This window comes from Urocampus carinirostris, chromosome 3 (assembly GCF_059441175.1).
Source record: "Urocampus carinirostris isolate Australia breed hairy pipefish chromosome 3, RoL_Ucar_1.0, whole genome shotgun sequence".
Taxonomy (NCBI): domain Eukaryota; kingdom Metazoa; phylum Chordata; class Actinopteri; order Syngnathiformes; family Syngnathidae; genus Urocampus; species Urocampus carinirostris.
Genome location: NC_142351.1, coordinates 60,511,604 through 60,768,264, shown reverse-complemented (window position 1 = coordinate 60,768,264; position 256,661 = coordinate 60,511,604). Strand labels below are relative to the sequence as shown.

General features: G+C 40.7%; 9 protein-coding genes, 1 long non-coding RNA gene and 2 pseudogenes across 19 annotated transcripts; 7 read left to right on the top strand and 5 right to left on the bottom strand.

Annotated features, from left to right (window-relative positions):
• The first annotated feature begins 13,952 nt into the window (after nucleotides 1-13,952).
• Nucleotides 13,953-21,715, top strand: LOC148370307 (uncharacterized). The gene is made up of 2 exons (XR_015850106.1): nucleotides 13,953-14,204; nucleotides 15,310-21,715. It is a non-coding gene; the product is annotated as an uncharacterized LOC148370307 (long non-coding RNA).
• Nucleotides 21,716-23,882: 2,167 nt separating this feature from the next.
• tspy (testis specific protein Y-linked) lies at nucleotides 23,883-35,247 on the bottom strand. Of its 2 annotated transcripts, XM_088332795.1 has the most exons (9): nucleotides 34,940-35,247; nucleotides 33,841-34,798; nucleotides 33,658-33,735; nucleotides 31,401-31,512; nucleotides 30,907-31,061; nucleotides 29,139-29,215; nucleotides 27,383-27,582; nucleotides 25,957-26,001; nucleotides 23,883-25,881 (listed from the first exon to the last, which is right to left on the bottom strand). In XM_088332795.1, exons 2-9 carry the CDS (start codon nucleotides 34,777-34,779, stop codon nucleotides 25,841-25,843), a joined length of 1,647 nt encoding a protein of 548 aa, XP_088188921.1. In that variant the 5' UTR covers nucleotides 34,780-34,798; nucleotides 34,940-35,247; the 3' UTR covers nucleotides 23,883-25,840. The 2 variants fall into 2 exon arrangements, with proteins under 2 accessions (XP_088188921.1, XP_088188920.1); XM_088332794.1 differs by having other exon boundaries at nucleotides 33,841-35,246.
• Nucleotides 35,248-38,126: 2,879 nt separating this feature from the next.
• On the top strand, nucleotides 38,127-45,492 carry LOC148370305 (protein phosphatase 1 regulatory subunit 3A). Of its 2 annotated transcripts, none has more exons than XM_088332791.1 (3): nucleotides 38,127-39,184; nucleotides 42,981-43,015; nucleotides 43,117-45,492. In XM_088332791.1, exons 1-3 carry the CDS (start codon nucleotides 38,349-38,351, stop codon nucleotides 43,236-43,238), a joined length of 993 nt encoding a protein of 330 aa, XP_088188917.1. In that variant the 5' UTR covers nucleotides 38,127-38,348; the 3' UTR covers nucleotides 43,239-45,492. The 2 variants fall into 2 exon arrangements, with proteins under 2 accessions (XP_088188917.1, XP_088188916.1); XM_088332790.1 differs by having other exon boundaries at nucleotides 43,114-45,492.
• LOC148370304 (gametocyte-specific factor 1-like) lies at nucleotides 43,796-49,309 on the bottom strand. Of its 2 annotated transcripts, none has more exons than XM_088332793.1 (7): nucleotides 49,165-49,309; nucleotides 47,839-47,927; nucleotides 47,665-47,771; nucleotides 47,455-47,581; nucleotides 45,306-45,416; nucleotides 44,084-44,144; nucleotides 43,796-43,988 (listed from the first exon to the last, which is right to left on the bottom strand). In XM_088332793.1, the coding sequence occupies exons 2-7, from the start codon at nucleotides 47,912-47,914 to the stop codon at nucleotides 43,925-43,927; spliced, it is 546 nt and encodes a 181-aa protein (XP_088188919.1). In that variant the 5' UTR covers nucleotides 47,915-47,927; nucleotides 49,165-49,309; the 3' UTR covers nucleotides 43,796-43,924. The 2 variants fall into 2 exon arrangements, with proteins under 2 accessions (XP_088188919.1, XP_088188918.1); XM_088332792.1 differs by lacking the exon at nucleotides 49,165-49,309 and adding an exon at nucleotides 48,621-49,082.
• A 4,723-nt stretch (nucleotides 49,310-54,032) lies between these two features.
• On the bottom strand, nucleotides 54,033-74,963 carry LOC148370303 (uncharacterized). 2 transcript variants are annotated; one of them, XM_088332787.1, is made up of 9 exons: nucleotides 74,303-74,963; nucleotides 71,394-71,618; nucleotides 70,431-70,589; nucleotides 67,806-67,877; nucleotides 64,769-65,857; nucleotides 63,435-63,548; nucleotides 56,960-57,015; nucleotides 55,698-56,820; nucleotides 54,033-54,420 (listed from the first exon to the last, which is right to left on the bottom strand). In XM_088332787.1, the coding sequence occupies exons 1-9, from the start codon at nucleotides 74,879-74,881 to the stop codon at nucleotides 54,307-54,309; spliced, it is 3,531 nt and encodes a 1,176-aa protein (XP_088188913.1). In that variant the 5' UTR covers nucleotides 74,882-74,963; the 3' UTR covers nucleotides 54,033-54,306. The 2 variants fall into 2 exon arrangements, with proteins under 2 accessions (XP_088188913.1, XP_088188915.1); XM_088332789.1 differs by lacking the exon at nucleotides 63,435-63,548.
• Nucleotides 74,964-79,067: 4,104 nt separating this feature from the next.
• LOC148370302 (uncharacterized) lies at nucleotides 79,068-91,115 on the top strand. The gene is made up of 3 exons (XM_088329842.1): nucleotides 79,068-82,622; nucleotides 86,059-86,286; nucleotides 86,388-91,115. The coding sequence occupies exons 1-3, from the start codon at nucleotides 79,068-79,070 to the stop codon at nucleotides 89,799-89,801; spliced, it is 7,197 nt and encodes a 2,398-aa protein (XP_088185968.1). The 3' UTR covers nucleotides 89,802-91,115.
• A 2,637-nt stretch (nucleotides 91,116-93,752) lies between these two features.
• Nucleotides 93,753-104,843, top strand: LOC148370301 (oxysterol-binding protein-related protein 2-like). 3 transcript variants are annotated; one of them, XM_088332786.1, is made up of 15 exons: nucleotides 93,753-93,883; nucleotides 94,093-94,244; nucleotides 95,652-95,766; nucleotides 97,259-97,334; nucleotides 97,837-97,971; nucleotides 98,662-98,759; nucleotides 98,829-98,862; nucleotides 98,953-99,011; nucleotides 100,113-100,220; nucleotides 100,302-100,391; nucleotides 100,475-100,601; nucleotides 101,683-101,787; nucleotides 101,859-101,982; nucleotides 102,905-102,995; nucleotides 103,568-104,843. In XM_088332786.1, the coding sequence occupies exons 2-15, from the start codon at nucleotides 94,208-94,210 to the stop codon at nucleotides 103,668-103,670; spliced, it is 1,302 nt and encodes a 433-aa protein (XP_088188912.1). In that variant the 5' UTR covers nucleotides 93,753-93,883; nucleotides 94,093-94,207; the 3' UTR covers nucleotides 103,671-104,843. The 3 variants fall into 3 exon arrangements, with proteins under 3 accessions (XP_088188912.1, XP_088188911.1, XP_088188910.1); XM_088332785.1 differs by having other exon boundaries at nucleotides 95,652-95,736; nucleotides 98,829-99,011; XM_088332784.1 differs by having other exon boundaries at nucleotides 93,754-93,883; nucleotides 98,829-99,011.
• Nucleotides 104,844-105,253: 410 nt separating this feature from the next.
• On the top strand, nucleotides 105,254-113,750 carry adrm1 (ADRM1 26S proteasome ubiquitin receptor). Of its 2 annotated transcripts, XM_088332782.1 has the most exons (11): nucleotides 105,297-105,414; nucleotides 105,746-105,860; nucleotides 106,175-106,421; nucleotides 106,947-107,063; nucleotides 107,147-107,270; nucleotides 109,564-109,650; nucleotides 109,736-109,844; nucleotides 111,239-111,480; nucleotides 112,858-113,015; nucleotides 113,379-113,481; nucleotides 113,576-113,750. In XM_088332782.1, exons 3-11 carry the CDS (start codon nucleotides 106,212-106,214, stop codon nucleotides 113,668-113,670), a joined length of 1,245 nt encoding a protein of 414 aa, XP_088188908.1. In that variant the 5' UTR covers nucleotides 105,297-105,414; nucleotides 105,746-105,860; nucleotides 106,175-106,211; the 3' UTR covers nucleotides 113,671-113,750. The 2 variants fall into 2 exon arrangements, with proteins under 2 accessions (XP_088188909.1, XP_088188908.1); XM_088332783.1 differs by lacking the exon at nucleotides 105,746-105,860 and having other exon boundaries at nucleotides 105,254-105,414.
• Nucleotides 113,751-118,032: 4,282 nt separating this feature from the next.
• LOC148370296 (dedicator of cytokinesis protein 3-like) lies at nucleotides 118,033-254,231 on the top strand. Of its 3 annotated transcripts, none has more exons than XM_088332781.1 (54): nucleotides 118,033-118,570; nucleotides 131,520-131,603; nucleotides 140,879-140,919; nucleotides 144,629-144,684; nucleotides 148,164-148,260; nucleotides 160,736-160,884; nucleotides 173,520-173,604; nucleotides 179,139-179,180; nucleotides 180,557-180,711; nucleotides 180,792-180,873; nucleotides 180,970-181,030; nucleotides 185,495-185,642; nucleotides 188,679-188,767; nucleotides 190,933-191,058; nucleotides 195,572-195,696; nucleotides 195,980-196,142; nucleotides 196,236-196,342; nucleotides 200,163-200,334; nucleotides 200,404-200,501; nucleotides 201,564-201,647; nucleotides 201,735-201,835; nucleotides 201,922-202,003; nucleotides 204,799-204,969; nucleotides 205,452-205,644; nucleotides 205,719-205,846; nucleotides 207,086-207,232; nucleotides 207,336-207,434; nucleotides 207,514-207,608; nucleotides 207,792-207,867; nucleotides 208,157-208,257; nucleotides 208,961-209,019; nucleotides 209,109-209,257; nucleotides 209,335-209,420; nucleotides 211,110-211,136; nucleotides 211,224-211,319; nucleotides 212,681-212,738; nucleotides 212,809-212,902; nucleotides 216,875-217,023; nucleotides 232,080-232,166; nucleotides 232,249-232,353; nucleotides 233,510-233,651; nucleotides 234,899-235,065; nucleotides 237,348-237,434; nucleotides 238,441-238,620; nucleotides 238,690-238,773; nucleotides 241,243-241,359; nucleotides 243,185-243,306; nucleotides 243,382-243,523; nucleotides 243,598-243,679; nucleotides 246,794-246,909; nucleotides 246,983-247,067; nucleotides 248,337-248,444; nucleotides 248,624-248,706; nucleotides 251,255-254,231. In XM_088332781.1, the coding sequence occupies exons 1-54, from the start codon at nucleotides 118,534-118,536 to the stop codon at nucleotides 251,852-251,854; spliced, it is 6,219 nt and encodes a 2,072-aa protein (XP_088188907.1). In that variant the 5' UTR covers nucleotides 118,033-118,533; the 3' UTR covers nucleotides 251,855-254,231. The 3 variants fall into 3 exon arrangements, with proteins under 3 accessions (XP_088188907.1, XP_088188906.1, XP_088188905.1); XM_088332780.1 differs by having other exon boundaries at nucleotides 243,182-243,306; XM_088332779.1 differs by having other exon boundaries at nucleotides 243,164-243,306.
• On the bottom strand, nucleotides 167,406-167,535 carry LOC148370299 (U2 spliceosomal RNA; annotated as a pseudogene).
• LOC148370298 (uncharacterized) lies at nucleotides 221,996-222,949 on the top strand. Its single transcript, XM_088329666.1, has one exon. The coding sequence runs from the start codon at nucleotides 222,005-222,007 to the stop codon at nucleotides 222,947-222,949; it is 945 nt and encodes a 314-aa protein (XP_088185792.1). The 5' UTR covers nucleotides 221,996-222,004.
• LOC148370297 (zinc finger SWIM domain-containing protein 6 pseudogene) lies at nucleotides 226,885-231,733 on the bottom strand (annotated as a pseudogene).
• Nucleotides 254,232-256,661: the final 2,430 nt, after the last annotated feature.

Sequence of the window (256,661 nt, the reverse complement as noted above, 5' to 3'; positions counted from 1 at the left end):
CATTACTGCATCTTCAATCAGCTCATTCATGATGCATGTGCGAGTACATGCGTTTCTTGGACGCACTAAAATAAACTCTTATTTTGCGTTTTGGGGGGGTTTGGGTTGGTGTATGAAGTCTACTTGAAGCAGGCCTTTTTCTTACATTCGCCATTTTCATCCTACACAAATAAAAACAAACACAAACATCTGTCAGGACGAGCGTGACGTTGCACTTGTGTCATTGCAATTATTTTCATTGCACTATTGTTACAATGTAATATTCTTTATTACATTATCATTTATATAACTATATAACAGTTTTTCTAAGCACTTTGTTGTAATTATGATTTTTCTTGCAGCCTATTCGTCCTGATAGTCTTTTATCTTGTTTCTCATGATAGTCTCTATATTATGTTTTACCCTGGAGTGCCATGACTATTGTAGTTTCATACAATGTTTTACAGCGTTGATATCAACGACAATAAAGACAATTCTAATTCTAACGTGTTCTGCCCCGAACAGCTTTGCTAAAAGAAAGATAAAACCAAATAGGTGTGGTTAAAACAAACGTTAAAAACTCTCTTTGAACTCGGTGGGGCATTTTTAACACAATCTTATTCGAGAAAATATTTAACTTTCCACTTTTTAGAGCCACCATAAACGATGCACGCCACCTATAAACTAAAAATACATATATTTAAAGACAAAACATCGCTGTTGGAAAATGTGTGTTAATAACACAGATTTTGTTTTCAAGGAGAGAGAAAAAAATCGCTGTGGGGGCCCCGGTATGGTGTACAGGCGTTTTTCTGTGGTTTTGACAGCTGGGTGTTAACTACAGGATAAATCAGGGGCCACATCTCGTAATAACAAACTAAGTGAGGTTTGGAGTCGCATCAAAAGATTTGAGGACAAGTTATGACCGCACACTTGGTGCAAAAATTATCATGATACACAAATAGGAAACTGATCTCAGTAAAAATGAGTTAGTGCGTGCACATAAAACCTAAAAGTCTTACCTTACAGGTCCGTAAAATGCCACATCCAAGCTCACCTTCACTTTTATGTTCCAGATAGGAAAATAATCCGTTAAAAAAGAGAAGATGATTTTTGAAGTAGGTTTAAAATGAGTCAAAAAATCAATCAGCCGCATTGGCTCATTTGTGTTCCATATTAGAGGAATAAAATCCTTTTGGAAAAGTTTCGGAAAGCATCCATTGAGGTGGGGACAGCGAGTGCAAACGGAGCGAGCGGGTGCAGGTGTTAGGATCCAAACTAAGTGCGAGTGAGTTGAGCTTGCGTGTGTCCTCTGATTTCTGCCGTGCCCCCCTCCCAGCCCGTGCAAGCCTCGCTTCCCTTTTGGTGGTGGACCCAACCTCCCGGTGCAGCATATGGGGCGGATTAAAGTGCGTCCCTGCGGCTGCAGCTGCACATGAACGCACCACCAGTCATGCCTCCTTCCTCCGCCTTCTACTCCTCCTCCCGCAAAAGCAAAATCTTAGCTCAACACTTGTCCCTTGGAAAAGTTAATCATTTAAGAGAGGCTGCTGTTGTCGATTTATGCATGGTTGTTCTTTTCTTGGACACTTTTGAGCCCCGACTCAGGCTGGAAAAAAAGGAAGAAGAAAAAAAGAATTCCCAGGATTCCATAGTGGCTGGTTCCCCGGTGCATGACGACGCGGACAAAAGAAGAAAGCAACTGGGTGGGCTGAAGGCCGAATGTCCATCTTTGTTAAAAGAAGATGATTGAAAAGCATGCACTTTCTAAAGCGTTTTGAACAAATGTCAGAACAGTTTGCATCGTGTACCAGTGACGTGAGGTGCGAGTTTGGGGAGGCACAGTCAGATTTACAAAAAAACGAATTTACATTTTATTCATCAATTGATTGGGAGAGCCAAGAAACCAAGATATAAACCGTTATCCTGAAGAGGACTGGGCACCACCAGGCTGTACTTGCCCACCACACACCACAAGAAATGGGCACTACAACCCTTAGTGGTTAAGGGATCAAACCGAACCCACCCACCATCCAAGCAACCAATCGTCCCAGCATTGCATTGTCAAAAGTTGCAACAGCTTCTGTTATTCCTGCCTTCACCTCATCCACTTCGACACACTGGAGTCTCCGGAATAGACAGTTTCGAAACACAACAGTTTCAGATAGCTTATTTTATTTTTTTGTTTCTGTTTTTTGTTCTCAAAAATTCAACTAGGAAATCTTTAGTAAATTACAGTATGTTAAAATGAAATCACACACATTCAAAACTGGACAATCAAATGTTATTTGAAAAAAAAAAAGAAAACAATATTAGAATATATATAAGTATGACATCAGAGTTCATGTTAGCTTGTATGATTGGATTGTGAGGTGAGTTTTAAAAATGGATGGTGAGGTTGCTTGACTGATGTTCACCGGGAAGTCCTTGTGCAGTTTGGGACCAGCAACTTTAAAAGGCCCCATTGAGCCCCTCTAAGCCTCTGCTTAGACTTTGGTACTTCCACCGACAGCTGGTCAGCTGATCGGAGTCACCAGGCAAAGGTGTGACCATGTCCAAGTTTGAAGAAAAATCTTTGAATGCCCAAATAAGCTCGGGGGTGCAGGGAGAGACAGCTGGGGCAGGTAACAACATTTTCTCATCTCATCTCATGTCACCAGCTGCACCGCTTATCCTCAGTAGGGTCGCGGGGATGCTGGAGCCCATCCCAGCAATCATCGGGCAATGGGCAGGGGACACCCTGAACTGGTTGCCAGCCAATCGCAGGGCACACAGGGACAGACAACTCACTCGCTCAGTCACACCTAGGGACAATTTGGACCGGCCAATTCACCTGAAATGCATGTCTTTGGAATGTGGGAGGAAACCCGGAGGAAACCCACGCAAGCACGGGGAGAACATACAAACTCCGCACAGTAAGGCCGGGAGCTGGATTGAACCCATTCAGGAGGTTCCCACGACCTCAGAACTGTGCCGCACACGCGCTAACCACTGCGCCGTCGTGCTGCCCGGTAACAACATTTTAAGATCCAAATTTGATGTGAATAGTCTTTATTCAGCAGCACGGCGGCGCAGTGGTTAGCGCTTGTGCGGCACAGTTCATGTCATGGGAACCTGTCGTGGGTTCAAATCCAGCTCCAGACTTCCTGTGCGGAGTTTGTATGTTCTCCCCGTGCTTGCGTGGGTTTCCTCCGGGCACTCCGGTTTCCTCCCACGTTCCAAAAACATGCATTTCAGGTGAATTGGCCGGTCCAAATTGTCCCTAGGTGTGAATGAGCGAACGAGTTGTCTGTCCCTGTGTGCCCTGCGATTGGCTGGCAACCAGTTCAGGGTGTCCCCTGCCCACTGCCCGGAGATGGCTGGGATGGGCTCCAGCACACCCCCCCCCCGCGACCCTAATGAGGATAAGCGGTACGGCTAATGAGATGAGATGAGATAAGTCTTTATTCACCGGCACAGTTCTACTTAAGGCCCAGAATGGCAGCCCAAGAATTGAATTGAATTGTCTTTATTGTCATTGATAACAACATAGTGAACATTGTTTGCATCAAGATTAGACATGGCACTCCAGAATAAAAACGTATATTTTCTAAAAGGGATGAAAAAAATGGCAAATGTATTGTAGTGGAGGTTAAACTTGTGATAGCATTTAGAGTTGTGATTTGAATACCTACCGTAGGGCATGAGTAATCAACCCAAAATTTGGAAAGAGCCTTAACTGACCCCCCCCAAAAAAAAAAAAACCCAAAAAAAAACATATATGTTTGGAGCCTTGAAAAATGGAAAGCCTTATATAAACCAATTTTTAATTGTAGAGAAAAAGGGGATTCATAGATTAAAATTAGTAATTTTATATTTATCATAACTATTTTCAAAATTGTTAGAATCCAGCACACCACTGTCAATTACAAACATGTGAACTGGAAGACCTGTTCTTCATCACCTGCACCTAACTCTAATCGGGAAACCATTCTTAAAAGCCTGAGAAGACAGCAAAAGGTGTCAGATTGTTGTCTGCCCTTGATGTTCTGCGCTTGGGACCCTCTCTCCAAAATATAACAAAAAGTGTTTGAAAAAACAATTAATCAAAATTCAATCAATTAACATTTATTTTTTAATACATTTTCACTCAATTAATTGCCACTCAAATTGCTATATAAAAGCATGCAGTGTACAATAATAAGAATGAAAAGGGGGGCCTTTAACCCCACCCAACAACCTGAAACACCTACACACACATGAGGAAACACCGAAATATAAAAAAAAGAAGAAAAAACTAATGCGTAACAAACACTGAAAATATGGAATAGAAGGCAAACAAAATGTGACAGTAAAATTTTAAAATTCAAATAAATTAAACTAAATGAAATGAAATAAAAATCATAAATTATGAGCCTTATAAAACGGATCTATCTATCTATCTATCTATCTATCTATCTATCTAACTATCTAGCTCCAGAGCCGCAGATTGCTGTCCCTTGCCCTAGGGGAAGTCTCCGAGACCACAGAAACAAAAGCGTTTTTTTTCTGCATGTCCTACTTCACATGCCATAAAAGTAGTCAGAAACTGAGATTCAAACTCAGACCCTCATTACTGTGGTGCAAAAGTGCCAACTGCTACGCTACCTCCTTTAGGGATTAGGCCACCTTTGTGTTGCAGGAAGAAAAATAGAACTTATGAGGCAATGATGTGTGTCAGGGTGGAAAAGGCCAACAAGGCAACGGGCACTTCCTGCAGGCGAAGCATAAAAAAGTCAAACTTTTTAAAGACACGCCCCTTGATGTTGAATGACGTGCATGCTCGTCTCCCGTTGGCTTGCGGTCACACCTGACGTGACAGGGGCAGGACCTCTGCGTCACCCCTGCAGAAGGCATGTCTGCTTTCGAAGTTGAGGAAATGAGTCAGGGAAGTGTGCTGAGTTCGGGTTTCCTCTCAACTTTGGCTCCTGATGCTTCTCATCATGTGATTGTGCCAACCTCTGCCTTGTTAAGACCCCGTGAAGGTCGAGTCAGAGGTTTATTCCGGAATTCATGAGACTTGCTTAAGGAGCTGCTTATATTCTCAAATGTGTAAGACTAAACTCAAAGCGCTTAAACAGCTTCATTGTATTAATTCATAAATAATTAATCAGATTTTTGAAACAGATGTGACGTGCTCTCTGTAACAATTTTCTACACATTGTCTGTATGACCAAGACTCACGAGAGGAGAGTATCTTTTCATCCTGCTTTAATCATAAATCCAAGCTCATTGGCATCTCACAACATATTGTCTCTGGGAATGGGCTTTACCTTTTATGTCCCAGGTCAAGTCAAACAAGTCAGTCATGTTTATTTTTATAGCCCTTAATCACAAGAAGTCTCAAAGGGCTGCACAGACCACATACTGTTACAGACTATTACACCATCCCTGATCAAAAACCTACACAAGGGCAAGGAATAACTAAAAATTTCAGCATTAGAAAAATGAAGAAACCTTGAGAAGGGACAGCACATGAGGTAATCCCTCCTCCAGGATGACCAGACTGCAATTGACGTTGCAAGTTCATCAACAAACAATACACAGACATCATCAACATGAAGCAGGAAGCTTTGGAATACAAGTATGTTTTAAGCCTAAAAGGTAAATGGTCTTCATTCAAGTCACTGAAGATCTCCCAAAGTGCTTTACAATGTGCTTCACACTTACCCATTCACACACACACACACACACAGTCACTCACCGATAGCGGCGTCAGCTATGCAAGGAGATTAGCTGCATACCGGAGGCATTAGGGGTTCAGTGGCTTGCCGAAGGACATTTCGACATTTAACTCGGAGGATCCAGGAATCGAACCTGCGACCTCTTGTCCCAAGACAAGCACTCTTACCTCCTAAGCTACAGAGGTTGCAATCTCAGAGGGCAGAGCATTCCAGGGAGAACGCTCTCGAACCAGCAGATCTCTTCTCGCCTCTCGTTTTCTGAGCGAAGGCTCCGAGCAAGAAAATAGGGGGAAAATACATCTAAAACATATGTGGGAGAAGGCCATGCATAACGTGTTTAATACCAACAGCATCAGATTGCGACAGCATAGAGCACATTTTTGCAATGGTGTTCTAGTAATATTCTTTACATGTAACTGGAAGGATATATTAGGGTCAAATGTGACCCCTAGATGTTTGACTGAGTCACTCTGGGTGATAATACATGTGTCAATGTTCAGAGCACGTCACGGCATTTAGATGGACCAATACGTAACATTGCAGTCCTTTCAGGGTTGAGGCGCAAGAAGTTGAGTGATATCAATCTTTTTATCTCAGTGATTTTAAGTAGGTCAGATTCCTCCATTGCAAGATATAGTCAAGGGTCATCTACATAGCAAAGAGAACTGATATTATACTTGCGGATAATATCACCTAACGAAAGCATATAAATGGTGAAAACAAGAGGACCAAGTACTCTGCCCAGCGGAACGCATACATTCAAAAAGATTATTCTCAAGCTTTTTTTTTTGTAATTTTGTTTTCGCATGTTCTAGATGAAGTCTAATTAATTAATTAATTAATTAATTAATTTATCCTACTCTTGAAGCGCAGCAAAAATAAACAGTGAAAAATATAATAAAATAACAATGAGCACTGGTCAAGTAGAAATAGGCAACTGCACTTCAAATATTGTATTCACAACAGAGGTCCACAGTAAAACAATATAAAGTGGCTATCCAATCCCTCTCCCAATGTGATGTTGTGTGCCTAGTAACATAAAAGCACAAGGCAGAGGTCGGCACAATCCCATAATGCCGCATTGTTCCTGAGCATGTGTGACGTGTCCCCTAATGTTTACAGTTGAATGTTATGGTTTACTTACGAATGACACAATGATAAGCAACTGCCTACGTCAACACGCCATGTCTCAATTTATTCAAAGTGACGCACCACTCAGATAATTAGCATATTTCATCTGACCAATACAAAAAAGTGTATTTAATTTAAAAAAAGGCAATATTAATAATTACATTCAGTTATTCACCTAATACTTGGTCGGGAATCCTTTTGCAGTAATGACTGCTTCAATGCGGCGTGGCATGAAGGCAATCGACCTGTGGTGCTGCTGAGGAGTTATGGAGGCCCAGGATGCTTTGATAGCGGCCTTGAGCGCATCCACAGTGTTGGGTCTGGTGTTTCTCAACTTCTTCTTCACATTATCCCGCCGATTCTCTATGGGGTTCAAGTCAGAAGAGTTGGCAGGCCAATTGAGCACAGTAACACCATGGTCAGTAAATCCTTTACCAGTGGTTTTGGCACTGTAAGCAGGTGCCAGCTTGTGCTGAAAAGTAAAATATTCATTTCAACAAAACTTTTCAGCAGATGGAAGCACAAAGTGCTCCAAAATCTCCTGATAGAGAGCTGCATTGACCCTGCTCTTGATTAAAACCCTGTGCACCAACACCAGCAGCTGACATGTCGCCCCCGACCATCACTTTGACATTTCCTTCTCGCCAGTCTTCCTCCAGACTCCGGCACCTTGATTTCCGAATGACATGCAAAATCTGCTCTCATCTGAAAAAAGTACTTTGCCCCAATGACCAACAGTTCAGCGTTGCTTCTCTGTTGCCCAGGTCAGGCATTTCTGTCGCTTTTTCTGGTTCAAAAGTGGCATGATCTGGGGAATGCAATACCTGTTGCACATTTCCTGCACACTCCTGTGCACTGTGGCTCTGGATGCTTGTACTCAAGACAGAGTCCACTGCTTCCTCGGATCCGCCAAGGTCTGGAATTGGCCATCTTCACAATATGTATATTTTTTTTTTGCGAAGGAGAGAACCAGTAAAACTGAACTGTGAAGCGCCAAGGGCTCTTTGTATATACAGGTATTTTACCCAAATGTTCAGAGTGCCTTATTCTACCACACAAGATTTCTGGCTTATCTGACAACTTCGAGCACCTCACTGTTGGCCGCTATTCCTTACACGATACTAAGAAAAAAGAAAGAAGCATGAAGAAGGGGTAATAGATAAAAACAGAAAGTGTAACTGCACATGCAGCTTGTGAACTGGAGCTTTAGTCAGGCTTTCTTGCTTTGGAGTGCACCGTTGTCAGTTGTGTACAAAAGGACAGCCATAGTTTGCATATAAGACTTTGGGCTCGCCTGGCTGTGTTTGAGTGCCTTGTTGTAAACTGGGAGAGAGTGCATGTCTAACAGAGAGACCGGGAACGTCGAAAAAGAAAAGGCCGTATTACCAGCCAGTGTTTTGAGCGAGGCTTTATGCTGGCGTTGCTGCTTTAGAGTGCCTCATTGTCGGCTGTTGGTGGTTATGTGTCACCAGAAATAAGGCAGATTTTGGGCATCTCATATTCACAAGATATTTTTTCTTGATACAAATCCTCAGGTGAAGAGCCAGAACTGGCCCGAGATGTCCAGGATGATGAATGGCCGTTGCTTTCATCTTATTTATCCCTGAAGGCCAATTGCAAGCTGCAGCTGGATTCGCCGCCACCAGATCCATCAATCAAACCAAGAACACCAGAGTCCCCTTAAGGGATAGCGGAAAAAAAAGAAGAAAAAATTGACTCAGTGACAGTCAATTTTGTGTTGACAAATGGCCAAATGTCTGCACATGCCCATTGCAGCAGAGATGCAACAAGTGATGGGATTGGAAAGCATGGTGACCTCAATAGAAAATAACAGGGCTGAAAAAATATACACTGGGTTGTTTTAATCACAGCATAAATGAAGCAGCCCATCACCACCCCTTTAATTATTATCTGACAAGACCAGAAAACATCAACTTGAAAAACACCAGAATGGCTGTGCGCAACCAGATCAGAGTACCCCCTGGCCACTGCCCGAAGTTAGCTGGGATATACATATATATTTATGTGCATTGATACATACTTAGATCCCAAATGAAAACATTATCACTGACCTCCCTTCGCAATTGCCCTTTGTTCGCAATTACAAAAGGCTGCTAACGTCTTGAACACAACACGCAATCTCGGCCGCTAAGGTCCCATACAGATTGCGCCTCCCCTGAGATGAAGCAGCATTTCAGACTCGGCATGTCCGCCGGGCCTGCCGCCATCTGCCTCCGACACCGGACTGGCATGTAACCCCCCCCCCCCTTCTTTCAGGAGATGCAACAGCTGTCGACAAGGAGCGCCCGACAAATAATGACCGGTTGAGGGGAAGCTGCTTATTGAACATGAAAAGTAAGATAGGGAGGATGTGAGCTGGCCTAAGTAAAAGCAAATCTGTCAGCCAAAGCGGCCAACTTCATTACCCTGTTTTTGAACATAGTACAACGCAGTGTTCCATCGCAGTGTTCCTTTGCCTGGCATTTTTTGTGGCATACCATGAAAGCAGCTGCTTCATTGGCAATGAGCCAACATAGAGGCGAGGTTCACTCTGCAGGGAAATCTAAATTTTTTTGCATGGACGCGACCTGTATCTGTTCTGTTATAGTCCGTGTGAACGGCACAAATCAGCTTTTTTCACACCAGACCCAGGCCAGACCCCAGACTACGTTCGTATGTAGTCCTAAATAAGATACATATCGGGCAGGATTAGCTCAGGAGGACAAGCGCTTGTTTTGGGATCAAAAGGTTGCAGGTTCAATTCCCGGCTCCTCTGAGTTATATGTCGAAGTGTCCTTGCGCAAGACACTCAATCTAATGCCCCCGATAGCAGGGAGTTGCCTTGCATGGCTGACACTGCTATCGGTAAGTTAGTGTGTAAAAGGCAAAAGTGTGAAGCACATTGTAAAGCGCTTTCTTCATTGACTTGAAAAGCGCTAAATAAATGCAGAGCGTTTACATCCGAACTTTTGGCATGCAACTTCTGCCTGAACGGTCATGCGACTTGCACGTCATCAATGGGCGGCAGACGTCACTATTCTTCCTTCAACCAGGCAGGAGGAAGGGGAAAAATTAAACAACCATGGCAGGAGAAATCACGGAGTGTCAGTAAATCACCCATTCATGGAAGTAAACACTTGATTGTTTTGTAACTCACAGAACAGCCGACATCGCATTGCGGATTCACACGTTGCTCGAGTTCATTCTTAAAGCAATAATATCCTCTAGTGGAGGTTAAAAATATTTACATCCACATCCCACCACACAAACAGCATTTAATGGTAGAAAGTGAGGTTTTGGATTTAATTAATATTTGCGGGGACAACGCTTTGTTATTAACATCCAGGAGTACTTACGCAAACATGAGTATATTGAATTTGATGTCACGTTTCCTTTTGTGCACATGCGGCCCAATTGTGGCGCTCACACAGGAAGACCAGGTAGCATACAAGTCGCATTTAGTCGGATTTTGTAAAAAAATCGGGATCATAAGCATTAAGCTCTCCAGTGTGAACCTATCCTTTGAGTATCAAAGCAGGTTGTACGCTAAAAATACAGTAAACCCACGCTGTATCACCGTTTACTTTTTTTATTTGTGTGTTGTTTTTTGCAATCTGTTTGGCTAAACAGTTGCCCTGTCCCTTTCCTGCCTGTGTCTCTCTATTTGTCAGTAACCTTGAAGTCTAAGCTATACATGAAGTTAAAAGTTCAAACAAAGCATTCCATAAGGACAACAAAAGTTTCTTGGATTTTTTTATAGATTTATCAAGAAAACAAAACCACCCATAAACAAAAAAATTCTGTAGTAATATTGCACAATACAAAGTCTAAAGACCTCATTTTTTTATTCTTTATTTTTGTAATACTGAGGAAAATCTTCTTAAAGGTTTCTCACATTGATGGGAGCACTAAGCCAGAGCACTGACTACAGTACTTGTAGTCAGGAGAGGCAGTGGCCCACATGTTATTATGGACATATACAATTAATAATATATGAAATTGTTATATTCATTCAAGTTTTAAAGTTCTTTCTTATTCAACTTCACAATTTATGGATTTTAATTTTCAAAATGGCTGACTTCTCACATTATATAATGAACATTATTATTACAATTAGTATGTAACATATTACTGTGCTGCAGAATGAATTCATTGTGTCAAAGCAATGTTTCTTCAGTGATGTTCTATTAAACATTATACAGTAATCCCTCGGTTATCGCGGTTAATGTGGACCAAAACCACACGCGAAAAGTGAAAATCCGCTAAGTAGCAACGCCCCTTCAAAAAGGCTTAAAAAAAATGTGTTATTATTATTATCTTATTTAATTATTCTTTTTTTAGACCTGTGAAGCTCTGAACCCGCGAAGTGGAACCACGAAGTAGCGACGCCCTTTCAAAAATGCTTTAAATAAATAAAAAATATATATATATTTTAAAAATTATTTTATTTTTTTTTTTTTAGACCCGCAAAGCTCTGAACCCGCGAACGTGGTACCGCAAAGTAGCGAGGTCCCACTGTAATAGAATCCTTGCAGAAATGTGAGGGGTTTACTCAATTTAGTAACATACTGTACCTATTTATGCTTTTATTCAAAAGGAGCAGAGCAAAACTTTATAAGTTATGACAATAAAAAGTATGTTTATTTTTCTATGCTAAAGTTTATATGTTGCCTTTTTGCTCCGCCAATCAAATGATACATGAAAAGTATTTTCTTTTATTTGCAAATGTGACTGTGCCTCACCCGACACAAGCTTAACCGCTTGAGCCATAAGACTGAAAGAGGGATATATGTTGCAAAGTAACATAATGCAATTGCATACTTTTCAACCCTGAGAGACAAAATACAGTGCATCCGGAAAGTATTCACAGCGCTTCACTTTTTCCACATTGTTATGTTACAGCCTCATTCCAAATCTCTTATCTCAAAATTCTACACAAAATACTCCATTATGACAACGTGAAAAAGTTTTTTGTTTTTTTTACTTTTTTTGAATTTATTAAAAACAGACAACTAAGAAATCACATTTACATAAGTATTCACAGCTTTTGCCATGAAGCTCAAAATTGAGCTCAGGTGCATCTTTTTTCCACTGATCATCCTTGAGATCTTTCTACAGCTTAATTGGAGTCCACCTGCAGTAAATTCAGTTGATTGGACATGATTTGGAAAGGCACACACCTGTCTATATAAGGTCCCACAGTTGAGTGTGCATGTCAGAGCACAAACACCAAGCATGAAGTCAAAAGAACTGTCTGTAGACCTGTGAGACAGGATTGTCTTGAGGTACAAATCTGGGGAAGGATACAGAAAAAAATCTGCTGCTTTGAAGGTCCCAATGAGCACAGTGGCCTCCATTATTCGTAAATGGAAGACATTTGGAACCACCAAGACTCTTCCCAGAGCTGGCCGGCCTGGCTGTGCACAAACGTCTCCCATCCAACCTGATTGAGCTTGAGACTTATTGCAAAGAAGAATGGGCAAAACTGCCTAAAGATAGGTGTGCTAAACTTGTGGGATCATATTCAAAAAGACTTGAGGCTGTATTTGCTGCCAAATGTGGATCAACAAAGTATTAAGCAAAGGCTGTGAATACTTATGTAAATGTGATTTCTTAGTTTTCTATTTTTAATAAATTAAAAAAAATTAAAAAAAAACCTTTTTCACATCTTCATAATGGAGTATTTTGTGTAGAATTTTGAGATAAGAGATTAAATTAATACAATTTGGAATGAGGCTGTAACATAACAAAATGTGGAAAAAGTGAAGCGCTGTGAATACTTTCTGGATGCACTGTATGTACAAATTGAGCAGAGTGGCTCCTTGGTGCTTTAAAAAATTGAAAAGGATTGTGTAGGGATATATATTTTTGTTTTAATATGGTTTCTATTAAGAGAAGTTACCTAGTGTTTACTATGTTTGTGTACTGTAATGCTAAATGAATAAACAAATCCTTGCGATACCAACTGTATGTAACATCCTACATGTCGTCATTTCTTTGTGTAAATATTTTGTAAATTATAACTATAACCTTATCCTCCTTGTTTTATAACCTTCTCTGTTCCTACCTTTTTTGGTTTCTTTACCTCACTGAGAATGTGTGAACCTGGAGTGTCATGCCCAATTTCGTTGTCACAATATGTTAACCCATTTTGTAACAATGACAATAAAGGTATATTCTATTATGTTCTATTCTATTCTAAATGTAATTCACCCTGGTCATCCTGAAAGGGGGATACCACTTGTGAGGTCCCTTCTCAGGGTTTCTCTTTTTGCTCACGCTGAGGTTTTGAGTTGTTCCTTGCCCGCATGTTGGTTTAAGATCAGATAATTGTGTCATTGTAATCCTGTGCAGTCCTTTGAGACATTTTTGTGATTAAGGGCTATATTAATAAATTTGACTTGACTTGAGGACAAACGTGACACATTTAACATTTTCCAATGCTATATTAATGTTTAGAATATTACATTTCAACTAGTGGTATAACTATGTAACTATGAGACGAGAGAGAAGATCAGCTGGTAGGAGTGTACGGGTGGAGAGTGACCAGTTTTACTGCCGCTCTCTCATTGGTATTGGGTTCTAAAAACACAGGATACAAGTCTTCGCCTTGAACAGAGCAAAGTCAAATATTGTGAAGTTAAGTACTGGCTCTCAGGCTTGAACTCCTGCCTGGAGAACTTACCTGCAATGCAAAACTTCGACGCAACTCTCCTCCCCTCGTTTTCCACTTTCTCCAGGGTCTGTTATAAACAAACCATGGGTGAGCAAAAAGAAAAAAATAACTGCAGAGAAATCAAAGTAAACTGTATTTATGTGATTTTATTCACTTATTTGTTGTTTAGAAATGCATGCTGCTTTTCATTGCACACTTTTTATTGCCCACATAAAAGGAAAATTAAGTTCCATTTTGTCGTTGTCTTTTAGACATCAGAAATTGGATTTGCTTATTGCATTTCTTCAATTTAATCAAATGAATTAAACATACCGTAATTCATTAATGTTGTAATGAAGTTAACCCTGAGGCGATATCCTACAACAGATTAGTTTATGTGGTGCATCATTCTCCACAGGATGTGCCGCATCCAACTTAAGCTAATATTTACGCCTTGCACGTGACGTCACGTTGCTCTCCCCGGAAGTAGGAGCGCAATGACGGACGGCAATAACACCTGAGCACACCACAGTCGAAAAAGCAGTTGAGTTGAAACTGATTTAATAGAAAAAAAATAACCCTGACTTTTTAATATGTTGATTTCTCGCTGTGCGGTGGGCTGTTCCAACCGGTAAGGTCCTGATGCCCAATTTAGCAAATCATCGTATGACTCGTGATGAGGACAGAGGAAAGCGATGGATATTTCAAATCAATCTGAGGGACTGGCAGGCCTCAAGGTACCCCATGATTTACAATAAGCCATTTTTGCAAAGTACATTTGATGTATTTCTGAGCAATTTTTTGTAAAATCGGGACGAGTAACATCAAAGACACTCAATGTAGCTGGTGCTACTCTAGGGGTACTGTGTCTGACGTCTGCTCTGGATAAACGCATTGGACTATTCAAAATGATCATAAATGATTAAATCTTTAAGAAGCTTTCAGTTACAGTCGATTTTAGAGTTGTTGGCACCCTGGATAAAGCATATTAGATACACAGCTAATGTTAGTGTCTTATCTTTACCATTAGGAGGTGCTGGCGTTGTGCCGAAAAATACACCCTTCGCGTGAAATATCCTCCCATTACAAATGTTACAAAAACGACATTGTATCTAATTTTTGGGGCAATGTAATAGGAGAGTAAATCACAGATACAGTAAGACCTCGGTTATCGCGGTTAATGGGGACCAAAACCACCCGCAAAAAGTGAAAATCTGCGAAGTAGCGACAAACCTTCAAAAAAAAAAAAAGATTTTTTTATTTTATTTTTTATTTTTTTAACCATTACAGACCGCGAAGCTCTGAAGCCGCGAACGTCGAACTGCGAAGTAACGAGGTCCCACTGTATATTATAAATTATTTTTGCGTAAGTTAAAAATATTAAATAAATGAGGCCTTAGCCTAGAACATTAATCTTTTGATTACATATGGGTTTAAATCTTTATGATACAGCTGGAGAGTCTAATCACTTCCTGTGAGTTGATTGTGAGTCTTTTGAAGTGTTGGCAGTCAATAGTTGGAAAAAGGTTAGGGAAAATGGATTCTCAGCATACAGGTAAAACGAGAAAAATAACTGCAGAGAAATTATAATTCATGCATTTGTTACCTCCCGTCTCGATTACTGTAATGCACTACTCTCTGGTCTCCCGAAGTCTAGAATCAAGTCTCTTTAGCTGGTACAAAATGCCGCAGCGAGGCTTTTAACTAGGACAAAAAAGTACGATCACATAACACCAATTTTGGCTAACCTGCATTGGCTCCCAGTTAGCCTTAGATGTGATTTCAAGGTTCTCTCAGTATTGTACAAAATCATACATGGACTTGCTCCCTCTTATCTTTCAGATCTGATTTGCCCCTATGTCCCGGTCCGAAGCCTACGATCTGAGAGTGCCGGTCTTCTGGTGATCCCAAGAGCAAAGAAGTGTTCTGCTGGTTCGAGAGCGTTCTCCATCCAGGCACCGGTGCTGTGGAATGCTCTTCCCCCTGAGATCCGATCTGCAAACTCAGTGGAAATGTTTAAATCTAAACTTAAAACTCACTTCTACTCCATAGCATATGAATAACCTACTCTTCTCGTCAGCTGAAAAATAGTCTGTGTAATATAGTGTAATAATCTGTGAAGCCCTTTGAGACTCTTCGTGATTTAGGGCTATACAAATAAAAATGACTTGACTTGACTTGAAATCAAACTTAAACTGTATTAATGTGAATTTATTTACTCTACCCTTTCAAAATGTTGCTATTTCATTTTTATAAAAACATACTGCGTCTTATTGCACTTTTTTGATGACCAAAAAAGGCGCGCATTATGCACCTTTGTTGTTGTCATTTTATTTTCAGGATTAGATTAAAAAAAAAAATGAATTTTTTAATTGCATTTCTTTGATTTTATCGAAACAAATATTTCGTAATTGATTAATGTAGTAACAAAGTTCAACTTAAACGGTATCATACAATAGAGTAGTCATGTCATTCTCCACAGGATGTGTTGCACCCAAGTTAGTCATTTTATTAGGATGCTAATTTAGATACATACAGCATAAGTTGCGTTCATTATAGGGCTTATATAAAGCTTTTAATTTTGTGTGGCTCCTGACAAATTCGTTTTGGGGTTTTTCAGTGCAATTTGGCTCTTTCAACATTTTGGGTTGCTAACCCTTGGGCTATTTTGTTGTTGTTTGTTTGACTTGAGTAAAACAGATCGTGTGGACAGATGTTAGACAGACCGGAATATTTGGTTAGATTTTTAAATATATCAGTCTGAAGACGGTATGGATGTAGGTAGCTCTGCTAATGCCATCCTCAATTTTTCTAAATACCGCTCGCTGTGTTTTCTGACAACTGACTTGCAGCAGCCGACAGCTGCAAACATCCGTTTGACAAGTTATTGGTAATAGTATTTTTTTTGCTGTTGTTGTCTACCGTTTCCACGGGGAGTACCATTTACTATGGCTAACTGCCGTCTGTCATGGTATCGTCACGTGCCTAGGTCACGTGTGCGCAAAGGGTCAAGAGTTAATGTAGATACATAAGCATTTGTTGCATTTATTATAAGGCTTCCAGTATATAAGACTTTCAATTGTTTTGCGACTATAGACAAATTAGTTGTTTTGTTTTTTAGTCCAATATGAATCTTTCAACATTTTGGGTTGCTGATCCCAGGCGTAGTCCAACCAAGACATATTGTGCACAAAATTCAGCGAGACATGCTCCATATGAAATGTCTTGATACAATCTCTGGTGAATTGGTGAGATTAGTAGGATAGAGCAAAGAGAAAGGCTCACGGGAGAGCTCGACTATGTCAAGAAAAAGACATGAAATATTCAAACGCACCTGCGTATGTGAGGGCACTATTAAGGTGAAATTCACTGTCAAATGCTTGGTGGGGAGGGGAATGGTAACATAGATGCTGCAATCTGTTCTTTTTTGCCTGGATTTGTATGTGACTGGTGGGGCAGCACTTGCAGGGGGTGGAGGGTGTTCGTTCATCTGTCTGGTGTGATCATCTGTAAAAGGGCCCGGGCACGAGCATGCACTCTGCCATCTCCTAGATAAGATTCATCCATCTGCTGTGTACGCGACGGCGACGAGGCCCAGACGGCTCCTCTTATCAATGCACTCCTCCGTTTGCCTTAAGCTTAACCAACCCCCCTCGCCCCCTTAATATCCCAACACCTTTCAACAGCCTCCGTCTACAAGCCTGCAACGCAGCTTTTTATCTTGATGAGACAATAATCAGGAAAATTTACTACACGTGACAGAAATGTATAAATATGTCTAGAAAAAATGCTAGGAATTACCTGGAGCCCCAAACAAAAGTTAGCCCCACCCCCTGATGAACGGCTGACACTGGGCCTGAAGTGACAAAACAATAACACCACTGCAACACCATGGAATCTAAAATGTGTATATCACTGCTACATTTAAGCTATGGGGGTCTTTAAAAAAAAACACTTCCTACTCAACATTGTAGTACCCAGAGTAGGGCACATTGCTGGAAACAGTCATTTGTTACTTACTGACACCAAAGTAGCACATTTTTTTTAATAGTAACTATGTAGTTACAAAAACAATGGTAAATAATCTGCATTCATATCGCGCTTTTAAAGTCACTGAAGACCTGCCAATGTGGTTTACAATGTACTTCACGCTTACCCAATCTCACACACACACTTAACGGCGATAGCCATGCAAGACTCCTACCTGCTTCTCGTTGGCATTAGGGGTTCAGTGTTTTACATAAGGGCACTTCTACTTTTAACTCAGAGAGCTGGGAATCTAACCTGTGACCTCTTGGTCCCAAGACAAGCGCTCTACGTCCTGAGCTTCTGCTTACCCAATTTTTTGTATACTCGCATAAAAGCCGAGCCCCTAAAACTGTGCAAAAATTGTCACCAAAAAAAAAACTACCTGTGGAGGCAGTGAAGCTTTCATATTTCTTCAATTTAGAGAGTTTGCAAATGAACGCTTAGGAGAGACGGCCTTCACCCTAACTGGGAAGGTGCTCTCACTCTTTCTAAAAATATAGATTACTGTTTAAGCCTTCCATGACAGGATACACTAGTGCAGGCCAGGTCACAGGTGATTAGTGAACCTGTTACCATGGGTGTGGAGTCTGTAACGCTAGAGCTAACTAGCGCTATGCTAGATTCATGCAATTCACATAGTTTTTGTAGTTTAGAGTGTTCTACTGACTGCACCATACACCCTGATTTATACTATTCTATAGCATCTTCTTCTGTGCCTCTTACCTCTGTTTCTCCCTTGTTAGGTGAGGAGGGAGAAGAAATAACATTATTTTCTACCAATAGTCATCCTGCTACTCCACCTGTCAACAATATTCCTGTGGTATGGAATTCGGGCCGCATCTGCCGTCATGCAAGGCACAAGACCCGGGACCGGCAGTCGAATCCTGTGGTGGTTACCACTAAGGTGCAAAACTCGCGAAAGGTTTCAGCTCAGTCCACAGTGCTGAAGCTTGGCCTTCTTAATATTAGATCACTAGCCTCCAAAGCTTTACGTGTTAATGACCTTATTAATGAACACAATCTTAACCTTATTGGCCTTTGTGAGACCTGGTTGAAACCAAATGAGTTTGTAGTGTTAAATGAGGCTTCTCCCCCTAACTTTGTGAGTGCGCACTTGGCACGACCATGCAAAAAAGGTGGAGGTGTTGCTCTTATATCGGAAAATAGGTTGAAATTTACTTCCAATACCCCTACTAGTTTTAAAACGTTTGAAGCACTTGTTATGAGGTCCTTAATGTCAACACCAATTTATGTAGTTGTTGTGTATCGCCCACCTGGACCATACTCAAATTTTTTGGAAGAATTTTCTGATTTGTTAACAGACTTAGTTACGTATGTGGACAATGTTGTAATTATTGGTGATTTTAATGTTCACATAAACTCCCCATCAAATTCACTTGCAATTGCATTTAAGTCACTGATGGATACATTTGGTTTCAATCAAATAGTTGATGTGCCAACTCATAAAGATGGGAACACTCTAGATCTTGTCCTGACCCGTGGCGTAGTAGCCTCAAATGTTACAGTGTTACCGTATCCTAATGCCATCTCTGATCACTATTTTGTTAAATGTGAGGTGTTGTTTAATGTTTACTGTGATAAGGAAAATATAGGCTTTAGCAATCGCAATATCCGCCCTAAAACGGTGTTAGCCTTAAAAGAATTATTACCTACGGTAACTGCAGCCTTCCCTTCGTACACTGGGTCTGTTGACTCACTTACAAACAACTTCAATACTGCTTTGGTAAATGTTCTTGATTCTGTGGCGCCCCCTAAAGTATAAATTCCGACCCAAGAAGAATACACCTTGGTTTACTGAAGAAACTAGGTTACTCAAACAAAGTGGCAGAAAAATTGAACGAAAATGGCGCACTACTAAGCTGGAGGTTTTTCGACTGGCCTGGTGTGACAGTTTGCTGAAATATAAAGTAGCTCTTGCCTCAGCTAAAGCTTCGTATTTCTCTAAGATTATTGTTGAACATAAGAATAATCCAAATTTTTTATTTGACACAGTGGCGAAACTTACCAGACAACAACTTAACCCAAATGGTTGCACTCATTCTGCTAATGACATTATGGAATTTTTTAATAAAAAGATTCAACTAATCAGGAATGAAATTTTAAAAGAACGCTCTGTTTCCTCCTCCTATATCAAAGATGTGGAGGTGCTAGGTATGGACTGTGTCAGCGGTTGTTTAGAAACATTCTCCAGTTTCAATGAATTGTCCCTTGATAATCTAACACAGATGGTCAGTAGGGCCAAGCAAACTACGTGCCTGCTTGATCCGTTTCCAGCTTCACTGGTGAAGGATCTGTTTGAGATCTTAGGACCATCAGTTTTAAATATTATTAATATATCGCTATCCTCGGGTATTGTTCCTATAGCCTTCAAGTCTGCCGTCATTAAACCCACGCTTAAGCGACCTAACCTTGACCCAGAAAGCCTAGGTAATTATAGGCCAGTGTCAAATCTGCCATTTCTTGCGAAATTACTTGAAAAGGTCGTTGCACAGCAGCTAAATGACTTCATGTCAGAAAATAACCTTTTTGATACTGTCCAGTCAGCATTTAGAGCAAATCATTCTACAGAGACAGCCCTTGCAAAAGTAACCAATGATCTCCTTTTAACAATAGATTCTGGTGCCTCATCAATGTTACTGCTGCTGGATCTCAGCGCTGCTTTTGATACGGTCGACCACAACATATTATTGATTCGTCTAGAACGCATTGGTATCTCAGGAACTGTACTCTCGTGGTTTAGGTCCTACCTGTCAGACAGGATGCAATGTCTTAACTATGGCAATATGACTTCTAAACAATCTAATGTCCCTTGTGGTGTTCCTCAAGGCTCTGTACTTGGCCCCCTTCTTTTTAGTATTTATATGATCCCGCTTGGTGACATTATCCGCAAGTATAATATTAGTTTCCATTGCTATGCAGATGACACTCAACTGTATGTGCCACTGGAAAAAACTGGACATTTAAGTTTTAGAAATCTGGAGGATTGCCTTACTGAGATTCAAAGATGGATGTCAAATAATTTTTTACGCTTTAACCCAGAAAAAACTGAAATGTTGATTATTGGTCCAGCTCACTGTCGTCATTTGTTTTCAAACATTACCCTGAACCTAGACAAATGTAATAGCACCCATAGTGACTCGGTCAAAAATCTAGGTGTTATATTTGATCCTAATCTGTCGTTTCAGTTACACGTGAAAAATATTACTAGAATAGCTTTCTACCACCTCCGTAATATTGCGAAGATTCGTTCAATGCTGTCCCAATCAGATGCAGAGATTTTAATTCATGCGTTTATTACTTCTCGGCTTGATTACTGTAATGTATTGCTTTCTGGTCTCCCGATGTCTAGCATTAAAAGTTTGCAGCTGGTTCAGAATGCGGCAGCTAGACTTTTGACTAAGACTAAAAAGTTTGAGCATATTACACCTGTATTGGCCAACTTGCACTGGCTCCCAGTCCACTTAAGATGTGACTTTAAGGTTCTCTTATTAACATATAAATGTTTGCATGGGCTTGCACCCTCTTATCTCTCCGATTTGATTTCCCCCTATGTTCCTTCACGGAGTCTGCGCTCGGAAACTGCTGGTCTACTTGTGACTCCGAGAGCCAAGAAGTCTGCGGGCTCGAGAGCGTTCTCCATCCGGGCCCCGGTGTTGTGGAACGCCCTGCCTCTGGAGATAAGATCTGCAACCTCAACGGAAGTTTTTAAATTGAGGCTTAAGACACACTTCTATTCCAAAGCATATGATTGATGCCCACCTCGTATTCTGTTTTGTCCTGTCTTTTTCTGAGGCCTGCCTGGCTGATACGAAGGAGAAGGATGATTTGGGATGGGTCAGCGGACCGGCGTCTGACCTGCAGCATGTCAACCCCTGCATTTACCAGCTGGCGTCGTCGTTGATGTCATGCTCTTTCCGGACATTTTCAACATCTTACCTAGTGTTTACTATTCTGTGTACAGTAATGCTAATTGTAATTCACCCTGTTCAATCCTGGAAGGGGGATTACCACATGTGAGGTCCTTTCTCAAGGTTTCTCTTTTCTCCTCACACTGAGGTTTTTGAGTTTTTCCTTGCCCGCATGCTGGTTTGCTAGTTTAAGATCAGGTAATTGTGTAATTTTGTAACTGTAATCCTGTGCAGTCCTTTGAGACATTTTTGTGATTAAGGGATATATAAATAAATTTGACTTGACTTGACTGAGACAATCCATATCTATTTCGTACCTGGGCTATAAACCACACGAAGATCTGTTTTCATTTCTGGGTACTGCCATGGTTTATTGCAATATTAATTTTACAATACAAAAGAACAAAATTCAGCGCACAAAATGTGTGCTCGTTTTTGTTCTGTTGATTTGATGTTCTTTTTTTCTGTGTAAGCCAAGTCCCCACTCATCACGTGCTGCCTACCATTTGCTACTGCCGCTACAACCAAATATGCGCATGTAAGCTGACTCTCTGATTTTAGTATTTTATAGTTGTAAATTCAGCTTAGATGCAAGTATATACGATAGGGAGAATATCTCCTTGAGGAGAAATTCAGCAAAATTGTACTTTGTGCTTGAGATGGCGATGTCGTAACTAGAATCAGTTGCACTTTGTAGGTTAATATAAACATGCCCACTGTTTAAATTATGTTGCTGAAGGTTCTTATTTGACATCACGACTGATGAGGGAGTAGTCTGAGAACACCATCATTCGCAAAGTGCTTTTAGTAAGTACTGCAATAACGCACTAACTCACTATGTAACAACGACAGTGGAATCACAAAACTTTATAAATAGCACGTTACAGTATTCGTTACCGAGAAGAGTATTATGTTTCAGGAACACCGTCATTTGTGACCAGTTAGTCTCAACACTGGTTGTAACAAGTGTTGGCAAACTTACCAACAAAGTTCCAAAAGATGGAAAAATGTCAGGCATCTTGAGTGCACTTTGTCCTTATCCGCTGCCATGAAAATCAGTAATGTCATGTCACTCTCGTGAGCAAAGGGGAAAGAGCGTTTGCCCCAAAACAAACATGCATTATAAATGCAACCCAAAATAGTCATTATTTATCCTATTTATGTAAAAACAGTGCACAAAAGGCACTCTTTTTACAACAAAGATATACACTGTATTTAAAACATTGGCAAACACAGTTACAAATTTATAAACCGCTATCTTTACACTGTGGCCTATATCTAGTTTCAATACTGTAAAGCAATTAAGAAAACTGTACTTTATATCATTTGGCCAACTCTGGCCAAATTGTGTGGTTTGTTTTCGTGAGATATCCAACACCCTCTGGTGACTTTATTGGGTACCAAAGCTCTAACTCAAAGAAGGCGAATCCAATCTTCAATCTGCCTGACAATGCCAGGTCATTTTGCTAGTGGGGGTATAAATGGCACACTCACTTACCATTTTTAGAGAATAGTCAAGTCACATTTATTTGTATAGCCATTAATCGCAATGAAATTCGAAGCTACCCCATATAGTGCACACATACAATTTAAACTAGAATAGAATTCAAAAAAGTAACACCGACTTGAAAAGTAGTGCAATTACCAATACGATTTAAAAAGAAAACACAAAATACACAAACATATTCTAAAAAAGATAGCAGAGGGCTCCCAAACCTTCACACAGATCAAGCCTAAGCAAATTTTGCACCGATCAACAACGGCAAAGTAACCAAGCCGGTTATGACTTCATGATGATAAAAGCGCGCTTCTGTGTTGACCAAGGTGGAAGCGCATAGTGATACACTGGATGTGGTATCACTTCACATGGTGTAATGCGTTTCAAGCATTAGTATTAATAGTATGTAGTCAGCCTGGGGTGTATGCCCTGAACAGAGTGCTGCCTGGCCCCCAGCTGGGCAGCTCTTTGCCAGAGGAACATTTATAGCTGTGCATCAAAAGTGGAATCAAAGGTTTAAGTGTACTGTTGCAACACTGCTGCCGTTCCTTTGTCTGGGCCTGTCCAAAAATGCCTGGCCGGGAGCTATTTACAGTGCTACCTCGAAAATGGGAGTGATATCACATGCATGCCACTGCGGCGGCAGTAAAATCCATTAAAGTGTCACTCGGTGCTTTGGTTTGATCTCCCTTCAAGTGCGGGGAAGGTGACACAAATGTCAAAAAGTCCTGAGGGAGGCATTTATCAAAGCGTGATGCAAAACTAAAATTCCTTTATTTTAAATTTGCTGGATTATCCTGAAATTTATAGGAAAACATGTGAAACACGTTCATTTAAGTCTTACGTGATCTGAAATGCTTTTATTTATATCAGTGTAAGAGACAATTTGCTACTCCACACTGCCATCTTGAGGCGACGATGTTTTGTAACATGAGACTCACACAGACGCCACAGCCAAAGACACTCAAATTTCTATTTTATTAAGTCCGAGTTGCCGACATCTCACCCCTCACATACATGAAATAATTCCAAAAAAAAGGTAACAATGTTCCACAAAAATCACACAATATCACGAGGGGGACTAGGGGAGTTTCAAACTGCAAATGGGTCCCGGGGCTCGCCAAAATATTAACAAAATACAAATGGATTAAATTTTACTAAGTTCACAGCCTTGAGTGCAACGTTCAAGATACAAGACTTCTGTGACAGCTCATTTGGGTGTCCCGCAATCTTGACACAGATCTACTATTCTGGTGATTCCTTAAAACCAATTGAGACATAATTATTTCAGTGGTTGCAAAATATGCAAGAGACTCTTTTTACAAAATAAGAGCGACTGTAAAGCTATTTTTAAACTATGGCTGAAATTTGAAAATATTTACAGCTTAAAATAGAAAAGAACTCAACTCTGTCGATTTTACAAGCAGCAGAGGCGTACAGTCTTTATCCTCTTCAAAGAACATTACTAAGTGACATAAGTAAATTACTGTGTTTCATCTTTTTGTGAGATTATACTACCATCTATTGGCCAAGCTTTGCGCAGCAGAATAAATACAAACAAAACAGTCTGGTCACTAGAGTGCAGTGTTTAGTTTGTATAGCGTGGTGAGTTGGTTTAAGTGTTTAAATGCATTCACTCAACTGTTAAAACAAAACAGTTAACATATTCAATGCCAAACACGTCTGTTCAGAGATGAATGAGTTTGACATCACTGCCCCAGTTTTTAAAAAGATATTCATATAGGATTGCTTTTACCTATCAATAGGAAAAATAATAGTTCAGTGTTGAAAATGTTACTCAATAAACCGATATTAAACTTTTATTTGAAAGCACAACAATGACTTTCACTCTGTTCTTCTATTTCAGGCCTCCACACTTTGAGTGCCTTATCATGGTCCTATTTTAAATCTTTTTTTAATATGTAAAAATTTTCTATGACATAAGTGCTCTTCCATACTTGGATACACAGAATTTGTGAAATGGGAGTAAAAAGCTTGGATAATTAGTTTTTCCCAGGCAAGAAAGTGGAAAAAAGGTGATTTGTGAGGTGAGGTTTCAAAATACTACTCAAGAATGTACCAGGTAGTATGCTGGCATCTACAATTACAAACAAGAGGAATTTGTCTTTCTATCTATTTTCTTTAGTCACTTAAACAGTGCAAGAGAAGAGCATAGAAGCACAACTATAAGGGAACACCAAAGGGGGTACGCCATCATATTCCCCGAGTGTGCCAAAATATGTACAATTGGTAAAGCACTTTACAATGTAATTTACACTTACCCAAAAGGATCACATTCTACAAACAAAATATTGACGCAATATGTGAGAGCTGCAGTGAACATACCAAAATATTGCATCTACCGTGAGAAAGTTGGGAAAGCTTACAGTAAATAGACAATAAGTAGCAAGTTCATGTCCTGATTATAAGACGAGTTTGCTACACCACTATATACACGCGGAAAAAACAAAAAGGGTAAAAAAAAAAAAAAAAAAAAAACAAGCAATCATAAACATTTTCTTTTGACAGCCCTCAAGTCTAATCGAGAGCGGGCCTGTCCCTGAGAACACGTTTGAGTTTCATTATAAGTGCTATTGAAATGCGGTCGACATGATTGAATTTCTGACATCAGGAAAAAGACTCCGCCCCCGATGCACGGGTTTTTGGCTAGCCTGTGAAATTCTGGCTAAAATCCCACTGCCGAAAAACGATCCGCTTGTGCAGTTCACCGCATCAGAAAAAGAAAAGAAAAATCATCTGTCACCTTGCCTTGGCTTTATTAAATTTACCCCGATTTAAAAGTATTTCTAAATCATAATTGGGTACATTACAAAAATAGGACATTTTATGCATAAGGTATTAAACATAGGGAAGACGCTGATTTGGGCATACCCGTAATTTTTCTCAACTTCCCGTTTCAGGTTTCATCATCATCTTCATGCTCGCTGTCGTCTGAGCCTGGCACAAAAATTCACCCTGGGTCAGTTGCTTGGAAAATTCACAAAAATTCCCACCATGGAACAGTTGACTTACCGTCGATCACGATTTCTCTGCTGTTCCCTTCTTCCTGGCTCTCGTCTGCGAAAAAGACAGTCAAGTCTTGAAGAGAAAACCTCAGATCATTTATTACCGAATTTGTAGAGCTTGAATTTAATACACCTAGAAGTTAGCAGACTTAAAAAAATTGCACCAATATTTATTTCCCGCATTGTGAATTTTAAACAAATCCTCTTTCGAATGAAATTACGATTGATTTTTTTTATCAAACTGAAAAAATAATTCAAATTCTGTAGTCCCTCGCTGCTTAATGCCCTGTACTTGGTGGCCTCATCGAGTTTTTTCTTTGTCAGGCCAGGCGTCTGTTTTTTGCCGTTCTGTCCATCAAAAAGTGAACTGCACGAGTGCGGCCACAATCCATTCTTCCCAATCCCATATTGATGCGAGTGTAGACCGGCAGAAGGCACTTTGGTCACGATACGTGCCGTTCCTGCCCGCCTACATGTATGGCTGTAGCTGTGATCCATAATCACCTGTCCACTATCGCTGAGAGCAGGGGCAGAGGGTTTTTATTTTTGTCCACTGCAGCTGAAGTATGCAATTGTGGCCCGTCTGAAATGAATTGCACGGTTTTGGCTGCAATCAATTATGCCTGGTTAACTATCGCTGAGAGTGTAAGCTGAGAGAGTAAAGTTGTGTAATGCGTGGGAGCTTTCTTTTTTCCAGTTCTATCGAGAAAAAAAAAGAGAACAACAACCGCGCGGCTGCGATCCATTATTAGTTTGACTATTGCCGCAAGCAAGGACTAGCAGAATGTGTGTTAAAAATAGAGGAAGGGGCGTGGCACTACTTTGCGGATTTTCACATGTCACGGGGGTTCTGGTCCCCATTAACAGCTATAAACAAATGATTACAGTAGAGTAGCAGTTTGGCTCTGTAAGAAAGAATGTAATAAACTTTAAGTGTAAATGTTGCCAGATAGAAGAGAAACAACCTGCTGCATCGGTCCAGATTTTACAACTGGAAGCTGTCAACCATGTTGATGAAGTCGGTGTATTGTCTGTTGATCCCATTTCAACATCTACTACAGCCTGGTCATACTGGAAGGATTACCTCATGTGCAGTCCCTTCTCGTTCTTCACTTTCCTCATGTTGAGGTTTTTGAGTTTTTCCCTTGCCCATATGCAAGTTTTTGGATCAGGGTATGGTGCAATGGCAGTTTGTACAGCCCTTTGAGACTTCTTGTGGGCTAAAAAAACAAACATGACTTGACAGCTAGTGCCATGTGTGAGTACTAAGTCACCGGTTTTAAAGCAGAGATTTGCCCACAATCACCACATGGAATAGGGAAACCTATAATCAGTAACATATTGGAAATAAAAAAAGTTCTATAGGCATCCCACTATTAAAAAGCCAAATGTCGCCAGTGCATGTGTACAGCCTGAATGAAACAGTAACCCACCTGCACTTGGCACTCCCTCTGCATCTTCTTCCTCCTCCTCCCCCCCCTCTTCTTCTTCAGCTGCTCCTTTATTATACTCCCTTTCTTCCTCTCCTCCACTTTGGCTTGGTTCCGCCTGCGCGGTTTCCTCGTCAGAGTCAGAAATGACCACACAGTCATCGCCATTGCCGCTGCCGCGCTCTTCCGCTGTGGTACCGTCACTGCATGACAGGCAAAGCGGTCAGATTGTTGTCTTTTTTTTTTTTACACACATCAAACTGCACAAGACCAGCAGGGAGCAGAACCACTATAACTCGAATGCCAAACCTCAGTGACACACCGGAAGCACTTAAAGTGTTATAAACACTCCCTAAGTGTATATTTCACCTTCTACGGAAAACAATATTTATTTATTCATCAATAAAAGTGTTGTTAAGAACACTTTGAATGGATTCTCTACAATTGCCTCAGTTAGAACTCAAAAATTGTAGATCAACCATGGTTTACAGAATGACCTTAATTATCATTGTGTTGCTAACAACAAAATTCGAGTTGCACTTCAGTTGGCAAAATATACATACATAAAAGAAAATAAATAGAAAAACATAAAGTATACCCTTCTAATATAAATCATTCACCTCTAAAACAACTAGGATAGTGCACTAAAAACAGTGTTCTACGGTTCTACGTGTGCTTGTTGTTTCCTGTTTTGATAGCTCAGGGGAAGAAGCTATCTCTCAGTCTGTTCGCTGTGGGATCTGAACCGTTTGCTTGATGTGAACAGTTCAGTAAAGCGGTTGCTGGGCTGTAAGGAAGGAGTCTTTCAGGATATGTTTAGCTGAGGTAGCGAGAGCTGGTAGCATCCCTTATTATATTTTCAGGTTACAATGTCGAACAGGATGTTTTATCCAACCCTTGTTAATACTTTTTCCTACCATACAACGGTATGCCCAAAAACGGACATAATTCAAACTTTGTGTTTGCGTATGACTGAGTAAGTGTTGTGTCTCGTACGTCTCCAAGATGCCTGTATGCAATTGGTTGATGTCAGATATAGGTCGGCAAATGGTTTGAGTCATGGCTTTTTGAAGATCTCAAATGCTAGTGGCTGAACTCTCTCCCTTTATGCCCCATTTTTCTTTCTTTGTTCGGGATCTCATTTAACAAATGTTATTCTTTGAAAAGCTATGGGTCATAAAACATGCATTACAGACTGATGTAAAAGCAAGGACATGATAATAATGGAAATGAAGCTTCAGATAATAAAGAAATACAAATAAGATATAAACATCACTAACCCCATATGGTCGTAACCGATTGGGATCATTTTTAAGAATAAGGTATTTGAAAGTTTTTGAGAGCATGATAATCCTTGCAAGGGAAGTTTTAAATTCGAAGTCATCCACTGTGGCCTCGTCACCTCTCCATCCACTCCACTGTACCAGCTCATGTCACGTCTCACCAACGGAAGATTATTATTATCATTTTATACAATTAATTACTTATATTGTCATTTTAAGATATACATGTGTCTTTTCTATGCTTTTTGTATATCATAGTTCTTACTTTATACACATTTTTTGCTAATGTTTAATACATATATACAATTTTAATGTTTTTAACCCAGGGATCTGGCGGTCTGGAAGGTATCAGATAATTACAATAGGTTGCTTATCCCCCGCCAAATGACAATTTCATCTTACAATCCACACCTCAGAACTGATTAATGCTACTAGGGTCTACTGTAGATATTTAGGCAATCTGGAGCGCAACCTACCTGCCATTCTCTCTGGGTTGCCAGAGTGGCGTGAGGTAATATCTCAAAGGGTCCCTGTATAGGTCATCCTTCAGGATCTGCACCGTGGAAAACAAGAGAAGTGGAAAAAAAAATAAAATACATGCTTATAAAATTCCTATCATCTAGATCAAGAGTGGGCGAACTTTCTGAGTCGCAGGCTGCAATTCTTAAAACATATGATAGACGGGCCGGGCCAGGAAGAACAAAATGATTTAGTTATTCGTTTTACACTGAGGCAGCACGGCAGCGCAGTGGTTAGCGCGTCCGCGGCACGGCTCTGAGGTCATGAGATCGAACCTTCCTGTGTGGAGTTTGCATGTTCTCCCCGTGCTTGCGTGGGTTTCCTCCAACATTCCAAAAATATGCATGTCAGGTTAATTGGCCGGTCCAAATTGTACTTTGGTGTGAATCTGCGAGGATTGTGTCTGTCTCTGTATGTCCTGCGATTGGCTGGCCACCAGTTCAGAGTGTACTCCGCCCACATTCCCCATTTTGGTGTGGCGGGCCAAAAAATAAGCCTGATAGGCAGCATGTTTCCTGCAGAGGCTGTGGGCTGTAGTTTTCTGCCCCCTGATCTATTAAGGTAAAACAAGGACTAACATGCTGAGAGTTTTTTTTTTCACAGGGCCATCATCCCGTAATCAAGCGCACAAGACTGAAAAATATATATGCTTATGCATAGAAAAATGAGTATTCATGTATTACTTCTAGACCCATTTTGAATTTTGTAGCTGCTAAATATTTTTGCACTACGGTTCAGATGTACTTACAACTTAACTTGTAAATATATTTATACATTTTTAAAAAAATATATATTTCGACTATTGAACCAGACGTTCTTATCTTATTTTTTATCCTGATATTCTCATCTTATTTTTCTCTTTTAAGTCTTTATCCTGGAGTGCAATGTCTTATCTTGTTGTAAACAACGGTCATGATAATAAAGAAGACAATGCTAATTCTACGATGATTTTGGAATTACATATACTTAGAAAATACGGTCAACCCAAATGAAATGTAATCAATGTTCACTATGTTGTTATCAATGACAATAAATACAATAATAATTCTAATCAAGGTTAGGCAATACAGGACAAAAAAATTATTTCCCTAAGCCTTTTGGAAGAATTCATATTGTAAAATATATCTTACAATTAATGATAATTTGGAGTGCACGGAACAGAAGAACAAGTTTCTAAAAGATTCTGCACTTTTATATGCATCTTAATTTCGAATTGCTCAAAAATTACTGTCTAGCCTGGGGGTCTGCAACCAGCGGCTCTTTGGCATTCATAGAACAAATAAAATGATTTCCAATGAATACAGATTAGATGTAAGATCACAGGCCGGAGCTTGGCCCACCTAAAACGTAAATAATTATGTTAAGATTCAGGCCTGGCTTTTCCCTCGTTGACATTGTTTTATGTTTCTTTTTCTTTGCGAGGATCTCGTCTGCACTGGACACAGAAGCAGGCGCGCAACGGTCTCCTCATAAATAAAATATAAAAATTCAGGTTTGCTACGGGCTTGGTCCCTCAAATAAAGGTAATTGCTCAGGTTTGGGCTTTTATATCCGTCAGGCTGGACTTTTTTGGGGCCCGATCTGACCCTTAATACAGATAGGAAACACATACTGCATCCTCCTTATAAGTTTTTTTGGGTTGTTTTTTTTGGTGCAATATGGCACTTTCAACCTTTGGGTTGCTCACCCTTGGTCTAGCTTAACAACTAAATATGTAAAAAGTACCTGTGCAACATCGTCTTGTTTGGGGTCACTGTGGTCGCCAAACCAGCTGAAAAAAGTCTGGTAAACTCCCCGCGACATCTTCCTGGGCTCACTGTGGGCTGTCAAATTGTGACCACGATGCCATAGGATGGTGTTGGACAAGGACATAGGACTGACTGCCAAAAGGACACATGTCATTTAGGGGAGATCTCCTCTTATAGTTCAAAATCAACCCACAAAACATTAATAATGTTCAAATATATTATTAATATACAACAGTGCCTTGTTGGAAACTTTATACACATGCTAATTTAGGATTCAAGCCCTCCAGACGCACCCCACCAGGCAAAAAACATTTTAGGATTGTTTTTAATTAATATCTCTTTAATGTTTTCAAAACAACTTCCCATTTGATCTTTGTCAATTACATCGATTCTAAGATATTTTGTGGCTCATCCTTTAGGTTTACAGTCAAACAAAAGCCTGCCCGAGTTATCTTTTTCTTTTTTGTGTACCTCCAGATCCGATGTGCAGCTCCTTCATGATGATGTTGTTCTGGAAGTACGGGTTGCGTCTGAAGTGAAAGCGGATCTGAAAACCGACTTTGTGGTTCTTGAAAGTTTCAATCTGTTGAAGAAATGGTTTGAAAAATTGCTGTTCATTATACATATAAAGGAAATTTGTTAATTTACAGGATTAAATTACAAATTTACCAATTAAGATACTGGGTTTAGCTTTTTTTTAACACTCTAGAAGGGATTTATTTTTGAACAAATCAAAACAGTTTCTGACTACTGAATTTCATACCCGTCAACCTTAACCAATTGCTTCCCTTATTATTGATTGTATTTCCCCTTATCGAGTGATAATAAACTTTACAAACAAAATGCAGCATCCATTCACTGACAACAAGGCAGACAATGTAGAATAAAAAAAGATAATGTTTAAAATAGGCTTAAGTTACAAATAAACAACACAGACAATCATTGCATCATCTTTCTCCACTTGCAGTAAATTTAGTGTTGCTTAATCAATGTAGCAGTGCTAGATTTCTTGGACTTAATTTATTTTTCAGCTGGTTTTATTCTGTAACAGAAACTGTCACACTATAGTTTGATTTGCAACAAAGATGTCAGAGTATCAGTTCCCATTTTCTTTCTATACTCTTTATGAGCTTTCCTCTCATGGCTGAAAACTTTAGCTGTCAGCATTAGAGTGAGGAAGGCAGATAAGAACTTTGGAAATCTCAATAAGCGCAATACGCAGGAAAAAAATACTTGTTCGAGGATAACATTTGCTGTGCATCGCAACAATATTAGTAATCTACGATGACGTTGTCGTCTGCTACCAGTGACTGAGACGATACGGATTAGAGCCCAAATTATTATTTATTTGATTCCTCCCCTACAACATTTTTTTACACAACGCGTACAATTAAAAAAAACAAAACTATCAAATACAGGAAACGTATATGTTGACAGGCGTGGTATTTTCCAGACTACAAGATGAATTCCACGCACTAGACTATAAGGGCCATTGAATTAAAACAGCAAGATCAAGGGTTGCATTGCAAATAAAATAAAAAATTAAAGCTATTGCAAAACAAACATTAGGAAAACTTGTTTTGAATAATAAAATAACCTGAGCCAAATGTATATTCATTTCCAGCTCAAGCCTAGATGGTAGGGCGCCCGCTTTGAGACTGGGAGGTCGCTGGTTCGCGCCTCGGCCGAGTCATACCTAAGACTTATAACATTGGTAAAATGGCGGCGCCCTCTGCTGGCTGCGGCTGCATCGGCTCGCTACAACGGGTCAGGTGTATCGACATTTCGTTCTGTGTACATTGTTACAAAGAATGACAATACAAAGGAAATTATTATTATTATTTAGAAAGAAATTGATTGCTCCAAAGCAGAGTGCAGAAGCCGAATCATTCCCTTAAAGAACTTTTTAAATGCCAATCTTCAGTAGACACTGCTGATATTTTGGTTTTTTGTTTTTTTTTCCAGGGATCCTTTGACTTTAAATTTGTTATCTGTAAAAAAAAAAAAAAAGCTGAAATCTCTTATTGTTCAAAAGTAAACGCATCAGTCTGAAGTTACCAAGTGCATTGTGGGTAAACCCAAGAGATGTGTCTGCTCTGAAAGACCCGACTGAAACCACATCACCGTTTTGATAATTCCGTTATTGAGGTCACACGATGTTACAACGAACTTAATTGGTGAATTATTAAAAAAAAGACACTTTATTAATGCTACTAAATAAAAAAAGTATAGAAATTATATTAATGTGTTCACATTTTTAAAGCTTCCTAAATTTAGATTTTAAGACATTTTAATGCCAATCGAGGGCTTATTCTTAGATTAATAAATTCAATGTCTTTTAAGACTTTTCAAGGATCCGCGGCAAGCCTGTAAAGATAACTTGAAACATAAAATTTGGAAAAAGTTCACTTTAGATTGACAGTGAACAGTCTGATGGGTGTTGTGACTGTGGGCGAAGGGAATTGTTTTCTTTCCGTTTTACGCACGCTCAGCATACACTACAGGCGCACACATCCCCAGATCAAATAAGACACATACAATCAAACACAGACAGGAAAAAATTAAGATGTGAAAGTTAAATTTTGTTTACAAGTCCTAAATGTAAGACCTTTAAAAGGCTTGAATTTGCTGTATCAAATTCAGGACTCTTTCCAAGTTTTAAAACCATGCGGGAACCCTGTGAACGCAACTCCAAAAATGAGCAGGATGCTGAGCATGCCTCACTTACATCAAGGTCAGTCATGTAGCTGAGAGCATCCTCATCCGTCTCGTCAATGTGAGCCGAGAGGTGAGGGTGGTTCAGGAGCTGAAAAGTCAGAGTCAAGGCAAACACAAACAATGATTTTTATTGGGCACCTGTCTCGAATATGAACAAGCAAGGAGAAGTTAGAGGTCCTCCGCAGAAGGATACAGCGGTCACCCAGAAGCCAGGGATGCTTTTTGTAATGGAGCTACGTTGCTCGAGATGCGGCCGCCTCATGTGGCCGATCTTCAGCTCCAGGCGCTGGTGGAGCCAGGCGCTTTTCTTCTCGAGAGCTTCCAGTCTCATCTGTACCTGCGCCAGGAGAGCCACTGACTGTCTCATCTCGGGAGCCATCTTAACAGACACAATGGCGCACTCACCGTCCTCATTCTCCTCGTTCTCGGACGGGAAAGAGGAGCTCTGTGCGGAAGAAAATCCCGACATTGATTCCTCGTCCTCGCCTGTGTTTTGCGCACTATGTGCGTCTTCCTTGCCTGCGCTGCGCTCGCATGTGGAGCTGTCAGCGGAAGCAGCCTCTGTTCTATCAGAACGAGCTTTAAGGTCCACGCGACGAGAACTTTTGCTCCCCAGCCTGGCTCGCTTGGTTTTCTTGGACATGCGCGGAGTCTCTCGGTTGTTCTCGCCGTCCCTCCCAGTGAGGCTGGCGAGAGTTTCGGCGGCTGCTATTGCCGCCGGGTCTGAATCAGGCTGGTCCAGCAGGCTGCGAGGTGAGGCGCCCATTCTCGCATCTGCTGCAAAAGAACCTCCACTGTTGCTTGCATCTCCTGCAGAAGAACATCCACGGTCCCCGAACGAGTGTTCTCCCTTGGTTTTGCCTTCATCAGTAGACAAGTCGGCGACAGGTGCAGAAGCACTTGGCAAACTTCTGGATTCCTCCTCGTGCGTGAAACGTTCCTCCTGCCCCGCTGCTATAGTGCTTTCCCCGTTCTTGCATCGCTCCGAAGATTTTTCCTGTACTCCAGTGCAAGCTATATCCAATTTTGAGGACTTGCTCGGGGCTGAGCCATCCTCTTCTTGTTTTGTTGCCGGACATCTTTTTCTTGTTTTGAATTCGGCGCTGTGCCCGCGGTCCGTCGATTCACTCATGCTGGCGAGCTAGCCCAAACTGCTAACGAAATCGGTAACCCGCAAACGCAAATGCAGGAAAAAAATAAAAGTGTTGGTGATCAAATACACTAGTCAAAAACAGAAAAAAAAAGGCGCGAAGCTCGCCTCATCGAACAATCGGTCTATTGACAAGACTTACATCGTCATGACGACTGGAAAGGATGCGGTTGACTTGCGGCCTGCGAAGAGCGATAGCAAGGAGCGGCTAAGTGCTAAAGCTAGTTAGCTCGCTGCTAACCATGCCGTGTCCCCTACTGTGTCGAAGCAGCACATTTCCATCATCCCAAATAAACTGCAGAAAGTTTCTATCGTTTATATCTTGCTATTCGTGCCCTTCTCAGCGTTTGTTTGGGCTTAATCCTAGCTTACTCTCCTGGTTATCGCTGGTGAGGAAAACAACGCTATGATTGGCTGTAGCTCGTCGCGCTTAAAGCTCTCGACCAAACGGCTTGAAGGGTGTGTTTAATAGCAAATAATTCACCCCCCCCCCCCCCCCCGCTAGCTAGCTGAGCGGGAGAGGAGCAGGTATGAATCAAACAGACTGAACAATTTCAAGGCAGTGAAGAATATTCCACGCTGCGCTCTTCACATTTTTGTTTGCTTTTTCTTTTTTTCTTTTTTTTAGCCTTTTACGTCATACTCAAGCCTATTCTGTCCCTTATTAAGGACAACATATTTTTTTAAATGTTATGAATGTTGAGGGGGTGTTTGGGTTGAATTTGGGGTGCTTGAGCCTCCCCCAAAACGGTCTGGTTACACTCATGGGCCCGTGTGTGCTGTCAGTCAAACAGCAGGCTGGCGCACAAGTGGCTGCATCGCAAAAACTGCTGTGCATAGCGCCAGATAGTTTTGAAATAAATTAATCAATTTAATTGAACTCTGAGAAGAGTGAGAAGACTTCAAAGAAATGGTAATCACCAGCGGGTGCTCCGTGGATTGTTATCACATTCAGGAAGGGACTGAGGGGGCATCAAGATAGCAGGCAATAGAGGTGATGTAGGTCTGGCCTACTGCTAGGTTAACAACCTTTGTAAGCCCCGCCTTTCGGGCCTGTATCTCACCAACGCCAGATCCGTTCAGAATAAAACGGAGGTGCTGGAGATACAATTCGAGGGAAACTGCTACATTCGGGACTGTTTTTTTAATCATCATGGACAGTCGGCTTAATTTGAGGACACCCGATTCTAGCGCTCTGGCAGCCAGCTGCTCTCTAAATTGCTTTTTTACACTGTAATAAGAAGCGATCCGTCTTCAATTTAATGTTATATAAAGACAATAGAACCATTCATTCAACTGCAATTATGTGTTGTGTGTTATCATTTGTAGATCTGTGGTTGCTATTGGGGGGCTTTTATTAAGGTGTGACACTACTTAGCGGATTTTCACTTTTTGCGAGTGGTTCTGGTCCCTATTACCTGCAATAAACGAGGGATCTCCGCACGACAATGTACAGGTAGCGTATGGGATGACGAAAATCGATATGTTGTCACATCTCATTTCATCAGCTGCACCGCTTATCCTCAGTATGGTCGCGGGGGTGCTGGAGCCCATCCCAGCAATCATCAGGCATCGGGAACACCCTGAACTGGTTGCCAGCCAATGGCAGGGTACACAGGGACAGAAACCTCGCTCGCTCATTCACACCTAGGGACAATTTGGACCGGCCAATCCACCTAAAATGCATGTCTTTGGAAGGAAACGGCAGTGCCCGGAGGAAACCCACGCAAGCACGGGGAGAACATACAAACTCCGCACAGGAAGTCCGGTAGCTGGATTTGAACCCACTCAGGAAGTTCCCGAGACCTTAGAACTGTGCCGCACACGCGCTAACCACTGCGCCGCCGTGCTGCCGATATGTTGTTATAAGTATACAAAATGCTAAATAAATAGCAGCAAGATGGCAGACAATTATGTAATCTCCCTACAGGTCAACCTCACGTTATGTAAAATAAATACAAATTTCTTGACCTACAACTTTTCAAAGAAATGCACTTGTATTTTTGCTTATTGTAAAAATCAAAATTTTATTATTATTGAGTGAAGTTTTTCCCACTTGAACACACTGAATAGAGGATTTCTTTATAATGTCAGCGACTTTGCCGCAGAACACAATCCGATAATGCCCTCCAGACTGGACAGAAAGCAGTCAATGGTTTTCTGGGCTGTGTTGATTTTTCTTTCTGCTGCCATGTTCCCAGCACAGGAGTGTCTAGACATGTATTGTGTCACACATTTTTGTCTAAGTTATTTTAATAAACAACATGTAATAGTATTTTCATCACTTTTTAGAAAACAATAGGGTAGTCAAAGATCATGTAGCCCACTAGAAAACATTCACCCCCTGCATGCACTGAACAACATCACAATCTCACTTCAATTCTCTTCGGAAAGAACCAAAACAATTATCTTTATAAGCATCTTTTGGTGAATCATTTATACGATATGGGTAAAACTTAATCTTGTCAGAGTGCATAAGGTAGGACTTGTAAAATGAAGAGAAATATAATTTCGAATAGTTAGTTTTCTTTACGCATTTCATACCTTTCAACCTCAGCCCATTGCTCCCATTAACAATGATTTTAATCGCCCTCATTAAGCAATAACCAGCCCTAAAAACACAATGCAATATCTATTTACTCACAGCAAGACAAACTATGTAGAATAAAAACAAAAACAATTTGTGCAAACAAGTCCCTGCGCAGCAGCATGGCGGCAGTGGTTAGCGCGTGTGCGGCACAGTTCTGAGGTCATGAGATCGAACCTTCCTGTGCATGTTCTCCCCGTGCTTACGTGGGTTTCCTCCGGACACTCTGGTTTCCTTCCACATTTCAAAAACATGCATGTCAGGTTAATTGCTGACTCTAAATTGTGCCTAGGTGTGAATGAATGAGCGAGTGAGTTGTCTGTCGTCCGTGTACCCTGCGACTGGCTAGCAACCAGTTCAGGGTGTCCCCTGCCCACTGCCCGGGGATGGCTGGGATGGGCTCCAGCACCCCCACGACCCTACTGAGGATAAGTAGTGCAGATAATGATGGATGGATAATGCAATGAATGAAGTGTTGAAAAGTGCAATCTCATCTAGCAGCAGCAATTCAAACAGCAACAACAATATAATTCACAAGAAATATATATAGATACAGTATAGATTTTTTCACTGTCAGTGCAATTGTTTTTCTTTTTCTCACAGTTTTATTTGGCCCGTTCTATCCGCCGACAGTGAATTTATCGTGGTCCTGCCAGCCCAAACCAAAAGCAAGGGGGGCAAGAGTGAGGGGAGAGGGTGTGCGGAGTCAGGTTCGTTGTCGAGATCATACCAATTCGAAGACACATCGGGAGCATGCATGGAGATCCCGGCAGGTCAAGGGTAAAATTAGACTGCGCCAGCATCCAATGCGTGATGTTTAGCAGGCGATACGCGATCGCATGGCAGGCACAACAAGTTTCCCATGCGTGACATTTAACGGCGCGCGTTCACCGACCACTCCGCGCTTCATGCACCGCGACTAGTCGTCCGATTAGTCTCCAGTGGGGTCCTCGCTTCTATAAAAATGTCCTTTCTGACCATCCCAAGTCAAGAGAGCCTTTTTGCTCCCATCACCAGATCACCTTGCGATGCGGAGGGACGCTCGGTGGATGACGATGACGACGACGAGGAACGCCAGAACGTGCGTTTGATCCCAAGATGCTCGCCGGTGCCCCGGAGGCGTGGTGCGTCCATCTATGACGAGACCGCTGAGTACTTGCGCATCCAGGCGGCGCGCTCCCCTGGCAAGCATGTGTCGTTTGCCGACGCGGCGGGCGGAGACCTGGCAGACATACGCGAGTTTGTCGCTTTTGACTCGGACGAAGAGGAGGACTCGGGCCGGTGGGACGAAGAACGGGACGGTTTCGGAACATCCGAGCGGGAGGTGGTTTTCAACGTGCGGCCGGACTTTGAGCCCCTCGACGGTGAAGCGCTGCTGAAGGCCGTGCATGCGCGCCGCGTATGCGTGGAGCGCATATACCCAGAGGAGGACGAGCCCCTCGCCTGTAGAGGGTTCGTGCGCGTACTCAATGTGTCCTTCACCAAAGCGGTTTACGTCAGGTCCACCTTGGACAACTGGGAGACGTACTTCGATCACCCGGCAGATTACGTCCAAGGGTCCCACGACGGGGAAACGGATCAGTTCTCCTTTAAATTGTCTTTTGCGCCCCCCTATGTCAGCCACGGTTCGCGCATAGAGTTCGTCGTCCGTTATGAGACCACCGAGGGGGATCACTGGGATAATAACTTCCATATGAACTACGCGGTGTCCCTGATCCTGTCTTTCAAAACGGAATCCAAGGAAACTAGTGAGATGCAGCAAAAGGTCAAAGGGATCATGAGGCCTCCTAAGGACTACAGGTAAACAAGACCCCTTTGCACCAGGGCAGGACTCTCATTTTATAATACACGCAGTACAGTTCATTTGATCAAAACACTCATATCATCGCCATGCATGAAATGAAGCACAAACATGGGCTTGGTTAACATTTCCAGAATAAAAGCACATACACTACACCGTTCAAAAGTTTAAAAATGTTCATTCTTTGATGAAAGTACAATTTAAATAATAATTTTCTTTTTTGAATGAAAACCATTATGTCTAAGTTGTAACGTTCTCTTTATCTCGGCTATACTTTGTATTTATTTTGCAACTCATTTTATAAGTGAAAAAAGTGTGACTTTTGATGGAAAATACACTCTTGTCTTGGTGACTTCAAACTTTTGAACAGTAGTGTGTTCACCTTTTGACATTTAAAAGCGGAAGATTTTATCGCGCACTATTTTGAGCATAAAATACAATACGCCACCAGAATATAGATATAAAAATAAAAATCATCGTGGCAAATCTTTACCAAAACAGAAATTGAATGCGATCGCTGGAGCAGTTTACTCACATACAAAGACTTAATCTCACTTCAAAATAAAGCAGCCATACACTAAAACACAAATTTTGAGTCAGGATTATTGTTTGAATTTGAAAAGGGGGTACATTTATTCAAAATGTGGTACTGTATGTGGTTTTAACGGCTGAAAAACAGCAGTCTGACGCTTAAAGTGGTAGTCTTGAGAGGTAAGCAGGCAGGTGCAAGAGTCTTGAATCGAATAGGACATAACAGTTCAAATTTAAGTCCTAAGTGGATCCACAACCTGCACCAATTTTGTTTATTTAGGAGTTATTTCATTTTCAAAACACATGGTTCAAAAGATGTAAAGTTGTTATTGAGCTCCCAAGAGTTTACTGCTCAGTCCATCATTAGAAATTTCCATTTTGTAGAAAGGAACCCTTCAAAACAATCAAGGCGGGACCTTGACAAACTTTATTGACCTTGCAAAAGGCGTCATATATCAAACCCACTTGAATCAAAACAACTCTAAAAAGGAACATGTTTTACTTGCGACTGTCATCTCCTAGCTTGTGTCCTCATTGCAGGCTTTGTCAGCTTGTTCATGATACTTGTGCAAGTACTGTACGTGCATTTATTAGACACAGTCCTTTTTCTCTCTTTCTGGGAGTTGGGTTGTCATTTGGACTGTCCCTAGGAGTCAAGTCATGTTTATTTGTATAGCCCTTAAACACAAGGAGTCTCAAAGGGCTGCACAGACCACAGATTATTGCAAACCACAGACTATTATGACACCATCCCCTGATCTAAATCCTACATGAGGGCAAGGAAAAACTCAAAATCCTCAGCATGAGAGAAATGAAGAAACCCTGAGAAAGTACCACACATGAGGTAAGCCCCCTTCCAGGATTTGTCAAAACCACAAGGATGGAAAAAAAACAGGCCTCTTCTTACTTTCACCATTTTGATACTAAATAAACAAGTAGATACCCTAAAAAAAACTGCAGGGGGGCAAGCATGACATCACTATCCAACATCCATCACTCCTCATACCTAATGTGTTCCGCTCCAAACGGCTTTGCATTTTTAGGGATGGCTTAGAAATGTTTTTTTTTGTTTTTTTTTTTAATTGGGGTTGTCAGGGTTGCATTATTACATCTTTATTTTTTTAAAAACAAACAAAAATAAAATATATATTGTTTTATTTTGCTTGATATTACAGTACTCTTTAAAAATAAAGTTTAAAAATAAATCATGCAATTTTGGAGGTGGCTTGTTCTAAAGAATCCAGGTTTGGTCAGTTTAACCCAGATAGTGTAGTGGCTTAATCAACCAGGTTTGACATTTTCTCTTTATTACGTCCAGACCCGGTTACCAAGGACAATAAACAAATTATGCACTCATCACCTCTTAGCCTATTGGCGTACACTCAAAAGCTCCATTGACACTTAGAGGCCTGAACAAAATAGAAAAACATTCATCAATGAAGACATGATATTGTCATATTTGGAACTGTGAACAATAGCATATACCCTAATTTATCAACACAAAATCCAAACAAGTGCAATGTAATACAATAGTCAAGCAGGAGAAATTGAAATTTGTAGATGCTTAATTGTAACCCGTGCACACCAAGTTTTATTAGCAGTTGCTGTGTTATTGACCTACAGCTCAAGGAGCTATTTAATGCTAGTTTCTGAACAAAATATTGCATTGTAAGAGTGAATATAGGAAGGATGAAGACATGCCCCTCCCAGGAAACACCAGCCCTGGATGGTGTGATTGGACAATCCCAACAAGAAAAGGGCAGGTGTCGTTTTCAGCCTCTGCATTCCCTTACGCAGAGATTTACCTCTGAACTTCTCCATCTGCCAACTGTCACTCAAGGATATCAACGGTGGCAGATGACGACTCGCGAGTGCTCTAAGGCTACAGAAATCAACTATCTGAGATTTGCACTCAATTTCAGGATACGTTATCAGATACCTTTATAAATCAATTTAATTTGAGCCCCCAAATTTTTGAAGCCCAACTGTATATTATGTCAATTTTAACTGTTAGGCCTGCAACTAACGACAAGTCCAAGAAAATTACTGATTCAGGTTCACCTTATCAGAAAAGGTTTAACCTGGCCTATTTCTTTTTACTTAGCTTTGTGATCAAATCAAATAATTCATATATTGCTCACGTTAGAGTCATTAGCCTGAAGAGGGATGGGTGCCACCAGGCTGTACTTGCCCAAGACACACAGGGAATGGTGCCCCTACGACAATAGGTGCATTACCAGCTAGTGGGCCTGTCCACTGTGCTAGTATTTGTTACAACCCATGAAACTGGTCTCAGCTGCTTAACTATTATTATAATACATTAACTAATGAAGCGATGCTTACGGCTCAAGTAACGCTAGCCAGTATCAGTATATTGTTTTGTTTGTATCCCTTAACCACTAGGGTTGTAGGTCAATACTTACAGTGGTGTGCTTTGGGTAGGTAAAGCCTGGTGTTTTAAACACAAATTTTGATATTTAGTCTTGTATTTCCATAGTATTAATTTAGTGGTATTTGTAAAGCTGTATTTTTGTCTTACTAGTATTTCTGCATTATAGGCTTATTGTAATATTTCTGTACTAAGGTATTGCGGTAATCTTTTTTTATTAGACACAAAAGGACAATGACGACACAGCTGGTACCATTTTTTTTTTATAAGTTGTACTTTTTTTCACTATATCCTGAGCCTATGTGCCCACCCCTGGTTTAAATTACGCCCCAGAGATGTCATAACTATCTTTCATTTTTTTCAGAGCTCACAATTTGGGGTCCCTGACAATCTACACTATTTGAAAAAGCAAAAAAGGAGTCATGGGCAAAAACCCTTCCAACGTTGAAACAGAAAAGAATGTGCCAGCCAGACATAAATTTTCTTTTGCCCAATTTAAAACAACTAAGTTCACTGAACTTAATCTTGACTGTTACAACATGTCATGTTCATTTATCTTTTATTTAAAGTGCATGTAAAATATTAACTATTTTTGCTTCAGTCACATGCCTCGATTAGCATGGTCCGTTAATTTGGGAATATTGGGGTACCTGCCTGGCAATATTGTACTGCCCCTGGTGGCAGATTTCATGCTTCCTTCCATTCCAATGGTTGAGATGGTGACAAATAGCACCCACAAAAAAACAACCTCTAGATTGGTATAACGAAGCTGATCTGCTTTTAATGTTTGAACGAACCATAAGCCGACCTACAGTGTCGTATAAAGTTGTAAACATGTTTCGCTTCATCATATTCATTTATTTTCTTTATTTTAGCACATGCATCGATTTCGCCTCCATCACTGATGAAGGTAAGTTTTTTTTTTTTCAGAAAAAAAATATACTGTAATAGAACTTAAGAAGACGGATGAGTCAGTTGAAAATCTATTGGATTTTGTCATTTTTCAAGCAGCTGAACGAGAGACCTCCATGTCACCGAGTGAACGTTATCAATTCTTGTGCCCAGTCATCGTTCAAACCGAAAGCGACGAGGAAAGACTGATCTTGGAGGAACTGGACAGATTATGCAGTTAACAACAATAATTAGTAGAGAATTTAAAAAATTGTTAATCTCCACCGCACCCGGTCTTAACTATCACACGTTTAAGTGAGCAATGAAGTGTGCATTTGCAGCGGTTTATGTGCTTCGGAGTGAAAATCAACTTTAAGGACTTCTCAACCTTATATTGTGTGGGTCTCTTTAAGCCAAATGTTGACGTTTTGTGTTTGTAGAATTCAAGATAATCCTCCTTACCTTTGTTTAGACTAATTTGTTAATTCTTAAACACAACATCCCGTTTCTCACAATTGCAGACAGCAATGACAGCTGTAATCAGATGAGTCTTTTTTGCTCCTCACCTACATATACTTTACATGTGGGATTGGTGCAGGACATCAGGACCCTAGTTGATGGCATACCAGTTCAAAGTCGGCAAAACAATAAGAATGCTTTGATCGGCTATATTTAAAAGTCAAATTGCTCACTTTGTGTGGTGCTAAACTTTTTTTTCTTGGTATTGGCAAAGATAAAGTACATCTGCACATGAATCCATCTCACAATTACAGGCTGTGAATGATTTCACCTTCACTCATGCCGTGGAAGTTGTTTAATGATAAAACGAAATGTCTGAATGCAACACCAGGCAGAAAATAACAAAACTAACAACAAAACTGGAAAAAAACGCAATAAGAAATCAGCAAATTTAAAATTTGAGAACCATCTACCATGGGAGGGAATTGGGTGGACGGAATTTGGCTCCAACAGTGTAGGCCTGCACTTCTGATCTGTTTGACAACAAAAACATATAAAAAACAGGATACTGTATGTATGTATATATATATATTATATTTATATGTAAGCGGCTGGGCCAACAGCATACCTCTGAAGAGCCTGCTCTGTTGTCTTGCCCCAAATAAACGGAGTAACTGCTTCATCCTCCTCTGTGAATCCAGAAATATAAGTAGTTACAAGACCAGTGTCATGGAACAGTGAGACAATGGGGATTTCATAAACTTTAAGTGAAAGTTTAAAAAAGATAGTTTGGGGGGGAATTGTGTGGGCTCTCAGTGCAAAACTTTGAACCGTTCAGAAATATACCTTTTATACAATTAGCAATTTAAAATTAGCCGCAATTGACCTTAAATTTCTTGCCTATTCGCAGTGTCTGAAACTCATGACAAAAAGTTACCGGACACCAGGGCAGACAACTCTGAAAAGTGGCCTGCCCCGTTTTTCATAACTTGAAACACAATAAGACGACTAATCACAAAAAAAAAAAAAACATTGTTGCAAAGTATTAAGGATTGATAATCAGAATATATAACAGAACAACACTTTAAAATTAAGTTTATTATAAATCTACTTATAACATTCATTGCATGTATATGACATCACTGTTTTCCATCTCCCATCAGTATGTACCAGTATTTACTCATCTTCATTCATGCAATGTTTGTGTTGCGTCGTCTGCTACAAGCCACGTGACCTCCTCTTTCGACGATGCTTTTAATGTGCGTTTACGTTTTGTAGCGTCATCAATTTAGTTAGCTTCTTTAGAATATTTCTTCTGGAGCTGAGGTTTTGGCTTGATTCCTGACCACATATCTGTTTTTCTTGTGTTTTCTGTGCGTCTACTTTGCCAAATGCACGGCCTCATAACGCTCGGGAAAGTCCGGAAGCACAGTTATTCTGATCGGCTGCCGAGTATGCAAATTGCCAAATGAACCGAAATTCCAAAATTTCTAAACCGAACAAAGATTTGGAAATCGGAAGAAAGCAAATGTTTGATTTGAAAAAAATAAAAAAAATAAATAAAAATTCCTTTTTTGTTTTTTTTTCTTGAAAAATTTGTCAGTTGTGTGATATAAGTTGTACGCCCGACGTAAAAGATGCAGGCCCCGGGCAGACGTTATTTAAGACACTGCTATTAGTCTCATATGCCACCCCTCTTGTAATGTACATACGCCATGCTTTGGAACAACATCTTCAAAGTGAAAACAACTTTCAACTGACGCATGATAACTGCTATTCAGATTATTTTTTTTGAAGCACATTCGACTTCAATCCATGGTGTGCCTGCATGCAAAGGTAGACAATCTCACCCTCGTCCCAGTCTTCAGTTGCATTGGTGGTTAACTGGGACATGACTGGAATTTTCCATTTGCTCAATTCTTCAACTGGAATTTTCCATTTGCTCAATTCTTCAACTGTACCTGGTGACAGGAAAAACATCAACTTTAAAGGGCTACCCGGATTCTAAATTATGAAAAAATGAGAACAAAAAAATACAGTGGGACCTCGGTACTTTGCGGTTCTAAAAATAATATTAAAAAAAAATAATAAAAAATTATATATATATATATATATATATATATATATTAAGCATTTTTGAAGGGGCGTCGCTACTTGGCGGATTTTCACTTTCCGCGGGTGGTTTTGGTCCCCATTATACAAAATCATATCGACCATGGAAAAATAACACTACTCAAAAATAATTTAAAAATAAATAAATAAATTAAAAAAAAAATATATATATATATATATATACAATTCTTTTTAAAAGCATTTTTGAATGGGTGCCGCTACTTCGTGGATTTTTACTTTTCGCGGGTGGTTTTGGTCTCCATTAACCGTGATAACCGAGGGATTACTGTAGTACATGGTTTTTTAATGATATATTTCATTAATATATGTGCGGATTTTTTTTCTGAGATAATGCATTTAAGACGGCCTATCTCGTCTTTGACTTCCAGAGCTGTGACGTCCTCGGAGTAACACCAGCACCCTGGCAAGCCAGTCACCGTATTGGTGAACGTTTAATTTATTCAAATAAGATGCGAGTATGAGCCAGACAGGACAAGGCAGGCTAGCTAGCTGCTAAAGAGGGCTAACCTTGGACCGGTCAGCTGAAAAATGGGACGCTGGCCAACTGAAAACATCATTAAGTGGCCAGTCTACCTGCGTGCCAACAACAAAAAACTGATGCAGGAGCAAGCATGGCGGGGGAAATAAAATAATGGACACGGCAGGATACCCAGGTGCAAACGTTAGTTAGCGCCTTCTGTGTCAGGCAGGGGAGTGACGTACAGAAGGCCGCTTTGTCCGGCGTCTTTGAGGCCTGAATACTTATGATAGAGGCTCGAATCGTGAACAGTGTGAGGCTGGTATTAGCCACTGACAGGGCCAGGGCTCTCAGATTCGGGTTGTTTGTGAGTGCAGTCCACAGAGGGTGCTAAACTCAATTTAAAGAGAGAGTTCAACAGCGTGTAAAACGATTAAGAGGTAGACTGGTGGGGCCGGCGCAAGCTGCTCGGGTTAGTCAACCCGGCAGTGCCATGGGCGGCCGGCTTGGGGTACGGATGACGTGGGCTGTTAGTGGAGACCAGCAAACACGCCAGTCTCTCTCACTGATTTGTTCATGTGATTTCAAAATGCACGCCAACTTGAGCAGGTGACAATATGTGGAGACTGACACAGGAAAGTCCACGCTACTGTCCGCTGACAACAATATTATGAATGGGTTAGCTGGCATATGAACTGTCCAGACTGCCCTCATTAATACCTCCAATTTTTTTGGGGGGTGGGCATAGTGTCTGTGGATGGGCACTGTTGCCCTTACAATAACACGTCTGTCACACAGTGAAATAAAATGTGCTGAATTATTAGCTTTTTTTTTATGGAGAGCAAGTTAAGTGATTTTTTAAATTATGTCTTAAAATATATTTTGTCTCTCAGAAAAATATGAATATATATTTATATAGGTACATATATATATTTTTTTTTACATTTAAGACTTCTTGGGTCAAAAGGTTCCCGACTTCTGGCCTACCTAAACGATGGCGAAGGGAAAAAAGGAACTCACACTGCAACGGCAGCAGGAACACTTACCTGACGCAGCATTACTAAAATCGAAGCATGCAACTCGGACATAACAGTCCCCCAGCAACACAGTGAGCAAAGTTGGTCTGTCTTGGACATGTGTCACATGTTATTTTTAATGGAAGCAATCATTGTTAAGAGTCTTGTGTTTATCTGGTGACATCACAGTTCTAGAAGAAATGAGTCAGATCGATCAACTTAGAAACTAAATTTCTCAAGTCCCCCAGAATGTGGAATAGTTTGCCACATATCTGTATGATTGTGGGGATGAACACTATACATTCTGTGCCTAATTAGGAAAAAAAGGTCTTTAATAGTCTCAAAAATTCTGCACTCCAAGATGACAAAACACAACACAAGATATGAACCTACCCTTCTTTATGGCCAAGGAAATTCTGTTCGGACAGCTTTCAATGTGGCTGGCTAGCTCATTCTTGGCAATGAGGTGGCAAGCATTGAAGGGGCAGGTTTTCAATTCCTTAGCCATTTGTGGATGGTTCTAAACCAGATATTCACAATCAACCCAGACCTACCTAAGTTGTTAAAAGTATTATCTCCGAATAAAATAAAAAGATAACTTACCTTTCCGCATTTTAAAAGGTGATACGCAAGACGACAAGTTCGGATCTGGTGACTTTTGTCAAAAGGACACTGGCAAAGCTTATCCGGATCAAAGTCACCTGGTTGCACTTAGATGAGACAAGATAACAGAATGTTATTGGCTGTGGATAAATGGCGCTGGGATGTTCAATTTACCGTCTCGGGCGGGCATGCCCAAAGAGCCGTCTTGTAAGATCGAGCCAGTGAAGCTCCCTAACCGGATGGTTGTCATTTTCTCAGATTGCCTTGGAATTACAAAATAGAACATTTGATTAGTCAAGTCAAGTTTATTTGTACAGCCCTTAATCACAAAGAGTCTCAAAGGGCTGCACAGACCACAGATTATTGCAAACCACAGACTATTATTACACCATCCCCTGATCTAAAACCTACATGAGGGAAAATACACAGATATTGTCAACATAAATTTAGGTTATTCATATGCTATATAATAGAAGTGTGTTTTAAGCTTAGATTTAAACATTTCCACTGAGGTTGCAGATCGAATCTCAGGGTGAAGAGCATTCCACAGCACCGGGCCCAAATGGAGAACGCTCTTGAAGCTGCGGATCTCTTCTTAGCTCTTGGGATCACTAGTAGACCAGCATTTTCAGAGCAAGTCAGTCTGGACGCTTATGATTTTTAATCAATGGACACTACAAAACGTTGAAATCGTATAAAAAAGCAGATTATTTCCACTGAAAAAGACACATTAATATTGTTGAAAATGCTTTTACCTAAATCAGATATTTTAAACCTTCCCATGTAGAGCCATTTATTCTAAAAAGTGTTTTTTTCCCCCGAGCAAAAGTGTTAATACTACTTCCTGTTGCAGTAGTTTTGAAATATTTCTGGGTGTGCGTCGTACACGTCTTAAAATGCATTATACCGTACTTTGTACGGAAAAAACGTACAGGTTGACAGGTATGCATACGTACATTTGAAGACCCGGAGAAATGTAGCTAGTTTGGGCAAGATAGGCAACGTGCAGATTGTAATCGAGGAGCGCACAAAAAATTCAGCGTCAACAGAAGCAGGTGACCTTAACCGCGCACGATTCAAATCCTCTTTAGGCAGTAGAATGGTACAATACCGCCACCAGGTGGACTGGAGACATCACAAAATCTTCGCTGACACCATTAGGTTTATTTCCCAAAGTCTGTAGGAATGAGGAACAATATTGTGTGACCTGTGATTGGAATCTGTGTGTCGTACAATGGGCCGCGGATCTGGATATTACACGTAAATTGAAAATAAAATAAAAAAAATAAAACCACATAACCAAGCCTTAGGCGTAACCAGCCCGTTTTTGCGAGTGCTCATGTACCAAAGTCAACCCAGGCGCCCCCCAAACTAGCATTTTTAAAACTCCTTAAAAAGAAAGAATGAACTTGAATAGGATGAAAAACACCATATACAAAATAAATAAGTAAAAAACAAAACAAAAATGTGAAAAACACAGTTTCTGAAATTTGCACCTGCCTTAAAATGGTTCCGTTGATTTGATTCTGAGCACTGCAATCCCCCAATCCCCCACAATGCTCCTCTTTCGTTCGGCTATTGCATACCTGTCAACCTCCAGGGCTCCATGCCCTTACAAACTGTCGTATTTTCCCTTACAAAATAACCTTACACCATGTTTTTTATTCAAAAGTCTTCTTGTACACATGTTTTCTGTTATTAGTGTCAATAAATTTGTTCAAACCAAAAAAAAAAAAAAAAAACACATTGGTAGTTTTTATTTTCCAGCGGGTCCCATTTCCGGATCAAGTTTTTCTCTGCCTGTGATTTTGTCTCCCCCCTCTTACTTGTCCATTTGTCATGGTAACCTTGTTATCCTGCCACAATTAATTCTTTTATTAAAACATTAGTAATGATGTTTGAATAAGCAATGTTTGTAATCTCTAAATTGGGCCGCGTTGTTGGAGTGTGATGTAGTGTGTTTGTGTCAATAGTTTGTTAAAACCCGTTAATTTATGTAGTTCAATATGTTATATTGTACATGTGTTTCATTATATCATTCTGTACATATGTAACCGCGGTGTACGTGTCCCACCAAAGATCCACATTCACGCTGGACTGGATGATGAGGTTTTTATTATTACAGTTTCTGCAAATGGATGAGTCACAACATTAGCTTTTTCTTCTGGGTCTGATCTCTTTGTAGTTCTCTCTGGTAAGACTAACAACAAAGCATATCAAAGAGCTTTCTTTTCACTTTACAGAAAATACATTTTAGAATATCACAATACATTTTTACATCTTTACATTTTAACAAGATACTTTTAACAAGAGATCGTATAGTGGATTTTTAATGTTTACAATGAATTCAACATGTTTTTCTTTAGTCTGAATTTTAACCAACATCATCCTTTTTTAATGTATATAAGAAAATAGTAATAAAAACAATAATGAGTATAAAAATGGGTACAATTTACCTGCAAATGGATGAGTCACAACATTAGCTTTTTCTGCTGGGTCTGATCTCTTTGATCTCTACAAGGGGAATTAATATTTAGTAAAACAGAAACAAAACGAAAATAAACGTAAACAGCTTGACAATATCAATCACATTACTATGCATGGCGAGAGATTTGTCAGCTGGGGTTATAATGTTTAAAATTAACTTCTTTTGTGGAGCACCAAAAGATAGGTCTTACCTTTGTAGTTCTCTCTGGTAAGACTAACAACAAACCCCGCCTCCTGGTCACATGTTAGAAGCCAAAACCAAACCCCACCACATACTAGCAGATGGCACTGTTGGACTCAGCATTGCAGGACATTTACCAAAAACTATACACATATTTCAGCAGGAATTTCAATAAAACAAGTTATTATTACACCCGTTACACATATTCTTAACAATAATAAAAAAAACAGGAACAATTGATATCAGTGTAACTAAAATATTCATTAATAACACTTTAAATTTAAATTTGTAAATAAAGATATTTTTGGAAGAAAAAATTAGTTGGCATTTCTATTTTGTAAACCAAACCACAATATCAACTTGCTTGTATTTTAAATTTCAAATACCAATAACAAAACAATAGCTTTATTGTTTTAATAAGTTGATTATATAGAATACGATCGCTATTGTCGGAAGCGCAGCAGAATGCGCGTTCACGCAAGGGGGGGGGGATTTTGCAGGGGAGTCGAAATTAGGCACTACAGCGGCAGAAGCATAAGCACAGTAGCATCAAACGCTCACTTCGTTTGCAACCAAAGAAAAAACATACCGAGATAGAGGCCACCGCGGCGACTTGATTTACCGGTATTTGCCGTTTCGTGATAGTCGGTGTATACTGGTTGGTACCCATCATTGACAAATGTGCGTTTTTCCGTACAGATTTTCTTGTACGTCGTACACGTCTTGAAATGCATAAAAAACGTACTTTGTACGGCAAAAACGTACAGATTGACAGGTATGCTATTGTCATTTGCAGCATAGTGGCTGAGGCTCCAGTCTATTATGGAGGGATTATGTTAGCCAGCAGTTATGTTGAATTACTGTTTTACCGCCCAATACCATGGCTCTGTTATCATCAACAGATATTTGTCCACATTTTAGCTGCATTGAATCCAATGCCACATGGATCAGCTTCGCTTAATTGTTGCGTGTGTAATTAATGCGTGTGGTCATCCTCCCAGCACCAGCACATTCGCAGTTTTCTTTTCTGTAAAAAAAGCACCATATTCAGGTGAGAGTCCGTTACCCACAGTAACTATAAAGAAATACACCAAACCGGCTCACCGAAATTTTATTGACATGTTTGCAACTTTCAAGGTCAGGTGAGGTATGTTAATCCGTAAAGTGTGGGGTGGAATAATAAAGTATTGAATAAAATGCATCATCGTCTAATAAATTCTATTCTTCTTCTACTCTATGTGTATGTGTGTACTTCATTAGAAAAAAATGAGTAACCAGAAAGTGTAATGGGGAGGAGGGTCTATACACACACACATATATATATATATATATATATATATATATATATATATATATATATATATATATATATATATATATATATATATATATCTCATCTCATCAGCTGGAGCCCATTCCAGCCATCTCCGGGTTAGTGGACACCCTGAACTGGTTGCCAGCCAATCGCAGGGCACACAGGGACAGACAGCTCATTCACACCTAGGGACAATTTGGACCGGCCAATTCACCTGAAATGCATGTTTTTGGGACGCAAGCACGGGGAGAAGATACAAACTACGCACAGGAAGTCTGTTCCCATGACATGAACTGTGCCGCACAAGCGCTAACCACTGCGCGGACGTGCTGATATATATATATATATATATATATATATATATATATATATATATATATATATATGTATGTATATATATATATATATATATATATATATATATATATATATATATCTGAGGTCACAGGATTAAACCTTCCTGTGTAGCAATTGCATGTTCTCCCTGTGCTTGTGTTGATTTCCTCCGGTATTCTGGTTTCCTCCCACATTCCAAGGATGTCAGGTTAATTGGCCGGTCCGAATTGTCCGTAGGTGTGAATGAGCTAGTAAAGTTGTCTGTGTGCCCTGTGACTGGCTGGCAACCAGTTCAGGGGGTCCCTTGCCCCCTGCCCGAAGCTAGCTGGGATGGGCTCCTGCAAAACATATACCATATATTCCGGACTATAGGCCGCATTTATTTCCCCAAGCTTTCAACCTTGCACCTTATACAATGATGCGGCTAATTTATGCATTATTCCAATGGCTGCCAGGGGAGCCTAAGTAGTAGAGTTAAGAGTGAGACACATGAAATAAATGAAGACGCAAGTTTGATGTAACTTTGCGCTTTGTGCATAAAAAAAGAACTAGCACGAACACACCCTTATAATGGAAAAGGTCTCATTAAAAGGGGAGGGCTAACTACCATATTGGGAATAATAATGTGGCGAAATGAACGATTAACAAGAAGCAAGGTCCAACGGAGCAGAATTGTTTCAGGCGGATTTCGATTTATCTTGTGTTTTGTAGTTGTTTTGGATGAGACAGAGATCATATTGCATCTTCTTAAATATTTTCATTTTGCTTTACTTTCTTGATTTTTTTATTTCTTTCAAATTGACAATAAATGAGCAAATTATTGAGACACAGACACGTTTGTTCAGTTTAGTGGATACACAAATGTGTGTTTTTCCAAAAAACAAACACAAAAACACACACATATAGTGAGTGTAAAAGCAAATATACTGTACTGTATGTCCAGCATTGTAAACAATTTTACAGGAGGAAACGACTCTTCAAAGGATTTTGGACCATTTGATAATTGCAGTCAGGTAAGTACTGAAGAGTTATTGCAACAGGATAAGAAAACTAATTCTTGCACATATATTAGGCAATAATATGGGATTCTGGTCTACACTCGAAGACTTTTTCTTTGTAACATTCTTGAGTGTTAATAGAATTTTTTTCATGTGATCTTGTCACATGCAGTAAACTAACATGAAAGCCGCGAGACAGTAACTTTTACAGATTTTTGCATTTGTAGACATAACGGAAACAAAGAAAATACATGAATCTAAAAAAAAAACATTTGACTATAAATTGAGAGTACACATTGTTCTCTTTGACTATTGTCAGAGGATATATTAATGGTTTGTCATTCACATTCTAAACAGTAGGTGTTGGCAACAGAGACAAATGAACAAGGTTCGGTACAGTTCAAATTATGAGTATAGCAGGGAACAAAACACTGATTCTCTACAAGATATAAAATTTATCAAATGCAGTTTGATCAAATACTGTACATAATTTCACATTAAGAATAATTGAAAATTGTCAATTTCATATACATTGCGTTTACAGAATTTCCTTTAGGAGGAGCCAAAACAGTTTCCTTGTCTTCTTTCATCTTATTTCTCTGCATCAATGTTTTCTTCTTTGCGTCATCTTCATGCCAACCCCATTTCTTTCTTTACCTAACTCAAGTTGGCGACCTCTGTTGATGCTGTCCTGACAGCCTGTGATCGGGTCCAGTCAATGATTTTTTTGGACATTAAAAAAATCATCCATCCATTATCTGCACTGCTTATCCTCAGTAGGGTCGCGAGCCCATCCCAGCTATCTTAGGGCAGTGGGCAAGGGACACCCTGAATTGGTTCACACGACAGACAACTCACTCGCTCATTTATTCACACCTAGGGACAATTTAGAGTCAGCAATTAACCTGACATGCATGTTTTTGGAATGTGGGAGGAAACCGGAGTGCCAGGAGGAAACCCAAACAAGCACAGGGAGATCATCCACACAGGAAGGTTTGATTAGAAATCATCATTAGCCTTATTTCTGCCTTTGACAGAAGAACATCAGTCTCCTCACTGTCCTTGTAGTAATGCCTCACTTGAATGTCCCTTTTAAAGACACCTTTCATAAACCAAATTATGTTTTTTTTTGTATACTGTAAATTGAAATTTTGCATTATTTGTCTGCTTGAGAACAAATGAAGCTCTTGTGAATGAAATACTACAGACCAGATAAAGATTATAAAGCACCATCACACATATCAAACACAATGATGTAAAATTCACTTCCTCTTCAGGAATATTTGCCCTTTAGGTTAAGGTCTGTGATCAGGATGTTATTGTCCTCACTCTGACTTGTGCTCAGCAGTACGGCATCTTGCGACACTGCTGGTAGATCGAAATGGACGAGCGAAGCAGAAGGTCAAGGTGCTGCTGGCACTGCAGTCATACTTTCCATCCTGGTTGGGATACAGAAAGAAATCATTAAAGCGATCCAATAAAAATCAAATAAGAAGATAAAAATAAATCTGTATGGTATTGTTGTGACATGAGCATGCTACACTGAAAAAAATATTACAATACTACATTAATAGAAATTTTCGTTTATCCATAGATCCATTATCTGCAGCGCTTATTCTCAGTAGGGTCGCAGGTAATTTCCGATTATACTAAGTGTATTTTTTTAATTTTAAGATATTTAACCTGTTTTTATAGTCAAACAAAAACATTTATACTTTGAGTAAACATTTCTACTTAGCGTAAAAAAAGGTGTCTCATTTAGCAGATAATAGATTATTCAGTTCTTATTTCCTACGTTGGTCAAAAATGTCTTCAAATCAACACTATTACCTACCATCCGCTAGATCAGATAATTCTGCTTTTTTTAGGTATCAATTGTCAAATTTCATGAGGCAAATGACACACAATATGTTGAAATAAGAAATATTATACTTAAATGAGCAACATTTTCTGCCAAAGGAGGAAAAATTACATTTTTACAGTGACCTTTCATTTTAGAGGATGTTGCAATTGTGGCATGTGCAGTCTTTTGAGACTTGTTTGTCATTAAAGGTTATACAAATATGTTTGACTTGACTCTTACAAATGTGCGAAATGGGCTTGTGAGGTAAATGTGATGATTTAAAAGATCAATGTACTAATGTGTGTTGGACAGTCGTTTGTGAATTACCAATCCATATTACATATAACACTGCAAAACAATAATTGTTACCTCATAACCATACAATTTGTCTCATTTTATACAGGATTTCCTCATTTTAATTAAAATAAATAGTTCAAAATATAGGCAGCATGGCGGAGCAGTGGTTAGCGCATGTGCAGCACAGTTCAAGTCATGGGAACCTCCTGCGTGGGTTCAAATCCAGCTCCAGACTTCCTGTGTGGAGTTTGTATGTTCTCCCCGGGCTTGCGTGGGTTCCCTCTGGGCACTCCGGTTACCTCCCACATTCCAAAAACATGCATTTCAGGTAAATTGGCCGGTCCAAATTGTCCCTAGGTGTGAATGAGTTGTCTGTCCCTGTGTGCCCTGCGATTGGCTGGCAACCAGTTTAGGGTGTCCCCTGCCCACTGCCCAATGATTGCTGGGATGGGCTCCAGCACCCCCGCGACCCTACTGAGGATAAGCGGTGCAGCTAATGAGATGAGATCAAAATATAATAAAGTAAGATATCTTGGGGCTTTAAAATTCAGTTCCGATACAAATTATTGCACTCACTTCTGCCATTGGGGATCTCAGGCTGTATGTAGGGGCATCAATCCCGCTTCGGCGCTTCTCTTCTGTTTGGCCACGACTGATCTCCTCCCTCTGCTTCATAAACCTCTGGTTGACAATCCTGGTCACACCGTCATTTTTTGGCAACGAGGATGTAGTAGACCTAGTGGGGATGCGCTCCAGGCCGTTTTTCATTTTGGGGGCCGACGGTCGTTCGGCTCGACCGCTCACTCTGCGCAGGAAATCGGTGACCAAACCCCCTGCAGACTTGTTGGGTGGCTTGAGATTATGACCTGGAGTCTCACTTAGACGAGGGCCAAGGGTCTGCCTAGCCGTGGATCCTTCCTTCATTTGGCCGCATCGGCTTTGGTGATTTAACAACATACGATCTCGAGGGTCAGCCGTTGCAGAGGAGCTCAAATTAGAAGGCGCAGCAGATGTAGACTGACTTCGAAAAAGTTTTGGGGAGGAGGCGACATGTTTATACCGCTCGTTTCTAGTTGTCAATCTGTCCAGCGAGGTGGAGATGTTGCGAAAGCGCGGAGAGTCCAGTGAGGAGCTGAGCAACCGAGACGGGCTTTTCCTTCCTTGGGGTCCCTCCGTCTGCAGGCCAACACTCACCATCAGCGGCCTCATATGAGTCTGCGTACCAGTGCAAACCAAATCCACACCCTTGTCTGCTGATCTGCTCGTGAGCACTTGCGAGCCACCGTTGCCTGCCTGCCTCCAGCCAGCCGCCATCTCTTTCATATCGTCGCTCATGTTGGCCGAAGAGCCGCCACACGATGTGGAGAAAGAGGTTGGGGGTGTCCACCAGGTAGACTCTGTCTCCACAGATAGGGCGTCACATTCAGGGCTTTGCTTTAAATGGGCCAGCTGAACTCGGCGCTTGGAGGGGGGGCTGTAGTAAATACGCAGGACTGACTTCTCAGGGGCAGTGTGGCTCCTCGACACAAATATCTGCTCAAAGTCAACATTAGGGAAGCTAAGTGGCATGACGAGATGGTCCCAGGTATTAACAGGCAGATCCTGGTCCAGTAAGACGGCCTGCGGGCTCAGGTAAAGCCAGTTTCTCCTCTTGTAGGCATGTGGATAAAGCTGTCGATTAAGTTTCTGCCTTATGGAGCTGCAAATTCAGCAAAAACATCATAGGGTGGTCAATGTCAACACAAATGGCTTCAGGGTAGGGGTGGGGGTTGTAAAGGGTTTCTGAATGAAAGAGTAAACCAACAACATTTTGACACCCCTTAAGAAATATCACGAACCTGTCAGCATCACAGCGTCCTTTGTCATCGCCAATACCATTGGTAAAACACTGAACCTGAAGAGATAAGAAAAATGAACATTATGTTTGCATTTATAAAATAATTTGACTTTCAAAAATTGGTTCTGATGGCCTCCTTCAGCAGTACACCGAGTAGCGCTTTGCTGTAAAAGTGTCATGATTGCCAAAATGAAGACACCTGGGGCAATCTCTAAACAGTCAGTATCAAGGAGCGGCTGTCTCAGGTCCTCAAGCTCAGGTTATTTGTGCTCAACCTAACCGTTATGGTCTTAGGGTCCGCCAGTACATCAGGCCTCCCAGTCGTCTTATTTGTCAGATGAATGAGCAGTTGGTAGGTGACAATTCTGTGTCCGCAATATCTGCTAGTTCCTTGTTTAAGTTCTTTAGAGATGCACTTTCAGTTTGAGTAACAAAGCTTGAGCAAGAAACAAGAATTGTGCCTATGTGAGTGCTTGAAACTACAGGAACAATGTTTTATATTTCAGAGATGTAACAGGCATCTTTGAGTCTGTGCTTAGTTAGGAGTTTGATCGCCTCCTTTCTTTTCTCATTCCTTTTTGGGAGAGTTTTAGAACTGACAGCGCGCTTGTTGGGGAAATTCTAGATGGTGAATGTGTCGACCGCCATCTCGCACAGACTTCAGCACCCAGAGGGGAGTGTCAGACCGTACTTGTGTCTCTCCGTGTGTTTCACCAGATTACCAGTACCAAAGACTTCTGCTTGATTCCTGCCTGCCTTCTGTTTCGAATTCTATTTGTTGACCCATTGTATTCAAATGTCATTTTGTGTCAGCATGAGGTTAGTAAAAATTGCTCTACTTGCCTTTACTCTTCCTTTTCTATTAATTTTCACAGAAAACTTTAACATTGCAAAACATTATTGAGCATTGATTTTAGTTTTGGCATTTAAATATTGTTTTTATTGCATGCTTTGCTTCTTGAACATTTGGTGTAATGGTTATTTTAACTCCACAGGTTACTGAGACAGCCCTGATTAAGGTAACCAATGATCTCCTACTGGCAATGGGTTCTGGCGCTTCATTACCTTTGCTGCTGCTGGACCTTAGTGCTGCTTTTGACACAGTGGACCATAATATCCTACTAGAACGGCTGGAAAAATGGATTGGTCTCTCAGGAACCATCCTCTCATGGTCCAGATCCTACCTCTCAGATAGGACGCAGTTAAATATGGCGAAATTACATCTGAGCGTGTTAGTGTTACCTGTGGTGTTCCGCAGGGTTCAGTGCTTGGCCCCCTTCTTTTCAGCATCTACATGCTTCCATTAGGTGATATTATTCGCAAGTATAATATCAATTTCCACTGCTACGCAGATGACACTCAACTATATCTTCCGTTGGAGGAATCTGCCACACTAAATTGTGGAAATTTGGAAGCCTGCCTCACTGAGATAAAAGAGTGGATGTCACTCAATTTCTTGCCTCTTAACTATGAAAAGACTGAAATGTTAGTTATTGGTCCATCTAAATGCCGTTACTTATTCTCAAAAACTGCTGTGAACATTGACAAATGTCACATCACACAGAGTGACTCAGTTAAAAATTTAGGTGTCATATTTGACCCTGATCTGTCCTTTCAAACACATGTGAAGAAAACTACTAGAACCGCTTTCTTCCATCTTCGCAACATTGCTAAAATTCGTCCTATACTGTCTCATTCGGATGCGGAGATTATAATTCACGCGTTTGTTACCTCCCGTCTCGATTACTGTAATGCACTACTCTCCGGTCTCCCGAAGTCCAGAATCAAGAGTCTTTAGCTGGTACAAAATGCTGCAGTGAGGCTATTAACTAGGACAAAAAAGTCCGATCACATCACGCCGAGTTTGGCTAACCTGCATTGGCTCCCTGTTAGCCTAAGATATGATTTCAAGGTTCTCTTAGTATTATACAAAATCATACATGGACTTGCCCCCTCATATCTTTCAGATCTGATTTCCCCCTATGTTCCGGTCCGAAGCCTTCTTTCTGAGAGCGCCGGTCTTCTGGTGATCCCAAGAGCCAAGAAGTGTTCCGTTGGTTTGAGAGCGTTCTCCATCCGGGCACCGGTGCTGTGGAATGCTCTTCCCCCTGAGATCCGTTCTGCAACCTCAGTGGAAATGTTTAAATCTAAGCTTAAAACACACTTCTACTCTATAGCATATGAATATCCTATACTTTTCTTGGACAACATCTCTGTATTATTTGTGATTGCAACATCCTTTGCTTTCTGGTAATCCTGAAAGGGAGATGCCACATGTGCAGTCCCTCCTCAAGGTTTCTTCATTTTCCTAATGTTGAGGTTTTTGAGTTTTTCCTTGCCCTCATGTTGGTTCCAGATCAGGGGATGGTGTAATAATAGTCTGAAAAAATAGTCTGTGTAATAACCTGTGAAGTCCTTTGAGACTCTTTTTGATTAAGGGCTATACAAATAAAAATGACTTGACTTGACTATGGATACTGTAGGTAAAGAGAAAATAATAATGAAAGGCTGGACACTATGATAACAATATCAAAACTGAAAGGATTAATGTTTTTGGCAAGCAGTTTTTTGTCTTTGGCTAAAAGTCAAGGCTTTGATTCTTTTTGTGTACATTACCACATTGAAAGGATGTCTTTACATCAGGGGTCTCAAACTCAACTGAGTTGGGGGCCGTTAAAGCTAGGATCTGGGTGAGGTTGGGCCGAATGTAGTTTTCCCCCAAAACAGCGCTGATAAAAACATTACACTGTTCTTAAAGGGGCAGTGTTTAATATTGGGCCACTAGATGTCGCTGTAATGTGTAGTGCAACCAAAACCGAGTCCATGGAAGACTATAAATTACACTGAAAGAGACTGAAAGTGAACAATAAGGAGCCTTTTTCTCTAAAAAGGGAAGAGGGAACAATAAATAGAGGCAAAAAAGGAATACGGGAATAAAGAAAATAGGGGAACAGATAGTTAAAAAAGGTAAATGGAGAAAAAGAAAAAAGGAAAGAAAGAAGACAAGTGGATTAAAGATTTTTTTAAAAGTGTCATGATTACCTAAGTGGAGCCACCTGGGGTAATCATCTGGCGCGCTGGAATGCGCCTTCTGATTGGGTTATGTTCGCTATTTAAGCATTCTACACCGAGACATGGGTGTCTGAGGATTACTCCTGTATTCGTAAGACACTCCCGATTACCTGCCTTGCTGTTTACTTGATTCTGCCCGTCTGCCTTCGATCCGACCTGCTTCCGTCCACGCTACGATCTTCTCTTCAGTCCTGGTAAACCCGACCTGCCTTCGTCCCACGCTACGATTGATCACGTCTCCCGCTAACCCTTACGCTTCCCCAAATAAAGAATTGTACGAACGCTCTGGGGTCTCCTGCTCTGTTCTGGTAATCCTCGTGACAGAATCCTCCGACCAGAATGGACCCCGCGTTCGTACATGTGCCCCCTGACGACCATGAAAGTCAGAACCAGCAGCCCAATCCCCCTTTAGAAGGTGCAGTTCGGCAAGTAATTTCCGACGTGGCGGAATTGGCTAAGCAAGTGAGTCAGTTACGGCTCGAGTGGGATCTGTTAGGTCAGGACTGGTCCTATCTCTCCAAAGTAATAACCCATCAAGCCACTTCATCGGCGCCCAACACTGACCGGCCACCTTCGGCCTTTCCCAGTTCATTCAGCGCGGGATTCGCTGAGCCGCGAGTGGGCTCGCCAGAAAAGTTTGGGGGAGATCCCGCTCAGATCCGCCCATTCATAGTAAATTGTAGATTAATATTTGATCTCCAGCCCCGCAATTTTGCTACGGAAGCAGCTAAGGTAGCGTTAGCCATTAATCACCTCACGGGAAGAGCGCGTCTTTGGGGAACGGCCGCCTACGAGAGAGGTGCTACGGCGTGCAAGTCATTCAACCTCTTGGCTCAAGAGCTGATTAAGGTCTTTGACTCTGGTTCCTCATCGGTCGACGCGGCCCGCTCGATCATGAACATCCGCCAGGGGAGACGTTCCATATCCGACTATGCTGTCGACTTTCGTACGCTAGCAGCACAAAGTGAGTGGAATGAAGAGGCGCTGGTCGACGCCTACCTCCACAGTCTGTCCGGTTATCTCAAGGATGAATTAGTCTCCCACGCTCCTCCGGCAACACTTGACGAAGCTATTGACTTGACCGCCCGGATCGACCGTAGGGTTCAGGCGAGACGCCGAGAGAGGGAGGGTCCCAGCCAATCCGTCACCAGGCAAGTTCAAGAAGCTAATAATGTACCAAACCCCCGGGTTCTGTTCAGCCCCATCGTAGAAAGGATGGAGGTGGACCAGGTCCCGGTCATCCCCAACGAAGAAAGGATGGAGGTGGACCGGGTCTCTCTTTCCCCCGAGGAACGCTGGCGAAGATTTGTCAATCAATTATGTTTTTACTGCGGTGGTAAGGGACATCGCGTGGCCACCTGTCCGGTAAAAGGCCAACGCTCGTCGGACGTAAGGGGCGTCCGATTGAACTCAGTCCTTGTATCTGCTCCCAAAGACGCTAGACCCGTTATCCAGGCTTCTCTCTTCCTCCCCGATTCTACGCAGACATTCCCAGCCCTGATTGACTCTGGCGCTGAGGTAAATATCCTTGATCTGTCCCTCGCACGCAAAATGGGGATACCTGTTAAACCCCTTCCTAATCCGATATCTGCTCGGGCTTTAGATGGTCACCTGTTAGGCACCGTGTCTCAAATAACTGAACCCATAGAATTACAGCTGTCTGGAAATCACCAAGAGAAGATCCGATTCCATTTACTCCACTCCCCGAGCCAACCCCTCATTTTGGGTCATCCATGGTTGGTCCAACACAACCCCCATTTCGACTGGCGCACTGGGTCAATACTGGAATGGGGCAGGGACTGTCACCAAACCTGTCTGCGAGCCGCTCCTTACCCAGGTCACTCCACTTCCATAAGAGCTTCACCCAATCTGTCCAAGGTCCCAGTTCGTTACAACCACCTACGGGAAGTCTTCAGTAAAGCTAAGGCCCCTTCCCTGTCACCCAATCGGCCTTATGACTGCGCAATGAGTCTCAGGCCTGCCTGTTCGACTCCCATGCCTGCCTGTTCGACTCCCATGCCTGCCCGTCTGACTCCCATGCCTGCCCGTCTGACTCCGACTCTCCGGCCTGCCACTCCGACTCCGCTGCCGGCCCTGATTCTGCCTGTTCTGATTCTGTCTTTTCTGCCTGTTCTGTTTGCCGGTTCGTATTCTGCTTGCCCTGTTTTTGCTGGTTCTGATTCTGCCTGTTCTGTCTCCGCCTCTCCTGTCTTGCCTGATCTGATTCTGCCTGTCCTGTCTGAATTGCCGGTCCTGATTCTTCCTGTTTGCCCTCCGGACCCACCCTCTGCCGCCCCTTCGGATGCTGAGGAGGGGGCTTCCCTCCATTCGGAAGGATTCTGAGAGGTACTGTGCTGTTACATAGTTCCCCGATTACCTGTGTTTCCCTGTGACGTGTCTTGGGTTAAATTTATTATTATTTTTTTTTCTGGGGGACTTCTGGAGCCGTCCCTTGAGGGGGGGGTTCTGTCATGATTACCTAAGTGGAGCCACCTGGGGTAATCATCTGGCGCGCTGGAATGCGCCTTCTGATTGGGTTATGTTCGCTATTTAAGCATTCTACACCGAGACATGGGTGTCTGAGGATTACTCCTGTATTCGTAAGACACTCCCGATTACCTGCCTTGTTGTTTACTTGATTCTGCCCGTCTGCCTTCGATCCGACCTGCTTCCGTCCACGCTACGATCTTCTCTTCAGTCCTGGTAAACCCGACCTGCCTTCGTCCCACGCTACGATTGATCACGTCTCCCGCTAACCCTTACGCTTCCCCAAATAAAGAATTGTACGAACGCTCTGGGGTCTCCTGCTCTGTTCTGGTAATCCTCGTGACAAAAAGTATACAATTTTCTCTTTTTCCTTTTAATTTTTCCGTCTTTTTTTCCATTTTTTAAAATTTCTTTGTCTCATTCCTTTTTTCTCTTTCCTCTTCTTTTTCTGTTCCTTTTTTCTTTCCTATTTTTATTTCTTTTTTGTCTTCTTTTCAAAAGTAACAAGGTGCGTTTAGGTCACTTTGAGTCTCCGTATTTTGTCTTCTTCGGTTGCCCTTTAAGCACTTGTTGTCTGTGGCATGACAGAATACATACAGCGACATCTAGTGGGAGAATAAGACACACTTTCATATGAAGGAGAGGGCTTCAAACTATCATCCTGGGGGCCGCAATTTCACCCCAGGCCGCGAGTTTGCGATCCCCGCTCTAGATAAAGATTTCAACTTCCAATTTCAAACAGCAAATTGTTTTGGAACTCTGTTCAGCCGCTGCCTCGACAGGAGATTAGCCCCAATACTCTGGCACAAGTGCACTCGTGCTGCCTGTCAACGAGGCGCAGAGCCAGCGAGACAGATCATCAGGAGGACTAATGTTCCCGCTGCTTTTTACAACGGGAGGACATAACACGTCCTCACCTCGCTCATCTTGTTGCAGACATCCAAGGCTGGGCTCACAAGTGTTTCACCCCGGAGCTCACCATCGATGCTCTGCAACAATCCTTGCAACACGGTCAAGCGTTTGTCCTTGGCCTGAATCAAATATAGAATGGCTTTAGCTTACTGTACATGTTTTCAGATTCAGATTCAGATCTACTTTATTTTCATTCTAGTACACGTGTATACAGAACGAAATGTCGATACATCTGACCCGCACAGTTTCCTTCAATGTACAGATATAAGTAAAAGTTGTATTGTATTATGGCTACGTATAGTATTTACCATAGTGCCGATAGTGCAAGAGGAGTAGCTAACCGGATGTGCAAAATGGGCAGTCAGGTTAACAAGTCAGGTAAACAGTAACATTAACACTGTAACAATAACGCTGTAAGTACAATAGTGCAGAGAGCAAATGTGCAAGGAGTGGCAAGCTATAAAGAACTGCCAGTAGTGCAAAAAGTCAGATTAGCAGCCTTTTAGATTTAGGTTAACTATATGTTAGGGATTTAAAAGGGATTAAAAGCAAACATCTAAAATTAGAATGTACAGTGAATTTGAGGAATAAGCAGAAAACTAACATGTTTGTAGAAATGCCATACCCTATGTATTAAGGTTGAGTATTAAATTCCAGAAATCAACTTGATTTCAATTCATTTTATTATGCATCAGTGCCAATTGAAATCAATATTGAATAATGTGCACAATTGAAAATAATATGGAAATTTCAACATGATTAGGTAGATGGAGTAACTGCGCACGTGATATAGTTTATTCTGATCATTTTATTCCAATAATAAAAATAGTTATAGGTTAAAAAGTGTGAATTCTCTTGGAGTTCAATACTTCAATGTCCGCGTGAAGAGTGAATTACACAGTCAAAATGACACATTCTTATAATTGGATGATAATCTATTCACAAATCATGGTTTTAATGAATCAAAACCAGGTTCTGCAAAAGAATAAATCCATGTTTTGACTCAACATTGTAAAAAAATGAAATTCATCTTTTGATGCAATATTTATATAAATAATAGATGGATTGATGTAAACAGAAAGTTATCATTTTGACAACTTGGGATTAAGTCCCCGTTCTGAATTGATAAAGGAGGCTGCACGAAATTTGCGTTGATTTTGTATCTACGAGGTAAAGGGTGGGATTAATTACATGTTCTTCGTCCCGCCCCCTTTCAGGCATTTTGTTATGATTGAATTTATATTTACATGTGTTCACAAATAATGTAACTTCCTGAAATGAAGAAATACATGAATGAATGAAACTTAATAAAGAAAGCACACAAAGAACCACAAAGTACCTCTTTAGTCCCATGTAGAGATTCTTGACCCCACTGATTGAGAATCCACAGAATGTGCATGGACAGCTGCAATCTCAGGTCAGATGTAGCTGACAGCCCTTGTGTCTTTTTTTGTCCACCTTCACCCACATCTTTTATGGGAACTTCAACACATTCTTGCCATTTTGCTGCTTCACCAAAACCTTGATTGATAATGTGCCCATTGACAGATCCCCCACCCAGGGTGGAAATCACGTTGGAGCCCCAAACGTGAGCTTCCCGATGATGAGGATTTTGGCCATTGAGAAGCACGTCCATCTTCATGCAAAATCCCTGCAGCATGGCCTGGAAGAGCTTAAGGGCCTCTCTAAAAGGCCCTGGTAAGACGACTGACTGTGTTCTACCATCTGTGAGCAGAGCAAGTGCCCCAGGGGGTGGTTGGCAATGGCCGTTTTTGGGCGGAGTTTTCAAGAGTTGGATGGCAGAAGTCAAAATGCAAGAATGATCTCGGAGAGTGCGAAGAGTCTCATAATCCAACAATGCGACTTCTCGAGGGCCGCCGTCAGGTGGTGCTTCACCAACACTCTCCGATGGTTCCCACTCTCCTCCAACTGGTCCTTCTCTGGAGGGCAGCTCCCTAGCCTTCTCTAATGCCGCTGTTTCCTCAAGTGCAGTGCTTGTCATTTTCAACTTCTGTCTTCTTTCCTTTCTGTCTTTCCTCAAAGGGGTGAGTATTGGCCATTCATCGGCAAACTTGTGTCGACCCTCTTCCGCCACGCCTCCCCCGCCATCTCTCTCCCTCAGGTCAGTCATTTCAGCTCGCAGGCCCCGGTTCTCCACCTCCAGCTCGACGATGCGGCGGCTCAAGAGCATGGCCTCCTCTTCCACAAGTTTCAGATGGATCTTGACCTCCGCCTCCCTGGCGTAGGCGGACATTTGCCTGCCATCGGGCGATGGAGAGGCGTCCAGGTCGCCGTAAGCTGAACAGTACCGGGCCAACTGCTCCCGCATGACATCACCTTCCGACACTAACTTGGTGAGCTTCTTGCACATAAGAGCCATTTCTTCTTTGGCGAAGTGGAGTTGGCACCTTAGATCACTCTCATCTGACTGTGAAGGCAGAATCGTGATTGGAAAGTTATATTCAAATGTTTGAGTTTCAAAACACAATTTTAGGCATATATCAGTGTACTGCAGGGACGTCAAACTCTGGCTCTGGGGCCGGATTTAGACTCTGCTCTGGGGCGGGCGGGATCAGTAAAAAAATATCAACTCCAAATGTATAGCTTTGGTTTTCATTATTACGCTCTATCATTCAGCCTACATTAGTAACCTACCCTACATATCATAATTACGGATAACAATCGATCTTTTCTTGATACAACACAGTTAATTACAAAAAAATGGGGAAAAACTGTTAGGCACTAGGAACGGAGACAGAACCCAATTGCGTTAGTTTCTTAGTTTTATTGAGAAGGAGACAAAAGCTGTCACCCACGATCCAGTGATCGTTGGTTGTGGGGAGCAGATCGCTCGGGACGCGGATGGGGCACTTCTCTGGCGAGCGATAGCGGTGTCGAAGACGGGAAAATAGGTCAGATTGTCGGGGCGCAGGAGCAGAGACGTGATCAAACGGAAACAGGTCGGAGCCGGGAAACGTACGAGAGCCAAAAAACAGGGAATCAGAGTCCGAAGGCTTGCCTTAGCGGGAGGTGAAGGTTTGCAACGGTACAGGGAGTCGGGGGGTTTAAAAAGTGGCAAGGAGCCAATCAGAGACCAGAGCTGTTGGCGCCACCGGGGCAGCCACAGGTGCCCCGAATCAGAAATCATGACAAAAACGTTTCAATGTTTGGCATTGAATGTGTTAACTGGCTTATTTTAACAGTTGTGTGAATACAGTTTTGCACCTGAGCCATCTCACCATGTTATAGAAACTCAACAGTGCCCTCTGTCTGCCAGAGAAGGCATTTGGTTTGCAGTTACAGTGGAACCTCGGTTTTCGAACGCCTCTCAGTTCGAACAAATCAGTGTCCGATCAAAAATTTCGAGAAATTCTTGCTTCGCTGTTCGGTCAAAAAATCGGAGTTCGAATGCCGGTAATGGATGAGTGCGTATGCTAGGGTGCGATGCTGAGCGGCGTACGGGTGTAGATCGCTCTTTTCGTGACCGACTGTTATCGCGTGCGGACGTGCTTCGTTTTGCTTTCGCTTTTAATATAGGTGTACGAAGTGTTTTAGCCCCTAATTATGCCTCCGAAGAAAGTCGGTGCAAGCGGCAAAGTTGCTACAGGTGAAAAAAGAAAAGTAATGCGTACAACTATTGCTGATCTTGCCTGCGCCTTCTGCTGACCACCACAAAAGTAAGAAATCCTATTCTTAATTCTTTTCTTTATCCTTTTTTTTTTATTTCACACGTTCATGTTAGCGTAATCTTTCGTGCGGAAAATTACGATAACGCGAAAAAACGATTAGCCTGGGTTAGCTTTAAGTTTACGTTAAACATTCAACTTAAACATTCAGGGTGTTGGAATGGATTAAAACGATTTACATTATTTTTAATGGGAAAAATGATTTCGGTGATCGAACAAGTCGGTTTTCGAACAGGGTTCTGGAACGGATTATGGTCGAGAACCTAGGTTCCACTGTATTTAAAAAATCATAACTTTTAATAAAAATGACCTGGAGACTCGCTTCTGGTTTTGAACACACTCAGAAATTTATGGCGGTCCTTGTGTTTGATAGCTTGATGTACTGTATATATTCAGATAAAATAAACTGGCAATTCCCACCAATTGTGGTCCAGGTATGTTTTTCTCATTACAAGATAAGACCAGGTAGGACTCCTTTATAGTCACAATAACAAATCAATTATTCAACATCTTTTATGTAATAAATTATTTTGTGTTCAAAGCCTAATTTTACCTGGTTATGAAAAATGTATCTAATGGGCTTTCCCGTGTTTTTTTGAAAACCTACCATCTAAAGAGATGACTTACCAGAACAGTTCATTACTTTCATAGCGTATTGGGATAAGAAAAAAAAAACAAATAACCACAAACCTCTATTTGTTGAGAGAGCCTCCGCTCAGTTTTACTGGTTGTCGATCTTGTGTATCGCTTCTTTAAAATGCCCTGAAACACAAAACAATGATTGCAGTCACTTATTCACAAAATATCCGGGTTTATCTTTATAATTCTGCATACAAGGCAACACAAACTTTGCTGAGTGGCATCATTCCTTGCACAGAACGCATTAGATGACGTTTAATTCTACATTTCATTTACGTGACTAAATCTGTTTTATCTGTGACTTTTCAGAAAGACATTACTTTATAAAGCCTAAAACTTGTTATATATTGAAGTCTTTTGTTCTTTTACATGCAGGGATCAGAATGGAGATTTTCATTTTCAGCTGAAATAGCCAGGGTCCAGGAATAAAGCAGGGCGGAGCACCAATTTTATATCCGGATTGATAAGGACTGAAGATGAGCAATTCCTTCAAAGTTTTTTTTTTTAACAGAACATTCTGGTCATGAATGAGCTAAAGGCAATGACCGAGGAGTTAACAAATATGAAGCCAGAGATGGACTACCATAGTTCTTATACAAAATGGGTAGCCCATAAGCTGATTGTAAATCTATATAAAAAAAAGTTTAACATTAATCAATAGAGTGGTACCAAAGTTGAATGGACCACTGTCTCACTGTTGATAGCATCATCAGCTTGGGAAAAACTTGCCCAAAACTACTGCTCATTCCCCTGAAGAATTTAATTGTATTTTGTGTACCAAGGATAAATAGGACTTCGCTTGATGTGATCTTCCATGCTGGCATTCAGGAATGTGACTGATTACACAATCTGAAGAGCTGAAATTGATGTTTCCTGTCTTTCATTGTGTATTCCACTCAAAATAAGTAAGGTGATAGACCTAAAAGGGCCCCTTATGGCCACTTCTGACAATCAAAAAACCCACAACTGATGTTGATGTAGTTACGACTTAATACATGGAGAAGTTACAAACTAAAAATAATATAATCATGACCAAATAGGCAGGGGCATGCTTAGATATCACAACACTGTCAAGCCTAAATTCCGATTAGAACAATCCGAATTGAAATAAAAAAAGAAAAAGTTTTGGAAAAATAAATTACAAGTATGAAAAATGCTGATGTCAAACTGTAGTGAGGAGTGACAGTAATCAAACTGATTTGAGTCAAAATGAGAGTTTATTTATTCTTTTGAGGAATTTAGATTTTTACACTGCGATGTGACGAATGCACGCCGTCAATCTCAATCCTGAGTTGACAAAGCGCAAGCCTTGTTTTGCGCTCCTGAGTTAGGTAACTTAAGTGGATTTTCCCTGCAGGCATCTGTCTCGGACTGAGCTCAGGCTAAAGTGGAGAATCCTGGATTAGAAGTGACACGCGTCACGAGTCAATAATGGCCGCTGGTCTCAAGGAGAACTTGCAGACGGCTGTAGGTCACTGTGTCGACGCGGCACGCTAACTCTCGCCTTGCTGGATTCCATAATACATGCTGATCCCGATTTAGCCAAGCTTAATAGAGGCAGAAAAGCCAGGGTCTATTTTGGTAATCCCTCGCTTACTTGCACCCTCTACTCGCTTTTTTCGATCTTCTCCGTCGAGGACGTCAGCTGTGTGCTGAGGTCAAAATTCAACATACCGAGCCCACAACGGCACCAGGCAGCTGCCGACCCCGCCTGAGTGTACGTTTCAGGGTGTGGTCTCAAGCACTTGGGAAGAGGGGGCAGCTGGCAGGGATGGGCACAGCTGTTGAAGGCTACATGGAGTTGCTTGGCATAATAGTAATGGGTTTTGGTTATCTTTTATACGTTTGTACAGTATTTAACCAAATCCTTACCCAGAAAACCAGCCTGGAGGGGGATGGGCGCCGCCTGGCTGTACTTGCCCAAGACACACCTCAGGAAGTTGTGCCCCAAAGACCCTGATGGTTAAGAAATTTGTGAACTGTTTAACTTCAACATGTTTTTAGAAGGATGGCGGAAGACTTTTTCGCTTGTAGTTAAAGTTAGACACTCTGAACACAATAACGTCAATAATAAATTATTTTATTTTTGAAACAAAATAACCAAATTTTTTGGTGTTTAAAAGAAAGTGTTTTAGACAGTACTCCATGTTTTGTTGGTAATAGACAAAAATAGTGTTTTTTTATGAGTTAAAAGAAATATGCCAGATTATTTTTGTTTTTATGTTGGGTTGTCTTTATTTGTTGTTTTGTTTCTTGTTTGGACATTTTCTTCGTAGTTTAGTGCCCACTTGTTAGTGTGTTACCTTGTTCCTAGCATTTTCCATTTCTGGTTTCAGTCTTTGTTTCTGGATAGGACTTTGTCATGTTTGATTAAATTTGGAATTTGTTTTGTGTCTCCTTGTTCGTTTGTCACTTTGTTCCAGGTTTTGTTGAAAACCTAACCTTATTTTGAGCGCCTCTACCTGTTACTGCTCCTCTCCCCATACAGGTGCATCCCAACAAAACAGATTCAGTCCAATCTTATCAAAAATCTTTTATTTTTTACCCAAATGTTTAAAGTCTAGTTTTCTTTAAACAAAATTAATTCAGTTGGTGTTGACACTTTAGGAATTTAACCGCATATGGACACCCTGAAGCATTGATTTTTTTTTTGTTACAATGAGTAAAATGTTCTACCTCTCTGGCTTTCTCCAGCTCAGCCTGCAACACGTGCTTGGCCACTTCCAGTTCTTGCGTCTTCTCTCGAAGCATCTCATTCTCCCAGTCCAACTGTCCGTTTTTCTTCTGCACAACTTCCAGTTCATTGTACAGGCGCAGGGACACACTCTTTACAACCTGCACGGGAAAAAAGAAAATATTGGGTATGGTTTGGCGCGCACCAAAAACAGCTTGATGGAAAACTAATTGCAAAAGATTTAAGAAGTTAATTTTGACATTTACGTGTAACTTACTGATGAAAACAACACGTTCACAGAGGCTTTGAATAGCACTGACAGATAGTACTTGATTGCAATTGTTCAGATTCACCTCACTAGTTGAATGTGTCTAAAAATGATGATGCTTAATCAAGTCATGTTTATTTGTATTGCCTTTAATCACAAGAAGTCTCAAAGGGCTGTACATACTACTATTGCATCATCCCCTGATATAAACCTACATGAATGCAAGGAAAAACTCAAAAACCTCAGCATGACGAAATGACAAAACCTTGAGAATGGCCGCACATGAGGTAATTCCCCCTTCCAGGATGACTAGGCTGTTGCAAGGGCATGCCCAGGCATTGATCGATTGATGCAATCAATCAACCAATCAATGGTGCAAACAAACCAAGATAAAATAGGTTCTTTCTGTTCCTAAGCATATTTTCCCCATTTATTTCTACTTTAAATAACTAGTTTTGGGTGAGACTTTTATTATACTTGCCCCATTTAAAAATAAATAATAGCACTTCTAATACGTAGATAACAAGTCGCAGGTAGCATGACACTAACACAGCTGAATGATCAAAGTGATTCAACCGGAAGGGAAAATTTGGAAAGATTTGATACAAGTTCCCACCTGACAATCGACAAGCTTCTGTAATATAATTTCCTTTTATCCAGAAAAAAAAGCTTTGAAAACGTTTTTCACAACATTGACCTTGACATCGTGTTCTAGGGTCCTGATTAGCTCCCCGTCCACATGACCAGTCTGGGCCACTCTAATGCTGCGCCGCTCGGCTTTGCGGAGACGGTACTGAAGGATGCGACACGTCTTCTTGGCTTGCTCCAGCTGCTGTCGCAGATCCAGCAGCTGGCACGCCTCCTCCTCTTGGAACATGTCACGCATCTCCAACATTTCGCATCGTAGCTCTTCCACCTCATCCTGGGTTTGAAACCACACAATAATTATCCAACAACATCAATGATAGCTACCCGGGGAAGCAAACGTTTTGAATAGGTTGCATTCAGTTAAAAAAATTGCAAAAGGGCTGGGCCAGGAGAAAAAGAATCATTGATTTTATTTCTGGTATCTACAAATGGTGTCTGATATCTCGGAGGGAAAAAGATAATGTAGGTCTACACAATTTCTCATATCGTCGCTGCTTTTTCGAAAAGACATACCTCCCATTTCAAGCATTTTTTCCGTTGTTAACATTCCATTCATGTAAAAAAAAAAAAGACAAAAAATAGAGACTCCTTTTTTAGAGCAGCGATGATATGTATTTATGAATTTATAACCATGCAGGCTATAAATGTAAATTTCATATTTCCTTTTTTTTCTGTCTATTCATAAGACATTTCATCGCCCAGAAATAATGTCAAGTAATATCTCATCTCATCTCATTAGCTGTACCGCTTATCCTTATTAGGGTCGCGGGGGGCTGGAGCCCATCCCAGCCATCTCTGGGCAGTGGGCAGGGGACACCCTGAACTGGTTGCCAGCCAATCGCAGGTCACACGGGGACAGACAACTCACTCGCTCAGTCACACCTAGGGACAATTTGGACCGGACCATTCACCTGAAATGTGGGAGGAAACCGGAGTGCCCGGAGGAAACCCACGCAAGCATGAGGACAACATACAAACTCCGCACAGTAAGGCAGGAAGCTGGATTTGAACCCACGCAGGAGGTTCCCACGACCTCAGAACTGTGCCGCACACACGCTAACCACTGCTCCGCTGTGCCAACTATGTCAAGTAATATATATATCCTTTTTTCAAAAGTGCTCTCCCGAATTTAGAACATTTTTAGTCTTTGACGCCATCTTCTGGCTCAAGTCATTATTGTGTGTACGTGCATTTCTTAGATGCGTTCGAGTAAACTCTTTGTTTTTAATCTTTTTGGGGGGTTGGGTTGGCGTTTGGACTGTATTTGAAACAGGCCTTTTATTACACTTGCCATTTTCATGCTATATTAGTAAAAAACAGTGATGAAAAGCTTAAAGTCACGTCCCAAACGGTGTTGCTAAAAGTAAGATAAAAACAGGTAGGTGCGGTGGAAATTGTTTAAAAAGGCTGAACTCAGTTAGGAACTTAAACTTGTTGAGGAGACATACCACGACACACCAAAGCTTTAAAGGCAGTGTATGTAACTTCAAAAATATTGTACTTGCTGATGCCATCTTCTGGCTGAAACCATTACAGCAGATTCTTTTGTTGCACGTGCAAGTATGTGAAATTCATAGACTCTCTCAAATAAACACTTCCTTTTTTCATCTTTTAGGGGGTTAAGCATTTGGCATTTGGACGGTATTTGAAAAAATCTTTTTGTAACTTTCACCATTTTTGTCCTACAATTAAAGAAAACTACAAGCGTGATATGCCCGTGTTCCTGTTCTAAGAATAACTGGGTCATTGTGATTTTCGAGTTAACATTTTTTAGGGGTTGACTCTATTTTACCCTACTTCCAATAATTAACCTGGTAATAACAAAGTAACAACATATTACTAACACAATAAGTTGTTATTTTATAAATGCATATCAAACTGGGTGCCCTTTGTGCTAATTGGTAACAAAAAGTAGCTCTCAGCCTGAAAATGGTTGGCGACCCCTGGTCTACTGTATATCCTTAATATATCAGTGTAACGGCCATACTATAGATTGTCTTTGAGACGCATCAATATAAGGCCTTGACATAACGGACTCATTTGCTTTAAAAATCAAAGATCAACATCTGCAATTATTTTCAATATACGCACCTGCCAACTTATATATTTTCCCTGTATATTATCCTTTTTGTTCAAATTGTGTATGCCATAAAAAGTGTACGGGATTTAAAGTTATATATATATTGCCACGTATACTGAGCAACACTAAATTTATTGAAAGTGGGGAAAGAACTAAAGAAAGTGTTGGAAGAGTTGTTTGTGTTGCAGTGTTTTGTAGTATTCTTGTAGTATTTCTGTGGTCTTATTTTTGTCGAAGGATTTTTGTGGTTTTTCTGTAGTATCCCTGAGGTTTTTTTTGGGTAGTATTTATGCAGTATTTTTCTTTTAGTATTTATGCAGTGTTACTTTTGCAGTTTTTCCATGGTAGGATTTTGTAAAATGTCTGTGGTCTTCATATAGTGTTTCTGCGGCATTATTTTAGTATTTCTGCAGTGGTATTTTTGTAGTATTGCTGTAGTTGTATTAAAGGAATATTCTTTAAGTAGGATTTCTGTAATATAATTGCACTCTTTCCTTAGTAGGGTTTTTATGTAACATTGCTGTACTATTGTTGGAGTACCTCTGCAGTATTTTTGTAGGATTCGTTTAGTATTTCTGCACAAGTATTTTTGTTGCATTTCTGCGGTAAATAACTAAAACAGATGTTAGTGTTGTTTACTATAGGGAAATCAACCTGTTTTCACAAATGGTCTTTATTTTTATTGTACACAATATTTTTTTCTGTGAGTAAATAGGTGCTGTGTTGTGTTTATTAAGATTTCGATTGCTTAATAAGTTTAATTGCAATCATTGAGGATGAGGTTGACGGGTATGGCCTCAGTACACACAATTGTTGCAAAAATAGTTACCGATACCTATCTAAGAGATTGTTCAAAAGAAAAAAATGAAGTTCCTTACCCTCAAATACTCGTTCTCTGACCTCAAATCGTCCACCTCCCTGGCCAGGTGATCGGTTGCCTCAGCCATAATAAGCTCCATAAATTCCCCTTTGGGGTTGAGCGACTGGAGGGTTCCTCCGGCTGCATCCAGTGCGGGAAAACAAGCGACTTTTTCGCGCTCCGGTTGAGCTTTCCCGCGCACTTGGCTGTCGTTTTTGCCTGTAGTGAGCTTGTAAGCTTTGGCGTCTGTGCAGCTTAATTCATTGTCGCTGACGAAGCGGGAGTCTTGCTTGTTAACCTCACACGCACAATCGGATATTTCTGAGCTGCTGTCAGAGGAGGCTTTCCCCAAGAAACAGCCCGAATCTTTGCTTAGGTCCTCGGACGTATTGCTGGCGTCGGAAAGTTTCCTCTGGCAGTCTGAAACGATGCTTGGTGATTGTGCTTTTGCCTGCTTTCCCTGAGAAACACTGCCCAGGGATCTCCTGTCTTTGGATGCGAAGTCTTTTTTCTTCTTCTGGACGGTTGCCTGATGGGACACCCTGGATGGTTTATGATTCCGTGACGCACTCTTAACGCATCTTTCTCCTGCGTCCATAATGCTTAAACAACGTTTTTTTTGTGTAACGCCAGCAAAAGAAAATAGGTTTCTTCACTTCGGCTGCGTTTGTGAGTGTGCGTTGACCTCCCAAAAGTTGCCTAATATGTCGCCACTGGTGGCACAACAGGCCGGCGTTTGATCTCCAAGATTGACATCTTACCAAGATGCACAACTCGATTGGTCGAACACGTTTCCGGTCACGGTCAGTGTTTAAAAAATAAAATAATTTAAAACTTTAGCAGCGGTTCTAAAAAAGTCAATTTACAATTTTAAAAACATTTTGGACCAATTAATTTTGTATTACAGCTGATAATTGCCTCATAAAAACGTGTGTCCAGCAGCCTAGTGAAAAAAGAGCTTTCGCTTCAGCACTTGATATCCGGTTTTGTGTTCCCCTCAACACTTAGGTCAATCTTGAGTGAGCCGTGGGTAACACCCTATTGTCAAGTCAATTGCTTTTCTCACTTAAAGGGGAAGTGTGTATCTTAACGCAGCTTATAGTGGTAAAAACGCAATTGATTAAAGAAAAAAAAACTTAGATAATCGGCAAAAACACATGAACTATCGTATCATTATTACCGTATCACAACGTAATGCATGCACATTGTTGAATCAAAACAGCGGATGTAGCAGTACCTGTTTGCACGAAGCAAAGGATGAATTGAGTTGAGTTTCATTTTTAAAGTCGCAGTTCACAGAAAAAAACATACCCAGCTGTTGTGTGTACTGATGAACAAATCTCATTTTAAACCCAAAGTGTGTAATATGTGACCACATGCGGCATGGCAGTTAAGTGGTTTGCGCTGGTTGTCCTTTACCTCCTGGGACCGTAGGGACAAAGAAGGCCTGGATTCAGAGAAGGCCCCTCGGCGATGAAGCCTTACGCACGGCATGGATTGTCCCGTGGAATAGTCCCTTCCTGCCGAGCCGGCCGATAATTCTGCAAGATGTAAATGTAAATGGTCTGCATTTATATGTAACGGGTGTAATAATAACTTTTATTTTATTGAAATTCCTGCTAAAATATGTGTATAGTTTTTGGTAAATGTCCTGCAATGCTGAGTCCAACAGTGCCATCTGCTGGTATGGGGTGGGGTTTGGTTTTGGCTTCTAACATGTGACCAGGAGGCGGGGTTTTGTCAGTTTAACCAGAGTACTACAAAGGTAAGACATATCTTTTGGTGCTCCACAAAATAAGTTAATTTTAAACATTATAACCCCAGCTGACAAATCTCTCACCATGCATAGTAATGTGATTGATATTGTCAAGCTGTTTTGATTTATTTTCGTTTTGTTTCTGTTTTACTAAATATTAATTCCCCTTGTAGAGATCAAAGAGATCAAACCCAGCAGAAAAAGCTAATGTTGTGACTCATCCATTTGCAGGTAAATTGTACCCATTTTTATACTCATTATTGTTTTTATTCCTATTTTTTCATATACATTAAAAAAGGATGATGTTGGTTAAAATTCAGAGTAAAGAAAAACATGTTGAATTCATTGTAAACGTTAAAAATCCACTATACGATCTCTTGTTAAAAGTATCTTGTTAAAATGCAAAGATTTATAAATGTATTGTGATATTCTAAAATGTATTTTCTGTAAAGTGAAAAGACAGCTCTTTGATATGCTTTGTTGTCAGTTTAACCAGAGTACTACAAAGAGATCAAAGAGATCAAACCCAGCAGAAAAAGCTAATGTTGTGACTCATCCATTTGCAGAAACTGTAATAATAAAAACCTCATCATCCAGTCCAGCGTGAATGTGGATCTTTGGTGGGACACGTACAACGCGGTTACATTGGTGCCGTGACCCGTGACTTCTATCAAGCTCTCCGAACCGAGGACTGTCCTACCTGCCACATCATTTCATAAAGCCATCAGCTCACAGTATTTAAAACTGCTATACAGTGACGTGTTACGCAGGCGATTTTGACTTATTTACATCTTTGAAACATGTTTACTCAGAGCACAAGTGACGTTTCTGAGGGTGTAGCTGATCAGATGACAAATATTATTCAGGAGATAGGACATAAATTGGCTGATAGCATATTCACAAATATACAGTCACGTAATATAGTAGCACCTAACGCTGCTGCCACACAAGATGAAGCAAACAGATTGAGTCAGGTGGTAACGCAGAGAAAGGTTAAGGAACCGCCGTCATTTATTGGGGATGGCTCAGACTCAATAACAATACATGAGTGGGAAGATCTAATGAGGACATTTATAAAAAGGAGTGATGTGAGACTTGAAGAGCAAGCAGAGGAAATCCTTATACATTTGAGAGGAAAAGCTAAAGATGTAGTTAGGTTTAGCATTAGAAACAGTAATATAGACGTCTATACCCGCCCTGACATGATTTATAGTCTTCTCAGGAAATACTTTAGCTGTACCAAGTACTCTGCTGTCCCTTTAGCTGACTTTTATTCAACTTTGCCCAAAGACCAGGAAGACCCCTATGACTACTGGCTGAGACTAAACAGAGCAGCTGACCTTGCCTCTGAGTGCTTGAGTGAGCAGGGCAAAACATTTGACAACCCTGAAATAGAGGTTACTCGCATGTTTATTCGGAACTGCCCATGCAAGGAACTGGCACTCACTTACAGATCAAAAACCATCGAAAAGTGGTCAGCATGTGAGGTACTAGAGGTGCTGAATGAATACCACGCTGAGAAGAGCTACAAAGCAGATTCCCTACAACAACCTGCGAATAGAGCGGAAATTGCCGTACACAAAGCTGAGGTGAACCATGGTCCAACCCTCGTGCACGAGCCACCTCAGACTTCGAGCCCACAGTATGTCTCTCTAACGGACGTTATTAGTATGTTGGAGAAAGTTCTGATACGTGTTACTTCGAACCAGTTTCAAGAGAGAGGGGGAGCTCCAACCAGGCGACCTGGAGCCAGAATAAATGGTTTCACTGCCAAGCCATGTATCATTTGCAAAGAAGTCGAACACAGTGCTCTCTCTCATTGCCGAGACAAAAACCTTTGCTTTCACTGCCATGCCCCAGGGCATTCTCGACGTGATTGTCCAGTGACGAAAGTTGTCCCGCTGCCTCAGGGAAACTAACTGATCTGCGCTTAGGGGAGAACAGTGCAGATCAACTGAGTAAACCTCCCACCACTAATGTGAAGCCTGACATGCAAGACAATAAATCAATTTATGAGTTGTATAGCAACAAGATACCTCCATCGAAGAAGCTGATCTTTCAGGGGTTTCAGAGAATAGCGGAGACTGACGAACTGTTTTACACACCTGTACTTGTGCAAGAAGGCCCCACTTTCAGAGCGCTGTTGGACAGCGGGTCGATGGCTTGTACAGTAAGTGAGGACACGGCTAAGTCCCTCCTGCAGCAATTCCCTGATATGATGAGTTACACGGCCGATGATTATGTCATTGTAGGCTGCGGTGGACACCAAGTTTCTCCCAGAGATATGTACGACATTCACGTCACAGTTTACGGGTGCCAAATGATAATACCAGTAATGGTTGTGCCAGGCCAGACCGAACAGATGATCCTTGGCAGCAATGCCATCAAATATATTTTGACTCAATTGAAAAGTACTGATGGCTACTGGAGATTAGTTTCCACTCCTGACAACGGTCTGTCCGATAACCACAGTCAATTCCTGTCAATGCTTTCTAACACAGAGAGATGGAGAGGTGACTGCATTCCAGACAAAGTAGGGACAGTAAAAATCAAGAGTTGCGTGACGCTGAATCCACGGACCGAGTACGTTATTTGGGGCAAGTTATCTGAGTTGGCCGGGACGTCTGTGGGCAGCACAGTGGTCGTTGAGCCAACCCAATCAAAGGCTGCGCACAGACAAGTCCTTGTCGGACGAGTTGTTACTCCACTCTGGGGAGATGGATGGGTGCCTGTTAAAGTCTTTAATCCCACGGACAGAGTTGTGGTGCTGAGAAGAAACAGGAAAATTGCAGATGTGTCTCCTTGTATCGCAGCGGAAGACCTGCCCAATGCAGAGGATGTCAAGTGCAACGTGCAGAGTGTACAGAGCAAAGAGGTCCGACCCAGGTCAGAAGAGGACATGATGCGTGCATTGGAAGCTCTGGGACTGCAAGACATTGACCTGAAGTCATGTGAGGTTTCGCTGCAGTGTAAAGACAAGCTCCTTCATATCATCGAACAATTCGAGTCAATCTTTTCTCGCCATAAGATGGACTGTGGAGAGGCCAAAGAGTTTGTACATCGTATCCACCTTGTTGATGATAAGCCGTTCCGTCTACCCTACAGACGTATACCACCAAGTCAGTATGAAAAACTGAGGACGACTCTGAACGAGATGGAAGAGAAAGGAATTATTCAGAAGTCGACTAGCGACTATGCATCTGCGCTTGTTCTCATATGGAAGCGGAATGGAGAACTAAGGGTATGTACTGATTTCAGAAGGCTTAATGCAAGAACCATAAAGGATGCCTACCCACTACCGCATCAAGCTGATGCTTTGGCCGCACTTGGGGGAAATGCCTTTTTCTCCACAATGGATCTGACGTCAGGCTACTACAATGTCCCCTTGCACCCTGACGACAAAAAGTACACGGCATTCTCCTCACCATTCGGCCTTCACGAGTACAACCGGCTCCCTCAGGGACTTTGCAACAGCCCAGCAACATTTATGAGGATGATGATGTCAATATTTGGTGATCAGAATTTCATGAGCCTATTATGTTACCTCGACGATCTGATGGTGTTTGCCCCCACAGAGGAAGTTGCACTCCAACGCCTGCAGATGGTGTTTACTCGCCTTAAGGAACACAACCTCAAGCTCGCACCCAAAAAGTGTTTTTTCCTCAGACGGACTGTGAAATTTCTTGGGCATGTCATCAGTGAGGATGGAATTCGGACTGACCCCGAGAAAGTGAGAGCGATAAATGACGTACAAGTCACTGATCTAATGGAGTCGGATGGCAAGACGCCATGCCCTAGTAAAATCAGATCTTTTCTAGGCATGGTGATGTATTTCCAAAGCTTCATTGAAGCATGTTCTGCGAAGGCAAAACCTCTGTTCAGGCTCACATCTGAATCTGGTGACAAGCATAAGCGCAAGAGAGCCCGCAAGAAAGGTCAAGTGAAGCTGACGCCTGCAGATTGGTCCGATGCATGCCAGAACGCCTTTGAAACACTGAAGCACGACCTTGTGACAGGTGTCACTCTGGCCCACCCAGATTTTGATGCGCCGTTTATTCTGGCTGTCGACGCATCCTTTGATGGGATTGGAGCAGTCCTGTCACAGCTGCCACCTGGTGGAAAAGTAGCCAGACCAGTCGCCTTTGCAAGTAAGACGCTCTCTCGCTCCCAGCTCAACTACCCTGCACACAGGCTCGAATTTCTTGCCTTGAAATGGGCGGTATGTGATAAATTCAGCCATTGGTTGAAAGGAAGACACTTTACCACGTGGACCGACAATAACCCACTTACATACATTTTGACCAAACCAAGACTTGATGCGTGTGAACAGCGGTGGGTAGCGAAGCTAGCTGCATACAATTTTGACCTGAAGTACATTCCTGGACCAAAGAACATCGTAGCCGACGCTCTGAGCCGTGAGCCATTTGTACGGTCATGTGTGGGTCATCGCCTTGTTACCGAGCCCTATACTTCGCTCTTGGACCAAGTCAACAGGGTGAACAACAGTACTGTGCAAGAGGTGTTCAGAGTATCCAACAATTGTCACGCTGTTGTAGACGAGAGTGCTGGGACATCAGACGAGTCAGTAAAAAGGGCTAATCCATCAGGCTCCAATGGTTCTGTGACATCAGAAGAGGTTGCTGCTGTCTTCAGTGCTCAGTCCACTGGTGGCGTGGGTCAAGTGATGGGAACAGACGCCAACTTCAATCTTCTGCAGAAGGGAGATCAGTCAACGGCACTCCCACAGAGTCAGCTTGTTGGTTTACAAGAACAGGACAACACAATAAGCAGGACCATGTACTTTGTGCATAGACACAAGAGACCTACCAGGCGTGAGAGAGCTGTCGAGTCGCCTAGTGTGATGAAACTACTGAAGCATTGGAGCAGACTCACCATACAGAATGGCATGCTCTACAAAATAAGGAAAGATCCTCACATGGCCAAGAAAATCTTCCAGTTTGTGGTGCCTGATTCATTGAAACAGAAAGTCCTTCAAGGTTTACATGACTCAGCAGGTCACCAAGGCCAGAACCGTACTTTGTCTCTGGTGCGGCAACGATTCTTCTGGAATGGCATGGAACGTGATGTTGTGAATTATGTCAAATCCTGTCAGCGCTGTGTAGTAGGGAAAACACCGGAACCACACAACCGTGCACCACTCAAGAACATAGTCACCTCTGAGCCTATGGAGTTGGTCTGTATAGACTTTTGGACTGCTGAGCAAGAGAACAAGTCTGTAGATGTCCTGGTCGTAACTGATCATTTCTCCAAGATGGCGCACGCCTTCCCTTGCAGAAATCAAACCGCCAAACAAGTTGCTCGCCGTCTGTGGCAGGATTTCTTCCTTGTCTATGGTTTCCCACGGCGTATCCACTCTGATCAGGGAGCTAATTTTGAGAGCAAACTGATCAAAGAGCTTCTAGAGATGGCAGGGGTGCAGAAATCCCATACCACTCCGTACCACCCCATGGGAAATGGCATCGCAGAACGATTCAACCGAACATTGGGAGATATGATCAGAACCCTTCCCCCTCAGCCCAAAGCAAAGTGGCCACAAATGCTGCAGCAGCTCACATTCTGCTATAACTGCACAGAGCATGAGACAACAGGGTTTGCACCGTTTTACCTAGTGTTTGGTAGGATCCCTCGTCTCCCTGTCGATGTCATGTTTCAACATGCTAATACCAATGATGCTGTTGTCAGCTACTCTGACTTTGTACGCCATCTGAAGAAAGATCTACATGAAGCTGCTCAGATTGTACAGAGGAATACTCTCAGAGAACAGACTCGTCATGCCAAGCTGTACAACCGTAGGGCCAAAGGATCACCTCTCGTCGTGGGAGACCGGGTGTTGATCGCCAACAGAGGTGTCCCGGGGAAACGCAAAGTTGCAGACAAGTGGGAGTCAACCCCGTATGAAGTCATATCAGTCAAGCCTGATCTCAATGTCTACAGAGTCAAGGATTGTCTGACGGGCAAAGAGAAGGTAGTTCACAGGAATTTGCTGCTCTCTGTTAGCTTCTTGCCCTGTGAGGATGATCTGGCCAGCGAATCTGAACACTCAGAGTCTGACGCTGCTATGCATGGAAGTGATGTATGCCCTGATTTACCTGACGCGGTTGAAGACAGTGATGTCCGTACAGTAAACTGGGTGATACAGGCAGGTGAAGAGCAAGTTCATCCAGAAGTGAAGGATAACTCACTAGACAGCAGATCTGATGCCCAGTCCGACTCTCTCACAGATGATACATCCAGTCGAGGAAGTCAGCACATCCCCGAACAAGATGTTGACCATACTTCAAGTGACAGTACGGAAAGCCCATCACAGTGCTCTGAAAACATGATCCCTTTGGGTATGGGTCTCCCAGACGAGACCCCATTGAACACTGACCATCTGGACGCAGACTCCCCTGATACTGACTGTTTAGACTTGACTGCCCCAGACCTTCAAGCTCAGGTTATTTGTGCTCAACCTAACCGTTATGGTCTTAGGGTCCGCCAGTCCATCAGGCCTCCTAGTCGTCTTATTTGTCAGATGAATGACCATGTGGTAGGTGACAATCATCTGTCCGCAATATCTGCAAGTTCCTAGTTTAAGTTCAGTAGAGATGCACTTTCAGTTTGAGTAACAAAGCTTGAGTAAGAAACAAGAATTGTGCCTATGTGAGCACTTACAACTACAGGAACAATGTTTGATATTTCAGAGATGTAACAGGCATCTTTGAGTCTGTGCTTAGTTAGGAGTTTGCTCGCCTCCTTTCTTTTCACACTCCTTTTTGGGAGAGTTTTAGAACTGACATGCACTTCAGTTTGTTCCTTGTAATACTGTACCAGTTTTCGTGTCCTCTTTTTCATCAGTATTTGCCTTTTTGGCATGTGATTTTTTTTCTTTTTAGTGTAGCACTCCCATATTTAGCAGAATTTCAGGGGGGTGTATGTAACGGGTGTAATAATAACTTTTATTTTATTGAAATTCCTGCTAAAATATGTGTATAGTTTTTGGTAAATGTCCTGCAATGCTGAGTCCAACAGTGCCATCTGCTGGTATGGGGTGGGGTTTGGTTTTGGCTTCTAACATGTGACCAGGAGGCGGGGTTTTGTCAGTTTAACCAGAGTACTACAAAGGTAAGACATATCTTTTGGTGCTCCACAAAATAAGTTAATTTTAAACATTATAACCCCAGCTGACAAATCTCTCACCATGCATAGTAATGTGATTGATATTGTCAAGCTGTTTTGATTTATTTTCGTTTTGTTTCTGTTTTACTAAATATTAACTCCCCTTGTAGAGATCAAAGAGATCAAACCCAGCAGAAAAAGCTAATGTTGTGACTCATCCATTTGCAGGTAAATTGTACCCATTTTTATACTCATTATTGTTTTTATTCCTATTTTTTCATATACATTAAAAAAGGATGATGTTGGTTAAAATTCAGAGTAAAGAAAAACATGTTGAATTCATTGTAAACGTTAAAAATCCACTATACGATCTCTTGTTAAAAGTATCTTGTTAAAATGCAAAGATTTATAAATGTATTGTGATATTCTAAAATGTATTTTCTGTAAAGTGAAAAGACAGCTCTTTGATATGCTTTGTTGTCAGTTTAACCAGAGTACTACAAAGAGATCAAAGAGATCAAACCCAGCAGAAAAAGCTAATGTTGTGACTCATCCATTTGCAGAAACTGTAATAATAAAAACCTCATCATCCAGTCCAGCGTGAATGTGGATCTTTGGTGGGACACGTACAACGCGGTTACATATATAGCGCTTTTCAAGTCAATGAAGACCTCCAAAAGCGCTTTACAATGTGCTTCACTTTCCTTTTTACACAAACTAACTAACCCATAGCAGCATCAGTCATGCAAGGCAACTATCTGCTCATCGAGGGCATTAGGGATTCCGTGTCTTGCCCGAGGACACTTTGACATATAGCATGGAGGAGCCGGGAATCGAACGAGCACTTTACCTCCTGAGCTACTGCAGGTACACTGAACAAATACAGTGTTGTGTTTTCAGATGATGTAGCTCATTTTCTGTATTATTTTTCAAACAAGGGCGGCACAATGGATGGGTGGTTAGCACAGCCCCACAGTGAGGAGTTTGCATGTTCTCCCACACTGCAGTTTCCTCCTGTAACAGAGTTGAAATTTGATTGTTTTGAATGTTTTTTTGAATTCTCACAAAATCTGTGTTTTTGTTGTATTACTGTTAATATTCCGGTACCTCATTCAGTTGTTAAGTCATGGGCGTCTGCGACTGTTTTTTTCGTTTGGCACTTTATGGGCTTTAGCGCTTGCCGTAGCTTAAGTGATTTTTGTAAGCGTTGAAGATAATTGCAGTCGAGAACAGAGACCCCTGACTTTTGTATTGTTTTATTTACTGAATGCAGGCAATAAGCCAGAGATTGTGAAACCTTGTGTCGTGCATGAACGAGGGTCGCTACACTGGTGCCGTGACTACGCAACTGGATCATTTCGATCAGCCTCTGAGCAGATCCCGGCGTTGCTGCATATTCTTCTTGTGTCCACTAGAGGGTACTGTTGTACTACATTGGCGCTTTGATTTTGTTTTATGTATTTGTGCCACTGTGCATTTGATAGATAGATAGATAGAAAGATAGATAGATACTTTATTCATCCCCGAAGGGAAATTCACTTTTCCAGCAGCATCCCTAAGCTGAGAACAATCGAAAATAACACGGGAGCTGCTGGAGTGGCTGCCATTCGTGACGGCGCCGGAGAAACGATTCAATTTGAATCATATTTGCTATCAATACGTAAATTATTAGTTAATTTCTGGTTTTTATTTTTCCTGTTTTATTTTCTATTCTTTGTATTATCGAAAGTATAATGGCTGAAGGATATAGTAGTCAAAATGACGATTTTCAGGGCTTTTCTATTGGCAGGGGTGTCCATTTTAATGGTTTGAATGCAAACACACTTACTAGTGGGTATGGAAGTAAAGGTGTAGGTGGTCTCCAAGAACATGTTAGTGATGGGAGGGACAGGGGGCGTGGTATGAGCCCAAACTGGTCTCCAAGTGAACAGTTCTTGAGGGAGAGTGCACAGACTTCAACCCAAATGAGTGATAATATTGCCCTGCAACACCTGACTGACATGGTAGGCCGAATTGGAGAGCAGATAGGCAACTCAGTATTGGCTAGTCTGCTCTCTTCTGGTTTCATTGATCGCACACATACACATGACACACCAATGAGTGGAAAAGCAGCGACTGTTATGACTAAAGACGACCCTAGACCACATAACACAACGCAGGAAAACACTACACCGGTAATTGTCCATGTCAAGACTGAACGTGAAATTGTGACTTTCAGGGGAAATGGTTCTGACAAGTGTTCAATTCAAGAATGGATCACCATGACTAAAGCCCAGCTTCGGAAACAGTCCTATACAACAGCTGAGAAAGCAGATGAGATACTAAGCAGGCTTTTAGGGAGGGCAAGAGACGTTGTCAGAGTAGCTCTCAGGAGTGATGAGGCACTTGATGTGAGGCAAGACCCAGATATCATTTATGACATTCTAATACGATACTTTAGTCATTCCTCGTCAACTCTCCCGTTGCAAGATTTTTACACCACGCTACCCACGCCAAAGGAAAATCCAGTTGACTACTGGATCAGACTAAACAAAGCAGCAGACACTGCTGATGAGGGTTTGCGTCGCTTGGGCAGAAAAATGGAAAACCTTGGCGGGGAAGTGGCACAAATGTTTGCAAAGTACTGTCCTGATCCACAGCTATCAAACATTTTCAGATGCAAGCCTGTTAATGAGTGGACCTCTAAGGACGTTCAACTCAGGATAGATGAGTATAAAAGGGAATCAGGGGCGTCAACTAGGTCTTGCAGTGTCCCTCCACTGAAGAATTACCCGACTGCAGTGCTTGACAGTGAATCTCCTTGTTGTTCCTACTCTGGCTCTATAGAGACGGGTCTCCAGTCCATTTGTCCCACCCATGTTAACCCCGATCCATATACACATTTTTCGTGTGTTCGACAGCATGCCCAGCGCCCACAGCATGTCTCACCGCCTGTCCGTGTCCCATCACAGCATGTCCCACCACAGTATGTCTCACCACAGTATGTCCCACAGCCTGCTCAGAAAGATGACAGTGATGTCCTTGGCCGAATGATGAGCATGCTAGAGAGAGTTTTGTCTAGAGTGGAGCCACTGAATCCTGAGCGTATTCAGAGGCGCCTAAGTCCTTTCAACTCTCCTCCATGTAAGGTGTGTGGTGGCGCTGATCACTCCACTTTATATCATTGCAAATTGAATAATCTGTGTTTCAAGTGCCTAGCCCCTGGTCACTCTAAGCAGCATTGCCCCGACAAAGTTTCTCCCCAAATCAGTTCAGTTTCGGGAAACTAGCTGACCTGTATTCAGAGGGAGGCCGTACAGGTCAAAATGAGTTCTCCCACCCATTTGATCTCAATTTCAATTCAGTTTTTAATTCTGACACGTTCACACAATCTCAGTTGCCTAATATTGTTTATCAAAACACACATACTGTAGGGGGCCGCGACAGTTTGTTTTATGTACCAGTTAGAGTGGGGAGCAGTATGACTTTGGGGGGGATGTTGGATAGTGGCTCCATGGCCTGTACCGTGAGTGAGACTGCTCTGCGTAAGATGCTCTCTGTTGGAGCAGTACGTACAGAAGACGAATTTTCCATCAACGTGACACTCATTGGTGTTGGGGGTCGACGAGTGTGCCCAAAGTCAGCTTTCAACATCGAAATGGAAATCAATAATTGTAAAATGATTGTGCCAACAATTGTTGTTGAGGGGCAACCTGATGACCTAATCATTGGAACTAATGTTATCAGAAACATATTGCATGAGTCAAAGAAGTTTGGTGCGTACTGGACAGCAATCTCTGCTCCATCATCCACTAATGCTGAAACTGAGCAATTTCTTTCATTGCTAGCTGGCTTGCATAGATGGAGTGGTGGTGAAATGCCCGAGAAGATAGGCACAGTGCTCTGCAATTCAGCCACATGCCTTGAGCCTGGCCGTGAGTACCTCTTGTGGGGGAAGCTGTCAAAAACTGCACGAGTATCTCCTGGGAGCGCAGCGATGACAGAACCTACGTCGGCACGATCTGCCCCCAAGGGTCTAATGGTCGCCAGAATCGTCACACCTCTGTGGGCAGATGGATGGGTTCCACTGAAAGTCATGAATGTCACAGAATATCCGCTGTTTTTGAGACGCAATGCAAAGCTGGCTGACTTGGTGCCTTGTGTTGCTTTGGAGGATCTAGACCTGGTCAGTGGCCATCAGAGTACTTCCGTTGTGCAATTGCCCCCTGTCTGCTCTGATGTAAGTAATGCTGAGGAGAAGCTACAGTCTATTGGCCTGGGTGAACTAGATGTTGGCTGTTGTGATGCATCGTCTGAGTGTAAAGACAAGTTGTCAGAGCTGATCATTCACTACCAAGACATCTTCTCGCGTAATCACCTTGACTGCGGAAAGGCGAAGGACTTTGTTCACAGAATCCATCTGGTTGACCAAAAGCCGTTCAGACTCCCTTTTAGACGTGTGCCACCGAGTCAGTATCAAAAATTACGCCAAGTTTTGAATGAAATGGAAGAGAAAGAGATCATTCGAAAGTCGACAAGTGAATATGCTTCACCTTTAGTTCTCATCTGGAAGAAGAATGGTGATATGCGTGTGTGCACTGACTTTAGGTGGTTGAACAAGAGGACTCTGAAGGACGCTCATCCTCTCCCACATCAGGCTGATTGCTTAGCAGCACTTGGTGGCAACTCCTTCTTCAGTACAATGGACTTGACGTCTGGGTTTTACAACATGCCTTTACACGAAGATGATAGGAAGTACTCAGCGTTCACTACGCCTATGGGGCTTTATGAGTACAACAGGTTGCCACAGGGGCTCTGTAATAGCCCAGGGAGTTTCATGAGGATGATGACATCCATTTTCGGGGACCAAAACTATTTAAGTCTGCTATGCTACTTGGACGACATTTTAGTTTTTGCCCCTGATGAAAGTTCTGCACTCAGACGTCTTGAAATGGTGTTCAGCAGACTCCGTGCCCACAATCTGAAACTGGCCCCCAGGAAATGTCACTTTTTAAGGAAATCTGTAAAATTCTTGGGGCACATTATTGATGAACATGGAGTGTCAACCGATCCAGAAAAAGTTGAAAGTATAAGCAAAATGACTGTGGCGGACTTGATGGAGTCGGATGGAGCGACACCTTCTGTGAAACGTGTACGGTCTTTCTTGGGCATGTTAAATTTTTATCAACACTTCATTCCGGGGTATTCAACACTCGCAAAGCCCTTGTTTTATCTGCTGGCTGGCCAGAAACAGAAGAAAGGCAGAAAGCCCAAATGCACTGTAGTGGGCCGCAAACTGAAATCAGGTGACTGGACTGCTGACCACGACCAGGCATTTACAGACCTCAAAAAGGCCCTTATCCATTCTGTGGTTTTGGCTCATCCAGACTTTAGTCGTCCATTTTTGCTGTCGACTTACGCCTCATTGGATGGCCTTGGAGCCGTTTTGTCCCAGGTACGTGAAGGTGACACAGTGGCTAGGCCAATTGCGTTCGCTAGCAAGTCTTTGACCCGGTCACAGAAGAACTACCCAGCTCACCGTTTGGAATTTCTTGCACTGAAGTGGGCTGTGTGTGAGAAGTTTAGCCATTGGTTGAAAGGCCATGAGTTTACCGTCTGGACTGACAATAATCCACTTACACACATTATGACTAAACCCAAATTGGACTGTTGTGAGCAAAGATGGGTGTCAAAGCTGGCCAGTTACAATTTTGAAATCAAATATGTGCCTGGTCCCAAAAACACGGTTGCTGACGCTCTCAGCCGTGTCCCTTTTTGTCAGAATGTTGGCCACAGACTAGTCAGTGAACCTCTTCATGATCTCACTGCGGAAGCTGCGGTTTTGTCTGATACAGCCGTCCAACAGACTTTCAGAGACTCTACCGATCAGCCTGTCATGGCAGAGAAGCTGTCCCATTCTTTAGCTACAAATGTCCAGTCATTACTCGTGTCGGCCCAGACTGTATCCAATCAAGAAGTTGCTGCTGTTGTCCAGTCACACACTGAATGGGCCTCCGGTGCGAGAACTCGTGCAGCTCAACTGATAAGCCACATGCCCCACCTTATCCCAGATACACTACCCAGTCTGCCTGCTTTCTCCATGGATGACCTGCGGGAGGCTCAGTCCAGGGACAGAGTTTTGTCTCGTCTTCGGTTTTATGTGGAACGGTCTCGAAGACCGTCCAGACGTGAAAGGGCACACGAGACAAGTCAAGTTCTGGGCCTCCTGAAGCACTGGGAGAAGTTTGTTCTGAGTGATGATGTTTTGTACAGAGTATCCCGTAATCAGATTTCAAATGCAAAACGCCATCAGTTAGTGGTCCCTGATTGCCTGAAGGCCGAAGTTTTAAAAGGGGTGCATGACAGTGCGGGCCATCAAGGCCAGTCAAGAACCCTGAGTATCGCCAGACAGAGATTCTTTTGGTTGCATATGGACAGAGATGTGAGGATGCATGTTCATCAATGTCAGCGTTGCATAGTCAGCAAAGTCACTGAGCCTGCAGGGAGGGCCCCTCTGGAAAGCATTGCCACTTCCCGCCCATTGCAACTTGTTTGTATTGATTTCTGGTCCGCTGAAGATTCACACAACAAATCTGTTGACCATTTCACCAGATTGGCACAAGCTTTTCCATGTAGAGACCAGTCAGCCAGGCAAGGTAGCTAAAGTTCTATGGGAAAAGTATTTTTGTGTTTATGGCTTTCCGGAGAGGATCCACAGTGATCAAGGCCCAAGCTTTGAGAGCAATTTGGTCGCAGAACTTTTACAATTATCTGGGGTGCGTAAGTCACATACTACCCCGTACCATCCGATGGGAAATGGAAGTGTTGAGCGTTTTAATCGTACTTTGGGCAATATGATCAGAGCTCTGCCCCCTGAATCAAAGCAGGACTGGCCAAGACGTTTACAAACACTCACATTCATGTACAATTGCACTGCTCATGAAACTACTGGATATGCACCATTTTACTTGATGTTTGGGAGAGTTCCTCGCCTCCCAGTTGACACTCTGTTTGGGAACATTTTGTCTGACCCTGACATTACCACCTACGGCAGATATGTTGCAAAACTGTCTGAAGACCTGAAGGAGGCTATGTCAATTGCTCAGGAACATGCAAAAAAGGAACAGGGCAGACAGACTCGACTCTATAACAGGGCAGCAAAAGGGCCGTCAATTGAAGTTGGAGATAGAGTCCTTGTGGCGAACAAAAATGAGAGGGGCAAGCGAAAATTGGCTGATAGGTGGGAGTCTATCATCTACACTGTTATTGAGATGAACCCTCAAACACACACATTCAGAATTCAAGACACCATCACAGGGAATGAGAAGGTTGTTCACCGTAACCTGCTGATGTTGGTTAACTTTCTCCCAGTTCAAGACCAGCCCTCTCCCCAGTCTGATTTGTCTTTGTCCTCTGCACAATCATCTGCCTCTGTTTGTTCTTCAATGACCAGTCCCACTGTCTCCGAAGAGTCTCATGCTCGAGTGCCTGCTCAGCTAAACCGGTCTGGATGTGCGGCAGATGATGAGGCTGGTTCAGAGAATTTTCTCTGGCCACTGCATCCTTAAAGGATACTTCTCAAGTCGGTTCTAATATGTGTGACCCAATGACTACTGTTATATATTGATTTTGATTTTATAACCAAGTGTGAGATTTTGTCCAGAATTCGGTGGGGGTGGGTGTAACAGAGTTGAAATTTGATTGTTTTGAATGTTTTTTTGAATTCTCACAAAATCTGTGTTTTTGTTGTATTACTGTTAATATTCCGGTACCTCATTCAGTTGTTAAGTCATGGGCGTCTGCGACTGTTTTTTTCGTTTGGCACTTTATGGGCTTCAGCGCTTGCCGTAGCTTAAGTGATTTTTGTAAGCGTTGAAGATAATTGCAGTCGAGAACAGAGACCCCTGACTTTTGTATTGTTTTATTTACTGAATGCAGGCAATAAACCAGAGATTGTGAAACCTTGTGTCGTGCATGAACGAGGGTCGCTACACTCCCACATTCAAAAACATGCATGTCAGGTTGATTGGCCAGTCCAAATTGTCACTAGGTGTAAATGAGCAAGTGAGTTGTCTGTCTCTGTGTGCCCTGCGACTGGCTGGCAACCAATACATTGATGTCTTCTCCTTATTTTGAGTGTATACTAAAGTTGAAACGTATCATTTTTATTTCTGAATAAGTTTTCAAATATATTTCGCTGTACTGCCTCAGGAGCACATAATTAGATATAAAAGGAATGAAAAAATATAAATCTGCTGCCACCTACTGATCATGATGAATGTTACTCAGTTCTCAAAAGAGGGGAGAACGATCTAGCTTTCTCCATGGACCATGCAATCTTGCCTGCCCGCTGCCGCGTTCTCTGAGTTATGCGACAACAAAAACGGACATTGTCAGACTCAAACCACGTTTGCATTATTTCTTTCTGTGTCTATAATTTTTTCTTTTGCACTAATCAATCATAATCCGTATCAATGAACTGAAAAATCGACGATTCAAAGCTAATAATACAAAATGTTGTAAGAAGTGCTTCCTTCTTGATACTAAAGACAAAAAGAGGCTTTTTTGGGAATAATTTAGGTAGGATATCGAGAGCACCACCTGCTGGCCATATTGTTTTTCCAATGAATAAGATTCTGAACCAAATACTTTAAACATACTTTCAAGCAATTTTCTATTCACGACTATATAAATTGGTCATGCTTTCGTCCCTCCAGATGAAACGGGACACAAGAAAGCGACCATGTAATAATAATAATCATCATCATCATCATCATAATAATAATAATTCTAAAGAGGATTATCATGCTATTAATGTGTTGTTACTATGTTACCAGGTTATTTATTGTAAGTAGGGTTAAATAGACTCAGTCAACCACTAAAAACATAGGATACTAAAAAAATGACATTGATCCAGTACCGGAGAGCTATCTTCAGAACAGGTCCGTAGGTTCCTCAGCAGTTTCGAGACCCATGTTCTAAGGTTCACTCATATGCAAACTAAGCTACTGTAAATATGAATTAGTTACCCGAGTCACCTTTTCCATTTAACTTGCTGGCGTAAAAATGTTTTTAGCTTGTTTCTGACCCGATTCTGTTGTACGAGGAGAAAAAGTCCCACATAGAAGCTTCGCCAAGTGGCTCAATTTGTATCGCCGACCAAATGAACTGTTTTTTGTTTTGTCGCAATCTTGCTACTTGTACATACTTTGCACGATCCATCATCTTTTTCTGTCAATCGCCGGGCATAAACTGACATGTATTCCTCCGTTCTGCCTCAATAATAAGCTAAGGTATCTCACACTTGTTACAAAAACAGAAAAGGGTGTAGAAACATGTTTTTTTTTCATGCGTTGAGAAATTTGCTTTTTTAAAAACTTATCAATAGCCTTAAATAGAGGAAACTGACATAAATGTCTGACTTCTTCCTGCTACGGGTAAACAAAATAATAGAGTCAGATCCATTTTTTTTAGATTTATGAATAAATATACATGCAGACATTACATGTTGTATTACTTTTGAAATAGATTATTTGGATCAAATTGATTTTGAAACTTTCACAATTCAAGCAACACAATATATCAGGTTGCTGTTTTAAGCACTTCATTTGACATTTAGTTGTGAAGTATCACTGGAATTGTATTTTATTTTTGGTATTTCTTTAATATTTGAAGTCAGATTTTTGTTGAAGTTCTGTAGTATTTTTTTTTTTTTTGTATTATTGTAGTTTTATATTCGTAGTATTTCTGAAGAAGTTCGTAATAGTATTTCCATAGTTGTATTTTCTTAGTATTTCTCTAGTTTGTTATATTTCAACAGCAGATTTAGTGTTGTATATCCGTAGTGTATTTGTAGCATTCCAGTAGGTTTATGATTTCAGTATCTTTTTAGTATTACTGTTGTATTATATTTAGTATTTTCTAGTATTTCCATAGAATTGTTTTTGTATATTTGTAGTATTTTTCTAGTACAGTATTACTATATTTGTGGGTTTTCAGTATTTTTTTGTACTTTTGTAGTAATATTTCAGTAGTAATATTTTTCTCGTTAAATATTCTGTTTTATAGTATTATTTAGTGGTATTTTAGTGGTTTTTCTGAAGAAGCTTTTTTGATGTATTTCCAAAGCAGTATTTTCGTTGTTTTTTGGTCATATTTCTTCACAGTATTTTTTAATATTACTGTAGTTGTATTTTTGTAGTATTTATGGGGTAATCTTTCTGTAGTAGCATTTTGTATTACGTATACTATCGCTGTAGTAGTAACATAATGTTATCCTGTTTTGTAAATTAACGGATATTTTATAGTGTATGAATAATTTATATCAATAACACTCACATTCGAAAAATGTATATGGAGATTTGATTATATATAATTTAACCGCTCTTGGGCGCCTCTTAGTGGTCGCAAGCCACAAGCAGCAGCCTTGCTCGCTTATGCCTTGGGCCGGGGCTCTGCTTTCGCCTATAAACATCAATAAATCATGATATAACCTACTCTGTACTCAATCTCGCATACACCATTTTTAACTAAATCCACCCAAAAATGTATGAATCTTTGAAAAACAACTAACGCACCTTTCTTAATTAAAATGAAATCGCGTTTACTCGCAATTGCTCCGCGATTGGCTAATACACACGTCAATCATGGAGTCCTTGCCACCTATTTCCGTCTCTCAGTAGAGGCTGAACGGAACTCTTTTGATTATTTACATTAGCATCTCAGCCATTAGCGTTTAATTCACAGGTATTTATAAGACAACTCGATTTATACTAACATGTCAAAATCATGGTCGCTCTCCCCTCGCCTGGGAGTGCGTCGCTAACGTTAGCTAATGTCAACTACATGCTATTTCGCGAGCGAGCTATGAGCAAGGTTTTTTTTCAAAGCACCTTTTAGCAGCTGTCGCTGCGTTGCCCTAACGAAGTTGTCCTCCTTTTTGCTTGTGTTTACAGTGAAGTTGCCGCGTTTTTGCAATGGTTGAAGTGTGCCCGGAATGGGGGGAGGCTCTTCGCTGCTTTCAACGAGACGTGTGACTGAGTAACGCCGCAACTCTCCTCGGGATTTGCGATGACCAGCGAGGAGGAGTTTTACGACGCTGAGACAGGTGAGGCACTGGCTTGACAGCTGTTATTATTAAGCCCAATAGGCGAGACGTCATTTCGGCTACACGTTTTATTTGCAATTTTTGGGTGCAAAAAATGTCATCCAATGTGCAGTGAATGATTACAATCCAAAAGAATTCAGTCAAAGTATGACATTCATCCAATAACTCGTAGACTTTCAGATGTGCCGATTAAGAACAATGGAACTAAAACGCGATCTAAATGAAAACCATTCCATAAAAAAAAAAAAATGCTAAAGGGTTTTTAAAAATCCCAATTTGCTCACCACACTGCCTCGCTCTGCCTACTCGCTATATGGGGACACCTGCACACACTCTTTTGATATAGGAATGGCTTCCTTAATGTGTGGACAAAGATCTGTTCAAAGCTAATCCTGCCATCTTGAGGTGATTTATGACACTGAAATCATCCCCAAGGGCTTGATACTTACCGATGATCAGCGCCAGAGCCTTTATAATATTTTTTATGTTTTTTAATAAAATGATCAAAACATTTTTACATTTTGGCACTGAGGGACAATGCTTTTGCAAATATATGAACACGTTATCTCAGGGGTCGGGACATTTTTGACCAAAAGAGTTATATAAGCAAATAATTTTGAAAGAGCCACGCTATAAATTTTAAGACCACATTCAACAAAAACGCCAAACCCGCTCTCCAGACAAAAGCTAATTCTTCAGCACATTTTTATTTCTCTGTTGGATGTTTGATGATTTGTTGGTGTGACGCCTTGACTGTAAACTGTAGTGAAAATGGTGTCCTATATATACTGGAACAAAGCCAATTGGGAAGTAACCAGTGTCCTGGCTTTACGTCTTACAATCGGCTCCGCGTTTATCCCTACAATGAATTTTTGAGCAAGCTATTTTTTATCTCTGACCCGTATGTACTCATGAAAAGAGCCATTTATGGCTTGCAAGCCATAGATTTCCCTGTGTTACTGCACTAAATGAGTTAATGTGTCTTCAATAAATCGTTAGTATGATGCCAAGTTGAGTTTCTTTGAAATTCCTTGATGTGCTCAAATGCAAAGGATTTTTTTTTTGGTTTGAACAAATTTATTGACACTAAAAACAGAAAACAATCATGACAATCTCAACAGCAATTAAGCACATTCACAATATTATATTCCAATATTACGTTTTTAACAGCAAACACAAAGTGAGGTTTGAACAAACCTTCTCGAAAATCAAACATATTCACAATTTCATTATATAACATCTTTGTTAGTGTCAATAGATCCGTCCAGGCCAAAGTCGATTGTCCTCGGTCTGAACAAATCCACTGACACCAACAGCAGCAAAACACAGCCATCAAGCATATTCACAATTTTTTTATATCTGACAATATGACGTGACGATATGACGTTTAGGATTGTTTTATCTCAGGGCTTGAATCCGATGATTCCCTGGAAGTCAGTTTTAAGGACACCTTTGTGTTTGACGGAAGTGGACCTGTCACTAATGGCTCCAGTGAAGACCACCCGGCAATCTGGCGGCGAAGGTGAGTAGTATTGCATCATTCATTTGATCATCATCCATCTTTTTATTGGGTAATGCACAAGTCAATTCAATAGGCTCATTATCCCTTGAAAACACACTTCCACACATTTGTCCACACATGACTGTCTCAAAAGCTTAGAGTATTGTGATAGTCACTTTCTGTGATGCAATTAAAACCAAATCTCAAAGATTCAGATTAATGATAAATGAATTGAAAATTAGCAAGCTTTTTTTCCTTTTCTTTTTTTTTTATTGCTGATTATGGCTAACAGCCCACTATAAATGTTTGAACATGATATTCAAACATACATTTAAAAAATACAGGGGAGAAAATTTGCCATTATTTTTCCAGAATTGTGTTTATGGTGACAATAGTAAAGTCAGTCATGTTTATTTGTATATCCCTTAATCTCAAAGGGCCGCACAGACCACATATTATTGCAAACCACAGACTATTATTACACCATCCTCTGATCTAAAACCTACACGAGGGCAAGGAAAAACTCAAAAACCTCAACATGAGGAAAATGAAGAAATCTTGAGACCGCACATGAGGTAATCCCCCTTCTAGGATGACCAGGCTGCAATGGATGTTGCAAAAACAAATAATACACATATATTGTCAACGTAAAATATAGGTTATTCTTATGCTATAGAATAGAAGTGAGTCTTAAGCCTAGATTTAAACAGTTCCACTGGGGTAACAGATCGAATCTCAGGGGGACGAGCATTTCACGGGACTGGGGCCCGAATGGAGAACGCTCTGGAACCTGCGGATCTCTTCTTGGCTCTTGGGATCACTAGTAGACCAGCATTTTCAGAGCGAAGGCTCCAGACCAGAACATAGGGCGAAGATACGAGGGAGCAAGTCCATGCATGATTTTGTATATTACCAACAGAACCTTAAAATCACATCTTAAGCTAACAGGGAGCCAAGGCAGGTTAGCTAATGTGATCAAACTTTCTTGTCTTAGTTAAAAGCCTAGCTGCAGCATTTTGTACAAGCTGCAGGCTCTTGATTTTGGACTTTGGGAGACCGGAGAGTAGTGCATAACCGTAATCGAGACGGGAGGTAACAAATGCATGAATTATAATCTTTGCATCCGACTGAGACAGCACAATTTTAAAGAGCAAAGTCAATTGCAGCAAAGTCAACATTTTTGCCTTTGATTTGTTCCTTTGGTGTAAGCATTTGGAGACACGAAACTGTTATTTTAGTCCTTTTTTTTTTTTTTGAAAATTAACCTTTATTTGTTTGTAAAAAATACACAAATTGTGATTTTTGAATAATACAAGCGCTGGGCACTCTTTTTGTTAATTGGGCCTATCACTGAAGGATGCCAAGATTTTGGTGAGTTTTTCCACGTTTTAGTAAGTAATGTTTGACCTGAAGCCTCAGACAAAAGTGGACAGCCAACAGTTAAAGGCAATTATAACAAGTGCTCAGCCTTTATTAAAATAAAACAAAGGACCTTTTCTATTTTTTCGACCAGGAAAACCCTGCCTGCTGAAATGATCACCAGAAACAATTTCAGTGTGACAAGCATACTGAAGAAATGTATTGGAATGGTAAGTAATGGACGTTTACACCAGCTAGCATGAAGTTTTAATCACAAACAAAACTAAGTCAATGTTTTTCATTATGTTGAAATGTCTACAAAACCCTGTTAGGGCAACACAAGGCTTTGTACTCTGTCAGCTAAGTCAGCTACATTTTCACGTTTTTGGTGCATTCAAAGGACAAAAATAGCTCAACTCAAAGCATTTGGATCCAGCTGCTTTTGCTTTTGACTGTGAACCTACTTAAATCAACATCATTTTGAAACTACCAGCTCAGTAGCCTAGATGGTAAGGCGCCCGCTTTGAGACTGGGAGGTTCGGGTTCGCGCCCCGGCCGAGTCATTCCTAAGACTTAAAAAGTGGTCGGCGTCGCCCTCTCTTGGCTGCGGCTGCATCGGGTCAGATGCAATCGACATTTCGTTCTGTGTACATTGTTACACAGAATGACAATACAAGGAAATTATTATTATTATTATTATTATTAATGTTTTTAATGTTTATGTTGCTACAGGAGCTTTCTAAAATTGCCATGCCAGTTGTGTTTAATGAGCCACTGAGCTTCCTCCAGAGACTCTCGGAGTACATGGAACACACTCACCTAATACACAGAGCTTGCGCCTTACCTGACTCCATAGAACGCTTGCAGGTAAGAACAATTAATTGCTCTTGTGACTGTAATTAAGTCAAATATGTATTCAGTGTTATCCGTTTCATGTGGGGGAACAAACTCCTACCCCAAAAAAACAGCATGGAGAGCGATTGGTGCCACCATGCTGTTCTTGCCCAAGACACACTACGCGAAGTGGTGCCCCTACGACCCTAGCCATCAAGGGATCTTTGAACCGAACTGTAATTATATATAGTTGCTTGCTTGGATCCCTTATCAACTATGGTCGTAGGGGCTCCATTTCCTGTGGTGTGTCTTGGGAAAGTACAGCCTGGTGGCGCCGATCCCGCTCCAGGCCAACGTAAGTTTCCACCCGATCTTGAACTGGGTACCATTTGTGTCTTAGGCGAATGTGCTAACCGCTGCAATACATAAACAGAGAGAGTCGTCATTCATATGATCTCCTGATGTGTGCCACAGAAAACCTATACCAAAAATTTATTCCACAGACACATGATAACTTAAGACACCAGTATAGAAGTAATGATACTTCAATTAATGGAATGGAGAAAGATGATTTGATGTAAAAGTGTTTTGTGTTCTGAGCATTCCCATGAAACATATAAAGGTCCCACTATAAATCTTGTACGCAGATGAATTCGCACTGTGTCTTGAAGCTAAGTTGTTCATTAAAGATGTACATGATCTTGCTTTATTTTAACCCAATAGGTGGTTGCTGCCTTCGCAGTTTCGGCTGTTGCATCTCAATGGGAACGGACTGGAAAGCCATTTAATCCTTTACTGGGAGAGACCTTTGAACTCACAAGGTACTTAGCTCTACATACAAAATTGGTAATGTTAATGTGATTTTCAAAATGTTTTTTTTTTTTCTCAAGAGAGGAGGACGGTTACAGATTGATCTCCGAGCAGGTGAGCCACCACCCTCCCGTTAGTGCCTTCCATGCAGAGTCTCTGAAGCAAGATTTTGTATTCCACGGATCCATCTACCCCAAACTCAAGTTCTGGGGCAAAAGTGTGGAGGCCGAACCCAAAGGCACAATAACGCTAGAGTTACTCAAGTGAGAATTTACTGCTTTTTCACATGTTCTTGGATTTCTTTCACATTGCATTAGACATCACACATCAGAAAGAGACAAACTTGAACTTTGCGGTCTTCTTGTCTCATTTTTCCTTGTCCATTTTAATTGATTTTCTAACACACAGTTGATTATAAGGTTTTAGTATTAAAAAAAAAAGTGAAATTACGATTGCTTTTTGGGGGTGTGATTTATTTTACATTTTGACCAACACTTATTGCTGTTTTTCACAAGTCAACTTGACTTTCAAATCTAATTAAAATCCACTTCATATGTGGACGACCAATTCTGATAGTAAGCGATCACCGGTAATTTTTTCTGCAATCACTTTTCTCCCCAAACAGAAAATTATTTTGAATTGTCCGTCTTTTGTTCACTCCCACCACTCATTTAGTCTCATCTAGTCACACATTTCTGTTGCTTTCACATTTTCACTGACAGTTAAAAATTAAAATTATATCCTAATAACAAGTACACGGTAGCTACATTCGCGACAGAGTTGCCTTTCCCATTTTTGTTGTTTTACTACTGGTACAATTTTCTTGGGGCAATTCTGTATTTTTTTAATTTATATATCTAATTTTATAACACAATAATGTATATATTCACAGAGTTAGCATTGTCTCCGCCTTTCTTACTTGTTTAAATCAGCTTTCTTTACTTAGTTTTCTTGTTCTGTGTACCCTATTCTAATATGGTGTATTTTTGTCTTCCGATGAGAAACACCACACACACAATTTAATTTGTATAACCTTTGATATTCTTAAGGGAGCTTCAATTTTAGTTTACTGTCATGAGTTTGTGGATACACGAAGCAGTCATGGTACATTTGTATTCTAGGTTATTTTTCATCTTCTATTTTTCATACATCTCATCTTGGCTTTCTAACATTAACACTTGTGTCTGTGCTTACTGCACTTTGTATTGCATACATGTGACTAGGCTTGAAGAGCATTCAATGCGATTGGTGGTGAAAAAGTTGTATGTACATCTTACCATAAAGAATCGATAGAAGACCAAAACAAATTGCACCCTTTTTATCAAACTAACAAAATAGTCTTAAATGCTGTGAACCCTTTTCAGACATAAAGAAGCATATACTTGGACCACCCCAATGTGCTGTGTGCATAACGTCATCATAGGAAAGCTTTGGATTGAGCAGTATGGAACAGTAGAAATTGTAAACCACAGGTATTATGACCAATTCTCTTGATGGACTGAAAATTTTCCCAATGATTAACTACTAAAATTGTTGTAATTATCATCATTTAGCACAGGAGAAAAGTGTGTGTTGAATTTCAAACCTTCTGGAATGTTTGGGAAAGAGCTTCACAAAGTGGAAGGTCACATACAAGACCGGAAGTAAGAGCCGAGCAACCCATTGAAGCTTAATGCAGTTAAATTGTTTTGACTACATCTGCTTTGCATACCTGCTGTTAAACCAGGAAGAAAAAACAGCGCATCATTTACGGAAAGTGGACTGAAAGTATGTACAGCGTGGACCCCATGCTTTATGAAGCACATAAGAAGGCTGACAAAAAGGCAGGGGCAGACTCAAGGAAGCTGAAACAGGTGATTAAAGTTGGAAATTCATTGATCCAATTCTGCAAAAAAAAGTTTCTATATTCCTCTACAAGTTGTTAAGACATATCAATCACAGTGTTATACACAGTGGTCAACTACAAGAGAAATACAAATATACTTTCATTTTTTCTTGACTTGCAGTCAGTAAGGTAATGCATTTATTTAGTGTTCAAGTATAGGACTAGCTATAGATGGATATTGGCAAATGGCTGACTTTATAGGTATCAGACTAGTGACGGCTTTCTGTAGACTTTTTCTCAATTAGGAACTAGAAATAATCGCGTCGAAATCTCAAAGTCCATTTTATTTGTCAATTTCTCATATGTACTTGACATACAAAAAAACGAAATTCCGTTTCCCCTTCTCCCATGCGCAGACAACATTTGACAACAATAAATTAAAAATGCACCGAACAATACTGACCTAAAATTATACTTAATAAAAGTGCAAGTGTCTTTTCAGATAATACTGAAGTAAAAACAACTGGCATAAGACAGGAACATACAATAAAATGTTCAAAGATGCAGCAAATAGTGACAGCAATAAAAATAATGGCAAAATGTAAAAGGTAAAATAGGTAAAAAATACATTTTATATATGTATATATATATATATATATATATATTGGTCCCTCACGTAAGGCTGCGTCACTTGTAGTTAAAGACCTTAGAAGTTGGAGTTACAATGACTGTTGCTTTGACCCTTAATACATATATTGTAGTTTTGGTTCCCTTATTTGAAATGTTTTGTCTTCTACTATGGATTGTCTATGTTCTTTTTTTTCTTTTCTTTCACAATGACATGCAGTGCGCCTAGGTAGGAGGTAAGGTAAACCATTAAATCCGGCATCTGTAGTGTGCTGCTTCTTCTGTTATGTCTGAAGTATAGTGTACAGTTTGAGAAGCTCATTTCTAGCTGTAACCTGTCATGCCTTGCTATGACATGATTGTTGTTGCTTGTCAAACGTGTATAATATGTGGCAAGTCTAGTTCTGTGACTCCACTGTGCGGTTTAGTCCTGTCTTCCAACATCTTATATTTCTGATTTTGGGCTGGTTGTTACTGTTTAGGGGCATAGTTGTGAAGACACAAATGCAGTTCAAGAGACAGTAAATGTGATCCCAGGCAGTGCCTTACTCTGGAGGATATCACCACGCCCTCCTCACTCGGCACAGGTTGGTGGAAGTGTGCATATACCTCACAAATCTCACAAATCATTCATTGTAAGCCTGGTCATCTCGTGCAGATGTACAACTTTACCAGTTTTGCTGTGACGCTAAATGAAATTGATCCTGGCATGGAGCGAATACTGGCGCCGACAGACTGCAGACACAGGCCCGACATCCGTGCCATGGAGAGCGGAGACTTGGGTAAAAGACTGTAACTTCAACAGAACTAATACAGTAATCCCTTATCACAGTCTACTTATTAGTTTCGCTTCTTCCCGAATGTTCATGCTGCAACGTGTTCTGCATCCTGATTGGCCAAACATTTGCCCCGCCCTCGTTCTGCTTTTGTCTGCTTGCCTGTCAATGACATTGCAGTTTGAGTTTCATATATCCGTCAAACAGCTTGACCTACATTATGTATGCGCAAATCTTTTTCCACTTGAAGTTTCTGTAAAAGCCATCATGTCCACAAAAAGCTCGGACCGACTGCAGACAGGCCCAAAAGGCAGAGGAAGATGCTATCGGTCACCACAAAAATGGACTTCTCAGGCAGCTAAACTTGCTCTTTGGCGATCCCTAGTTTCTCCCTGGCGCTTTTTAAAATATGTTTCATAACAGAAAAACTGGACACATTCTTAACGTTTTCCAATTAATATAGATAGATACAGTATGTGTATCCTTGCTTTTAAAGCTTTTAATTTTTTTTGAGGCATGTTTTCTTTTTTCTTGTTTAATATGTCTCTGTCAACATATTGGGTAGCTGATACGAAAATGCAGTTTTTTCTGGCGACCAAATATGTTAAGTAAAGTGGATCGTGAAGTGGATCGTGTCCTTTATGCAGTTTTGAAATAAAGCGGCAATATTATTTTTGAAACAATAATTCGAAGGAACTGAAGTTATTTGTAAAAAAAGTGATTAAAGTAAACTAATAATGTTGTTGTTAAACTAATAATTGAGCCTGTATATTGGGTTTGTTTTTCTGTTTCAATATTTAATAGAGTATTCAATAAATAAATATAGGTTTAGACGCAGGACCTTTACAGAAAAGAGCCCCTGCGAAAAACGGAGGATTACTGTTTAATTTTCTTCTGCAGTTCTGACTTGGTTTACTTGAATGAACAGATGCGGCTACTGCAGAGAAAGAGCGACTAGAGGAGAAACAGAGGGCTGCACGTAGAGAGAGATCTAAGGACGAGGAGGGCTGGTCAACCAGGTATGTAAATATGTCCTCCCTTTTCAAAAAATGACTAACTTTATCGTTCATAATGGAAGGGAAACGTGCTGGTTTAAGTCTGTCAACTGGATGTACAATTATCAACCAGCAAACAAAATCTTATCACGTCACAATAAACTGGATTTATGTTCATTGATGACAATTAATCATATATATTACTGCTTGATTTACAACCTTTTCAATCGCAAAATAATGTTTTTGATAGAACATCTGTTCCAGTTGCACAATTGGATCAACTTACAAGTTTTTAATAGAGCAAGCATTTTTTTCTTAGAAAGATTAACACTATACTCAAAAAAGCAGCAACATACTGCTATATTTTCCAAACTGCAATTTATAGAAATACCTTTCTTTGCAAGGCTTTGGCACTGCAGCGTATTTCCCTACAGGTAGGTTAACTAAATGGCATATGACTTTTAAGCTTCTTGTATTAAGTCTTTCTCAAAAAGCAACATTAGTTGTTAGTGTTGCCATGAATGCTTAACAATTATGCAGTTGGCAAAGCTAAAGTGTCATTTGGACACTGACAGAAATATTTTTTACACTTTCAGGTGGTTCCAACTGGGATCCAACCCTCACACTGGCACAGAGGATTGGCTGTATAAGGGTGGATACTTTGACAGGAACTTCGCAGACTGTCCCAACATCTACTGACAATGGAATATGTTTTCACCCGTTTTTGTGGGATCTTGAAATAAGTGGGGTTTATTACACATCTGTGGTAGCTTTTCAATTGCTCGTGTACCATGTCATTGAACCCCATTCTTGGAAGAAGTTGAAAGTTAACTAGGTGTGGTTGATCGTAGTGTCTGCTATCCTCACCCCTGTACGATCAACCTCACCTTTGGTACACTCCACTCATACTAGTCCACGTAGGGTTAATGTTACAAATCTGTAAAATGAATCAAATCTCCCATGTGAGCTCAGAAGAAAAAATACATAAATCTGATATATGTGTAAGTTCAGGTGCTAATTGCAAATGTCACATGAAGATGCTGCATCTAAGCGCCAAGTTTGATGCAAACTCGTGTGAATGTTCAATAATGCATTGTAGAATATTGACAAAGACTAAACATCTCTCAAGAGGTGGAAAGTGTTTTCTTCACCGGTGGGAAACTTGAGAAAGAAAACTGCGCTTTCTGTTGTTGGTTGTCACATTCTGTTGTCTGCTACAGCAAATAATCTGTACATTCTTGGGTGGCTAGGGAGGTGGGTTTAATTGGGAGCTTAACTTTGACGTATGATAAAGCCACATTTTATGGCTTCAATATTATGTCAAAGTTAAGCTGCACGTAAAGGACTGTAAATGTACACAGAAAAAAACTTTGGTGAAACCGAAAGCTGTGACTACATTTTAGAATTTTAATCTTCGCGCGGAACCGATTAATTCCACCATGTGTGAAGAACATTTTCTTCCAACAGCAAAACTCCTGTGCCAAAACAGGACCTGAACCTATGCAAGCTGCTCCATGCAGCGAATTCTTCAGAAATATGTAAATTGTAAAAAATGTCAATCCTTTTGGAATTTGCAGTAAACAGTTGAGTGAATGTGACTGTAATGTGATTCAGCATACTTTATATATTTCTTTCAAGCACAAATATTGCAGAAAACTGCATATTAGAAAGTCAATGGTCTGATGCACATTATTGTATTGTTTGGTGAATCATGCTTACTTGAGTTCCAAGCACTTTCCATACCACACACACTACAGATGCAGCATTCATTGTGCTTACCGTGAACAATTATGGCCTGGTTGAATTAATATTGTATGTTCAACACATGAACTAGTTATATATCAAGACAATAAAATATACTATCAATATTAAGCTAGTCTTGTAATGTGTTTTTTATTCTTAGCCCATGGTGTTACTCTACGTTATTATTATTTTTAATTGTAACTATATATTGTAAATCGGATAATAATGTACTTGCTTTAGTTTACAACTTTAAAATGCATAAATAAATAAAAAATACTTATGTTCCAGTGATGCCAATTATTTTCAGTCGCAGCCCCCACAACAGGCCATTTAAGCCCATTGTAATGGGAGTGTTTTTGCTCCTTTTATGTTGTATTTCTGTAATATTTTTTTTAAACAATCTGATAATATAGTAAAACTTAAAAACAGATTGAATGATGGTGAAACGGCAAATTACGGCAAAAATAAGTTAACCAAAATGAATCACCTGTATTACTTCCTGAACCACGGTGAGCACGAAAATTGATGCAGTCAATTCCGGTGTTGTGCCACACCGGCAACATGATTGTTTAAAGCCCTGATGTGTATAACTTGACGACAAGATGGCACAATGTTGACGGACCAGTGATACACGAACGTGGCTGTAGAACAACGACCAACATGGCGCCAATTTAAAAGGGGATTCCACGGTGGAAAAAAAGTACACATTTCTCTACCCATGTTTTTTTTTCATAAAACGTATCATCCGTATTCATGTATTTCATGTATTTTTCCTAGTATTCAAATGAATGTTTTTTTTTCTCGATGGAAGTCATTTGTACTGCTAAGAGGTACTAAATATTGCACACTGTCCCTTTAAACTGTAGAACAATTGAAACCGGTGCTGGGGATTATTTTCTCTTCAATATTTTCGACGGACAGTGTGAAAGCACTTGCCCAGTTTCAGCATACAGTATTGTGAATTTCAGTAAACTGGCCAATCACAACAAACCACGTGACCGCATCCTCTAATCATTGTTTTACTTGTTCAGTTGGGAAAGCGATAGACTCCTCTACCAATGGCATTGGAACACGTGACCACAAAGTCCAATCACAGTAAAACTCGCTACATTTACCACTCTTCCGTCCCGATAGCGCTAGCCAGCCGTAAGTAAAACATATTTGGGCTCTTAAACATTTTTACTGATCTATATTTTCTTCATACCTAACAGTGTTAATTGTGACGATGTTGCGGGTGTAGCATGAATACGCATAAATTATGTTGTCAAAGGAGATCTGAGGACTCTCGTTCATGTCATAAAATGTCACGTCATCCCATGAGAAGGGCAAAATATTTGAAAACAAGCTAACTGGACGATGCGTGTTGGAGTCATTTAAACTGCACTTTCTATGTATACTGATACACAAGACCGTTTCCTTCTGATATGTTAAAAGTGCTTTTGGTCTTCTATATTTCGCAGTCTTTGCCGTCTCTTTTGCAACATCATCGTCGTTAGCATGGCGTCTGGAGCATTGTTCCCCAGCATGGTGTCCGGCTCTCGCGGCTCCTCCAGCAAGTACCTGGTGGAGTTTAAAGCTGGTAAGATGACCATGAAGGGCAGCACGGTGACACCTGACAAACGCAAAGGCCAAGTCTACATTCAGCAGACTGACGATTCCCTCATCCACTTCTGCTGGAAGGATCGCACCACTGGCAATGTGGACGATGTAAGTGTGTGAAATTGTATCTCCTCGAAATAATCTGTTTTATTTTGTCTTTTAAGCCAATACCTCGCATTTATTTCAAAGGCCCATACATTCACCTTCTATCGACTGGACTGACACCATTAGGGAATCCCAGTACCAAAGGGTCTCTTGTCCGTGATTAGCAAAGCAGAGGGACATTTATTATGTCCCCATTGTGTGGCTGTAATAGTTTCAACTCTCGTTGTATAAATCACAGTATTAAAAAAATGAAAGAAAACGGATGAAGGTCATGTCAAAAAGTTACTCACTACTTTTAAGTTACAGTAACTGCAAAAGATTTGTTAAAATCGCATCCCCGGCAGTTTTTTTTGTGCACATCCCAATAGAAAAAGATTTATTCCTATCTTTTTGCCGTGTTCCTTTTTACTGCTACCACAAGCATAGTGGCAACTCGTAGGACGTGCTTAATCACTTCTCAGTCATACTAAGCAGCACAAATGCAAAACATGTTCGTGGATTACAGTTCTTTAACATGGTCCAATGCAGGACCTGATCATCTTTCCTGATGACTGCGAGTTCAAACGAGTCAGCCAGTGTACAACTGGACGTGTCTACGTTCTCAAGTTCAAAGCTGGCTCCAAAAGACTTTTCTTTTGGATGCAGGTATACTGCTAGATGGTTTGTAAATGCTCCCCAAAAGTATACATGCATATGTGTTTGATTGGCAATGTTTTCTTTTATTTTAGGAGGCCAAAACTGACAAGGATGAGGAGTATTGTCGCAAAGTTAATGAGTATCTCAACAACCCGCCTATGCCTGGGGCTTTAGGTAGCGGTGGTAGTGGAGGACATGATCTTTCTGCCTTGGGAGGTAAGACTTCCTGTCTGCTTTTCCATCGTGTCAGATAAAAACGCTTGCACAGGCAAATAGGGGCGGAACAAAAAAGTATTTCATGTATATATCGGGATTTTATATCGTTTTTTTGTGTCTATATCCGGTACGTAAAAATGCGGGAGATAAGTTGGGCTGTCGGGAACATTGGAAATGTTTTTCAGATTAGCGACTTTTTTTTTTTTTTCACGTTTGCCATTAGTCTTTTTTTCTTTCTATCCTCCACCCTTGACTGGTGTTGCGGAAATGACGTCAACTCGTAGAGACGCACACACAGAATCAAGTAACCTCGCTATTTGTTATGTCGCTGCAACTTTTAGTATCAAAACTACATACCTCTTTAGTATTTTGGACACAATGTGGGTTTATACAGAGTGACTGCGGTAAGCCCCAAAATACCAAAGAAGGTGTCAATGAATGTAGCTAACACGCTAAGAGATTGTATTAGACCAGGGGTGTCAAACTCATTTTAACTCGGGGGCCACACGATAGAACAAACATTCTGTCGGGGGCCGGACTAGTAGATTAAAAAGAAAGAAAAGGAGAGATAAAGAAATAAGAGAAAGAGGGAGGGAAAAGGAGAGGGGGCGGGATAGAGAAAGAAAAGAGAGGGAGGGAGAGAGCGTGAGAAACAAGAGATAAAAAGTCGTGAGAGAGGGGTAAAAGAAAGGGAGAGGAAGAAAGAAATCCAAAGAGAAATAGAAAGACAGAAGGGGAGAAAAGAGAAAAGAAAGCGCGAAGGGTAGGAAGAGAGAAAGAGAAAAGAGAGAAAAGGAAATAAGGAAGTTAGAGCAAAAGAAGTTAAAAAGATAGAGAGAGACAAGGAGCCACAAAGGAAGAGAAAAAGAGAGACACAGAAAGTTAAAGAGACAGAGAGTGGGAGAAAAATGGTGGAAAAAAGAGAGCGAGAGAGAAATAAATACAAGTACAATGTCTTTGTGAGAGGCACCTGGCTTTGGCAACATCAAGTTGACATATTTCAACCTGCAGCTTGTTTTTCTCTTGCGCTTCTCTGAGTGTTGTCTCGCGGGCCAGATTCAATCCCTTAGCGGGCCTGATCCGGCCCGCGGGCCGCCTGTTTGACACCTGTGTATTAGACTGTTCATTGCTACTGAAATGCTGCCGTTTAATACAGCGTTCGGATACATGCTGTATGTATGACCCACCAGGCAAAACAATTTTAAGTCTACAAATTCAAGTTTATGTCACGTTAACATAGCTTAAGCTTAAGAGAGAAACTATATTTACTTGGTTACATACCTCCTTTAACTGTTTTCCAGTTTTTGTTTTCAAACCCTAAAAACTTAGAGACATTTGTCTGCTGCTGTTATCTGCTTCACTTTAAATGCGTTGACGTCTTTAAGTTTAGAGATGAGCAAAGAGACATTTACGAGCTGTGCTGCGTGCGTGTGCATGTATGCATAGGAGTTTTTTTTCCCTCATATTTGCACCTAATTGGTGAAAAGTTGAGTCAAAGATCTTACAACGTGTTACCTCACCTGTGCATTGTTTCTCAAAACATTTTAACCTAACAGGCTGAATTTCTGGACTTTGGCATTTGTCTTGATAAATAATGGCATTTAATGCAAAGGGGATTTTGAGTGACTTGATCTGCTGTGAATTTGTAGAACTTTATTCATGATATGTTGTCCCAGAAGCATATGATTTAAGTTGCTTGTTTTTTAGGAAAGCAAATTTAATCGGAATCATCAATTATCAACATTCGTGACATTAATTAAATCAGCAAACTTAGTATCACAATACTATCTGATTATGACCAAATCGTCCCATCACTACATGCAAAAGAACATTGGTTTTATTATTGCGTAGGAGTCCTCTTTCCTGTTCTAAGGGATGGGCAGGTCACCTGTATGATGCGGCATGGGGGGGGGCTCCGCCCTGGTTTATTCCTGGACGCTGGCTATTTCAGCTGAAAATGAAAATCTCCATTCTGATCCCTGTATTCAGCAGTGTTTGTAACTTTCAATGCATGTATGGATTTTTAATTAAGAACTAGGGGTGTGTGTTATATACACACAAATATGGTATTGCCTCCATGCCCTTCTCACCTTTTTAAGCTCTAAACCATTTTTATGCCTGTGGTCTAATTTGACCTATATTATGCACAACAAAGTGGGAAATTCTATTTTAACATCTTTCGAAATGTTGTCATCACAATAGCCCAAGTTAATGCTGATTTCTTCTTTACCTGAGCATATGACTACACATGTCACCTTGTCATGAGACATAATTGATCTGCTGTTTTGCAAAGGTGAGGGTGGCCTGCAGAGCCTTTTGGGTAATATGAGCCACAACCAGCTCATGCAGCTGATCGGACCAGCCGGACTTGGCGGCATCGGTATGTATGATGAAATGTGACTGATGCCAGTATTTATATATTTTATTTGCCTGCTGACAAACACAACTGGTCCTCTCATTTTCAGGTGGCCTGGGCGCACTTGCTGGTCCAGGGTTGGCCAACCTCTTGGGCAGTAGCAGTAGTAGCAGCAGCAGCAGCAGCAATGTTGCAGCTGCCAGCAACTCCTCCACAAGGTGTCAAAACCTGACATCAAAAATTTTTCATATGCTTGAAAGTAGGCCTGGGTTAAATGACAAAAATTGTTATCACGATGAAACATTTCTGATCAGTCAATATCTATAAAAATAATTTTCTTTCCTTCCACATTTTAAGTCTAGTTTTCTCCGCTAGTGAAAGTTCACAAAATTAGATGCTGCTTTAACCAATCTTTATTGCCAGAACAAAGGCAGATTCTGACAAACTACTACACAGCATTTCATATATCCGAGGAATATTAAACAAAATTTAAAGTTAACAAAATGAGGTAATCAAAACGCAGGACGCATAATCAGCGGTAAACCTGCAATCCCCGCAGAAAGTAGATGACATTATATACACAAACTAATTTTGACCTGCATGTTAAGCCTTTTGCGCATAAAGTCTTAAGGTTCTGACAATGTTAACAAAATAAATAGAGCAAAGAAAATGTTCAGTTTAAGAAATTTTCCAAAACAACTATTGCCTTATTTACTACAGGCCAGAAACATCTGTCTATCCCCAATATCAGGATTTTATGCTGCTCTGTGATGGGTCACAGTGTTTCCATCTATGGTTGCAGGTATACGACCAGCTCAGTAGCCTAGATGGTAAGGCGCCCGCTTTGAGACTGGGAGGTCGGTGGTTCGCGCCCCGGCCGAGTCATTCCTAAGACTTAAAAAGTGGTCGGCGGCGCCCTCTGTTGGCTGCGGCTGCATCGGCTCGCTACAACGGGTCAGGTGCAATCGACATTTCGTTCTGTGTACATTGTTACACAGAATGACAATACAAGGAAATTATTATTATTATTATTATTATTATACGCACACAGGAAGCCCCTTGCTAGCTAGCGATTTGTTGCTCACTGGCCAGGTGCTTGTTGAACGTCTGCTAGCACTGTGTTGGGAATTAATTTTGTATCCTTCAGCGTATTCAAACAGGCAACACTGTTTTAAATGGTGGAGCAAGTTTATTGTGTTGCCCGTGTTTTGGTTGTCACTTAAGTACCCAAAATACCTCTTAACAACTGAAGATGGGGGTCCTCTCCTGTCTACGACTCTTTCAGCATGCTTTGAGGGGGTCTGCTGGGTGTTATCTTTGGTCTCTTTATCACTCATTTTGACCGCATTGTAGTATTTACGCTTTCGCTTGTAAGCCACTATTCATGCAAAATGATTGTCTTGTCCTCGTCACTTTCTTGGTCTCATGAATGTTGGTCTGGAACGTGCGTTTTCATTGCATGTGCATTTTCATTCCCTCCGGTAGTCTTAATTATTTACTTTTATCGAACTATTATTGGCAAAAACTAGGTGACAATTATTATTTTATTGCCCAGGCCTACTTGGAAGGATGCCCTAAAACCCTTTAAATGCGTGCGTGTTTTTTTCCCCAGTCCATCTACTGTCGTCACGCCCACCTCAACCTCCGGCGGCAGTCGCCTAGGCTCCTCCCAGGCATCCGCCACACCCGTCAATCCTTCTTCCACCTCTGCAGCTTCTCCACCTGTGAGCACCCCACCCACACCTGCCGTAGCGACTGCGGGGGCTGCAACGAACAACCCTACGCAGCCCATCCAGCTCAGAGACCTGCAGAGCATCTTGGCGACAATGAACGTTCCCACTGGCGGTACAGGAGGTAATTCAAATTCCATTCAGAGTATTTTGTGGGCTTCAATTGAAACAAAATTGTTATTGTGAGTTCCACCACAGCACCAACTGCTTAAGGAAACACAAATGCAGTACAAAAGTTCCTGTCTATTTAATATGTTTTGATTATTCCTATCAGAGGTCTCTTGTTGCCTGCGGGGCATTTGTGGACCCTGGGAGTATAGTATGAGAACCCAGCTTTAATATGAATTTTTAAAGTAAATCCAGCCGATTTTAGGGATTTAATTAGTGTCATGAAAATATTTTCTTGATATTTGATCTTTTTTTTGTAGAAAATGTAATTACTTAATAACTTATTTTCTGAATGAAGTCATTTTTATTTGTATAGCCCCAAATCACAAGGTCTCAAAGGGCTGCACAGACCTAATCATTGTTTTATTTATTACTAACTTTATTTTCTTAATAATTGCAGTACTGTGTCCTTTATTTTTAGATCTCCTTTTGTGTAGGGAAAAAAAAACATTTTTCATCCTTCGCTGTGCGGTTTTCTTTTTATGATTTTGCTACTTTATTTCCGTTGTGTTCTGCATTCTGGTTGGCTCAGCAGTCCCAAAGATCGTAGTTATTGGTCAGAAATAAATATAAACTGTATATAGTAAGGCTGCAAGATTACCCGGAATCTAATCAATATTGCGTTGTGATGCAGTGTTATTCTGTAATTGCGAGACACTGTAGTTTGAGCCTTGTGTGAGCAGACAACAACATAAGAAAGCTCCCCAGAAGTAGTAGCTGTGTTAACGTTAAAACATCAATATATTATGTTTTCATTTTAAGGACCGTTTTTGCATTTTTTTTCTCATGTAGCTTACATAGAAATGGGAATAAAAACATTTCTTTTTTGTTCTGTCTAGAAAAAAGTAATAACGTTTAAAGTTAAATACAATATAATTCAAGGAGATTTTTCTGGGTTTTTTAACGACACAGTGGCAGGTCACTTTAACCCGAGGAAAACATTGTTTTAAAACGGTCTGACCTGAGAATGCCAAAGGTTTAGAAAACCTAAAACGACGAATTCATGGCTTCTGTTACATCTCTACCCTATTAACGTAATGCACTTTATTTTATAATCTGTACCCATTTGATTTACTTGAGTGTGCACTGTGTACTATCATGTTATAAAAATGTCTTTTTGTTTGTGCTGTTTCGCACATAAATGGACAAAAAAAAGGTGTTGCCTTGGTCAAATTAGCTTTGACCGGTTAGTGATAGTTTACCACTCTGACAGCATCTGTTGCAATATTTCGAAAAGGTTTCTTCTCATTTAATAGTATCTGCATTCTTAATTACCTGCAAATGAGCTTCAAGACGGCAAAATCCTGTTACATGACCACTTTGTCTGTCATAGTGGACCTGGCTTCTGCCCTGACTCCAGAAGTGATGGCTCCTATCCTGGCCAACCCTGAAGTGCAGCAGAGACTGATGCCCTTCCTGCCCAGTGGCGAGTCGCTGCTCCAGAGCACAGACGAGCTCCAAAATACTCTGACCTCGCCGCAGTTTCAGCAGGCAAAGTTGATTTCTCTTTCCCCCCCCCACCCACCCCCCCCCCACCCCAAGTCTAAAACCTCTATGAAAACTATACTGGATTAAACCAATATGCACAAAGTTGACAGCAGAGGGCAATGGTTAACTTTTAGGATTGTCCCACTCAGAAGCACCAGGAAACATAAATTCTCCAGCAGTTTACCATGCACTTGAATATTTCAGAAATTCTGAAAAATATGTTTAAAATTATTTTACAACTCATGCATGCCTAAATATACGTATTGCTGTAAGTTATAATTATCATGCGATCATTTGATGCATTATACTTGTATATTAAGATTTTGTGTTTTTCTTTTCACCAACTTGTTTGGATCTTCTCTGCAGGCCATGAGCATGTTTAGCAGTGCTTTGGCATCCGGGCAGTTGGGACCACTGATGAACCAGTTTGGGTTACCCACAGAGGCTGTCGATGCTGCTAATAATGGAGGTTCGTGCAAAAACGAGTATATGCCTCGTCCTAGGCAGAAGAAAAAAATGTTAAGGCCGAAGTTTTATGATTTCCCTTTCTACATTGTCTACAGATTTGGAGGCGTTCGCAAAAGCAATGGAAACGGAAAAAAAGTCAGAGCAGGGTGGAGACAAAAAGGATGATGATGAAGACATGAGCTTGGACTAAATGATAACTATTTGTTTTTTAAGATTGGGGTAATGTATTACAGTTCTGTCAATCAAGTATAATAAAGATACTACAATAATTTCAGTGCTCCACTTCATTTTACAAGCATTTAAAGACTGACCACAGCATTTTCCTTTTATGTCGGTATTGATTTCCACATTTATTTTTGTCATGGTCAGCTATTCCCACTCAGCATCACAGTCCCTATACCACAAGTTAAGTAAAGTGCAAGGCTATGGTATGTATCGGTTACATTAAAGTAGAGGTAAGATTTCAGGCATTTAATTTGAATGGATGGAGTTGGGCCTCTCTTGCAGTTTTTTTCTCCCCATGGAGGATTTTCTCCGCATGCATGCTGTTTTGTGCAGATAAGTATTTTTTTTAGATCACTGCTTTTACTTTTTAGATGAGTTTTATTATTCTAAAGTAACAGTACTTTTATTTGAGTAACGCTAATGTGCACACTTAATTTGAGGGACCGAAGCAAACCTGAAGCTGTACCTGCACTTAAGTGCCAAAGCGTGCACTTTGGCGCCAGAATATGCTGAGCGCCAAACTACAGCTTTGGTTTACATCGGGCTCTGTCCCTCAAATCGAGTTGACCGGTCGTGTATGTACTGGTTTGGACTTTTATACTAGATTCAGCTCGTCCTGGATTGTTTTAGGCCCAATCTCACCTCATTCATCTAAAATATCTGTTTAGGTGACATGTATATCTACCTCCTGAATTATTTACCCAAGGGCGAATTTGGAAAAATATCTGTCAAGATTCTCCTGCCTCAATGGGTTTTCATGCTCAAATTTGTTACTTGATAGTGTTTTTGCTCATGCATATTTTTTTGTGGTTGATGTGGTGGTGGACTTAGCCAATGACTGACTGGAAACTAAGATACAGCATTGTTTCAATGGTGTGTTGAAATGACTTGCGTATTTCCCTAAACCAGGCATGTCAATTTCCGTTTGGCTCAGTGGCCAGATTCAATCTGTTTTCAGGTGGACTAGATCAGTTATAAAACATTAAGACAGATATTTAGCTGTGCTTTTCAGTACTATGCTTTATCATGCAGCCTACATTTATAACCTACCCTACAAATAATTATCATGGATTACAAGGGATCTTTTCGAAGCACAACACGTTTATTCACAAAGAATGGAGAAAAAAAAGGAATTTTAATGTTTGACATTAAATGAGGTAAAAAATGTTAGCAGTTGAATTAATGTAGATTTACATCCAAATCAACTCGCTAAGTATGTTATGAAAATGCTTAAGAGTTGTAAGCCTTAGCAATAGGCCAGAGCTGAAGCCTTGCAATGGCCGCTGCCGCCTCAATTGCTTCCTGTACCTGACAACAATCCACGGAGCACTTGCTGGTGAACGCCATTTCTTTGCGCTCTTCTGACTTTCCTTTGAGACGGATTTAATTGATGAATTTTGATGTCTCGAGCCTTTAAAGTACTAGCTGTTGTCATGCTTTTTATTTTTTTATTTTTTTTTACCTTCTGCATTTCTCATGGCTTGGGACTGGCACAAGTAGGACACTGGCTTGTGTCTGTTTGAGGCTGTTTTTTTTTTTTTTTTTAGCTATTGCATAGTTATTTGTTCCCCTCTACCCACTTATACCTACCTATCATGTGTGTCTGTCTTTTTGTCAATCTGTTATACATTTCATGTCTGTCACTCCCTCTAGCTGTATATCAATATACGTCTGTCTCTTTGTGTAATGACTGCATTGTTATTGCTGTTCTATGTAAGTCCCGTTCCTAACGTCACTGACCGCCTTTGGTACGACCGGGTGAGTGAGGTTGACCAAGTAGGAGGCGGTGCGTGTGTGGTGAAGAGGATGTTTTCGGAAAACGAGGCTGGAAACACTGTTTGAATTTGTAACTGCTGGTTAGATGTGGTTGCATCCCCCAAAATTATAGAATTAAAAAATATATTTTCCTTGGTTGAGGACAGGATAGGCTAAAATATGCTGAAAAGTGTTAAAGAATCTGAAAAATGCTGCGCGGGAAATACTTCATTACCTTGAAATGGTTCCGTCCATTTGATTCCTAGCTCTGCATCGTCGTATTTCTGTAGTTGTAATGTTGTAGATCAGATCTTACCTCTCAGATAGGACGCACTGTGTTAAATATGGTGAAATTACATCTTAGCCCTTTAGTGTTACCTGTGGTGTTCCACAGGGTTCAGTACTTGGCCAGCTTCTTTTCAGCATTTACATACTTCCATTAGGTGACATTATTCGCAAGTATAACATCAATTTCCATTGCTACGCAGATGACACTCAACTATATCTTCCTATGGAGGAATCTGCCACACTAAACAGTGGAAATTTGGAGGCCTGCCTCGGTGAGATAAAAAAATGGATGTCACTCAACTTCTTGCGCCTTAACTCTGAAAAGACCGAAATGTTAGATATTGGTCCATCTAAATGCAGTGACTTGTTCTCAAAAACTGCTCTGAACATTGACAAATGTAATATCACCCGGAGTGACTCAGTCAAAAATGTAGGTGTCATATTTGACCCTATTCTGTCCTTTCAAACACACGTAAGGAATATTACAAGAACAGCTTTTTTCCATCTTCGCAACATTGCAAAAATTCACACCCCATACTGTCTCAGTCGGATGCGAAGATTATAAATCTTGCGTTTACCTCCCGTCTCGATTACTATAATGCACTGCTCTCCGGTCTCACAAAGTCCAGCATCAAGAGCCTGCAGCTGGTACAAAATGCTGCAGTGAGGCTTTTAACTACGACAAGAAAGTTTTATCATCACCCCGATTTTAACTAACCTGCATTGGCTCCCTGTTAGCTTAAGATTAGAGGATTAGTGATTTTAAGGTTCTGTTGGTATTATACAAAATCATGCATGGACTTGCTCCCTCATATCTTTCAGATTTAATTTCCTTCTATGTTCTGGTCCGGAGCCTTCTCTCTGAAAATACTGGTCTACTAGTGATCCCAAGAGCCAAGAAAAGATCCGCAGGTTCGAGAGCAGTCTCCATTCGGGCCTTGGTGCTGTGGAATGCTCTTCCCCCTGAGATTTGATCTTAAAACACATTTCTATTCTATAGCATTTGAATAACCTATACTTTATGTTGACGATATCTGTGTATAATTTGTTATTGCAACATCCATTGCAGCCTGGTCATCTTGGAAGGGGGGTTACTTCATGTGCAGTTTCTTCATTTTCCTCATGTTGAGGATTCGAGTTTTTCCTTGCCCTCATGTCGGTTTTAGATGAGGGAATGGTGTAATAATAGTCTGTGGTTTGCAATAATCTGTGGTCTGTGCAGCCCTTTGAGACTCTTTGTGATTAAGGGCTATACAAATAAACATGACTTTGCTTGAATTGACTAGTATTGCAGTTTTATTTTTGTAGTATTTTTGTAACATTCCTGCTGTTGTGCTTTAGTATTTCCATAGTAGTCTTTGTACGATAGCTGTAGTATTTTTGTTGTATTCATGTTGTAATATTTCTGCAGAAGTATTTTTGTAGTATGTCTCGTAATATTTACTTAGCATTATTTTTGTATTCTGGTGTTATTGTAGTGGTATTTTTGTAGTATTTCTGTAGAACCATTTTAAAGTATTTCCGTAGTAGTATTTTTGTAGGGTTTCACAAGTATTTTTTCATATCAATGTAATTGTATGATTGTAGTATTTCTGTAATAGTATTTATGTCTTATAGTATTACTGTGAATGAAAACAAAATAATATGTTAGACCCCGCTTTTCAGCACTATCTCTGATGTTTAGTTTTGTACTTGCCCAAGACACACCACAGGAAACGGTGCCCCTACGACCCTACTGGTTAAGGGATCCACCCAGTAATCCTGTAGTATTTTTTTGAGTATTTTTGTTGCTGACACACAAAGGGACAATGGGGACAAAGTTGGCTCACATACAAAGTTTTTATTACTCGTACTTTACTAACGTACAAATAAATAAATTTAATGTTGAGCAATTTTGTTTGGCAGTCTGGATAAAGAAGCTGCACGTGGTAGTTTGCCCGCCTCAAAGGACTGAACCTAAAATTGCCCCTGGATGCGGCCAACAGCAACCAGGACAGTTGCTAGCCATTTGGGTGCCCTAAGCACAAACGCTAAACCTGCAATTAAACAAGGCGGTGAGACCAACTCTCCGTCGTCCGTTTTCTCCATCCCGTGCCACACTAGACTACAGTCCCCATATTTTGATTGGGTGGGCCGGGGGTGCAAGTACAACCGCCCCCCCCATATCCGGGCCTGCTGCACACTCGAAGGAGGGAGGAGGAACTGCAGCTGAGTTCGAGGAGGAGAGAGAAAGCAAGCGCACGTTCGCAACCACTTGACACATCAGTGTTGACAAAACGAGTCACGTGACCCACAGGAAGATGGCGCATCTTACGCTACATCGCAGCCACATTCCTCTTTAAGCAACTAGGACAAATCTCCGTCGCCATCTCCACGCTAATTAGCGTCGTGCCCTCGGCATCCTTTCGGGGCTTTCGCCAATAAAAGCAAATTCCCCCGCTTTCACGAACAAGAACGCCCAACAAGAAGAATTTGAAGAGATACCTGCCCTCGCCTCCAAATTTGGCTGGGATAACACCTTTGTGGAAAGTGCGCGGCGAGTGCGCGTGCGCGCCTTCACACGGAGACCGCATAAGACAGGAAACAATCAGAGAAATAATTACCGAAGAAGGGAAAAACTGCCATCCTTGACGCTCCTTCCCCCCGCCACCATACTGCGCACAGAGAGGCCGAATTCCGGTGGAGATATGTAGTACCAACATCCCTCCTCGTTCTCATCGTCTGTTTCTCCTTCCGTGGTCGACAACACCTGCTGTCATCGACAATGTGGTACACATAACCAAATATGTGGATCCCTACCGAAGAGGAAAAAATCGGAGTTGGTGAGTGAGCACCCTTTATTGTTCATGAGTGACGTTTGTTGTTGTCGCTTTGTTTTTGGGGGGTTGGATGATGAGGTGCACCGTACCGGACGCGTCGTTTTTATTGAACAGTACATAGTACATCCAATGGAAAAACAATATTCACTTAGAATGGCTGCATAGCATGAAGGGGGTCGGGGAGGGGAGGAGGATAATGCGTGGGATGATGCAGCCTCCAGCCCCAGCCACCACCTCGGAGATGAGATCTCAGCGTGCTCAGGTGTTGATGCAATGAATCATACACGAACTGAATCATGCGCCTTGTCGTTTTGATGAGGATGCACCCGTTGTTTTGAGTTTTTCAATATTGTCGTTGGCATCGGCCAATTTTATGTACGTGTAGGATTATGTGAGTGATGGGGGGTGGTCGAGCTGTGTTGCAACAACCACCAGGGGGCACTCAGACCCCAACAGGTGCGAGTAGAAGTCGACCTGTCTTCCTTCTGAAAGGTGCTGGGGTTGAGGGTGGGATGGTCTTTGACTCCCGGACAAAAAGTTCTGAGTTGTTAAATATTTACTAAGATGTGTTTGCTATCAAATTTGAATATTTTTAAGGGAATCTCGAATCATCCATTCATTTTTTTTCATTTCTAACTCACTTTTTTTCTTCCTTCTGCGTAGGTGCTACATTATTATTATGCTTATATTTGTAGTCAATTACTTATTGCATACGTGTCAACCTGTATGCCTTTGCCGTACAAAGCACGTTTATTGTGCATTTTAAGACGTGTACTACGTACAAGAAAATCCGTACAGAAAAACGCAAATTTGTAAATTATGGGTACCATCCGGTAAACACCGACTATCATGCAACGGCAAATCAATCAAGTCTAGCGAGTTCGCCGCGGAAACCTCTATCTCGGTATCTTTTTTTTCGTTGCAAACGAAGTGAGCGATTTGATGCTACTGTGCGCATGCGTCTGCCGCCTGGGGATTTCCCATCATGCATCATTCCGGAAAAAAACCCTGATTATTTTGTATGGGAAAATACGACCGTTTGTACGGGCATGGAGCCGTGGAGGTTGACAGGTATGTTATTGTTTTATTTACTTGACGTCTCAATGCATGCATTCATTTAGTCTTTACATTGTTTCAAATGGTGTTCTGATTTACTGTTGGAAGGCTCTCTTGAGTCTTGACTTGAATCCAGTCAAATCATCAAATAAGCTGGCATTTTGGGAGTTTTCCACTGACATATTTTTTGATTTTATCGTAGTCTGCCGTGATACGCCCCCCTGTTGTGTAAACGATTACAGTCTTGTTCTTTACTCACAAGCCCAACATATTCAGTTTGATTTGTTTTTATTTGTTTTATCATAATAAAAACCTCAATGAAACAGCTCAACTCCAGCGCTGGTATTACCAGTCATGTCGCACAACCCAGATGTTAAACGAAAATGCTTAGGAAGAAAATATCACCCTCCTCCGACAGATAGATACGATAGATAGATTGATCGATAGAAAATTATCTTAATCCTAACCATCTGGCAAAAAAGTTTATTTAAAGTTTATTTTGTTAAATTTTAGCATATTTAAATTGTTTTATTTTCCAGTAAAATGACAAGGTGTGTACCTGAAACGAGCCTCATTTTTCCTTTCAGCAAATGGTAATTTGTTTAGCTCATTTTTGCGGTGGACTTGTGGTATGTTCAAATACCTGACATGATGTGGGAACGTTCATTCATTACTAAAAATAACTCTGGCATCTGAATGTTTGTTTTCAGTTACCGTTATGTTTCAAAATTTTGACATCCAAGTACTGTTTCACATTTTTATTTTCCAAATGAGCTTCACTGAATAAATGCTAACTGTACACAATTTCTTATAGTTTTATGAGTTGATACTGGAATGAAAATCAATTTGCTATTTTTTATTTCAACTCAGCCCAAATTTGGAAGCTACCCAAACTCACCCAACCAAGATATTCTCTTTGTCGGAATAACGATCACTCACCTCAGTGTCCGATTAACTGAACATTGCCACCTGCAAAGTTGGCTCCATTTTATTCAGGCCCCGTTTTTCTCATAGCCAAAATAGAACGGTGTGATTGTACCGGACTGACTCGGTAGATCAATTCTGCATCAAGGACTGAAAGCCAAGTGAGACCTTTTAGAAATTGAGACCTTTAACACAAAGGTCAACAAGTCAAGCCCTTTCTTTGTACATGGCCAATTCACAATAGACACTTTAGGCAACAAGCAGGTCAACAAAACACAGCCCTCCATTTATGAGACCCTGTAAAATGAAAATGAATGTCTTGTAAATTGAATCCATCGAATAGAGCAGCCGTGCCAGTCATGTTGAGTTAAAGCAATCTGCAAGTATATCAAATTAAGATGCAAAGTCATGAAAACTTTCTTTTTCATATTGCAGCTTTGAGAATAACACACACCGCTCACTCCTCAACTCTGAAATGTAAATCTGACCTGGATATTTATCAGTGAATTCATCCAGACTGGGGGTCGGAAAACCTTTTGACTCAAAAAGCCGTAAAAGCAAAAATATTTAAAAATGTATTTTGATGGAGCCACACCGTGTATTTACAGAGAGAACGCTAATCTTTCGGCACATTTTATTTCACTGTGTAATGTTTGATGGTTTGATCTAATCTATAAAATGATAATAATGCCAGAGCCTGTGTCCTATATCACTATAAAAATACCACTTGAAATTTGTCTCTCTCCCGCAGTTACTTTTGTCCAAAACAATGGATTCAAAACAAGGAGCGAGCGAAGTTCTTCTGCAAAAATGTCACAAAATACTGCAAACGAGGATACCAACGTATTTACGTTCAGTGCAGACAGCGATGGGAGCAGAGGAGAAAGAGTGCATGCTCCCGGTATATGGCCCCGCCCAATCATCCTGCTCACCCAATCAAACTGTGCTAGATGCTTTGACAGAGCTTCTGGATACTTAGAGTTTGTTCTGTGGATTTTCATCATATAGTACTCAACAATGAACATATATTGCTTAATTTTGGTCCATTTACAGACAAAACAGGGTATGTTGGTGTGACACCCTGTTTGCAAACTCTAGTTAAAATTGTGTCCTATACATATACCGAACAAAACCCTATTAGAAGTAAGGATTGTCTCAACTTTGTATGTGTGACAATTGCCTTGATATAAAACAATGCATGAGGTAATTGTGGAATAACAATTTGATCTCCGAGCCATATGTACTCATGAAAAGAGCCATTATGACCCTTAAGCCATAAGTTCTTGACCCCTGATCTAGAAATGAAATACAAATTAATACATAGTATTTACCTAAACCTTAAATGTATCTTCATGGGCCTATACCAATTCCTGCACAATTAACACATTATTCTTGAACACCGCTAATTTCCTCAATTCTGAAAAGGTTCTGAAAACGTATATTTTTAAGTTAACATTGTTATTGTCTCGTAGGCATTACCTTAATGGCTGTCAACATTATTTATTTTATCTCGTATCATTTTGTTTTTTTCTTATTTTCCTAAGTGTAAGTAGTGTTAACAAGAATTAAAAGAGGTTTTGGATGTTGGTATCCTTGAATCTTAAGGAAAGTGATTTCCCAAATCAGTCAAATTTTTTAATAGAGAAACTGACAACAAAATTGAATAAATAAATTAAATACTGCTGTAATTTCCGGTTTTGGCTCCCAAGGGCAGTGTTTTGCTCTAATTGCACGAAGTCCCTTTGGGGCGGCAGTAGCTCAGGAGGTAGAGCGATCGTTTTAGGATTAAGGGATCCCAGTTCGAATCCCGGCTTGTCCGTGTTACATGCCGAAGTGTCCTTGGGTAAGACACTGAACCCCTAATACCCCCAATAAGCAGGTTAGCGCCTTACATGGCTGCACAGATCACGGCCGCTATTGGGAAATGTGAAGCACAATGTAAAGCGCTTTGGGAAGTCATCGACTTGAAAAGCGCTATAGAAATGCAGATCATTTCATTTCATCATTAACCTAATTGGTCCTAGGGGCATCACTTCTTGTGGTGAGTTTTGGGCAAGCACAGCCTGACGGCGCCCATCCCTCCACAGGCTGATTTTGGGGGTATGGGTTTTCTCCATCATATCAAACAGATGTTACTGGTTTCCGTGGTTACCAGTGCCAGGATAATCCTGCTGATCTGACTAAAATACATCACCTTCTACATCTGGTCGCCGTTGTTTTTTGGCGTAAAGGGTCATCCCGCTCTGTAAAGATGAGCCAGACATTGTTGTACTCGATCCTAAATCAATGGGGAAAAAAATACTTTTTCTAAAATTTTGTGTCACATCATACAATACAAAATTCAAAAATTGTATAAATGTTTACCTTGTTGTCATAAGATTTTAAGGATAGTTTTTCCTGTTTAAAGACATTTGAAAAAAAAACAACATCCTTAACATGAGCAAAAATGGTAACACACTTTCTACGAGAAAAACTATATTTTCAACCAAAATTAGAAAAACCTGTATTGCATTTTAAACTATTTGCCATGTGCAGTGGTGGACTATTCAGACTATTTATGGTATTTTTCAAAAAAAATAAAATAAAACAAAACCAAGATGTTATGATTAAATATCTGTAAATGCTTTACTTTACAACATGTAAGGTATTTTTACTAATTCTAAATCATAGTATGCAGTTGAATAACAATTTATTGTAGTCAATGAACATTTTTTAGCCGACTTTGTTATCTTTAAGTGTATTCGTTTTGTTTTCACTAATGCAGCTTCTCTGTGTGAGTATTATTCTGTTTAATGTCAATTTTCATCATTTTTTTTTTACAAGTATCTATTGTCTCGATACACGGGTGACTTGTGACATGGGCACAGCGAGAATCGGCATCACGTTAGCTCAAGTTGGCCGTGTTAAGCCAATAGTTACTACCGAACATTTGCAAAATGGAAATAGCAAAAAATATTTTTAACAATTGTCTTCAAACCTATTTCTTACTTTCGGATCATTAACAATCTTTTGTAAAAAAATTGGAGCCTTTGCTTTGTATTAAAAGAATGTAAAGTCTGCCATCACATTGTAGGACATATGTACATGCCAAGCATTTGTCCAAGAATCTTGCCATTACGGCGCAAGACGTGCTTGGTGCTGCCCGTTTAGGTCCTTTAACCATCTCTTTTTATCATAGGTATTGGAACAGTCAATATTAACTAATGGATAAAACTAAAACAATTCATAATTAAGTCAATCAGGCCTGAAGAATAAAACTCACATCACTGTGTGGTGTTAAAATCGAAAGCAAAACCTACATTTTCAGATTTCTTGTTTTTTTGGAACAATTATTACATAATCCTGAGCACTCAAAGCGCAGCTGAATTTAAATGCTACCTTTTGAAAACAAAATGCTTAATTTTGACTTTGCCCGTTTGCATCACACTGAGAGGTATTTGTTTTTTAACCTTTACCCAGACGAACGAGGCAATCAACACATTCTTATTTGCAAAGTGAACCCGTCTGCAGATAGCAACGTAAAACAAAGTAAAAACAAGGACAGACAACAAATGGCATTATGTGGTATTTGTGGTTTACCATTAATACAATATTGTTATGATTGAGTGGATTTTTCTTACAGGGTTATTACATTGCAGTGCTTGAGGGTAGACTATATAAAAGTTCAACCCAAACTCATTGGAAAAACTGACAAAAGCTGTTTAACTTACTATTTTGCCTATTGGAATGGTGAATGTGGGTTGGTTGTATGCACAGATTGCAGAGAGCCAAAATAGAGCGATGGATGGAGTCTTGCCACTTGCTAGTGAGGGTTTTATAGATGGACACGGGCCAGTGAATTTCTCTGAATGACTGAAGAGAGGACCAATTTTGTATGTTGAGGCATAAACATGCTAATTGGATACTAAAAGTTGGGGTACTTGAGTCTCTGGGACGACTTTACATAGCTTAGCATCAGGGGCAATTTGAGGTTCAGAGCTTTTTGGGGTGCTGGGCACCCAGAGTGTCTGGCTGGTTGAAAAAAAAATGCAATTTTGCTTAAAGTGATTTAGAATCTTTCAACACTTTTGGGGCGGCAGTAGCTTAGGAGGTAGAGCGCTCGTCCTGGGATCAAGGGATCCCCGTTCGAATCCTGGCTTGTCCCTGTTACGTGTCCTTGGGTAAGACGCTGAACCCCTAATACCCCGAATAAGCAGGTTAGTGTCTTACATGGCTGCAATACAAGGCCGCATTTGGGAAATGTGGAACACATTGTAAAGCGCTTTGGGAAGTCATTGACTTGAAAAGCGCTATATAAATGCAGATAATTTCCTTTTCCTTTTCATTCAACACTGTTCAAGAGTGTCACTTCCCATTTGTGAACATCACATTACACTTTTTGGTTAGCAGAAACATTATTACTACGACATGCCAGTTTTTACACATGTCTTTCTTTTTAAATTAAATAAAATGTACAATTTACATTACTAAAATGAGGTACAATATCTGTTGATTATATCAAAATCGTGGTGAAATAGTTGTTTGACATAACCACTGCATAACTTTCACCATAATACACCGTAATACACAATACACCGGAGCCTTCACAGGCTCTGCTGCTATGCCGCAAGAGACACTAGCCGAGTAAAAAAGGAGCGGGGACGGGGGTGAGCGGTGCTAGTAATCAAATGGACTGAACCATTTAAATGCAGTGAAGAATTTCTGATGCTGCGTTGTTCACATTTTTCTTAATTTAGCGTTTTTCCTCATATTGAAGCATTACCTTTCTTTTATTAAGAAAAATAGTTTTCAAAAATGCTATATTACTTGGGGGTGCTTGGGTTGCAGTTGGGGATGCTTGAGCACCCCCAAAAACGGGCTGGTTACGCCCATGCTTATCACGTTTTGCTATAATATGCGAAATTTAGAAAGTGCTCTCATTTCCTCAAGCTAAACATGAAATTATATAAAATTACAGTAATATGTCCATGCCAATTTGCACTTCATCAAAAGAAAGCATTATTGTTTTCATGTAATGACGTGATTCAGAGCTAGCGCTTTTGTTGTTCAATTGGACCCAATGCTGGTGCATTGTTGTCACCTGATTTTGTTATTAAATGTTTCTAAGATGAACTTAAAATTTGACAAACAATACTATTGTCTTAGTGTTGGTGTCAGGAGTATAGTTCTTTGCTTTGCATATATTTGTTTTGCAATTCCACTCTTGGCCTCTCAGACACCGTTATCGGTATGTCTAACCACTCTAAGGTTAACAACAAATTTGTTGTCGGCCTTTCTAAAGCAGATTTGCGCTTAATATGATGTGCTGAATCAAGGGCTGGAGTGGGCCCCTTTTTCAGCTCATGAGTTTAAACCCAAAGATGGCCTACTTAGCTATGGAGGAGGAATTTGAATGAATAGACTCTTATGATGTGTTTTTATTGGGAGGAAATTCAGGTATGTGTTGATAAGTTAACAAAAACACTTTATCATTTTAATTCAAATGACAATTATATAAAGATTCTGGTATACACTCACTAGTCACTTTATTAGGTACACATGTACAGCTTCTCATTAACACTCAAATTCTAAACAGCAAATCACATGGCGGCAATTCAGCAATGGATGTTCAGCTGGCAAATCTGTGCCAAATGTGTGATGCCATCATGCCAATATGGACCCAACTCTCTGAGGAATGCCTCCAGGACCTCTATACCACAAATAATTGAGGCAGTTCTGAATGCAAAAGAGGGTCCAACCCGTTACTAGCATGATGTGAAAAATGGCCGGTGAGTGTAGATGAATGAGTAAGGTTAAATGGTGCAAGTGACAGATACACGTTTAAATGATCTTTTGTCATCCAGCCAGCCCAAACTCGACCTTGACATTAGTTGGCCCTTGGGGAAATATACTGTTCTTCCCAATTAGTCACTGTTGCATTTGCTGAATCTTAAAACCACATTGGTTTTGCTCAGTCAAGATAGGTTTTCGAGATACGGCCACATGTTTTGTTCTCCATTTTTATTCACCTATACGCGTGTGTGGAGCATTTCAGAATAAGTCCTGCAGTTTGAACAATGGTAACACAATATGCGATTTACTGTGCATTCACTTACCTCTATCAATGTCCACCATTTAATTTACAGTAATTGTTTTCATCGTTATTCAAGATATATTGTCGGATAAATATTTTTTTTCCCTTATAAACCGTATGAGGATGATATGTACTGACAAAAATGAGCTGGTAATGCCACGCAAATAAAATCAGTTACTTCACACAGTCTGATCTCTTTTTTTCGAATAAACTTAGCACAGAAACCTGACTTCATGGAGAGAAATGGATGCGATTTCCTGATTTGGCAAGTAAAAAAATGGGCCTAAATCAATTGTTGGAATGTGGACAACATTCACGAAGTAAAACATTGACGACTAGTGCAATGAATTAGAACGAACATGAATGAAAACAGGAAATTATGCAAACCCAGCTTGTTTTTCGCTGAACGATAGAATCTTCTAAGGCTCCCCGTGGTCAAATATTACACATTGGGGCCTCAAGAAGATAATCGTTTTTGATAACGTGCGTGGAAACAAGCAAAGGGGGTTATTTCTAAAGGATGGGTTTCCAAGAAGGTTGCTATTTCATCGTTACTGTTGACCCAAATGTGTGTTTTAGTAAATGGTACAAGATTATCCTTTAACAATACAGGATATGGTATCTAATACACTTTTGACATACTGTAAACGTGAACATGCAACTCATTGGACATTGTTTTGCTCATTTGCTTCTTTCTCGGTTTAGCAGGTTTGCATTTTGCCTTTTCTGGTCACGTTCGAGGTTTTTAACTGCTTGCAGCCCCCGAGTTTTCTTAAGAAAGAATCTTGAAACAAGAATCTTTAAAGACAACCTCCCCAACGCCGATCCCCCCAAAGCCATTTTCTCCATCAATCTATTTTTTGTACTTTGTGCACTGTCACACACTGCTCGCATGTTTACCGCATTTTTACAACCATGGGGTTGCACTGTGGTTAAAAGCCGCAGTTTCCATAGCTGTTTTTATTTCTCTGTTTAACACATAGGTCTACACAGGGCTGTCCGCTCGATAGGGCGCTGGTACCCTCTGCTGCGTCCGCCTTGCGCCAACACAGACACGCATACAAGTGTGCATATATAAAATGAGAGCGGGAACAAAACTGAGCTTGGTTGTGGTTTATTTAGGTATTAATTAAAAAGTAAAACACACAGACTAGAACTTGTCGGAGTTCATTTTTTAGCTTCCTCCACTTGCGAACCATCGATTCATTAATCTTCAAATTGCTTCCTGCTGCTTGTATTCCATGTTCTTCCGCGTAGAAATCAACACACTGTGACGGACAAACGACTTGTTCCGCTTCCTGTAGCACAATAACTTTCACATTGCTCAATACAATATGGCCTCTTCTTCTCCTTCTTCTCCTTATCTTTCTTCTCCTTCTCCTTCTCTTTCTTCTCCTTCTCCTTCTCCTCAGGGTTTAAGGAAGGTTGGCATCCAGCTCTTTGGCACATTACAGTCCCGATCACAACGTCATTGTCACTGTTTAATTTCTCAAATCCTGTTAAAAAGTCCAATACAATTCAAAAAATGTAAAAGAATCCTCTGTTCCCATTGTCCGAGTCCAGCAATCTTTTCATTGTAAATTCCATTACTTCTCCTCCACCATCCTTTTTTTCAATTACTCCCTCTGAACAATACTCTATGGTGTTAGCATTCATGAGTACTTCCATAAACAATAGACGCATTGCGCGTGACATGCCGCGTCCTCTTCTGCACAATCGGGACACGTGTCGCTTTCACACAGGAGATACATAGGTGTTGCAGGAGATCGCATACAAGTCACATTTTGTTAGAAATGTGAAAGATCTCACAAAAAACAGAATTTCACCCAACAATTTTATAAGTCTCAAGAATGGGCGAGCAGCCAACCCTAAGGCCACCAAGCTGGTCTACATCTGCCACTTTGCATCACACACAGGCCGCGCCGCACAATTTGAAGAAAATCTGACACATTTTTATGCACCTTATTGTTGGTTGTGAAAATAGGGTTAGCTTCAAAGTTGCGCATTATAAATGAAATACAGTACTAGTGTATGGCCTGATACTGGAAGCGGCTACAGTGAAAAGAATGCTGCGGTTTGTCGCTGGTCTGTTGCTATAGTAACCCTCGCAGAGGAACTGAGCGCTTGTTACACTGAAACAAGCAGGAGAGCTGAGCCAGAGCCCCTCCTTATCGTCCTCCCCCTCACTAGGTCCCATGGCTGGTTCATCAGCATAATGATTCACAGTGAGCGGACCTTCAAGGGCCACCCTTTGTGGGTTTTAACACTGTCAACTGAGCTCTGTCATTATTAAACAAGTTTGTCTCGGTCATCGAAGCCTGTCCACTTGGCCGGATTACGCAACATGCTGGCTTCGTTCTGTTACTTTGCTACGTCGGAACTCGTTTCCTCAAGAAAAACGTGCCCTTAATTTGGGTCGGAATCATTTTATGGGCTAACACGGCATAATGTTGCACATCACAATCGGCCTACGGGAAGCATATGCAAATGCATTTCTTTTCTACATATTATTAAGCTGCATTTAAACCTCCCTGCATGTGTGGGCTCCAAACTGCTAGCTCAGTTAATTAAGTAAATACTGTTCGTATTACATCCCGTTTAAAAATTAATTAGTCATTTAAATTGACAGCACACTTCAGGGGTGAGGTCTGTTTGTGCCTTTAACGTCTCTTTAACACTCAGTGTTTCTCAACTGGTGGGTCAGGACCCAAAAACTGGTTGCTTACTTGTTTTTAGTGGGTCGTGAGCCTTTTCCTTGGCAAAATGATACTAAGAAGAAGAAAAAAAACGAGCTTCAATTAAATTTTAACTCATTCTATGCCAGACGTCTCCCTCTCTCTGCCGGCCAATCTTTGCCATTTTTGAAGGCCTAGAGACAATTTAGTTTTGTAGCTATATAGACATGAAACCTATCAAAAGAAACAATCAACCCTCATGTTTCATTAGAAACAAAGTATGTTTATAGCTTTTACTATCGTTTAGTAAACAACCGTTAAACATTGCTTAGTTTCTTGAAAATACTCTAATCCAAGAAAACTTCTGAGAAAAACAGCGTTCTTGTAAAAGATGCATTTCAAACATAACTCTCACTTTGGGGCTATTTTTGCATTTGTGATACCTCCAATAACAATGCTTTCCATTTACACAAGGGCACTTTGCTTGCAAAATAACATTTTATTGCAAGAACACTTAACTTATGTCCGAACGATGCATGAACTTTGCAAGAAGTTTTCAGCACCAATGTTTCTGGGGATGTGATCACACGGTATGGGTGACCAAGCGGACAGTGCAGACAAGCACGAATCGTTATCCTCTCCTGCCCGATGATGAGGAGGGGACTTTGTCATCTTTGTAGAAAGAAAAAAGCTTGAAGCGTTAAATGTCAGTACTTATCCATGTATTTAATACTCCTACCACACCGCTTCTCTACACCTATACACGCCATACAGCTTTCCCCAAACACTTCAATCACTGGATACAGGAAGCAATCACTAAGAAGAGGGGGCTTCCTCGATGTGTGAAAGAAGATCTGATAAGAGCCACTGCTGCCATCTAATGGTTATTTTTCATACTGAAAAATTCCCATAGGCTTGATGCTTAGTGATGAGCTGCACCAAACCTTTGATGATTGTATTTTTTTATGGATAAAAAAAATATATATTTTTATGTCTTGGCACGGACAATGCTTCTGAAAACGTATTCATACGTTATGGCACTAGACGAGTTAACAGTAGATGGGGATCACATCTTATTTTATAGTGATTTGGTTAGTTTTATTTCCTTTTTCTGCCCATTAAAAAGGGTCCGAAGAAAGTTAGTGATAAAGGGAAACAAAAATGGAAAACAGTGAACTCAACGATTGTGTCAAAGAAGGAAACTGGTGTGTGTCTCTTATTGAATCCCTGCTGGAGATTACAGTATGGATATTTTTTTTATGTTTTTAGCTTTTTACCAGTATTTTAATCTATATTAACTACATAGTTCAGTAAGTATTGATGTTTAGGGACACACTTTATTACTGTAGGCAATGTTGTATGTGAGTATATATGGCACTTGAAGTCATTTTCTGCACCGATTCCAGAGCTGCAATGGCATCCTCTGTGGATCTATTTGAGCGTTATGCAAATCGGTACAGATCAAAGTCTGCAGGGAGAAAGTGCCTCAATGATTTTCTGATGAGTCTCTAAAATACATCATGAGAGGCCCAAAGGTAATCATTTGGGCTTATCATTGGAGACCTCTTGGAGAATGTTTGAGGCGGAGCAAAAGGGATCTTCCAAATTTCATTTTGTGTGGTTTTGATAAGTAAATTATTTATGTTTGTTTGGATATTTTTATGCTGCTTGTTTACAATAAGGAGAAAAACATATTTTTTAACACCTGCAAAGGACATTGCTTAGGATGCCAGAATGATTTTGACTATTATTGTGCACTGGCATTCCTTATGTTGGCTCATACTGTGCTATTCTGACTATACGGTAATGCAAAGTTTACTTCACGGTTACTATTGGCCAATCATGTTAGTGTTCTTTGATATCCACACTCTGATCTGATCTGCTTTTGTAACTTAAGAGATTTAATAAAAAGAAGGTGTACTTGGAAATTTTTCATCCGAAGGATTTTTGTACTGTCCTCTCTTTTTCTCATCCCAAGCTTGACATTCATTGGTGTCTTCTTTCCTTGTTTTTAGTGTCTACTATATCAAGTTTCATAAAAACAAAAAGGAAGGGGTTGGTTTTGGTGATATGACACTGTTTATGACAGGTGGGACTGGCTGTACCCCAACTCGTCTGGGGACTGGAGCATTCTCCTGAAGCATCTGACACATTGCCAGCAGGAAACAATAAAGGCCCATTTCTTCTATGTCATTATTTATTTTTCTCCTTCTGTTTTTAACAGTAATCTGCAACTTCCGCTCACCGATATGTCAGGCCCTGGTCCTGGAGATCGGAGAGACCGTCCAGATTCTGGAGAAGAGTGACGGTAAACTGTTTCTCGTGTGCTTGTGAAAAACTTTGCTCCAAATGGCTTCTTTATTTGGACCTTTGACATTCACTAGGCCTGTTTTGTGGATACTTTGAGGGAACCAATATAAAAAAAAAAAAAATCATACTTTGCTTTCATCACACTGTAAAATATTTTTTTTAAGCGGCTTTATGTATAGTAAATGTGGAGCCCCGAATCTAGCGGTTAGTGTAGATTTTTGAAACATTCCGGGACAAAAACACTGTCAGAAACTGGAGCAAAAATATTGCTACTCGATCTGCTCATACTCATGTTGATGGCAGGTGTGTGCTGATAACTTGCCAACAGAGCACCGTGCAAGCCCTACTGCAGTGTTGCATGTTGTTGAGAAGTGGAACTTTCTACTGGTAACTGTTTCTTTGGAACGTTTCATCCATTTGATAAAGCAAGTGAACAACAATAAACCAATATTTCCAACATTTTAAAAGAGAAACACACCTTTACTAGGCTGATGGTCTCTTTGCAGGCCGGTTAAGTTTGGAGCTGCGATGTGCATTCAGATGGATGCCTCCAAGGAAATAGAAAGTGAAAACTAAACAAACGTTTTCAGGTTATAATTTGAATATTATTATTACGATTAGTATGTGATGTTTTTTACTGTTTTGAGTGTCTACAGGTTAAGGCACACGATTTTATAGTGGGTCTAAGGATTTTGATTTGGTGCACGCCTCAGCCCCAAGCAATAGAATTAATGCTAGTATTAGCAAACTAACAGCAATTTTTTTGTTGGATGGACTTTTTTTATAATGTAAGATTACTTATCTTTTGATAATTGTATTTAAAAAGAGCAGCACATAGACTAAATTTATAAGTTAAGGTTAGACTATCAACCTTTTTTTTCTATGCTAAAGTCAATATTGCATTCTTGCTCTGCCAATTAAATGATGAGTACACTGTATGTTGATTAATTCGTAAATCTAACTGTGCCTGACCAGAAACAAACCTCACCGCACGTCACTCGTTTAGAATGCCTCTGTTGCAAATACTAGGCTATGTTTTCTGGAACCTACACTGACCTAACATCTAAACAATGAAAATGCATTCATTATATTCATGTTTGACTCACAAGTGGCCCCATAACTGTGTCAATACAAGTATGCTATTTTATCTCATCTCATCTCATCTCATCAGCTGCACCGCTTATCCTCAGTAGGGTCGCGGGGATGCTGGAGCCCATCCCAGCAATCATCGGGCAGTGGGCAGGGGACACCCTGAAATGGTTGCCAGCCAATCGCAGGGCACACGGGGACAGACAACTCACTCGCTCAGTCTCACCTAGGGACAATTTGGACCGGCCAATTCACCTGAAATGCATGTTTTTGGAATGTGGGAGGAAACCGGAGTGCCCGGAGGAAACACACGCAAGCACGGGGAGAACATACAAACTCCGCACAGTAAGGCCGGGAGCTGGATTTGAACCCACTCAGGAGGTTCACACGACCTCAGAACTGTGCCGCACACGCGCTAACTACTGCGCCGCCGTGCTGCCCTATTTTATCTATTATCAATATTATTATCCATCTATCCATCCATCCATTATCTGCACCGCTTATCCTCAGTAGGGTTGCGGGGGTGCTGGAGCCCATCTCAGCTGTCTTCGGGCAGTGGGCAGGGGACACCCAGAACTGGTTGCCAGCCAGTCACAGGGCTCACAGGAACAGACAATTCGCTCGCTCATTCACACCTAGGGACAATTAGGACCGGCCGATTAACCTGACATGCATGTTTTTGGAATATGGGAGGAAACCAGAGTGCCCGGAGGAAACCCACGCAAGCACGGGGAGAACAGGCAAACTCCACCTCTATGGCGGCGGCTGGATCTGCTCCCGACAGTTTCTCACATTCTAGTCAAAAACCCCAATCTTCGACTCAGTTTATGAGGGCGAACAAAGACAACTCTAACTGTAGATTAATATACGATCGCAGTTTTTTGCTGGATATGCGAACATCCAGAAATCCAGCGCAAATTTCGACGATCACTCTGGAGTGTTTACTTAGCCTCGGAGTGCTACGTCAACAGAACACAGCGGCCTACAAAGCAGCGAGTAAAAGTGGCAAGCGGAAGCGCTGTGACCGGGGAAGGAAACGAGGTGGCAAGCGGAAGCGCTGTGACCGGGGAAGGAAACGAGGTTGTCGGGCCGGGCTAACGGCTCGGATGAAGGCTAAACCCTTCAAAACGCCTCTACCATCCATTTTCCTATCCAACGTCCGCTCCCTGGACAACAAACTGGACCATTTACAATTGGAATTCTCATCGAACCGCGAGTTGACGAACTGTTGTGCTTTAATTCTGACGGAGACATGGCTAAACTCATCTATCCCGAATGACGCTGTTAGCATTGTGGGGCTAACTGCTTTCCGCGCAGATAGAAGCGGCGAGCTCACCGGCAAAAGAAAGGGAGGCGGTCTATGCATTTATACAAACAACAACTGGTGTAGAAATGCGAAGATAATCTCGAATCACTGCTCACGAGACATTGAACTTTTGACGGTGATCTGCAGACCCTTCTACCTACCGAGGGAGTTTAGCGCGACCATCATTACTGCCGTGTACGTGCCCCCCAGCGCTAATACGAAGGAGGCAATGGACGTTCTCTACCGAACTGTGAGTGAACTGCAGCATGCTTACACCGAGTGCATTTTTATTGCGGCGGGGGACTTTAACCAGGCCAATATGAAAACAGTTCTCCCGCATTTCCATCAGCATGTAAATTTTGCTACAAGAGGTAGGAACACATTAGACCTGGCCTACACAAACATCAAAGGTGCATATAAAGCAGCCCCCCGCCCCCACCTTGGCTCATCAGATCACCTTTCTGTTATGCTAATTCCAGCATACAAGCCCCTGCTGACCAGAGAAAAACCTACAGTGAGGCAGGTGAGGGTGTGGTCTGAGGGGGCAATGGAGGCACTACAGGACTGCTTTGATTGCACTGATTGGGACATGTTTAAATCGGCTGCCACTTACAACAACAAAATAAATATAGATGAGTATGCCATTTCTGTGTCAGCCTATATCAGTAAATGTGCAGAAGACGTCAGCAATACCAAAACTATATGCACCCGTGCCAATCAGAAGCCCTGGATGACTGCTGAGATACGCAAACAACTAAAAGTACGGAACCTTGTCTTTAAATCTGGTGACATGGAGGCGCTGAGATCAGCGAGGGCTAACCTGAACCGTGCTATCAGACTAGCAAAGCGAACGCACAGTCAAAAAATCCAGGAACGTTTCCTCAACAAAACCAACACCAGGGATATGTGGAAAGGCATTCAGGCCATTACCAAATACAAGCCAACCACCGCCCCAGTGCAGGACACTAGCATGGACTTTCTGAATGACCTCAACAAATTCTTTGGAAGGTTCGAGGCACAAAACGGCACCACTGCAGCGAAAGCGGTTCCAAATCAGGACGAAAGAGCACTCCACCTGGACTCATCTGACGTGAGGAAGACCCTGAGAAGGGTCAACACAAGGAAGGCTCCAGGCCCGGACAACATTCCGGGGCGGGTACTTAGGGAGTGCGCCGATCAGCTGGCTTGTGTACTAACAGACATTTTCAACACCTCGCTAGACCAAGCCAAAGTACCATCATGCTTCAAATTTGCCAACATCATCCCAGTGCCAAAGAAACCCCAGATCTTATCATTCAACGATTACCGGCCCGTTGCACTGACTCCTATCATAATGAAGTGCTTTGAGAGACTGGTTAAAGAGCACATTACCTCCAGTCTCCCCTCCTCATTCGACCCCTTTCAGTTTGCCTACAGGACAAACCGCTCCACCAGGGATGCCATCTCCTCTGCGCTTCACCTGAGCCTGACACATTTAGAGGAGAAGAACACCCATGTGCGGATGCTGTTCCTGGACTTCAGTTCAGCATTCAACACCATCATCCCACAACATCTGGTAGACAAAATGAGACTCCTGGGTTTCAACACCCCCCTGCGGAACTGGCTGCTGGACTTCCTCTGTGACAGACCCCAATCAGTGCGGATAGGTCAGAACAGTTCAGATGTCATCTACCTCAGCACGGGCTCCCCCCAAGGCTGCGTCCTAAGCCCCTTGCTGTTCACCTTGATGACACACGACTGCGTCCCTAGGTCCGCCACAAACCACATCGTGAAGTATGCTGACGACACAACAGTGGTGGGCCTCATCAGGGATGACAACGACCTAGCCTACAGAGAGGAGGTGGAGCAGTTGGTGGGCTGGTGCAGGGACAACAGCCTGGTCCTGAATGTTAACAAAACTAAAGAGATCGTTGTCGACTTTAGGAAAAACCAGCCCAACCATGCCCCACTTTGCATCAACAACAAGGATGTGGAGGTTGTCAGCAGTATCAAGTTCCTAGGGGTGCACATTACAAACAAACTCACCTGGTCCGTGAACATTGCATCACTGGTTAAGAGGGCACAGCAGCGCCTGTACTTCCTGCGGAGGATGAGGAGAGCCCACCTGCCCCCACCCTCCCTCATCACATTCTACAGGGGCACCATAGAGAGTATCCTGACCAGCTGTATCTCTGTGTGGTGTGGAGGCTGCAGCGCTACCGACTGGGTTAGTGTGAGGAGGGTAACGAGGACAGCAGAGAAAATAATCGGGACTACACTTCCCTCCATTCAGGACATTGGCCAGAAGCGCTGCCTATCCCATGCTAAGAACATTACCGGGGACCCCTCTCACCCCCATCATGGACTGTTCACTCTGCTAGCCTCTGGGAAGAGGTTCTGCAGTGTGCGGTGCAGGACCACCAGGCTCCGCAATAGTCTAGTCCCCCTGGCCATTAGACTGTTAAATGGTCAATCTACCATATAGTTAACTTAAATCTAAACGGCTGCTAAATCTGACTTTTTGCACTACTGGCAGTTTTTTATAGCTTGCCACTCATTGCACATTGCTCTCTGCACTATGGTAATTACAGCGTTATTGTTACAGTGTTAATGTTACTGTGTACCTGACTTGTTAACCTGACTGCCCATTTTGCACATCTGGTTAGCTACTCTTCTTGCACTATCGGCACTATGGTAAAATACTATACGTAGCCAATTACAATACAACTTTATTTATACCTGTACATTCAAGGAAACTGTGGGGGTCAGATGCATCGACATTTCGTTCTGTATACACGTGTACTAGAATGACAATAAAGTAGATCTGAATCTGAATCTGAATCTGAATGACCTCAGAACTGTGCCGCTCACGCGCTAACCACTGTGCCGCCGTGCTGCCCCATTATTATTATTATTATTATTATTATTATTATTATTTGTATTAGATTATTGGTCACCTTGGATACAAGCACAAAACTTTCAGTTTTTGCAATAAAATTTTATATATATGTATATATATATTATCCAAAGTGACAATATGACATCAAAACAACCCAAAAAATGCACAACCCACTGCACTGTATGACTCCCTACACGTGAAAAACTTGAACCCACTATTTTATGAAAAAAATGCACAACCCACTGCACTGTATGACTCCCCTCGGATGGGTCCCCCTCGGATGGGTCTGGCCTTGATGCGGCGAGGGTGCTTGCGTGTTCCAGTGACCCTGGAGAGCGATACCGTCGGGAGCTTGCTCCTGGTAGGGTCACCCATGGCGGGCGGGTCTCCGGGGTAGGTTCCAGACAAACAAAGACCCCAGCGTGTCGGTACGCTGTGAGGTGGCAGCCCAGCCAACCGACTATCCTGCGGAGGGCTAACAACTCACCCAGGAGAAACCCCCTTTGTTACGAAACTGACCAGAGAAAGAAGCCGGACTGACCAACACGGTAACGGACCCCAGCCTGCCCCCGACCAACGAGTACGGATCGACCTTCGTCGTAAGACCCGTGTCGCCACCTGGAATGTCCAGACACTCCTTCGCCCCGGAGCTGCCACCCTGCTGTCCCGAGAGCTCTGTCGCCATAACATCACCTTGGCAGGGCTCTGTGAAGTACGATGGCAAGGCAATGGTGAAACAACAGCTGGCAACCATTGCTACATCTGGAGTGGCCCCGAGAGTCGGACCGGCCATTACGGTGTGGCTCTCGCCATTCCAAAAGCCCTCCGGAGGTCCCTCATCAGCTGGACACCAATAAGCGACAGACTACTGTCTGCCCGCTTCCTCCACCATCACGGCAAGATGACAGTGATCGTCGCCTACGCCCCCACCGATGTCGCTGATGAGGATGCGAAGGACGCGTTCTTTGACCAACTCCACCAGGCTGTCGACCAAGCCCCACCACACGACGTCACCATCATCCTCACTGATGCCAATGCCACTCTATCCAGCAATGATCGGTCCCCCGGCTCACCTGTCGGCACCACCTTCGTTGACAGCACAACAAACGACAATGGCAACCGCCTCCTTCTCCTCTGCCACCAAAACAACCTTTGTGTTGCTGACACCTGGTTTCCCCGGAAATGCATCCATCACTGGACGTGGTACAGCCCAGATGGCAGAACCAGAAAGGCATTGGACCACATCCTGATATCACAACGATGGAAGTCGTTTGTAACCAACTGCCGGGTGTTCAGAGGAGCACAGCTTGGCAACACAGACCATCGTCTGCTGGTGGCCCAGCTCAAGCTAAAGCTCCGAGCCAACCAGCACAAGACTCTGCCTCGCCCCGACTCCTCCCGACTCAGTGACCCCAACATCGCTAGAGACTTCAGTTGCTCCATCCGCCGCACTCTCGATGCCCTGGCTCCTGACAAGCTGACAGACTGGGCGGCCTTCAAGGAAAGTGTCCTCCAGTCTGCTCACAATGTCCTCGGACGCCCGCGATCCTCCCCGAGAAAGCCCTGGATATCAGAGAGGACACTAAACATCATAGACCAGCGGCGTGAGGCCCGGCTCCGAGGCGACCTCACGGAGTATCGGAGACTGAACCGCCTGCGCAATGTGGCCATTGCTGAAGATAGGGAGAGGTTTTGGCAGGCAGAAGCCCAACAGCTTGAGTCCGCGGCCAACAACAACAACATGAGCCGCGTATTCAGTCTACTATGCCAAGCCCGTAGCGGCCCACACATAAAGACAGCGCTGGTAAAAGACTCAGACGGCAACCTCATCATGACAGAAGCCAACTGTCTCGCGCGCTGGAAGGAGCACTTTAGCCTCCTCCTGCAGCACAGCACCATCCCGGCTGATCCCACCCTCCTAGTGGCTGCAAACACAGCACCTCCTAGCGACGCCTGCTGCACAGACCCTGTAACACCCGAGGAAGTGAGAGCTGCTCTGAAGAAGCTGAACACAAAGAAAGCCCCCGGCATCTGTGCCATTACCGGCGAGATGCTCAAGGCCGGCGGTGATGGCATGGTGGAGTGGCTAACCTGCCTATTCAACCAGGTGTGGGAATCGGAGCAGGTGCCCACCGACTGGACCAGAGGAGTCATCATGCCCTTCTGGAAATGCAAGGGTGACAGGCTTGTCTGTGGAAATCACAGAGGTATAACCTTACTCTCCATTCCTGGCAAGGTCTTTACCAGGATCTTGCTCAGCCGTGCCCTTCCAGCAATCAGAAGCTGCCGCCGTCCCCAGCAGGCTGGCTTTATGCCCAACCGCTCCACAACGGACCACATCTCTGCCGTCCGTTTGCTGATAGAGAAGACCCGTGAATTCCGTAAAGATCGCCATCTATATATCGGATTCATTGATCTGAAGGCTGCCTTTGACACCGTCTGCCACTCTTCACTGTGGAACATCCTCCAAGCTCTCGGAGCACCACCCAAGATCATAGCCCTGTTCAAGCTACTCTACAGCAACGCAGAGAGCTGTGTCCGTATCAACGGCATTGACTCCGACTGGTTTACTATCTCCAGCGGCGTTCGTCAAGGCTGCGTGGCTGCTCCCGACCTTTTTAATTGCATCATCGACCATCTGATGTTCAGGGTTAGTGAGCGCATCCCTGGAGTGTCTTTCGGCAACTACCACCTGACTTACCTGGAGTATGCTGACGACACAATCATGCTCAGCACTTCCTACAGCCAGCTGAGAGACGCTCTGGGCATTGACAGCGAAGAGGCAGCGCGGCTTGGCCTCCAAGTGAGTTGGACAAAAACCAAGTTCATGTATGTCGGTGATGGACCAGATCCACCTCCCATCCAAATTGGTAGCGACATCGTAGAGCCTGTCAAGAGCTTTGTGTATCTGGGGTCCATGGTGACACACAATGGGGACCTAAAACCAGAGATTCTCCGCAGAAGAGCCCTGACAGCATCTGCTCTGCAGTCTCTCTGGAAACCACTCTGGCGGCACCAGACCATCGCACGCAAGACGAAGCTCCGCATTTATAACCTCGCCGTACTCTCTATCCTGCTTTATGGCTCAGAAACATGGCCCCTGAACGACACCCTGGCCACAAGAATCGACGGTTTTGATAGCAGGGCTCTCAGAACCGTCGAGAACATCAGGTGGCCCCAGCGAGTCTCCAATAAAGAGCTCAGAGCCCGCACGTGCCAGCCCCGAGCATCTTCCTTGGTCGCACAACGCCGCACCCGCTGGTTTGGCCATGTCCTTCGTCTACCACCAGACCATCCGACACGAGCCATTCTCCAGTTTGACCCAAAGGCAGCAGGCTGGAGACGACCACGAGGGAAACCCCGCACTCGATGGCTCGACGTCGTTGCGGGTGACCTCCAACAACACGGAGTTGCTGTAGAGGATGCAGAACAGCTGGCACAAGACCGCCAGCATTGGAAAAACCTGGTTCATCTGGTCGGCTCAACGCACAGGGACGGGACCCCCCGACCTTCGCTGGAGCAATAATCAATCAATCAATCAATAAAATTTTATATATATGTATATATATATTATCCAAAGTGACAATATGACATCAAAACAACCCAAAAAATGCACAACCCACTGCACTGTATGACTCCCTACACGTGAAAAACTTGAACCCACTATTTTATGAAAAAAAAAAAAAAAAAGGATGAATAAATAACCTTGCGCAGCACATTAAACAAGGAACAGTGAAGTTAATGTCCATTGAGGTGGTTAGAACAGGTAACAGGTAATTACGCCAGGCAGAAGAATCAGTCCACGAAAATAGTGAAAATCTTTTACGTAATATAGTTGGTAAAACTGGACCATTTTGCAGTCCTTAAGTACATATCTATTTATTTGTAAGCACTGTAGCGTAGCTTTAATCCACATATTGTGAAATGGAGTGACTGATGATTTCTATTCTAGTAGAATGTATGCTGTTATTTTCTTTTAATTGTGGTCTTTTCTTCTTAGGTTGGTACAGAGGCTTTTCAACCAAGAAACCTTCAATTAAGGTAATTGTTTTTTTCAATTAGCATGTGATGTACTTGCTTGAAGACAGTCCTTACATAAGAGCCTCTTTGTTGCCATATGAAACAAAAACAAAAAAATGTGCGCATCAGTTCCCTAGCTTTAATAACGACCAAATCCAAAAGACCTTGCTTTCATGCAGCGTGCTCAATTTCAACCCCAAATTTCCCTGTAGAAGATGTTTTTTATTAAATCCGAAAAGCAAGCGGGTAGACCAAAAGAAAACCGTCACTGCCTACTGAAATCAATAAACTGCACTGCAGAAAATGCCTGACGTGACGAGGGGTTTTCTCCAGATGTAATATTCCTTCATGGGGGAGAAACCTGCTGCGGCGAATCCTAAAAAAGAGAGACCGCTGCTTTTTTCGGCCCCTCTGCACTGCTTGGAGTGTTATGGAATACCTGTGGGATTGAAGAAAGAGTGAAGGCTGTCTATGGCCTGTGAAGGTTCTGTAGGTGTCGGTGACTGCATGATGTCCTTGTCCAATCCTGTCAGCTATTTACAGCTCTTCCTAACAACCTTCCATTTTGTTGTGCGCTCCGCTGCCCACACTGGATCGCCCCCATACTCTCAGAATGCTCATGGAGCGCAATTCTCTCGTGGTGGCTAATTGTTGACATCTGGGAGTTTGGAAAGAGGAGCGAGACACACAAGTGATATTTGCATGACCTATTACCTATCAAATCGCAATATAGACCTTCGTTTCTTTCTTTTTTTTCTTTTTAAATGACAAAGGCCTTGCAGAGAGTTTGCTTATTCTATGAAAACGTGTTTTCAATCCATTGCTAATCGCAGGTTACTAAAATCCATTAAAATGAAAAAATAATTTAAGTGTCAGATTATTCATTTAATTATAGGAAACCTAAATAACACATAAACACAGAAATCCTCCAAATACAGGGGTACATACGAGCACCTCTAAATATGAGAAGTTTGGTATAGGAGTTTTTTTTTTTTAACATGACTGTACCTCACTATATGAAGGAAAATGTATTTCACGAGGAGTCCCCAAGGCTACCACTGGAGACCGCTCAAGACTGCTCACTGCTTGTGACTGCTCACTCCTCGTGACTGCCTATCTTGAGCATCAGCTTGTCCAGTTTGCGCTTGCAAATTACTACTCGCAAAAACATTAACAATTGTATTTTAATTTTTTTTGTACGATCATTTAAAGATTCAGTATTTTAAGTTACAGTGATTTTAAGTTTACAGTAAGTGCTTATGTACTCTTGACAGTCGCTCAAAATTCTACCTGTCGTCCTCCGTCAATTGCTCCTTCTATTAATTAATGCAATTCCCCTTATTAAGCAAAAATAAACTTTCCAAACAAAACGTAGCATCTATTCACTCACAGCATGACAGACTATGAAGATCAGTGTGACAATATTAGCAATCTACAGTATGATCATGTTGTCATCTGCTACCAGTGACAGATACAATCCTGATTAGAGCTAAAATGGGCAAGACGAGATTGGTCCTTTTTTTAAAAGAAATGTTCCCATATAAAAAATGTTATATGGTGTACACAAGGTGAAATGATCTAAAACGTGTAAAATACAGAAAAAATGTATTGCTTAATAGGTATGCGATCTCCGTGACTCATTATAAAAATTATTTCCTTCATATCATCGTATTTATCTTATTAATGTATTTTTTATGTTTAACTACTATTTGAATTTGTTTTTGTTTTATAGCTGTTCACTTGGACGTTTTGGGAAGCAAGGGAGTTGACCCTTTTTATGTCAATTTTGTTTGTAATGATTCAATGTTCATTGAAAAAATAAAAACAAAATGTAATATAACTTTTTATGTAAACGGTCTTGAAGCCCTTTACCTGACCAAAGTTCTACTACAACTTTCAGCGTCTCAACGGAATTGTGTGCACTCTTATTTGCATTGATTTAACATACTTAATGGCTCATAGATCACACGATACAACAAATCAATGAGCTAATTAGTTGCAAACGTTTTTAACAATCGATTTTAATCTACTTTTTCAGTTAGTTGTTGCAGCCCGTAACCCAACATTTTTAGTCAGACTGGAGTTGGACTGAGACCATAATCAAATTTCTTTGCACGTTTACATGGCTTTACATGACCTAAATACTGTCAATAGTCTAATTTAAATATTCACAATATTGCTCTTCTGCTTTGCTACCTTTTTAAATGACAGAATCCTTGCAAAGGGTTTAAAGATTATATGAAAAATTAATTGGATTTTTTTCAATCTACTGCCAGTCATTAAAATGAGAATATAATTTGAGTGGCGGATAATTTATTGATATATCAGAGATTATAGAGTGCTTAATATCGCATATACACAGAAACCACCCCCCAAAATGATTTTTTTTAGATAAACAAATCTTTTCAGCTCAACACAACAGTAAAACAACGATTTTTCTTAAACTGACACTTTGCCACACACTTATGACTTCTATGCTAATCCTTCTTTCATGATCCACAAACATCTGAACAGTCTTTTTGTTCTATAAAAATGTACCAACAAAATATCAATTATGTGGTTTTAATGGAAAAAAACAAAGTTTCATAAATTATCTACTTAAAAACATTTTCACCTACAAACATTGCATGTGTTAGTTTTTCTTTCTACTTAAGTGCACACGATGTCTAAAAATCATTGTCACGCTGACCTCCTGCTCCACTAAAGACACCCATTAAGTTAATTTCCCCTCATTTCGGGTCTTTAAAAGGAATGAAAACCTTTACATGCAGAGAATAGTCTGACTGGGATCAGAATTAGGATATTTGGAGCAGTCTAAATGAATCATTTACATGACTAGTGACAAACAAAAAAACCCTAATACATAGTGTTTGTTCATACACAATAGGGCCATCCAAATGTGTATTCATACTCAAGTAATTTGAAAAATGAAAGGATGAACCCAACAATTTTAGTCGATCTAGTGTTGGACAAAGACCAACCCAAATACTATCAATAATCTGATTTCAGTTATATAAATAATCAGAAATTTAAAACCCCCTAGGAACTCCTTTTCCATTTTTTAAGACACATGCCACACAGCATCCGCATAAAGCATCACATTTTGTTTTTATTGATTTATTCTGTGTAAAAAAAAAAGGCAAATCGCAAGCGTAATTGCTCAAATAGATTGAAAATGAGTTGAAATAGAGCAGAAAATTTAGATGTTTTTTTTGACAACATGCTAATTGCGAGTGCGCGTTCATAGCCACTTAGGGAAGCGTGAAAACATTTTCAAATAAAAGTGTGATATTGTTTTTTTATCGTTTTTTTCCCTTCCATATTAACACATTACACCAATAGACTATGTAGGAATAGGAATAGCCAATTTTTAAAGCCAAGTTTTAAATTCACAACCTAATTGTCAATTGTTTATTTGAATTAACCACGTGTTTGGAAAATGTTCTTTTTTTTTGTTTTCAGAATGTTATTTAGGACTAATTATCATTATACTTCTACAAGCTATTGCTATTCAATTGAATTAAACTCAGTTTTTTGCAATTGATAAGTTTAATGCATTTTTATACATTTCAAAATTGAGAGTTTTAAAAAAATATATATATTCAAAAGTTGTTCCCTCTGTGGCCGGCAATCCTGTAATAGAACCCCAACAATTGCCACCTTTTCTTTAACAACTAACCTTAACCTGCCAGATCCTGTTTAACATCTTTGTACCGGTGTTTGTCCACAGGGCATTTTCCCAGTCAGTTACGTTCACTTGAAGAAATCCACAGTGACCAACCGAGGGTAAGTTGACTGCAACATTGTTCAGAACTTACTGTAATTGGGGATTTGTTTAGGCCCACAAACTCGGACTGGGGCTATATCGTGCTTGCTTAATAGCGGTATCTGGCCAAAATAGTTTATAGCACCAACAATAAGACAGGAACTCTGCAAAACAAACAGCTGCTTCTGTACAAGTTACGATCAGAGCCAGCCCAACCCATTCTGCTGCCAACTTATATGATTGAGATTGTCTGCGTCTCCAAATTTTACGGCATTTAATATGCAAACTGTAGGCTTTTGCCAATTTGATGACTATTCTGGGCCAAGGTGGGTGTTTCATACTTAGGGATGAGATAATGAGATAAAATATTTCCACTTACAGTAAGTTTGGCGAAAAAACACATGTCATATGAAAATGTTATTCATTTTTGACCACCATCGAATTGAAATAGAATAGTCATATGAAATAAAATGCGGTTTTCTTATAGTTAATAACAATGTGGCTATATTATTGAAAAAGGCACAGAGGAAGACAATAATTTTCTGCATAGAAGTTACTGGTAAATTTCAATGTTGTCAAAACACGACTACAAAAATACTACATAAATAGAACAAAAATACAAACAAAACTACAACTACAGTAATACTACAAAACTAAAATAAAATGTGTATGAAATGTAATGCTTGAAAACAGGTACCTCATATTTGCTTTAAGTGAGAGTGTTTCAAAGCCAAATTGATGAAACTGATCTATTATAAGGAAATATAACATGTTGTCTGCATGCATATTTATTCATAAATAAATAAATTAGACAGGTCTCTCGCATTGGCCCCCTTGGTCACATTTTTTAACCCAATGCGGCCCCCCACTCAAAACAGTTGGCCTCCCCTGGTCTAAAGAATGGGCTATTATACATCTGTGGTTACAAGTATGATAAAATGTTTGGAAAAAGCATTGGTTCACTATAGACACTGTTATATTGTTTGTACAACACAAGACAATTTGTTGGTATAATCAAAAGCAGGATGAGTCAATTGATGTGTCAATAAAAAGTTGTAAATTAAATATTTTGCCCAACTGAGTTCAAAGAGCTTTCATGGTTTATATTCCACTGCGCTTATCTGCTTTTATCTGACTTTCATCAGAGCTGCAAGGGATGGAACATATTAGGTTCGAGGCACAGGGATGAAAGATGGAATGTGACGTAATACCTGTCCCTGCATTTGTTTTGTTAATTTTTGTTTGTTAGTGTAGCATGAAAATGGTGAAAGTAAGAAGAGGTCTGCTTCAAGTGTAGCCCAAACATCAACCCAAACCGCAAGAAAGATGAAAAAAGGAAATGTTATTAGAAATGCACCTACTTGCACATGCATCATGAACAAGCTGATTAAGGCTACAATCATGAATTTTAGCCAGGAGATGTCAGCAGAGCGTAAAAATGTTCTAAATTCCATACAGCCCCTTTAAAATCACATACGCGAACCTTGGGCGACTTTCTTTTGAGTAGCCGACTATAGAATGACTTCCAACTTTTAAAAGTTTCCGAGGCATCAGCTGAGCTTCCTCATGTTTTCTGTCGAGGAATTAACAAACACTAACTTTGAAATCAACACCATTGTATTTCCACAATCTGGAAACTCTGTTCTGCTTTCTTGCAGCGTTAATGACGTCACGCGTCTATTGCGTTTCCCTAAAGTGTTCCCTGAACTGACGATCAGTTATATTCATGGAGCGAGCGTATCCACACTTGTCATGAGCTGTGTACGTTTTAGTTTTAGTGCACTGAGTCAGTGTTATTCATCCTTTTTTCAGCCAATGCACATGTCCTTAATTGAAAAAAACCCCATGACAACACCAGCTGAAAATATGGAAAAAAAGCTTATTTCAACAATATAGGTGTTGTTTAATATTGAAGAATAACGTTATAATAGACCGTCTTCAATAGAGATCAAATAAACAAAAAAAAGTATCTCATAATCTTTATACTCACTCATTGTGAAGACCTGGGCCTGTTTGGATGAACAAAGAGCTGATATCCTGGCAGGAATCAATGAAAGACACACACAAAGCTCCCGTCCACAGCTCTCAGTCTTTCTCTCGCTAATTTGCGTGTCTCCAAGCACAACACAATTAGCTACCTGCTGTTGCTCCTAGCTCTTATGGTATGGAAGAGTACAACATGATTGGTCTGCCAGGCGCTAGACCGCACAGGCACGCAAATTGGTTAATTTCTCACGGCCCAGTGGTTGAAAAACACTGCCCTACCTGGGTTGCCTCACAATCTCAGGCTATGCTTTAATGATATGACATATCTTGCGTTCGCTTGATTTTTCTTTTACTAACATGTACTCCCCATTCATAAAAGCAAAGTCAAAGCTTGAGGACAGAGGTGGGCAGACTTTTTGAGTCACAGGCCACATTCGGTTGAAAAAAATGGTAGAGTTGCCAGGTCAGGAGGAAACAAAGATTAATTATTTTTTTGTATCTGCCAATACATAGTCACAATCCAGAACCTTGGCAATAAATTAAGGAAAAAAATACAAAATGTAAGCCTATCTACTATCAAACAGGCTTTTCAAAAGATTTTTTGCAAATTGTTATTGCTCGAAACTGCAAATATATACCTTGTGACTTATTTTGGATTTTTTGTTCCTGCTAAAAGTTATAGCACTTCTTCTCATTGCACTATTGTTTTGATGTACTATTCTTTTTCATTCGCAACTGTTGCACTATTATTTTTTATATCTTAGGCCAGTAAAATGTAAATGTTCTTTCTGCCTTTCATCCTGATTGTCTTTTATGGTTTTTCCTTTTTAAAGTATTACCGGTACATGTCTACCCTGGTGTGCCCTGTCCAATCTCTTTGCATACAATGTTTCACAACATTGATTTGAATGACAATAAAGACAATTTAATTCAATTCAATACGGTCGATTCTACTTTGAAAATCCGTGTCTCCATTTCATTTAATTTGACTTTTTTATTTGTAAATGTTCCATTCCATATTGCTCAAAAATTGAGTCTTTTAAAGATCTGTTATGATGTAGATTTATAAATTAACAAACATGCAAACATCTATATGTACATGTTATATTTCATTTTTTCTTGTTTTATAAGCAAACAATTTAATATAGTTTTGAAACACTCACGATCAAAGCAAAATAATATATTTTGTCTCTTTCTATGAACTAAATTTGATGTGTTCAATAACGCCAATGAAGGCTGACATATATGTACATTTGCCAACTAATCTAAAACAAGGTGTTATATCTTAATGGATGTTGTTAACTGTAACCAGTGTTCTGCCATCGGTTCCAGCAGAATATTTGAAAAAAGCCGAAAATGACATGACAATGCCAACCACGATCAGCCAATGTTAAACAGAACTCATGCCCATTGATTATTTGTGAATTTAATGACAGACTATTTGTTTTTGATCTTGACATACAACTGTTTGATGTTTGCTAAATGTTTTCTCTGATGTCTGTGCTAATGGAAGGCTGTGTGAGACTGTGGTGCCCCTTGAGGACCCCATCATCACCGAGACCACCTCGACACTGCAGGAGTGGGGCGTCTTGTGGAAGCAGCTTTATGTGGTGAGTAGTTCTCTATCGTAGCACACTTGATTATAATATTTCCACACACACTTGCTGGTAATACCCAGATGTCTTACTTTTTAAGATTGTCTTATAGGATCATGTGTAAGGTGTGTTAGGAGTGAATTAGTTATGAAAAAAGGACCCAAGGTCTGACAATAAAAATGATTTATCTTAACCATGGGACTAAGCCAAGATTTCTACATTGCACAAGATTTAGAAAAAAATCTGGTATTGTTCCTACATTATCTCATCTCATGTTATAGTAGATAAGCTGTTCTCAGAGCGAGGTTTTAACTTTCCCGGAGTAAAGTGTATTTGCACCTCCACTACATTAGGGCGCAGTGGTGTTCTCATTGGCAGAGTGTTTTTGTTTACATTTAGCCTCCACGCAGAGCTTTAGCACAGAATCGATGTTTTGTCCTTATCAATATGATGTGATCAGTTGGTGGCGCAAGAGGATTTCTCCTTACAAACGTGGGCATGACATAAAATAATTTAGAACAATTGGCGTAGATCAACCATGTGTGTGTGTGTGTGTGTGTGTGTGTGTGTGTGTGTGTGTGTGTGTGTGTATCCTCTGTGCTGTAATACAGTTTTTGATATAATTTAAAAATGAATTTGTTATCAGCTAAAAAAAAAAACTGGGATGTTTTCTTATAATTATTTTGACTATTATTGCGCACTGTTGTCCGTTGTTCTGACTGTTACATCATCGTAACTATCACCAATCATGTTGCTGCTCTTTGATGTCCATGCCCTTTAGGGCGGATCTGCTTTTATAACCTTGGAGATGTAATAAAAATAAATAAATTAAAGGCCATTATAAACGGTTGGACTTTTATATCTGAAGGCTTTTCTCCTTGTCCTTGCAAAGTCATAATCAATTGTGTCACGAGACCGGACCAGATCGGAGGCAGGAGGCAGGAAGGGAGAACTCATTCGCGTTAACGATCAGATACTTTTATTAAGGAAATAAAAGTCGTCCAACACACAGGGACAAAACAAATCAAAAACAGGCTTACAGGCAAACAGGAACTCAGACTAGGAATACTCACAAAACAGGCTTTTACTCAGAACGGGCAAACACAGGATTCCTCAAGTCAAACAGAACAGATTATTGCAGAACAGAAAACGCAATGAACCAGCCACTGGCAATCCCCAAAATCCGCCTTTAAGAAGCACACACGCAAATTAGCCAATCTGCTACAGCCGGTGCCCAGGGGGCGGGGCCAGCCGGTCGCCACGGCGACCATGCTGGACATGACAAATTGATGTCTTCTCTCTTTCTTTTGAGTGTCTACTAAAATCAGGTCTCCTGTATATATAGTTTGTTTTATTTAAGCCATATTTAGCCAGACAAACTAACTTATTATATGGGTGCATCGTTTGAAAACTAACGCTGTACATTTGCTTTTAAACTCAAAGGGGGCAAAGAGTTTTATTTTGTGTCTCCTAGTGGATAAAACTTCACTCACTAGAGAAAATTTAATATTGGTTTGAATAATAAGCAAAAACACATGAACATTCATAAAACATTTTTTCTTTAAATACTCCTAGGTCAAGAAATTTGTATTTATTTTACATGTTAACCTCACTTACAGGGAGTTGACATAAATGTCCACCATCTTGCTGCTTTTGATATGCAGAAAATAAAAACCTAGAAATGAGTTGGGAAAAAATGTGAAGAAAAAAGTTTCGGAAACTTGTATTTTTTCTTATGCTTTTAACGCTCGTATTTAGTTGCACAAAACAATATCGCGCCATTTAGTGGTCAAATAATAGACACTGTCCCTTGTATTCTTATTTTTTTTACTGTCTTGGATCTTCTCAAAGACCATATCAAGATCAACACAACTTATGGTGATATTTTTTGTGGTTTATAAACATATCATCGAATGTAACGTTGGTGGACTCATTTTTCTGAGACATCCCCCTTATGGGACTTATGTCTTCTTACAAGCCATCTAAACATTGCTTAAAGGGACATTGTGTATTTTTAAGTGCCTCCCAGTGCTAAAAACAATTATTTCATTAAAAACACTTTTGATTTAAATTACAAGCAAAAATACTTAAACTATCATAAAACATACATTTTTAAAAATGAAAAAATGAGCATTTATTTGACATAACATGAGCATCACCTAGAGGGAACAGACATGGTGTTCCGCCATATTGCTGCGACGGATATTTCCAAAACAAAAACCTTGCAAAAAGCAGGGCAAAAAAATAGAAGAAAAATGGTGCGTTTTGGATACCTTGGGTCTTCATAGTTTGTATTCTTCCTTGTGCTTTTACCATAGCTCCCATTTTCAGTTGCACGAGATCTGGGTAGTAGCGAGCTACATTTACTCCGTGACATTTACTTAAGTACGTTTTGTAATTCTAGGAGATTTTTAAATCACTATACTTTCTACTTTTACTCGGGTAGATTTATGAAGAGAAACTGGACTCTTACTCTGCTACATTAGGCTACATTGAAGCAGTTACTTAAATCCCCTACACACAAGTACAAGTCTGTGTATCTCAGTGGCGGACTGTGCAGTTTACACTTCACTCCAGTCTGAATTAGCGATGTGTCGTCTGTGAAAGAATCGAGTCAATTAGCCGGTTTGTACCCAAACGACATTTTTTTTTTCCGGGGATTCTGTGTTGTTGACTTTAAATTTGTTGTGTATATAAAAGGGTAACATTTGTTTTTATTTAATGTGTTTTGCACATCTGTAAATATTTACATTTATGTTTCCCTGTTTTTTATTCAATGGGTTTTGCATAACAAATGTGAAGTTTATTCGTGTATTATGTAGCTTATTAATTGTTGCACTGAATAGTCAATACTTTTTGTTTAACATTGTGTTGTGTGTTTTTCAGATATCTAAGTTGCTTGAAGTCGACTTTAAAGTTGCTTAGTATAAAAAAGTTCCAAGTTCAAATGATTTAGACAACACAGCGACATCTTGTGTGTATGTGTGTGTGTATGTGTATGTGTGTGTGTATATGTGTGTGTGTATGGATGTGTGTATATGTGTGTGTGTATGTGTGTGTGTCTGTGGTGTGTGTGGTTGTGTGTATGTGTGTGTGTGTAAAAATCATCAAAATGTACCCATTGTACTTTAGGCCTTCGCGAGGTTATTTAACTAGGTTTTGTGTTAAGGCACACTCAATAAATACCCCAAAATTGATAAATATCTGCTTTCGTGTACAAGCGGCTTTTTGCCGCTCCCTAGTGGCTCATGGTGCTTTTTCAACAAACCCCCACAACCTCGCCCAAGTAGAAATGATGGATTCCTTTTTGCATAGTGTTACATTATTATTGGTAATATACTGATTAATGGGACCTCCAAAAACCTTTAAATGCTTTAAATTTGCTACTTGTGCTTAATTTATTTATTTGATTTATACCGTGATTGCTTTATTGTTTAAAAAGTACTTGAATTTGCCTTAAACGTTTTTTATCTATTTTTAAATTAAATGTCATGTATTGTTAATTGGTTGGACTTTGAAATTTGATGATCTGACTGAAGGGTTGTTAAAAAAAATCAATAAATAAAACGTTGCTTACAGTTACTCAGTACTTATTTGGATGACTACTTTTCACTTCTACTAGTCGAATTGTTCTAAAGTAACGGTACTTTTACTTGGCTACTCTACTCAACTCTAATACAGCTGCATCGGGTGGTCAGATAAAGCACTGTTACTTTAAGGGCCAATTGTTTATATATATATGGTCTGGTTGGAATTACCTAAACGCTGATCACTTGATTTGGTGGATGTATTGTGAAGAAAAAAGTGAAATATAGGCCAAGCCATACAAACAGAAACAAAATTTCCTAAATGCCTGATTTGTTGTCTTCACGTTAAGTCTACGAAATCCTTGCATGTGTTGAAAGCCTTCGAAATAATCAGAAGAGCGGCTCTAACATTGACAAGCTTTACTGAGGTGATTTGGAAGCCAAACAGCTGTTTCATTTGTATCCTCCAGGGTAGTTTAACAGTAAAAGCTTTTCCGACACGCTTTCCCCCACGCAACCAATTCAACGCATATAAGCCAAAACGCCCGTACAAGGGATATAGCATGCGAGTACAGCACACCTCCTTGAGATCAGTCTTGGCTGTTGCCCTACTTTTTCTTACACTATCTATGTGGGACCAGAAATGAGTGGCGGACACAGATAATGGCCCACAGACCTGCCATCCCCGATTTCATGCTCTGTCATTCAGCCCTTGATTGATTTTGGCCTGCTTCACTTACTTCCTGTATCATCTTTACTTGCCGGGCAAAAGTGATTACTGGAAACCTAAAGCATCCTTAATCCAGCCCCAGGGCAGGCCAAATGAAGCCTACTGGATACGTCGGGACACAAACCTCCAGCAAAGTGGGACGTCCTGTTAAATCAGTGGTTCTCAGTTATTTTCTGTCACGCCCCCCCCCTCGAAAGAAGACATTTTCTCACACTCCCCCCAGGATCTATGTTTTTTTTTTTTCAAAGTGATCACATTGCTGGGGACAAATCATAGAACGCTGAATATCATTGGTAACACCTCGCCTCTGTCCAAGCCAAATCTACCCCTTTCCTTCAGCACATTTTTTCTGAAGAAAACTCAAGCCTCATACCAGCGTGATTGGATTATAATGTCTTTTTATGACATCTTCATTTATTTGGTTTTGTGCTCTCCGCTGCCAAAACTTTTAATAAAGCAAGCACATAAGTCTTTGCTTAGGATTTTGTATGTCTCTTTTTTTCATGGGGTCACTTGATAGCAAGCTACACATCGTCTCTACACTTCATACTTATTGCTTACAATCTGTGCTTCATGCAGTGCATGAAGGCTAAATATAAACAAACCACTGTGCCTCTGAGATACCCCTGCCTCCTTGTGTAGTGGAGGTGCAATTGCACTGTATTATGGGAAAGTTGAGATTAAAAAAAGGTCCCCAAAGTCCACCATGCCTTTGCCCCATCCCACTTCTATTTTGTCTCTTTTTCTTATTTCTTCCTCCCTATTTTTTATTCTTATTTTAAAAAAAATCACGTCTTTTTTGTCTTCCATTGAGAAAGGTAAAAATGGGAAGAAAAAGGGTGTTTTTTGCTCACTTTCAGTCCCTGTAGTTTGCAGTCTTCCTTGACTCATTTTTGGTTTTTCTACACATTAGGGGCCGGTCACACAGACATTTGCGGCTGAATCACGGCCAGAAATTTCTGCCTGTGAGGCGGACGCTATTGGACGCTTTGAGATCACCAAACAGACGAGATACAGCAGTGCTTAACACGCAGTCGGAACTTCGCGCGCGGGTGGCAACATGAAAAAGATTTGCGCTGCTCAATTCTTCAGAGCGCGGGTACACAGCCTTTCTCGAGCGTATCGAGGCTGAACCACGGCCAGAAATTTCTGGCCGTGAAGCAGACGCTGTTGGGCGCTGTTGGACGTTTTGAGACCGCCATATAGACGAGATACAGCAGTGCTTTACTCGCGGTCGGAAATTCACACGCGGTTGGCCGCGCGAAAAAGTTTGAGCTGCTCAAAAGTTTGAGCACGTGTTAAACCGCGTGCCGCACACGTGGTCAACACGAGGTAATGACGCGGAAATGACGCGGAACGACGTGCTCTGGCTGCAGCCAGGGCGTGGTTACACATGGGTAGGACGGGAAATTTCAGCGGGTAATCGTGGGTGGAGCATGGTAATAGCATGTTCTGCGCCAGTATCGCGGTGTTATTACGTGAAATTAGCGTGTTACGTGTGTGACAGTCAAACGCCTTTCTCCGCGTATATACAGCGCGATTTGCCGAGCACACGTCAGTTGTGCTCGAGACGTCAAGGAGTGAACATGGATCCCCGTCAGCGTAGTGACCTCGTCTTAATCCATTTTTATTTCTTGACATTTCTTTTTAAGATGATAAAATAAAAATGATGCCATAGCTTGAAATCTTGATCTTCACGGGACTGTGTCTTGAGCGGTTATGATTTCTACAGCCTGGTGTTATCCGAGGAATGCATCCCTGCCGAGATTTGCATCCCCTCGCTACTACAACCACTTTTACCTCGTTATATCTCACTTTTAGGGAATGTAATGGCGAACATATAACCAAAACCACTTCGTCTTGCATTTGTTGGGAATGTAATACAACTTAAACCATTCCGTCTTTGTTTTTGTTGTAAACGTAATCGAACGGTAAATCCTCCCCCTTTCGCGTGAACGCGCATTCTGCTGCGCTTCCAACAAAAGCGATCGTATTCTATATAAAACGCTTATTAAAACAATAAAGCGAGCTAATTATAACAATTGGGAGATCCTAGTCTATATAACGCGTTTATTTAAACAATAAAGTGCGATCGTATTCTACAAAATGTGTTTGTTAACGCGGATGAAAAAGTCCAAAGCGATCGCAGCAGAATGCGCGTTCACGCGAGGGGGTGGGGGGGTGGGGCTTTGTTGCGTAGGAGTCGGATTTGGGCACAACACCGGCTTGGGAGCTTTTATACCCGTGGTCCACACGAGAAAATGACGCAGAAATGACGCGATGAGGAAGCGGAACAGTCGCTGGCGTCTGTTTTGCGGGCATACCACCGATGAACAGCGGGTTGGCCAATTTTGCGCATTTTCCATCGCGGGCAACCACGGGCAAAAAAAAAAACGCAAAATTTTAGCCGTGATTCAGCCGCAAACGTTTTTATTCTTAATTAAAAAAAATCAAAGCGTCCAATAGCGTCCGCCTCACAGGCAAGACGAAGTGGTTTTGGTTATATTTTCGCCATTACATTCCCTAAAAGTGAGATAAAACGAGGTAAAAGTGGTTGTAGTAGCGAGGGGATGCAAATCTCGGCAGGGATGCATTTCTCGGATAACACCGGGCTGTAGAAATCATAACCACTCAAGACACAGTCCCGTGAAGATCAAGATTTCAAGCTATGGCATAATTTTTATTTTATTATCTTGAAAAGAAATGTCAAGAAATAAAAATGGATTAAGACGAGGTCACTACGCTGACGGGGATCCATGTTCACCCCCTTGACGTCTCGAGCACAACTGACGTGTGCTCGGCAAATCGCGCTGTATATACGCGGAGAAAGGCGTTTGACTGTCACACGCGTAACACGCTAATTTCACGTAATAACACCGCGATACAGGCGCAGAACATGCTATTACCATGCTCCACCCACGATTACCCGCTGAAATTTCCCGTCCTACCCATGTGTAACCACGCACTGGCCGCGGCCAAAGCACGTCGTTCCGCGTCATTTCCGCGTCATTACCTCATGTTGACCACGTGTGCGGCACGCGGTTTAACACGTGCTCAAACTTTTGAGCAGCTCAAAAGTTTTGCGCGCGGCCAACCGCGTGTGAATTTCCGACCGCGAGTAAAGCACTGCTGTATCTCGTCTATATGGCGGTCTCAAAACGTCCAACAGCGCCCAACAGCGTCTGCTTCACGGCCAGAAATTCTGGCCGTGGTTCAGCCTCGATACGCTCGTGAAAGGCTGTGTACCCGCGCTCTGAAGAATTGAGCAGCGCAAAACTTTTTCCGACTGCGTGTTAAGCACTGCTGTATCTCGTCTGTTTGGCGATCTCAAAGCGTCCAATAGCGTCCGCCTCACAGGCAGAAATTTCTGGCCGTGATTCAGCCGCAAATGTCTGTGTGACCGGCCCCTTACAGTGACATCGAGATAAAACACTCCCTTTAGGAACACTGGATTGTTTTAATTGTTTTCAGTGCTGTTTTTATTGAAAACCCCATTTGACCCAACCTCACCCAGATCTTAGCATCCGCTGCCCCCTACTCAATTAAGTTTGAGACCCTTTGTTCAGAGGATTTTTTTTCTTTCAAAAATAGTCATTGACTTGGAATTTTATAGCTGTAATGCTGGTATCCCCAATATTTTCTCTACCATAAACTAATTTAATCTGTGACCATATGTTCACGGTCCAAACCAAGTGCGGCATCCAATATGTTTTTCTTAAAATAACAATAATTGTAACCTTAAAGGTGGGGTGCCTCATTTGCGGTGTCCTTTACTTGTTGAAAGTGAAATATTTTCTCCCCTAAACATTTGCTTTTAGCTTACTTTTAGCATGATTTTAGCACAGCTGTTCAGTGCAGATACTTTAGGTAGGATGAATAGCAGGATGGGGAGGGGGAAAGTGATGTCATGCTTGTCTCCACGTTTTTTTGTTTTTGTTTATCTGTTAGTGTAGCTTGAAAATTGTGAAACAAGAAGAGGCCTGCTTCAAGTACAGTCAAAACACCAACGCCAACCCAAACCCAAACTCCAATAATAATTACAATGATAGTAAAAATGAGCAAAAATCCAATGTTTTTTTGTGTTGAGAATAACATTTTTTTCAGTAACGGGGTGATCTGAATTATTATTCTAGCCGCTACAATGCTGTTATCGTTACTGGCAGTCAAAAGCGGTGCGTTACTTTTTGTCTAGTAAAAATCAGCATGTTGTCTCATATGTTGGTTTAAGATCAGGTAATTGTGTAATTGTAATCCTGTGCAGTCCTTTGAGACATTTTAGTGATTAAGGGCGAAATAAATAAATGTTACCTGACTTGACTAAGGCTATGTCAGAGTGTACAGTATATTGTTGTGCATAATGAAGATTAGCAGGATATCATCAGTCAGCATATTTATTCACCAACAACACACACATGTGAACACTGCTCTCATTCAACCTAATGCGGCAGCCATCTACAATAACACAAAATGATGTGGTGTGTTCGTAATGAAGTCATACAATAGAGAACGTTCTACCATTATATCACGAGTAAGAGCACACTTAAATTCACAATACCTAAAATCTAATTTGGGGAAATTAGAGTAGAATTCTTTCTCAGTGGTTTCTGCGTCATACCGTTTAAGACAAGACTAAAAATAAGAAACATATAAAGTCTCATCTCATCTCATCTCATTAGCTGCACCGCTTATCCTCAGTAGGGTCGCGGGGGTGTTGGAGCCCATCCCTGCAATCATCGGGCAGTGGGCAGGGGACACCCTGAACTCGTTGCCAGCCAATCGCAGAACATATAAAGTGTTCACCTTTTATATAAATTTTTAACACCTGAAATCCAAATTTTACACGAGTATATTGCCCTTTGAATTGGGATAATGCACTTAAAACTGTCAACATGACAACTGAAAATCTCTTCCATTTGCTTGAAATAAGGGAAATGAGGTCACGTGTAAACAAAAGTAAACAGCACGATGTAAATATTTTTAACAGTATGAACATAAAATAAAGTACAATTCTTATTCTAAAAAAAAAAAGTACTTATCTGCACATTTGTTTTCGAACCAAGTGAATATTGTATTTAACTGGGATGGTGCATGGGATATTCCACTCAAAACCGGAGCATTGCACTTTAAAACTGTTTTTCGCAACTGCAGTTTAGTGTGTTGATAACTTTGTGGAAGAAGCCGTCCCTCAGTCTGTTTGTTCGAGCCTTGTAGGATCTGAACCGTCAGCCTGATGGTAACAGTTCGAAAAGACGCTTGTCAGGGTGTAGTGAGTCTTTCAGGATGTGTTTAGCTCTGCTGAGGTAGCGAGAGCAGACAATGTCCTCTAAGCTAGGCAGGGGACAGCCAGTGATCTTTTGGGCCGTGTTTATAATCATCTGTATGGCTTTCCTCTCCTCTCCAGAGCATCCTGCGTACCACGCCCTGATGCAGTACGTTAGGATGCTCTCCATCATGGTGCTGTATTTTTGACTCCTAGCTGACTCAAGTAATCAGGAAACCAGCAGAGGTGAAAGGTAGATGTAACATTGTGATACCATCCACATCAATTTAGCATTCTAAAAAAGACATGGTTAGAGGAATGGACAGAAGTGGGGGTCAGGCACGAGTCCTCTGTTTTACCAGACCATTCTCTAAAAAGGCACTGTTTCACAGAGGTCAGTGCCTATCTTCTGAATCTAATAAAGATATAAGAATGAGATTAGTAGGGACAGAGTGTTAACCACGAACAGCAATATCTAATATCTAAATAATCTTGGAGCAATTATTCCCCCCAAACCAGATGCTTGTGGGTGCATGGTAGGTGTGGTAGAAGAGCCGAGCATGCAAGGAATCCCATATCAAGAGGTTCCCCCTCCCCAACCAACCGACCCCTTGAGGCCTCGGTAGCACCCGTTTATGCCATTCCCACCCCTAGCAGTAAGGCTGACTGTAGAACCGGTCCTGGAGCCCAGTTTAGAATTCCACCATTGTAACTTTATGGGTGTGCCCCTTCTCCTGTTCTGAACAAGCGCTGGCCAGACCTGTTGTCACGGTTGCCCATGGCGCCCAATTGGCCCCGCCCGTTTGGTGCCAGCTGCGACTCGTTGCCTAATTGGCTTCCCTCCTATTCAAGCTTAGTGCTCTCACTCACCCCTGGTTAGTCGGTCAACGAACCTCTGCACCCACAAGGCGTGTGTTTTGTCTCTGTCCGGTATCCGGTCCGGTATCGATCTCGTCTCTCTCGTCCTGTTTGATATCTGACTCCAGTCACCAGTGTATGGTATAGTTCCCGTCTGTCTCGTCCTGTCTGATATCTGACTCCAGTCACCACTATCGGGTGTCAATCCCGTCTATCTCGTCCTGTTTGATATCTGACTCCATTCTCCACCGTCTGGTGTTGATCCCGTCTGTCTTGTCCTGCCTGATATCTTTCTACAGTCTTCAGTATCCGGTATCGTTTTTGTCTGTCTCGTCCTTTCTGATATCTGACTCCAGTCTCCGGTATCAATCTTGTCTGTCTCGTCCTGTCTGATATGTGTCTCCAGTCTCCAGTAACTGGTATCGATCCTGTCTGTCCCATTCTGTCCGGTTTCGATCCGTCTGTCCGGTATCTGCTTGTGTATCTGGTATTGATCCTGCCTGTCCCGTCCTGTCCGGTATTGACCCCGTCTGTCCGGTATCTGCTCATGTATCTGGTATCGATCCTGTGTGTCCCGTCCAGTCCGGTATCGACCCCATCTGTCCGGTATCTGCTCGTGTATCTGGTATCCATCTCGTCCGTCTCTGGCTTCTTACTTCTTCCGCCCAGCGATCGCCGAATCACTGGCGTTTGTGTTCACAGGCATGACTGCCCCATTTCCGTAAAATAAAGCTTGTGTGAAAACGTTACGCATCTGGGTCCTCCTCCTGTTCTGGTTCTGACACTCTGACTTCATACAGTACATTTGTATCAATGTAGATGTGAGATTTTGTATCCAAAAATGGTACCCTGAATCTATCATAATTATTCATATGCGAGGCGAGTCAGGCCAGTGACACAGCTTTAGATCCTTGGGCCATTAGGCCACTGTTGTTGTCAAACCCTGCAGGGATTTTTTGGCTCTGCTTAATCTTTGCATTTATGTAAATAAAACAAAGGGAGATTGCGGCTGCCTTGTATCACTGGGGAGAGCAAAGACTATTGTTCGTGCTGTCCTTGGTCTGCGAGAAAATTTACCACCGGGAGGTCAATAAAAGAGAGAAATATTTGTGTTTAGACCTGGAGGCTTAAATCTCAACAGGAACACATGGGGAGCGTGTTAATGTGGCGCCTTTCTACCGTTGGGCTTCTCACAGCACTTCACACCATGTGATGAGCTACGCTGCCGTGGAAGGAGAGTATTCAGATTATTCACAGATTGATGATGGGGAAAGAATATCCTCACTTAGACAAGTATCGAACCCAAAAATAAGAAAATGCTTGCATGCCACTAAAGACTTCCATAAGAGGGGAAACGTCTACATGGCTGCCATATAATTTAGATCAATTGCATTGGAAATTAGGAATCATACAACTTAATAAATAAACAAAAAATACAAATAAAAAAATAACAAATCAGCAAAATCACTTATTTGATGTATTATTATTATTTTTCTGTACAAACCTAAATATTTAATAAAAAGAAAGGGTTCCGTGGAAGGCCTTTAGATTTGGTAGGATTTCCTTATTTCAAGGCTTCTCTCCCTGTTCTCCATACAAGTTCAAAATCCACTAATGTCTTTAGTTATTTTTGGTCGCTACTGAGGATTCAACTTATTATTTTTATTTTACAAAAACAAGTTATTAAATAAGTTTCCCTGTACTATCTTATCAGCATATGATTATATAACGGGAATGAAAAAACCTCAATGTGCTGCCACCTACTGATATGGATTAATTTTACAGTTACCCTGTTGATGACTGGAAGAAAGCAAAGATACTGAACCATGGCATGCGTTTTTGAAAAGATAGAATTGGTGAATTTCTTTCAGTTCACTAGTCTGCCCTGTCATACTGGTCTAAACTTTACATTGTAAAACTAACGCGATGTTACAAAAAGGACGTTTGACTTGCTTTGCATTCTCATGTCACATCGACCAGGTTACTTGTGTCTTACCTGGGCTGCATATGCTTTCCATTTGCAATACACGCTGCATCACAGCATCCATAACCGCCGACAACATGCAAAAGATTCCTATAATATTTTCTTACCATGGTTTTTGGTTGATTTCACAGAAACATAAGGTGGAACTGTTCCATAAGCTGCGCCTTGTGATGAATGAGCTCATTGACTTGCGTCGGCAGCTCATCCAAGGTCACCTTGCTCAGGACCAGACCCGTGACATCAAGCGGCACATCACTGTTCGTCTTGACTGGGGCAATGAGTGAGTTTCTTCCTTATTTTCACAATAAAGTTCTCTTTAGGTTTAAATGTATATATTTTTCTGGACTCTTAGTTTTGATCACTAAACTGTTAATGGAAAAGGATGAATAGAACTCTCAACGATTGCAAAAACGTTTTCATGCTCTCTTCAGGTGGTTTTTGAGACGTTTCAAAATGGAAACACTTTTTTCGCACCTCCAGACGTCATGTGACCCAGTTCGGTGATGTACATTTGGCGTAAGTCATGACATGTGGTCAAATTTTAATGAATACATTGAAAGGATACTACCAACTAAAACGTGGCAGTATATAACAACAAAAATATAACGACATAAGCATATAAAAATAGCTGTTGAAAACGCAGGGGAGCAGGAAGCAAGGCAATGTGCTCAAAAGATATGGTATCTAATTAGGATATACTTAGCAATAGCAATGGCAAAATTAGGGCAGATACAGTAGTGGAGCTCCCGCGACCCTACTGAGGATAACCGTGCAGCTAATGAGATGAGATGAGATGAGACAGTAGTGAAGCCCTGTTTTACACACACGTAGGGGCTTCAAGAAGAATTATTTCCTTGATAACTTCATGAAGTGGACAGAAAAATGTACAACATGTTTGCTGCATGCAATAAAATAATGGGGTGTAAATCGTTCTCTGAATAAAATGTATATATATATATATATATATATATATATATATATATATATATATATATATATATATATATATATATATATATATATATATATATATATATATATATATATATACATATATTAGAAAAGTGTTTTAATGTAAATTGTTCTGTGTTACTTGGTCTATATTTGTGTTTATGCAACAAGTGAAACTGTGAAATAAGGAGGTAAAATAAAGTTCCTTTTAGTTTCGGACGTATGTTCCAAAGCTTTTGGGCTCAGGCGATATTAAAGGGGATCCATAGCGTTTCGTTGCCACTTTTATTTTAAACTACACTCAAACCTAGCAAATATTTTCTAAATCAGTCACAAGGTAAAATACTCACATTTGCACACACTTAAGCATTTAAACTGAGAAGCACATCACTACTCTACAAAGTAACAAACAAATGGTCACAAACAACAATAAAATTGTCTGAACCAGAAAACAAAAACCAAACCTCACAAATCAGGATGTAGCTGGATAAAGGTGATGGTGGTATGGATAGTGATATTGATGATGAAAAATGACGACCCGACAATGGGCTCTGTTCAAAATGTCTTTATAGGAGCTCAGGGTAATTAGGGACAGGTGTGTGGTCCCTGTCCCAAATCCAAACCCATTCGGCACCCCTTGGTGGATAGCCGTGTGCGAGACCCCAACTCTAGCAGTCTGGTTCTACCTTTTTGAACGACGGCTATGTCCGTATGGTGCTTATTTACATATGCTCGACAGGTTTTGCATTAAACTGTAGTAGTATTGAAATTTCTCACTGCCTATATCCAGTCATATATATATATATATATATATATATATATATATATATATATATATATATATATATATATATATATATATATATATATATATATATATATATATATATATATATATATATATATATATATATATATATATATATATATATGCCAACTTTATTCATTTAGGTCTGACACCAGCAGAGGTGAAAGGTAGATGTAACATTGTGATACCATCCAATTACCACATGCCCACAACTTCTCTTTCTGTATCATCAGCGTCAATGTGAGGTTGCCAATGTTTCCTTTAATTAAATAACAAGCAAATGCAATTTGGTCCACAACTGCAGAAACCACCAATGGCAACACAAAAACCACATCAGTGTGTGCAATCTGGCACTATTCTCCACAGTATGGTTGCTTAGGTTCTGTCGTCTACAGATATAGGGCTGACAATTTACAAACTGAGCCCTCATTTGCGCATTTTTTCAGCGGGGTAATAAATATTTGCTCGTCTTTGTAATCGCCATTTTGAATGGTCACATTATCCGAAAACACGTGATGTTAACAAGTAGAGCCAGTTGATGGCAGGTGTACGCCAGGCTTGAAATAAAAGAAATTGATGTGAATTTGTTTGTTTTATGGTTATTAAATCCTACAGCTCGAAATAGTGTGTGGCTTGTAAAGACATAAAATTGAGTTCCGTTCATGATCATGCAGATTTTTATCAGACGCACTGTAGTCCGGAATTGACAGTAATTATACTTTCCAAATAAAGCAAGACAGTGCTTTCTTCCAATTATTTATAGTTCTGTCTATGTGATGATAGAATTGCAACACATATGTCACAGTTCGGGTCATAACAGTGCCGACCAATCAGAAGCACGACTGTGATAAGCTCTTGTAAACTTTTAGTCAAACAGCCATTCTACAACTTGCCACCAAAACAAACGCCCGTAGCTTAAGATTGAAAATAAATTGATCAATTAAATCAGTCTCTGAAGAAAGTCAGAGGAGCGCAAAGAAATGCTGATCACCAGTGGGTGCTCCGTAGATTGTTACGGGGCCCGGGAATTGACTGATACAATGGCGGAAAAGGAAAATTAACACTTAGGCTAACAGCTCTTAAGCCATCACTGCTGAACGTAGCTAGTCACCAACGCCAGATCCATTACCCATGAAATGGATGACCTGGAGTTACAATTTGTGGGAACTGGCTACATTCGTGACTCATCTCATCTCATCTCATTAGCCGCACCGCTTATCCTCAGAAGGGTCGCGGGGGTGCTGGAGCCCATCCCAGCAATCATCGGGCAGTGGGCAGGAGACACCCTCAACTGGTTGCCAGCCAATCGCAGGGCACACAGGGACAGACAACTCGCTCGCTCATTCACACCTAGGGACAATTTGGACCGGCCAATCCACCTGAAATGCATGTCTTTGCAATGTGGGAGGAAACCGGAGTGCCCGGAGGAAACCCATGCAAGCACATAGAGAACATACAAACTCCGCACAGTAAGTCCGGTAGCTGGATTTGAACCAACACAGGAGGTTCCCAAGACCTTGGAACTGTGCCGCACACGCGCTAACCACTGCGCCGCCCTGCTGCCCACACGTTCGTGACTCTTGTATTTTAATTATCTTGGGGAGTGCCGGAGACCTTGCCAGAAGTCTCTGTTAGCTAATGCTAGCGTGCTGCTGGCCACTCACTCTTTAGATTGTTTGCACCGAAAGGGGAATCCCTCCAATTTTGTTGTACTTTTGTATAATAAAATTCTATATCTATAGTTCTTATTTTGTTACAGTGGTATACTTTCGTTGGTAAAAAAGTCATCTCAAGGTGAGTTTGCATGCCACTTTGTTTAGGTTCTCCCATAAAAAAGTAGCACAGAAATGGCTTTTTTTTTTTTTTAAATCTGGCAGCCCCTAACAAGTTTCTTCTTGTGATTCGATTTATCTTCAAGCTGACAGAGGAAGTTACACTCAAACATCGTGATGAAGCATTAGTCATTGGAACCCCCGACTGATTTAGCGTTTTCCTTACTGTCCAAACACGTTGCGCCTCTTTTCAATGAGCTCGTGTCAAGCGTATTCAAGTCATTGCCCTTCTCCCTGGAGGAAATGTAAGGCCATAGTTTCTCTGCTCATCATATTTTGACGTTTTAGTCTCTGTACCTATTCCTTCATATATGACGTATACTATACTATACACCAGGGGTCGGGAACCTATGGCTCGCGAGCCAGACATGCCTCCTTCTACGAGTACCTATGGCTCAGAGACAATTTTCATTGCATGCAAATTTTCTCCATCTTGTTCAAAACTTGGGCCATTGATCCTGTTCAGATACAAGCAAAGCCAAGCCAAAGCTGAATGAGAGAGCAGTACTTTTCAGAATATAGGGCACGTTTTCACTACAATTTACGGTCGAGGTGTCACACACAAAAAAAAAAAAAACTCGTTTTGGCTGTACAACGCTAAACAATCTTTTATATAAAAGCTCACTATATAATCTGTGTTCAGTGTTCAGATACTTTTTGATGAATCCACGGAACAAATTGTAAATACGCCAAAACACCGGAAGAGAACTTAACGTTATTTGATTGGGTGAGTGGGAGGGATGGGTGGAGCTATGCAAAAAGTGCAAGCACTCCCTCCCATCTCTCGCCCTATTCCGTCTGCGCCAAAAATAAGCACATCAGGCTCCCTGTTCTCCGAATGCTGTGACGTTTTTACAAAATAATTTGTCTAGCATTTTCATATGTCTACTTTATACTATTATGACAATGTGAAAACGTTTTTTTTTACTTTTTTTGAATTTATTAAAAATAGAAAACTAAGAAATCACATTTACATAAGTATTCACAGCCTTTGCCATGAAGCTCAAAATTGAGCTCAGGTGCATCTTTTTTCCACTGATCATCCTTGAGATCTTTCTACAGCTTAATTGGAGTCCACCTGCAGTAAATTCAGTTGATGATTTGGAAAGGCACACACCTGTCTATATAAGGTCCCACAGTTGAGTGTGCGTGTCAGAGCACAAACACCAAGCATGAAGTCAAAAGAACTGTCTGTAGACCTGCGAGACAGGATTGTCTTGAGGCACAAATCTGGGGAAGGATACAGAAAAAATTCTGCTGCTTTAAAGGTCCCAATGAGCACAGTGGCCTCCATTATTTGTAAATGGAAGACATTTGGAACCACCAGGACTCTTCCTAGAGCTGGCCGGCCTTCTAAACTGAGCGATTGGGGAAGAAGGGCCTTAGTCAGGGAGATGACCAGGAACCCGATGGTCACTCTGTCAGAGCTCCAGCGTTCCTCTGTGGAGAGAAGAGAGCCTTCCAGAAGGAGAACCATCTCTGCAGCAATCCACTAATCAGGCCTGTATGGTGGAGTGGCCAGACGAAAGCCACTCCTTAGTAAAAGGAACATGGAAGCCCGTCTGGAATTTGCCAAAAAGCACCTGAATGACTCTCAGACCATGAGAAACAAAATTCTCGGGTCTGATGAGACAAAGATTGAACTCTTTGGTGTGAATGCCAGGCACCATGTTTGGAGGAAACCAGGCACCGCTCATCACCAGGCCAATACCATCCCTACAGTGAAGCATAGTGGTGGCAGCATCATGCTGTGGGGATGTTTTTCAGCAGCAGGAACTGGCAGACTAGTCAGGATAGAAGGAAAAATGAATGCAGCAATATATAGAGATATCCTGGATAAAAACCTGCTCCAGAGCGCTCTTGACCTCAGGCTGGGGCGAAGGTTCATTTTTCAGCAGGACAACGACCCAAAGCACACAGCCAAGATCTCAAAAGATTGGCTTCAGAACCACTGCGTGAATGTCCTGGAGTGGCCCAGCCAGAGTCCAGACTTGAATCCAATCGAGCATCTCTGGAGAGATCTGAAAATGGCTGTGCACAAACGTCTTCCATCCAACCTGATTGAGCTTGAGACTTATTGCAAAACTGCCTAAAGATATGTGTGCTAAATTTGTGAGATCATATTCAAAAAGACTTGAGGCTGTATTTGCTGCCAAAGGTGGATCAACAAAGTATTAAGGAAAGGCTGTGAATACTTATGTAAATGTGATTTCTTAGTTTTCTATTTTGAATAAATTCAAAAAAAGTAAAAAAAAAAAAAACTTTTTCACATTGTCATAATGGAGTATTTTGTGTAGAATTTTGAGATAAGAGATTAAATTAATACAATTTAGAATGAGGCTGTAACATAACAAAATGTGGAAAAAGTGAAGCGCTGTGAATACTTTCCGGATGCACTGTATAAAGGAGAGCAAAATCTTTTGGAATATTTAAGTTTTTTTTAATATATACTTTGACATAGGAGCAAAGGAATTTGAATGTTATTTTAATGTTAAGTTTTAAGTTGTATAATTTAACAAGATATTTTTATTTACAGCAAAATAATAAATACAGTATTAGTGATTTAAGGTTTAAATTTAATACTCTTGTCTGTTTCTATTCATATTTATGTTCCAAAAACATTCAGTTTAAGTGTGTTCAATAAATGTTTATCCTGGTTGGCCCGCGACCTTAAGTGTGTTTTGAATTTTGGCCCCTTGTGCAATTGAATTTAACATCCCTGATCTAAAACCTGGACAAAGACCAAGTGGTCGCTTCCTGCTCGCTGGCATTTGAATTTGCCACCATCTTGATATACCGATACTGTAAAATGCAGTTTGGGATTTGTGAATATTCATAAATAATCATAATAACAATGATAATAATAAAAGGGCCGACTGCAATTGTTGAGGTCAGTAATGTCCGGGCCGAATTTAACAAGACAAAACGGGTGATACCATTTCATGATCAACGTATTTCGGCTTTTTTTTTCAAACTGTACATTAGGACAGACCGGGTAAAGTTGTAACACATTTTGCCTTCTTCCTCTCCATTTTATGATTTTTTTGTGTTAGTCCTCTCAAACCTTTGCAAATGTTTTTTTTTTTTTTTTTTTGGTCATTGTCCATTTTCCATTATCCATTATCAGTCAAATCATGATACACCTCACAGCCAACATCTTAGCCAAGAGGCTAAGCCAAGATCCTAGCCAAAAGGCCAAGAAGCGATCAGTGCGAATGCACCGTTCCCGGAGGTACTGCAATACAGGGCCGATGCGTGGAGTGGACGGAGCAAGCTCCAATTCCATCTCCCCGTTACAAAAATACTACACTTGATCTTAGCCACAAGGCAGAGAAAGAATCGCAGTCGATGCCTAACATTGACATGTTGACGGTTAGCACCAGTGTTCCCCCTGAGCTGCGCGCGTGCGCAATTGCGCACTGCTCGCACATTCTCAGCGCACAAGAAAATCTAGCCAGCGCACAAAAATGAGGGCTCCAAATTACTAATTAAGAAGTGACTTAAGTCAAAGTTACAGTGCATGAAGGTAAAAAGGTAAAGATACATGGGTTCCCCTGACGCTGTGTCCTGAATGCGGTATTTTGAAGTCGAGTCGAAGTAGAACGAAGTTCACTAAAGTTAGTAGAGTTTGTCGAGAACGGGCTTCTTCGGCTCGGCTCACTAAAAGGGACCGGCTCTTTCGGGTCCTAAACGGCTCCTCAGGTTGTTTTTGCTTTTTTAATCCCAACATGACCAAATATTATGTAAAATTATGCACAAAATGACTTAAAGGGGGCAGCACGGCGGCGCAGTGGCTAGCGCATGTGCGGCACAGTTCATGTCTTGGGAACCTCCTGCGTGGGTTCAAATCCAGCTCCAGACTTCCTGTGCGGAGTTTGTATGTTCTCCCCGTGCTTGCGTGGGTTTCCTCCGGGCACTCCGGGTTTCCTCCCACATTCCAAAAACATGCATTTCAGGTGAATTGGCCGGTCCAAATTGTCCCTAGGTATGAATGAGCGAGTGAGTTGTCTGTCCCCGTGTGCCCTGCGATTGGCTGGCAACCAGTTCAGGATGTCCCCTGCCCACTGCCCGATGATTGCTGGGATGGGCTCCAGCACCCCCGCGACCCTACTGAGGATAAGCGGTCCAGCTGATGAGATGAGATGACTTAAAGGAAAGGGGGAATAGAGCAAAAAAGAAAAAAAATACCAAAATGAAAAAGTAGTGAAAAGCTGAGAAAAAAAGAATCAAAAGGAAGAGAAAAAAAAGAAGGAAAAATTTAGAAAAAAGTCAGAAAAAAGAAAAGAAAGAAATGTAGGAAAAAAGGAAATAGAGAACAAAAAGAAAAAGTAACAACTCGGAAAAAATAAACACAATGAGATTTTTTAAAGGAATTTTTAAAAAAGTAGAAAAAGTTTGTGTTGAATTCAAATAATTTCCAATTATATCAAGCGAATCTTGTTGCCAACATTATAGTTCCACGAAAAAATGTGATTAAGTACAGTTCTGTATCTGACAACCGACTAAACAAGCCCCCAAAAATGTTAATATTATGCGACAAAATATGTCAGGAAAGAAAAAGAAATGGATATCTTGTGAAAGAATTGTAACAACAAACGATGTTTGTAGGCCGTACAACCTTTGCAATAGTACATGAGTCAATTCATTCAAAAGAGAAAAATACTTTTGCATTGCCGGAAACTCAGCAAAATGTAACTTCTTCCGGCACCTGTCCATTCAACCTGATTTCTAACGTCATGCCCACTCCGTCACGTGAGCACTTCATCACCTTACTCTTCCCAACATTGACACATAACTTACGCCTATCACATACTGTTCCAAACTCCGTTACCAACCTTCTCAATGTTTCCTCAGAATCAGCCACAAGCGCTGAGTCATCTGCGAACAACAACTGACTTACCTGCCGCACTGTTCCACTGTTGTCCATCATCTCTACACCTCTGCCAAATACTCTTGCATTCACCTCTCTCACCACACCATCCATGTACACATTAAACAGCCATGGTGACATCACACACCCCTGTCTCACACCAGTCAACACAGGGAACCACTCACTTGTCTCACTCCCTACTCTTACACATGCTCCGCTGTTCATATAAAAACTTTTCAATGCTTCCAACAACTTTCCACCCACTCCATACATCACCATCACTTGCCACAACGCCTCTCTATCAACTCTGTCATACGCCTTTTCCAAGTCCATGAAAGCCAAATAAACATCCTTACCTTTTGCAAAATATTTCTCACACACCTGTCATACTGCAAACACCTGATCCGCACATTCTCTTCCTTTCCTGAAACCACTCTCTCCTCCATCACCACCTCATCTGTTCTTCCTCTCCCTCTCTTAATCAAGACTTTTCCATTCTGCTTACCCGGCGATGACAACAAACTGATAACTCTCGAATTGCTACATTCATACTTATCACCTTTACCCTTACACAATGGCACCACACATGCACCACACCAATCAACAGGAACCACACCACTTAAAAAGCATACATTCAACAAGCGTACTAACCAGTCAATCATAGCATTGCCACCTTTTTTCAGGCATTCAGCAGTACAAACATCCAACCCAGGTGACTTCCCCCCTTTCATTTCTTTCGCTGCCTCTTGCACCTCCCATGTTTCCACAGGCTTCACATTTAAATCACCTAACACGGGCATTCTCTCCATACCATCGATCGCCTCGACTCTCACTTCTCTCCCATCCTCCACATTTAGCAACTCCTCAAAATACTCTGCCCATCTCGTCCTGACTGCACTACCGCTCACCAGCAATCTACCATCCTTATCTTTCACTCTCTCTTCCTTTTCAAACACACTGTTTCTTACTCTTTTAACTTCTTTCCAGAACATTTTTCTCCTGTCCTCAAAGTTCACTCCTATCTTTCGACACCATTCATTTGCTTTTCTTTTCGCTGCTTCCACTGCCGCTTTTACCAACCTTTTCTCCACTTTAAATCTTTCATACGCATCGCCACTCTTAGACACTCCTCAAAGGCACGTCTCTTTTCTGTCACAGCCTCTGATATCTCATCATTCCACCATTCACTTCCTTTCCTAATACCTCGACCAACTTTTCTCATTCCACACACTTCTTTTGCACTCCTCAACACTGCCTCTTCAAACCACTTCTATTCAATTTCCACACTCTCCATTTCTCTTCTACTAATCCGTTCATACTCTTCCCTTATCCTCTCTTTCAACTCTCTTTCCTTTTCTGCCTTATTCAACTCTGACATTTTCACCTCTTCCCTCACACTCTTCTTATAACTAGCCCGCCATGATCCATCTATTCTCAGATTTCCTTCCACATAAAAATGATCAGACATAGCACTCATTTCACCCCTGTAAACATGCACATCCAAAAATCTACTTAACATCCCTTTCTTAACCACTACATAATCCATCAGTGCTCTGTCCACCATCTTGCCACTATCCACTCTGACAAAGGTATACTTATTTACGTCCCTCTTTTTAAACAATGTATTTCCAATCACAACTCATTTTCCACACATAACTCAATTTCTTCCCACTCTCATTTCTTCCTGGTACTCCATATCTACCAATCACATTTTCAACCGTTTCATCACCCACTCTAGCATTCAGGTCACCTAGTATTACCACTTTCCACCCTTCTTTCGCACTTGCCTGTGGTGAGGGGCCCTCTCCTTGTGAGACGTAAGAGAATTCTGCCACCATGGTCCGCTGTGTGTTGTAAGAGGCGACTAAAGTGGGGGGAGCGAGGGGACTGGGGATCCTCTCCTATCTATCTCTACTCCCTGAGAGACAGCAAGGCAAAGAAAGGGGGGCGGGAGACCGAAAGGTCTCGCAAACCTTCGTTATAGGGTCACTAAATGTGAGAGGATGTGGAAGTGAAGCGACTGAGTGGAAGAAAGAGGAGATCGGAAGGATGATGACTAAAAGGAAGGTTGATGTGTTAGCCTTGAGTGAAACAAAGATGAAAGGAAAACATGGAATACAAAATAATATTCAAAGTATGAAGTTCTTAAATATAAATATAATTAAATATTTAATCAAGTCAAGTCATGTTTATTCGTGTAGCCCTGGACAAGGAGTCCCAAAGGGCTGCACAGACCACAGATTATTGCAAACCACAGACTATTATGACACCATCCCCTGTTCTAAAACCTACACGAGGACAAGGAAAAACTCAAAACCTTCAACATGAGGAAATCGAAGAAACCTTGAGAAGGGACCGCACATGTGGTAATTCCCCTTTCCAGGATGACCAGGCTGCAATGGCTGTTGCAATAACAAATAATAAACAGATATTGTCAACATAAAATATAGGTTATTTATATGCTATATAATATGAGTGTGTATTAAGCTTTAATCAAAATACATTTTTAATTCAAAGAAAACTCAGTACATATTTCTTAATTATTACACTCCATTTTTAATATGAATAAATGGTAAATGGTCTGCATTTTTATAGCGCTTTTCAAGTCAATGAAGATCTCCCAAAGCGCTTTACGAATAGCCTCGTGTTATAATCATTTAAGGTTTTTTTATTACAGTATAATATTTTGGCTTTTTAGAGCTTCCATAGGCAAGTCAAAAGCAGTTTAACATTTCCTTTTCATTTAACATCAATACCAAGGATTTGGGGAACAAACCTTAACTCAGCTTTCTACTCCTAATTGGTTGTTTTTATACAGTAAATCCCGTGTTGCTTGTCTGTCAAAATTTTAGAATCAACTCCTGAAGTTATTCAGTGCCATAACGTGTAATTACGTTTTCAGAAGCATTGTCACTGATTGCCAAAACATAAAAATACATGTTTTTTTTTTAATTATTCTAAAGGCTTTGGACGAGTGCCCACAGTGTGGTGATAATAGTAAATATAAAAGTACAGACTGTAAGCGCTTCAAAGCTTTATTCTTTCTAAAAAAACGACATAGTGCTTTCGTAATATTCAGGACAGAGAGAGTCAACCTTTCGTGCACGTCCACGATCACCATGATGACTCGAATCATGTGATCAAGTCATTGGAAACATCCAGCGCTTGGAAACATTCGTGCATTGTTCATACACAAGTTTAGTTTTCCTGCAATACATTTTAATTTTGCAAGCAATGAGCCTCTGTGTTTATGGATAGCAGTTTTAAGATATTGGAGGTATCACAAATGCAAAAAAAAAAAGTTAAAGTTCTGCCTAAAATGCGTCCGTTTTTTTCCCAGATGTTTTTTTGGAAACGTGTACTTTCAGGACACTAAACCAGTGTCTAAAATAATGTCTGCCCGGATGCCCGGTGCGTGCATCTTTTACGTCGGGCGTCCAACTTACAAAACGTCTCCGCCCGGGTGGCCGACAACTTTTTCAAAAACCAAATAAAAATCCAGATTTTTTTTTTTTAAATCAAACATTTGCTTTATTCCGATTTCGAAATCTTTGTTTGGTTTGGAAATTTTGGTTCATTTGGCAATTTGCATACTCTGCAGCCAATCAGAAGCCTGCATCGAATAACTCCCGGACTTTCCCGAGCATTATACTGTAAGGTCGCGCATTTGCATATCATTTTCCAAGGTAGACGCATAGAGAACACAAGAAAAATGGATAAGTGGTTAGGAATCAAGCCAAAACCTCAGCCCCAGAAGAAATATTCGAAAGAAGCAAACAAATATGATGACGATACAAAACGTAAACGTACATTAAAAGCATCGTGGAAAGAGGAGTTCACGTGGCTTGTAGCAGACGACGCAACGCAAACATTGCATGAATGAAGATGAGTAAATACAGGTACATTCTGATGGCAGATGGAAAACAGCGATGTCATATACTTGCAATGAATGTCATAAGTAGATTTATAATAAACTTAATTTTAAAGTGTTGTTCTGTTATATATTCTGATGATCAATCCTTAATACTTTGCAACAATGGTCTTATTGTGTTTCAAGTTGTGAAAAATGGGGCAGGCAACTTTATGGCTGGGCAGGCAACTTTCCAGAGTTGTCTGCCCGGGTGTCTGGTAACTTTTTGTCATGAGTTTCAGACACTGCACTAAACAATGTTCAACTGTTGTTTACTACTCAATAATAAAAGCTAGCAGCATGCTTTTTTGTAATAAAGAATGAGGGTTCAAGCTTTCTTTTGATGTGTCCAATGCCTATCTAGTTGCAGAGCTAAATTTTCTGCAGGCTTTCAAAAATGAGACAAATTGGCAAAAATGGTCTGGCACTGTCACTTCCCATTTGAGGGAAACGTCAGGCACTGAAAGAAAAAAAGCAATGCAAATATAAGGCATCGTTTTCTGATGGCGACATTGCCTAAACTCAAGTGTTTCTCTCTCCCCAGGCACCTAGGCATCGACTTTGTGCCCAGGAAAGAGTTTGAAATGGTGGACCCAGACCAGATCAGCATTTCTGAGCTTTATAAACTGGTATGTTGCCCGCAATTATTCTTGGACCGTTGCATTCTACACAAACCCTAACCCTATGAATTAGTAAGTGCAATAAATTAAATATGTGAATTAGTGGTCTCTAAATTATAAAGTATGCTGTGTGCCTGCGGAATACATATACTACATCTGCAGCAATTAACGCTTGCTGCAGAATTGGAGCTCTGCGTTTGACTATACGTGTTGTGGGATTTTGTAAATAAATGCAGCAATTAGTGACTCATGCATAAAAAGGTGACTCACGAGACGCAGTACGTCAGAAGGGCGTCCCTGCTGTGACCTGTTTCGGATGTTCATTCTAGCGGGATGGGAATTCCGGGCTCTATTTAGAAAACCGGCTCATTGGGCTGTGCTCTTAAACGGCTTTTCGGATTGTTTTTGTTACTTCCATCCGTATATTACCGATTATTTTGTCAGAGTATGCACAAAATACTTTTGAAAAAGTAAAAATAAAACAAATAAGACAAAAAAGAAACAAAACAAGAAGGATTATAAAGTGAAAGGAGGAACGGATCAAGAAACAAAGAAGGAAATAAGCAAGAAAATAGAATCTAGTTAAAAGGAAAATATGAAATAAAAGCAAAAAGGTCAGGAGAAAAGTAATAAGAAGTAAGAAATAAGAAGTAATACAGCAGGGGAAATAGAAACACAAGGAAAAAAAAGACAATGGAAGAAAAAAGCAAGAGAAAAAAGAAGAAACCTAGGAAAAAAGGAACGGGTGAGAGGAAAAAAAGAAAAAAAAAACAGAAACAGAAGTAAAATCTTAGAGAAAAAAGAAAAATAGTAAAAGAAAAAAAGAAGCCAATGAGGAAAAAAGAAAAAATAAAGAAGAAAAAAAGTAAGGAAACTGAGGTAAGACCTTAGGAAAAAAAGAAACTAATGAAAGAAAAAAACTAGAATAGAAAGAAAGCATTTCGAAGAGAGTCGGTTTCTTTGTGGTCGGGAGCCGGTTCCGCCTAAGTAGCTTGAACTGCTTGTACCCACAACATTTAAAGTTAACGACCCAGAAAAAAATGCATTTCGACCAATCACAAAAGAAAAAAAGCGTCTCTGAGAGAACCGACTTTCGTTTCGCGGGGAGTCGGGTGCCTTGGTCTAAGAGCTTGCTCATAAAGCCATTACGTTTGTCAACAACACACCTATCCTTTCTCTTGCAATGACTTGACCTGGCAAGCGAGAAAAAACGCAGACGGAATGTCAAGTGACAGGCGAGGGGGAAATTACGATGGCTTTTCGAAAAAAAATAATCCATATGTTTTTCTTTTCCCTTTCAATGAGGTTATGTAAAATGCTGTATTGTTTTACGACCTCACCTAATCTAAGTGTTTGAAATATCAAATGAGAAACTTTGTATTAGGTTTAATTAGAATTAGGGAAATAGTTCTATGCTTTGATTCACAGCTTTTAAAGCCCACATTTGACAAAGAGTAAACAGCTGTCCTGATGACAATAAGGATACAAATGAGTCAATGCTTTAAAGCCCAAACTTTTTTGGTCCAAGGCACACCCTTTTTCATCTCGGGGTACACTGTTTGTCAAAAATATTCTAAAAATTATTCCTGGAACCAATTCATGTTTATTTAAAAGCTTGAATTGTAAAAGGTTTGATATCATCTTCATTATCATTGCATTTCTACAATGAAATTACAGCACAGTTGGCAAAATGAACACGATTAAGACTGATGATTAGAATATAAAGTGTTCACTGCTAGTAAAAAATATTCACATCTGAAATAAAAAAACATACACAACCGAGACATTGCACTTAAAACTGTAGCAATTCAACTTGACAACTCAAATATCTTCCATTTGCACAATAATATGTAAATGCAGTCCTGTGTAAATGAAGTAAACGGCACAATGTAAAGACATTTAACAGTATAAAATGAATATAAGGTAAACATACTTATTCTGCATAAAATACTTCTACTGCAAATAAAATATTCCTACAGCATAAGTGTTTTCCACCATTTCAAGAAAGATCTTAAATAAAAACTGTACACAATCGGAATATTGCTCTTAATGAATGGGGTATTGCACTTAAAAGCAAAAGTTAAAAGGAAGACAAAAATAAAAGCAAAAAGGAAATAAAAAAGAAAAATCAACAAGAAAGAAGTAAAACAGTGGGGGAAAAAATAAACAAATAAAGAAAAATAAAAGAAAAAGAAAAAGGATAAAGTATTGCACTTAGAAACACCGATGCACTTTAATACTGTGTTTCATGGTTTTGAGGAAGAAGCTCATTCTCAATCTGTTTGTTCCGACCATGTGGGATCTGAACCGTCGGCCTGATGCTAGCAATTCGAAAAGACGGTTACTTATCCAGAAATTTGGGATATTTGCAAAATGGAACCACTTCTTTATTCATAAAATAACCAAAATAACTCTTGAAATGAGCGAATAGTATTTGAAATTGGAAACAAAACATAGTTTTACTCGGTTAGTTTTGTCCATTTTGTTGTTGTTCTAAAATGAGACTAAAATTAAAAGTATAAGATTTATTTTGATCATGAAATTATATATAAACAGAGAAAAAGTTATTGTCTGCCACCTACTGATATGGATGAATATTAAGGTTACTTTACTGATAAATGAAAGAAAGCAAAGATGCTCAACAATGGCATTCTTCTTTGCAACGTTAAATTGGGCAATTTCCTGTTGCACACTGCACAAGGTCGCTGCTTTAAAGAACCATTGTGTACTATTTGCCCACTAGATGTCACTGTGTTGTGTAGCACGGGGGTTCAGGAATAGATTTTTTTTGTTGAGAGAGAGCGACACCATATATTTTAAGACAAATTTCAGTAAAACCGCCAAACCCACTCTCCAGACAAGAGCTTATTTTTCAGGGCACTTTATTTCACTATGTGATTTTTGTTGATATGATACAATTTATGAAATAATAAGAACAAAAAACAAATACAGAGATCCCTCACAACTTCTCGCTTCAGTTATCGCTTGTACATTCTTTCGCTGCAAAATAAACTAAACTAAAAAAAAAGATGAAATGAAAACTAACAATAGATGCTTCCTGCACCATTGAGGAACGTTTCGGGCAGCCAAGATTCAAGCAGATTGGCCATTTCATTTAAAATTTTGCCCAGTATGCCGCCAAGTACGGCCACAAAGGAAAAGAAACAAAGAACAATGACGAGAGCATATTTTATTTAAAAAAAGAAAAACTATCAGCGAGAGAGGAGCCCAGCCCAAACCCAGACGTCATGATTGACAATTTATGCCCGCCTCGACCCGCATATGAGGCTGGGCTCGGGTCGGGCTAAGGCCAGCCTCAGGCTCGGAACCAAGATCTTACTTGTTCATTTTTTAAATCAAAATTGATTTTTTAATGAATTAGGCTTTTTCATCATGACGAGTCACTAAATAATATGCACTGTCCTTTTAATCACATCCAAGATAAATATATCAATAAACCAATGAATCGATACGTACATACAGTATACAGTTTTAAGTGATAAATAACAGCTTTTCATCCCTTGAAAACGCCTACCGATTTGTAAAAAAAAAAAAATACAATATTTTAAAATTTAGACAACAACAAAAATCTTGACTCAAGATTAGTATATTAATATACTACTGCTTTTTCTGAAGCGAGAGTAGGTCTTTATGTGTGAACAAACCGCCCCAAAAATCACCTTATATTTCCGTTTTGGTAAAAGTTTGCCACTTCCTGTTTTAAAAAAAAGATTTGGGTGTGTCACTGCATTTATTATTTTTAATATTCTAGAGATGCATTGGGTAAGAAGATCAGAATGCATGCATCCATTTAATCCAAACTAGATTCTAAATCCTGATTTGTGTGTGTGTGTGTGTGAGCGCACCTGTGTGTTTGTATGTGACGTATAGGCTTTTAAACGGCTTAATGAATTTTCGGAAAAATTTAAACAATTGTACCCCCCGACCTCCATGAGCGTCTTTAGCTAGGTTTCGTGTCCAAGCACCCCCAATAAATACCAAATATATCCATAAACATCTGCTTTTGTGCAGTCTTCCTGCTTGTGGTATTTAACGGCCTCTTGGCGGCCAAACTAGGTACTGCAACTCCCGACCACTGACTACTCCAAGCAGCCAAATCCGATCATTTTTCGTCCCGGCAACTCTTGGCCATTTTGGTTGTACATAAAAAAAAAAATGTTCACTTGAATACATCAAGGTACATTTTCAATTGTGCACAAGGTATTGAATGTGAGGTTAAAACATTGTACTTAGTAATGGGTTTTTTTGTCTTTTGATAACTCTGTAAAGTTTATGAACCGTTTTGGGCAGGACTGAAGTTTTGGCACCTTTTCAGCTACGTGAGGGTATGCACTCTTTTGGACTGCTGTGTTGCTGTGTGGGCGATTGCGGCTGTGTCCTCATCCTTCCCACGCAGCTCTTCTTTTAGTGCTTTGCACCCTTACGTACTGTGCCGTGAAAAAGTATCTGGCCCCTTCCTGATTTCTGTGTTCACTCACAAAAGTTTCAGATCATCGTACCCATTTTAATTTCACACAGGGACAACACAAGGAAATTTAAAATGCAGTCTCTAAATGTTGATCCCAATTTTTCAGGCCCTGTGTGAAAAGGTAGTTGCCCCCTGAACCTAATAGCAAGTTGGGCCACCTTTGGCAGCGATAACAGAAATTAAACGTTAACCACAACTGGGATTGAGTCTTTCACATCACCGAAGATTAATGTTGCCCCACTCTTCTCTGCATTTTTTTTCCCAAATCTTCCCTGTTAGAGGGTTTTCTAGCATGAAATGCCTGCTTAAATGGATTTAAATCCGGACGTTGGAAAAGTCAGGCCTCGAGTTTGTGCCCTCAAATTTAAGCACTCTTGGATCATGCAGCAGGACAACGATTCGGACAACGAGTCCACCTCCAAATGGCTCAAACAGACAAAATGAAGGTACTGGAGTGGCAAAGTCATAGTCCAGATTTAAATCCAATTGAGATGCTGTGGTGTGACCTTAAATGGTCAGTTAATGCTAGAAAACCCTCTAGTATGGCAGATTTGAAACAATTTTGCAAAGAAGAGTGGGTCAAAATTCCTCCATAGCGTTATGAAGGACTAAATCCTAATAATCGCAAACGTTTGATTTCTCTTATCACGATTGAAGGTGGCCCAACTCGCTATTCGGTTCAGCGGGCAATTTTTCACATAGAGCCAGATAGGCTTATCTTTTTTGTGCCTTAATAAATGGAATCAACTTTTTAAAACTGCATTTTGCATTTCTTTGTTTTGTTTCTGTTTATATTAAAATTGGTTTAATGATCTGAAACCTTTTTGAGTGATAAATATGCAATAAAAAACAGAAACTAGGAGGGGGGGGCAAATACTTTTTCTTTGCACTGTAGGTAATGCATTGTCCCAATTCGAGTGCAGGCAAATGCCTGAGCTAATTCCAGTCTGAAGCTGTGTTGATGTTAACCAGTATCAAGATTTTGTGGGAGGAAACAACAATGGTGTAACCGAGCTCTCCTGTGACCTTCAAACTCTTTTTTTTTTCCTTTTAGCACGTATCCAGCCGCAACTGTGGTCAGCAAAGCACAAACCAGGTAGCACTCAAAATTTCATCCCTATTTTGTAATGCAATGTTTCCTTTCATGACCAGCGTAACTGTAAAAAGTAATCAGTCACAGTTCCTAGTTACTTAATTAAAAAACTAACTCTGTCACCCCTCCAGATTAATGACATCAAAAAGAAGTGTGTTACTCTGAAAGTAACTATCTAGTTACAAATTATCACTTGAACTGCTTTAAAATAGCCACATAATAAACTAGAATTGCTGTGCGGCATTAGAGACACCAATTTTTGGGTAGATTTTCCCTTATGGGCAGGGTCAGTGGCACATGAGAATGGAAAAGCCAAAGAGTAAGACTGAGTCCAGATGGAGACTAAAATCCTGAAATCGGGGTACTAACGGGGCTGTGTATTGATAAGGTTTTAGCGATTAAAATTCCTTATAGATTCTCTTATCAATTCTCGTATCAAGTCTCACTGCGGAAAAATAAATATTATGTGACTACAGATATAGTACAAAAGGTTTTATTTATATAAAAATAATTTAAAGAAGGGGCTGGACTGTTGAACGATGGGCTGTCCCTTCAGCTGCACACTGGATACAGGCAGCCTGATTCTAACTGCCAATGGGGTCATCTATATTACATGGATAAAAACATTTATTCAGAAGTGAGACTGGATACACACAGTGGCGTTAAATCCACCTCATGTCATGACTAAAAATTAAAAGTAAAAGCTAACGTAGCTAGCTAACCGTAAGCAGGCTAACTAAGATGTTTACTTGCTGTGGCTACACTGTCCTCCTGTCTTCGAAGTACCTCAAACACGCTGCATTCTTTTGAGTTTAATGCCATGTTCTCCAGCCAGGTGTTTGAACATGTTGGTAGTGTTGCTTTGGCTTTTTTGCAAGTATGCCATTATCCTGCATCGTCTTTTGGAGTGAAACACAGTCACACTCTTGAACGTTTACTGGGCGCAAGCGGCATCTCTGCAGCTGACACGATTGGTCGAGCAGCGACAACAAATAGCAGGTGGAAGGATGTCACCTGAACCTGTATTGGGTTGCGTTCATTTGCCATTTTAGCACAGCAGCCCGGGCGAGATAGATAGTGGAACCAAAATGGAGCTTTACCACTGATTCCAAGGAATTAGTTAACTGCGGAAATGGTTCCAAATTAGAATCGGTTATCCGTGCGCAGCCCTAGGTACGAACAGCCCAAATAGGTAATTGTTTACGTGAATATTGTTTATATATGGCACACTGGACAAGGTCTCGCGACACACTGGTGCGCCACAACACACCGGTTTAGAAACACGAATTATTAATACACAAAAAAACCTCTATTGATGGATCTGAATTTTGAGGATTACTTGTGATAGTCCTTCCCTCAGTTGATCCATCTGTTGCCAGGCTGACGGCGTGAAACCCCGCCATGGTGACAGTTGCCGTGTCCCGGTGTCACATCATCTTTTCATCAATCTGAAGAGCTTCACTTACAACAGCATCAGTGAGGACGCTGACGTCTTCTTTTCTTTGTATGACACCAGAGAGGCCAAACAGATCAGGTAGGGACGCACGTTACCAGCTGAGGCCAAAAAAATGCTTGTGCCCTAGATGTGCCTCAATACACATGATTGCTTTGCAGTGAAAAGTTCATGGTGAAACTTAACAAAAATGGAGGACCAAAGAATCCGGACAAAGTTGATCGTCTTTGTGCTCTCTTCACGGTAAACACCTCAAGTCCACGCATTGAATTTGATTCGGTTCAATAGTTTCAAGACAATGGATGTTTTATTCTTTTTAACTCTGATTTGTTTTTGCAGGACCTAAGCAGTAAAGACTTGAAGAGAGACCTTTACATTGTTGCACATGTCATGAGAACTGGTATGCTAATTGCTGTTTGCACTACATACTTGATAATATCATAGTCATGCTTGGGGCTGGACCACATCAATAATTATATTTACATTAAAATGTGGCCGTTACTAGGTTGTGTTAAGAAGGAAGTGGTGATCCACCTAAAATAAATAGCAAGAAAATAACTTCCACTTGGATCTTCGCATATCAAGATTTGGATACTTTATTTTTCACCACAAATCTATTACCTTTGAGCCTTTTACCAATTGGTTAAATAAAAGTAATCACGAAGTATAAATGTTCATTTCTTTTAAGCATATGGGGGTCAAGTCATGTTTATTTGTATAGGCCTTAATCACAAGGAGTCTCAAATGGATGCACAGACTATTGCAAACTACAGACTATTATTACATCATCCCCTGATCCAAAACCTACATTAAGGCAAGGAAAAACCCAAAAACCATAGCATGAGGAAAATGAAGAAACCTTGAGAAAGGACCGCGCATGAGGTAATCCCCTTCAAGGATGACCAGGCTCCAGTGGATGTTGCAATAACAAATAATACACTGATATTGTCAACATGAAATATTGGTTATTCATATGCTATATAATATAAGTGTGTTTTAAGCTTTAATCAAAATACATTTTTAATTCAAAGAAAACTAAGTACATATATCTTGATTATTATACTCCAATTTTAATATGAAAAACTATGTGATATATTTATTTAAGGTTTTTCAACAGGTTTTTTTAACAGACAATACAATTAAAAATATCATATGAATAATCAAAGTATAATGTAAAATTTAAATCGAATCAAAAGGATGACTAAAGTAGCAGCTGATTCTTCAACACTGATCAAAGAGGTGAAAACCTCAGGCAAATCAACTGCCACCTAATTTGACAATTTGTTTTTGATCAAATAATTACAAAATACACAAAAAAATACATGACAAATATACTGAAATAAATAAATATCAAAATGCATAAATACACAAATAAATTGCATATATTTGGGTATTACTGTCACAAATCAGACAGATGAGAACCACAATTGCGTTATGTTAAGAAAGTTTATTTAGGGATGGGGGAAATGGGAGAGAATGTGTCTGTGTGTGTGTATGTGTGTTTCCCAGTGACTGAGTGGCGTTTGGGTAGTAGGAGGAGATGGGTCCGGGCTCACTCACCACAAGTCTGGAAGACCGGGGCAGAAGAGAAGGCAGAAAGGTCAAACAGGTCCAGATTCAGGTTCAGAGTCAGAATCGCACAAAAACAGGTTCCGGGCGTAGGCTTTGCAGACGATCTGACAAAGGTAGGCTGTAAGGCAGGGCTTTAGATACAGAGCTTGATTGGCAGGGAATTCAAAACAGCTGGTGGTAAACGATAACATACTGGGAGAACAGATCGGGGTGCAGTGACAGAGCAGGAAAATGATTGGTGCTGGTTACCGGTAGAGAGAGGGCTCATGACAATTATGAGATTTATGTGTTGATTTATTCATATGTCTTATATTTGTTGGCATTCCTTAATTTATATATTAATTTCGACTTCCGGGATGATGTATCGTCCATAATCTCAAGCCATTATTCATTATTTAGTGCCTCATCATCTCTCTACTAAATCTTAATCGCAGTCTTTATCTAAGTTCACCCATTTATCAATTGATCTAGTGCAGGGGATCTCCAACGTGGTGCCCATAGGTACCAGGGTGCCCCTTTGGGGCAGCTGAAGTGCCCGCGGATCTCTTCTGAAAATGGCTCACCAGTGCTGGTTCATCGTAGTTTTCTCGTAAAATCAGTTTTTCAGTCAAATTATTTTTCAGTGGTTGACTGACTCTATTTATCCCTACTTCCAATAATTAAACTGGTGATCGCGAAATAACAACATAGGCCTAGAAATGACCTGATAAGTTGTTATTTTCAAAATGCATACTCAACTAGGTGCCCTTTGAGGTAATTCCGAACAAAAAGCACCTCTCTGATAGATTGAAAAAGGTTAAGGAGCCCTGATCTAGTGTATATGCTCATATAAAATGTCCACATTTTGCTTAAATTAACCATGTTTAACATGGAGGATTCAGTTCGACACTCATGTAAACTGGAGAACAAAGGATGTCTTTTCTCTCAGGCTCATTTTGAATACATTTGCATTGCTATGAGCCTGATATTCGTTAGCGCTAAGCCATAAAATCTATTAGGAGTGTCAGAGTCAAACGGATGGAAGAGCCAAATGAAAAATTAGGCTACAAGCCGAGGGACGGATTGATTGAATGTTGGAAAAGACATATTTCCTTGATAAAAAATCCCTACTACATGAACATTAAATGAAAGAAGCCATTACTATTCATTCATTAGCCTATATTTCATAATTAACAGGAGCATGCTATAATCATCCATCCATTATCTGCACCGCTTATCCTCAGTAGGGACACGAGGGGTGCTGGAGCCCATCCCAGCTAATTTCGGGCAGTGGGCATGGGACACCCTGAACTGGTTTCCAGCCAGTCACAGGGCACACAGGGACAGACAATTAGCTCGCTCATTCACACCTAGGGACAATTTGGACCGGCCAATTAACCTGACACGCATGTTTTTGGAATGTGGGAGGAAACTGGAGTGCCCGGAGGAAACCCACACAAGCACAGGGAGAACATGCAAACTCCACACAGGAGGTTCGATCTCATGACCTCAGAACTGTGCCGCACACACATTAACCACTGCGCTGCTGTGCTGCCATGCTATAATCAATTAAATAAGGAAAAACAATAGCAAACTTCTATCATTCACTAAACTAAAATAAAATAAAGTGCGAGGAGAAGTAAAGTACAGTGATAACACATGCACAACGATTCCTGGTGTATTATTGACAGATTAATTTGGGATATTAATCTTTGGCTGATATGAGAGTCAAGGAAGATGCAGGTTTGATATCAACAGGAGGCCTCCAGTAACCGCGGGGAGAAAAACGGACCCACTCCATTGAATGACTCCCTTTCTCTCACCGTGGCCCAGTGACCTGAATGTTTTTATTTGGAAGAAGTCAAGCAGTTGTAAAAACATACCAAGATGACTTTCCTGTATCCTTCAAAATAAAGACTGAAAGTGTGCATATATTTTAAACAGAAACATATAAAAGTGTAGAAAAATAGAGAATAAGTAATAAAAATAGTATGAGCTCAAGTACATTCCATCAGAGCCATTTGTGACGTGAATAATAGAGATAATAGAGAAAATTACAAATAACTAGATTTAATATACCTTACAATTATACAATAATGATACATTTTGATTCTTGAAAAGAAATGCATAGGCAGTGTTTGGCTCGTAACTTTAAAAAAGTTATTATAGTTAGACACTACCTTTTCCAGAAAGTAATTGAGTTAGTAATTACCCTATAGTAAAAGTAACTGTTTATAAGGGAAAGTAACAATTTCTGTTACTTGAAAAATAAATATTCTGAGCAGCATTTGAGTCAGTTGAACATAGAAGAACAGACAGGTAGTTGCGTTATAAAACCTTGTACACCTGAACACCACCAAGACCAGGGAGATGGTGGAGGACTTTAGGAGAACCAGAACTCACCCGGTTCCTGTAACCATCAAAGGAGTGTGTAGAATTTGTCCAGACCTACAAATACCTGGGTGTGCAGCTGGACAACAAACTGGACTGGACTGCCAACACAGAAGCTCTATGTAGGAAAGGGCAAAGCCGACTTTACTTCCACAGAAGGCTGGCCTCCTTCAAAATATGCAAAAAGCTCCTGAAAATATTCTATGAGACAGTTGTGGCAAGCGCCCTCTTCTATGCGACAGCGTGTTGGGGAGGCAGCGTCAAGAAGAAGGATGCCTCTCGTCTCAATAAACTGGCTAGGAAAGCGAGCTCTGTTGTGGGCAAAGAGCTGGACAGCCTAACAACAGTAGCTGAGAGACGGGCACCGGAAAAGCTGCGGTCAATCATGGACAATCCATCGCATCCACTACACAGCATTATCTCCAGACAGAAGAGCAGTTTCAGCAACAGACTGCTGTCACTGTCTTGTACTACGGACAGACTGAAGAGATCTTTTCTTCCTCATGCCATGAGGCGTCTGAGGGAACCACTTGTTGATTGGTGGGTAGCCGGGCCCCATCGTTAACTTCCAAAAGCTGGCATTCAACAGAGCAATAACAACAGATCACAATTTTTAGCAACTTAGCACTGCAGCCAAAGTAAGACACCGCTTTTGTAAGTCGGTAACGGAAACAGCATTGCAACGGTGGAAACAATAATTACTGGTAATTAGATTACTCCATTACTAAACAACCAAACAAAAACAACACAGTTACATAACAGCTTTATTTATGACAGCGTTATTCCTAACACTGGTTACTGGTAATTTGTCCACACCCTGACTGTGGTGAATTATTACTGAGCAGTGCAGCTTCACATTTTTTTGCCAATATCATTGCTAATTTTCTCGTGAATTTCTCTTCTTTTTTTGGGTTTGCTCCAGGACGTATGCTGTTGAATGACTCGAAGAAAGGCCCTCCTCACGTGATGTACCGACGTCCATATGGGTGCGCTGTTCTTGCCATGAGTGACGTTTTCCACACCATCACTGACCTCAAAGAGGAGAAGGACTTTGTGCTTAAAGTTTATACGTGAGTGTACTTCAGTCATTTTTCATTTTCAAAACAGTCTTGGTATGACTTGGGTCTGGGTTCTGGTATCTTTCTTACTTAACAAATATCTTATAATTTTTGTTATCGAGGTAGAGGTAATATCGGAACTACAAAATCCACCTGACCCAACCCGGGTCCGCAGGTATTAAAGCCTGACCGAACCAGACCAATTAACATGATTTGATGGACCGAACCCGAAGAAAACCCACATAATTATATTTTGTTTTTGAGGGTCGGGCTTTTCTCTCCCGTCGTTGTTCTTGGGTCCTTTTTCCTTTTGTCGTGCAGTGGAGAATCCAGGCGATGGATTTAGCCCCATCTTGCCCACCGATCCAGCAGCAGGGGGCCTAGTCGGGCGCCATTGTGTGACGTACAGAAAAAGAAACAAAGAACAATGTCGGGTGGATAATTTTATTTGAAAAAAAAAAAGTCAGCAAGACAGAAGCCCAGTCCGAACCCGAACATAGTGATTGACATTTTAGACCTGACCCGACCCAAGTGAGCTCAGGCTCGGGTATGATATCTACATCGGGGGCAGGAAATACAGTAACTGAAATGATTTCTTTTATCATTACCAATTCTTAAAAAAAAAACTAAGTCAGTGGCAAGGCTGCTTAATTTTGAGCGTACAACTCAGCAACTCCATGTATTGTACATGCTGTTATTTACAAAAATTATGTGTTATTTGTACTACCCCTAATTACAAAAGCACAATCCAATTATAATAATGTACTGTATTTTACAAAAATGTGATTTTGGATAAGTTATTTATGAATGGCAATTTTCTGTGGAAGCCATTACTGTTTTATGGTTTGGAATTGTGTTTTCACTGACCATTTTCCAGACTATAAGGCACACCTTAAAACCCCAATTTGCCAAGAAATTTCAAAATGGTCCTCATAATCCGCAGCGCCTGATATAAGGGAAAATACGGTGGATAAAAGTGGAGAAGCACGCTTACAGTCAAATGATACTGCATATGGTAACTGTTCTGCCTTTGACAAACATAAAATGGTCTTTGAGTGCACCCTTATGCTTAACATGTTAATTGGACAAACATGCTTGTTACATTTCAACCAATGATGAAAGTGGTTCTTATAATAACCATAAAAGATTAATTGATTTTTTTTGTCATTATCCAATTTTCAGGTCTCTGTCAATTATTTAAGATCTTGTCTTTCAATAGTTTGCATTTTTTTAAATTGTTTATGGTTAGTTAAATTGTTTGTTCCAGTATGAGGTCACTGTTTTATCTTTAATAAACATATAAAGTCGTCCTGGAGCCCCCTCTATTGTTTGACATATTAATTGTTTGTTGCCAAACGATAAAATAGGAACGCCAAATTTTGAATACTTGTTGCAAATCCTTTTACGTAGTTGCTCGTTGTTTAACAGTTGTCTAGCAGGTGAAAAGGTCATATTTCCAAGTGAGGACAACACAATAACAATAACAATAACAATAACAATAACAATAACAATAACAATAATTTTAGTCATGAAAAGAAGATATTATAATATTAGTGTATGTTCTATGAAATGAATGATTTTAATTGAAATGTATTTATTTATGTTTTCATGCAACTTTAATGTCATGTGCCTTAAAGTCCAGTGAGTCTTTTATATGAAAAATATATCATAAAATATGTTTTTTTGTGGGTGTCCCTTACAAACCGGTGTGCCTTGTAATGTGGACAATACGGTAGTTTTATATTGAACCGTGATCATTTTAACGGAATACCAATCAAAATAAGATCTCATTCTGCTGCTGGAGCACATGAATTCCTTTTCCATTGATTATATTCAGTTAGTGAGGGTCTCAGTTTGAGAAATAGTTAATTGTGCTACCTGAGCTTCAACTGTACATCCATTAACCTGCCAATACGGTCAATGTCAGTTCGGTAGCCTGGATGGTAGGGCGCCCGCTCTGAGACTGGGAGGTCGCTGGTTCAAGTTTCGGCCGAGTCATACCTAAGACTTACAACATTGGTACTCATTGCCTCCCTGCTTGGCGCTCTGCATTAAGGGTTGGAATTGGGGGCTTTGGTTCACCCAATGACTCCCAACACAGCAGTTGGGTCTAAAATGGCGGCGCCCTGTTTGGCTGCGGCTGCATTGGCTCGCTACAGTTTAACTGTATGGGTCAGGTGTATAGACATTTCGTTCTGTGTGCATGGTTACAAAGAATGACAATAAAAGTAAATTCTATTCTTCTACTCATTCTTCTTCTAATGTGCCAACACTTGTTTAAACACAGTATTTTGAATAATATTGCATTTGTTAATTAAGATTCATTGGCCAACCCTTTTATCTAACTCTGGGAAGAATCGATTTTATTACTTGCTGTTGAGCGAAAAGTACATCAAAGTTAGACTCGGCTCTTCAAAGGTTTATGTGCTAACAATCCAATTTCACTCCCTCGATTGAAAGAAAAAACTGTGAACATTGGGAAAAACCGGGACAGCCACAAAGAGTCGCTGAAGGAAGCAAGAGTGTCAATCAAAATGAGAAACTTAGCTCAGCTTTTTTCACACTTGGTCCTCTGTGACAATATTTCTGCTGCTGGACCAGAGGGCACTGAGCCAGGCTGTATCGAAAACATGCTTGCGCTTCAGGGGCATGTATGGTTCCAGATTAAAGCAGTTTTCCCAGGCCTCATTTGCTAAGCAAAGCCTCGTTGCTTTGAGAATGAGCTGTGAAAAAGCAATGCTGTGTTGTCATTCCCTATAAGGCTTCATCCTATGCGTTTGCCCATGCCTTTCCCAGGGGCCTGCAGGCCCCCAGTAATGAAAAAGACCGGTCGAGAGCCGGCTGTCAGCTTTGTTTAGTGGGCCGAGCGCCGGGGCTGACGTGCTACTTGATAGCGACTCCCCCACTCTGCTACCTTTTCTCCAGGAAGAAATCAGCTTAGGGACGCATGCTGTTCATGCAATCCCCATGTGCACAATTCCTCCTCGCCCATCTGTTCTGATAATGGCTTTGCTGCCAACTGCCCTACCTGCCTGTTTTTCTCTCCAGATGCAACAACGAGAACGAATGGTACCAGGTCCACGAAAACATCATCCGCAAGTCCAACACCAAATATTCCGCTCCCAGCACCAATTATGGTAAACGGGATTCACTTCTGTCTTCTGATTATGCCTGCAGAGAAAATGTCCTGACCATTTTATGGAATCTTATGCCTAAAACGACCACATGTGTTTTTCAAATCGAACATTGACTCATTGATATATCCTGTACTCGGGATCCACTGACGCATTTATTTATCAGAACAAGAACACGTTGTGGTATCAGTGGTCAGCTGTGTTGGGCACGTTACTTTAAAAAGTAATTCTTTTTTTTTTTGTTATAGTCACCGTAAAATCCGGACCATAGAGCGCACCTGATTATAAGCCGCATGCACCACATTTTGCAGACATTATTGGTTTTGGCCTTAAACAAGCCGCACCTGTATATAGCCCGCATGCGCCAACATTTTAACATGTAACACAGTCACAAGTTTATCCCAAACCTGACTTTAGGTGCCGCGATTGTAACTGCAAATATAGTACACAATCCATCCACCACAATCGGCAACATGAAAAATATATATCCACTATTGTCCGCTGCAACAACAAAGAGATTTACTTTAGCATTACCCCACTTCCTGTCAGCCCGTGTTTGCTCCGCCCCTTCTTTTTGATTCGCTCGTAGAAAACATATCACAATAAGTCTCTAAAATAAATACATTACAAAAATATACAGTTGCAAATACATATTATACATGGTTACACATATTTACAAAGAAAGACGGTACACCGAGAGAGTTTTCAAATCTTTAATAATAATAATATAACTTTCATCCCAAACCGTGCCTGTGAAAGGTACCACCACGCTACTCCTAACGCGCTCGCAACGCACAAAGTGTAGCTGTTAAAAAAAGCCGTACCGCAATTGCGAAATTCACAGTAAACCTTCCTCGTCTTTCTCCTCATAACTGTCGCCATCAAGGGCGTCTTCCCCATAATCGGTATGAACCTCTGTCCTGTGTCATACGGACAATTCGAAGAGGATGCAGTCTACCTCGGCGCACAATTCCACAGGTCTAAATTTTACCTTTTGTACTCGAGTGCCGCTGGTGGCCTTTAGAAAAATTACATAAATTGGCCGCTTCACTGAATAAGCCGCAGGGCTGAACATTTGGGAAAAAAAGTAGCGGCTTATAGTCCGGAATTTACGGTACTCACTACTTCTTCCAAAAAGTAAGTTAGTAACTGAATTACTCTTTCGTGAAAGTAACTAGTTACCAGGGAAAGTAACTGTTCCCGTTACTTTAAACCAGGGGTTTCCTACGGCTCGTTGGGGTGCTAATCATATGCCATATATGCATTTTATTTATGCCCCCATGTTATTATTACTAATGTTATTATTGTTTTGGCCGGCAAGAATAATTTCAGATATTAATCCGGTCCGTGGTACTTAAAAGGTTGCGGAAAACTGGTATTTTCAGCACACTGGAATGAGAAATGGGTGGGATGAGAGTGCTTGGAACGTGAAATGGAAGACAATGAACTAGCACAAAGCCAAGAGGTAAGAGTGTTCAAATAGTGACGAGGGACAGTCGTGATAGGAGGGAAATCAATACAAGTTTCCGCAGCTGTGAGAAGGAAAACTGAACCCAGAAGTGAGTGACCAGACAAGGTATGGTTGAGAGAAGTAGGAGAGAAGAGAGAGAGAAAAGAGGGAGTTGCAATATACAGAGAACCAGGAATCTGAGTCCAGGAATATCACAGTTTGTCTGAAAGTGCTGTATAAATACAATTGAGTCATTAAGTCATTAATTCAGAAAAATCTCTCAACTTACTCAACACTCCATTAATATTCAAGAACTTATTTGGAGGTTTTATTTCCCTTCCTTTACTCGAGTGCAGTTTGTGGCTCAATGTTAACTGGATGAGACATCGAGTGTAATTGAGCAAACTGATAAGTTCATCAATGCCCTCGCTGGCTAACTTGCATCACGCCGCAACTCATAATCTCGACTCGGTCAGCTATTTGGGCACTGCCAACATTTGCTTCCTTATCTCGTTGCAAGATATTTCTCAGTCCGCTACATCGCATCTTCTTGCTCTCATCTCGTGTGTCCATCCACCCTTCTGTCAGTCATCTCCACCCCCACGTTCTGACTAATGTCCTTTAAATAACCCTCTGTCCTTCCCTCTCTGCCTCCCACCGCATCCCCTTATCTGGTATCCCTCGCTTCCCTCTTTCTCACAACCCACTTTGCTCTCAGGCCTCATCATTTCTCTGCAGCTGTTGAGGGGCGAGCTGGAGCAGATCAGGCGGGAAAACCAGGCTGTGTTCAGTCGAGCCCTGGCACTCACACGAAAACTGGGTTTTCCAGATGTCATCATGCCAGGTGAGGTGGGAAACTGGGCACATGGATCCGTCGTGCGGGCGGGAGTCCAGGAGGAAGGGCAGTGGAAGGTCGAAGATCAGCTTACATAGGATGCTGATGATGGCGGAGAGGGATGTGCATAGGAGAAGGAGGAAGCATTTGGTGTGAAAGAAAACAAGAGAAGAGCCACCACACGATCTTAAAACTTAACGCTGACAAAGTCTTGGGATACACTTTTCTTGCTGAACAACACATTAAAAAACAATTTGCATTAGTTTGGATTTCTTTCCTTTTTTATCCTTTTTTACTCCATTTTTACATATCGTTTTTCAAAAAGAGTGATCAGAAAAATTGAGATAATGCTACAGTTTTTCTGAAAACTTAATACAGCTGTGTCAAACATACAGCCTGTTGGATGATTTAATTCGAGCTGTTGTTAATTTCTGAGTTAATTTCGATTTCCATGTGTTTGCCAACATTGTTTTTCATTAAAAATTGTTAGAGGGTCACCGATATATAAAATGTTCAAAAATTAATTCCCGGCAACAGTTAAGTTTTTTTAAACCTTAAATTATGTCTTAATTTACATACAATTGTTCTTATCATGCGGGCAGCACGGCGGCACAGTGATTAGCGCGTGTGCGGCACAGTTCCAGGTCATGAGATCGAACCTTCCTGTGCGGAGTTTGCATGTTCTCCCCGTGCTTGCGTGGGTTTCCAGGCACTCTGGTTCCCTCCCACATTCCAAAAACATGCATGTCACGTTAATTGTCCCTAGGTGTGAATAAGTGAGTGAGTTGTCTGTCTCTGTGTTCCCTGCAACTGGCTGGCAACCAGTTCAGGGTGTCCCCTGCCCACTGCCCGAAGGTGTTTGGGATGGGCTCCAGCACTCCCGCGACCCTACTGAGGATAAGCGGTGCAGATAATGGATGGATGTTCTTATCATTTGTGGTCACCGGGTCATCAGGAAGATTTTGGTTAATACATCTGCTGTAATGTTGGATTATTCATCTTTTCATCTTGTTTTTTAATAAAAACATAACAAAAATAATACTTAAAATGACCCAAAATTATAGGCCTGTGGAAATATGCTCTAACCTTTTTTCGGGTAAAATAAAAAAATAGTAATTAAAATCTGCAAAATTATAAGCAAGATTTTTACTTTATATGATTCATTTTTCCAGGGCAATCTTAAAAAAGCTTAATCAAACAAAATAAGTTATTTAGTATACTTCCCTGTATCAACTTCATCCATCTATTTACTGTATCACTTATCTGCACTTGGGTTAGAGCTAAGATTCATGGCCCGAGCCCGAACCCGAACCCGAACCCGAACCCGAGGCAATTTCGGGCCGGGTCGGGCCTGAAATGTCAGTCATACGGTCGGGTCGGGTCGGGTTCGGTCCTGCTTTTTTTTTTTTTTTTTTTTTTTTTTTTTTTTAAATTAATTAATAATTATAAATATATGTTCATTAAAAATATATACTTAAACTATGTATGGATACTAGACCAAGGAATACTTGTTATAAAATAAATAATTTGGATAAAACGGAGAAGGAGCTGTAATTGCTTTTAACGGAGCCAGAGCATGCTCTGTGCACGTGACGTGACGTGAATGCTGTCCTCTTAATAATCTTCCCCTCCGCAAATTCGCGTGATTTTGGCCTGGTATCCCCGATATGGAGTCGGACCAACAAGAAGTTAAGGATAAACTCAAGAGAGGAGAACTGACGAGGAAAACGCACTCTGGTAAGAGTTTTAATAAGCGTTTTATATAGAATACGATCGCTTTTGTCGGAAGTGTACATTGACGTTGGTGACATTTTCATCCGCGTTAAAAAACGCAATTTGCAGAATAAAATCACGCTTTATTGTTTAAATAAACGCGTTATATAGACTAGGATCTCCCAATTATTATAATTAGCTCGCTTTATTGTTTTAATAAGCGTTTTATATAGAATACGATCAGGGGGGGGGGGATTTGCATAGGAGTCGGAAAAGGGCACAACACGTCAACACCCCCTCAATGATAGTGCCGCGCTAAAATCTTAAGGACGTACTACTACTGCTGCTGTGGATTATGGCCCAATGATCAAGTCGTCAAAATGACGGACGCCCTTAAATGTTTTCGCTACCTCAAAAAATGATGTAAATGTTTATACAGTTTTATTTAACTTAGGCCTAGATGTTGTAACAAAAGGCAGAGTTTAATTTGTTATCATAAATCACCCCTCCTTATAAATAAAATATGTAATTTCGGGCCCCCTCGGGCCGGGCCAGCAAATCCAGTTAATTAGTCGGGCTCGGTCCGGGTCGGGTTTAATACCCCTCGGGCCTGCGTCGGGCTCGGGTGCTTTTTTTGGGCCCGATCTTACCTCTAACTTGGGTCGGGGGAGTGCTGGAGCCTATCCCAGCAATCTTTGGGCAGTAGGCAGGGAACACCCTGAACTGAGGAAAAAAAATACCTGCGTTGGTTAGAAGACCGAGGAAGAGAACGCTGTCATAGCTGCTAGCTGTTGTCATGTTGTTTGTTTGGCTGTCACAAATGGAGAAAAAAACCATTAGTAATTGTAAATTAAAGTTTTACAAGATCCCAACAGACTCTCCCGATCAAAGCAAAAGAAGAGAGTTGTGCAATTAAGCAAAAAGATTGGCCCTCATCAAAAATGCTTGGGTTTGCAGCGCACACTTCATACCAGGTGAGGGAAAATGAACATTTATGATTGTTGCTATTGAGTCCATATTGCTTATTATATCAGCAAAATATCTTGTTATTTTCTCAGCTTGAGCTAACTGTAAGCATGTAGCGGAAATGCCGGCGGTAGCCTTGTAAACGTTATGTGGGTCGAAAATAATATCAGGCACGCATTACAAACAATTGTTGGACATACAAACCACGTAATTCATTGGATACATTTAATCAATCATGCATCTATTGTTGAAAATAATTCAGGAGACACATTTATTTCTTACGTATTTATTGTTTTTATTTATCTATATTATTTAATTTTCTATTGTATGCCTAACGATTGTTTGCAATGCGTGCCTGTTTTTCGACCCACGCAGTGTTTACGAGACTACAGTTGGCAGTCAGGCCAAATGTTAACAGTTACTTGAAACTAAGAACATAACAAGACACTTTGCCGACATAATAAGTAACATGGAGTCGATAGCAACAATCATAAACATATAATTTATTTTACTTGATATAAAGTGTGCGCCACAAACCCAAGCATTTTTGATGAGTGCCTTGGACCAATGTTATCCCTTTAATGCACTACTTGTTTTTCTTTCATCAGGAGTGAGCCTGGAAATCTTTAAATTAAGATTACTAACATTTTTCCTTCTATTTGCCAACCTTAGACACAACATGAAAAGAACTACCAGTTACGTTAGTGTTCTTTTTCTCTGTCTTCTAACCAACGCAAGTTTTCTTTTGCCTCCAGCTTTGACTGTGACATTGGGTGTGACAGAGACTATTAAAGGGTCTTTAAAATTGATTGTTCCTGCACTAAAAATTAGGCCTGCAACAAAAGATTTTTTTCATAATCGACTAGTCAGTCAACTTGTCTTCCGATTAATTGATGAATCAGTCGATTATGTTTTAGATTACTCAAAGAATCAGATTTCTTAAAGACATTTTTCATTTTCTCTTTATTCAAATGTTGAAGTTTTGGACAGATAGTAAACTACTGCATAACAACACAATATTCTATAATATAAAACAATAAATAATCAAAGTTTTTGTCAAATAACTTGACAATAAACAAAAATACATACAATTTTTGCTGTACACCTGCAAATATGTAAGACACTCTTTTCCTACCACGTTATCCAAAGATCATTCAATATTTGGACTTATCAAACTAAACAAAAAGGAAATAGCAATACACTATGTGTATCATTTTTTTTTATCTCCCCCAAAAATATAGAAAATGCAAACCCACTTTTCAAATTGTTGTCAACAAATTTGTTTATTTGGTTATATATTTGAATTGGATAAACATTCTTAAATGAAAATGATAAGTACTATTCTTAAGAATTTTGTGTAAAGTTAAACATGTCATTATTGTTGATATTATTTTACTTTATTTTTTTCAGTAATTTCCAAAATGTTTTTCTGTACCTCTGCAGCCCTTGAAAATTGTTTACTTTGTTTCATAATGAAATAGTCAAACATTAAAAAGTTAAAAATGTTTTGCCTCTTTTGTTTGTAATGATGCAATGTTCAATGACAAAAAAGATTTTAAAAAAGTAAGATAACATACAAACAAAAAACAGTCTTTGTGCCCTCTGCTGGACTAAAATGACACAACTGTCAGCATCACAACGGAATTGTGTGCACTTATTGGCATGGATTTAACGTTCTTAGTGGTTCATAAATCATGTGAAACAACAAATCGATTTGAAAATTAGTTGCCACAACGCATTTAATAATTGGAATCGATTTAATCAATTAGTTGTTGCAGCCCTACTAACAATCCGAAGAAGCAATGCGTTTACATCTTTTTCCTCTGTCTTTTATTTCCCACAGGTGACATTCGCAACGATTTATACTTGACCTTAGAACGGGGCGAGTTTGAGCGGGGTGGCAAGAGCGTCCAGAAGAACATCGAAGTGACGCTTTATGTCCTTTACGCCGACGGGGACACTCTCAAAGTACGACACAACCTGCTTCGTTCAGCAGATTTCCATTTCGCCAGTCACAATGAGTATCTTCGCTAACCCTTAGACAGGGTTGGGTAGGGTTACTTTAATTTGATTACTTTCAATTACTTTTGGCATAATTTTATTCATATTTAGTTTATTTTGTCTTTTATTAGCATACTTGGTATTGGAGTAATCCAAAAGTAATTGAAAGTAATCAAGTTAAAGTACACCCTACCAAACCCTGCCCTTAAGAGTTCACTCATGGCTGGCTGTATGCTGCTTCCTTTCGCAGGACTGCATCTGTTTGGGCAGCGGGGAGCCCAACATGACTGAATATCGCTCTTTCGTCCTCTACCACAACAACAGCCCTCGCTGGAGTGAGATGGTGAAACTTCCCATTCCTATAGATCGCTTTCGAGGGTCTCACTTGCGCTTTGAGTTCAGACATTGCTCCAGTGAGTGCAACTCTGTGGGAGAAGTTTGTTCCACGGGCCAAGTTGGGCCTGAGTGGCTGATGATGCATGTCGCTGCCATTTATGTCATTTCAGCAAAAGACAAAGGGGAGAAAAAGCTTTTTGGCTTCGCTTTCACTCCCCTAATGAGAGAGGATGGGACCACCCTGTCGGACGAGAGTCACGAGCTATACGTCTACAAGGTGAGATCCCATCCGACACCAAGTGGACTCTAAAAAACTTTCACACCTAATTTAATCCGCCCTTTATTTTTATTAAATTTGAAACGACCTTTATTTCTCAAATTTCTATCAAAGCTCTCCAGCATTTGTGCAACATGTTATAAGTCAGTCCGGTATATAAAGGGCACAGTTTTACCTACAGTTTATAGTAAAGGTGTCACACCAACAAACTTTGTGAAATAATCCTTTATATGGAAATTCATTAAATGATTTATGCTCACTGTTGAGACACTTTACTATAAAAACCCACACAACAAGCTGTAATTATCAGAAATTGATTGGGTGAGTAGTAGGGGTTGGCTGAGGTATGCAACACAACACACTTCCCTCTTTCGCAAACGCGCCCACTGCACTGAGGGGAAATACATCCATACACCTTTCGTTTGCAGTTTTTTGTGACACTCTTAGAAAATAACTTTGCTTGCACCTTGTTTTGAAACCGTTACTTACGAGAAAAATGAATGTCAAAATGAGCCTCATTTATCTTAAGTAAACATATGGGACACAAGCTCTGGTATTATTCTTTCAGAAACTTTATCAAATCATCTAACATCACACAGAGAAAAAAAAAGTGCTAAAAAATAGCCTCTGTCTGAAGAGCGGGTTCGGCAGTTTTGCTAAATTTTGTCTTTGAATAAATAGTATTGCTCTCTTTCTCAAAAAAAAACTAAATATTTTTCTACAACCCCTAGCAAAAAGTATGGAATCACCAATCTTGGGCAAGCCCTCACTCGGACATTTTATTCTGTCGAAAAAACTCAGACTCAAAACATGAAACAATTATGAGCTCAAGCTCATTTCATAGTGCAACATGTTGGCTTCAGAGATACTAAAAGAAATTGAGAAAAAATATTGCAATGGTCAATTATTGTGTCTTCTACATAACCAGTGCAGGGAAATAAATATGGAATCACTCAATTCTAAAGAAGAAAAATTGTATCATGAAAAACAGATAACAATCAAAACATATCACTACTTAGTTGAACCACCTTTGGCTTTTATGACAACTTGCAGTCTCTGCGGCATGGACTTGATGAGTGTCAAACTGTATTCTTCATCAATTTGGTGCCAACTCTTTGATTGCAATTGCCAGACCATGATCTGCATTTTATATAGCGCTTTTCAAGTCAATGACTTCCCAAAGCGCTTTACAATGTGCTCCACATTTCCCAATAGCGGCCTTGCAGCCATCTAAGGCGCTAACCTGCTTATTGGGGGTGTTAGGGGTTCAGTGTCTTACCCAAGGACACTTCGACATGTAACCTAGACGAGCCGGGATTCGAACTGTGATCCCTTGATCCCAAGACGAGCACTCTACCTCCTGAGCTACTGCCGACCATCTTTGCAGGTCGGAGACCTGTGGACAATTCTTTTCAATTTCCACCACAGGTTTTCCGTTTGGTTAAGATCAGGGCTATTTGGAGGCCATGACATTGACTGGGGGCGTCTTTCTCCAAGGAATGCTTCCAGTTTTTTCTTGGAAAATGAGTTCATCATCCCCAAACATATTTTTCAATTGAAGGAATAAGAAAGCTTTCCAAAATGTCAACGTAAACGTGTGCATTTATTGCAGATTTGACCACAGCCATCTCCCAAGTGCCTTTGCCTGACATGCAGCCCCATATCATTAAGGACTGTGGGAATTTAGATGTTTTTTAAGGCAGTCCTCTTTGTAAATCTCACCGGAACAGCACCAAACAATAGTTCATCATTATCACCATGTCCAATGCAGATTTGTGACTCATCACTGAAGATAACCTTCATGCAGTCATCCACAGTTCATGATTGCTTTTCCTTAGCCCATTGCAGTCTTGTTCTTTTGTGTTCCAGCGTTTCCCTTTAGCTTTCCTATATGAAAATCCCGTTTCCTTTAGGTGATTTTGCACTGTTCTGTCACATACATTGACTCCAACTTCCTCCCATTTATTCTTCATTTGTCTTGTTGTGCATTTTCTGTTTTCAATACATATGTACTTTAGTTGTTTGTCTTGACGCCTACACGTCTTCCTTGGCCCACTAGTATGCTTGACTGTAACAACCTTCCCATGCTGTTTGTACTTAGTCCAAATCTTTTAAACAGCTGACTGTCAAGAGCCTACATCTTTGACAACCATACAAGTAGAGTTACCTTCTTCAAGGAGTTTGACGATCCTATCTTTGGTCCCAAGAGACATTTCTCTTGTTGCCATGATTCTTGCCAATCCAAATAGTCCAGGAGCCCTCCAAGGGGTGATAGCTGCACTGTTTTTAACTGCAGACTAACAAGCAGAATTAATCTAAGCAAAGGAAATTTAGTGTGTTTGACCATATTTTCTACTCAAACTGCACTGATTCCATATTTTTTTCGTCAGAATTGAGTGAGTCCATATTTATTTCCCTGCACTTGCGCTATAAAAGTAACATTTACTGACCATTTCAATGTTTTCTTTAGTTTATTATAGTGTTTCTGAATACCAATATGTTGCACTTTGGAATGAGCATTCGATTTTGTCTTGTTTGTGATCTGAGTTTTCTCTACAGAATAAGATGTCCGAGTGAGGGCTTGCCCATGACTGGTGATTCCATACTTTTTGTTACCGTTCTTTGAGTCAAAAGGGTTCATGACCCCTGATTTAGTAGATACTCAAAACAATGGGAGATGACATAAATAAGTTTTGAACTTGCAAGGAAAACAGTACAGGACTGTTCAAAAAAACCCAAAACCTAAAATGCAAAAAAATCCTTTGTAAATGTCTTCTTTTGAGCCTGCTCTGCGGCCTAATGGGTGTGGAATCAAAAAGAACAGCAAGATTAATGGCCAATAGGGACAATGATGTAAACAGTGCAGTGTAGTCAAAATAATGTGCAGAAGTGACCAATAATAGCCCCCAAAACAAACAACCCTGGTATCCTATACAATTTCTTTTGCAAGTGTCCAATAATAAAAAAAAGTTAAATTCTTTATTGTAAGCAAGCTGAATAAGCTTATCCGAACAATTTGTGGAAAAGCAATCGTTTTTTAAATTTAATAACTGGTTTGGCCCATAATGTTGAAACAGGGTACAATATTAATTATTTCCAAAATAAAAGCAATAGCTTGTGTCAGGCTGAATATTTTAACATTTGATATGTGATAAAGGACTAAACATGACATAACTGAACTTGATTTAAACCTTTCATCTTTGTTCAAACATTTAATATGATTTTAGAACAGGGGTTTCCAATGTGGTGCTCGTGGGCACTAGGTAGCTCCTTTAGAGCACCAAAGTACAGCACAGACAGGTTCTGAAAAAGCTCACTAAAGATGAGTCATTGCGATTTTCTAGCAAATCTGATTTCTAACTGACATGTTTTAACTTCTGATTATTACATCCTGGTGAGAACATAGTAACAACGTAGTGATATTATACAGTAATGGTAGGCCTTTGCACCAACATGTGAGAACATGTAGCTATTAGCTTCAACAAGGTTTGTTGACCCTTTTTGAGACACTTTGGTTCGGTCGATATTTGTGAAAATAAGGCCTAGACATGTGCGGTGACCAAAGTCAGCATTATTTAAAGGTTGGATTCAAAGACAGACAATAGTCCACTGTTTAAAGGAATGGCCGCACAAGTACCCCATGAGATGCTTAGGTTTGCCTTAATGTAATATTCAAAAGATTTCTATGAATTCTGACAATTGTTGCTCATTTGTTTGATAATTGATTAATTGCAGATTAGCTATTGAATCGCTAGCCTACGCGTCCATAGGGTTTGTCTCTGTGGAAATGAGGTCATATTTGTGTGTCTGTCTACCACAGTGTGATGAGGGCACCACCTTCAGCAACCAAGGCCTGTACCTCAGCCTGCCTTGCTGCAAAGAGGACTTCAACAGCTGTCCCAACGTGCCGGCCAATCTGCCTTTCCAGAGGAGCCCAAAAGAAACTTTTTTGGTTTCCACCATACTCTGCTCCACCAAACTCACACAGAACGGTGAGCAATAATATCATTTACTCTATGAGTCATTAGGACTGATTGGATTTATGTGTTCGCTGTTTTTAGTGGACCTGTTGGCCCTTTTGAATTGGAAGACCCACCCAGACAGGGTTCTGGACATCCTTGGCCGATTGCGGCAGATCAGTGGCGAGGAAATTGTCAAGGTCAGTGCTGTCAAATGTGCTCATTACCTCCTAAAGCCAAAAGCAATTCAGCCAATGTAAAGTATTAATTAGGTCGGACACACATTTTCAAAGATATTAACCTGTAGAAGTTGTGGCATTTCATTAATTTGGCTGGTATTAAAAGTCTGACTTCACTTATCGCGTGCCACATGATTTAAAAGGGAGGAAATTAGACACAGTTGACTAATTGGTCTCGGTTACATTGTTGGATTTTCCCGAAGTAAGAGTGTGGTTGAATTCTGTAAAAAGTTGACTTTTAAATGTTTGCGAATGAATCATGTCAAATCTTACATTTCAGCCAATGGTTTAATCTCCTATTACTGAATAAAATACATTCAATAAGGCAGTCAAAAGTCTTTTACTGCTCTGCAGTATTTTGAAGTTGTTGCCCTTATTTATGTTTCATGCAACATTTGCAATTTTTAGACTTTTTCCTATTTAATTTAAGTTATTTACTGACCAGCTTTGTGGCCTTGGAGTAGGGCACCCTCCCTGAGAGCGGGATGTCACTGGTTTGCGCATAGGCCGGGTCATACCTAAGAATTTGAACATTGGTACTCATTGTCTCCCTGCTTGGCACTCGGCACTACGGATTGCAATTGAAGGTTTTGGTAAACTAATGACTCCCAACAACAGGTGTTGCGACACATCGGTTGGGTAGAACTATCGTTGCATCACTTGTTTGCGGATGGGAGCCGACCCCTGATTAATCTGGGACATGGCGAAAAAAAAGTAGAAGATAGTTAATATTTATGTTTTATTACTGTATCTTATTTATGGGTCCGATAAAAGTTTGATTTGAATGTTTTGTGTCTATAACTTTACTAGATATTGATTCATTTTGTAAAGTTGTGAAAACTGATTTCTGATCACATTTTCTGTCCAAACAAAAATGGACACCCATGTCAATTTAAAACAAAAGCAAGAATGAAAAGGAACATTACAAACTTACCGGGAATTACATATAGTACTAGTTGTTACTAACCCGTTCAATATTTTCTATGCACAGATTTGAAACTTTTATCCTTTTTGTTTCTATAGTTTCTCCGAGATGTTCTGGACACACTCTTCTGTCTTTTAGATGACAACACTGATAAATATGGACCTCTGGTTTTCCAGTCTCTGGTAGGACATTTACAGCAAACATCGTCCATTCTTATCAATATAATATAGTTCAATTATATAATACATGCCCATGTGTGTGTGTTTCAGGTATTTATCATCAACTTGCTCAGGGACAGTCGTTTCTATCACTTTCGCCCTGTGATGGACTCATTCATCCAAAACCACTTTGCTGGCGCATTGGCATACAAGTACAGAAACATTTGTCACTTTTTCTCAAAAATAAGTATTCTCTCAAAATGTAGTTGACAAATTGATTTCAACGATGTGCTCGCAGGGAGCTCATTCGATGTCTAAAGTGGTACATGGACCGCTCAGCTGAGGTGGTCCGACAAGACCATATCCAAGAAGCGATGAGGGTAAATAACTATACCATGCTACAAAATGGACTTCACTTTATAGCTGTAATCTTATTTTCAAGCAGGCAGTTGCTCGGTGTTAACAACCACACAGATTTATTCTATTGGTTTAGTTTCTGGCAAGGCAGTGAGCGTGTTAAAAATAAAACAACTAGACACCTGCTGCACCATTTGTCCAACCTTCCCCTTGAATTGTGGAAAACCCTCTGGCAAAACGTTTGCAAAATTGGAAGTCTCTTTGGTAGCCTCCAGTTTGTGATGTCCATTCTAAACTGGATTACAAAAAGCCTAGTTGTGCTCCAGACATGCACACTTTGTAGATTATTTATCTGCGCTGTGATATCTCCATGCTACAGCAGGGTTTTCTTTATTACAAGGGAAGGGGGTTGCTATTTTGATTTGTAATAAAGGGAAATCAAAAACACTTTTTCTACCTTCTCATGCGTGGATGTAGTCTGCGCGCCAGACGTGTGCAAGTCACAAAATAAGAGTCTTTAATGACATGCATTTATTGTTATTGAAGTAGAAAACTGATAAAGCAGGGGTGTGTGAAAAAACTATGTAAAATATGAACAAGTATAAAATAATTGTGAAGTAGGATAGGGTAAAAATGTAGAAAAAAATACAAAAAGTACAAAATTTGTGCCAACAAATATTGAAATATGTGGAAAAGGTAAAAAAAAAACTAAAACAAATATGACAAGTACTGAGAAGCACAGCATGAAAAAAGTGAATAGTATGAAAAAATATAAAATGGGCTCTTTTGAAAAAGTACTGAAAAGCACAAATAACTGAACTGCAAAATTGAACAATGTAATGAAAAAGTATTAAAACATTGAAAACGACTGAAAAGTATGAACAATAACAGAAAACTATGAAAAGGTTCTAAATGTTGTGAAAAAAAGTATCAAAAAATACTTTAAAAAAAAAACTGATGTATAAAAAAGTGGAAACTATGCTGATAAGTATCACAAAGTTGTAAAAGTATAGAGAGGAGACCAAGTATCGCTACTACTACATAGAAGGAAATCATTATACATGCCAAGTTACTTTAATTTAGGAGGTGTACACAATAATCATAGAATAGAATAGAATAGAATAGAATAGAATAGAATATACCTTTATTGTCATTGTTACAAAATGGGTTAACATACTGTGACAACAAAATTGGGCATGACACTCCAGTTTCACACATTCACATTGAGGGAAAAAAAGCCAAGTAGATAAAGGAACAGAGAAGATAAGGTTATAAAACAAAGAGGATAAGGTTATAGTTATAATTTACACAATATATACACAAGAAATGTCGGCATGTAGGATGTTACATACAGTTTGGTATCGTAATACAGTTTGGTATCGTAAGGGTTTGTGCAATTATATATTTGGTGCAAAAATAGTCATCATAGTGCAAAAAAAGTCAACATATGCATTTGGTGCAAAAATAGTCATCATAGTGCAAAAAAGTAGTCAACATTGTGCAAGGTGAGCAGTAAACATAGTGCAGTCAACATGTGCAAGAAACATAGACATGAGTACCATTTTACGTTCGTATGAGCTAGTGTTTTTGCACGAGTTTTTCATTTTTTTGTGCGGTGTCTGTTTAGGGTGGTATGGCTCTGGGGAAGAATCAATTGTCCTTACATGAAAAATACTGTCAACATAATCAGTCACATGCTGCCACACTAAAATATTCAATCGACTGACACTAACTTGTGGGAAAGATTCTAAGCATTTATGTAAAATATTTTTTGTCCCTCTGCTGCATTTCCAATCAAATTCGTATTGACTGCTGTGCTATTTGAATAAGATTGACAGCTGCAGCCTCAGTCCGCAAACATGTGTCTTATTTGCTACACATTGTGTTACTTTTTATGCTAGACATTTCCCTGGGGATTATTTTAAATGTAAGAAATTGCCAATTTCATTTTTATGGCTGTTTAAGCCTGCAGCTTAAAATTATGTGCAGCTTGTAAAAAAAACAAAGTTGAGTTTCTTCCTTAAATCTGCAAATGTGGCTTTTAATCAGGTGCGCTCAGTAGTCCTGAATTTACGGTACATGCTTATCTTGTTTAGCGTGTATTGCGATGTCTAATTTTGTTGCAAAAAATGTTCACTACATTCTTATTAATGACTATTCTGTCAGGGTTTGCAAGACACGATCCAAGCACAGACACAAGCGTCAGATTGAGAGTTTTAATGGGGAAGGGGAACAAATATAAGGTGCTCTGAAGACAGAAGCTTATATCAGAAAATACAGTCCATTTAAAAATGAGGCTGGTAATAGTGCAGTCTTACTTACATTTCAAGGCGTAGCTGGTATTTTTGGACGGGTATGATATCAGACCATCCTAACCTGACTGTCTGTCGTGGCTGCCTTTAAATACTAGAGTTTCAATGAGCACTATGTGTGCACCATTAGCTAATCAGTACCATGGCACCCTCTGGCCGGCATTGGTGTACTGGAACCTTACATATACTTTTCTATTGTATTTTTATTTTTCAAGTATTTCTATTTGAATGTGTTTCTAGTGATTAATGACATATGTTTTGTATCTAGGGTTGCATGATTTTGAGTGGCTGGGAAACTGATTTATCGGTTTCCAGTTATTTCTTATAGTGAAAATTCAATTACAAAATATTCTAGAAACAAGCTCGATCCGTGAACAAATTAATCTCGTATGTAGTGGTAGGTATCACTGCATTTTTACCAGTTGAATACAATTCTGCATGCAACAATTTAACAGTTCATATTTTTAACTCTTCAAATGGGAACCGTTCACTCATACCCCTCTCAGGCTCTGGAGTACCTGTTCAAGTTCATTGTCCAGTCGAGAATTCTGTACGCACGGGCCACCTGCGGAATGGAGGAGGAACAGTTCCGGGCCAGCATCCAGGAGCTCTTTCAGTCCATACGTTTTGTGCTTAGCCTGGACAGTCGAAGCTCAGAGAATCTGGTCTTCACGCAGGTCTGACACTAATTTGCCTTTGTTGTCTTCGTGTGACAGTTCTCTTTGGAAGTCTCATTTATCTTTGTTTACATTTTTACATTTCACATTTTATGTTTGTATTTGCTCATTCAGAGTTTACATTTCTGTTTGATTTTTGTGCTTTTTTGTGTAAAATTGTTTTCTGTTTTATTTTGTGCATCGTCCTTTTTTGCCCTTCTCTTGGCTTGATGTTGGAGGGGTGTGATCCGCTGCATGTCACTGTGGTAACGCACCAGGTCTGTCGTCAGTCCAGTAAGTCACAACATAACGCGTTGGTCCCTATGATGTGCCAAAGCAGTTTATCCAGGTAGTCCTGTTTTAAAGTGGGATAGACATAAAGTGACTGCTTCTTTGACAGCTTTCTTTAATCAGGGCTATTTTGAAACACAGGAATGTTTGGCGCGGCTGAGTTTTCTGCCAAGTGGCTGAACATTGTCCGGTTTTTTTTGTTAACCTCCCAGGCGGCTTTGCTGAACAGCTTCCCTGACATCTTTGATGAGCTGCTGCAGATGTTTACAGTTCAGGAGGTTGCCGAATATGTGCGCGGGACCCTAGGAAGTATGCCCAGTACTGTCGATATCGGCCAGTCCATGGATGTTGTCAAACTGCAGTCCATTGCACGCACAGTGGAAAGTCGTCTCTTCTTTTTTCCTGGTGAGTATTCCTCCTTCAGAGTTCACGCGTACACCAAATTTTTTGTGATTCGGACTTTTGTTTGTCTCCTTCAGAATCTCGGAGCATTTTGCTTCCAGTTGTCCTGCACCACATTCACTTGCACCTGCGCCAGCAGAGGGAGTTACTCATCTGTTCTGGGATTCTTAGCAGCATCTTTTCTATCATCAAAACCAGTTCTATGGTATGATCCGTTGTCACTTAAACGATAAATCCAAAGAAGCATTGTCCAAATGTTGTGCTCTCCTTCACGCCACCTTAGATAATATTTCTCTTTTAATACTAGCATAATAGCAACAGGTTGAAATGTGACACTGCTGGATGTAATCAGACACATCTTGGATTTACTTACATTTTCTTAAATCTACCATCTGAATGTGGCCTATATACTAAAGATACTCATACATAATTGAATTATATTAAAAATATGTAAAATATATAAATGTGCCAAAATACCATATAAGCTCATCACAGTTAAAAGTTACCTAAGTATCTGTGAAATTGGTACTTAAATATGTACTGTAAAAAAATAGCAACCCATTTTTAAAAGTTTACTTCAACAGTAATACACATGAATGTTAGAAAATTACACACTCAGAAAATATTTTAATTGGAGACAATTTAATTTTACATTTTTCACATTGATACTCCTACGAGTACAGTGGTACCTCGCTACTTCGCGCTTTGACGTTCGCGGATTCTGAGCTTTGCGGGCCTAAAAAATAATAATAATAAATTAAAATAATTTAATTTTTATTTATTTATTTATTTATTTATTTAAGCATTTTTGAAGGGGCGTCGCTACTTCGTGGTTCCATGTTCGCGGGTTCAGAGCTTCGCAGGTCTAAAAAAAAAAAAAAAAAGATAAAATAAAATAATGAAAAAAAAAAAAACTTTTTTTTTTTTTAATCATTTTTGAAGGTGCGCCGCTACTTTGCGGATTTTCACTTATCGCGGGTGGTTTTGCTCCCCATTAACCGCGATAACCGAGGTCCCACTGTACTTAACTCTTGAACTTTTGTCTGCATAGACAATGATCATGATTCAAATGCTTATATTGCTGGTACATATGAAAATCCAGAAAACAGCGTGAAATCATTTACCAATATATATAATTTTGTCCTATTAATTTCTAGTCCAAGCTTATAAAATAAGCACATAAGCTTATCTGCTAGGTTTTCTAAAATACAGCAAGCGTTGGCTCTAATACAAATACATGCTTCCTTAAAAGTACATTATTATAACTCCTCGATTGTACTGTACTGTACTTGCAACCAACAAGCCACTTTTAAATCATGCTCATAAAGTAATTTCCTCCTGCACCACTTGCGGGACCCCAAGTACTTTCAGTGTACCCATACAGCGGGTTTGTTGCCCTTTTCTTGATGGCAAGAACATAAGTGTGAAACCGTCCGGCTCCCAGGAGTCGTCTGTTCAGGAGGAAGTAGAGATGATGGTGGAGAGCCTGTTGGACGTGTTGCTCCAGACTCTCCTGTCAATAATGAGCAAATCCCACTCTGTGGAAACATCCAGAGGACAACGCTGTCCCCAATGCACTGCCGAGATAACGGTAAATCAAGCAATTATTGCTGTTCTGGTGTTAACTAAAGCTTCAGTTTATGTATTTAATGAACTTTCCCCCAACTGTGATGTGCGGCTTTCCCCTCATATAGGGGGAGTACGTGTCCTGTCTCCTTTCTTTGCTCCGGCAGATGACAGACATTCACTTTCACCATTTGCTGAACAACTTCCATAGCAAGGAAGAGCTCAAAGTGAGAAAACTAGACAAATGATTATGTATTATTACACTTGCCTCATCCTTAAATGACATTTTTCCTTGTTTGTCCCTAGGAGTTCCTGTTAAAGATCTTTTGTGTATTCCGCAACCTGATGAAACTGACAATCTTCCCTCGAGATTGGAGTGTTATGAGACTTCTAACCAGTCAGTAAGTTCCTTGTATGACATTCAGTATTGTTTTGCTATTGATGTTTCAGGGACACAAGCTACCATTAGAACAGAGTCCCTTCAAATTACCACCTTTGAAGATTACACTTGTCCTGCCATCTCTGTCATCTATTTCTGGTCACTACCTTTGTTTTGAAGCTGACAGCAGCTTTGTTTTCCGCAGCATCATCGTCGTGACAACGCAACTCCTTTCCCCAGCGCTGCACAAGAACTTTTCCGAGGCTGATTTTGATTTCAAGGTTTGTTTGTGGAAAGTAGAATAGAGTAGAATCATTTTGATAATCATTGATAATGTCTTGGTCATTGTTCACAATGAGATTAGGCGTGTCACTCCAGGATGAACATGGAAGAAGAAAAAAATAAGATAATATAATGTTAGGATAAATAGGCAAATATTTACAAGATATTGATTGGAGACTGGCCTAAACAATTGTGCAATAAAAAAGTGCAATCACATGAGCAACAGCATTCTACATTGGATGTATTAAACATTGCAATGATTGTGTGGTCTCTGCCTTCTGTTCTCAGGTGTGGAACTCCTTTTTCAGTCTGACTGTGCTCTACATCAACCAGCCCAGTCTGCAGCTGGAGGCGCTTGCGCCAGCTAAGAGAAAGAAAATTGTGGATAAGTAAGCATTTACAATATAGTTTGAAAACCAACCAAGTTCTCTTGAATTAACCAACAACGGTGACCCTTCCTCCAGCCCCTTGATACTCTTTGTGATTAAGGGCTATACAAATAAACATGACTTGACTTGACTTGACTCCATAGGTAGATACGGGAAAAGACGGAATTGAAGAAAAACATGTTTTATCTGTAGTTCATTTGTCGTGAACATAAAAACGAGACAAAGCCTAACAAATGGTTTATTTCATCATTATTACCATATCACTATCATCAATAAAACATGAATGCCCATGTTCAGCAAGTCAACATATTTTGTTGTATGCATGTCAAATTTGCATCTGGTTTGTGAAACGTATAAAACCAGTGCTCAAGCTGAGATGAGCTGTTTGTTCGAAGTTTTATTATTACAGAAAATGGCTTGTAGGATTCTCGAGTGCGCCGTCAGAATGGCTGACAATGACCTTTATACTGGGAGGGCGTAGAGAGTGGAATTTTCCTCTCTCTCTAAAGAGGCCCCTTTGTTTCAACCAGTTTTAATTGGAACCAATATGAAGACTGACTGATATACATTCAAACATAATTAGGTAATAAATACAATTTACATCATGTTCAACGTCAGAAAATGGGACATCTCAAATGGCTCCTCCTGATCAACTGCCTTTACTCATGCATGTAAACAATCTTCCTCTCAACTGTGTGTGCAGGTATGGCGACATGAGAGTATTGATGGCTTATGAGCTCTTTAGCATGTGGCAGAAATTAGGTTGGCCTCATTATGTTAAACATTTCAAACACAACAGAGATTGCATTCTTGACATATAATACATGATGGACTTTCATTTATTCATATAGGTGACAACAAACCTCACTTCATCCCTGGAATGATGGGCCCTTTTCTGGGAGTCACGCTGGTCCCCCAGACCGAAGTTCGAAACATTATGATTCCCATTTTCCATGACATGATGGACTGGGAGCAGAGGAAAAATGGAAACTTCAAACAGGTTCTCCTTAACATTTGATTGCCGCTCTTTTCCGTTGCATGCAGGCGAGTGCCCACAATTTCCCTGATTGTGCGTAGGTGGAAGCAGAGCTGATGGACAAGCTGGACAGCATGGTGTCGGACGGCAAAGGCGACGATAATCACAGGGAGCTCTTTAGCCTTTTGTAAGTTGGCCATGCTTAACATGTTCTCACTTTGAAAGTGTTAAGGAACAAAAAAAAAATATTTCATCGGTATTCAGTAATACATCGCTATATTGCGGTTAACCTTTCATGGTCTCGCTGCTTCACAGCTTTTTATCATGCATTGCGTTGTGCATTCTGATTTGCTAAGAGAGTAGGTATTGCTTAAACACAAATCAATCCATCTTTACAGGCACAGTAGTATTCAAATTATTTATAATATATATAATACAGTAATCTGTTCAACCCTTTGAGACTTCTTGTGATAGAGGGCTATACAAATAAACACAACTTGATTTGACTTGACAGCATAATAGTTAAATTAATATTTGGGCCTTTATTAATGGTTTGTTACTTGGTTTCGATGTATAGTAAAATAATAGTTAAAAAAAGGTTTCTTCTTCGCGGATTTTGCATTTGAAAGGTTCTTTTTAGAAAGTAAATAAGCGTTCCCTTAATTGTACATTTTGTGTGCTATTCCCCACTCTTAGTGCATCATACGGATCTGCAAAAAGGATTTTTTCAGGGAATTGTTGTATAATTACGGATCAACATTCAACTGCTATTGGGCTGAATGTAAATTTGAACTCATTGACTTTTGTGTACCGTATGTATTTGTTTATACTGCGATTTTAGTCGGAAATAGTTTTCTATTAATCCTTGCACAAATACGGTAATATATATAATAAAACCTCATGTATAATGCACGGGTAAACAGTTCTTTTTATGTATAAAAAGAGTTTTATTCACGGAATAAATATTCAAATTAACCTGCAACTTATCATAGTCGTAATTAAAAAAAAAGTAGCCACCATTGACGTGAGGTGAGATTGCTCTCTGACGAGGCACTGTCAGATCTCCATATCAATTAACCTACTCTACAGTTCAGTCATTATTTGATTGGCAACATTTAACGTGTTGTTTAAAAAGCAGCATTCTTTTACATCGCAACATACAAAAAATAACTTTTGAGCTTTATTGTCTTGGTTTTACTTATAAATTAAGTCTATGCACTGCTCCATTTGAATAAAAGTTTCGATAACTTGCTTGCAAGTCCAACTCATTTTTCTTTGTCCTTTAACAAGCATCTCCTGCTTTGATTTAGGGTCAAGTTTGGAAAACTTCAAGATGTTCTCTTTCATTTTTTGAGATGAGGGCCAAGCACCAAGACAGTAAATTCACAGATGCATTCACTTACATAGATGTTAGTTTGCTAATAGTATTTCTTCAATTAATTGACCTCGAGGGAGCTTGCCAAATCAGAATCACTGGTCGAGGTCTCATTGCACCCTGACACAAAGCACTCCCGCTCTTAGTATTTAAACAGTAACTGTGATAATTCAGTGATTTTGAAAAAACAAAAAAAAACAAAAATGTGAAGTTAAAATCGAGAGAACATTGACACGAGTGAGTATAAAATGTATTTAAACAACTATAACACTTAATGTATTTTGGATTTCCATTACTCATTACTTGTGAGGCAAAACCTCCCCTGCCTCCCCTGACTGCACGTAACTGGTAGTCACATTAAAACTGCAATCCCACACACTTAACAAAAGAAATGGTGATATATGATTCTATTTTTTCTTCATAAATTTAAACTAAATTATGTTTTATTCAATTTTTAAAACTGAATTTTCTGTTTGATTTTTTTTTTCTGTTTGATTTTAGGACACAATTATTTGGACCTTACCCGAGGTGAGTAACAGATTGGTGGCAATTTTTTAGATCTGCTTACAACTTCACTAAGACCGTACATTTGTTGATCACATTTATTGTGTTCAGCCTCCTGGAGAAGATTGAGCAGGAGACCTGGAGAGAGACAGGCATCTCCTTTGTCACATCTGTCACCAGACTTGTGGAACGACTGCTGGACTACAGGTCAACTAAAAGATTGAGGGGCACTGCATAGGCACATGTACAGCGATACCTGCACACAATTAATCAAATATATATTCGCAAATAAGCCTCTATTGCATGAAAGACAACCCCTTAAAACTACTTTAAAAATACACATCATAAAGAAAATGCAAGAAAGCATGTAGACCAAACTGTAAGAGTAGTAAACTCGGATCATATTTCTTGCCTTGTGCCATCTCGAGGAGCTTGCAAACGAAGTCAGCCAAGGCACCCCATATCCGTTTTGTCTCTGGCCTTCAAACCACTCAAAGATCTCTTTCTTCATTTCTGGGTATTGTCCATATTTTGATTATCACTTTGCACATTCGGCCTAGTGTGCAATTTCCAACAATGGATCCTTATCAATCGTATGTTTTCATCTACACCTTCTTTCTTTCTGTTTCCATGTTGCTTGTTTTTTCATCAGCCTCTATCACTTTGATTTTGAAGTGAGCATTATTGATAGACATTTTTTAAGATTAGGGATATGTGTATTGCAAAAATAAATTTACAAATAAAATTATTAAAATTCATAACACTCTTACTGCAAATTATGTGGCTGCGTGCTCACGTTTGGTTTTTCCATTGGTTTGTTGCTCCCCCCTAAAAGCTGAGCCTACTTCCTACATGCTGCCGATGGTTCTTTATTGGTGTCACACATATGCGCATATAAGTCAACCCTCTGATTTCTATATTTTGTTATAAGTTCTAAATTTGACTTAAATTTCATATTGCAATTTACAAAGTTTTCCCTTTTTTAGAGCATGCTAGGTATCTCCTTTCATGACTGAATGTGTAGAGGGGGTAAAAATATGGATACACAGGGTTTTGTTAACCTAATTTTAATCACATGGATTTATTTGATTCAATAAACCTTTAACGCCTCAAATGAAAAAAAGTAATCGCACTCTAGTAAAAAGAAAATACTGTATTGATTTAATTTTTTTTTTAAATGCATTAACTATCATATAAGTGTGCGATTATTTTGAACACCTGAGAAATTTGCATTCATTTTGCAAAACATTAGCCTAACCTAGAGGTAGCTGACATAATTATTCACATCTTGCTGCTACATGTACCCAAAAACCCAAAGGCTTGGGAAGAAAAATGAGAAGAAAATGGTGCGGTTTGGTCAGTTTATACCCTGGAGTTTGTATTATTTCATGTTCTCTGTGCTACAGCGACATCTAGTGAACAAATAATACAAGTTGTCCTTTAAAAAAATACAACAACAAAAAAAAAACAATTTTGGCGTCTTATGAAACGTCCATGTTGCGAAGAAGATAATTCTGTCTAATGTGTATACATTATTAATAGGACTTTTTGTTTTTTTGTGTGTGTAGGGACTGCATGAAAGGAGATGAAGTTGAGAAGAAAATGGGCTGTTCAGTCAACTTTATGGTGAGAAATGTTCAGGATAATAGCACAGTTTAATGATCTTAAAAATTACTTTTTTTTAACTTGAACACAGAACTTCTACAAATCAGAGATCAACAAAGAGGACATGTACATCCGTTACATCCACAAGCTGTGTGACTTGCATCTCCAAGCAGAGGACTTCACAGGTATTGACCATTTCTGTTGGAATTTGTTGGCAAAATTTGTTGCCTACAACTACTTTAAACCAGTGTTTTTCGAATATTGCACAGTGAAACCTTGTCTAGTGAGCCACAGGAAGTTGCACAATTTCATCTTTGCCAAAAAAGTAGTTCACGATTCAATACAGTAACTGTAACATTCATCCATATCAGTAGGTGGCAGCAGATTACTATTGCTTGAATTTTAAAGTTGTTTTTTTCAAGAGTTGAAAGGTGCTCAAATTTCAGGTGAAGTGTTTGTAAATGCTTGAAATGGTTGCACAACAAGTCTGCTTAAAAATGGTGCTGACCCTACTCTCTTTTGGCTTTGCTTTGCCATTGCATTTACTCCCTTGTGATTAACAGCAGTTTTTATTAGTTTGTATTAGGGCCGCACGATTAACCGAAGTCGAATCGATATCGCGATGTGACGTATTGCGATAGTGTAACCGCAAACAACTGCGTTTTTTTTCAAGGATTCGTAGTTCTACTTTGTTAATTGATTAACTGAGTGTTTGGCCAACAACATATCGGGCTTTAACATCGCCGGCCAATCAGAAGGAGGTTTTAATTGCACCAACCAATAAAGGCGAGGCAGAGTTTGCAAGATGTGTGTGCAAGACTTTGATACGCTGGTGTAAGCTATCAGTCAGTCCAACGGCGCATGCACAAATGGCTACCAAAAACAAACGCCACAGTTTGAAGCTTTACCATCTCGTTCCATTGAAAATAAATTCATTAATTAAATCGGACTCTGAGGAAAGTCAGAAAAGCGCAAAGAAAAGCGAATGCTGCCTGGATTTTTGTCACGTCAGGGAATTGACTGAGGCGGCGTTGTGGATGGCTAAGCTAACATTAAGTCTAACAACTCTTAAGCCACCAACTGCCGAACGTGGCTAGTCACAAACGCCAAATCCATTACCAATAGTGGACGACTTGGAGTTACCACTCGTGGAAAACGGCTATATTTGTGACTCTTGTATTGTAATCATCACAAAAACATTGTAGAAGTCACGGGGACCTGACTCTAGCGTGTAGCTTACCAGCCCCTCAATCGTCAATAACCCTCCAACCAATTTTGTTGTCCTTTTGTATAATGACAATAAAGACCATTTATTCAACTGTAATTCTGTTTTTATTTGTACATCTATAGTTGATATTTTGTAACTCTCTTTTCAAGTATGTTATCTCAAGTTATGTTTGCATGACACTATGTTCATGTTCTCCCCGGGGGAAAAAAAATCGAAATTGCAATTTAGGTCTGAAAAATTGCAGTTATGTTTTTTCCAAAATCGTGCAGCCCTAGTTCATAATTTCCTTTTTTCAAATTGTATTAATCATACAGGTTTTTTGTTTGGTGTGGGTTATTTTAAATGTGCAAAGTTGATCTTTTATAATTTGCAATTGTTCTTGAATTTTTGAGAGTTAATTGTTTCTTTTTTTCAAATGGTATTTATGTTAGAGATTGTTTGGTTATGAAGACATGTCAAAATAGATAATTGGAATGTTATATTGTGATATGTATTTGTTTTGAAAATTGTGTAGACTGGACCAAAAATGTTTTAACTTAGTAAAAAAGGATGTTCCAATGGCAGTATATTTTTTTAGTTGCCAATATGGGGCTGAGTTTGCATGTTCTCCCCGTGCCTGCGTGGGTTTCCTTCACGCACTCTGATTAGGGTGGTCCTTAATGGGGGTCGAAATTTTTTGGGGGGAAATATTGGGCTCTGACCCCCCGCATATGTTCCTATATCGATAAAAACACACTGTGTGCAATTTTGAACAATTTGGATAATATTTAGAGGTAGCTCAACGACTTTGAAATTTCCCAAAATGGTAAAATTTTGGCAATTTTCGAGAAAAAAACGGAAATCTTAACCCTATGTGTACGGCGTTTTAGAACATCCAATTTCAGTCCATTGCTTATAATTGTAACACAAGAAAAGTTACAAGTAACTTTGTACACTAGGTCTGATATAATGTGCGAAAAATCCTTATTTTTCATACCAAAATTTCAGAGGCCTTGAGCGACCTCTAAATATCCTTTGATTTTGATGAAACTTTGCCTAATTACGTTTTGTATATATTGGAACATATTCAAGGGGTCAGAGCATGAAATTTTAAAAGTCGAAAAATAAGGACCACCCTAATTCTGATTTCCTTCCACACTCTAAAAACATGCATATCAGGTCAAATGACCGGTCCAAATTATCCCTAAGTGTGAATGAGTGAGTGAGGTGAGTATCTCTGTGTGCCCTGCGACTGGCTGGCAATCAGTTCAGAGTGTCCCCTGCCCACTGCCTGAAGATAACTGGGATGGGCTCCATCACCCTCCGCTACCAGCCAATTAACCTGACGTGCATGTTTTTGGAATGTGGGAGGAAACCGGAGTGCCTGGAGGAAACCCATGCAAGAACGGGGAGAACATGAAACTCTGATTCACTGATTCGATCCCATGACCTTGGAACTAATATATATATATATATATATATATATATATATATATATATATATATATATATATATATATATATATATATATATATATATATATATATCTCATTAGCCGTACCGCTTATCCTCATTAGGGTCGCGGGGGGGCTGGAGCCCATCCCAGCCATCTCCGGGCAGTGGGCAGGGGACACCCTGAACTGGTTGCCAACCAATCGCAGGGCACACAGGGACAGACAATTCATTCGCTCATTCACACCTAGGGACAATTTGGACCGGCCAATCCACCTGAAATGCATGTTTTTGGAACGTGGGAGGAAACCGGAGTGCCCGGAGGAAACCCACGCAAGCACGGGGAGAACATACAAACTCCGCACAGGAAGTCTGGAGATGGATTTGAACCCACGACAGGTTCTCATGACATGAACTGTGCCGCACAAGCGCTAACCACTGCGCCGCTGTGCTGCCCATATATATATATATATATATATATATATATATATATATATATATATATATATATATATATATATATATATATATATATATATATATATATATATATATATATATATATATATATATATATATATATATATATATATATATATATATATATATATATATATATATATATATATATATATGCCCTGCGATTGGCTGGCAACCAGTTCAGGGTGTCCCCTGCCCACTGCCCGGAGATGGCTGGGATGGGCTCCAGCCCCCCGCGACCCTAATGAGGATAAGCGGTACGGCTAATGAGATGAGATGAGATATATATATATATATATATATATATATATATATATATATATATATATATATATATATATATATATATATATATATATATATATATATATATATACATACATACATAAACACTTAAGTTCTGCCTTAAATACATCCTTTCATAAAAAGCCGTTTTCTCAGAAGTTTTATCAGAAACGAGTAGGAAATGTTTATTAAACAATGGTAAAAGCTATAAGTGTACCTTTTTTTCTAATGAAAGCTAAGCGTTGAAGCTTTATTTTGATGTTTCGTATCCTTAAATAGCTAAAGAGTTACAGTTTCTGTAGGCCTTCGAGAATGAGTCAAAATGGCAAAAATTGTCTGGCACTGCCACTTCCCGTTCGAGAGACACGTCTGGCAATAATCAGGTGCTCTGTGGTCCAGAATTGAGGGCAATCGATTAAAACAAATGCAATGTAGTGTATTATATCACCCATATAACAAAGTCAAAAAGCTGTTGTTTGACTTTTTTTTTAATCTGTGCGGCTGAATTTGACCCCTTTGGTCCTTTATTCCGCAAAAAACAGTTGCCACGCTCCAGGCAGCTCCTGACAGCTGTTCACAAAAATATGAGCCAAATTATCTGTGAGGTAACAGCACGCTCTGCTGGCCAGACTGCTCGAGCTCTCTAAAATGTGTGTTTTTTTGTCATAGAATCCATACATGAGACAATAGTCCACATTTTCTTAGACTTGAACGGTGTATCCCTGTCGACAGAGGCCGCTTTCACCCTGCTACTCTACTGGGAGCTGCTCCGTTGGGAGGACCGGTCCCTCAGGGATTTTCTCCATTATCCCTGTCAGAACGAGTGGCAGCGCAAGGAGAACCTGAGTCGGAAAATCCTTCACTATTTCAACAAGGGCAAGGTGAGGCTGAATTGAGTTTTTTGTCCTCTTCACCCACAACTTGTGTGACTTTATAAAACAAAAACATTCTAAGCAATGTTTACATAACAGCGGTTAAACTGACAGTTGTAAGAATATAAACAAGCAAGCTTGGATTTATGTCATATTTTAATTTTCTACTTACTAGTATATCATAGAAAAGCTGAAATCACAAGCAATGCAGCGTTCAATATATGCGGTATACCTGTTGCATTTAATCTACCATTTTTTCCATTTACATGGCTTAAGTTTTCAGTATGACTCATGTATTTGTTAGGCAGTGATGTGCAGCTGTGATTTTAGTGTCTGGTGAGTTACAGTCAGATCTAAATAATGAGCCGACATCGTATTCATCAGTTAAATGACAAAGCAAGAAACCAATGTCTTAACTTTAGCAGTGGAAACACGTTTTATGGTCTTACCTGAACTTATGAATGAAGTCAATGCGCTGCTCCTTTTGAATAACAGCAAGAATAGACTGATATTCATCCATTATGAATAAAGACCATGCTTTGAGGAAAAAAATACAGGATGGCTTGACTTGCTCTTTGCTCTCTCTGTAACTAATTATATATTTTGGAAATGAGGTACGTGACGTGACAAAGTCAGAATCCTTGGTTTCACTGTTGCCCTCTGCCACCAGAAGAGAGAATTGCATGCTTAACTCTGCATCTGCACAGTAATATGTTACAAACTAATATTATTGATACTACTATTTATACAAGGCCAAAAATTAAGCATTTTTGAAAAATCCATCCATCATCTGCACCATGTATCCTCAGTAGGGTCGCGGGGTGCTGGAGCCCATTCCAGCTATCTTCGAGCAGTGGGCTGGGGACACCCTGAACTGGTTGCCATCCAGTCACAGGGCACCAAGAAATTTTGAAGTAAAATTTGAAAGACCTTGAACAATTAATCAATATAACTATTTTGAATATTTGTATTTTATTTTTCCATGGTGAGGCACGGACTCAACTGCCTCTCCTTTCTCTCACTGTTTTAGGGTTGTCAAAACATTTTTGTTTTCATTGTTCACATTTTTTATTATGCTTTGACGATATTTTGAATTTGGGTATAACTAAATTGATTTTGTACTTCTCTGATTGTTTTCCAGTAAAATCCTTTAAACTGAAATAAAGTTGTGCGAAGTTTACCATAAGTGTACCATTTCTATTTTAGTGTAAAAATATAGTGTAATAAGCTACTTTTTGCTAAGGGGTCTCATGAAGTAAATGATAAAAAGTGATAGAATATCAATTATCATTTAAGTTTTGCTAAGTTTTGAGAAAATCCATTGAGATTTAGGGGTGCAACTTGACCTGGAGATATTGAGCACAGTGAACTTTTATACAGTACTGCTGTTCTATAGGGGTATCGAACCAAAATTCTTTGGGCATTTGAGCATTTCTAAGAAAAAAACTTACAAGATTCTTTATTTCTTTGTCCTACTGACAAAATGAGCAGAAATTAATGAACATGTTCATGTAACCTTACCTGAGTTTTGTGCAGCAGAGATGGATTTTGGACAGGCACACTTTTAAAGTGTGAACACTTTATTGTTAAAAACAAGGGCCAATACTTTCTGACATGCATATAGAAACCAACAGTGGTTAACTTACAAACAACTCACAAGTCCTAAAAACAACATGAACTGAATTTCAATTTTAATTGCTCAGTCTGTGCAAGAGTCCACTCCCCTCAGCAACATCAAAAGGGAGAGAGAGAGAGAGAGAGAGAGAGAGAGAGAGAGAGAGAGAGAGAGATAAAATGCAACTTGAACTGAACATCACCAATGCGTCTCCCCCAGGATATGTCTTCCACCTACCACCCTCCTATTCAGCAGCAAATGTTTAGGTGTTTGCTGCAGTCATGTTCAATTACCCGCAGCACATTCTGTAGGTTTTTTTCCTTCCTGGCAACTGTGAAGAAGTCGGATGTGAGCTTGAGGCCACGCTTAGCATGGTCATTGACCACATTTGTTGCATGATCACAGCATTGGAAGCCAATTCCTGCACATCCAGTGACAAAAATGCTGGATCCATGTGCAGCTGGTGCCTCCCAAACCAGGAATCTGTATTGGCGAGATCGGCCAACCTAACGCTTGGCAAGAGGGTGGGTAACTCTGACTTGCCGAAGCCAGTGCCAAAGCGCTGCTGGATGACGAGCATGGGAAGATCAGCTGGCTTGTGCTCCAATATTGCACTGGCAAGTGCATGCTTGTCATCAATAGGCATTCTGCTGCTGAAGAGAGCCAGGGGTAGAATCTCACCTGTCATGTGCTAGCAATGCCTCTTCAATGCTTTCATTGGGGACTCTGCAATGCCTTCATCTACAGCTTTGTATGCCTGCAGGAGATGCTAGACCAGGGGTCAGCAACCTTTTTGGTGTGGAGTGCCGCTTTTTAATTTCCTTGTAAATCAATGTACCACACCAAGATTAATGACTCGCACAACCATTTTTTAATATCCATCAGAGCTGTAATTTTACACCAGTCCAAATACACATCATGGATATACATTAAAATCGTATAACTGACCATTTTATCTTACACTATTCTTGTTCAGGCGCAGCACGGCAGCGCAGTGGTTAGCGCGTATGAAGCATAGTTCTGAGGTCATGAGATCAAACTTCCTGTGTGGAGTTTGCCTGCTCTCCCCGTGCTTGCGTGGGTTTCCCCCGGGCACGCCGGTTTTTCTCCCACATTCCAAAAACATGCATGTCAGGCTAAATGGCCGGTCCAAATTGTCCCTAGGTGGGAATGAGAGAGTGAATTGTCTGTCCTTGTGTGCACTGCGACTGGCTGGCAACCAGTTCAGGGTGTCCCCTGCCCACTGCCTGAGATGGGCTTCGGCACCCCCGCGACCCTACTGACGATAAGTGGTTCAAAAAATGGATGGATAGATATTCTTGTTCATCAATAAACTAAAAAATGAATGTGAGCAACATGTGGAAAGGCCTGCAGACATCCATGACTTTGACTTCTTAACACAATAATCAACCAGAATCAACCATTCTTCATCAACTTTTAACTACAATCAAGAAACAAGTGATATGGGCAGCTACCATACCATTATTCATCAATGAAATCTTTGCTTAAGGTTAGCTAACTTCAGTGGTGCTGTTTTTAGCAGTGACAAAGGTTTTTAGAGTCTGTGTTTGTTTGCCGTACCTGGACACAGCGCGTTTTAATGTCGCTGCCTTGAATTCATGTTAATGCTTCGTCTCGTAATAAGGTTTAACATTTGATGTGCGAGGTACAAAAATCTCGAGGCATAATGCAAAAACATCACAGACATTATGTCGACAAAGCCTCAGTCATCTGTCCACGCCGGCTGAAAAGAACGATATTTTTTCGCTGGAGGAGCTAAATTATTCATTCATTTATCGCCCGCCGGTGTTTCTGTGACTGGGTCAAAACACGAATTTCTCCCCCTCTGCGGGTCGCCGTGCAGACACACACTTTCACACGGAGCAGAAGAGGAGGGGTACCGTAAAGCCTCTAAACAACACGGTGCACAACTGAAAATGTCTAAATTTCAGGTAAAAAAGCGCATGTAAAAAGAATTATCATTATTATTTTGCCGTGTGCTCGCATGCCACTGGTTAACCCCTCGCGTGCCACTGCGGGTACGCGTGTTATAGGTTGCCGACCCCTGTGCTAGACTGTGCCGTAGCATCTAGGTAGCATCTACAGCTTTCTCACAGGTCAGCTACCAAATTTGCATAGATGTGCGTGATGAAGTTGGCGAATGCACAAATTTTCGGTACCTGCTGCTCTGTGGTAATTGTGCCCTAGGGAAGCAATGTCACTGTTGCTCCATTTACACCAGCTTAAGAGTGTAGAACAGCTTGGTCATCCATCGTGCCCCGTGGAGCACTCCTGGTCGTTTGAAGGCCACTAGAGTCCACTCTTCACTATAAACATCCAGAAACATACGACACAGCTGCACAAACTAACAATAGTCACCTGTCTGTAGCCAATCACTTCTTTTGTGCACCTGAAAAGTTTAGTTTGTGACATGGCCAGTAATGGTTGCGCCATGTTTCCAGGAAATTAGCGACATATTGGTTGCTGAATTTTTGTGGAGGTAGTAGCTCAGGAGGTAGAGCGCTTGTCTTGGGATCAAGGGATCCCAGTTCGAATCCCGGCTTGTCCGTGTTACATGTCGAAGTGTCCTTGGGTAAGAACCCTAATACCCCCAATAAGCAGGTTAGCGTCTTACATGGCTGCAATACAAGGCCGCTATTGGGAAATATGAAGCACACTTTAAAGCGCTTTGGGAAGTCATTGACTTGAAAAGCGCTATATAAATGCAGATCATTTCAGATCATTTCATTGTAGTAACAAGTTCCAGTTCTTGCTCAGATGTGTGTACAAAATAACATCTGGTGAGCGTGATGACTCTAACTTTACCTCACCAATGTGGTGTCTGCACACAGACCAAAGCAGTGGTCGGCCCAGTGAGAGCTGCATGTGAATGCAGGCTTCTGTGAAAAGGCCAGTGTTTGATCCAGTGATGTCAAATGCCATGATGACAGCCTTGTCAGCACAGAACCATGAACACAATACTAAAATAAAATTTACAATGCATTTATTTAATATCTCTCAAATTTATCATCGGCTACTTCCTAGTTTTCTTCCTTGTTGTGCTTTTTTGCATTTATTTATATCTTTCAGGACAGTACTGTAACTTAATATAGTGTAATAATGGGATAAATCGTAAAGACTTTTCCGATGTCATCTAGTTCCCTACTGGTGTAGTCATTATATTGTGGATTTAGTCTTATAAATTAATTAAAAGTCTTTTTAGCGTCATTGGGCCTTCAGTTCTAAATATTATAAATACATCACTCTCCTCAGGTGTAGTTCCAGCAGCTTTTAAGTCCGAGGTGCGGAGAACTGCAATTAAGGTCTCATATACGTTTCCATGTTCAACGTGGGTAGGTAGGTAAATCCAGCATAATGTCTGTTGTCGAAGACACCGTCAAAACTGATAGCCTCCGAGCGAGCTTGGCTTCTTCTGTTCAGCCCTCAGAATGTTTTGGAAGTTGCAGTGGCGCATCAAACATAGCAAAAGGTGCAGCTAGGGTTGCCCTGGACTTGAATGGTTCATGTCCTGTTCCTGGCACCGCAGCTTCCCCAAAACACACCAGTGCAATGGATGCTCTGAGCCACTTTCACGGAACAGAGTCAATTTTCAAAGGGAATGAGTCAAGCATCAGTCGAAGAAACAGCTTCCATAACAACAAGCAAAATCAACAAATGAGAGTGGCGATGCGTCGCAACACATCAAACTTCAGTTTCAAGCATCCGAGCTCTGGTAAAAGAAGACGACGGGCAAACTCAGAAAGTGACTCCGTCCTGCCCACTAACTTCCTCCTTGGCGGTAACATTTTTGACCCATTGAACCTCAACAGCCTTCAGGATGAGGAAGTTAACAGAGCACTGAATGCAGAAACGCCAAAATCTTCGCCCTTGCCTGCAAAGAGTCGTGACCCTGTGGAGATCCTTATCCCCAGGGATATCACTGATCCCCTTAATCTAAACAGCTGCATAGGCGATAGCGTTTATCTGGTGTCCCCCCTAAAAAGTGTCGGAAGAAGGCGGCATCGTAACAGACATCACGGTGGCAGCTTTTCAACCCAGTTACACCTTTCAGACATTGGCAAAAATGAGGGTAAGACAGGAAACTCTGAATCACTTTCTGGTTTGGTATTACGCTCCTGTCTGGAAAGTTCAAAAGCCTCAGACAGAGTGTCTGGCGGCAAGGGGGAATCTTGTGACCACTCTGCTGACGATTCATCCAACTTTAAGGAGGAAGTTGCATCCATGTCTGCTGATGATTCTGCTTCATCAGTTCTGCTTGGGGCTAACCAACATGTAAGCAAACGCAAGAAGAGGACATGATGCGTGCATTGGAAGCTCTGGGACTGCAAGACATTGACCTGAAGTCATGTGAGGTTTCGCTGCAGTGTAAAGACAAGCTCCTTCATATCATCGAACAATTCGAGTCAATCTTTTCTCGCCATAAGATGGACTGTGGAGAGGCCAAAGAGTTTGTACATCGTATCCACCTTGTTGATGATAAGCCGTTCCGTCTACCCTACAGACGTATACCACCAAGTCAGTATGAAAAACTGAGGACGACTCTGAACGAGATGGAAGAGAAAGGAATTATTCAGAAGTCGACTAGCGACTATGCATCTGCGCTTGTTCTCATATGGAAGCGGAATGGAGAACTAAGGGTATGTACTGATTTCAGAAGGCTTAATGCAAGAACCATAAAGGATGCCTACCCACTACCGCATCAAGCTGATGCTTTGGCCGCACTTGGGGGAAATGCCTTTTTCTCCACAATGGATCTGACGTCAGGCTACTACAATGTCCCCTTGCACCCTGACGACAAAAAGTACACGGCATTCTCCTCACCATTCGGCCTTCACGAGTACAACCGGCTCCCTCAGGGACTTTGCAACAGCCCAGCAACATTTATGAGGATGATGATGTCAATATTTGGTGATCAGAATTTCATGAGCCTATTATGTTACCTCGACGATCTGATGGTGTTTGCCCCCACAGAGGAAGTTGCACTCCAACGCCTGCAGATGGTGTTTACTCGCCTTAAGGAACACAACCTCAAGCTCGCACCCAAAAAGTGTTTTTTCCTCAGACGGACTGTGAAATTTCTTGGGCATGTCATCAGTGAGGATGGAATTCGGACTGACCCCGAGAAAGTGAGAGCGATAAATGACGTACAAGTCACTGATCTAAGGGAGTCGGATGGCAAGACGCCATGCCCTAGTAAAATCAGATCTTTTCTAGGCATGGTGATGTATTTCCAAAGCTTCATTGAAGCATGTTCTGCGAAGGCAAAACCTCTGTTCAGGCTCACATCTGAATCTGGTGACAAGCATAAGCGCAAGAGAGCCCGCAAGAAAGGTCAAGTGAAGCTGACGCCTGCAGATTGGTCCGATGCATGCCAGAACGCCTTTGAAACACTGAAGCACGACCTCGTGACAGGTGTCACTCTGGCCCACCCAGATTTTGATGCGCAGTTTATTCTGGCTGTCGACGCATCCTTTGATGGGATTGGAGCAGTCCTGTCACAGCTGCCACCTGGTGGAAAAGTAGCCAGACCAGTCGCCTTTGCAAGTAAGACGCTCTCTCGCTCCCAGCTCAACTACCCTGCACACAGGCTCGAATTTCTTGCCTTGAAATGGGCGGTATGTGATAAATTCAGCCATTGGTTGAAAGGAAGACACTTTACCACGTGGACCGACAATAACCCACTTACATACATTTTGACCAAACCAAGACTTGATGCGTGTGAACAGCGGTGGGTAGCGAAGCTAGCTGCATACAATTTTGACCTGAAATACATTCCTGGACCAAAGAACATCGTAGCCGACGCTCTGAGCCGTGAGCCATTTGTACGGTCATGTGTGGGTCATCGCCTTGTTACCGAGCCCTATACTTCGCTCTTGGACCAAGTCAACAGGGTGAACAACAGTACTGTGCAAGAGGTGTTCAGAGTATCCAACAATTGTCACGCTGTTGTAGACGAGAGTTCTGTGACATCAGAAGAGGTTGCTGCTGTCTTCAGTGCTCAGTCCACTGGTGGCGTGGGTCAAGTGATGGGAACAGACGCCAACTTCAATCTTCTGCAGAAGGGAGATCAGTCAACGGCACTCCCACAGAGTCAGCTTGTTGGTTTACAAGAACAGGACAACACAATAAGCAGGACCATGTACTTTGTGCATAGACACAAGAGACCTACCAGGCGTGAGAGAGCTGTCGAGTCGCCTAGTGTGATGAAACTACTGAAGCATTGGAGCAGACTCACCATACAGAATGGCATGCTCTACAAAATAAGGAAAGATCCTCACATGGCCAAGAAAATCTTCCAGTTTGTGGTGCCTGATTCATTGAAACAGAAAGTCCTTCAAGGTTTACATGACTCAGCAGGTCACCAAGGCCAGAACCGTACTTTGTCTCTGGTGCGGCAACGATTCTTCTGGAATGGCATGGAACGTGATGTTGTGAATTATGTCAAATCCTGTCAGCGCTGTGTAGTAGGGAAAACACCGGAACCACACAACCGTGCACCACTCAAGAACATAGTCACCTCTGAGCCTATGGAGTTGGTCTGTATAGACTTTTGGACTGCTGAGCAAGAGAACAAGTCTGTAGATGTCCTGGTCGTAACTGATCATTTCTCCAAGATGGCGCACGCCTTCCCTTGCAGAAATCAAACCGCCAAACAAGTTGCTCGCCGTCTGTGGCAGGATTTCTTCCTTGTCTATGGTTTCCCACGGCGTATCCACTCTGATCAGGGAGCTAATTTTGAGAGCAAACTGATCAAAGAGCTTCTAGAGATGGCAGGGGTGCAGAAATCCCATACCACTCCGTACCACCCCATGGGAAATGGCATCGCAGAACGATTCAACCGAACATTGGGAGATATGATCAGAACCCTTCCCCCTCAGCCCAAAGCAAAGTGGCCACAAATGCTGCAGCAGCTCACATTCTGCTATAACTGCACAGAGCATGAGACAACAGGGTTTGCACCGTTTTACCTAGTGTTTGGTAGGATCCCTCGTCTCCCTGTCGATGTCATGTTTCAACATGCTAATACCAATGATGCTGTTGTCAGCTACTCTGACTTTGTACGCCATCTGAAGAAAGATCTACATGAAGCTGCTCAGATTGTACAGAGGAATACTCTCAGAGAACAGACTCGTCATGCCAAGCTGTACAACCGTAGGGCCAAAGGATCACCTCTCGTCGTGGGAGACCGGGTGTTGATCGCCAACAGAGGTGTCCCGGGGAAACGCAAAGTTGCAGACAAGTGGGAGTCAACCCCGTATGAAGTCATATCAGTCAAGCCTGATCTCAATGTCTACAGAGTCAAGGATTGTCTGACGGGCAAAGAGAAGGTAGTTCACAGGAATTTGCTGCTCTCTGTTAGCTTCTTGCCCTGTGAGGATGATCTGGCCAGCGAATCTGAACACTCAGAGTCTGACGCTGCTATGCATGGAAGTGATGTATGCCCTGATTTACCTGACGCGGTTGAAGACAGTGATGTCCGTACAGTAAACTGGGTGATACAGGCAGGTGAAGAGCAAGTTCATCCAGAAGTGAAGGATAACTCACTAGACAGCAGATCTGATGCCCAGTCCGACTCTCTCACAGATGATACATCCAGTCGAGGAAGTCAGCACATCCCCGAACAAGATGTTGACCATACTTCAAGTGACAATACGGAAAGCCCATCACAGTGCTCTGAAAACATGATCCCTTTGGGTATGGGTCTCCCAGACGAGACCCCATTGAACACTGACCATCTGGACGCAGACTCCCCTGATACTGACTGTTTAGACTTGACTGCCCCAAACCTTCAAGCTCAGGTTATTTGTGCTCAACCTAACCGTTATGGTCTTAGGGTCCGCCAGTCCATCAGGCCTCCTAGTCGTCTTATTTGTCAGATGAATGACCATGTGGTAGGTGACAATCATCTGTCCGCAATATCTGCAAGTTCCTAGTTTAAGTTCAGTAGAGATGCACTTTCAGTTTGAGTAACAAAGCTTGAGTAAGAAACAAGAATTGTGCCTATGTGAGCACTTACAACTACAGGAACAATGTTTGATATTTCAGAGATGTAACAGGCATCTTTGAGTCTGTGCTTAGTTAGGAGTTTGCTCGCCTCCTTTCTTTTCACACTCCTTTTTGGGAGAGTTTTAGAACTGACATGCACTTCAGTTTGTTCCTTGTAATACTGTACCAGTTTTCGTGTCCTCTTTTTCATCAGTATTTGCCTTTTTGGCATGTGATTTTTTTTCTTTTTAGTGTAGCACTCCCATATTTAGCAGAATTTCAGTCAGCATGGTGAAGGCCAAATCAGACTGCTGGGACTCAATGTGGCTCAGGATGGACCATCGGGGGTAGCGGGTGGCTACCACAGACAAAATGGTCTCTGTGATCTGCATCCCCATGGCTCTCAGTGCAACTTTGTAGGCAAGCTTGGTATCGTGAGGTAGCAGCGAGGTGAAAAGAAACTTGGCAAAAGCGTGCATGGGGAAGCTCTCTCGGTTAAGCGGCTCTCCCAGACCGCTGTAAGGCCCAGCTTCCAGCAAGATGGTGGCCTGCTTGCAGAAGATCCCGACCAGAACTTGGTCCATCTCCACCCGCTTGAGTTTGAGGAGCAGCTCCTCCTCGCTGCGGCACAACCTCTCCTGAGCGTACGCGCAGACCGGCATGACCCGCCGCTGCCCCAGCCCGATCAGAACCGCCTCCACCGCCAGCGCCAGCGGCGACTCGCCGCCGCTCGGCGGCGGGTCCGATTCCGTCTCGGTGAGGGTGCCGAAGAGGGTGCCCATCAGGTGCCCCGCCCAGCCCTCCGAGCCGGGCGAGAACGTCGTGCTTCTCTGGAGAACCTCTTCTTTGTTTGCGCAGTAGAAGAGGAACTGTTGGTGCTGTTTCCTCCGTAAGGCGTTGACAACGGTCACGGCAAGCCGCAGCGCCTCCTTGTGGTGGCCGTGAGCGCGCAGGGCTTCCACACGGGCGCACGCGGCGCGAGGATGCTCGTTCCAAAGAGGGAGACCGCGCTCGTCGAAGAGGTCCAGGTTCCTACGACCGGTGGCAGTGGAATAGTGCTTTTCTGTGAGGATGCGCAGCAGATGAGGGTCCTCCCAGTTGAGGTCGCAGGACTCAATAGCGCGTGTGAACACCGTGCGTGGAGGAGCTTCTGAGCCCAGGTCATTTCCCTCCGATTCCATAGCCCTGGACTGCTCGCAGCCCACGTACTCCGGGGGGCACACGTCCTCGGCGTTCCAGCTGCAGAGTTTCTCCAGCCAAGATGACTTCTGGGCGGCCTTGCAGCCGGGGTTCAGGACCACGCACATCCACAAAGCCCCCAGTTCGTCCCACAGTTGCCTGTACTCGCCAGACACGGGGGTCCCCAGTCGACGCCAAACCTTCGGCCAGGTATCCCTAATGAGCTGCTGGGTGATCAGCAGGAGCAAGCGTGGTCCGTTGGAGTCCCGTATCTTTAGCATCTCCCGCACCTTTTTGTGGAGAAGGTTGTGGTGCTTGACATAGTCTTGACTGGTCGCGTGCGAGACGAAATACTTGACCTGCTCCTCGTCCAAGTACCAGCGGTTTTCGTCCTCCACGCCCGCCCCGGCTGTGGGGTCTGGGGCACCGTGCACCTGGTTGATCTCAGAGTTCCGTTCCAGGATTTCGTCTGCCAGTTTCTGCACGGTGGGCAGCACCTCGGTGTGGTGCGCGGCGATCAGGTACTGGACCAGTTTCTGGAGCTGGTCCCGGTCCATGGAGAAGAGCGTCTCCGAGATGGGCAGGCGCAAGGGGACCCGCTCGGGATTACGCAGGCGGTAGAGTGCCAGCGCCACCACGTGGGCGCAGTAGAAAATGTCCTTTTTGCGGCAACTACACGCCACTTCTGTGATCTTGCAGCGGTCGAAGCTCAGGCTCACTTTGCAGAGAGGCCCCGCCGTTTCCAAGGGCGGGGCCGATTGGCGCACTGTGCCGCTCAGGTGGAAGCCCACTTGCAAGACGTTTTCCACGCAGCCGCTCTCCAGGAGGGCGACTCCGCGTTGGAAGGGCAACCGAGCCTGGTCTTCGTTCCCGGCTCCGTCGAGCTCCTCCGCCGTGGATGTCACTCAATTTCTTGCGTCTTAACCCTGAAAAGACCGAAATGTTAGTCATTGGTCCTTCTAAATGCCGTGACTTCTTCTCAAAAACTGCTGTGAACCTTGACAAATGTCACATCACACAGAGTGACTCAGTTAAAAATTTGGGTGTCATATTAGACCCTGATCTATCATTTGAGATGCATGTAAAGCAAATTACTAGAACTGCCTTCTTCCATCTTCGCAACATTGCTAAAATCCGTTCAATACTGTCTCAGTCTGATGCGGAAACAATAATTCATGCATTTGTTACCTCCCGTCTCGACTACTGTAATGCACTACTTTCCGGTCTCCCGAAGTCCAGAATCAAGTCTCTTCAGCTAGTACAAAATGCCGCAGCGAGGCGACTTGACTTGACTTGTTGCAATCACTAATATTGTTATTGGGCTGGGCCTGAGAATATCGTCAGACATTAGACTTGTCTGCGACACAGATTCAGATTCAGATTCAGATTCAGATCTACTTTATTGTCATTCTAGTACACGTGTATACAGAACGAAATGTCGATGCATCTGACCCCCACAGTTTCCTTGAATGTACAGATATAAATAAAGTTGTATTGTATTTTGGCTACGTATAGTATTTTACCATAGTGCCGATAGTGCAAGATGAGTAGCTAACCAGATGTGCAAAATGGGCAGTCAGGTTAACAAGTCAGGTACACAGTAACATTAACACTGTAACAATAACGCTGTAATTACAATAGTGCAGAGAGCAATGTGCAATGAGTGGCAAGCTATAAAAAACTGCCAGTAGTGCAAAAAGTCAGATTAGCAGCCGTTTAGATTTAAGTTAACTATATGGTAGATTGACCATTTAACAGTCTAATGGCCAGGGGGACTAGACTATTGCGGAGCCTGGTGGTCCTGCACCGCACACTGCAGAACCTCTTCCCAGAGGCTAGCAGAGTGAACAGTCCATGATGGGGGTGAGAGGGGTCCCCGGTAATGTTCTTAGCATGGGATAGGCAGCGCTTCTGGCCAATGTCCTGAATGGAGGGAAGTGTAGTCCCGATTATTTTCTCTGCTGTCCTCGTTACCCTCCTCACACTACCCCGGTCGGTAGCGCTGCAGCCTCCACACCACACAGAGATACAGCTGGTCAGGATACTCTCTATGGTGCCCCTGTAGAATGTGATGAGGGAGGGTGGGGGCAGGTCGGCTCTCCTCATCCTCCGCAGGAAGTACAGGCGCTGCTGTGCCCTCTTAACCAGTGATGCAGTGTTCACGGACCAGGTGAGTTTGTTTGTAATGTGCACCCCTAGGAACTTGATACTGCTGACAACCTCCACAGCCTTGTTGTTGATGCAAAGTTGGGCATGGTTGGGCTGGTTTTTCCTAAAGTCGACAATGATCTCTTTAGTTTTGTCAACATTCAGGACCAGGCTGTTGTCCCTGCACCAGCCCACCAACTGCTCCACCTCCTCTCTGTAGGCTAGGTCGTTGTCATCCCTGATGAGGCCCACCACTGTTGTGTCGTCAGCATACTTCACGATGTGGTTTGTGGCGGACCTAGGGACGCAGTCGTGTGTCATCAAGGTGAACAGCAAGGGGCTTAGGACGCAGCCTTGGGGGGAGCCCGTGCTGAGGTAGATGACATCTGAACTGTTCTGACCTATCCGCACTGATTGGGGTCTGTCACAGAGGAAGTCCAGCAGCCAGTTCCGCAGGGGGGTGTTGAAACCCAGGAGTCTCATTTTGTCTACCAGATGTTGTGGGATGATGGTGTTGAATGCTGAACTGAAGTCCAGGAACAGCATCCGCACATGGGTGTTCTTCTCCTCTAGATGTGTCAGGCTCAGGTGAAGCGCAGAGGAGATGGCATCCCTGGTGGAGCGGTTTGTCCTGTAGGCAAACTGAAAGGGGTCGAATGAGGAGGGGAGACTGGAGGTGATGTGCTCTTTAACCAGTCTCTCAAAGCACTTCATTATGATAGGAGTCAGTGCAACGGGCCGGTAATCGTTGAATGATAAGATCTGGGGTTTCTTTGACACTGGGATGATGTTGGCAAATTTGAAGCATGATGGTACTTTGGCTTGGTCTAGCGAGGTGTTGAAAATGTCTGTTAGTACACAAGCCAGCTGATCGGCGCACTCCCTAAGTACCCGCCCCGGAATGTTGTCCGGGCCTGGAGCCTTCCTTGTGTTGACCCTTCTCAGGGTCTTCCTCACGTCAGATGAGTCCAGGTGGAGTGCTCTTTCGTCCTGATTTGGAACCGCTTTCGCTGCAGTGGTGCCGTTTTGTGCCTCGAACCTTCCAAAGAATTTGTTGAGGTCATTCAGAAAGTCCATGCTAGTGTCCTGCACTGGGGCGGTGGTTGGCTTGTATTTGGTAATGGCCTGAATGCCTTTCCACATATCCCTGGTGTTGGTTTTATTGAGGAAACGTTCCTGGATTTTTTGACTGTACGTTCGCTTTGCTAGTCTGATAGCACGGTTCAGGTTAGCCCTCGCTGATCTCAGCGCCTCCATGTCAGAAAGGACAGGGGAACACTGTAATACAGTAAATGACTTTTATTCACTCAATGCCATAACGTAAAACAAGCATTGTCCCTGAGTGCCTTTTTCTTGTATTATTGAAACAAAAAAGGGTTTACCACTGCTCACCGGCAAGTATTAAGGCTCCGGGAAAGATTTTAGTATGATAAATCATTATTAGCTGGCATGAGTGGTTTTGACCAGATCTTTTCTATATCAAGGAAACCGCACCTCCTAGTGTTTTTTCCTGTGTTGTGAATGAGTGTGTGTAGACGGCTCCATATAGCGAGTATGCGTAGTGAAGTATTGTGGTGAGAGTCGGAGATATGAAACAGTAATAGGCAGTTAACTCTTTATGGAGCTTATCCCTTTAGAAAAAAAGATGACAAATTCCCATCGTCTACGTCTGGTTGGAGAGGGATGACGCTCAGTGCACACCTGCAGAAACACGGGAACAGGGAACGCAATTGACATGGTGACCAAAATGGCGCTGGAAAGTTCATGCATGGTTTATGCATAAGTTAATTGTTCTTGCAATAAAATGCTATCTTGCAAGCAAAATGCCTCTGTTTTCTCAGGAAATATGAGGGTTGAAGATTTCTTTGATTTGTCCCTTGTCTATATACCTACAAAACTTAATTTTCTGGTGGCCTTCAATAATGACTCAATATAGTAAAAATTGTCTGCCACTGGCTCTTCCAATTTGAGAAAAATGTCTTGCATTGAATGAGTTCAGCTTCCAATAGTTTTATTTTGTTTTCTAATCGTTTACACCTTTAATATTTCTCAGTCTCCCTACTCTTAATTCTGTCGACGTTAAAAAATTGAAATGTGCTTGCTTGTGTTCCTTCAGTGTTGGGAATACGGCATCTCTCTGTGTCGGGAGCTGGCTTTCCAGTATGAGACCTTATACGATTACCAGAGCCTCAGCTGGATTCGGGTAAGTCGAGTTGGTGCTCTCCAAACAAACACTCCGCTATGAATGATCACAAATGACTTTACTGTTATCAATACCTTGTCAGAAAATGGAGGCTGCCTACTACGATAACATTATTGAGCAGCAACGGATCGAACCCGAGTTTTTCCGAATGGGCTTCTACGGCAGGAAGTTTCCCTTCTTCCTCAGGGTAAGACTTTCATAGGATGAAAGGATGTCACAAACACTCACTTGGGGAAGAAATAGAGGAAGTGCTAGTCATGGAGCGAATCATAAATCTGCTCCAGGGCTCATTAGGTCCTGATGAATATTCATATGATACAATTTAATGCATGAGGTATTATAAAAGCAAACCTGGTAAAAACAAATGTCACGCATCATTTTAAAATGAGCTGAAAACAAAAAAAATAAATCATAATTTTTTCTGAATAGAAGTATTTTGCATTAAATCATTATTTAAATACTTAAATATATTCCTTTGTGACAAAAACAGCATATCATTTGCTAAAAACATATAATTTTAAGTTTATTGAGATTATTATTCACACTTTTTATATTTTTTTCTGAATGTCAAGCACCTTTATCTAAAATTGCCTACTTTTTTATCCTTTTGCCTTACATTAACATGAAACCTTTGCTAATGGATTTTTTTTAATCAAGTTTAATCAAAATTGTTTTTATTTGTCTCTGTAAAAAAAACTTTACAAACTTGTTTTCACAGGAGAGAGAAAGAAAACCATTATTAGTCCATCTAATTAATTTTAGACACTTTTTTTTTTAAACATGAATTTAACGATACATTAAATATTGACAGCTTTAGAAAATGATCGCTCTTTGAATAACTCATTAATAAACAGTTGGTCAGGAACGAGGACGGAATCTCAGACCCAATTGCGTTCGTTTTAAAGGAATCTTTATTGGAATGAGTTGTCAGCGCTTACTTTGGACGCCGGTGTTTGTCGGTCATCAGCAGCGTCGGACGGAATGGCAGTTACGTGACAAGTAGGCAGAATAGATACAGCTTTGCGGGCAGGTCAGTGGCCAGGGCAGGAGAGTAGATCGTAAACGTGGGACAGAAACAGGTCGAAACAGGAGGCAGGCAGAAATCAAGCAGGAGAAGTCTTTGGTACAGGTAATCTGGCGAAACACACGGAGAGACACAAGTACAGTCTGACACTCCCCTCTGGGTGCTGACAGCTTAAGAGGGGAGTGCCAGCCAATTAGAGAGTGCGCTCCTGCGCGCCAAACTATTGCCCCAGGTGTCTTCATTTTGGCAATCATTACACAGTTGAGGGACAATTTATATGATAAACAAATTATAAGACATTTTCTTCGCCTTTTCCCAGAATAAAGAATTTGTGTGCCGTGGTTATGACTACGAGCGGCTGGAGGACTTTCAGCAAAGGATGCTGGGAGAATTTCCGCAAGCCATCGCCATGCAACATCCCAACAACCCTGATGACACCATCCTGCAGAGTGATGCTCAGTGTATCCCACTAACTGCACCCAGGCCAAATGATGCGAGTTTCGCAATTTTCTGAAGTAGCGTGACAGCAGAATAAAATTGAGTTATGGCTAAGCCCCCCCCTCTTTCCTTACTTGGACAAACATTGAACATTCTGTGAAGAGCACAGTAGGAGACATTTTGCAGAATCTGAAATTCACCATAAACGCCTGACGTATGCATTGGAGGGTTGTATAAATGATTTAATTGAGAAGGTCAATAAAAAGCTTCAGCTTCAGGCAACAATGTACAGGTCATAATGTAAAAGTTATAAACCGTATCTCGTTTTCATCGCCATCTTAAACAACACGATAGAAAATTATCACTGTTTACCTAATTTGATGTCACTTGTAAAATAGTTTTTGTTATTGCTACTACCTTTTATGAATCTAAACCTAGCTTAAAGCTCTGTGCTGGCCTAGCTATATGTGTTCATATACACTAACAAGTTTGGTGTCATTGATCTGACACATTATTGAGATTAAATCCATGAGGAAAGGGGTTTTGCTACTATATTACTATTCTGTTCCTTTCTGTGGACCAGCTGCGGGTAAAGAAAATCTACGCTTTAACAGTTAAGGTTATTATGACTAGAGCCTTTTGGACAACGGCTAAAAATCATGTTTGATTTCTAACATACAAAAACTAGCACATAACAGGCCGTTGAACTCTCAGCAAACAATATGACGTGATGTACAACATAGTCAGGAGCTCACCTTAGCTAATGTCAGCCCAACGTTAGAGACATTAACAGTATAAATAACTTTATATTTCTCTCCAGAAAAGAGACAATACTGTATGTTGCCTAAAATTCGATGTTGACTTACCTTGGAACAGATGTAGACATCCTTATTAATGTTATCCACGTTGAGTTGGGGCTGTGGACGACTCGATTTAGAAAGGGTAAAAAATACACCCAATCACCCAGCCTCTCAGCATACCTCAAATCAGTTTCGTCTGTGCCCCAGTACCGCTGTTTGACCATTATACATTTTAAATTGCAAGAAAAAAACTGAACTGCATTCGAATGGACATGCCAGCAGAGAATGTCCGGTTGTATTGGCTTGGCTATGCGCACTGTGATTAACTTATTGTCTTCATGGGGGGGCTCAGCCATTCAAAATAAAATATCAAAACTTTTAGTTTCTGTAAAAGTCTCTCCACCCCTTTTCGAATGCCAGATTTTTGAAGCATCAAGTCACGTCAGCATGTTCCTTGACCCAGCTTGCAGATTTGCAGATCTACGCAGTGACTCCAGTGTCAGACATCTCCGATGTGCCTCAACTGGAGCGTGTGCCCGAGAGGATCAAAAGCTTCTACCGCATAAACAACGTCACCCGCTTCCACTATGACAGGCCTTTCCACAAGGGCCCTAAGGACCGCGAGAATGAGTTCAGGGTACGGTGAGGCGGGCGTTTGGAATTTCAATTGCGCTCTTCGTGAAACGGGGAAGGCTGCCGTTTATCGAATTGCGTCCCGAAGACCGTGACACCTCTGGGTAGGCGCGGAGCTAAACTTCATGCTGCAGTTTCTGACTGTAAATTGGTGCACTGGTCATCAAAAGAGCTACAAGACACCCATCTTCAAATCCCTGATGTCATGATGTGACTGGAAAAGTACAAGGACCTAATTACTTCAGGACAAAATGACAAACAAGCTGGAAAATATATTTGATAATGCATAATATTTAATCAGTATCCATTATTAAAAAAAAGAACGACATTTGCTAAATTGTAATTGAAACTAGATTCAATTTGGATATTTTCCAACTATTAGGGGAGATTCCAGGCTCCTCTGAATTAAATGTCAAAGTGTCTTTGGGCATGACACTGAACCCTTAGTGCCCCCAATAAGCTAGTAGGCTCCCTGCACGGCTGACTCCCCTATCGGTGTGTGAGTGTGTGTGTGTATGTGAATGGGTAAAGTGTGAAGTACAGTGTAAAGTGCTTTGGGAGGTCTTCAGTGACTGGTTAAAGTGCTATATAAATACAGTCCATTTACCATTTCTTAATTACACATATGAGAGACCACAAGTGACTTAAAAGACAGTGTGTATTATTTGACCTCTAGGATGTCACTGTATGGCAGTCGTGGGAAATCTAAGGTTTCGAGTCCGGCCTGCCGGGCAAAAATAGTAAAAGTATAATGTTAGAAAAGTAATATTAAAGTGCCAGTAACATATACATGCCAACACTACCGATTTGTGTGTAAGACTACCACTTTTCACTCCTGAAAAACGCCTACCGCTTTTTGAAAAAAAATTAAAGCTTTTTCAAATTCAAACAACAACAAAAAACTTGACTCGAGACCAGTATTTTAGTCTACTGCTGCTTTTTCTAGAAGTTAGACGGAGTCCCTGTGCATGACTAACTGCTCCAACATCAGCATTAAATTTTCGTTTTGGTAAAAGTTGGCCATTTACTGTTTTTTTTTGTTTTTTTTTTTAATATATTCTGGAGAAAAACAATGTTTCGCGCGTAATAGTAGAGTGTGTAATAAATCTACCACTTTTTAATGTCAAAAGGTTAGCATGTAGACTAAAAGAGTCATAAATTTCCCTCCAAAAATGGCAGACCTACACCACATTCAACAAACATTGTTGGTATAAAAACCATTTGTTCTCGCTACACAATTGGTGCCAGGACATGAAGTATACACCTTTTATTAAAAAATTGTCAACGAAAAAAAATGGAAAAGGGACGGAGCTCCCCCAAGATTGGAGAGGTGACATAAAGATCATGTGATGCATCTGGCGTCAAATAGGTTCTAAACGATTTCACGTAAGCGTGGTCCCTATTGAGTGAATTTAAGCTCATAAACGAGTTGTGCTCATTAGCAAGTCATTCAGTTATATTAAGCAAGCACAAACCTATTAAAGACTTCAGTGTCACTCTTGTCCACAGAATCACTTTGTGAACTCCCCCTTGTATCAGCAGATACTTATATTCAAATCAAACCAATCGTTATTTTCCCTCCTAGGCCAGCTTCCAGCAAATTTTTAGAGGCCATGGGGGCCCCCAACGCCTTTTATCTCAATATTACATTATATTTAGTCACGGTACCATCCTGAAAGATATAGATAAATGTAAAAAAGCGCAATAGGGGTAAAAATAAACTATGATGTAGCTGAAACCACTCTCTAAAGTAGTGCAGCCAAAAAATAAACGCTTAAGAAAGTGTGACCAAAATGCATCATTTTACTTCTCTCTTCCTTTTTGCTAATCAATGCTAAAACATTGCACAGTGTCCCCTAATGGATAGAAAATATCAAAATTAAATTTATAGTCAGAACTATAATTTAAGAATCATGATTTCGTTTTTGACAAAGGATGCTGATGAAATATTTATAATTTCATCCATAACTTCTGAATTTATTTATTTCTCTTAATAATCTTTCTCACCACATCGTGATATCTTTGGTGTTTAATCGGTTGATTAAAAAGCACTTCCCCAAAACCTTACAACTGAATGATCTGTATAAAAAAGTCAACAGTGGTTTAGCAGAGTTAGCTAACATTCCAAATCTTGTTTAAAAGAGAAAAAGAGTCAAAATATGACTATAAAATAATCTGAAATGCTGTGCGCCTTTTGTTCCCATTTTCCTTAATGCACCCCTCTCTCCTGACTCCTGATGTACTTAATTTGGGGACAAATATTTGTTGTTTTTCATTTTTCAACAGAGCCTGTGGATTGAGAGAACTACACTCATTCTGTCCCGACCTCTGCCGGGCATTTCCCGCTGGGCTGATGTGGAAAGGAGAGAAGTGGTGAGCCATTTCATTGCATGTTGCATTCAAGGCTACAGTATTCTCTTATTCTTTTCATTTACTAACTTCTTGTTGAAAAAAAATGAAGTGAACAAGAAAAAAGGGGGAGAATTCAGATATTTTGAGTCACTGGGTCAACTGCATTCACCGACTGTACCCTTTGCATCACGTGCATTTATCTTGGAGACAGAGACTTGCTAGCTTTAGCATTTCTTTCCTTTCCATCATCTTCATCAGGATAATGAATAATCTGTGTAAATGATGTATGCTGTAAAGGTACTTAATCTTTGAAAACTCTAGTATTTTATAGTTGGGTTTTAAAGGATTGAAAAGTGCTTGAATTTTGGGTGGTCAACTTATAAATTCTTGACATTGTTGCCACGTTTCTCAACACGTCTGCTTAACAATGACGCCAACACTGCTCTCTGGTGGCTTCGCTCTACCATTGCATTTCTTATTCCCTCGTGAGTAATTGCAGCTGGCTCTAATTTGTACAGCATTGTCCTATGAATTGTCATCGTCCCCTACAGGGTGCAAGCTACACTTAAACAGTACACTATAAAATGTGTATTAGTGCAAGGATTATATGTCAATTGTGAACATTTATTATGGGCCATGCAAAAAATTAAGGGAGCTTGTAATGGGAAGAACTTCATGCTACTGAAAATAAAAGCTACATTATATTTTGATTTTTACCCAACACCAACATGGGGAGAGATTTGTCTAAAAAAACAAGTGGATTAGAGATTCACTCACAATCTAAATGTAACATGTCTTGATGAATGAACACGCAAGATTAAAAATTGCATATGTAAAGTGCAGATATATTTGTGGCACTGCGAAATACATGATCAAAACCAGCATTTTTTATGTAACGGTACTGTAAAAGTTCAAAAATGAGCTTCGAAAGTCTTTACCAAGTGCTTAAATTTGGTCATGTGAAAGATTTACAAACCTTGAGTAGGTCTGTAGACAGAATTGAATGAGAAAACACATTTACTTGCAGGTGGAGGTGAGCCCTCTTGAGAATGCCATCTACGTAGTGGAGAACAAAACCCAGGAGTTGCGAACGCTCATCAGCCAGTACCAGCACAGACAGCATCACGGCAACATTAACCCGCTCAGTATGTGCCTCAACGGGGTCATCGACGCTGCCGTCAACGGAGGCATCGCAAGATATCAGGAGGTAGATGCCCATCATCATTTTTAGTGCACTTTTATTTTTGAAGTTTTATTAAATGTCTCCATTTGACAGGCGTTTTTTGACAAAGACTACATCAGCGGCCACCCAGAAGATGCAGAGAGAATCACACACCTCAAGGACCTCATGCAAGAGCAGGTATTGTACTTAGGGGATATTATGTATTATTTAGTGTTTCCTAGTGGTAGGCTGACTACAAATGTTTTTTTGTATTTTTATATATCCCCAAAAATATAGGCCACTTTGCTTGAAATATTTAAAATTACATTCGGTATTATTTATTTTGAAAAAAAAAAAAAAAAAAAAAAAAAAAAAAACAATATTGATTTGACTAATAAGCAAGAGTACATAAACTATTACACTGCCGTTCAATGGTTTGGGGTCGCTTTGAAATGTCCTTATTTTTTAAGAAGAAAATCACTTTTATTAAAATGAAGATAACATGAAACTAAACAGAAATAGACCCCATATACTGTTACGTGGTAATGTAGTTGATTGGGGACAAATTAACAAAGTTTCCATAGATGTATAGAGGCCTATTTCCAACAAGCAGCACTCCAATGTTCATATAGTAATTAATTGTGTTTACTAATTGCGTCAGATTACCAAAGGCTGATTCGGAAACCCTTGTGCAATGTTGTTAGCACAGATGAAAACAGTTTAGCTGTTTAAAGAAGCTATACAACTGATATTCCTTTGAGCTGGTACCTGAAGCATCACAATTGTGGGAGTGATTAAACCTTCAGAACAGTGAAAAATAGAACTTCCGTGTGAAAAAAAGGCGATTCTATGCGAGGATTTGTCAGGAAACTGAAGATCTCCTACAACGGTGTGTAATACTCCCTACAGAGAACAGCACAAACAGGCTCTAAGCAGAGTAGAAAAAGAAATGGAAGGCACAACCAAGCAAGAAAACAAGTAAATTAGAGTTTCAAGTCTGAGAAATACAGTCGATGCCTTTCAGGTTCTACTTGCAGCTCTTGTGAAATAGTACCCGCAAAACAACAGTGTTGACATCAGCAAGGAAGAGTTGACTCAGAGAGGCTGGCCTTCTTAGCAGGATGGCACAAAAAATAGAAGCCATATCTGAGATTATTATGGGAAAACACACAGAAATTGGACAACTTGTTTGATAAATAAAAGTATGTATGACTTTCTCATGGAAAACACAGCATTGTCTGGGTGACTGCAAATTTTTGAATGGTAGTGTATATAAACATGGATTTTTGTATATACTCATAGACCAAGAAAAGCGAACTAATTTCTTTAAAAAAGGAAGTATTTACACAGGTTTCATTACTGTTTATTTTTTCTTTTTTTAAGGCTAAATTGATATTATAACAAGTTTCTAATCATATGTGGCCCCTGTGACTCAGGTGGTAATACACGTTATTCATTTACTCAATTTACATAACATGAAGCTCACCTTAGAGCAGGCTGACATAGCGGTCCACCATCTTGTTGCTAAGGGTGCCCCTTAAAACCAAAAACCTTGTGAAAGGTTGGGCAAAAAATGAAAATGAAAATAATGCAGTTTGGTCACTTTGAGTCTCATTCATTTGTAATCTTCTTTGTGCTTGGCGACACTTGTTTTCAGTTGCCCTACACAAAACAACGACATCTAGTGGTCAAACATCACGCATTGTCCTTTTAAACACTGAGTGTTGCTTTTTATTCAAAGACAGCCAATTCCACCAGGGAGCAGTGTAAGTCTAGAATAGAATAGAATAGAATAGTCTTTATTGTCATTAATCACAATGCAGTGAACAATGTTCACATGGAACTCTGGAATGAACCGTATTATCAATCTATCTATCTACCTTGGTCATATCCCTCAAGAGGGGTGACCGACAGCAAGACACACACATACAATAACAAAGAAAATAAAAGGGAAATAAATAGAAAAAAAAACACACAAAAATGTTTGGACCATGGCCAACCCAATTTCCCAAACACCCAAACAAGTTAAGCACCTCGGCACCCAAGTTGGTCATGCTTTCGTCCCTCCAGATGAAATGGGACACCAGAAAGCGGCCATGTCACTCGAGAATGAACCGGATTAACATGTAATAAAGACTTAAAAGTGAATAATGAGATATAAGAATGTCAGCATAAATAGGCAAACCATTTGCAAAGTAGTGCTTGCAGACTGGCTTAAGTAGGTAGTTTTTTCTTTTAATATGACAGGGCAATGAAAAGTAGTGCAAATACATTTAGCTACAAAATTCCCAATTCAATCAATAAGTAGCCATTTTATTATGCTATACCTATTTTTTGATACAACTTCAAGATTTGTTTTTCACAGTATTGCACACTCGTTTAGGGTGGTGATGGCCCTAAGGAAGAAATGGTCTCTAAGCCTATTAGTCCTTGTTTTAAAGAAACACGTAACATCTTCCAGAGGTGATGGCCGGGGGGGGGGAGTCCTTTTTATTGCATTTGGGAATCTTGTAGCTCAACATTTAGCTGGTTCCACATAATTCTCTGCAAATAAATACTAATGTTAGTGCTGTGTAAATACATGAGTGCCTTTTGCTTTTTTTCTATTCTTATTTTTATTTTGTTTCAAGGAACAACTTTTTGTCATGTGTGTATTTTGTTCTGCAGCTGCACATTCTAGGGGTGGGTCTGGCAGTTCATGAGAAGCTGGTCCACCCAGAGATGCGTCCCCTACACAAAAAGCTGGTGGACCAGTTCCACATGATGAGGACTGGATTGCACCATGTGAGTTATGGCAGGTTTACTCATCTTTGTATCGTAGTTTCCACTCTTGTTTATTATCAAAGGCAAATGCAGGATCTGAGCCTTTCTTTTTGCCTCTTGAGTTTTTATTTTCTTGCTTACATATTTTTATACAGTATGCTCTCACTTTGACTCTCACCATATGCATGGTGTGCATCTTTCATTCGGGTTGAAATTGGAACATTTCTTCTCTGACACTGATCATTTTAGGAAATGTAGTCGTACGACTTCATAAGTACTTCTAATTTACGTGTTTCTGTATCTGAGAAACATGCATATTCAGAAACGTTTTTACAGAAAATCTACAATTAAATGTATAATAAAAAAAACTACAAAACGGGAAATAATGATCATGCAACTTACAACATTTTGCATTCTCTCTAAATACAAACTTGAGTTTTTTAGGGCCTTGAAATGAAATGGTCATTTCGCAAAAGAATCCTTCAAATTATCATATCCATCCACTTAATCCGTGTTTATATATTCATATTTTCTTCTCGTTATACCAATGCCATCACTTTGATGCTGCTGACACAGTGTTTTGTATACTTCAGTGTTTCCCAACCTTTTTTAAAGGCACACTTTTTGTTTCTTTGTTTCCTTATTTATTTTTTGAAAGCTAAGTTGATATTAACACAGTTTTTGTATCATTTGTGGCCACTGTGACTCAGGCGGTGATAAAGGTCAGTCATTTTGGTAAACAGTTTTGCCTTAATTTGTGATATTACTATTTATAACCCATTTTACTATATTTTTAAGAGCATTTTTCTTTAAAAATAACAAAAATAGTACTTAAAATTAGCAAAATAATTCTGCTGATCTATTTTTTTTGTAAAATGAGAAAATAATTTAAATCATTAAAATAATCCTTATTTTCATTTATTTTACTATTTTTCGAAGTATAACCTTACGCAGCCTCTTGAATTAAAATGATTTATAAAATATATTTCCCTTTATTTAAAAAATGCTGCCATCTGAAAGTTACATTTACACGGCTGATCACAGGAAGAAAGCAAATATACTTAACAATGGCATTCTTTTGCAAAGATAAAATTGGGCAATTTCTTGCGGCAAACTAGACGAGCTGTCCCAGCGTGCTGGTTGAAAAACACTAGTACATTCTTCATGCTGTTTTTTTCTCGTTAGATTTTCTGTAGGTTTAAAGGTGGGGTGTGTTGTTTGAAGTGTCCCTAGCATAGTTGAAATTAAAATACTTTCTCTATTAAGTATGTCTTAACAATGTCGAACTGAGTTCAAAGATACATTGTAATTTTTTTTGCCCCCACCGCGCCTATTTGTGTTTATCTTACTTTTATCAAAGCTGTTTGGGACGGGCAAAACTCCGGGTAGCATGAAGGGGGGAATTGGGATTGAAGTTAGAGGTTGGAGGGTGACTTTATGCTCTTCATCGCAGATTGTTGTAATTGTAGCATGAAATTGGTGAAAGTAAGAAAAGGCCTGTTTCAAGAAAAGTCCAAACGCCAACCCAAACCCCAAGAAAGACGCAGAAAGAGTTTATTTGAGTGTGTCTAAGAAATTCTAAAAATTGCACACTAATCATAAGAAGCTTGACAGAGACTGCAATGATGATACAAGCCAGGAGATGGCTGCTGCAAGTCAAAAAGTTCCAAATTCTGTACAGCTCCTCAGTGTTAGTGATCAGTGAATGATGTTAACATCTGTAAACTGTGGGCTTGTGCAGCCCTTTGGATTCATCTGTGATTTAAAGTTATCGAAATAAGTGTTACTTGACTTGACTTATGAGCAGTGTAAATATTCAGAGTAGTATATTTTTGGGACTCAGCAGGGTGTACCCGCCGTTGACCGCTTTGGCCCTGCGGGTTGCTCTGGAGTGAATTCTCCAAGAGGTGTCCTCTCATCCCACAACCACATGAGCCCGGAAAGCCTGCGGCTCATACACAGACATAGGTCAGTCTGACCTGCTATTAGTCTAAAAATTAAACATTTTTAGTTCTTAGTTAGTGATGTCTTTGCATTTTGCAGTCCTCTCAACCTGCAGGGTTCCATCCGTCACTCGTCATCCTCTCTGTCCTCTCACACGTCAAGCGAGGCAGGAACTGGAAACCTGGCCATCATGACTGAGGGCCTGATGGGGGAACACCCCGAGGAAGCCATGCACATGCAGGTATAGCTCCAAATCTCTCCTCGGTTGCTGGCCGTTACCCCCTCCGTAACTCGCCGAGGCATTCTGCTCCACAGCCCAGCCCTTCTTCTTCTAGCCTGAGCTCCATTCGATCCAGCTCCTCCCAAATGATCAATTCTGCCCCTTCCAGCGCAAGAGGTAAGCTTGTAAACGATCAGTCTGACTGTATTGTTCGACCTTTTCATTGTGGTCTTCAGACATTTACAAGGCCCAGCAGGATTTGTGGAGCCATAATTCAAAGGGAATTCGGTAAAAGAATGGTCAGGTGCATGAAAGCTACCAGTACTGATCCTGAGATCCTTGGCAGGCAGCACTTTTTTGTCATCCTTTCTCATAGTAAAAACTATGAGAAATAACTATTTAAGTTACTATCCTAATAAGGATACAAAGTCTGTGAGAGTATTGCTTAACAACATAATGTTTATGCTAATTTAAAGAGCGTTTTTTTACATTTTTCTTTTATGTTCCTGATAGCTATGCAGCACAATCCTAGTAGCTCTGGAGGAATTGTACAAAGGTCTCTCGGGAGATTTTCATTCATTTCATGTACTTTTAAGGCCATTGAGGAAGGTGTGTGCAAACTTGTGTTCATTTTGTCCCTCCCAGCCTCCAAAGGCGATGCTTCAAGCACTGAATATTCCCTTTGCGCATACGCAACTCGATATATGCTCACCAAAATAGCATTTATGACTTTAGATTAATATATTTATTCTTATTTATAGATCTAAGCTCTAAATTCAGGTTTGTTTCCCACGGAATCCTGTGACATGAACAGGAGGATACCAAGTGACAAGACACTTTAGTGTTATTCGAGACTTATGCACCACAGCCATAGTGTTACGTTTATTGTTTAGTTGACACTCAAAACAGACGAAACATACATCAATGGATTTTCAACTTACAAGGAGAACAGGAGAGAACTCAAACCCCATAATAAATTCCAACCTGTGCTGAAAGCCCTCCCCTGAGCCATTTCTTTTTTTTTAATCTCCTAGGTTACAAAAGCAGATCCAGGGTGTGAGAATTAAAGAACAGAATTTTGAATGACTCATAGTGTAAATGATATAAAACAGTGCTTATTAGTCAAAACAACTAAAGCGACAGTAAGATATAAAAATAATGAACTGGCTTCCTACGCAATTTCCTTTGCAGGTGTCCAATATTAAAAAGATAATAAACTTAAAGCATAGTTAGTTATGTAGCTTGTGTTTAATTGCTTCTGTTTACTACACATTTGAATACAAAAACATCATCACTTTTTGCAATCTAGGGGTGTTGCATCCTTGCTACACGATTTTAAACCCGAAAGCAAATAAATGGTAAATGGTCTGCCTTTATATAGGGCTTTTCAAGTCAATGAAGACCTCCCAAAGCGCTTTGCAATGTGCTTTACATTTACCCATTTACACAAATACTTTTGCTTCGTTATTGACTTGTACTTTACCGATGGAAATTGAAAAAGTCGACCCCATTGTGCTTCATATAGTGAAGGGAAGTTTTGGTCTACCATTGGAGAAACATATATGAATCGTCTCAAGCCCCAAATTTTTTTTAATCTTGACTGGGACACTGTTTTATTTTTCAGTAACAAAATGTGCCAATAGCTATAATTTGATTTTAAAGCCTGTTTCTATTTTTGCGATTTCGAACCGTGACATTGATTTCTTCCCTCTAAAATGTATATATTTATTTAAGACAGGGGAGGGGATTTGTTTTTGTTTTTGTTTTTTTTTAACAAAAAACTGCAAGGTAAAAATCATTAACATCACCTAACCAAAGCAAAACAAAAATTACCCTTGCAAAGCAGTGACGTTTGGTGAGGTTCATGTCTGGTGAGGCATAGTCAGGCTTCCAAATTAATGAACCCTATATCTTATCCATCATTTGAGTCGCAGAACATGAAAGTAATATAAAAACTGTAGCATAGAAAAAAACATGAACTTGTCTTATCTTAGCTGCTCTTTTTAAATTAAAGCATCAATAGGTAACTAATCCTCCACTATGAAAAAAAGTCCATGCAACGAAAAAAAAAAAATCACTGGATTGCTTTACTTTCTCTCAGCTTGCTATTATTATCACCAGTTCCATTGTCTGGAGCTTAGATGAGCGCCAAATCAGAATGCTTGGTCTCACCTTCTCCCATGAGGCAAGAGTATTGCTTGACACACTCTGCATCTGCAGATGCTCAACATATTAGTATGTTACATACTAATTGTACATACAATATGCATCACATGAATTGAAAATTCAGTGATTTTGACAAAGGAAATCCAGAAAATGTGAAAACAAATGAGAAAGAACTTTAACACTGAATAAATATAATCGTCTAATACAGCTTCACCTGCATCCCCTGACGGCACCTCACGGCCACAAAGGCATGGAAACATTTAGTCCAACTGTCCTGTGCTGACAGTACTAAATGCAGGAAATGTAACCCTCTTACTACCAGAGGGGCGCCAGCTCCCCTGTTTTAAAAGAACTATTTAAGTAACAATAACTGGAAGAAGTGAAGACAGGCTTTAATCAAAGTAGTTCTCCCAAACACCCACAAGGTGGCAGCCACTTACTACAATGGTATCCTAGCCATCCAGTTGCGGCAACGGACCAATCACAGGCAAGAAATTATACGGGCCCGCCATATTAGTAATATATTTTGTAATTTACTTTTTGTTATCTGTAACCAATAGAAAAACGTTTGAATCATTTGAAAATTACTTTATTAGTTATGATTGACAAAGAGGCAATGGATTGGGCTACTTTTGGGTCATGTATGATGTGGGCCTTTTTCTCCAGGAATTTCTTCACCATCTACCACACAGATCCATAAAACGCCTGGTCATGGTAAAAAAAAACAGTTGACAATATATAAACAACTGAGAGAGTGGGACAATTCGTATTTCGACTGTTTGTTGTTCAACAATGTGTTCATGTACAGTTGCCGTATCTACTTCATTATAACGCTGAAATATCCAAGTCCTTTTTAAAATGTTTTTTATTTTAAACTGTTATTTCATTGTTTTAACACATTTATGTTAGATATTGCCACATATTGAACGTTTGGGTTGTTCTTGGTCAATAAAGGTGAAAAGTATCAATTTTATTTAATCATGAGATGAAATCTTGTTACATTTTTACAACGAGAACTTGATCACATTTGAACATAAAACACATTTTTACTCCGCATTTGTGTGGTTGCAATACGCATCCGTAGCATTTATATTTACCGTCTGTGTTTGCGTCTCACTCGGGCAGGCTCGCCTTCTTTGCCTGACAAATCCAAACACAACAGGGAAGTAATGATCTTGCTGCCCTCTCATCGCGAGCGGGCCGGAAACGCTATCTACTACAACATGGCAGAAAACGGACAGGTAGAAGGCCATACATCTACATTGCGAATGTTTCCAAAAGGTTGCAGCCTCCGACACTGTATTTGTCTCTTAGAACAACCACATGCAGCGTGCCTTACTGCAGCAAGTCAGCCCTTGCAAGCCGTGCACGGATCCACACATGAGTCTGCCGGAAAAAGGTGCGGCAGAAAGCCAAGAATATTTACCGAATCTTCCGAAATATAAGCAGTTCTGGAGTATAAGTCGCACTAGCGAAAAAAATGCATAATTGTGAAGGAAAGCACGTATATAAGTTGCACCGCAGTATAAATCACATCTTCGGGGGAAATTTATTTGATAAAATCCCAAACCAAAAACATGGATGTCATCTTGTAAGGCAATAATAAATTTAAAATAAAGTCGAGAACAACAGGCTGAATACGTTTGTACGGTCTACGAACGATACATGATTGACATGCCTTTAAATTTCAGGAAAGACGTAACATATTAAGAGTTATAAGGATACCTCTAGCATAAATAAAATGCTTACTAAACTTTAATTTTCGCTGCAAATCACTAAGTCCAACGAAATTCTCAGCTCCTATGTCACTTTTATGGTAAACAATCCGCCGCATCCATTTTACGGTTTTACGTCACTTAAGTCTGACTCATTATCACCTCCAAGTCTCTTGCTAAATCCAAACTATCTTTCTTGCTTTTTTGCTGCATGTTTCGCTATTTGCAGCTAGTAATCTGCAGTATATAATTTTCTTCTCGGTTCCATTGTGTTCAGTCTCTTTAGTTATTTTTCTAAATTAGCGGTGTTGTGGTGAAACATTTCCCCCAGCTTAAAAATTAAATCCCCCAGCATACGTCGCTTGCGTTAATGTCACTAAAACGACTTTTTTTCTCATTTTTGGGGAGAAATGTAAAAGAACAGGGTACTTGCACCTTGTAAAAAATTATTTTTTGAGCAAGTTAATAATATTTACTTTGGCAAATAGACGCCTTATCTTCTGAACATTCTTGTCCCGATAATTAAGAAAAGGTCATTTCAAAAAAGTAAATAATTTAAACTTGCTCAAATGTGATCTCTATTCAAGGTGCAAATTCTCTTTGCTTTACTGTGCTTTTACATTTCCACAAAAATGAGATACAAAGTCATTCACCCAGGGTGACATCTTTCTGCACAACATGGCAATGTTCAAATGATTAATACAGGCCTAGAGTGCTCCCTTGTGATATAGTGTCAAAATAACATATATATAACGAATCAATAAACCCGTAATAAAAATGTAAAACTTAATAATATAGTAATGTTTTAATAATTTCACAGATAAGTCTCACCGGATTACACCATAAGTCAAACCCCCAGCCAAACTATGAAAAAACTGCGACCTTTAGTCCGGAAAAAAATGGTACCACCGTGTTTTTCCCAAGCGTGCTAATATCTTTGCTTTTGTCGACAGTGTTTCCTAACATCCTTGACGGAGAACACAGGGACCAGGTGTCCTACATGCCAATGTCGACTGGAAGTGTAATGATGCCCCCTGTCCCTCCTCGATCCTTCCCACCGGGTGCGTGTTTAGTTTACGGCCCATCCCAGACACTCTTGTTTTCAGGAAGATATTGAGCACAAGTAGCCAGCTCCTTTATTGGGGACACATGTGCCTTAGTATGCCATAAACAGAAATTTAAAACGGTTGCATTTTGAAAAAGATGCAGAGTCATCTGTGATATTGCTTTTCTTTTCTAGGACACTTCCTGATGCACTGTGACACATTTAACTCGCAGAGCAACGACCCCCCACCGGCACTGCCTGTGCGATCACTCCGAAAGGTACAAAGAACGAGATTTGCTGGCAAAAGCATGCAGTTGTGGTTATGTCTAGGTTCAGGGAACCTTTTAGACCCAAAGAGTCATAATAACAATGTATTTAGCATTTTTTTGAAAGCAACCCAATACCATATATTTTTCGAAAAAATTCAGAAAAAAAGCCATACCTGCTCTCCAGACAAAATTTCACTGCGTAACATTAGATGATTTGATAACATTTCTGAAAAAATAATAATGTCAGAGCTTGTATCCCATATCAACTTATATACCACTTTAAATTTTCTCCTTCCCGTAGATCGTTGAGGCTTATTTAGACCTTCATTTTGTCTGTAAATAATTGTTTCAAAACAAGGTATAAGCAGTTCTTCTTTTAAAATGTTATAAAATACTTCAAACAAAACGTTTATGGATGTATTTCCCTCCAGAGCAGTGGGCGCGTGTGAGAGAGGGGAAAGTGCTATATGTGCAGGGATCCACCCACTTCTACCACTTACCCACTCAAATTTCTCTGTGAGCTTTGCTGGTGTTTTAGGGTGTTTACCATTTGTTTTGGGGGTTTTTAGTTTAAAGTATCCCAACAGTGAACATACATTTTTTGAAATGAGCTTCAATACAATGGATTTCTTAGCGATGTACAGTCAAAAAGTGGTGTGTTGGTGGGACATCTTGACTGTAAACTGTAGTTAAAACTGTGTCCTTTATATACTAGACCAAACTGGCACTATAATCTGCATTGCATAGGCTATGCATGCATCATATTTTAATTTGTGATTATTAGAGTTAAAATGCTACTGATGATATTTGCATTTGAAGCATTTTATCCCCAAGCCATATGTTCTCATGAAAAGAGCCGTATATGGCTTGTGAGCCCAAAGTTCCCAACCCCTGAACTAGGCAAGTGGTCTTCAGTTTGCTGGGGCACACTAGTGTATCACTGGAGCTTGTCTACTCTGGTGCAGGGAAACTGCTCTATCCAAAAATCATGCCATTGTCTAGTAGTGATCATTAGTTAACTGTATCATTAGTTAGCAGCAGATCACTTTTCCTTTTTATATACTGCCCATTAGGTAGTGCAGTAGGTTTATTATCTATTATGTTTGATGAAGAAGATTTTCGGGATTGCATGACCAAAAAATAATGAAATATATCCAACAAAGTTGAAGTTCTTGCAAATAATTGTACCTGTTTTCATCAATATTATAGACCCGAAAAATAGGACAGTCAAAAAAATGTTCTATTGGCTGATCATTTTCGGTATATTTAAGTGCATACAGGTGTTTTTTTTTAAAAAGAAAGACAAAAGTACTAGTAAAACTTGTAAAATACTGTAAAATGATAAATTGCAGCAAAAATAAACCAACAATAATGTTCAGTATTAAATCCTGAGCCACCGTGACCACAAAAAAAAAAAAAATCGTTACCTTTTAGACTTCATGATAACTTAAGCTTGAAAAAATCACTCATGTTACTTTTACCAAGAATTAATTTTAAACATTTCAGATAGATGGTATGCCTCCAGATTCTTTAATAAGAGAAAGTGTGCCTTGTCTCAAAAAAGGTTGGGAAAAAATTGATCTCAACAGGGTGTGCCACATGGGTCATTGATTCTCAAAAATATATTACGAGTTATTCCACACCAAATTCTGATCTTGATTTTATCATAATTCTTAAAAAAAATGTGGCTACCAGTATTAACATTTGTTGGCTTTTTTTCCTTTTAAGTTAAAATTATTTTGATACTCGGGTTTTGTTGTTTTCTCTCAAAACAAAATGGCAGCCATGGTTGCCAGACAGTATTGGCGCGTTACTAAAAAAACGGTTATTAGTTACAGTTGCTAGTTACTTTGTTTAAAATGTAACCCTCCAGGTATGATGTATTACAAAAATATTTTCACCCCAAAAGGACCAAAGTTCAGGACACGTTTACAGTATATTCTGTGCTCATGTTGGCCCGATTGATATCCCTTTGTTCTAGTATAAGCAACACCCTCTTCCACATGAGCTGCCTACCATTTGCTACTGTAGACACACCTCCAAATATGTGCATATAAGATCACCCCCTGATTTTAGTATTTAACTTTATACTTATAATTTGGCTTGGGTGCGAATATATACGAAAGTGAAAATATCCCATGATGAGAAATTTAGCGTTCTCCAACTCTGATACAGCGTCACTATTACTGTGTTTTATTTGTGTAAATTTGGCTCGGGTCCGATTATAAACAGCCGGGAGAATATTTACATGACGTAAATTCAACGTCTTCATAATCTTGACAAACTGATTGTATTTAGTCATAGTTTATATGTAAATGGAAACACGCCCGTGAGATATGCAGTGGTGTTCAGCATTTGGAGGACATTGTAGTACATGAGCTGCATTTAATTAGTAACGCAGGAACGCACCATGTAGTAGCAACAGTAGCTCTACATTACTTTATTAATAAAGCCCCACAGTACTAGTTACCTGTGTGAAAATGTTACTCCTGACACTGTTCCCAGGATAATCTTTTATCAAGTAGTTTACTAACTCATGTGCTTGTCACCCTTGCAGTCGCCACTGCACCCGATACCGGGTTCGCCCACCAGCCCGCAGTCTGCGTTGGGCGGCAGCAACTCCACCCTATCAGGCAGCGCCAGCAGCGGCGTTTCCTCCCTGAGCGAGAGCAACTTCAGCGGCCAGTATCCCGACCCGGGCCCCATCAGAAATGACGCCCTGGAGCCCCTCCCCAGCCACCTTTGGTCCCCTCCGGACGAGTACCTGGCCTCGTCCTACCTGCATGTCCACTACGGTTCGGGTGATATGGACTCCGTAGACCCTGTGCGGCCTTTCCACTACCGTGGCCCTTCCCCGCATCCTCACAGCCACAACCACCTTGGGCTCGACGGCCATTCCCACGGGCCACCTAGCCACCACCACCACCCACACCCGGTCGGGCACGGGCCTCATCACGTCTCTTACCGCCGGTCCCAGCCCCCGACTATCCCGCCCAAGCCCTACCTGAGGGAGGGCTGCATCCCGGAGGAGGATCTGCAGCCTCAGCCTATCCCGCTGCCTCGCAGGATCTTCCACTCCCCCCACGGCCACCGAGACGAGCAGGGCAAGCACGCTTGGGAGCAGTGCATCAGCGAGGAGCACGAGGAGGCGCAGTGATCCCGAAAGCAGTTAAAATAAAACGGGCTGCAGACTCAGAGGACAGCGAAAAGATGTTGATTAAACACAAGTTGTCCGTGAGCATGTTTTCTATTTGCGACTCCATCGACAAGGCAGCGTCAAGTGGTGTTCTACTGACTTCTGCTTTCTGAGCTTCACACGCAGGAATTCTCATTTAAATGCGTTTGCTACTTCAACGTGTTGTCAAAGGTTAAGTGCCGCTTGATAGAGACTCGCCCCTGGAATCGCCGTCCGAAAAGGTTGCCGAGTCCTCACTAGGCACCGAGCGATTCTTCTCTGTCTGTACTATGTGTACAGAAACCCACATGAATGTATCCCCCTCTCCTCCCCCGTGATCTGCTTGTACAGATAAGCTCACTTCGTAGACCCCACGAGTGCTTTAATTTGAGCCGGCGTGAAGATAGAGCAACGGGACGTGCGGACTCGATAGCGAGTTGCGTGCAGACGAAGGCCGGAAGGGCTCTCCACTTCACACCTCTCGTCATCACGCTTTCCGCTTCCCCTTCCTTCGCCATATCAGCCGGGGCTAAAGCCGGACGATGACACTGTCAAAAAGTGTTGCAACCGCCTACTTGCCTTAAGTGCAAACACGTGCAGTTTGATCACCCACCTGGACTGGAAAAAAGACCCGCTTTGTGATGTTTATTTCTATTTTTGTTTTTTGCCTAGGTTTCATGTAGTGGTTATGTTCATAGTGCCAACCACCCTATAACAGTTGAGTCAAAGTATAACCCAATTAAAGTTACACGAGGACCAGTCAATTATTTGGTTGACCCAATTTCTCGGGTCGTTATGCGTAGGTCTGATTCCGAATGTGGTCACTTTTTATAAATTGTTCAAAACATCTACCACCAAACTTTGTTTTTAAAGGGACAGAGTGTTTTATTTAGCGCCTTTTAAGGGCAAATCAAATTCCATTTATTAAAACAAATCATAGTGATTTAAATAATTAGCAAAATTACTTGAACTATTATATAAACATGCATATAGAGCCTCCCCTAGAAAGGAGCTGACACAATTGTCCATCATCTTGCTGCAATGGGTAGCAAAAAAAAACTAAACAAATCCTTGCGAAAGGTGGGGCGAAAAAAAGAGATAAAATGATGTGGTTTGGTCACTTTCGGTCTCCGTACTTTGTATTCTTCCTTGTGCTTTTTACTTGTTTTCGCCTGCACTATAATATATAGCACATTTATTGTCCCTTTAAAAAAATTGGCATGCCGTTGTACAAAATCATCTTACGGATAATTAATAATTGAGATGTTTTTGGCTGGGCTGTTCCTTGAGAATAATACCCCATCTCCATAGTCGTTTGTGCATAATAACGGAGCAAAACAAATTTTAGCCTTTAGGTGACTTACAAAATTTCACAAAATGTTGATTTGTGAAAAAGGACCCAACAACTAGGTTGATTTGTTAGCAAACATTCAAAGGAGTTTTTTTTCCTTTTCAAAATCCCAAAAGGGCTTGTTTCCCCCTCAAATTTTTTTAATGTGTGTCGAACTACCCAAAGCAGGGTCATTTAGTCTTAAAGAAAATTCTTGTTATTGGATCATTTCATGAAAAATCTGCCAAAATGTTGGATTAAAATAAACCAAGTAATGGATCAGTCCATTCTGGAACTCAGTTGAGTTATTTTTGCAATTTTAAAATGATGATTCTTATCCATCCTGCGTTCCTTAGCAAAAAATGGATCGTGTTTCAGCTGGAGTACAAACATTTGAATTTGATATAGTAGGTGGAGGGCTGGTGTTACTCTACATCGCATCTGTAGCTCGGCAGACAACATCTATTTTTGTATGTGAGATCATCAGTAGTCGGAGCTTATTTTCAAAGGGCCCCCGTATCGCACACATTGCTTTACTTTGAAATGAGCCGGAGGTCAGATCTGGACACTGTGCGTGTAACGATGAAGAACAACCACAGAGTGAGCTGATACTTAAAACGACAGGAATAAAATATGTTTTCCCCATGTAAATTCCATGACTGTACATACAGCAGTATTGTGAGATATTTTTGAGAATTATGGCAGATACCCCAGAGGGAAAAAAAAGATTTATTGTTGTTTTTGTGTATATATATATATGTACTCGAGAGATCAACGTTATTGAAAACTATCTATAATCAATGTTTAAAACTGAATAATTCATTAGACTGTGGCTGTCTCCACCGTTCTTGACTATGAGTCTCATAAATAATTTATACACTTTTCAATGTGCTTTCCTGTACATATGGTGTTAGCATGATCTGACCGTGTTTGGTTGTTCAAGTGGTTTTCCTACTCCCATAACTGCTGTGGTATGGAATTCATTAACAATACCAAACAATAAAGACAATCTTTTATCAGCATCCACAACCAGTGCTCTCTTCGTTTTTGCACGGCCAAGAGAAGTAGCCGAGCTTTCATTGGTGAAATCCATGGACAAATACTTTGCAGTTTCTGGAAATGGAGGGGCTCTGCGTAAAATGGTTGTCATCCGAAACTATTTGAAAAATTGAAAATGAAAGTTGGTTATTTAAAGGTGCCGTCTGGGATTTTAAACTTTGTTTCTCTCTGCCGCCCTCTCTTGATTTAAAGTTATGATTGCAGCTTCAGTCAGCTCAATTCTTAAGATTGTGCATATCTTACATGCGCTTTTTTGTGGTATCTGGGTTGCTGTTTGGACTGTATTTGAAACATGCCTGTTCTTACTTTTACCATTTGCAGGCTACACTGACAAACTGGGATTACGAATGAAGATACTCTCCAATATCCCTACCTAGAATAGAATAGAATAGAATAGAATATACCTTTATTGTCCTCTCCCTCGCTTTCCTGCTTCTTAATGTGTTGCGCGTCCCGGATCAGTGATGCTAAAAGATAAAAGAAAAAAGGTGCAGTGGAATTTTTTTTATAGATGCTCTTTAAACTCAGTTGGTCATTGTTAACAAATACTTAATAGAAAAAAAATTCTACTTTCAACATTTTAAGGACACTTCAAACGATGCATCCCTCCTTTAAAATTGTGATGGTTTATGACTCCAAAACAGTGACGTTCCATAAGGTTGGTGTCTGGTGAAGCACAGTCACATTTACAAATACATTAATATATGTCGTCCTTCTCATCATTTGATTGGCAGAGCAATGGAGCACTATATAAACTGTAGAATTACAACAAAATACATTGTATTGTCTTGCCTTAAAGGTTGGGTGCGTCGTTTGAGGTGTCCTTAAATGGTTGAAAGGTAAATATGTATGTGCTAACAATGCCCAACAGAGTTCAAAGAGCCCTTATGCTTTTGCCATTGCGCCCATCTGCTTTCACCTTACATTTATCAGACCTGTGCGAGGCGGAACACAACAGGTTCACGGAAAAGGGGGCTAGGAGAGTGCTAGAGATACATCGTGGTCCTCTCCACAGTTTATTTTCTTCATTACTATTTGTCGAGGAGCATAGAAATGGTCAAACTAAGAAAAGATATGCTAATAGTGAAGTCCAAACACCAACCAAAACCCCCCAAAAGATTTTTAAATAAGCGATTCGAAGAAATGCATTTACTTGCGTGCAAGTCTTGAACAGGCTGCCTAAGACTGCAATCATGACTTGAAGCCAGAAGATGGTGTCATAGAGTAAAACAATTTTGAAATCCTGCGCCCAGACTTTTAACTTACCTGTATAAATGAGGTCCATGTGCCACTCCTTTTGAATTATACGATCAAACAATAGGTAATTATCCATTAAAAAAAAGTCCATGCAACGAGAAAAAAAATTACTAGATGGCTTCACTTGCTTCAGGATTACTGATACTATCACGCATTCTATTGTTAGGGCCTGAAGTGTAGGCCAAATCAGAATCCTTGGTCTCGCTCTCACTTTCTGCCATGAGGCAACAGGATTGCATGCCTTACTCTGAATCTGCAGACACTCAGCACAGTAATACGTTGCAAACTATTATGTACTTGTAATGATAATATTCATAATATTATGTGAAAATGTTTCAAAACGAGCATCCCAGAATTGTGATGTTAAAAGGAATGATTTTTTTACAGTGAATACATGGAACAATTTAATATATCTTTATTTTACATTTCCATGATGACTGTGCCTCACCTGCTTCATCTGACTGCACTGCTCCAAAACGATGTTGATGTTTTTTTTATCATTACTTTCTCAGTTTTTATTTTGCAATATGAATTGTATTTAAGAGTGGTGTCAGTGCTCTGCATCAGAATCGATAAATACTCCAGGATGAAAAAAAGCGTGATATTGATCCTTTTTATAACGTTGTCCAACTTCTTTTTATGCAGTATTTTATGATTCAAGCAGATTTGGGTAGAGTAACCAACAATTTTACTCAAGTAAAAGTAATGTTACTTCAGATAATTTGACTCAAGTATGAGTAAAAAGTAGTGGTCCAAATAATTAGGTGAGTAAAGGTAAAAAGTACTCAAGTGCTGAGTAACTGGAACAATAATTAATTATCAACTTATTAACTTATATATGAGGCTACAGCTATATACACTGCGCATACATTTCACAGATCCCTTTAACACCAGGGCAAGTGACAATACTATACTATATCCTAAATCACTTGTGAAAAGTATTTTGCTCTCGCTTGTGGCTGTCATGTGTTTGTCGAAATACATGAAGATGATGTTACGTCCATTTGCTTTTATGATGTATGTAAAGGCTCTTTGTTTTGTATTTAATTAAATTTTGTATTAATTTCTATAGTCAATTTACTTATATATTTTAATAGGTCAACTCAATTCAAGTCAAGTCATGTTCATTTGTATAGCCCTTAA

Excerpts from the sequence above, each read along its gene's own strand:
- tspy (XM_088332795.1), bottom strand. The coding sequence starts at position 34,779 with ATGAGTGAATCGACGGACCGCGGGCACAGCGCCGAATTCAAAACAAGA. Across the intron at positions 31,062-31,400 it reads GCTGCACATCGGATCTGGAG|TCAGTCCTATGTCCTTGTCC; the intron begins GTACACAAAAAA and ends TCCTTTTGGCAG. Across the intron at positions 25,882-25,956 it reads CAGAGAAATCGTGATCGACG|GCTCAGACGACAGCGAGCAT; the intron begins GTAAGTCAACTG and ends TTTTTGTGCCAG.
- LOC148370302 (XM_088329842.1), top strand. The coding sequence starts at position 79,068 with ATGGACTGTGGAGAGGCCAAAGAGTTTGTACATCGTATCCACCTTGTT. Across the intron at positions 82,623-86,058 it reads ATCTGTCCGCAATATCTGCA|CATGCCCAGCGCCCACAGCA; the intron begins AGTTCCTAGTTT and ends TGTGTTCGACAG. Across the intron at positions 86,287-86,387 it reads TCAACTCTCCTCCATGTAAG|CAAAGTTTCTCCCCAAATCA; the intron begins GTGTGTGGTGGC and ends GCATTGCCCCGA.
- LOC148370305 (XM_088332790.1), top strand. The coding sequence starts at position 38,349 with ATGTCCTTTCTGACCATCCCAAGTCAAGAGAGCCTTTTTGCTCCCATC. Across the intron at positions 39,185-42,980 it reads AGGCCTCCTAAGGACTACAG|CACATGCATCGATTTCGCCT; the intron begins GTAAACAAGACC and ends TCTTTATTTTAG. Across the intron at positions 43,016-43,113 it reads CGCCTCCATCACTGATGAAG|CAGCTGAACGAGAGACCTCC; the intron begins GTAAGTTTTTTT and ends TCATTTTTCAAG.
- LOC148370296 (XM_088332779.1), top strand. The coding sequence starts at position 118,534 with ATGTGGATCCCTACCGAAGAGGAAAAAATCGGAGTTG. Across the intron at positions 202,004-204,798 it reads ATATCCAAGAAGCGATGAGG|GCTCTGGAGTACCTGTTCAA; the intron begins GTAAATAACTAT and ends TACCCCTCTCAG. Across the intron at positions 207,868-208,156 it reads AGGCTGATTTTGATTTCAAG|GTGTGGAACTCCTTTTTCAG; the intron begins GTTTGTTTGTGG and ends TTCTGTTCTCAG.
- adrm1 (XM_088332783.1), top strand. The coding sequence starts at position 106,212 with ATGGCGTCTGGAGCATTGTTCCCCAGCATGGTGTCCGGCTCTCGCGGC. Across the intron at positions 109,651-109,735 it reads AGCCGGACTTGGCGGCATCG|GTGGCCTGGGCGCACTTGCT; the intron begins GTATGTATGATG and ends TCTCATTTTCAG. Across the intron at positions 109,845-111,238 it reads GCCAGCAACTCCTCCACAAG|TCCATCTACTGTCGTCACGC; the intron begins GTGTCAAAACCT and ends TTTTTTCCCCAG.
- LOC148370303 (XM_088332787.1), bottom strand. The coding sequence starts at position 74,881 with ATGGACGCAGGAGAAAGATGCGTTAAGAGTGCGTCACGGAATCATAAA. Across the intron at positions 56,821-56,959 it reads GGACGCTGTGATGCTGACAG|CTCCATAAGGCAGAAACTTA; the intron begins GTTCGTGATATT and ends CTGAATTTGCAG. Across the intron at positions 54,421-55,697 it reads TGAGATCCCCAATGGCAGAA|GATGGAAAGTATGACTGCAG; the intron begins GTGAGTGCAATA and ends TATCCCAACCAG.
- LOC148370298 (XM_088329666.1), top strand. The coding sequence starts at position 222,005 with ATGTCTGTTGTCGAAGACACCGTCAAAACTGATAGCCTCCGAGCGAGC.
- LOC148370301 (XM_088332784.1), top strand. The coding sequence starts at position 94,208 with ATGACCAGCGAGGAGGAGTTTTACGACGCTGAGACAG. Across the intron at positions 98,760-98,828 it reads GAGACCTTTGAACTCACAAG|AGAGGAGGACGGTTACAGAT; the intron begins GTACTTAGCTCT and ends TTTTTTCTCAAG. Across the intron at positions 102,996-103,567 it reads GAGGAGGGCTGGTCAACCAG|GTGGTTCCAACTGGGATCCA; the intron begins GTATGTAAATAT and ends TTACACTTTCAG.
- LOC148370304 (XM_088332792.1), bottom strand. Across the intron at positions 47,772-47,838 it reads GGGCATGCCCGCCCGAGACG|TGCAACCAGGTGACTTTGAT; the intron begins GTAAATTGAACA and ends GTCTCATCTAAG. Across the intron at positions 44,145-45,305 it reads AACTGAAGACTGGGACGAGG|AGGAGGATGAAGCAGTTACT; the intron begins GTGAGATTGTCT and ends CTGGATTCACAG.